Source organism: Lycorma delicatula, chromosome 3 (assembly GCF_047948215.1).
Source record: "Lycorma delicatula isolate Av1 chromosome 3, ASM4794821v1, whole genome shotgun sequence".
Lineage (NCBI taxonomy): Eukaryota > Metazoa > Arthropoda > Insecta > Hemiptera > Fulgoridae > Lycorma > Lycorma delicatula.
Window position 1 is genome coordinate 226562955 of NC_134457.1, and position 286375 is coordinate 226849329.

Genomic DNA, 286375 nt, shown 5'->3' on the forward strand with positions numbered 1-286375 from the left:
AGTTCAGTTTACCAACATGTCAGAGTTTAAATCATTTGAGCACTTTTGGATTATTATCCATCTTCAGGATATTATCCAATTAATTATAAGATGTGTAAAAATGTATTTAAAATAGAACTAGAATGAATTGAAATAACATATGGTAAATTAAGTAAACTTATATATATATATATATATATATATATATATATATATATATATATATAAAACAATTGATTGTCATGGTACGTGACGATCAATTTACACATCTTATAATTAATTTAATATTCCTGAAGATGGATAATAATCCGAAAGCACTCGAATGATTTAAATTTTTACATATTGGTAAGCTGAACTTTATTATTATTATTATTTTTTTTTTGTTACTTCCCGGAAGGACCAATTAGTCATTTATGTTTAGTCTTTCTTATCTTCCAATACTCTTTTCATTTTCCTGGAAAAATCCCATTTCCGTTCCAAACCGTCCCCGTTTTCTTTTTAGGCTTTTCTTTATATTTAACACCAGGCAAGTCGTTATAATTTCCAGATCCTGTTCTGATATCTTGTAGTGCAATGCCTGCTTCTTTGATGTCTTGAAGCACTTCAGTGAGCTACACTGGTTGCGTTTTTAGCTTTAGAAATCTTTCCAAGAGTTGTTTACTTTTCCTTGATTCCTCCAAACGCAAGAGGTGGCCAAAGAATTTTATTTTCTTCTTTCTTATTTCTTCTGTAATTGGTGTAATGACCTCATAGATTTTATGGTTTGGGAGTAATTATTTCTAACTTTATTATTTATATATTATATATATTTTTTATTTTATTATTGTTCTTCATGCTAAGTGATGTTATGATACCTTGTTGATCATGTGGTACATTCATTTTTTAAATCCTCTTTTCAGGGACTTTCATTTTTCACCATACTTATTAAGTTTTAAAAAATTTTGGTTTTTATAGTTCAGTTCATTTTGGTTTTCATTTTTTGGTTTGGTCGTTTTGGCTTTTTAGCTCTGTGTGCATCTAATGTTGCTGATTCATATAAGAAAGATCATTTGATTATTTTTTGTGCACAAGAGTTATAGTAATGTAAACATTGTTACATCTATACCTCATATGAATACATACCTCCAACACACACACACACACACACACATATATATTTATATATATATATATATATATATATATATATATATATATGCATGCATGCATTTACAAAGGAGAGGACGAAATGGGATGGGACAGACAGATATACTTACTAAATTGTGAAGAAATTATCCTAAATTTGTAGTTGGGTAAAAACGTTGTCATTACTAGTAAATTAGTCACAGCTGTGGGCTATCTTTGAAGCATTGTCTAATATATTTGTTCAAGTTTATTGTTGATTGTAGTATTATTTTGTCTCTTCCTTATGATCTGCACTTTACTTACTCTGCCTTCTTCTGCATACCCTTAATATATAAATGGCACAACCAGTTTTAAAATAAACTTTAAAGTAATCACCATTATAGGCTTGTTTCATTCTGGAAATTCTGACAAATCCATCTCCTATTATTATTATTGATTATCTTATGACACATTTATGAGTCACACTTGATTCTTAATGTGGGATGTTTGAATTAATACTGAATTACAGGTCAACATTTATTTTATTGCATCACATTTCAATGCTTTACTCTTTATCATCTGCACTTTGTTGCTTCAGAGAATTTTTATTGTGTATAATAGCACAGAAAAACTATTTTTATTGATGTTCACTCTGACATAAATTTATTTTTCATACAGCAGCAAAAAAAAAATTTTACTCTCATTTTTTTATTTTAGCATTATTATTCCAATTTTTATTCATTATGCTTTTATTATTTAATATTAAAATTGCTCTCATTAAAATTTTACAAAATTAAAAAAGCATTTTTTTCATAAATTTGGACATTTAGTTAATTTATTCATTCCTTACATAAAAAAAACAAAATTTTTATTGCATTTTTTGTAGAAATAAGTTGTGTAGTTTAGTTTTGATATATTAAGTTATAGTTTTTCTTGTTTTTTTTAAAAGCTTAGATTATCAGTTTGACAGATTCTTTCTAAACTATTTAATTCATCATGTATGCTATTTGTAAAAGAAATGGCTTGCAACAAAGAAATTATTTTTCTGGGTTATGCGATATGTAGATGTAACCATTCCTTTTATAAAAAAAGTTGTTGAAAAATAATTATGTGAAATAATAAATATAAGTAAGTTAAAGATATACAAATAATATTTTTAATTAAAAAAAAAATTATATTTAATTTTAAAAATTTACTAGCGATTTAGAAAAAAATGTTCATAGATATTGTGTGACAAAATGGTATATCTAAGTGTACCAGAGTGAAACAGTGTATATAACTAGTTTGTGGATAAAGTTTGGTGCATCTTTTGTAACATATTAAAAAATAGTTTTTGGTTTTATATAAATTTTTCTTTGCTTTAAATTCTTCTGCTGAATTCTTATGGTAACGTAAAACTCAATTTGCCCAAATGATGAGACTTTTGTAATCCCTGTTAAGAAAAAACTCTACATGCCTTAATTATAAATTTTAGGTTTTTTTAATATTTAATAACCTATTCAATTTTTTGACATTGAATCTTCAAATATTTTTAAGTAAGTAATTAAAATAACAATTACATGAAAAAATACCAAAAACTAAATACACAAAAAATGCTCATCAAATTTACAAGAGGAACATTTTGTAATTTTACTTAATTTTTATTGAAGTAAAAGTCCAGAACATGCAACCCCTTCAATTATCTGCCTTGTCTCTTTTCTGTTTATTAAAAATTAAACATAAATAATTTTTGATCTAGTGATAGTAATTATTGATATTGGCAATTGTAACCACTCATTTCCTTCTTTTTACTATTTGAGACACAACATTCAATACATCTTCAACAATTATTGCATTGAGCAAGCCCCATTTGTTTAGAATATTGTTTATGTAGATGGTATAGATGACAGTACTGCTCTATTCTAACAATAAAGATCAGCTTTAATGAAATCTGACTTCCTTACACTCTACATTCATAGATATAATTCCATTGATGAATGAACAACACATTTGTGCATTATTATAATAAATAACTGTTCTTTAAAATAAATGTAGAATGTAAAATGTTAATAATAAATAATACACATTTTAAACTTTATCAACAAACTCATCATTTGTTTCTTATTTGCTGTTATTATTACTAATATTGTCAGAATCATAGTCACTGTTGGTTATTATTATTATTGCTATCGCTGTTGCTGGTAGTATTTGAATAAAATTCAAGTTTGATGTGATTAGGAGCATATTTGACATTATCCTATCACTTTCCCAATAATAGTTTCTAGACTATCTTGCTGTGCCCTAACCACCATTTTCTGGTGTATGCAGTATTGGTTTCTGGATTATTTCAATGTATGAATAAAATTAAGACCTCTGTCACAATTGAAATCTCTTTTTATAATATTTAACTTTTGGCCTTACAAGTTCAATTTGATTAAGATTATATATGCATGGAGGAAACCAAACATTAACCTTCATCTCTTAATACAAATTGATTAATTTTGTACTTTTTCCACATTTTCTCCAGTTAATTACCAAATTTTTAACACTTACATTAATGATTACAGAGAATTCTTTTTTTAAATGTGAGCTCAAAATTTTTATTTTATATTTATTAAAGATTATAAGCGACTCACTTTTAAGGTAACTGTTCTTTCAAAGGATCTTTTGTAGTTAATTATGTCTATCCTTCTTCAGTGGAGTACATCTTGTGGAAATCAGTAACTACTGAAAAAGGAGCTGCTTCATATGCTCTGAAAGATCCTTTCTAAGAAAATGTCCATGTAATTTGAAAGTAAGTCGATGAAGGTTTTTAATAGTTTTATTATTATCATGTTGCCTCATGCTGTTAATGAATATTTTGTTTTTATGCAAATCCTGAATTGATTATTACATAATTATTGAAATTATCAGCATATTTCCTTTTCCTTTCAGTTCTCTCCCCATTGTTAATGTGAAGAGTTTTTCTTTTGGATTGTTTTTATTTTTTTAATGAAGACATCAGATTTATTATAGTAAAAGAAAGATGATCAATTATTGTTTGATTGTTAATGGGTATGCCACTATTTATGTCTTTTCTTTTATCCTTCTAATTTTTTAATGATCTTTGTAGTGAACAATGAAACTTACTTCTTCCTGCTACTTATTCTATTAGACATTAAAAAATACAAATAAATAAATAAATAATATTTTACTCTACAAATTACTTAAATGATAATAACAATTTAAAAATCTTGTGCAGTTTTGTGCAAGGAGACTGAGTTTTCATTAATTTAATTTGGTTTTATATTGCTAACAATAGATACTGCAGATAAAGAAACATCAGCATTCCAACTTGCAGCATCATAATGAACCAAGCTTTTTAACTTTTCCCGCTTTTTTTACCTTAAGTTGAGTATAACTTAAGAATGGCTCAACCAATCTTCATAAATTTTTCACATGCACAACTTCAAATAGACTGCTTGAGCATATCTAAATTTCAGTGAAATTGATCAAGAAGTTTTGTAGATCTTTCACCTATATCCAGATCCCTGGTCTGTCTGTTCACTAAATCTCTCCATCTTTGTCTGTCTTCCTACTATCTCTCCCCTTCCATCTGCTGCCAATTAGATTCTCTCTTTTCCACATTGACCTTAATTCCATCCCTCTATTTTACTCTGGATTGTCCTCTGGCCTTTTCCATTTATTCTCAGTTCTTTTATGCTGATCAGTAGTCTTTCAATACACATCCTCTTTATGTGTACATACCATCACAATGTTATTCTATCTAATTTTTCTTGCATACTTTACAACTCCAAGTCATTCCTTATGTCCAAATTACTCAGTCTATCTCTTCTTATTTTACCTTTTATTGCCTATAGGAACTTAATCTCACAAGCCTGCAACCTACTCCAATCTCTTTCTGTCATCTTCCTTGATTCTGATAACACCTCTGGCATAAATTAGGATTGGTATATCATGATTTTTGCTCTTTCTGGTGTCTTCTTGTTTCTTAACAAATATTTCCCATTCTGGTACAAATTTTCTCCCTTCTTCAGCCGTTTTGATATTTCTGTTGAAATTTTTCCATCATCACCTATTTCACTTCACCAGTATTTAAAAATGTTTACTGATGTCAGATGTTCCCCATATAGTTCAATATCTTGTTTCATTCTCTTATCTCTTCCAACAAACATCACCTCACTCTTCTCCCTATTGATTTTTTACTCTGTAGTTGTTCATTACCTCCTACCAAGCATCTAACTGGATCTGTACATTCTCAACTTCATCAACCCATATCATCATGTCATCTGCAAAAATCATTTTCTTATCTTTTTCTCCTACTCTTTCTTTTAGCTGTTGGTTCATTCATTCCATTCCTCACTAAACATTGCTGGCAATAAGATACTTCTTTGTTTAAGACCACTTCTTATTATTCACTGTTACCATATGGTGTTCTTACTCTATATATATATATATATAATCTCTACATTTTCCTAATAATATTAACATATCGTTATTTGATGCCCAATCTCATCAATTCCTCCTATATACCCTTGCTGTTAACAGATTTGTATGCCTTCTCAGTATTAATGAACAACATTACCACCGTCTATTATACTTCCACCTCTTCTGCCAACAGTTGCCAAACTGCAAAAATAAGGCCTACTGTCCTTCTTCCAACCCTAAATATATGCTATTTTTCACTTTATCCCTGTTTTATTGTAATACTTATACTGCTTAGTATAATTCTTTCAAAACGTTTTGCTGTATGGATCATCAGAGTAGCCCCATGATAGTTCTTCCATTGTGTCTTACTACCCTTCTTAAAAAGAGGGGTTGCAGCTCCCCTTTTCCAGTCTTCTGGGATGATCCTGTTTCTCTACCCACAATTCAACTCTCTATACATCTATTGTATGTCATCTGGATCTCCAGCTTTTATCACATCAACTTAACTTAACTCCTGCTGATTTCTCGCTGTTCATTTTACAAACTGGATCCTCCATTTCTCTCCATGAGATTTCCTGCAACCATCAATTATAACCCTGCTCACATTTGGTATTTTCCTCTTTATCTTCCCCATTTAGCAATTTCTTATAATAATTCTTTCATAGCTTTTTCACTACCCATAGAACATCCCACATTTCTCACCCTGTCCTTTCCTCTTTGTTTCATTTACATCCAAAATATCCAGTTCTCTTGCCTTCATCACATCTGTTCTTCTCCCTTACCATTTAGTATTAAAATGTTACGAGATCCAGTCATTAACTTTGTTGTTTTTTGCATTACATTCTTCTTTTTTTGACATTCCAGTATTTTTAACCTTACAGCCTTTCCTGTTTCAAGTCTTAGCATTTCTGTTGAAATCACTACTACCAGCTTGCTAGACCTGACGTAGCTGTTGGTTGGAATACTTTTTAGTCTGGCCCCTACCCTTTGATCTGTGTGGTCTGGGAGGCTCTGCCAGTAGTTAAACTACCGCTAGTAGCATAGCTCTAGAATCACTGAGGCAAGCAAGCACCACCATCACAGCAAGGTCTTGTATTCCGTAGGTGGAGTTTGAAGATTTTTGAGCCACAAAATTTTATTCATAGGCTTATAAATATAAAAGGAAACCCCAATTGAAGTGAATGTAAAATATTTTTGCACTCCTCATATTTCAAAGTGTAAAGAAAATTCATTTTCAACCCTCCACTCTCACCATGTGATCAAAATAATAATGTACGATTTTTAGAAATGTCATTAAAAATGTTTGTATCTTAATGTTACAACTGCTATAAAAAATTTAATTGTAAATACACAGAAAAAATATAAACAATTATTATTTAAATGGTTTATTTAAAATATTCTTTATTTTCAGTTTGTGTTGTATACACTGCTAACTCAAACAATATTATTTTGAAATAGCAGTTTATGCAGGCAAGATATGATGATTTATTGTATATCATGATGAAATAATATTGTATTAGGAAACAGTTTTATATGTGCAAATGATATTTATATATAAATTTTGTTTACAAATGTATGTAATTCTACATACTGGTTTGAATGCATTTGTTAGTAGATAAGAGAATCCTAATTGTTTTAAAACTGAAATGTATGGTAGAAATATCATCTATACTATTTGTAGCTGCAGTAGTATGCTTCCTATACGTCAGTGTAAAGTCTACAAAGTTCAGTCTAATGCAATACTATCTTTCTTGTTTTTCTCTGTGACATATGGTCAGAATAACATAAAGTATTTTTCTCTATGATAGAATTCATACAAAAATTTGAAGTTCTTAACAGATATTAAATCTGATAGTGATTAAAATTCTGGACACTTTTGCCTGAAGGCATACTAAAAAAATGTAACCAGAAAAAAACTTTTATGACAAATGTTGGAATGAATATTGGGTCTAACAGTGACTGTGCAAGTTGGACATGTAGTGATGCTTACTTAAGACAGGTCTGCATCAATAATCACTAACCTTTCCTATTTTTCCTTTCTCTTAGATTTATTCTACATTTAAGATAATCGGCCATTTAAAATTTTCTTCTGTTGATTTTTTCCATCACTCCCTAATATGTTTTATTTTCATGTAATGTGTTCTACATATATTTTTGTTAAAAATGTTTACAATTATCTTTTAAATTCCACAAAATGTCATCATTCATTAAACTTAGATTTTATCAGTACATCTAGATTTTACTGCTTTCATTTTTTTTTTACATATAAATTGTCTGTTTTTTGCATTAGGTATAATGTGATGCTGTGTATTTAACTTTTTGTTGATATACTGCTTACTTACTACTATCTTACTCCTATCTGTTACTATCTTAACTGTGTGCAGTGAATGCAACTTGTATGCAAGTTGTATGCAACTGCTGTGTACAATTCACAATTTTTTTACATTAATTCCATATGTTTCATGTCTTCCAAACAATAAATTATAATGTCTGGTTGTGCTTTATAGTAATTGCTCTGTATCACTAGCAATTTTATGTGAAAATAATATACTACTACCCTTCTGTATTAACTATTTTATTAATTTAAAATATGTATATAATTTTTTATTCTAGTTACTATGATTATTTATCTGAAGGTACAATTAAGTTATTGGTATTATAGTAAATTCTTTAATACACTAATTTTCTTTTTTTATTATGTAAACTAATTCTTGTTAAGTTAACCTTTTAAAATATATGTAGCCATTTTAAAGGAATTTGGTTTAACACATATTTTCCTATTCCAGTAAATATATATTTTTTTTTTCATAAGATATTAGATGTTTTAAAAAAAATAATAAATTTTAAGAAAATTTTCACTTTGTTCTGTATTTTCTTGACCTGCACATTACAATTTAAATGTAAGAGGAAACTTTACCCACATTTATACCAGGTTCTTTTTTAAAAATACACAAGCTCTTGGTGGGGTGTAACCCCTTTTTCCATTTTATAAGAAAATTTAGGTTGAATCTATAGGTTCGTTGTTGATTATTCTACAAAATTATATTTTATTTAATATTCTTTAAGTGTTTAAAAATTTTTAATCACAAATATTTTTTATCAATTACATTGTCATAAAAACTGTTGTATAATTTATGAAATGGATAGGACATAAAATTGTTGCGAATCCGAATATTGCGGGCCTACATTGCTGCTACTGTCATGAAGCGGCTCGACACAGTTTCAAATGCTGTAAATAAAGTTATTGTTTAAAAGTAAGACGTTTAATTAAGTAATTATTTTCATTTCATTAAGATTTATATTAAATTTTTGTGTTAATACAATTTTTAATACTTTTTACAATTATTTTAGATTTTTTTGTTTACTACGTTTTATTTACTATGCTTTAATATTTTTCAATATATTTTTTTTATTATTCCTTCAATAATTTACTAATTTCAATAATACAAATTATGTTTAAAATCTCTTTCTTTCCACTTTTTCGATTTCTAAAATTAGACAGTTTTATTTGTTTTGTAACTTAAGTTGCATCAATGTGTAGCGTGTGGCGAGGTTGTAAATTTATTCTGTGATGTACTGCCTTATGGTTATGTGATTATTTTAATTTTAAATTATGGATCCCAAAGTAATTAAGTCCTTGCTTAAAGAAGCAAAAGAGGCGACTTTTAACAAAAATTTTGAACATGCCGTCAAGCTGTGCAAGGTAAACTATACTCTTTCTCATGCCGCAAACTGTAGTATGTTAGGTTATGAACGTCCTCATTTTTGTCGGCAAAACAATTTGGTGAATGGCGTGAAAGCCGTTCTCACAAAAATAATTACCGTAGCAGTTTTAAACTATTACATGGACTATATTACTGCTTTAATATTTCTGAATTGTTTTTCTCTTTTTATAATTCTTTTCTCCCATTTCCCAACCACTACAAGAATTTGATGATATGCATATCCTTCTATGAAATCCTTAAGGAAGTTATTACCCCAAATTTAATTAAAATTTGAAATCGGTGCCAGTGCATTTTTCTTTCTGCTTTAAATACATGTTTAATACAAACTAATATAACTAGCAATTTTTGTTCCTTAAATTAGACAACCTTCATGACTTAAGACTCTGGTGAACTCTCTTATCAGTACTTACAGAAGTAATTTTATTTTTTATTCCATTTTCATATTCTAATAATTATTCTGCAAACAAGAAGTCAGATCTTTCAATTTGAAAATAAATTGGTTATCTGCTTCTATGTTGATTCTATATTGGTTATCTCTAGAATGTCTGAAGAACGTAATCTTTTCAGTTTTACTGCCTACAGCTATGGTATTGCATTATGATCTTTTTTCAGACACTTGCCTAAGGAGTTTTTATCTTTAATAAAAAAATTGGCTTTTTGCATATACTATATATTTATTATTAACAACCTATTGTAGGTGTCATTTACATTAGGTAAATTTACCCAATGTAAGTGACACCTACCAGAAGCACAGAGCCATGTAAAGTTACATGTTATAGTGTGGATAATGATACTATGATCTAATAATTACTTTCCTTGCTAAAAATGCTTAGCAGGATCAAAAAAATTCAAACTGTTTATAGCAGATGACCATTTAAAACCTCCATATTGTCAATTAAAATGAAATTCAATTTACGTGATTTATGGTAATTGATTTTGAAATTTTGTTAAACGAAATGAATCATCGATGCTTTAAGTTATAAAGTATTTCATTGCCATCAAATATGTATCGCTTACTAGCATTCTGGTTATGCTATCGACTATTTCAGCGCATTAATTAGCTAAATTCAAAAATGTGCAATCAAATAATCCTGCTACTTATATACTTATAATTAAAATATTTTATACCCAATTTTATTAATTTACCCACATCCTTAACCATATCTGTTGTAACATTTCTTAAAAATCTGTAGTTCTTGAGTTACTTTTTTGTTCTTTGCATTGATGTTGAAATTATCATTGGAGAGCACGCCCAGTGCATGAAGACTATAATGTAATATAAAGATGGAATTAGAGCTAGGTGGTTAATCCATTGGAAGTGTCCCAAAAAAGCATAAGCTGGTTGCTTGACCAATTAAAAAAAAATTGAAACTTTCCACTTGTTTCCTACATGTTTCAGAACTGTAAAAATAAATTTTTTTTAAATTTTTTATTTAAGCAGTTTACCTGTGGCGGCCATTTTTGTTACGGTGCGCACACCTGTTTTTATGATTGTAAGGGTTTATGGAAAAAATCATAACTAAAAAACTGTTGGCCCTGGAAGGATGAAACAAAAAGCAATTTAATCACATTTTTTTAAGGTAAAACATTGATCCTGTGGTTTATTTACCTATCTCCCTTCTTTCTATGAGAAAATTACCAATAAAGTTGAACATGAAAAATGGTGAAATTTCACTTTTGGTAATTTTTTTTAGAGGTTGGAATGGCATACACAGTTTGAATTATTTTTTTATATGTAGGTGTATGTTAGTAGTTTTACCATAAATAGTACTAATGGTGATATACTTAACCCTAAATTTTTATGAATTTTTGAAAACTAATTTAAAAAAAATATATTTCCCCTTCAAATAACTAAGAAAAAAATGGTGATAAAAATCTCAAATTTACACAACTTGTGGTGATTTTGTAGGTTTATGGCAAATAAAAAAGTTTTTTGTGTATTGTGCTTATGTTACAATAATCCATTTCTCATGTATTTTAAAAAAGAAGGAAAATTACAAAAAGCTATTGTGTGATTAGTGAGTACTTGAACCACAGTACCACTACATCATGTTCTGCTTCTAAAAGCAAGTTGTAAATAAAGTAAAAACACTTACCACAAGTTAAACTGTTTTTTTTTCTGATGGCGCCTCATCTCAGTATAAAAACAAAAATCATTTCATAACTTTTTGCTACCATCAAGAAAATTTTGAAATCACAGCTGAATGGCAGTTTTTTGCCTCATACCATGGAAAAGGACGTGTAAAAAGGACTGTGACTAAAGCAAGCCTTCAAAGAACAGTCAACAATCAAATTGTTACATCTTCTGATATGTACAATTATTGCAAAAATAATATTAAAAATATAACATTTATTTTCTGCTCTAATAAAGATGTTAAAGAGATTGAAGAATACCTCAGTTCTTGTTATCAGGTAATCACAACAGTCCCAGAAACAAGAACCTTTCACAGTTATATTCCAACAAGTCAGAAATCTATTCTGAAAGTCCGGGCGACCTCTGAATCAGAAACATTTACGATAGTATCAGTACACAAGAACATTAGTGTTTCTGATTGCTTTATAGGTTTACCAAAGCCAGAATGTAAAAATTATGTCTGGTGCATACACTGTGGCAAGTGGTGGTTAGGCAGAGTCATTGAAGTCAAAATATAAGAAAATGAAGAGGAATATCGAATACACTTTTCCCATCCTCAGGGTCTTGGTATTTCATTCAAGAAATCATTGAGGGATAATCAAACATGGCTTCAACTGGAAAATATCTTAATGATTTACACCATCAGAGCTTTTTCTATCAACTACTGGAAGAGGACACAATATTACAGCAAAGTTGAATGAGAACTTATCAGTGCTACTCAGTAAAATAAATGGCAGGAGCACTAAGTTATGTTAGTTAAGTTTGTTATCAGAAAGTCCAAGATTTATTCATAACTTCCCTTAGCAGGAGTAAAATAAGGTAAAAGTGAATTGAACAACTTGTTAATGTATTTGAATTGTTTATCATTTAGACCTTTTATTCATTCTAATGAGTTTAGTTGTAATTTTTATAATCTGAAAAATACATTACATCAGTATTTTTGGATGCATTGTTTATGGTTAGAAGGAATCGTGTTTTTAGCGCTTTTGTTCGCTTCATTACTTGTCAACCATTTTGAGTAACAAAATAAATGTTATAGGGTTTTAAAGTACAATGTATACATTTTAATGTACATTGTAAATATATCAGATTTTTGCCACCTGTTCCACATGTGTTTTGGGCCCCAAAATGAGATTTTTTCAAAATCATATGATTTGACGGCCATTTTTTTTTTTTAATGAAGGACACTGTAACAATCCAATTTTTTTTTTTTACTAGTACCTAAGAGTTAAAAGGTAAAAAAACAGGCCTGTTACCCTAAGCAATTCATTATTTATTTTGGGTCCAAAATTTGAAAAAAACAACAATTTCTAAACATAACTTCAATAAACATTATAAGATTTGGTTATGTAACAAAATGAATTTATGAAGTTCCATCTTTACTCTTTCCAAAAAGCCCTTTTTGACCCGCTGTACGATGTAAAATAAGAATGTTACAGCTCATAGAAAAAATGACTGTTTTTACTTGTTGGGAAGTTAGAAAATAGTATGTTACTCAAGAAAAAACATTTTTAAATATAAAAAAAATATTTTTTGGCCACTACAAGGTGGGTAGTTATCATATACTAAATATCATCAAAATCAAAAATAGTGATGCACTGATCATTTGTTGAATTAAAATGGAATACCCCTGACCAGTCTGTTACTGCAAAGCTAAATGATGCGACAAGATAAATGAGCATGTTGCAACATGAATTTTCCTGACTACTGGAAATGACTTCAAGCGCCTGTTATAACATGAACACTGCAGTTGAATGGTTCAAGCAAGCCTATTTTAGTATTAAGTATAAAAATATTAAGGTGCGAAGAACACAAGAAACCCCTTGGAGCACTTATTTAGTGAGTTAAAATGGTATCACTTTTTACAGGTTTTTCATGATTTTTGAGAGATAACTTTTTTATTAGTACAATACACAAGAAACCTTTTTAGATGCCATAAACATCTACAAAAATACTGCAAATTGTGCAAATTTGACATTTTTATCACTAGCCCCATCAGAGTTATTTGAAGCCAAAATTTGAATTTAAAAAAAAAAATTATTTTCAAAAAATTTATAAAAATTTAGGGGTAAGTATATCACCATTAATATTATTTATGGTAAAACTACTAACATATACCTACGTATAAAAAATAATTCAAACCGTCTATGCCATCCCTGGTTCTTGAAAAAAATTACCAGAAGTGAAATTTCACAGTTTTTCATGTTCAACTTTATTGGTAATTTTCTCATAGAGAGATAAGTAAATAAACCATTCAACTAATCTATTATCTTGAGAAAATATAGATAAATTGCTTTTTGTTTCATCCTTCCAGGACCAATCGTTTTTTAGTATAATTTTTTTCGTAAACCCTTACAATCACAAAAGTAGGTGTGCTGACCATAACAAAAATGGCTGCCACAGGTAAACTTCATAAATATCAAATTAAAAAAAAAATATTTTTAAGGTCCTGATACGTGTAGGAAACAAGTGGGTAAGTTAAAATTTTTTTTGAATTGGTCAAGCAACCACCCCTTAGGTCACTTCAAATGGATTGACTCTAGGATATCTTTTGCAAGTGATGTATCATACCTGAATAACCAGGGGTACTGTAACAAGTAGATAACCAGAGGAATGTGAGAGAGAGAGAGAGAGAGATGGTGGGAGAGAAAGTGTGACAAGGAGAGGAGGGAAAGTTAGGAAGGAAATACAAAACTTGGACTTTACTGAATTTGGTGTCAATGGTTGGGTTGAGAAGGCAGATTGAATGATGAAGGTTTTTTAGGACACTGAAACAAACTGAAAATGTAAAAAATAAAAGGGCTGAGAAATAGGTATCATTTATACTATAGTGTATACACAGTGATATAGTGTATACACAGTGATATAGTGTATACACAGTGATATAGTGTATACTATAGTGTATAGTGATATACACAGGGGAGGAGGAAAAATGGTTTCATAGTAGTATTTATTAGGGAAGTAAAAATATGTTGAAGTACAGTATATATGCAATCAGTAAGTTACAAAAAACCATATGTTTGTCTTCTGAGTTGGAACTGTGTAAAAAAATTTGGCACTTCAAATGTACTCTTCCCAGACAGAACATATGGAGAAATCCTGAGTAATTTTTGACTGCAGCAAAAAGAGAAATGAAGGAAAAGAAGGTAAGTTACGTAGGGAGGTTAGAAACGGCAGGAATGGTGATTTTTTGATAGATATGGATCAGAAGTTGGAAAGGAATGCTGCCGACTGATTTTTGTGAAATGGGTTCTGTAGTTAGAAGGTAGTGCCAAAAAGGGAGAAGGTGATGACAACATGTTGAGAGGTTAAGAGAAATAGTAAAGGAGAAGAAAGTGCAGACAAAGAAAGAATGTACCAGAATGTAAAGAAGAATTGCAAGAGGATAGCTTTGAGAAAAAAGTATCGGGAGAAATTTACTGAGAAGTCAGATGTAGATGTGATGGGATGAAGGAAATAACTTAAGGATACTGTGGGATTGGGTTTGGACAGATTAAATTTTAATAAACCATTAAGTGGAAACGCCCATGAAGCTGAAGGAATCAGAGATAGGCAGAGAAGATATTTTGAAAAATACTAAATATGGATTGTGGTGTGACAGAAAAGAGAAAATCAACGAATGAAATGAGAAGTCAAAGATATGACATTTAGAAAATAATTGTAGAAATTAAGGAATCCATTAAGAAAATGGATAGCAGCCGGTTATGACAAAGATTTATGTGGAAAAGATCAAAGCTGCTGGACATAGCGGTGGTACACTAGACACAGTTTAGCTAGCATACTCAAGGCTCCAGAGAGTAAAAATGTGTACTAGAGGAATAGGTAAAAAATATTATTACAATCTGATTTTTGTAGATAGATTAAAAAATTGAAATTTAATTAGGATTTGGTGATGTTACCGGAAATACGCATGACAAATACGCAGAACATTAGCATAATTTAATTCACCTTATTCAGTTTATAACATAAATCAATTTATTTTTTATTCATATCAGTACTTAATAAATTTTATAGATCAAGCATAATTAGGTTTGGTATTCCAGTAATAAAGCAACTGTTTGATTGGAAGGATTAACAGAAATTTTGTAGAACTCTTGATCGTACAATCATTGTGAAGTATAGAATTATAAATAAAGGGAATTAATATCTTATATTAACTTAAAAATGACAATTTTTACCAAATAGTGATCCGACTTGGCAAAGATGATAAATTAATTAAATAAATCAGTACACTAAGAAAGAGTAATATTTTTTCTGTAAACAAAATATTAATTCTATTGAACAGTTGAAAATATTTTAAATCTTGAGTCGAATTATTAAAAATCCAAACTGAAGCATAATAAAAGGCCCGTTCTGATAAGCAAAAGTATTATGTTCTGTATACAAAAATAGTTATATATATATATATATATATAATTAAATTTAATATAATGATTTTTAATATATGATTAAAAATCAAACTGTGTAATCATAAGTACTAGTACCAAATGATGACCGTCTGTTTTTGTCTGCTGAAAACTCATTTAACTGTTGAAAGTATGAAAGTATCAAAGATGAAATATTAAATTTTTAGTTGAGGATATACACATATTTCTTTTATTTTTTCTGCCATATTGAATATAATTTAATTAATTATAAAATCAAAAACCACATTATACAGTAGATTAAAAGTAAGAGACGCTTACTGACGTAGCGGTTTTAAAAAATTTACTTCATTGTTAGCATTTGAAATTAGAAATTACTAGAAGTTATTAGAAATTGATTTTATAATTAATTAAATTATATTATTTGATACGGGAAAAATTTTTGAAAAAAACAATTATGATGCCTGTTCAGGCAGAGCTGATTTTTCGTTTTTACAAATTATATATAAAGATGAAAAAATTTATATTGAAAATTAGATTTAATAAAAGATCTTTACAATTTAATATAATACTTAAGTACTCATATTTAAAAGTGAGAACTAGAAATATAGATATAAATTAAAAATACATTCAAGAAAATCCAAGTATATAGAATAAAACAGGAAATAAAAATACAATTAGTTTAGATATTTGCTCAACCTGCTTAGAAATTTTGAACTTGATGGGAAGTATAGTTTTTAAATATATTTATGAAATATTCAAGTTAAAATTAAAGAATTAGAATATTAATATGCCGTAACAAAAAAATAAAAAGAGAATCGTAAAAAAGAATTGCTTGTGATTCTAATAAATGTATCATAGATAATTCTTTTAATAATAATGATATAAAATTATTATTATTTGTTGTAGTGGACACTGAAATAAATATACATAAAATACAAGATAAAAACAATAAAAAATGAAATTGCAAATACTATTAATGCAAAAGGTCAGAAATATAAAACTCATTACATACATTAAAAAAATTCACAAATATACCAAAAATTACATACATATCAAAGTTATAAAAACATAAAAATATACTCTTTATAAACAAAATGTCAATGTTATAACATATGCAGATAAAATGAACATGTCTGTTCATCAAGTATAAAAATAATTATATTAAATATATTTACAAATACGTTCTAGACAGTACTTACAGTGAAATAAAATACTCAACAATTAAATATTTAGGAATTGCAAAAAACAATTATAAAACACTACTATTCAACATTAAATTAACTAATAATAAAAAATATCTTTCACATCTTTACCCTTTTATGCTGTCCACACCAAAATTAACAGGATTACCCAAAATTCATAAGTCTAATATTTCAATTTGCCCACATATTAATTTCGAAACTGTATTGTCTTATTACGTAGCAAAAATAATGGTAAAATATTAAGAAAATAAATTAATTAATCTTGAAATTAAAATTAACAAAAAATAGTTTAATTTTAGCTTGAACCTCAGTTTCCATGATTTTCTACTTGAAGTGCGAGACATGGAAAACTGTACCTCTGGATACCTCACCACACTTGCAATAGACTCCAGCCTACATATACAGGCATAATAAATATTTTATAATGTTAAAAACTTAACAATTGTTTAAAATTGGTGAAGCAAAATAATATGATTTATTATGAAAAAAATAAATTTGATTATCCGTTGAAAATTTGTCACCTATCAATACATAAAAATATTTTATGGGAAAAAATTTTATGTTTTTCAAATTGAGAATCAAAGAATCAGTTTTCCACATTTTAAGTAAGATTTATATTTATCCAAGGAGGTGTTTTGACTGTTAATGCAAAATTTTCTAATGCTGTTAAGTAGTCATCATCTAATAAATAAGGTTTTGTAAAAATGATAATATCGATCATAATAATATAACATGTTGATATTTGATGGTGACATATATAAATGTTAGGAAGAGAAAGGGAGAGTAATAAATATTATGGAAGATTTGTAAATGATGTTTGAAAGAAGGTAAATTAAAGTAGGGCTTCTCAGAGTGGTTTATTGTAACAAATTTGAAATAACATTCTGTACTATATCCAGCTTATTATGTACTATACCCAGTTTATTTATTATGGTAATTGATGAAATCTGTGAAAATGTAAAGGCAAGACTAGTTGAAGAGGATGAAAGAAAACCCTGGTTGTTTGGTATGATAACAATATTGTCTTAACTCAAAAATATAAATGAAGTTCAGTGAATTCTTGATATGAAAAAGAAAGGAATGAAACGTAAGGTATTGGTGATATCCAGACAAAAGAGAGAACCAAGAGGAAAATGACAATTACAAGATCATGTTTATGAAGGGAAACGCATTAGACTCTTTGGTGAAGTGATATCTAAAAGAGCATAGAAGATTGGTGGAGCTATGTTATGTAGGGCAAAAGATTTTTGTCTGAAGGGATAAAGTTTTTGTATTGATTAAGAGTAGTTCCATGGAATTTAAATTAATGTTGTATAAAATTTAGTTCAAGCTACTTCTGATGCATAGTGTAGAGGTGTAGATTATAAAAGTAAACTACATACCCTGAAAAGGTATTATTTGGTAGTAGCACGGTACTTAAGACAAAAGGGATTGTGTCAACAATGTTGAAGTAAGGGCTTTCACAAAATTATCATTATTGTTTCTAATAATCATAATAATTATTAGTTTCTAATAATTATCTGTAATTCTATTTTGAACTGAATTTGAGGTCCAATTATAATAACAATTAATAATTGTTATTATAATTGTCATTAATAATAATAATTATTAATGACCGATTATAATATTATGATTCATACGGAGATCTTTTCCTTTACATTTAAATCTCCTTAATCAATATTTTTATACTTTGTTAATGCAATGTGGTGCTGTGATAGTAATGTGCTAGTAACAATGTGCTAGTAACTGAGTACAATGTTTTTATTGTGAATAATAGTTATAAACTCCCACACAGTGAAAATGCTATTCTGCAGTCTCAACTAAACATGTCATTGAGTATACTTAGTTTTGCATGGATTCTAACTGAAATTGTTCTTTCATTGTCATAATCGTAGCTGCATTAATCTTATTTAATTTTTTTTTGTATTCTATAAATTAGGCATGGTTCTTCTAGCTTTCTTAATTTTGAATCCTTAATGCTTATCTTATTTTTATGAAATATTGTACTCAGTGTTGTCAGAATTCTGACTTAAGATATGTCAAATTCACCCAGAATTTTCTGGTTTATTGTAAAATATACACACACATATGTATAATATTTATATTCTATAGCTAATTGGAAATTCTATATTCAGGACTACTTGTTGTCTGGTGATTCCATGCAGTAAAACAATTATGTTTTTCAGGTTATGATTCTGAAGAAATGTAGTTTCTTGAAAAAAATATATTATGGGTTTTAAAATTTATAGCACAGATGTACTTTTTTTTTACAGGATGTCTTGAAAGTTGATAGAAACAACTACATGGCTCTAGTGTTATTAGGAGCGGCCATGCAAGAAACTGATCAGAAAGACCAGGCACCAAAGGCATTCAGAAAAGCTGTTGAATTAATGCCTGATCATATTTTAGCTTGGCAAGGACTTGCTTCATATTATGAAATACATAATGAAGATTCATGTAATGATTTTTTACCTACAGTCTATCAAAAGCTTTTAAATTTAGAAAGGTAGTGTATATTTGAAATTTTTAATGTAATATATTTTTTTAATTCTTAATTTAATAATTTAAATTTTTTAATCGCTAAAAATCCATGCAGTTTTATGTTTTAAGCTTTCAATCTATAAAACATTTTTGTATTAAACATCTATTTAACATTTTAATTTATTTTTACTAAATATTTTTTTTATTTATTGTAGAATTTATAATTTTGGAGTAGCAAAAAGGTTAAAAATTGAATATTTGCACTTTTATGTAAAATATAAACAATACACTTATTTAAATAAGTTTTCTTAAAATAATTATTGTAAAAATAAAGAACAGACTTCAATTTGCTTTATAATTTAACAAATCCTTTTTTTTAATAAGATTATTATAGCCCAAATTCAGTTATTTTGTTAACTTAGCCAAATTGTGTTATTTGAGAGTGGTTTGAAAAGCCCAAGAAAAATAAAAACCATGTAATTTTTTACAATAAACCTTTTTTATTTCTCAGTGTAGTCTCTTTTAAGCTTATAAATTCCATCCACTGTTGCTCCAGTTTGTTGATCCATTCCAAATAATAGAATTGCTCAAACTCTGCAAAACAGGCATTTGTTCAAGCAATTACCTCCTCGTTTGAATAAAATCTTCCTGCCAATCTTTTTTTTTGTGTTTGAGAACAAATACTACTCCAAAGGAGCCAAATCTGTAGAAGAAGGGGCATGCAGAACGAGTAAATCCTAACTCTTATCAATTTTGTGCCCAACAGCAGAGGAGTGAGTAGGTGCAATTGTCACGGGTGAAAAGGGCATTTCGGTGGGCCAGTCGTGGAGTTTATCTTGCAGCTTGATTATCAAACAGTCCAATAATGATGCATAGTGTTTACCAGTTATTGTTGAACATTTTTCTAAATATTTGATGAGGATTATCCCTTGCAAATCCCGAAAGACAGTTGCCAAAATCTTCTCCCGGTTGAAGGCGCACCTTCTTTGGTGCAGACTCCCTGCTGGAAACCCATTGTTTGGATTGCTTCTTGGTATCAGATGTTTAGTGGTGTATCCGTGTTTTGTCTACAGTGATTGATATCCTGTAGATTTCGCTGAAACAGCTGCAAATCCCTCATGAAATTACTACCGTGTTTAATTTTTGGTTAGCTCTGAGAAATCACGACATCCATCTTACAGATAGCTTTTTCATGTTTAAATGTTGATGCAAAATATTTGCACCCTTTCATTTGAAATGCCCACAGCATTAGCAGTTTTATGTTTTCAGTCTTCTACCATCCAACACCATATCATGAATTTTATCAGTCATTTTTGGAGTAGTGACCTCATCAAGGCGCCCAGAATGTTCAGTATCACTTGTGCTCATATGACCTCTTCAAAAATTTTGAATGGGCACTTATTAACTATTATAATCGAAGGTGCAGATTCATCATAATATTGATTAAGTTTTTCTTTAGTCCTCAAATGGGCGCAAACAAAGAAATTAACTGATCAGGTCAAAACATGGTGTGCGATCTTCCTAAAGATGCTACCAAGTGAAACTTGCATCGATGCATACTGGTGGACCAAATTCTTAGACTTCACATGAACTTTTCAAATCACCCTTCTTTATTGAGATCATTTTGATTTAATTAATGGTATCTAGTATCGTCTAACTGACTGTTGTGTTTTTACTTTGTGTAGGGTGGTGGGGTATTTAGTTCTTTTAAGGGAGCATATTCTTTCAACATAACAGTAAAGTAAAATAAATCTCACAAGAACAACCAATTTAGCTGCTTTATAGGTATTTTTTAATGAATGAAAATTAGCATAACAGAGCAAGATTCTGCTCATTTGGTATCATCAGACTCTTATTCATATTCCTAGCCTATACAAACTTGTATGTAACATTGTAGCCTATACAACATTGTATTCAGAGCCTTATATAGATATATATTTTGAATATAAGAATTTAAATTCATACTTTCTTTTCTGTATATATCTAGCAAAAAGTGCAAAACATTGTTTCACAGTATTTAAATTATATTTAGACAAGAATTTTCAGTGATTAACACATCGTAGTCTTGGCAAAGCATAATTACAAAAAAATTCTACTCAAATGAATGCTACTGTTATTGTAAATGATTTAAAATAAAGATATATTACGTTTTTGTTGTTACACAAGCATTTGAATATATATAACAATTTGTGTATGGAGTAATGCATTATCTTATGTTTTTATTGTCTATAATGCTACATGGAACATACTGAAGACTTTGAGTTCAAAGGAAAATATTGCTATTATGTAACAAAGCACATGCTCAGACAGTGGTTTTAACAAATCAGTTGATCTATACTGCATTATACAAAACCATAATTATTTTAAGTATAAATTATATATTTCTATTTTTAATTGTACCGCTTTTATCTCTAATGCAATTTGTTTATCTGTTCTTTTAAAAGTCATTTAAGAGTTTTTTGTTATTTAAATATTATTTGTTCTAATTTTGAAAATACAAAGCATTTTATTTGTAATCTAGTCCAGTCTTCAAATTTCATTACAAGTTTTAATTACTTTTCACATATTATTTTTGTTGATTTTGTTATTAATATGTGTACCTACCATGTGTTTACATTTTTTTAAATCTTTGTAAAGTTCTACAAACAACTACAAATATTAAACTCTATAAAAAAAAGTTCACTTTAAAAGAGACTTTCCATTGTGAAATGTTATATGAAAACGGCTAGAAAACAAAAAAACAAGTTAATTACAGGACTAAACTAGTTAACTCTTTGGGTTATTAAAAATAATGTAAATAAATTTATAGAATCATATTTAAGTTAAGATGATTCAGATTTATTTTTATTTGATTTTCAATCTAAAATGGGAAGATATAAACATTCCAGGATTGAAATGAAAAATCAATATAATGGTCCCCTCTCTAGCATTTTCATTTAAGAAAAAACTTGTTTACTAAAAAAGTTATAAAGGTACTCTTAAATCTAAATAAATAAATAAACATGAAGGCCTGGATGTCCTCAAATTATATGTCTAAACATCTTTAGTACATTACTTGTAATATTATAAATTATACAGATTTAAGATTACATGTTATGTTTACTCATTATTTACTATTACTGTCTCTGATAAAACAATAACTTATGTTTCTATTTTTTAAGCATTGTAATGCTAAACAGCCATTCATTTGAGTAAATTCCTGTACAAATGTTAATTTCATTAACAGTGCTTTTTATAACTGTTTCCGAAAAGTTAAAATAATTTGTTAGACTGTATCTAGCTACGTAAATGCTATATAAAAATTTAATTGGAGATTGTTTTGATGTATGTATTATATTTATTACATGTAATTTATATTGTTACCACATGTATGCCTAATTTAATATCGGCAGATGACATTGGTAGCAGCTAAGATGTGAGTGGGAGCACAGTATACATACGTGCTGGTACAAGTGTCACTCCTGCTGTGCAGTTCTTCCACCATTGCAGTGCTGAGGCCCCACTACTCTCAGGCTCCAATAAAAGAGCATGCACGAGAGTGAATTTTTAATTCATCGTTGACCATCACCTGGAGAAGACCAAGAGGAAGAAAGAGAAGATGGAAGAAGTCAGAAGAAGTTCCCTGGCCACCTCAACGTGGGACCTCCCGGCAGATGCCAACATCCTCACCAGCAGCAGACCTAGCTGGCCTGCTGAGGGAGCCACTGGATGCAGATGCTACCTTCTTGCTCCAGTTCGCTGGGCTTCAATCGCCCTGGCCGGCGGACTCAGCAGCAGGAGCTGGCCCAGCATGTGATCGCTTGGGGAGAACCGCCTCACCACACCAGCAAAAGATGACTGATGCTGATCTGACACTGCTGGGCTTGGGAGGCCACCACTGTTATGCTGTAGTGGGGACCCAACTGCTGCTGAGGGGAAGCCCGGTCTGATTTCAATGGATGAGCCGCAACTCCCCGACTTTGTCAGAGACCAGCTTCCGAACCCAACAGCTCTTCTCAGAGCTAATGCAAAAAACGTCCCTTTTCAGGGCTACCACAAGGTTATAAACTATGAGCTGTTGAAGCCATTCGATGACAACAGACCTCCTCACCGTTGCCGTAAAGTTATTAATTACAACGAACCGTCGAAGCCAATCGACAACAACAGCCCATCTCAGGACTACTACAAGGTTATAAAGTGCCACGTGCTGTTGAAGCCATTCGGCGACAATATATATAATATATTTATCAAGTAATAACTTAATTGAAATGGTTAATGTTAATTTTAATATAAACCTTATAATACTTACAATATTATTTAACATTACACTTGGCCTGCATTATTACATAAGATAAAATATAAAAAGAATGATAAAATATGAAAAAAATTAGTTTATGTTAAAAGAGGTATTCTAGTTGATTTGCTTCAAATCTCTTCTGGTTTCATTCTTTATTTAGTAATTCAAATTGTTTGTTAATTTATTACAAATCAAAAAGTACAGTACTGAGGAGTTGTTACATTATAAGGTTTATCCAAAAAGAAACCAAACTTTTCAAGTAATAATAATAATAATAATATAAATTTAATTAACAAATAAATAAAATAAAATATCTATTAAATTAAATGATAACATATTTCAGTAATTCATAATGATGTGAGGTCAATCTCCCATATTTAACTAATCGTGTCCAGAAATAACAAATAATAAATAATCAAATTAAGTTGTACAGTATTTCAGTTTTAGCATAACCCATTGGCCATCTTATTACTACTTCATTTATTTTAAGAAAAATAATAAGGTATATAAGATCAACAAAATGATTCAATGTTATAGTAAAAGTTTAATATTATTAACAGATTTTCTCTTTATGTTTTAGATAATATATTTATCTTCTCACCTCTTTTAGCAACCTTAATTGTACAATCTTAAGTAGATGCTGGTAATACTGTTACCTTTTCACACCCAAGATTCATACATAAACACATTCATACATATGTGTACATGTATACATACTCACACATATAGGCTTACAAAATTTTTACTCATAGCCTATATACACATATGTAATACGAGGGCAAGTCAAAAAGTAAATTTAAGTTCAAAAAGTCAATATAAATTATATAAATGATACATGCATTATTTGTCACCATAATCCCCCCTCCTACTTCTGTGCACTTGTCCATCTTTTAACAAGCTTATGAATTCCTTCCTGGAAGAAAGTTTTTGGTCTGGTGTGCAGAAAATTTTTCACCGCTTCTATGGTCTCTTCATCAGATCAATAATGACTCCCTCGCAACTCTTCTTTTAGTGGGCCAAAAAAATGAAAATCACTTGGAGCCAGGTCCAAACTGAATGGAGGATGGTCCAGCAGCTCAAAACCGAGATCTTGAAGGCAAAGGGCAGTTTTTTTTGGCCTTATGGGGTTGAGTATTATCCTGAAGCAAAATCATGCTTTTAGAAAGTTTACCACATCTTTTGGATTTGATTTTTTCTTCAGTAAATGCAGTAGCTCACAGTAATTGTCACCATTTACTGATTGACCTATAGATGTGAATTAAACCAAAAATGAACCTTCCGTACCCCAAAATACCATCAACTTTCCTGCAGATATCTGCGTTTTGAATTTTTTTGCTGTGAGAGATGAAGGATGTTTCCATACTTTGTCCAACTTTGTTGCTTACTCTTGGGTTCAAAGTGATGGACCCATGTCTCATCAACGGTTATAATTCACTTAAGAAATCAGTTTCCTTCATCTTCATTACATTTCAAATGCTTCTGGAAAATTTTCAAATGATTCTCTTTCTGGACGCTGTCCAATTGTGTGGAACCCAGCAAGCACAGGCTTTTCAAAAGTTTAAAGAATCATGGGTGATTGAAAATGCTGAGCTTGGCGTATTCAATTCACTTGCAATGTCATCAACTGTAATTTGTGGATTACTGAAAATCATTTGTTTAACTGCTTCAATATTGTCGTTAGTCTTTGAAGTGGAAAGCCTATATTGCTGCTGTACATTACAGAGAGAAATCCTACCATTTTTAAAGCGATCAATCCATTTGTAGATCTTGCTTCCATTCAAACATCTATCTCTCTGCATATTGCTGTTGCATTTGACAAATAATCTCTGCTGGTTTCATCCCTGCTGAACTGAGGAAATGTATCACAGCATTTCTTCCTTGGTGCAGTCAGACGTAGGAGTGTACATTTTAAACAATCACAAATGGCTAACAGTGAAACAATACTTTCAATGAACAGGTAATAGAGGTTATGAGTTACGGCAGAACAATCATTGCTGCCATATGTGTGATTGAGAGGGAATTCAAAATTTCCCTTTACTTTTTGATTTAGCCTCGTATAATGTACATATAAAATGGATATATATATCCACAAACAGTACATCGATGAAGTAATACTCAGTAAAAACTGCAAAAGATTCATAAATAAATTAGCAACTTGGTGTAATCAGTAACACTACATTAAAAATAATTAAATTCTGCCGTTAAAGATCTAAATTTAGTGTAGTCCTCACATAACTTATGAAACTGAACCAATTTTTCTCCATTTAAATAGCTTATAATCCTTTCCTCCTTAAGGACTGTAGCCCTAAGCCATACTTCCTAATATCTTTCAAAACCTCTCCACAAAATGATCACATATTCAATCTCCCTCATTTTTTCACATATAGCACACACACACAACACACAACTAAAAAAAAAAATAATCAGAAATATCAGATGCTAAAATTATTGATCCCTGATATCCTGATATTCTCTTCAATAACTTTTGTAAATATTTTATTATTAGATTTTTTTTTTAATCTTAAAGCTTTTTTATTCAATCTTAAGAATTTTTATTTTTCTTACTCGATTCACAAATAAACAATTTTAAGGTAATTATACATTACAGAGTTATTATAAGCAGATAGTCATCAATAGTTCATTGTTCAAAATATTATTTATTTAACTAACCAGTTTTTTAAAACAAATGAAAAAGAAAATTGTCAAAATAAAATCACCTTTAATACAACCATACTGTTAACATATTCCTGTTCAGAATTTTTCTTTGTACAGTTTGACACTACCTCACATTAACTCTTCAAAATTTTACCACTAAATTTCTTACAAGCAAAAGAGCACAATTTTACATAAACTTCATCAATCTTATATTCCCCATCATATCAGATTTAGAAATATTGCTCCAGTATATCAGTACTCACTGTCCCTCTAGTGGCACTGTGTAATGGGATCACTTAGAAATATTAATCTGTTTTCCACATCATTCTATCATTCTAAATTGCTTCATTTTCAGAGCGTAAGCATTTAAATTAGGTTATGTTTTTTGCTTGCAGTATCTTGAGATTAAGAATATTAATCCTTAGCGTAAATGGAAACACATGTATGGGCTACCTGTACTTTATACTGGTTGGCAGACATCCATATATGATTCCCTGAATGTGACTGGCTATTTATCTTCATGTAGTTACATATAAATTCCAAGAGATGGCAAGAGATGTTCTTTCAATCATTTTGAGGTGGGAATTCCTGATACAATGTAATTTGAAACCATTTTACTTGAGTTATCAAATGAATTCAGTGACCATGAGTTCTTAACAAGACGCATTTATTATTTTTTTCATGTTTTTCACTCATTTTTAAGTAATTTGTTTACAAACTGTTCCTTCCAAAACTTCATTTTTGGCTTGCTTCATTTGAATTTTAAAAAAATTTTCAAGACAAAAATTCCGAAGGAAATGAATAAAAATATTTATATTATAATAACACCATATTATACTATTATACAGTATCAATATTTCAAATATGTCCAAGTCATTATAATGCGAAGATGATATTAATTGCTTTTTTTCATTGGAATGGTGCCATTCATTATTAGTAATAATTTTGTGCATGTCTCACATCAACTTAACAACAATAAATTATTTGATTTGGAAGTAATGCAGTATTTGAGGGAAGCAGTGAGAAAATAGAGATCTGAAAATAGAGATCAGAAAATAGAGAGTGTGTAAACAAAACATAGATGTTCTACCATATCAGTATACTTGTGCGTCTGCTGCTCCTTATTTGACAGTTTTAGCCTTGTTGAGTTTGTGCACAATACAAATATTATACTCCAATCCTAGTATTTTCCTAGTTTCACACTTGCAGATCTTTTTCTGTTTGCTAAGGTGACAGCTGTGCGCTGAATGGATATTGTTTCCACAAGATAGAAGAAATTTGTTACAGGACCCGATAAAAGAAATTTACTATTCAATGTAATTTCCTATTGAAATTATCATTTACAAACAGTGAAAAATGCTAGGGAAGCTGTGTTAAGGTTGAACATTACTTTGTTGGGATAAATTTTGATAATTGTTTATTAAGTAAATAAAATATCTGAAAAAGTTTGATTTTCTTTCTGTTAGAAAAAATTATAAAATTCGTTACTCAGTAATGATAAGTGTTAAAACAATTGTATACAGAATAAAAATCTATAATCGTGTTAATACAAAATTGTATTGACTTAAATTCACTCTTGTAAGTTTGTTAACAACCACAGTAAGGTATTACTTCAGAGGATGAATGAGGATGATATGTATGAATGATGTAGTCATGTACAGTCTCAGGTCACTCCTGAGAACTGTGGTTAATTGAAACCCAACCAACAAGGAACACTGGTATCCATGATCTAGTATTCAGATCTGTATAAAAACTGTTTTAAGTGGGATATGAACCTTAGAACTCTCGACTTTGAAATTAGTTAATTTGCAGTGGCGATAACAGATAAACCTATTAATATCTAAGTAACTCTGCCATACAATGCTTTACTCTTATTAATGATTATGCTGTGTTTTTAGAATGACTTATTTTTCATTTCAGATTACAACTGTTTGTTTATGGGCACCTGATAAACAGACAAATTTTCAAAATAGATTTGCAATATAGCATTTCAATTTACAGCTTAAGGTTCAGAACTTCTGAAACTTCATTTACTCATCTGAACAGAAAAAAATACTTTTATTTTAGGATATTAGTTAATAGTTAAATAACTATCTTTGAACTTTTTTTCTTGAAAGAATGTTTTGATCTAAAAGTTAAATCACTTACGATTTCACTGATTCTATAAAAAAAATTTCCTGCCTCTTAAGTGAATTTGTTTTATTTTGGAGCTGGTTTATTGATTGTATTTTTTTTTTTTTTAGTGATACTATTAAGTGGTGTGGAATATTCAAGAAGTTTGTAGAATTTACATTAAAAAATGGAGAAATCAGTGAGTTTATAGATTGTGTTAAAGAACATAAAAACACTTACATTCATGAGAAAAAAGAAGTTATGTGGCCTGATGTTGTAACTATCTTAACAACAGCCAAAGATCTTGAGGATAGTCATATTCCACTGGTAATGAGCTTATTATAATTTTATTGTTTTGATATATTGTCCATTAAAACAAAATTAGAAGATACTCATTTTTACCTTTCCAGCTATTATAGTGTAGTAAACCGATTAACTGGAAAGGATGATAATCATATCAAAATTCATTTTACCACATTTTTATTTTGATTCATGGGAATGTGAAATGTGAAATAAAAAAAGCTGAAGATAAATTTTTTGGCATCTGTTTGGATTAATTTTAAAAATTTATCTTCTTAGAATAACAACATAATATACTTTCCTATTTTGAACTCTTCCATGTACTTCTGAAAGCTATAATGTGGTGCGTACCATACTTGTAGTTTAAAAAAGTGTACTATTTATTTTGAAACACTGTAACCTTACTTTGGTAAGTGATTTTTCATGAAAAATTTCCTTTAAACTTATCTAAAAACAATTTGTTTATGTTTGTTATTTCATTTTTTTTTTATGAAACCACAGAATCAGGTGTTTTATTAACATTGGGTTTTATTAATTCTTTTTTTACTTTCTTGTATGAATTATTGTGATTGCAAAAAATTTTGGTTTTCAGATTTCAATAGAAATATCCATTTTAACCATCCCTGAACCCATTTTGACTAGTTTCAGTGTGACGTTTAAACAAACGTGTGTATGCATTTCACATAACTAAAAAATAGTTACTGTAGGATATTGAAATTTTGGATTTAGAATTGTAATATCTAGTTGTGCACCTCCTCTTTTGATTGCAATCAAATGGACCAAAATCCAAAAAGCAATTGGATTTTTGACTTTTTCTTAACTGCGACATAAGGCCTCATTGAGAGCTTTTCAAGGTGTATCATAAGTGGTATTTATTTTCATTGGTTTCAGAGTTATAGTCAAATAAAATTTTAATTAATGAAATATTTGGATTTTACAAGGTAGGCACATCAATTCGAATCAGACTCTATCTCCTTTTTTTAACTTTTTTTTTTTTTAATTTAAATATATTGATTTATTAATAATCATTAACCTGTGATTGAAAAAAAAAAATATAATAAATAATAATTCAATAATAACAATTAAAAAAGAAAAAATATCAGAAGTTATTAGTGAAATAAAATTATATGTTCTTTTAAAAATGTGTATGTGTAATTTAATAGGCATTATTACATATGTGTATATGTAATAATAGATTTGGTGAAACATCTGATTATTTAATATTAATTGAAAATTATAATTTAGAATCGTATTATTTTTGGAGTTTTTAGTTTATTTCTGTTTAATTTTATCTACATTAATGTTAACTACAGAGGGACTGTAGTTAAAAAACTATAATAAAAAAATAGTCCCTCACAAGAACAACATATACACCAAGGCATACATGTTAAATCTTTAATGCAAAAAATTCATATCTTTTACTTCATTACTCCTCTGGTATTGTCAGATAATATTCTCCCTAAGTTGAAGTTGATCGTAATTTTGTTGATTTGTTTTTGTTGCCAATCATTTAATAGCTCTTTGGTTTGATATAATTCTTCTGATCTTAATTTGTGTACACGTTCTCTAGTTTTCAAATTCATCTCCCTTTATATTCATCATCCTCTCTTAATCTTTTTATTCTTTCTTTGGTTTAAACATTCTCTTCCACTTTATATTTATCATTTCTCTTAATGTTTTTATTCTTTCTTTGTTTATTACATTTTCTTTCTCTTTATTTACTTTTGTTTGTAACATTTTTTTCCTTTTTATTCTTTCTTTGGTTTTAACATTTTCTTCCTCTTTGTATTTATAATCTTCTTAATCTTTTTATTCTTCCCTTGTTCTTAACATTTTCTTCCTCTTCATATTCATCTTTTTGTTTTTTTGAGATATATTTCTTCATGTTATATTTCTTTTTCAAGAATGATTGCTTTTTTTCATTTTTGATTATTCACCAAATAATCCAATATTAAAAACTGAATATTTTTCACCGTAAGGTCAAAATTAACAAATTTAACCAGTATGCAGGAGTTCACTGAATGGTATAGTTTAATTATTAACTTTTATTTATATGAAACACCAGAAATCTGAAACTTTTGTTAATCAACAACTCACCAGGGTACAAATAATGCTGATCTAGTAATACAAGTAATAAGGCACTTTTACTGTATCCTAATATTTCATGTAAGATTGTTGAATTAATAATTGTATAAATATTTGATTTTAATAAAAAAACTAATATTTCAGCAATTGTGTAACTTTATTAAAGAATTGGAGGATCATATCTCACTTTCAAATGAACTGCAGCAAAAAATGTGTGTATGTAATTTAATAGGCGTACAAGGAAGTTATGTGATGTCCACATCAGATTTTTATAAAATAAATATCCAGTGAACATAAACTATTAATGTAGTTGTGAATATTAATGTAATAAAATTATATTTTAATTTGGCAGTCAACCCATTTTATTTAAACAAAATGCTATCACATTTATATAATATTAATATAAAAAACTAGTTTATTATTAAATTTGAAGAAACAATTTTGTGGTAGTTTACATTTTCTCTAATAATAGAAAATTTTTTCTTAGCAATCTATACAAAATATTTTGATTCGGTTTTATTTTCTTTAAAATATTGGATTCACAAATTTACTCTGAAATCCAATGGTGCCCTATAAAAACTGTGTTATCCAAAGATATCTTTGAGTCTTAAAGGATTAAATTGTGGATTTTGAATACAATGTGCAGTTGATAATTGATTACAAAAGTGAAACATTGCTGTAATTTTAGTTGGTTTGTTATAGCTGTCGCCTTTTGAAGTACTTGTCCAATGTATCCAAATCAGATTTGATCTTTTCAGTTTGAGAAATTCGTTGCAATGGTAGTAGTGCAAGGCAGTATCATCAGCATTAACAAACTTTTCTGAACTTTTTTGAGAGAAATCTATAATATTATCATAAAAATAAATGTCACCAACATTGAGCTGAGGGAGGCCATCTGATTACTTTTTCCAACTACTTCCCTCACTTAGATAAAAAATAAATTATGTATCTGTCATGGAGGATCTGGTTTATAGTGTTATAATGTGAATATTAGTTGCATAAGGAATAATTTTTGTTGGTTGAAGTAAAAGTTCTTTTTCCGAGTAATGTCACAAACAGCAGTAAAATCAGTGAATATGGCTGTATATTTATTCCTTATCAAAATATTTTCATTCTTGATCTTTCCAGCTTTGTCTAGGCATGAAGTCAGCTGAATGACTGGATACTTAGGATTACAATTGGTTCCTGCTCGATAAGCGTTTCAAATAATTTGTATACATTACTAAGAAACGTAATAGGATTTTGCTGCAATACTTGATTTAGCTGATTTTTTTAAGGCAAGTACTTTTACTTGCTTTCATGGTGGAGGAAAATGCTGACAGCAGTAATTCATTAAAACTAATCTATCTTATGGTACTCCTGAAACCACAGTGCAGGAAGAAGTCAAGTAAAATATCTAGTCTCAATGTTCTGGAAGACTTTATGGACTCGATGGTCTCAGTAAGTTTAGACTTTGTAAAAAATTCAGCAATGCAAAGATGAAAAACATCTTAATAGTAAAACAGCTTGAAATGAAGCACAAGTGTGCCAGATAACATTTTAACTTTTTTTTAATGGTTTGTTTGGTTGTATCCTTGTCTTCATAAGCAAATGAGAAGCTATCTTGTCAGGTTTATTGTTGTTTCAAATTTGGTATTATCTATAGCACAACCAGTTTATACAACAGTGAAACAAGCTTTCTTATTATAATGTGTGAAATCTATTTGTTTCACAGTTTGTCCTTGTTCAGGGATATATTATTTCCTGAAACTTTTTTGAATGATATAACTCTACCACTATACTTGTAATGAACAACCTGTGTAGTTCACTATTTTTAACAGGATTCCTGTTACAGTTATGTTAAATATGGAAAATATATATTCCCAGTAAGTTTTCACCAAAATTCCTTCTCACTTCAGGATAATTTTTAATCTTAAGTTTTAATATGTAATGTACAGTAAGGTTGCCTGTTAGGAAAGACATTTTCATAAGATGAACTTGTTTGTGTAAATCTGAAGATAAGAAACAAATCATGGTTGTAATCTTTATTCCATCTTAGAAATGGAAAGTCCCCTTCATTTGGCATTTTGAACTAGTATCATGGTCTGCTCAGTCTTTAATTTGTGTCAATCAAGCCCCAGCCTTGATGTTAGTTGTTAAAATATTGAAGAATTATGCTAGATTCTGTAGGGTGACTGAAAAGATGGGACTGCCCAATTAGATATTTCTGTTGACTTGTACTTATTTATTACGGTTAGGTGACCAAACTATATATTGAGCGTGTTCTACCAAGCTATGGTGGCTGTTATGTAAAATTTTTGTGGTCTGCCCTTCCTTGATGTGTGTAGCTAAACATACTTGCAGTAATTGTCAAGCAATCACCAAGTTGTAACTTGGAATTTTTCCCTGTAAGTGTAGTTACAGTTAATTTAGTTTGTTTCAATATGTTTCTGAGCTACTCAATTTTAATCTGTTGATGGGATTGTCTTTCCTGATAAATGGATTGTCACAACTGAAACATGCGGTGTAAACATGATTTTCATGCAGATAAATTCCATCATATGAATTGGTCATGTTTAGTTCATTTAGTTAAAAAACAAAAAAAATAATTTTTAAGGGGTTGTTATCAGATACAATAAAAACTATTTTTTTTTTTTTTTTTTTTTTTTTTTTTTTGTGGGGATGGACATTAAAAGGTGCTTTTTCTTTAAAGATTCTGAGTAATTTTCTTTGTCTGATTAATGAAAATCAAATTTGAATTGACATTTTTGAATTAATGGGCAAATGCTGAGCTTTCCTAATTTCTTCTCTGTATTTCCTTAATTAGATTTACACATTATCACATTAGATATATAGAACACACGTGAGTGTGATCCAGGGCATCAGAGTTTACTAAAATTAAAAATTCTAAAATGAACCACATACATTTAATTTTATATATATATATATATATATATATATATATATATATATTTATATAATTTGTGTGTGTATGTATATATGTAATTTTATATCTCTAGATACCTTTATTGATGAATATTATCTATTGGAACATTTGAGGTCTTTGGTCTTGCATTGAAGATGTGTTTTTATGATGTTATGTTGTAGAGTAATTATATATACACAAGAACCTTTAATAATGTGCTTCCAAGAAATGCACTTTTTGCATCAACATGCAGTGTCAATCAGGGGCTATTTCTATAAGAGATAAGACTGTCTTGTAGACAGTAGAGAGAGTGAAGGGGTTGCTATCTTCATGTGGGACAAGATATCTACAAGGATACCACTTGCTACTCTCATCTCTGCTGTTACTATAAAATCTCTATCCCCTTCAAATACATATCTGCAATTTATATCTCACCAAAGTTCAATTCTCTATGTGTATCAAATTTCCTCACATAAATTCCATCACCATCATTAATAGTAGTAAACTTTTAATGCCGACCACCGTATTTAAATGGAGCTCATCAGTCTGCTCCTTTCAAGGAAATATGATGAACAGAGTAAGACTTGAACCTCTGTCTGCTGAATGATGGGTCATGCACATTTATGTCATTATCATCTGATACATTGTCCAACATCGACCTCTCCTTGTGCTCACCAAGTCCCTGTCTTAATTGGTCTGTTTGTAACGATTTTGACGGCAGTGACCATAGACCAATTATTATTGCTTTTGGTGTCGACCACTTTGTGAACAAAAGAGATGGCTTGTTGAAGAAGCAAATTGGAACAGTTACCATAACAGCCTTCCCATCACAGTAGTGCAGATGCCCAGGATCAACTTATCTTTTTTATCTCCCTGATCCTCAATAATGCTAGTAGATACATTCCATAAACATCTGCAAACCCTAGATGCCCTTCTGTTCCTTGGTTGAATGATAATTGCCAAAGTGCGATAAGGAAACAACTGCAGGTCCTGTGTAAATTTAACTGCAGACCTACAGATGAACATCTGAATTTGTATCATAAGGCTAGAGTGGGGGATGCTCTTGGGTGTTATTAGAAGCTAGGAAAAAGTCATGGACAAGTTAGGTAGAAACCTCATACACTACTCATAACTCTAATATATGGAAGAAGCTTCGTGCAGAAACATTCTACTGTTGGATTTATTCATGATGGAGAACTGCTATGTCATCTTCTGCAGTCGCATCTAACTTTGCAGATTGGTTTTTGTTTGGGGACTCCACTTCATCATGTAATAATGAATTTCAGATATAAGATACATGGAAATAGTATCATTAAATGTTGGTGATTCGGTCAGTGAATTAAATACTCCCTTTGTATTCAATGAGTTGTCACATGTACTAAACACTTATGTGTCACCCCCCACCTTCCCTGGTCCTGACAACAGTCTTCTCAATATGCTCTCATACCTTTGCAATTTGCCACTACAACAACTACTGTATATTTATAATGATTTGTTCTCTGCACAAGTCTTCCCACCCGTCTGGTTGGAAACCATTTTCATACCAGTACCTAAACCTGGTAAAGGCAAAGCATCTCCTCAGGCTACCATCCTATCTCCTTGACAAGCATTCTATGCAGAGTAATGGAGAGAATGGTGAACTGCAGGCTGACTTTGTATTTAGAGAGACATATTGTTTTTATTTCCAGAACAGTGTGGTTTCTGCCAAGGACGATTTTCAGTTGACCATGTAGTGTCATTAGAAATAGCTATTCAAAACACTTTCCTGCTCCACCAACGCCTTCCTTTGCTATCTTCTTTGATATAAGGCAATCATGGCCTGGCAACATACTATTTCTAGACACCCTTAAAGAATGAGGAGTCAAGGGCAATATTATTAGGAGTTTGCTTACCTTTATTAAGTTTCTTAAATCACTGAACTTTCCATGTTTGTGTTGGAGGCTTTGTTGGATAGTGTCTCCTTGGACAACGGAGTGCCTCAAGGAAGTGTATTAAGTGCCACCTTGTTACAGTCATTAACAATATTATTAAATGTATGCAGCCACCTATTTCATGTTCTTTATTTATCGATGATTTTACTAAGAATATCATGTCCCTTCAGCAGTCATAGCTGAGGTACTACTGCAAGATACTATATCTCACCTTGAAGCTTGGTCCATAGTCTCTGGCTTCACCTTTTTGTCTGAGAAAACAAAATATATAGTCGTCTCTCGCTGCGAGATTCTTTTATTCCAGTGGTATAAAGACGATCCATGTTGTACAGCACCAATGGGTGTTCATACTCAATACTTATGTACCTTTTAAATTTCGATACACCTTCTATTTGCCCAACCTATTCCTGTTCATATCCTCCATGGACACTCAACCCCATAAAATTTAATTTTGATCTTACCATATGTAATAAAAAATCAATATCACCTAACATAATTCAACAAATTTTTTTATGAATTTCTCTCAAAGACAAAACCAGAATAGTATACAGAGATAGATCGAAACAGAATGAAACCATTGGGTGGGAATTTGTCATTAATGACAGAACCTATATGTTCGGTCTGCCTAGTACTGCAAGTGTCTTCACTGCTGAACTGTACGCCATCAATAAAGCTTTGAATATCATTAATCCAAAGTACACTCATGTCCTTATTTGTAGTGACTCTTGCAGTACACTCCAAGCTTTAGAAAATTTGTATTCTAGAAATCCATCAGTGAAATTTATAATGCAGTTGCTGAGTTGAACCATCACAACACAAGTGAGTTTCTCTGTTGGATCTCCATAGATTCTGATGCTAAAGATGCATTTAGTCATCATCATGTTATTACTGCTAGTTTTATTAATTTTGTAAAACAACTCTTCAAGCAATGTGGTAGGTGACTGAACTGTTAACAGCAGATAAACTCTGACACATTAAGGATGCTGTGCTGCCTTGGGATTCTTCAGTTGCGGTTAGGACATACCAGAGCTAATGACATATGATATCTGATGTCATCAGAAAATGCATCCCTCTATGTACAATGTAATTCCTGCTTGACTGTACACCATATCATTGTGGATTGCATATGTTATGCAGTCTTGCACCTTCTTGGTAAATTTAAATTGCCAAAAAACATTTGCTGTATTCTGGGCAATACTAAGGAAGTTTTAAACTGGATATGTTGTAATTTTACAAAGTGTCAATATACTTAATAGAATTTAATATTATTTTACTATCTGAAACCAACAATTGTTTTTGTTTAATCGTGTGATAAATAAAAATGATTTAATTTTTTTTAATTTGTGTGTATATTTTGTTTTGATGCTGAGACCATTTTTATTTTATTCACTTGTTATCCAAAAAGGGCCCTTTTACACTCCTTTCGGATTTCATTATATTTTATTTGAATTTGTCTAAATTTTATATTTTTTGTTTGCTTTTGTGACGTAATTTTAAGTGAGGTTTTACTGATAGGTTTGGCTGTAATTTTTTCTTTTTATTATTTAGTTTTGGTCTGGTTTTAATTTTTTTTTTGTTACAATATGTTTGTCCCAGGCAATGATAATGCAAAAGCGTTTTTAGCTCTCCCAAAAACATTTAATGATTATTGTTTATTAAGGTTTATTATTAATCTCTCTTTGTTAGTGTAAATATAATATAGTTATTTTGTTGGCTAATTATTAAAGTGAAAGGAAAATTTTGAGAAAAATTTATTTAATACAGTAGAGATTTTATTTTTTCAACAATGGGATTCTTTATATTTTGTTTATTTCAAACTCATGATGACTTTTTCTTTGTCTTCAGCATTTGACTGATTTGATGCAGCTCTCCAAGATTTCCTATCTAGTGCTAGTCGTTTATACCTAGTCGGTATACTCCCTACATCCCGCATCCCTAACAACTTTTTTTTACATATTCCAAACGTTGCCTGCCTACATAATTTTTTCCTTCTATCTGACCCTCCAATATTAAAGTGACTATTTCAGGATGCCTTAATATGTAGCCTATAAGTCTGTCTCTTCTTTTAACTATATTTTTCCAAATGCTTCTTTCTTCATCGATTTGCCGCAACACCTCTTCATTTGTCACTTTACCCACCCACCTGATTTTTAACTTTCTCCTATAGCACCGCATTTCAAAAGCTTCTAATCTTTTCTTCTCAGGTCCTCCGATCATCCAAGTTTCACTTCCATATAAAGCGACGTTCCAAACATATACTTTCAAAAAATGTTTTCCTGACATTTAAATTAATTTTTGATGTAACCAAATTATATTACTGACTGAAAGTTCGTTTCGCCTGTGTTATTCGGCATTTTATATCGCTCCTGGTTCGTCCATCTTTAGTAATTCTACTTCCCAAATAACAAAATTCTTCTACCCCCATAATCTTTTTTCTTCCTATTTTCAAATTCAGTGGTCCATCTTCATTATTTCTACTACATTTCATTACTTTCGTTTTGTTCTTATTTATTTTCATGCGGTAGTTCTTGTGTAGGACTTCATTCGTGACGTTCATTGTTTCCCCTAAATCTTTTTTACACTCTACTAGAATTACTATACCATCAACAAATCGTAGCATCTTTTATCTTTTTACCTTGTACTTTTACTCTAGATCTAAATTGTTCTTTAACATCATTAACTGCTAGTTCTATGTAAAGATTAAAAAGGTAACAGGGATTAGGAACATCCTTGTCAGACTCCTTTTTTTATTACGGCTTCTTTCTTGTTCTTCAATTATTATTGTTGCTGTTTGGTTCCTGTAAACGTTAGCAGTTGTTCTTCTATCTCTGTACTTGAACCCTAATTTTTTTTTTTAAATGCTGAACATTTTATTCCAGTCTATGTTATTGAATGCCTTTTCTAGGTCTATAAATGCCAAGTATGTTGGTTTGTTTTTCTTTAATCTTCCATCTACTATTAATCTGAGCACTAAAATTGCTTCCCTTGTCCCTATAATTTTCCTGAAACTAAACTGGTCTTCTCTTAATACTTCTTCCACTCTCTGCTCAATTCTTCTGTATAGAATTCTAGTTAAGATTTTTGATGCATGACTAGTTAAGCAAATTGTTTTGTATTCTTCACATTTATCTGCTCCTGATTTTTTTGATATCATGACTATTACACTCTTTTTGAAGTCTCAGAACTTCCCCTTTTTCGTAAATATTTCACACAGTTTGTATAATATATCTATTGCTTCCTCACCTGCACTGAGCAGTAATTCTGCAGGTATTCTGTCTATTCCAGGAGCCTTTCTGCTATTCAAATCTTAATGCTTTCTTAAATTCAGATCTCAGTATTATTTCTCCCCTTTCATCCTCTTCGACTTCTTCTTCCTCTATAACCCCATTTTCTAATTCATTTCCTCCATATAACTTCAATATATTCCACCCACCTATCGACTTTGCCTTTCTTATTATAAATCAGTGTACCATCTTTGTTTAACACATTATTAGATTTTAATTTATGTACCCTAAAATTTTCCTTAACTTTCCTATATGCTCCGTCTTTTTTACCAATGTTCATTTCTCATTCTACTTCTGAACACTTTTCTTTAATACACTCTTCTTTCGCTAGTTTGCACTTCCTATTTATAGTAATTCTTAATTGTCTATAGTTCCTTTTACTTTCTTCATTACTAGCATTCTTTTATTTTCTATGTTCATCTGCAATATATTGTCTGAAATCCAAGGTTTTTTACCAGTTCTCTTTGTTTCGCCTAAGTTTGCTTCTGCTGATTTAAGAATTTCCTTTTTAACATTCTCCCATTCTTCTTCTACATTTTCTACTTTATCTTTTTACTCATACCTCTTGCGATGATAAAAATATATTACACCATACTAACAATTTCAAAAAAAAATTCCATTCTTTATTTTAGTAATTAATTACAATCTAACATAGCAAATTGAAATGTGAAATAAATATATGTGAAAAAATGAGATGAACTTAAAAAATGTATTTAAATATTATAAAGCTCATCTGTCAAACGGCAATATAAAAATTACAGGGAAACTCAGATTTGCTTGTCTGGGGTGGTCCAAGTTGCTGGAAGAGGCATCTGTGTTTGAGAGGATTAATTTAAATGTCATTATAAGCATTCACTCATTATCTTAAATAAAATACTTGGCTGAGTGAGTCTATGTATAACTTGAGGAAAAATAAATTCACGCTATTATAATAATTGAGGTTATTATTACAAATTGTAATTCTCTACACTAACATTTTTAATCTTTAATAAAAAATTTATTGTTAATCCTGTCCCGATTCATATATTAAATATATGTTTTTCCACTTAGAATAACAACTGTTTAAGTAAGAAGTAGCTAATCTTATTAAGATCCACTACCACTGACAACAATTTATATAGAAATAGTGAGTTTATTGTATATTAAATTTACTCAGTAATGACAATGTTTTTTCAAGTGACGCTGTTCTAGATTATGCTCGTAAATCATCATTTAATGAAGAAAATGAATCACAGGTGAGTGAAACTATTTTGAATTGTTTGTAATTAGTTGTATGTTAAACCTGTTTCTGTCAGACAGTAATACCTTTTTTTAATTACTTTTATTTATAGTATTAATTTTTAATAGTGAATTAATCTGTTGTTGATCTTTAATGTTATGTATTTAATAACTCTTGTTGATATTAGATACATCAAAAATTTTAGGATAAAAATATCTGTAATTGAATTATTCAACACAGCCTATACTATAACATCATGTAAACTGTAACTGAATACAGTGTAAAGCTGTATTGGATATTGATGAAAAATGTTAGAGTATTTCACTTATTTAATTTACTGTAAAATCAGTGACTACACTGCTCTGCGATATATTTTTCCACAATAAAATGTATAGTACAGTAATTTCTTTTGTTTCAGACTGAAGCTATATCTCTCTACCAGTTGATGTAACTCCAATTTAAGATTGTTGTAGCAGGCAGAAAGAAGTTAATGCTATGTTATCTCTGGTAAAAAGAAACAAACAAAAGAACTATAGAAATAAAGAACAACAGTATGCATCATCTAAAAAGAACTTACTAATAGCAATAACAAACTCACTTAGCATATATTCACAATATACCTTTCATGATATAAAGAGTGCTCTTCTATTCATGATATACTCTTTCTTTTGAACTTGATTCTTCCTCCATATCATAATTTTTATAAAACCATTGTATGGAAATGTTCAAGAAAAAGTGAATGGATTCGATTGTGATATACTAAAATACAGTAAACAATAGTAACTAGTATTGTCTGAAAATTAAATCTAAAATATTCATTATTTTTATTTCTCTTGACTGTTTTTTTTATTAAGTTAATTTGAAAGAAAACTGTCTTTTATTTTTTAACCAAACGTAAGACAAATTATTGGGTTATTAGTGTTGACTCAAGTTTTGTAAAAGAGAAAAACATTTCTATAAAAAAAAAATTATATGTCTAGGTCAATATTGTATTTGCATCCAACATTAATACAAACCATCGAGCAAATTACTAGACCTCATACGTACCATCATGTCAAATTACAAGACCTCATCCATGTATTTTATACATGATAAAAAACTCAGTATGATTAATAAGATTTAAAATCTGACTTAGAAGAAAGTATCAAATTAAAAACTTGCTCACAATTTTCGCTTCGTGTAGTTGATACAGATCTTTTTTTTTTTAAGTATTGCTTAATATTATTTAAAACTAAAAATGCATTAGTATAAGGTTTTTCAAAATAAATTGTGTTGGTTGGCACCTTATTTCTCCAAGCTCTTTTTGTAATTAGAGATGGCGGAAATTTTAGTTTTTTACAAGTAACTATTTGGTGGACAGGTGTGCTCTAACAGTCTTTGTTTAACTTGGTTCACAGATCAGGTTTCTTGTGAATGATTTTTTTTCATTCATGCAACATACAAAATTTTTTTTGTCGTTATTTTGACTGGTTTGATGCAGCTCTCCAAGATTCCTTATCTAGTGCCTATCTATCGTCTGAAATCCAAGGTTTTCTACCAGTTCTCTTTGTTTCGCCTAAGTTTGCTTCTGCTGATTTAAGAATTTCCTTTTCAACATTCTCCCATTCTTCTTCTACATTTTTTACCTTAACTTTTTTACTCAGACCTCTTGCGATGTCTTCCTCAAAAAACTTCTTTACCTCCTTTTCCTCAAGCTTCTCTAAATTCCACTGGTTCATCTGACACCTTTTCTTCAGGTTTCTAAATCCCAGTCTACATTTTATTATCACTAAGTTATGGTTGCTACCCATGTCTGCTCCAGGGTAAACTTTGCAGTCAACGAGTTGATTTCTAAATCTTTAACCATGATACATTCTATCTGATACCTTGCAGTATCACCTGGCTTTCTCCATGTGTATATTATTCTATTATGATTTTTAAACTGGGTGATGACAATTACTATATTATACTTCATGCAAAACTCCATAACTTGGTCCCCTCTTTCATTCCTTTTGCCCAGCCCATATTCACTGACAATTTTTCCTTCCTTGTCTTTTCCAATACTAGCATTCCAATCTCCAACTATTATTCAATTTTCATCCCCTTTTATGTGTTTAATTGCTTCATCAATTTCTTTGTATACACACTCTACCTCATCAACATCATGGGCACTTTTAGGCATATAGGTGTTAACAATCGTTGTCAACTTAGGTTTTGATTTTATCCTTATTACAATGATTCTGTCACTATGCATTTTGAAATACTTTGCTCTCTTCTATATCTTCTCGTTCATCATGAAACCTACTCCTGCCTGCCCTTTATTTGAAGCTGAGTTAATTATGCTAAAATCACATGACCAAAAGTCGTTTTCCTCTTCACACCGAACCTCGCTAATTCCTACTACATCTACATTTAATCTGCCTATTTCCCTCTTTTAAATTTTCTAACCTACCAACCTTTTTTAGACTTCTAACATTCCATGCTCTGACTCGTATGATGTTATTTATTTAATTTTCTGGTGACCCCTTCTTTAGTAGTCCCCACCCAGAGATCCGAACAGGGGATCTGTTTACCATCAAAATATTTTAGCAAGGAAGGTGCCTCCATCTTTGTTACATGAAAATGCAGAGAGTTACATTTTCTTGGAAAAAAAGCAGCTGTAGTTTTCCATTGCTTTCAGCTGCGCAGTACTCGGAATATTGAGTAATGTTGATATGGCCATTTAAGTCATCCTGACCTACGCCCTTAACAAAAGAGCTGCTGCCTGCCCTCTTTCAGGAATCATTCCTTAGTCTGGCTTTCAACAGATACCTCTCTGATATGGTTGCACCTTCGATCCAGCTACTCTATATCACTGAGCACTCAAGCTCCCACATCATCAGCAAGGTCTCATGATTCATAGAGTGAGACATACAAAATATACTTTTTAGAAAATAAAACTTGAAAAGTGTACTAAAAATGTAAACTTTAATTTTTCAGAAAATAAGTTTACTATTCTTTCTCAATGCTTTTTTAAATTCTCTTTTATAGGTTGTAGCCAATTTAAATTTGATACTTTCTTCTAATAGTCAAATTTTAAATAATTTATTAATTGTAGTGAGTTTTTTATCATATACAAAATACAATGTAGTGTAGTGTGTGTAGTCTGACACTTGATGGTATGTATTCATGTGATATGCAATTACAATATTGTACTTGAAATTATAATTTTTGTTTATATAAATATTTTTTTCTTTCTTTGTAATTCTTTTTTTATTTTTTAAACTTAATAGCATTATTATTACAATATTGTTTGTACTGTAAAATATTGTAAAGTTTAGTAACAAATCTGTTCTTTTAACTTGGCTGATTTTATCCATATAACATATCTTATCTTGTAATCATCAAGCTAAAAATATTGATTTTGTTTGGCTTAAAAATGTATAAACATATACTGTAAAAATAAATATCAGTTAAAAAATTATAATTTTCTATAAATAAGTTGTAAAAACATTTTATTTATTGAATTTTTTAGTTAATTTGAAAAATTAAGTTTAATAAACTTAGTTGTCTATTATAATATAAAATACCAAAACATTTAAATCTATATTTCTGTGTAAATGAAAACAGATGATTATTTCTGATATGAGTGAACTGTGTGTAAACAATAACAAACTTATGAAAGCTTTATTATTATTTTAATGTTTTTTTAAGTTGTGGCAGTGGCATGTTTAAAATAATTATGAAAAGTATTCTGATTTTTGTTTGGTTGCAGTGCATAATATAAATATTATATTATGTAATTTCACTGCTGACTTACTTTTAGCTGCATCCTTTTATGTTAGTTTTTTATTTCTTCTCTTTCTGTTAATATGAAGTAAATTTTATTTTTTTATTTTTAGCATTTTACAATGAATTCATATTTATTTTATCTTTGTTCAGAGTGTTTATTTTTTTATTATTTTATAATACTATTGTATAGAAAATAAGTGATTAACCTCCATTTCAGATTCGTTTTTTTTTTTTTATTTATGCAATTCATTCTACCTTTTAATTTTTCTATTTACCTTGGTACCACTCACAGATATTTACATAAGAACATTACATAATTCACTTGATTGAACATCAGTCTATGACATTAATGTTAAGTGTATTTTTTTTTTATTTTGCATTATTTATTTATGCTCTCGTGTTTGTTTATTTATATTTATTTTTTTACGTTATAATAAAATTATGTAATATACATGAACATTTTGTTATGTTTTTCACTGATATCGAGGCACAAAACTAATAACACATCGTAACATATGACAATATTGAGTATAATAATTTTATTTGTTTTACACTTTACTAATATAAAAGAATCTTAGTAAACATCTGCTGTGATAAAATCTAATGTTAGAGTAGGTTAGGTTGTTGTGAATTTACCAAATATTATCCAAGAAATATTGTTATACCAGAAATATATATATTAAGCAACATGGATATTGGGTTCATAAACTTACAATTTATAGACAATGGTTATGCCAAAAAAGAGTATGCTTTGCTGTGCTTAGTTTGTGTAAATTTACATACTTTGGGCTTGAAAATTATTCTAATATTATTTTTGGTATTGTACAGGGTAGCAGTTAAAACCTGTAAGTAAATTATAAGTTAAAAATTAGTTTATAATTATTATAATGTTACTCCGTCGATCTCTATCAAAGTGATAGCATCTCTGCCCCTTACCTGGAAGGTTCTGGGTTTAAATCTTCAGTCTTGGTTGACATTTTGACATCCTACAAAATTCATTCTCATAAAAAAAATACACTATGATATCTGTAATTGGTGGGCAATTCTTCTTTTGTTACTGGAAAAAAAAAAATTGTAAGTGTTAGGTGTGGGACTGTGATTTACAGTGGATATATGATTTAAATACAAATATTTCAAATATAACTTGCATTGATAACACACAAAACCAACTGATATACGTAATTGGAAATTGAAATAATGCAGTGTATAATTGTGAAAAACCCTAAAATTATGCCAAACTATAAAATCAATAATAATGCTAATTTTACAGTCAATGCTGTTTACAATAAAATGAGGCATAGAACAACACTAAGAAAGTGTGTTGTTGACAACTGTCAATATGCATAACCATTTGTGCATATTGTTCATTCCATTATTTCATCTGGGTATTAATTTTAGAATAAATTTCTAGAGGAAACTTTTAGATTATTCATAATAATTCCTTTACTGTTATTGTGAAAACTTATTTAAAAAAAGTAACTATTAAAGATTTTCCAAAATAAGCCTTTACATATTAAACAGATTTTTAGTTAACCTTATAAACAATGAATTACTTTTTACAGATCATTTTGCTTAATAATTGCAGAGGTTTGCTGGAAAAGAATGAGTTGTAACAATATACAAATAAAAACAACTAAGGTGTTATTTTTTATAGAAACTTACAGTTTCTATATTTTTTTAATATAAATTTAATTAATAAAAAACAGAAAAGTTAATTTTTTTCTTAAGGATTAAAAATATATCCCTACTGCTATGACCCATAATTGCTTGAGTCTACCAGGCAGACTAAATTGGTCCTGCCTTGTAACAGTTTTACTAGAATATCACTTTAAACTCTTAAAACATTTTATCAAAGATTTGTATATTTCATCAATGTAATACGTAACGAAGTAATATAATCTCATATTACTTCATTACACTCTAAGCATTTTATTGTTTATATATCAAAATATTCTTTATAATTTTAACCTTTATTGCTTATGTAAATAAATTATTGGCAATAATGCTTGAATTAAAATTAATTTTAATAAAATTTTATGAAATTTAATTTAAAAATAAATTTGTCATAAAAATGTGTATATAATGTACATATATAAGTTAAAAATATATATCCACTTACTACTGTGTTGATAAAAATATAATCAACTTGTTCTGTTGATCACCTTACTGGTGTATGAGGTGTGTTCATAAAGTACGAGAATTTTTGTTTTTTGGAAAGAATTTTATTTATTTGTCTACAATAATGTTATCCCCTTCAAAATAGGTCCCCATTAGATAGATATATACTTATTCCAGTGCTTTTTTCAATCCCCGAAACACTTCTGGAACTCAATCTTTGGAATAGTGTTTAGCTCTTTCAGCTATTTACTTTCAATCTCATCTATGCTTGTAAAACGATGGCCCTTTAAGGTTATCTTTATCTTTGGAAATAGAAAAAAAGTCATACGGGGCCATGTCTGGCAAATATGGTGGCTGGGGTATCATTACAGTGTTGTTTTTGCTAAAAATTGATGAACAAACCATGAATTGTGAGCAGGCGCATTATTGTGGTGCAAAAGCCATGAATTGTTTCGCCACATCTGGGTGTTTTTTTCAGATTGCTTCATGCAAACGGCATTATGTAATACTCGTTGATTGTTTGAACTTGTGACAAGAACTCATCATGCACTATGCCGTTAAAATCGAAGAACACTGTGAGCATAACCTTCACATTCGACCGTACTTGTCGAGCTTTTTTCGGTCTTGATCCAGAAAGCCTCCACTGGAATGATTGAGCCTTAGTTTTGACATGATATCTGTAAACCCATGTTTCATTACCTGTTGTGACATGTTTCAGTAGTTCTTCATTGTTGTTGACTTCATTTAGCAACTCCTGAGCAACTTCCATTCGCCATTGTTTTGGTTCAAAATTCAACAATTTTGGAACAAATTTTGCTGTCACGTTTCATACCCAAAATATCTGAAAAAATTACATGGCATGACCCAGTTGATATCCCAACATCATCAGCTACTTCTCTGATTGTGATTCGGTGATGATTCATAATCATTTCTTTTACTTTTTCCATGTTTTCATCGTTTGTTGATGTTCTGGGGCACCCAGGGCATTTGTCTTCTTCAAACGCTCTTCTTCAAAGAGCATTTTAAGTTGAAGGATAAGCATTTTGAGTTGAAGGAAGGTATTCACGATCTTCTTGGAAATGCTTATACTACTCATAAACCCTTGCTTTACACACAGCAGACTCACCAAAAGTAATATTTAATATTTTTAAAACATTGCTACATTTTAATCCATTCTAATAGCAAAATTTAACACAAATTCTCTGATCAATTATTTATAAAAATAAAAAATCTTTGATTGTACCAAAACATGTGTTATCCTTTTGACAGCTTACAACAGACTAAACATCCAGTATGGCTAAAAATTTACAGATACTTTTCAGACGTGTTTACTAATACAACAGTGAAAAAATGCAGAGAATCTGACTAATACATCCAGTGAAATTTCAAAATTCTCATTACTTTTTGAACACACTTCGTAAATTCCGGAAATTTATATCAGTTCTGTATAAATTATTATTAGTAATAATGAAGTCTAATTAATTGTTCAGAAGATTCTAATTCAACTTATATAAATTCTAATAACACATTCTTATTCCAATTTGCATTCATTATTACAATGAATTCACATTCATTTTCTTTCAGAGTTATTCCAATCAACTTAACTTAAAATTGGAAATGAATCGCTGAGGTTGTCTTTAGTCCTTCAACTTTTCTATATTTTTTCCAATTTTGTACACTTTCATGAACTTTTTGTTGAGCTTAGTACAGTAATTGAAAAGATTTTATTGCTGCAATGCAATTTTTTTTTTATTTTAGTCTGTATAAGTCTTTCTCAGGATAGAAATAGAAGTTGCAATTAAAATTTTGTCTATTTCATGTTTTTTGTGTTACTATCTCTTATTATTGTAATGAACATAGAAAAACTGATATCACTCTTATAAAGCAGTTTTTTTTTTTTACTGCTAATAATAAATTGGTTATGGATAAAACTAAACTATTAACTCCTATTCACTTCTATTCACTAATTTACATGTTTCTTTAGTCTGGCCTATATGATATAGTCGCCTTCTACTGGGATGCTTGATCCCTTCAGATATCTACTGTAGAACAATTCTAACCCACTTGTGTTCCAAGTTATGTAACCCACCTAACTATTGACTTGCTAAAATAGCTTCATAAAAAATATGTTTGTATACATTTTCCTGCTGTTTATTTTTTATTGTATTATAAGTGAATTTTAAGCGTTATAGAATTTAGAATTATATTTTATATTTTTATGTACTTGTGTATGATTATTTTTTAAATCGTATGTTTTAGTTATCTGAAGCTTTGGTCATCACTGAAAGGGATCCTGTTAAAGCTAAAAAGAAATTATTGGAAATACTTTACAGTCTTAAAAAAATTAATGAAATCATAGATTGTGCTGCTGAAACATCTGATTTAAATTTAAAGGAATTAGCTTGCAAAATGTTTGGTGAACTGAGCATTGAAGAACCTAATATTATACGTAATGTTGAGAGTGATACTACGCCTTGGTGTGATGAACTTCTTAAAGGAAATCCTGCATCTTATTCTGGTTTATTAGCTAAAGCTGCACAATTAATAAGAAATTCTTTGTATTCTGATGCCAGAGATCTATTAGAAACAGGTGATTGTATTTTTTTGTTATCTAGCTGTATTTTTTAACTTACATTAATATTGCTTATTTTTTCATTATTATTTATTTATATTTACACAATATAAATGTGTTGTTTCATTTAAAAAAAAAAATTTGTTAAACCTTGAGGGGCCAAGCATAGAATTATAATTTTTAGATTCTTTTCCCACTATGCGAGAGTGTCAGATTTTAAAAGACTCTCTTCCCTGGTTCTTTTTTTTTATTTTATAAGGGATCTTTCTTATAATTGAGTCTGATTCTCTGACATGGAAAATGTAGAGAGGAAAATTTTCTTCAAGTATCTTCTGACTAGAACCAAAATGGCTTCATATGGTGATCCTGGGTTGAAAAAGAAAGAAATTTCTGACTTAACAAGAGTAGAGTAATCTTTAGGACTCAGTTTTATTTGTAAACTTTAGGTAGAATAAATTCTGTTTTTCCAAACAAGAAAAACAGCTTAAAATAACTCAAGATGCTTGTGATATTTGTGATAATGGAGTTAGCCAGGTGGTAAATTTGCTAATATATATAAGAAAATAACTCAAGAATTGAAATCCACCATCTCATAAGTGGTGCAACAAGGCCAGTGGATTCTGGCGATCTCAGATCACATGCAAAGAGAAATTGGAACCTCTTGAAAACACACAATAATTAAATTAATCAAAACACAAGAATTCTTTGAAACTTTAAACACAAACTCTCTTCTTAAAGTAGGAAAATTAAAATACTAACTAAAATTTTTTATGAAGAACAAATTCTAATTATAGCAATTTTGGAAACTGTATTTACAGATGAAAATACAATAGAATCAGAAAATTACAGCATTTTAAAAGGAATTTAACGTTAAAAAAATTTAAACGTAGTCAAAAACTTCTCCTCTTCTGAAAGGCTTTTTCTTCTGACAATAGTTGTGAAACAAAAACTACACTCTGATCAACTGCCTTACCCCAAACAGCCCAGCAAAAGAAAATCATAGAGAAGGTCAAAGAATTCTGGAAACTTCCTGAACAAGAAATATACAAATTTCTAGAACAAAATGCTAAAATTCTACTTTTGAGACTTAAAAATGCAGGTCAGAAAAGAAAAGACCTTGTGAAAAACCTTCAAGCTCATTTTAGAATGGACAAGAATGGTGTGAGGTTGATTAGCCTGTACAGTGTCTTCAATTTTGAGTTATTTTCCAGAAATTTCAAAAAAATTGTATGCAAACGAAGATCCAGGAGATCTCCCAACCAAAACCTTGAAGAATTTCAAATGGATCACTTAACAGTTTCCTACAAATGGAGGAAAGAATAATGAAGGTAAAAGTAATTAAACTCACAAATATCGAGACATTATATGAGCAAGGTCTATCATAAAAGTCATTCCAAAACAGAAAGAGAGCATAATTCTCAGAACAGATTGAAGAAAACTCAAACAAAACAGAGAAGTTCTTTACTCTAGTCAATAGAATAGAAAACCTTTCTTTTTTCCTGTTTAGCCTCCAGGAATTACCATCAGGTATTACTTCAGAGGATGATATGTATGAGTGTAAATGAAGTGTGAAGTCTTGTACAGTCTCAGACCGACTATTTCTGAGATGTGTGGTTAATTGAAACTCAACCACCAAAGATACCACACTGGTATCCATGATCTAGTATTCAAATCTGTATAAAAGTAACTGTCTTTACTAGGACTTGAACACTGGAACTTTCGACTTCAAAATCAGCTGATTTGTAAAGAAGCGTTTACCACTAGATCAACCCAGTGGGTTAGAATAGAAAAACCTAAATTCAGAGAATTTACAAGACAAAATCACAGAACCAGTAAATTGAAGTCATGGCAAACAGGTGAACAAAAAATCATTGGTGCTGGAATGAAGTTTGTGGAGATCAACTTGACAAATAAATTAAAACTTGAAAAAAATAGTATTTGATCGCAAAATAAGAACATTACCTCAGATGACAGAGAAAGCAAAACAGCCTAGGTTGTAAGATACAAAAAGTACAGGCAAAATCAGTTAACACAGAGTGACTAGAATAAACAACACCAGAAACCTTTTTTAAATCTTTTAAATTGACTTTCAAAATACCAACCACCAAGTCTGTGCTTCAAGAAATAAAATGGAGAAATTGTACTAAACAGTGAAGAAAACTGTGGAATTATCGAAAGTTTCAGAATCTACTAAACTCTGAAGAACCAAAATACAAATTTGATATGATAAAACCTACTTCCACTAACCTGGCTAATCCTTCAGACAAGCAGGAAATTCAATATATCGTAAGAAAATTAAAAAAGTAAGAAATCAAAGTGAAAACATGCTAATAGCTAGAATGTGGATGGGGAGATATTAGAAAAACTGATTGAGAAGTTGAGAAAAATTTGGTTTGAAGATAAGATTCCAGAAGATTGGAAAGATCTGTTGCTTCAGTTTACACAAGAAAGAGGTTAACATCTAAAGAAGGATTGCCTGTAACTTACAAGGTTCTCTATGTAGTTCTTTTGAACACACTGTAACAACAGGTTGAACTAAAAATTGGAAAGTAGAGGATTTCAGAAAGGGAAGTTAACGTGCTTAACAAATTGCAATCTGAAAGTAATATTATTACTTTTAGACTTGAAAGTCTGAAACTAAATAACATCAGTGAATTTTAAAAAAGCATGACTCTTGACGGGAAAGTATTATTTAAGATCTAGAGGAATTTGGTGTTGACAGGAGAATAAGGGAAATCATAAAATGAATTTGAATAGAAACTAAATCTAAAATTATTCAGAATTAAAACAGGAATGAAGTAAGGTGGTGAACTTTCACCAATGTTTTTAAACTCGTGTTCTCAAGAAGATTATGAAGGAGTGGAGGAAAAGGTCAGAAATTCTTGGTTAAATTCTAGAATTTAACCAAGGTTACTTGTAACCTAGGTTACAAGTAAGATTGGATTACAAAAGTACAATTAAACTGCAGACTATTTAGCCTTTGTAGATGATTTGGTTTTACTGGCAGAAAATGAAAAAAATATGATAATTCAGAAGATCACATTAAAAGAAGTAGAGGCAAAAAAGAGGATAGTTTATATCTTTTGAGAAAACATGATTAACTTTAAAAACTCAGGAAACAGCAAACAAATAAGGAAAAATCCAGTTAAGAAATATAAGTATTTAAGCAAAATCATTTAGCCCATTAAGTTTAATTAAAGAAGGGAACACAGTAAGATCAAGAAAAATGGAAATGTAACTAATAATCTAAAAAAAAACAGAAGCTCTTTCAGTAAAATCCAAAATTTGGCATTACAACTCTCAGATTATAAAGTCTACGCAGCTGCATGCCTGACTTTGAATAAGGTTCTGGAAGAGATGGAAAAAAGAAAGAAGGATTCTTGAATTAAGAAAAATTGAAAATGAATGAAAAACTCAGGAGTCATCAAACTTATAAGGAAACAGAAAAATTATCAGATACGGTAAGGAAAAAGAGAATCTGTTTTTATAGGTACTACATTAGAATGATTCCATAAAGGTTGATAAAAAGAATCTTTGACCGCTAAAAAAAACTAAACCAAAATGGAAAACAGATGTCAAACAAAACCTGGAAGAAAGGAAATAAAATTGAAGAAATACTGAATAGGAAAACTTTTAAAAAAGTAACAAATTTTTAGGGATAAGAAAACCTAAAAGAAATCAGGATACATTTGGACAGAAGAAAGAAACAAAATGAGATAATGATCAAATTGTGAACGAAAATAAAACAGCAGAAGAAGAAGATGAAATCAAAAGTTACATTTCTCAGAGTAATAGTTGGTTAAGTTTGCTAAAAAATAAAAATAAAATAGTAAGTTAATATAATGTCACTGACGTTTTTGTTAAACATGAAAAGTACTTAATTTTTAAACAGACAGTAGTCATGACTCATATTATGTGTTACTTTTTTTGAGGCATTAAAATATGGAATTGTTAAATATTAGAACATTTCTTTCTAAAAATCAGCCTAAATCTTTTGTTTTTTAATATAAAATTTTACATGTAGAAAACTTATTTTTCTTTTCATTAAGCATGAGATTTGTTACTGAAACAAATTGAGAATTTTTTCTACTATTTGTGTAAACATTAAAATCAAATAAAAGGAAACATATTACAGATACTTAGATGTTGTAGCTACATTTTGCCCTTTTTTATAAACAAGAAATTTGCTATAAAATTCTTTGTACACATTTTATTTTGATTTACTTTTAATTTCAAAAGGTGAATAATCTGCTAAATTTTTGTCAAGGATCTTTCATAAGAATAAGTTTTTTGATTCCTCCTACGTGTGAGAAGTAAGATTTTGTTGCCTCATTTCTTCTTCATCTTTATATAATTGGACGACCCCAGATACTTAAGAAAAAATTTCATATAGTTGCCACAAAAATCAGTAAATGTGTTGATGAATATTCCTTATTATTCATTTTTCTACTTAAGTGTATTCTTTTATTTGTAGGATAAACTTGAGGCTTTTTGTGGTATTCTCATATTCCCTACATTGTTTCCTTGGTTACCCAGATTTCTTTTTCCTGTTATCGTGGTAGTACAGTAGTAGTCTGCAGCTTTATGCTTGTGTTCCCGTTTTTCCATGTTGTTATAAACCAAACTTGATTTATTTGGAGTACGCTTTAATTGATGTTAAGAAACTGATTCCCATAAAATTTTTATTTAATGCATGGTTTTTTACGTGGTTAACCATGTTAAAATGGGCACTGTTAACTGTGGCCATACAGGAAATGTGGTCACATCCACATAGTAATTGTATGACTTGTTGTTATTAATCAATTCTCACTGTTGAATGTTCAACCCTCACAAATTTTAAAATTATAAAAATATCAAATAAATTTACAACATTTTTAAAAATTATATAGGGAATTTCAAAGCAGCATTCTTGTTTTTGTTTCAAAATTTTAATTTAAACATTTTACCTTGTATTTTTTATGTAATTAAAAAAGTCCATAACATTATATGGAATTTTCAACAAAAACTCATTTGGAAGTTTCAATTTACCGATTCTGAGATTTATAAGCGATATATATATTTTTAATAATCATTGTTTATTTCCTAAGGAAATCATATTATTTTGGGATATGTTTTAGCTTTCATTGTTTCATTTATGATGTATTTCTTATCTAAAAACTGAAAAAAGAAATTGTTTTTATGAAAAGTTTTTGTAGACATTGCAAAATTTTGATGATTGATCGTAACTTATGTGGCAGCAAGGTTACTGCAAAATATGGTAGAATTGGTAGCACTTAATGGTAAAACTTAGGGCTGTATCAGCAGAACTGGTGCATTAAATATTAGTAGAGTATCAGTTATTTGTTCATTACATTCAATTATTTTCAGTAGATGGAAGCAAATGAAAAAAGTTAATAAGCAAGTATTCATATTTATGAAAATTATGATTTAAAATTTTTACAATATGCTCTTGAAGAGCATATTCATTCATAAGAGCATTATCTCACATGGACAAATGTCTAATTAATAATAGATAAATACCTAATCTAAGCAGTAGTTAGATCTGAATGTATTGCTTATCACCAACTGTTAATGTGCCGTTGTTACTGTTATTTTAAAATAAGTAAGCAACAGTGGAATCTATGTTTATCATCAGGAATCAGAACCAAGCTCGTGACTGATATAATAGATAGTAACAGAATTGGCTTAAAAAAAAAAAAAATATGATACACCCTACAGGCAATGAAGATCCATATTTATTTTTTTTTAAACTATTCTATCATAATACAGCATAGTGTAACAATATTATACACTATATAATAGCAGTTTTGGGAAATAACAGCAAAATATAAAAAAAAGAACATTCCTGTAACTAGACATAAAATGGATCAAACTAAACAAGTTGTGCATTTATAGATATTTCAGTTTATTTTTAAAAAGGTTTTAGTTTAGTTATTAGAGTTAATAAGCCATATTTAAAAAAAAAATTTTTGTGCTTTTTATGTTAACATAAAGTCAAAAGCAGTATAGATGTGGCTTATGATGGCAGTATGATGCAGGTATAAGGGAATTAGATAATTTTGTTGAAATGAAATTGCTTAAGACCGTTAAAAGTGATTATGGGATAAATTAAGTCCAGTCTCAAGATATCTGTTATTATTAAATTTTTTTTTTTTTGCTACACAAATACAGTGAGAATTATTTAGCTTGAAACTCACAGAAATAGCAAAGTACTGTGACTATTTCAGGGAGAGTAATATTCCAGTAATTAGAACTCGAACTCTAAGGGGTTCTGGGCGGGCAATTGCTTGTGATAAGTTATTTTATTTCTTGGGTTCTGATGGTTAACCTATGGGCAAATAAGATCTTCCTGTACTTAGGTTGCTGTTTTATCTAATCCATCTTTTTTTATCTACCCCTTATAAAGGTTGAGAATCACTGCAATAGACCATTATAAAGTTATAAATGTATTTTGCTATAATTCCGCGAATGCAACTATTAACAATACTAGAATTTTATTCAATAATTACAGCCTTTCAAAATTTTAATTTAGCATAACATAATTTTGTGTCCTTATATTAGTCATTAATGACATTGTATTTTAAAAAGATGTAACTCAGCAAACAAATCTTTTTTATGTAATGCATACTTTTTAATTGTAAAATATACATTATCTGCTGTTATCTAAAGAAAAATTCAGGAGATTCAAAAGGCTTATTTGATATGTCTCAAATTAAAAAAGTTAAAGCGATAAAAATATAAGTCTATCGACAGTAGTATTGTCAAGAATCTGCATAGGAATTGTATCTTCGACACAGTTGTTTTTTTTATTCTATCCTGTAGCTTTAAGCATTAAATGAAATGAAAAAGATTTCTTGTACACGATAACTTAAAAATTTTGAATGTTGTTGACAAGACTGTTTTTCACCAAAAAATAGATTTATATTGATTTATTCTTTGTACATTAACAGGTATTACTAAAGACAGCAGTTCTTGGCATGCTCAGTGTATGCTTAGCAAAGCTCATCTGAAATTACTTTGTTATTATGATGCTGAAATATGTGCTAAAGCTGCTAAGAAGTATAATCCAGATCCAAAATTTAAGAGTATTATTGACACGCTATTAGCTGTAGCTCAAGTGCATTCAAGAGACGAAAAAAAATGGAATCAGAGTATTGACATCTGTAAACAAGTATGTAGTATTAATTAAGATTTTATTTTGGTTGCTACATATACCATATATAAAAATAGTTAAATTTTATCTTAGATGATTTCAAACTTTTTACTTGAAGCTAGAGCGTTTTACCACATTTTTGCACTCCCTAAGATTTGGCCTTGTTTCTTAATTTTATTAATAATCAAATGCTTTAGAACAAAGGGTAGAAGATGAAATAGATAGATGTAAAAGATCTGTTGTTAATTAATTTATAAATAAACTTGTTTTGTAGGTTTTACTCTTGTTTTGTTTTAAAGACTGATGTTTATGGATATCTTTTTATTAACACTTTCTTGAAATAGGTAGTCTTTAAATTACCACTTTTGCTGCTAAGCCTGCAGGAAAGCATGAATATGAATCCTTCCCACTTTTTCTACTCCATTTCTGTAGTCTTTGATATTTCTCATTGCATTAATTATGGAGAGATGCAGGGCAGGTTATTTTTAATGATTTTATATATTACAATATAGTACTTGGAGAGGTCTATGTTTTATTACAGTGCAGTCTGATCATCGAGGGGGGGGGGGTTTGGTTATAAGTATTTTTTCTTAGTTTTTTTCTCAGTCAGATGAAAGTTTTTCTTCAGTTTATTTAAAAATAATCTAGGAGTTAAATCTATGATTTTTTTTTTTTGATAGCTTTTTATAATTAAAAAGCTGGTATAAGCTTTTTATACCATCTGATGTAAGTAAAAATAAAGGTCCTTTGGTACATACATAATATTTGTATCTGTATTTGTTTATTTTGAATGCTTTCTTGAAATAGGTAGTCTTAAAATTAACACTTTTACTATTAAGCCTGTAGATCTACAGGAAATATAAATTCTTTCCGCTTTTTCTACTGCAAATCTGCAGTTTTTGATTTTTCTCATTACATTGATTATGGAGGGATACAGGCCATGTTGTTTTGAATGATTTTATGTTACAATCATTTGGAGAGGTCTGTTTTTTATTACAATGCATATTTTTACTTAGTTGTACTATTATTAGGTTATTGTACATTCTCATCCATTTGACCAGAGAATAGTCGTCTACATTTTTTGTTAGGTAGGACCTGCTTATGTAAGGTTCTGCCTTTTTCTATCCACTGCAATGAGGTTATTGCAGTGACCTGGCAAAACTGACCAAAAGTGACCTGGCAGTGACCTGTTTTTTATTACAATGCATATTTTTACTTAGTTGTACTATTATTAGGTTATTGTACATTCTCATCCATTTGACCAGAGAATAGTCGTCTACATTTTTTGTTAGGTAGGACCTGCTTATGTAAGGTTCTGCCTTTTTCTATCCACTGCAATGAGGTTATTGCAGTGACCTGGCAAAACTCCAGGACCTTACATCAACGGAGGAGCATGATCAGTATCTAACATAAATTTAATTATTTATTTTTGTAGACAGAATTATGTTTACAGAATACTTAAGAAGCAGTAGTAAAAAAAATAGTGCGTATTTAAATAAAAATATGATTTGATTAAAATTAGAAATTTGTTTAAAATTGATTTGTTTAAATTTTATGTCATTATATTACATAATAAAAAATACTCACTGAAACAGTAAAAACTTCTCCAACAATAGTTCAAGTTTTCTTTTGAAACAAGACGGTAATTTTAAAAGAGCACCAGGTTCCTGCACCCACACATTTTACCCACTTTAAAACAAGTGCTTTCGCCATCCATCCTTTTTCTTGGCACCTGTCAGTGACATAGCAGCAAGTCATTTTACACTCTTTGGAAAGTTTTTTCTTTAATTGCAATAAATGATAGAAATTTAGTATAACTGAATATATAATCTTCCTTCATTCAACTAAAACAAAATGAATACTGTTACAAGTTTATCTGAAATGACTTGTGTTTTATATAAAATTACAAGATTATTAATAATAACATATGTTATAATAACTGAAAATGCAGAGATAAACAAAATGCTTATGACAAAAGTTTGTTTATAAACAGGCAATTATGATATAGTCTACATAACAGATGTGACTCAGCATTAATGATGTGAAATCAAAAGTAATTAGAATATATGCTACAATTTGTTTTGGTTACTACCATATATTGTATATTATATTACAATATGTAGTACAGTAGTAAATACAAATATTGGACCCTCATTTGGAAATCCAGCTTGTCACATGCACCCATAAATTTCATGTTCCTTTTTAAGAAAAAAGGTGTGTGTTTTACATGAGTCAATACAATATACAGTTTTATGCATTGTACATGAACTACACCAAACTTTGGTTTTCTTGGTTATAGAAGTTAAAATATTCTCACAAAAAATTAAATTTGTTATCTTACTTTAACTACATAACACAAAAAACTTTATTGGCAAAGGAGGATATATGCACTAAACATTGCATAAGAGTTTTAAGTTAAATTCATGTATTTTTTTGTCATAATTGATGACAGCATTAAATATAATGAGTTGTATGTATGCAGCTTTGACAATATCTTTTATTTCTATATGTAGTGTAGAAACTTTTTAAGTTACTGTTGATTTGTTCCAAATTATAAGAACAGAGCGTAAAAATAGTTGTTTATTTTTAAATCTCTTTCATAAGTAAATAGTAAAATTTTAATTTAGTTAAAATTGCATACATGTAATTGTAGCATTAAAATTGCAATATATTGAAATTTGGATGATGTCTTAAATCATGTAACTACCATGCCTTACTAAAATCAACAGATAACTTTTAAATATGTAAACAACATCCACAGAAACACAGATTTTGCAAAGATGATTTTGCTATGAATGGTTTCTAACAGTGGGTGGGGTATAAACATATCATTATGAAGACAATAGCTTTGTACGCATGAATGCATGATGATTAATTTACTGCAGGTTCTGATATGTTATTGCTGAGGAGTCTGCTGAGTTATACAGTTAAAACACCAGCATTGTACTTTAATATGTAGTGTGATGTTAAAAATTCACTATGAAGGCATGTCCTGTGGTTTCATTTAGTTGTGTGATTTATAGTTACTGTGTCAAGTGTGTTGTGTTAGTGAATAAATATGCCAAGGAAGTAAATGATCCGGATAGCTTCTGTTATCGTATGTGGGGAATTTGACTTTAAAGAACAATGATGAAATTTGACTCCACTTGTTAAAAAAATGTTATGAACTATACTTTGGCTTTAAATTTGGGGTTCAGGATAGGAACTGGGTCCCTTACACCTGCTGTTTGATCTGTGTGAAATGTCTGATAGACTTTGCAAGGCGCAATTGCCACATGAGTTTTGCCATATTGATGAATGTGTGGTGTCAGAACACAAGATCATTTGTCAGATTTCTGTATTACAAAGATAAAAGAAATAAGTAATAATTCCAAACACAGTGCAGTACCAGAATTTGCCATCTGGTAAAAGGCTTATGGTTGGTACTGTCTCCAAGGCCATTATCATATCCTCCTCCAATACATGTAACTTTAGAAGATGAATTGGAATACAAGGTAGCCACTAAAGTTTGTTATGAGGAGTATGATAATCCTACTTTTAAAACAGAGTCGACTTTCTAAAATCTTATCTGATAACTCAAACTGAATTAAATAACTTTTTTCAGGAGAAAAAAGCAGAGCTTTTGTGATCTAGGCTGAAAAGCTGAAATCTTCTCCTTACTGACACCGAAGTTTGTTTCTTTCATAATTGTCAGGAAGATTTATATTCTGAAAAAAATAATTTAGTGTATTTTAACAATATTAGGGTTGATATAGATGCACTTCATCATGAACATAGCTGGAGAATGGAAACTGTTCATTGATTGTTTGAAAACTAGTTTAAAGGATGTCCTTTAATACAGTGGCAACAAATTTTCTTCTGATCCAATATCTTATGCGACTAACTTGAAAAAAAGTATGACAGTATGATAATCCTGTTAGAAATAAATCAGTAAACAATTACCATTAGACTAGATGTTGTAATTTAAAAGTTGCATTTAATGGGTTTCCATCTCTGCTACTAAATTTTCTTGCTTTTTTTGTGATTGGGACACCAGGGACAAAACAAATCATTTTATCAGAAAGAAATGGGCGAAAGGTGAAGCACTTATGCCTGGACAGAACAATGTTGTTTGTACATTCCCCACTAAGTTAACTTAAGAAATAATTCTTATACCTCAACTACATGTAAAGTTTGGGCTTTTCAAAACCTTATTTAAGGCAATGGGGAAAAATGTTCTGGGTTTCATTATTTGAAAGAAAAAGTTAAAATCAAGTAATACATTTTTGAAAGGAAAAGAAAAGGAAGAACTGATAAGGTAAATTGAAAAGTCAGCATGGATGTCATTTAGTTGTGAAAAAAATTTTATAAAATCATAAATCCCCCAACTACTGTGACATTATGGGTGTATTTATTACAGTAAATTAACAGAATTAAAACATGTATGGGTTATAATAAAAATTCATTTTTTGGATTCACACCTGGATTTCTTTTTGGACAATCTCGATGCCATTAGTGATGAGCTTTGATAATATCTTCACCATCAAATCTCAGTCATGGCAAACAGGTACCAGTGACAGTGGAGTGAAATAATGCTTGCAGAGTATTGTTTGACGTTAAAGAGCGATGTTCCATAATACGGCAATTTTCATGAATTTTATCGTTGATTTTCATCGTCAGTTCATCAGTCACAAGGCTAGGCCGACCAGTGTTGTCAAATTTAGACTAGGCACAGGGTCCGCGCTTCTGCGGTCTCAGTTAGTTAGTTTGAGGAAATCATGTTAGGTTGACCGTGATGTCTGTTTGAGGCCTACGTGAAGGCAAAATTTGATTTGTGTTTTACTAATGTAAATGTCTGCGGAGGCATTTACATCGGTGGCATCCCAACTGAGGCCTCAGTTGGGATGTCCAAAGCCCAAATGTGGCTTTGAATACAGCATTTTATTATAAAAATGTTAAATTTTATTTTTGTGATGTTGTAACTGAGATATTCAGATATTTGAGAATCATCAGGTTCTATGAAGATATATTATAGCCTTCTCAATGAATGATATTACCCATATTTGAATAAAGTTGTAATTTTCATAAGTTTGCCCATTTTTTGTAGTCTTTAAAATTAAATTCTATTTTGTATTCTATTCTATTTATATTCTATTTTGTGGATTATATCTGTTGAATAACATACTGTATAAAGTGAACATGTAAAGAGGTAATTCAAGTAACAAGTATGACAACCCATTAAACGTAGATGTTTTATTGGACGTAATTGTTCTACATGGCTAGGATGCTATAGTTTCTTATTGGTCATTTGTCATATTATTATAATATAGTTTGTAATATTATTATACTTTTTTTATAGTGCCACCAAGTCTGTCAAATGAACGCTTGTCATGTGCTGTAGGAATTCTAAAATCAGTTTTATGAAACACAAATTGTAGAAAGTTTTTGTATTTTTATACTTGACAGCAGTGACATAAATAAAATAAATAGTTTTCTCTTGGTTGTGAGGGATTGTGTCTTTCGAAATATTGAAGTGGTGGGATTGAGGTGTGAGGTGAATTCCTTGAATGTATGATTATATAAAAGGTAGCTCATTAAAAAAAAATTAGATTACTTGCTTTATATGCAGTTCTACAAACAACTTCAGCAAGCTTGAAATTAGCTAGTATAGATAGGCTTCTGTGTTGGTCTGCTAATATTCTGAAAAAATGCAAAATCTGGTGACTGATTAGAAAGAAATATTTCAACTTCTTTGGTTTTATTTCTCAGGAATTGATATTTGCATTGATATTTAACGTTACTGTGCTTAGTTTTTCGGGAAGGAGGAATCATATTGTTATTTTAAGATCAACATGGCTGCTGACATTATGTGAATTAATATTATTAGAATATATTGTATTTTTAGGAACAGAGTTGTTAATGTTAATTATTATAGTAGAGTAATAATAATAATCAGATTACTATTATAAGAGGTATATGAAAAACTTAAGAGAGGAGTCACTTCGGAGGCGGGAAAAGGATCTACCCTGACAATTATTTATGAAAAAACCTTCCTCAGATTTTCTGATGACGAGGATTCACTCAAAACTGCTTTGTCACCCAAATTTAATGGAACCCGTGATATGTGAGAGCCAAATTTGGATCAACAAGAGATAACCAGCATTGTACCAATAATAAGTCTTCTCATGTGACCGTTCAATTTTCTTTGGATTGCATCAAACACTAAAATGTCAAACCATTGAAGGATGTCAGTATATAACATTACTTTTCATATTAAATTCAACCTCCTGATCTCCATTACAATACCTGGGAGCTATGCCAGCAGTCTGTTGATGACATTTGTATCACTGACAATTGCACTGTGATCTGTAGAGTAAAACACATAGACAGTGTCTCTGCCTCATAAAGTACAAAAGGCGGAGGATCACCAAAGTTACATGGTAGTCTGACTCCAAACAATGCTGCATAAGGCAATGTAGCATCACTCAGATGCTACATGGCTTTTGCCAGATGAAAAGAGTACAGGCTTTGTAGACCTTTATTTTCTAGGTTTGTTATAGGGAAGCTGTCGCTACCATTAAGGTGTTTCCTTTCCTAATCTGGAATCAGAGTCGATAGTAGATATAGTTACAATCAAATTGGATGAACTGGATTGAACTCAACCCATCCACATTCAATATTCTCAAATGAACTTAGGAGATTTTTAATGTCCTGAGACAACTTTACTGTATCAATGAAATGAAATCTGCTCAAATTGTGAAGTATAAGGCTAAATATATGTAAGAAGAAAGAAGTAATAATGAATAAACTGATACATTGCAGTTAATTCAGTTAAAAATTGCATCCTATGTTGTAAGGTGGATGTGCTCTAGCTGTCGCTATTGAGAAAATCACATCTTAATTAGATCAAACTATGCCCAATACTTAATAAATGTGTACTTAATTCTTGTGTTATCTTATTTGACATTTGAATTACATATTCATAGATTCATTGCATTATTCAACATGTATTGACCCATGATTACATGAAATAAAATTTAATTTTGTCGATTTTAAAAAACAAAATATTTAAAATTATTTGCAAAGTATAAGTGTTGGATATATGATAATACCAAAAAGAAAAGAAAATTTTAAAATAATTTATTTTTATATATTCTATAAAATTATTGTTATTAAAGAATAAGTAGTTGACAATTTGCTGGCTTTTTTTTAATACCGATTGTGCTGTTATAAAACATGTACAATCTATTGTCTCATTAATTCAAATGTTCAGTAGCTAAAACAAGAATTATTTTTAAAATAATATTTTCTTTAAAAGCTAATAATTTATAAATTCAGATAAAAAAACAGTTGTAAATATTTATAAAAGATTTTGCATTATTTATCATTCTGGAAGGAAAATGATTATATTTGAAACATTTGAACATCAGTGTAGTGCACAATATGACACAATAGGTCTTAAACTTCTTTTTTGATAGATGTGTTTTGCAGTATTTAAAAGTATATTTTTTCTTGAAGTTTATAAAATGATTTTTCAAACTTTTTATTACATTTTACAGTAAGCTTCATTTCATTATTAAAAGTGAAATATTTTCCAGACTTTGTTGTACACTGTATCACATGAATTTATACTGAGTGAATATTTAAAAATATTAATAAAAATACGTAAAGTAATGTGTAGCTGCATGAATAATTTTTTCTTAGTGTAATAAACAATACAAAGAAAATAAATAACTTTTTTTTTTGCTCTTTGTATTGAAAATAAGTTATGTAACATTAATTTGAATTCCTATGTATATCTTTCAGATTTATCTTATAAAAATAGTGATATAGCTAACGTGCTGCAATTCTAAATATAAATGCCATCTATCCAAAACTTCAGCAATGTAATTATCAAATTCAGTGTCTTATAACTGGGTAGTGTTCATTAGAATTTTATTTCACTTGGATCAAATTATCTACTGAAATGCCCTCATTTTACCTACTTATGTATGAAGCTTTTTAAAAATAAATGCTAGATGTATGCTAGTATACATCATACATTATCATTTAGTTTACTAAATACTAAATGATAAATACTAGAAGAATTAATATAGAATAATCCAATTTAATTTCATTTATTTTTTCTATGGTGAAAAATTTATTGAGTTATTAAAACTATAATTAATATTAAAGTTAAGATAATTTTACAATACTTTTTTTAACTTTGTGTTGTAATACTTATTTTTCAGGTACCACAGTAATCAGTAACTTTGTTCATATGTTGTAATTTTTCATGTGTTTTATTTAACTTTAATCACTTGAGAATAGTATAAAATGCACTTTCTGTTTGAAAAACGTAATAGCAATCAAATTTTTAAGGTATAGTAAAAAAAAGATCGTGGTCTAATGATTTTATTACAGTGTTAGATTATTTTATATTTCAATATTTTTAAATATCATTTATTTAATGTTTTGTATGTTTCAGTATTATGCTAAGTCCCATAATAGTATTTTCTTTCGTTATACCTCAGTTGTTTTGTTAATTTCAAAAACCAGATTTTCCTAAAGAAACGAGAATGTACTTATTATTAAATTGATCAAAGCTCACAAAAATGTTGGAAACAACCAGTAGGCAGAAGTTACAATACTTAGGTTATTGAAATACTCTGAAAACTTATTTGTGGAATTTTAAACAAATTCATGAAATATTAACTATGCCTGTAATTCCTTATTGAATGAAGTTATTAAATACTAAGCTTATCTATATTCTCATTTGACATATAATGCCATTTCTCAAACTCCTTCAAAAAATCAGAATAAGTTTTCAGATCAAAAATAGGCAGTTAGATCATTTTTTGGTATCCCTGAATACAAATCAAGAACCATAGAACAATGTGTGATAAATTAAAAATTCTAAATTATCCATCATTTATATTTATGGATTTTTTATTTTAATAAAAATAAAATTTGACACTTATTGGAATCAGTTAACATTATCTCTATCCACAGAATCATGAAAACGTCAACTGTTTTCATTTAACTCTGCAGAGTGCTTATAAGAAAGGACCACATTAAAATTTTGTTGTTACTATTTTTAATAAATTTCTAACTCATTTAAAAGATCTTCCCACCAGTTTTTACAAAATCTATTACTTAGTTTTGGTTAGGAAATAAAAATATTTTTCAATTAAATAGATTTCTTTTCCACATAAATTTTCATTTTGGTTTATAGTCTACATTTTACACAGCAGTGTTCCTGATAAATAAGGGAATCACTTAAGACATGTAATACAGAACACTTAAACAAAGAATTAATAATTTAAAACATAAAAAATTAATGTAGTTCATACATATTTTTAAAAGATTGAAAAAAAACTCAGTTTTATTCTGAAGACTTTTATGAATGAGATTGTTGTCATGCTAGATGATGCCGAATTTGTAATAGATATTATAATAAATGTAGAACTATATTTAGATCAATGATAATCACTGTGATTTTGAACAAAAAACTATGTTTAATAGATTTGCCATCGAACAATAAAGCAGCCAGGAAAAGGGCTGTATAACTTTACATGAGTTTTGAATGAACTTAATTATTTTTGTGTTTCCCAAATTTACACTATTTTAAAATTCCTGTAACTCCAGAACCCTTTGCACTACATGACTAACTTTCTTTGACATTCAAGAAAAATAATGTAAGAATATCTTCTCCACATGCCAATTTTTTTAGCTGAAGCGCTAAATTTAAAATGTCCAAATTAGTTTAATAGAGCATATTCATTAAAAAAACACAGGCTTGAAAAGCCATGTCTAAAATTTGTTTAAATTTTCACTGTTGAACGACACCATTTTGAAGCCACGGATATCTTGTATGGATTTGGTGCTGCAACTGGTTGAGGTATTGTAACCTCAGTCCAGTATTTTAAATCCCATTTGTGTAGTTATTGTTATTTTGAGCTTCCTTAAATTAATAAGTATACATTATTCCTATCAAAAGATTGGTGAACAAAAAAAAAAAATTATAACTAATGTTTGTTTTCTAACTTAATTTTTTATGTAAAGATTAAAATTTAAATTTTTAATGGATAAATTTATGTGGCATAATACTGAGCAAGACACAACTTGTGAACTGTAGTTAGATTTACAGCATTTGTATTACTGTATAATTTCAGAATGGCTATTGGTATGGTGTTTCTAATTGGTAAACAAAATTTGATGCATTTTTATAATGTATAATATGCATAACATTTTTATTACTTAATCATTAATTCATGAACTTGTTTTAAATTAAAACCTTGTGATTTTTTTTTTCAAATCTGTTTTTAGGATTGGTATGTGAATTATTAGTTATTGCTACACAGCATTTTTGAAATGTATTATGGCCGGTTTTAATGAACAATTGTTTGAGAAAAAATTGTTGGGACTCAAAGACACCCAGGATAGTATATCAGGACTGTCATCATGGTGTCTTCAACAGCCACAGCATCATAAAAAAATTGTGCAAATCTGGCTTCAAGTTTTAAAGAAAGGTAATCTAAAATTATAATTATTTAATTCTGTATTTATTTTATGTAAGCTGTTTAAATTATTGTTTAGATCTTAGCAAATGTATTAAAATAATAAAAGATTGAAATGTTGATCTTTTAAGTAAGTGGTACAAGTTTTGCATTTTTTCAACTGTGAATCCAGTCGAGTCAATTTCAAAAAAAAATCCATTTATATAAATGTTTATATAAATTTAGTGAATAAAGTAATTTTGAGAATCGTAGACTCAATTAATTAAAAGTTTAGCATCCACTGTAGATAAAATTCTATTTTTTTTTCTATATAAACACAGTAATGTATTTAAATAATTTTATCTTTTATTATGAAAAAATGAACTGCTGCAGCTTATCATTTCATAACAACAATAATATACTGCATAGTATTTTAACAGAATAGCTACTAAATTTGCAAAAGTGGATCTCAGGTATATCTTTCTAGCTTACGACACCTACAATATTACAGTTCTGTTTGTTATTTGCTGTTCTGTTAACTGTGAAGTGTTATGGTAAGTTATGAATCCTTAGAAAAGTCAAATCTTTATTACAGTGCACCTCATTTATGGTTTTACAATTTGAATTTTCTCACATATAGTATAACGTAGCTTAATTGATATAGCCTTAAAAATTACATCTGGCCTGAGTAAAAATGAAAGTATTTTGGAATATTTATATCAGTATTTATGTTGGTGTTATTTATTTTGCTTAGCAGAGCTGTTTTTTCTCACATTTCTTTTTAACTTCCTTCTTTACTGCATTAACTTTAGTGAACTTTTTTGTTGTTGTGTAGCCTTGGTCAGTGAAAGGATTAGGCTTTTTTTATCCATTGTAGTGGCAACTGATCTAAGATGTATCACTATTTTTAGAAAATTCTAATCATTTAATATGTACTTTTAGATTTATAGATAGTAAATAAAACCTCTGTAATCTGTCAAAAATAACTTGTAACCGATCTCAAACTTGTATATGTGTGTGTGTATGTGTATGCGTGCACATATACATTCATAAAAGTGTACTATGATTTTTCTTCATTTGGTCATAACTTTTATACTTTTCTGTCACTAGTTTTTCGTCTTTTATTGATATCAAACATCATGTAATAAAAAATTATGCTGTTTTTTTTGTACCTCTATTATGGTCATTATTATAATAATGTCCATATTAATAGTCCATTACTACAGTAATGGACTGACTATACAGTATATATTGCACGGTACCATACAATAAATCTCAACATATAATTTTAGTGTGTACATGAATCTCACCAGGTGGGCTTGTACTTTCTTAGTCACAATAAATTTCTTTATATTTTATACATATAAGATATTTGCAGTGATATAAAACTTTTTACAATGATGCAACTGCAAAAATCTAAATGTGTAACTTTTATTTAAAAAGATACATACACACGCACATGCACACACACCATTCTGTAGTTGAAATAGAAAGTGAAAAAAAATGTCAACATGGGGAGATAAAATTGTACTGAAAAATTTAACATAATGAAGACCAAAATGTACAGGATGTCCATAAAATCTTTCCACGATTATAAAAAAAAAAACTATTACAGATACAGGTGTGCGGTTTGTGGCTAAAGAAAGAAAAAATTATCAAGTTTTTTTTACCATGTCAATAAACTTCAACATATGCATGTTTTGTCACTTGTAGAATGTCCAACTGATAATCAATTTCAAACACTATGTGTTGGTCAACATTTCTTCGGTACCACTAACAACTCTCCAGTCAGGAGAGCTGTTAGTCTCTCTCTCCAGACCAGGTACGGGTGTTGCATAGACTCTGTCTTCAACATAACCCCAGAGGAAAATGTTTAAGGGAGTTATGTCTGGTAATCGTGGTGGCCAGAGAGTGGGACCGTCATGCCCAATTCATCTCTCATGAAATGATTCATTCAGAAAATCTCGAACTAGTAATCCCCAATGTGGTGGTGCACCATCCTGTTGGAAAACCACCCTAAGCTGCAAGTCATTTAGTTCAGCTATAGAAAGGTGTTGCAGAATATCCAGGTAAATGGTAGCTGTTATTTATTGATCGCTCAATGAAAAAGAAGGGACCGATGATTCTGTTGTGCATCAAACCGCACCACACATTCACTTTAGGGGATTTCTCTAACTTTTTTCTTGGTAAAGTACAAATTTTCTTCTCACATTATGCCTGTTTACTTTCCCTGAAGTGTGGAAAGTAGCCTTGTTTGAATAACACACACGCTGCAGGTACTCATTGTTATTATCAATCCGTTGCAAAACTCAGTCACAAAGGCAGCATGACAAGGGCCATCATCTGACTGTAGATGTTGCAGTATCTGAACATTATACACGTGCAACCTTAGTTTCTTGTGGACTGTTGACCAGGGAATCCCTAGTTCATGAGATGCGTAACGGGTAGATTTGAAAGGCTATGTAGAAATGTTTGCTGCACAACCTCAACTTTCTCTTCACTGCCCTGTTTTTTAAGGTTGACTACACTCTCACTCTCCTTAAACTTTGAATACCACACAACTATACTCTTGCTATCAGGTGCTGGTCGTCTGTATGCCCTTCTAAAATTTTGCCGCAAAGTAATCTGTAATTTCGACTAGTGATACCACAACACACATTGTGCTTTCTCCTGGATTGACACAGTTTTATCAAAAATTGATCACTGCCCTCTACTCTGCCTCTAACTAATATAAAAAAAAAACTTTGTGTAAATCTTTCCTACTTTTGTCACAAATTGCACAGCTGTAACTGTAATAGTTTTTTGTGATAGAGTTTTATAATCATGGAAAAACTAAATGGACACCTGTAAATCCAAAAATTCCTTTTTGATAAGGAAATTAATATTTTGTGTTCTTGATAGTACATTATTACTAATATGTAATTAGTAATAGTAATCAATGAAATAATTAACATATTGTATTCTTTTGACAATAATATATTTACTGTTTATTAATGAAAACATTAATATATTTTTTATTTATTATTTGATTAATTGGTTTTTCAATTATTAAAATAATATAAAAAATTACTGCCATTTTTATCAGATTCATTAGATAAACAATAATCTCTAATCTACATTAAATAGTTAAATTGATATCAGGGACTCATTGTTTACTTACCCATAAATGATCTAATTTTTCTGTTCAATACTTTGTTACTAAAATTGTTATAATTATGTTATGATTAAGCATTAATGAATTAAATAATTATTAAATTATTTATAAATTTGCATTTTTATCTATCCCATATATATATCTATCCCATAGTTTGCAAACTGCAAACTAATTTTAAAACTTCTTGTTTTCTGAATTTTGTTTTATTTACAAAAATTATTTCCTTGCACGTGATTGGAATTGGAAACGCGTAACCATTTTAATGTAGGTTTAAACAATAAAATGTATGATTTTTGAAAGATTAAGCTCTTGAAATTTCCGAAATAAAAAAAATTCTTAGTAGTGATAACAAGAGTTATCCCTCTTTTTTACCAACTTTTTGAAGAAAAGTACGGTTTTATTTTCAGTTGCATGGGGTGGAGGGGGGTGAAAATGAATTTTCTTTACTTTTTGAAGTAGGAGTATGAAAATACCAGTTTTTAAAAATATGGTTTTCTTATATATATATTTTTTTATTTAGTGTGATTTACCGCATTATGCTGATAATTTGGCACCTCATTCTACAAGTAAAAAGAAAGAAAAAAGTACATTGGTCCAGAAACACTTCGTTAACTTATGGCTGGTGAAAAATTTCACCCAGATTTCATTTCCTCCAGTGAAATGAAGCCATACAGAAATTCTTGGGATGCAAAAATGTAAGCTAATTTGATGTTTTCATATGAAATTCAGTCTGACAAATTGAAAAAAATGAGTCTGAGAATTGTAACTTCTGTGGTTTTTTTTTTTTGAAAACCAGTGAAAAAGCGAGTTGAAAATGCACTTTTTTATATTTGATTTGTAATAACCTTGTTAATTTGTCTATAAAGAGATAAAACTCTTTAATAAAACTTGTAGTAATATTTAATTGTAAATAGAATAATATAAATAAAGTAAACAGTAAGTGAATAACATTTAAATAAAATTAACTTTTATTTTGAGCAATTCAAAGCTAAATTTAATTTGAAAATGATTTTTAACGTAAAAAATTAATAAAATTTACAGTAAATTTTTAAAAATGTTTCCATTTTCTTTAATGTACTTTGCTGTATGTTTGTGGATTGATCATGTTGCTGTTATTAGTTTATTGGGACTGTTCTTTAACAGCCCAAAAGCATTAGTAATGCAGGCAAGTAACTCCTCTCAGGTATTTACTTTCAACTTATAAACATTACACTTCATCCAACCCTATACACAAAAATCCATCAACGTAACATCTGGTGACCTGGGTGGGCAGGATTGTGAACCGTCTCATCCAATCTATTTATCTGGGAATTGCTGATTTAAGTAGGCAGAAACAATATGAGAGAAATTTGGAGACGCGCCATTTCTTGGAAGTATATCCAGCATTGTACTGCAAGAGGAACATCTTCAAGTAATGGCTGTAATTGTTCTTGAAGAAACTGTAAGTACTCCTTACCAGTTAAGCACCCTTGGAAAATAAACGATTCAATCAACTGATTATGAATAATCCCACACCATGCATTAATGGTAAATCGCTGTTGAAAGTTACATTCCACCTTTGCATGAGGGTTCACTTCTGCCCATGTTTATGCTATCATGAGTGAACTGTGACTCAGTGGTAAACAAAATGTAATTGAAGATTTGTCGATGAGTATTTAACCGATTGCAGAATGCCAAGCAAAGGGAACGGTCTCATGCATGTAGATGTACTTTTTTTTTATATTCCAGATAAAGGTTGTTATTCTTAAGTGTCCTCCATACTTTAGTTTGTGAAACTCAACCGGTTAGAAATATGTCATGCAATGACACCGGGACTACGTTGAACGGCAGCACTAATGCTTCCAACGACATTAATATCATGCTGGAGAGATCGGTCATAAGGGATACGACTACTTCTTGGAAGAGATCCTTCCTGTTTTTCATAACATACAAAATTCCGCACTAATAGTTCTTGGATTTAGAATCCTGTGATTAGGATAACTTTGCCGATATTCTTCATCAGTGGCTGTAGCACTACCTTCACACACACCATAAGTAAATGCCATATTGGCATATTCTTCATTTGAAAATAAGTATGGCATTATTATTTCAATAACCAACCAGATTCAAAATGGTTATGCATCTGTCTACTTGTACTAACAGATGAGAATCGGTATATATAACATGGTATGGCCATTGGCTACTACTTGTACTAACATATCAACCTCGTACGGGAAGACCACCTGCCTTGTGACACTTCCAGTCACCCTCCCCCTGTTCCTAACCCTGATGGGGTTTAACAGGAGTCATCTTTCACCTTGTAACTTTTTACATCTCATATTAATAAGCTAGGCCTCGTTGGGATGCCACCGATGTAAATACCCCGGTAGACATTTACATTGGTAATTTTTAAATTAGCTTTCGCCTTTGCTGTAGGTCTCGTCCGGACATCTTGAATGCCCTACATCGTTGCCCTCTGAACTAGCTAACCGAGAAACACAAACCCTGCGCCTAGTTCTACCGTTACTGAGCCACTTGTAAATGTCTCATAGATTCAAGGCAAATTGAAAAATAACATACCACCAAAAATGTTTGCAACAATGAAAATTTAGTCCTAGTTCCCGTAGTGAACTCAACTGCAGTTCATAACCTGACTTGATAATTTACGGACTCCGGTCTGGTCTACCAGGGAGAGGAGGACAGATCTCCTACTCCCTCTCAGCTCCATCGCAGAGTCCCGCGTGACATTTACTTCACTTACTACCATCGTTGAGATGTTGCTACACCTCATGGCTGCATGGAAATCAATGCCCTCAGCAGTGCAGTCGCCATCCTGCCAACAGTGATTTTGTTCATTCAAAAACTGCCATCAAAACAGCACTACACCTCATGCCTGCATGGTAACCATACCCTCAGCAGTGCAGTTGCTGTTCTGCCGACAGCTAACATTCAATAATAAATCACCACAATTTCTATCTAATCGTGGCTCGATGCCAACATGCCTACCTCCAGCCAATCAGCTGCCCTGGCGGTCCCTAGCCAGCTGGGTGCTACTCTACTATACAAACATAAAGGACATGGTCCACAGTGTCATCGACCCAACAATCTGTGCACAAGCCTGTATCAATCAAACCAAACCTAGTCAAACTATTCCTAAAATCACCATGTCCTGAAAGGAATTGAGTTGTGTACTGATTGGGGGAGACCCACCTAATTGCTCGCAGCTTCCTAACATTTGGAAAAGTACCATGCATGTATCGATCAGTAGAAGAATTGTCCCACTAGCTTGCCAAGAGTCAAAATTTTGGTCCTAAACCTAGCTATGTTCCGTAGCTAGAATATCAATGGGTTTAATGCCGGCGATCACAGAAACTGCCTCTCAAGACAGTTCTATAGCCACCGACAACAGCTAACAATAGAAGACGTTGGAATTGCAATAAAATGTCCATGTACATTGGAATTGTAAATGATGAGCCCAGATGGGCGTAACATACATTATAGCCTCACAGACACCTTTGTAAAAAATATGCATTGTACAATAATTCAACCCCCAATCGGGATGGGTGACTACGAACACCAAAGGCGGCATCAGTGACCTTCCTTGCAACAACTGAAGGTGCCCCTTGAATTGAAGCCTCTCTCAAGGATGACACCCAGATATATCTGAATGGTGGCATACCTAATCGGAAGGCCATCCATCACGACACGTAGGTGACAAAGTCGCGGCTAGAAGTCCTTTAAGAAACATAGTGGCTTTCTCTGCACTGAAAACTATTTTATGTTGAAGACTCCACAACCTGAGAACTTTGAATGCCTGTGTCGCCCTGAGTTCTATCTTGCCACGTGAATTGCCCTCGACCAGCAACAACCCATCATCGTCATAAGCCACGATGCAGCAGCCACTGGGCATCTGCAATCGCATGAGAGAGTTGAACTCAACAACCCAGATGAGTGGACCTAAAACACTGCCCTGTGGACAACCTTTTGACAGGGTCTTTCCTACTTCCAAGCCGACATCATGAAGCTCGAGAGAGTCCTAATCTCATTTAGCATGCACGCATGCTGCTGAAGTTGAAACTAGGCAGAGGGCCACAACAAGTTATTGAAGGCCCCAGATGTATCTAAAAAGACACCAAGTACATACTTACACTCTTTGGATGAAGTCAGATCCATTACCTGAAGAATTGCATCCTCTGTACCGTTGCCAGGGCAAAAACCATACTGGTAGTCCATCAGCATAAGGTTAAAAGTCAACCTACTATTAATGCAGAGATACAAGACCTCATAAACCTTACCTGCTACAGGCAAGAGCATCAGAGGGCGGTAACAAGAACTTACAGTGGGGTCCTTGTTGCCAACTTTGAAGAGCAATTTCAACTCACCATGTTTCCAACATGTTGGGAAATGTTCAGCAAAAAGCATCCTATTAAAATCCTTGTCAAGTGACCAAGAATTACTGCCAACATGCGAACAAGGAGTTCCACTGTGATACCATAATTTCCAGGGGCTTTATTCCTAGCCAAGCTACAGATTACTCGGTGGACTTCCGCCTCGGTGATCTCAGAAGACAAATTCTCTGAGCAAAAACCTACGACTTCCCTGTGAACACGTGGTAAGAAGTTTCAGCAACCTCAGTATCATCTGGAATCAGATCATTCATCAGAAAAGTGAGGACACGATCTTTGTTTATAACAACACAATTACAATTCAACAAAACATAATTGTTGGACAGCTGTTATTGTATTGCTAACTTATGAAATAAAAATTCTCTAAAACAATTATTTTAATTAATAATTTAATTTGAAAAAAAATCATGGTTTTTTAACTTAAATACACCATTATGATCGTTGATCCAGTACTATCCCATATGAAATATTTTGTTTTGAAACTTCTTTTATTAATTTTGAATACCAGAAATTTCTGTTTTTTATTATTTTTTCCCAGTTTTGAAAAATAAATCTGTTTCGATAAAAATCATTTTTCAGTTAAATTTTACTTTCATTCGCTTTCTGTATATTTTATTTATACTATTCTGTTTAGGATTAAATTTCCTAAAAATCTTATTAAAGAGTTTTATATGTTTATTGGCAATTTAAACAAGTTATTACAAGTCAAATGTCAAAAAAGTGCATTTTTCACCAGTTTTCTAAAAAACTACAGAAGTTATACAGTTCTCAGACTAATTTTTTTCAGATTGGATTTCATTTGACACCATCAAATTAGTTTACATTTTTGCATCACAAGAATTTCTGTATGGCGTCATTTCACTGGAGAAGATTAAATCTTAGTGATATTTTTTGCCAGCAGTAACGTGTTAATGAAACATTTCGGGACCTATTGTTATATGCACTTTTTTCCTTATTTTTACATGTAGAATGGACTACCAAAGTGTCTGCATAACGTGTAAATATATATATATATATAGAGGGTGTCCCATGATGAGACCGACATACTTCACAGATGTATTCCTCTCATCAAAATAATGAAAAAAGTTCACATGAACATAGGTCTCGAAATGCTTCATTAGCGAGTTACGGGAAATATTTCGTCCAGAATTTAGTTCCCGCAGTGAAATTAGGTTGTACTGTAGTTTTTAGGATGTTAATTGAGAGGCGAAATTAGTGATTTCTTACGTATGTTGACCTGAAAAATCGAATAAAGTAGGTTTCATAACTGTATCTCCAGTAGTTTTGGTTATGTGTTTTCATGATTTCAGTTTTTTTAGGTTTGCAATACAATAACTTCATTAAATGACTTTCAAATAAGTAAAATTTTTTAACAAAATTTGTGGAGAATTTAATTAAAAAAATAAAATAAGTACAATAATAATGAAGTAAATATTTTAAATAGTCAAATTTTACTGAAGAAAAAACAGAACAAAAAATAAAGGAAATTACTGACACAGAAAAAAAATTATTGTATTTAATTTTGTTTTATCTTCAAATTTAATTTTCATTCCTTGCAGATATTGTTCAAATGATCTCCTTGATAGTTTATGGTAATTCTCTAGTGCAATGTATAACATCAAAGGAAGCTTTTCTAATAGTATCATGGTCGTTCTTAAGATGTTTATAAGTTTTTAAAATTTGGTCCAATAATTATTTGGAATTAACTTTTTCTGTGTAAACAAGTTCCTTTAAATGATTGCAAAGGTAATAGTAGACAGAGGGATTTAAACTGGAGACGTAGGAGGCCAATTAATTAGTCCACCTCAACCAATCTATCTGCCCAGAAAACTTTAAATGCTGTCTAACATCTTGTGAATAATGAGGTGGTGCACCATCATGTTGGAATAACATTTGCTGCCTTTTTTTAAGAGGTATATCTTCTAGCAGAACTGGCAATTGATTTTGTAAAAAAATCTTTGTACACAATACCAGAAAGGCGATTTTGAAAAATAAATGGTCGAATTAACTGGTCCCTAATTATACCACATTGTAAATTTATCAAAAATCGGGTTTGAAAGTTTGACTTTCATTGAATTCAGATTTTTAGTTGATCACCTGTGACTATTCAAATTTTGTATTCCGTTTCTTGTAAAAATAGATTCATCTGTGAATAAAATGTAACGAGCAATATTTTGATTTTCTTTACCCATCAACAAAAATTTAATCTTAATTCACTGTCAACCGGTTGAAGATTTTGAACTGTTTACACACAATGAGGATAAAAGTTCTCTTTCTTTAGTGTTCTCCAGATTGTACTGCACGATAAGCCTGTTTGATTTGAAATTAGGTGAGTGCTGAGTTGAGGACTGTGCTGTATCATTTAAATGACATTTTCTTGTTCAAATATAGGATATTTAATGGAACTAGCAACCGTTGGAAAAGATCCATCAGTTTGTAAGTTATTGAAAACTAAGGAAAATATTTTGTGAGTAGGTATTCTTCTATTCAGAAATCTTTGTTCACATTCATGTTTTGCAGCCTGACTATCTATTAGTAAAACCATAAACAAAAAAAAAATATCTGCATAGTATTGATTTGAAAATTTTAACGGCATTTCACTTTTTAAAAATGCATGAATACTTTGTAAATACATACAAATCATCAAAAATACACAAAACACAGATAAGAGACTAGTTATGATTAATAATAAGTTAATTGAACAGCTGTATAATAACTTCAATTCAAATTTTGTTTCTGAAAAGAATAGTGTTGCCAACTTTAGGTTTTCAATAAACTTAAAGTACATCAAGTAATATAGTATTCTTGAAATCATGTTTTTGTAGAATGTTTTTTAATTGTTTTGTAAGTAATTAACTAAATACTGTACTGTGTTTGTTTATTATTAATTTTCTTTTTTAAACAAACAAATGGATTGGAAAAATTTCCAGAATAAGTCATTTCATTTATTTTTTTGTTCTGTTTTCTGTTTCTTCTTTAGTAAAAGTTGTATTTTATTAGACTTATTTGCATCATTATTTTTAGAATTAAATTCTTTACAAGTTTTGTTAATAAATTTTACATATTTATTAGGCATTTAACAAACTTATATTGCAAACTGAAAAATACAGTTTCCGGACAACAAATTTTTCAGTTTTACTTTGGATATTGTGAAAACTACTGGAGATACAGTTCTGGAACCTGTTTCATTCAATTTTTTAGTTCAAAAACCATTAATTTTGCCTCTCAATCAATGTCAGTACAACCTTTACAATTTCAGTACAACCTCATTTCACTAGGGGAGCTAAATTGTGGGCAAACTTTTTCGCTAGCCGTAACTTGCTAATGAAGCGTTTCTGGACTTATGTTTATGTCTATTCATTATTTTGATGTGAGGAATACAGCTGTGAAGTATATCAGTTTCCTTATGGGACACCTGTATATACACGGGTGTTCTGGGACGTATTTGCCAAACTTCAGGAACTGATTCAGACACCAAAATGAGCAAAAACGTTCATATCAACGTAAACCCTATTTTGCTTTGTTTTCCTTCTGGAAGCTATTTTGTGATTTTCAACAAAAAATTTATTTCTCAGGAACATGTAAACCTATTTAATTAAGTTTTGCAAATCTAATTTTTATTAATTTACTATTATTATTTGTTATTAATAATTTTTATTATATTTAGTGGAAGAAATAAAAACAGGCAAAAAATTAGCTTGCATTATGGTACGCAAGCTTATTGCCAGGATAATTGTCTGCAATAGCTCGATTGTTTGTCAACAGAATTTTACAAATGAGGTCTCATATTGTTCAAAATAAAATGTTTAATAAATTTTGTAATAAGTAAAAAGTTTGATCAGACTAATAATTACAAAGATATTGAAAATTAACAAAATTTAAATGGCCGCCATTTTGAAATTTTTGAAGGTGAAGTTAACAATTTTTTATTTTTTAGAATAAGATACTAGTCGAAGATTTGTCAGATTTAATTAAAGTAGGTTTACCTGAGAAATAATTATTATTTTGTAGAAAATCACAAAACGGTGTTCAGAAGGAAATCAAAGCAGAATAGGACTTCATCAATATGAACTTTTTTGCTTTTTTTGGTGTCCTGAATCAGTTCCAGAGGTTTGGTAGATATGTCCTGGAACACTGTATTGATCAACTTAGTTGAGATTTATGTATGCTGTGGTAGTGTACATGAAGTTTGCATGTGAAAATTTGATGAAGATTGGTCTCATCATTCATAATGTATCACAGTGGGAAGTGAGTTAAAACTTGTTTTATTTATTTATTATTTAAAAACCTTCTTTTTTTTGTAAAATATTAGATTAGAATGAGTTGATACTTTTCAAAAGGAAACAAAATATCAATCTTCTTGAATTTTTTAAAAGTGTACATTATGAAATATTTTTAATTCTATCATATTTGTGTCACTAAGTGATTAGAAAATCTAATGTAGATAAAAATTTTGCTACAGTGTGTGTAGAATATTGAAGAAAAATGATAAACATCCTGTGTTAATTTTTATGTGCATTTTAACATTAACATGTAATTATAGGAGTATTTATTGCCATAAAAAAAATAAATGTAAAATAATATACATAGAGATACAACATTCTCTGCTATATTTTTTTTTTTTTTTTGCCTTTATGAACTAATTCACTACAGAAGCTTTGAAGCTTGTATTTGAGAGTATGTAAATGGAATTTTGTAGCATATAAAAAATGCCATCTGATGAGGATTAGAACCCGAGATCCCCAGATGAACACATGATGCTACCACTCTGCCACACAGATCGAAGATAATTCTCTCCACAATATTAATTTAAAAATATAAACTTTCATAGCACAAAATTTTGTTGCAAAATCTTTTTAAAAACTTGCCTCAAAATGATTTCATACATCTTTGCAACCAACCTCTCTGACTAGTGCTGTTGTTCTCATCCTGATGTCATCTGATGTTACTGTTAGTGGATTTTTAATTAGGTAAAAACTTATTTAAAAAGTGTGTTGGATAGTGTCTATTCACTTAGTATATAATTGTGTTTTTATATGTTGAGGTATTTCATAATGTTCAATTATGTTAGAATGTGATTACACTTTTTGACCAAATTCTAAACATGCATCTATGTAATTACAAAAAAAAAAACAAAACTACAGAACTTGAATATTAAAATTTGTTTTCTTTATCTGTCTAGTTTTGGCTAATAGAAGTTTCCCAATGATTGGATAACAACAGATTAATAGAGACTCCACAGCCAGAATCCAAATTTATATGTCTAGATGATTAATCATTTTTACTGCACCTTGCATGAAGAATCCTATTAAATTAGGCCACCCTACAAACATTATAATACTATCCACAGTGTTGTTCTTTACCTTCAGGACCCAATTTACACTTATTGGCTCCTGAGAACGGTATCAGTACTGTTCACTGATATTTCCATTTACAGATCTTTGTACAAGCATATGTTTCTAAGAATAACGTTAGAATAGTTTTTACCTTAAAACTAAAACATTCTCAAAATTTTGTAAGTTGCATCAAGATCTCATTGATTAAAAGCATCAATAAGATCATCCAAAAGTTTTACAGTTGACCTAAAGGACTAATTTTTAATTTCTCAGTATTTAATTTGTTGCTTGTTAGTCTCGGTCTGATTATAAATAATTTTTTTAATTTCATCATTGGAGGAAGGACTAAATTTTTTGATCTGTGCAGATGTGAAAATTATTCTGTACAAATGATTTTTTTAAGTTTACTAACTTACAGTTGCTAACCAATTCAAAAAAGGGTGGAAGTTCTCATTTAAGCTGGTGTGCGCATGTGTGTTCATGCCTAATGAATGACCAATGCATTGATTTTTATGATAAAAAATAGTTTTGGTGAGATCTCCTCTTGTTTGCCAGAGGTTTTCCCGGGTATCTTGAATGAAATATTTTTTTAATATAAAATTATACAGTCATGCATAGGATTTAGATAATTTTTATTTGCTTGCCGTTATTGTTATTGCTTAGTATTAAATTTTATAATATGATATGATGTAATTTTCATTAAAAAATTGCACTGTTAAAATGAGTGCAGTAATATCAAATTTTGTCAGTTGAAGTGATTAGATTTCTAAATACAAGAGAATGTAATACTGCTGAAATTCACTGTCGGTTGTGTGAATATATAGGTCTACCGCATTGAGTGAAGGAAAAGTGAGGCGATTGTGTCATGAGTTTAAGGAAGGCTGTTCGAATATTCACGATGAACAGAGAAGTGGTAGGCCTATTTCAGGACCGATGATCTTATTGAATGTGTGAATTCAAAAGTGAGAAAAGTTGTTGCTTTACAATTAGCAGTCTTTCTATAGAATTTCCAGAAGTTTTAAAGACAATATTTTTGAGAATCGTGGCCTGCACTCTAAGCTATCGTAAACTGTGTGCACAATGGGTGATGAAAATGTTGATAAGTTCTCCAAAAGCTCACAGAATTACATCATCTACATGTGCTTTTCTTGACTGCCTTTACCATGAGAAAGATAAATTCTTTGTCCTGTATCTTTCACCGGTGATGAAACGTGGACTTCATATGTCATTGCTGAGACAAAACAACAATCCATTCAGCGGTGTAATTTTAGTTCACCTAAACTGAAAAAATTCAAACAAATCCAGTCTCAAAGGAAAATCATGGCAACTGTATTCTGAAAACAAAAGGATGTGCTTCATGGTTGATTGATTTCATGGAACCTGGAACATCCATCGCACCACAAGTCTATTGTGAAACGCTTTCTAACCTGGGTCATGCCATTCAAAACCATTGATGGGGAATACTGAGATCAGGAATTGTTCTTCATGATAACTTACGTGCACAACAGAAACGATTCAAAAATTCACACGGGATATTTTTTATCATTTCCATTTTAATCCTGATCTCACATTCAGTGACTACCATTTTATACACCTCAAAAACTGGCTTGCATCTCAAAGACTTAAGGAAAATGAAGAGTTGAAAATTTCTGTGCAAAGAGGCTACAATTCCAGGTGGTCGATTTTACATAGTAGGTTTGAAGAATCTTGTTTCTCATAATATCAAAAGTGTTTGGAATGAAATTGTGATTATGTAGAAAAATAAAGTAAATATGTAAGCATTTTAAACTATCAATATATTTTTCATTGTTTCAACTGTATTCATTTTGTTACCAATTGGCTCCTACTTTTGAACCACACCTCATAAAATGCACATAGAAAACAATAAAGTAGACTTAAAAACTTGCAAAATAATAGTTGTTTGATTATTTAAATTTCAAGTTTTTAAAGAAACACCATGTAAATTAATATGGTTTCACATTTCTTTTATCATATATTATGCTGTCTGCACTAAGGTGTCGGCCTCTTGCATCTTTTTCCTTTATTGCTAGGAAACTTTATTCCCAGACTCTATTGTCTTTGATTAAAATGATGAAAAGTAGTTAATTTAAAAAAAAAAATTATCAAGTGTGAAATTCAACTCAATTGCTTAATAATTGGGGTTGTATTTCCGAAAGATCTTTTTGAAACTATTTGCTCTTACATCAGTTGTGTTACATTTTGCAAGTGTCACTGTTGTTAGTAGCACCCGTGTTAAAGTGATTATAAAACCTCTAATATTCAGTAAATAGAGATATTTGATGTTTGTCATCTTTATTCATTTAGTATCTTGTTTCTATCTGCTCAGTTTAGTATTTACTGCTGTTATTGCAGTTTTAGTTTATATACCCCTGTAGAATGCTATTTTTATAAACTTATGTTTTGTGAGTGTTAAGCGTAATGTGTATTTTGCCTATGAAAAGAACACAGTAACCTTTCTAAAATTTTTTGAAAATTTTGTGTGAATGTAGGTATATGTTAATGTAATATATTTTCTGTTATGTGCATTTTTTATATTTTTTACTTTTCAAATTAAGTATTTATTAGTATTTATGAATATGCCATTAATGTATGCAAAACTACGTCAAAGGAACTGCACAGAAGCTCTGATAAGAGCTGAAGCACACTGCTTCAGAAATGAATTTTGTAAGTGTGAACTGTTGACACTGATATGTAGAAGACATTTGTACAGAATTGGTTGGAATAGATTCTTATTTCTATTGGCCACAGCAGAATTGAAGAGTTCATGAGCCTCCATTTGATTAATCCTATCCCAACCTAGACATCATGATAAATCAGTTTGTTATCATGAGACCTTTTGTATCAAGTTTTTATGCTTGCTTACACATAATATCTGCTGTACATTAGATAGTTTAGTTCTTCTCATTATTTTTCCTGTTGCTATTGGTGTTATACTAAGGTGGCAGTAGACATCTTTTATCTCATGTTCTTCCTAGTAATAACATCCCTTACTGATTCATATATTTCACTTGCATATTTATTTTCAAATGTAATGAAAAACTTAAACTTTTTTATTATGATGTAGCTCGCATATATTGATATCCCTTGGAATAATACTGGAAATATTGATCCACTGATTAAAATTCTATTAATTAAGAAATAAATTGGGGAAAAAGTTAACTTATGAATTTTTGCTTAATTTTAATAAATTTATTCTCCTAGGAAGAACAAAAAAGCTAAAATTTACTATAGTTTTATCAAAACTTTGAATTTGTGAGAAAATTATATAAAACTCGTCATCATTTTCCTTTCTCTTTATACAATTAGGTAGTGGTCTGCAAAACATTGACCTCCTCTTAATTCTATTCCTGAATCATTTTTCATTGAAAACTTTCTCCACTTAAGTAATTTTCATGGTTCTTCCATTATACTGTCTACTCAGCTTTTATTTTCTCTTCCTCTAATTTTTTTTTTGGTACGATAAAGTATGGTTAAGTTAAGATTTATTTTGTTGCTCTTCTACTTTGCTTTCTTTGTGTATATCCAAATTTCTTTAGTTTGCCCTGTTCAGTATTCTATGTTAATGCTCTTCATTGTTTATATGCTTTTGTTACAGCATTTCCTTATCGATCTTCACATATTTCCCATCAACCTTCTTAAAAACCATCTCGGTTGCCTACATTGTACTGTCTTCTCTTTAAACTATATGTTAAGAGTCATAGCAATTCATGAATATTAAAACTTTAATATTAAATTCATGCACCTTTATTAAAACTTATAAATTTTTGATAAAGTTATATTGCTGTCTGCACTTTGCTATTAATTTCCTGATTGATCTTACTATCCATCAAGTACTTTTATTCTAAAAATAACTAAGTCCCCTTAACCATTGTATTTTAACCAGTGTATTTTCTGAGTAATGATGTTTACTCTGAAACGTAAATACTGATTAAAGAAATAGGGGAAATTTTGAGGCAATTAAAGAGAAGGATGGAAAAAGGAGTGTTGGGAATAAAATTGAGACTTAGAATAAAAATAGTCATTAAGAATAATTTTTTGAGATAAGTAAGAAAAAAAATTCTTACAACTAACAATTTGTTTTTGTAAAACAAACAAATTGTAGTTTGCACTATGTGGAGCTTGTTGTAAGTATGAGAGATGAACTAGGATTGTAGTGGAATTGGTATTCACATAAAGTAAATGCTGGTAGGTTAGGAAGAAGATAGAGTACAATATTGTAAACATTGGAGGAGAAAACTTGATAAGAGTAATGCTGGATAGAAGAAAGTGGAGAAACTTGGAAGAGGCTTACCTATAGTAGGGAAATGATGTTGAAATTCTTTAAAGAAAAAAAATTCCCAACATTTTTTGTTTTAACATTTTCCAATACTTATATTTACAAATTGCCCTTTCTGTTTTGTTCATTCCTTGTTTTGTTTTTCTTTTTGGTTATTTATTTACATCTCCCCTTTTTTTGTTTTTTCTAACCAATTAAGCAATTTTGGACTGTATCCTCTTCTCCTTCCAAAAAAACAGTCTCAATGTTTTTATTTTCTTCTGTACTTCTTTACATATCTCATCTGTAATACTGGTCAGTAACAAAGGTTAAAGCACAATACCTTGTCAGTTAGTTTCCGCCACAAAACTTTCAATCCCTATCATTGAGGTTGTTACTGGAGGATTACATTCTTTTTTAAAAAATAAGACTTCTTTTATAACTATAAAATTGTCTATTTTTTTTTTTTTATACTTAACATCAACTGTTTCCACTCATCTAATGCATATTAAAGATCAAATTAGTGTGGATCAATAATTAAATAATAATATACCATTTCAGAAGTTTATTTTGGTATAGCATTTTTTAAATTGTCATATTATTTTCATTACTTTTATGGCTAACCTCAATAACAGGATGAGAAAATTTTTCTTCATCTATTTCAAATGCTTCAGTTGCTACAAATGCTGCCCTGTTTAAATGTTTACTTATGAAAGGATAGATATAATTGTATTTTAGAATTAATTTTGCCATACTAATTTGCGACTTTAAAATCAGCATCCTCATCATTCAACTTAGCAGAATAAACAAGTACTTGAGTAGCATGATAGTATTAATTGAGTAGGAAGGTAGTTGCACTGGTGGATGAGGATGGGACCTTGCAACCCATTTGTGACTATCCAAGAGTTGTCGTAAACAAACACATTACATTACGTTGAGTGGACAAAGGGAAAGGAATGTTATATTAAAATAAATTTAGTTTGCTTTCAATAAAAAATAAGTTGTAAAAATATAATTATTATTCCACTTATGTGTCATTTGCAGTTACTGCTAATCACTTTTAAATGTAATTTTATTTCTAACTACAAAAGCATTATATTTTATAAATGGATAAATGAATGATAAGTCATTAAAGAGCTAAGAAAAAAGTTAATGATCAAGATAAATAATATAAACAGTAAAAAGTAAATAATGTATTGTATTATAATAATAATGTAATGTATATACTGAGTAATATTGTGCAATGTACAGTTTATTAGTAGTATATTTTTTACTCTGGAACAATTGACAAAAAACAATCATTCTTATGTTTTGAATTGAATAAAGAAATACATAAAGTAACAAAAACAATTAATACTATTAATAATAATAATAATATATATTAACAAAATAGATGTGTTTAACAATTAAATGTGCTGGATTATTTTTGCTTAATATTCTTAATTAATTGTGTTTACTATTTTAATGTTAAATGATGAATGAATGATAAATAATTAAGCTTGTATAATTAAGTAACTTTTTGTGTACATCTTAATGATTTGTTTTGTTTTAATTAGATCAGAATCTCCTATTATGTTGTGTTATAGTTTGCGTAGGTGATACACCTAAGCAAACTGTAACCATGTGGAGAAACAAATACTGTAATAGTATTGAAAAAACAGTATGAATGGGTCATGAGGATGTCATCATTTATGTATAAGTCTGAATAGAATACCGGCATGTTTACTGTTGTACAGATGTTTACTTGAAATTTAGAAATTGCTTGGCTGATCTGAATAATTCTTTTACCATCAGTTTTTGCTAATAGTGTGAACTTTGAGGAAGATTTTATGTGAAGATTTACCCATATAACTCATACTAATTAAGTTAGAATTGAGGCAAATTTTTTTTTTTTTAGCCATCTGTATAAATAGCTGGCTGAATATTTATTTTATATTATTTTGAGGTGCTGACTAAATCATATTTAAGAGATAATTATTTGGTTTCTACGAATGAAATTTAGAAAATATCGTAAATTTTATTTTAGCAATTAATTTCTCAAAATTGAAAATCAAAGTTCTTAAGGTATCAAAGGTTTAATAAAATATTTTATTGTTTTTCATCTTTAGATAAGTGAGAGGCATAATTTTTTTTATAACAACTACTATTATTATATTCAGTAAAAGTTTATTTGTAAGTTGCTAAGAAGAGGTTTTTTTATTACTATGTTACCTTTGCGTTTCTTACAAAACTGAAGCAAGAGCCCCATGTTTTAATTTGTATTCAGTATCATGTTACTCCATTAATTCAGTTTTATTACTCCATTAATTTTTGCTGTTTACATTAAATTATGATAAAACTGATTTTAGCTTGCCGAATGAATTTTTATTTTATACCAGACATAGTAATTTTTAAATTGATATCTTAAGCATTGTCTTGATTTGAACCGTTTACAAGTAGGCCACTTCCTTTTTATAATGAATTCATTTGTGCTCTAGAAAAAAAGTTTTTTTAATATCATGTTCAGGAGGCATGTTAGTAAAACATTTCAGTAAAAAAAAAAATGTTCTGTGGTTACACTCTTGACAAAATAGCCTTTTAAGGATATAATCTAGTGAAAAATTACAAGATATGAAAATTCAAACAAGTAGAAATTTAAAGAATTTATGCTGTAACTTTTTTAAAATTACAAAATATATCTGTTTCTTCTCTCATTCTGCTGGAACAGTTGGTCATTTATTTGTTGGTTATATACTTTATCTTTAATAAAATATATAACCAGCAATGGAATTTATGTAATCTTTTAGTAAAAGATTCTATAGTATGAGAATTAAATCAAATAAAATTTTAAAAAATGTTCATACTAAATGTTTTTTCGAATTGTTTCAAATTGTTTTTTCAAAAGGGAACTGATATTCCCTTCAAGGTCAAACAAACACAAGAATTGTTTTTAGAAGGACACTGGACAGTTAAGCCAGCATGATTTATATTGATAGGTAAAAAATAAATGATATTTTTATTTTATTTTCAGTGATTTAGCTTTGCTTTTATAAGAATTTCAGTATAATATAATTTGGATGAAGTCATTGATAGGATAAGACTATCAATAACTTCATCCAGTTTTCATAGTACAAAATTTATCCATTTTCATCCAATATTCATAGTCTTCTAGAAGACTGTACTTCTTTTTTTATTACTACTTTTGCTGTCTGATTCAGCAGCAGTTTAATGATGTGCAGTTACTTGATTAATTCAAGTCTATGTGCTAACCCACCGGATTGGTCTAGTGGTAAACTTGTCATCGCAAATCACCTGATTTCAAAGTCAAGAGTTCTAAGGTTCAAATCCAAGTAAAGGTAGTTACTTTTATTTGGATCTGAATACTGTGGGTGGTAGAGTTTGATTCCCTTCTGTGGCTGAGATTGCCTGGCGGGTGTCTCATTGTGCTGACAATGGGCTCCTGCTGGTCGAAGGAACCTTGCAGAGGGAGGTTGAGTTCCGAGCCACCCAGGCATGCAGGGTACTTGAGTTGTGGGGGTCATCAACATAAGATGATGTTCAGCCCGGAGAAGACCACGATGATGCTTCTTTAAGATTGTTTGGCAATGAGGCATCAGTGTTCGTGTTTGATGTCAGGTCTTCGTATTAAGTATGTTCAAGTTCAAAAGTACCTTGAGGTGTTTCTTGACAAGAAATTGCAGTTCAAGAAGCACCTTAATTACGTCTTGTGGAGAAAGCCTGTCATGCCTTCTTTGGTATTTGATGAGTGGTCAATCTTGATTGGGGTCCTTATTTTAAGAATATGAGTATCCTGTATAAGGTGTTTTTGCGAGGCAATTATGATGCTATATGCGGCACCTGTTTGGACGCATAGACTAAAATTTAAAAACTATCAGGATATATTATTAATAGCTCAATGTCTTATATTATTATTGGTAACGGGAGATTACCATACTATTTCATGGAGGGCAATCTTGGTGATTGCAGGTGTGAGACCGATAGATTTAGTTTTGTCAGAAAAGCAGCAGCATTGTGTTGCTAAGAAGTCAGGTGAATTGACATCAGAAAAAATTTGCAAATAGAACAGTATGGTAATGCTTTATGGCAGGCCAGATGGAATGAGGGAGCGGGTGAGCGTTATACGCATGATCTCTTCCCAGACGTTGTTGGTTTGTAGGGCGTCCCTTGGGTCCACCCTAACAAGTATATGATGCAATTTCTTTCTGGTCATGACGCCTTCTGAGTCACACTCCAGCGATTTGGCCTGCTGGATTCAGGAGTGTGTCCAGATTGTGGACAACTAGATGACGCATACCATGTAATTTAAAAATGTGTGAAATATGAACTTTTGCACATGGAAACTATTTGTTGGCTTGACATTATCAGGTCAACATCAGATCTCTGTGAGAATTGAAAAAATTTGACCAAATGGGTAATTGTTGAAAACTTTATCAGGTACCTGACAAGAGAATGAATTGCCGAGGAAATTTAGGGTTCCGCCTGGTCTTTCCTGTGTTGTGAATTTGTTGTTCTGGTGTTATGAGGTTTGCTGTTTTTGTAGTGTTTTGTTTATGTAGTTTTATTTTTGAGTTTATTTTACTTTTTGTTTTGTATTATGGTTGCATGTTGAACTCAAATTCTAACTTACCAAGTAGGTAGTTGCGTTTTTAATTACAGTTTCTTCATGACAGTTAGTCTTGTTAAAAACTACATAGATGTGTTTTGTTTTAATAAGTTCATTTCCTAGTAGTACATTGATGGTAATATCAAATGCGGTGTTGTCATTGGTGGTATCCTGACTGAGACAAGAACAAGGTTGAGAGATGCCTTTTTTCGAGGTTCTGAAGATACCCTACGGTAAAGCCCATAAGAGCTAGGTACAGAGAGGGTGGTGTGGCGACTGAAACTGCCACATGGAGGGTGTTTTCCGCTATGGGGGTCAGGATGTCACATCTTTTTATCCATTCGTTTACTATTAATTATTGTTATTTAAAATGTTTTGTTTATAAGTTAATAGTGTGAAATTTTTAAAGTTTTTAATTTGCAGTTAAGTTTTGTCATTTTTTGTTTATAATTCCTACTATTTTTTATTATTTACATTTTGTGTGTATTTTGGCTTACAGAGAATAAATAATAAATCCATTTATTGTTAACAAAGAAATTAAATTTAGTAACCCCATTTAATATATCAGTTATTGCAATAAATGCTCTTTTTTGTTTCATGTTGCTGTACTCTTAGTTTATTTTTGCGGTTTGAAGTAAATAGTGATTATGGCCAAAAAAAAGCTTGTGTTTTTCAATTAAGGAAATAATTGAAGCTATTGGAGAAACAGGTAGTAAAAATGTTTCAAAAGATGTTGCCAATTCAAGTATCAGGATTTTTCACAGTTTAGATGGATGAAATTAAATGATAATAATTCCTTATTAAACAAAATAAGCAATCAATTGAAATGTTAGATAAAAAACAGGCTGAATATGAGCAATGAAATGAAGCACTTTTACTTTGGTTCTTTCAGCCAAGCAAAACAAAGTTCTATTTACAGGATCAGTTTTGTAAGATAACGCTTAATTGTAACTATAATAATTTTTAAATAGTTCCAGATGGTTAGCTAGATGAAAATGCATTATAACATTAGAAAGTTGACTTTATATAGAGAAACATTGTAGCTGTTATTGAGGCAGCAATTTTTTACAGAATACATTTTTAAGAAATCATAAGGAATTTTTAAAAGATCAGCTAATTTAATGTTGAAACAAAGCTAAATTTAAAAATATTACCATCAGAGTTTAATTATTAGCTGTTAAATCAGAACAATCTGCTCCCAGATTTAAGCAAAGTAAGGAAAGAGTTATCATTTTTTCTTACAGCTATGCCAGGTACACCTGTAATCCAACAGCAATTAAAAAATTTTGCAAAGCACTTTTCTCTCTATTAGAGACATGAAAGTAGTGATTAGATGTTAGGAGTTATACATGAGTTTAGTATAGAATTTAATGTACAATTTTGTTTTTGTATTTAATTATTTTTATTATTGTGTAATGTAACCTTTTTTGATAAAGAATGTATGTATTCAATATGAAATTCAATTTTTATTTTATTTTCCAAAATTTCCATTTATTAGCCCAAACATTATTCCATATTATTCCTTTTAAATGGAATTCTGTTATACTAAACTAACAATTTTTTTTTTTAGTTAAAATAGAACAACGGCTATCTCTCTTTTATTTGGCAAATGATGTTATCCAGAATAGTAAACGAAAAGGATATGATTTTGTTGAAAGCTGGGGAACTGCTTTGCAGAGAGCAACCACTATGGTTAGGTATGTATGCAACTTATTCATTACTAATGAAATTATTCTTACGTATGTATGCAACTTATTCTACTCTAATCATTAAAGATATTCTCTATTTGGAATACAAAGTAAGCCGAAAAAAGTCATTGTCTGGTAATGTTTATTTATTTTTTAATTTTATTTACAAACATTAAATTAAAACTTATGTCCTTAACTTTCTTGTGATGTTATAAAACAGAATTAACAGAATTTGTTGTAAAGCACAAAATGGATTGTATTTCGATGCTGTCTTCCGATTGGTCTTGTTAAATGGTTTTAGAAATGTGTTTTTGGTTGGCAAAAATTTTAAGGTGGTGCTTGATATCAGAAGGGGCTGGACAAAGATAATTTTACTCAAATGCGATTCCTAATTAGAATGCGATACTTAATCGGAAAATAATGTTGAAAAAATTCTTAAACAAATTTTCAGAAAGCACTCTTATCTAAAAACTGAAGATTTATAAAATTGCCTTTTTATTTTCTTGTTTACTTAAAATATATACATATATGTTTATATATTTTCTACATGTATATTTATAAAATTGAAATATACATTGTGTTATACATGCGATACTTAATCGGAAAATAATGTTGAAAAAATTCTTAAACAAATTTTCAGAAAGCACTCTTATCTAAAAACTGAAGATTTATAAAATTGCCTTTTTATTTTCTTGTTTACTTAAAATATATACATATATGTTTATATATTTTCTACATGTATATTTATAAAATTGAAATATACATTGTGTTATAAAACACAGCTATTTAAAATTTTAATACTTCAAAACCTCCTGCACCAAGTGGAATGTTTTGAATACTGTGCTTTTTGATACTTTATTTATATGCTTTGTCTTGTCCACATTTATCGTTAGTTTTGCTAATCCAGCTACTTTCCTCAAAACAACATTCCCTTATGTTATGCTCATCCCTTCCCACTGAGAATACATCCTCACCATATGGAAAAATATTAAAAGTTACTTCAGGGATTATAACAGCTACTTCTCGGACTGACATACCTCTTAGTCTAGAACTAGATTAAACAGAGATGGTGGTAACTAGATGACTCCAGCTATTAGAAAGATCTTCTATTAGCTGATTGTAATCCCTAACGTTTCCTTTGAATTCTGCGTGTAAGCTTTTCAGGTTTAAGAAAACCAAACTCAGACTTTATATTTCACAAACATTCTTTGTACTCATTGTTGCACGGTCGTTTGGAAATTAGAAATTAATTTTATTTTTCTGGTATATTCCCACATTATTTATTACATAAGTAAATAAATTTTGTATAAAAATCTTTTTCATCAGACCACACTAACAATACCTAGATTGACGTATATAATGTATAAAGCTTTCATTATTGGTAGCTTCATTCATTCATAGTGTTCTGCCATTAGGGCAGGTCCTGTCACGGCTGCTGCTCTCCACCTTGTTCTATCCTTTGCTAAACAACTTTGTTTCCGCATATTTCGATAATCCCATCCATCATTTGAAATCTTTTCCTTCCTTTTCCTTTCCTTCCATTCCATCCACCAAGCCTTCTGTTGCATCCACTAATAAAAACCTTCTTCTCATACGATGTCCTAGCCAGTTGTTTTTCGTATATTCAATTGCATTTAGCATTTTCCTGTTCTCTTCAATTCTCCTTAATATTTCCTCTTTTGTTGCATGGTCTTACAATCTGACATTTATGATTCTGCACTACACCCACATCTCTGAAGCCTCAATTCGTTTTCCGTTTGCCTTTCTCATCGTCCATGTTTCAGCTACAAAGAGCATCACACTCCAAATAAAACATTTCATTAATCTCTTACTTAATGCCAAGTTTAACTTTCCCACAGCAGTCTTCCATTCTTATTAAATATCTTCTTACTTCTTCATATTGTTTTAATTTCTACTGTACAAGTCAGGTTATCAGTTATAAAGTTGAAATTTCTTTACCTGCTTTAAAACTTCATTTCCTATCTTAATCTCAATCCTCCTCTTCTCCACCTAATACTATACATTTTGTCTTGTTTTAGTTGATCCTCATACCCTGACTTTCGCAAGCTTAATTTAAGTCATCAAGCGTTTCATTTAGTTTACTTGGGCTCTATGCTAGTAGCACCATGTCATCAGCAAAATGTATAATTTCTATTCTTCTTCTCCCGATCTTTATTCCTCTTTTCCCATTCGATTATTTCTTCCTGATGAACAGATAAACAGCGTTGGTGACATGCAGCATCCCTGCCTCACTTACCTTCCAATCCCTATTCTTCCTGTCATTTTGTCTCCTACCATCACTTTTATTGTCTGATTATAGTACAGCTCTTATTAGATGCCTCTCTTTCCAGTTAATTCCCTTCTTTTCCAAAATTAGCAGTAATTTATTTCATTAACTCTGTCAAACGCCTTTTCTAGAACAACAAATGTAACATACACTCCCCATCTCCTTTCCGTGTATCTCTCACCTATTACTCGTAGCAGTCCTATAGTATTCCTTGTTCCTGCACCTCTTCTAACTCATACTATTCTTCTTCAATACTGCCATCCAATTTCTTATATATCTTATTTAGAACCCTTAATAGTACCTTAGCTGTCAGTGATATTAGGTTAATCATTCTATGTTCTTCCAAATTTTTGTATTTCTTTTCTGTTGGTACCATTATTGTGTCCTGGAAGTCCTCCGGCCATTTTCCTTCAAGTATCTCATTTCATAAATCTAGTAATAACAATTCTCCAGTTTCTCCTAGTGCTTTGAATAGTTAAATTGGTATTCATTATATCCCTCAGCTTTTCCATTTCTCATCATTTTAATTGCCTCCTTTATTTCACTTTTTAATATACTGTACCTTTTTTGATCGTCATGAACTTCGTACTCTTCTTCCACTCCCATATCTATTTCTCTTGGGTTTTCTCCTAACACATATATCCGCAGTGTATTCTTTCCAGGTCCTATTTATTTCCTCCTTCTCATTAATTGTTTCCTAATCCTTTGGCTCTATCTAATACATTTTCTTCCGTGGTTTCTGTTTAAAAACTATTTCTGATGCTTCTTTATACATTAGCTCATATCTCCCTTCTTTTCCAAATTTTCTATCGCTGTACATTTTTCCTTGATCCACCTTCCCTGAGCTTTCTGCTTCTCTTTTTAGTTCATTATTCTCCTATATTTCCTTCTACCTTTTGTTTTTTTTACCTTTTTCACGTTCTCCTTTCATTCATCTTGTGTAACATTTTACGTATAATCCACTCTTTTTTTTATTTTGTTCCTGTTTTTAAACCCTATTGTGTATTTTGCAGTCTCCTTTAAATTCTTAATTTTCATCCATTTATCATCTGCATTACTTGGTAATGCAGATCCATTCCCATTCTCATTATTTCCAGCATCACATTTTCCATTTCTTAAATTGTTTCCTGTTTCCTTAGCTTCTCCAAATCATAGTAATCTCTTGCCACAACTAAATTGTGATCTGAATTTATACCAGCACCTGGATAAGCTTTAGCATTCTTTAAACAGTTTCTAAATTTTGTGGTATCAGAATATAATCAATTTGATACTTTTCTCTGTCCATTCGTGTACCGTATTTTCCCACTGTCTTGTTTTTCCTTCCCTCTCCAACTACAGCATTCCAATCACCTAGTATTACTACAGATACTTTTCTTTTCTTTCCCAATTAACTCTTCTATCTTTTCATAACACCGTTCTACTTCCTCATCTGTGTGCTGAGTGGTTGGCATGTACACTTCAGTTATTACAATATTTTTTATCTTCTCTTATCATTATCATCACCCTTTCATCAGAATACTCAATCTTTGATAAAATCTCCAATTTTTAAATAGGAGTGCATTTTAAAAATTTGTTCAAGCATTTTTCAGTTAGTATGTTCTAATATAATAGATAGTAAGTATATTGAGGATTAAGTTAAATCACTTTCAATTAAAATTTTCTTTAAATCCAACTCCTGATATCAACTTTTTCTTCAAAATCCTCCCTAACCGTAACAAATGTTTAAAATCATTCTACTGGAACAACTGCAAGACAGCATCCAGAAACAAAGACTTTTAGTAGCATGTGATCAATGCACAAGTAATTTTTCAGCAGTTTATATCTAACTTTAAAGTTTTGGAAATTTGAACTGAAATAGTATAAAAGAACTTGGGTGGAAAATTGTAAGAGATATTTTTACTAATCGGTGGTTATTTAAATAACATAATTTAACACATCGGTGGTAAATTACATTTGGTAGAATTTAAAAAGTAAATTCAGTTATTTTATTGAGAACAATAACATTTTTGTTAATCTATTTTTAATTAAAATACTATACTTTTGAATAAAAATATGTACAACAGTATATTTCAGTCAGTTTATTAACCAAACAAAGAAAAATATTAAAGTACATAAATAATACAACACTAGTTGTATTATTGAAGTAAAATAATACAACAGGTACTGAGTGGTACTGTAACTATGTAAAAAAGCAAACATTTATCGTGTCCAAATATTGAAACACCTTTAATATTTTCCCTTAGCTTGTGATTTTAATTGATCCTTTCGTTTATTGTGTATATTGTATATGGATATATGTATGCTCTGTCATCCCGTTTTGGATTTACGTACTAAGATATAGTGAGATTGGAAGTATTAGAGTGCAGTAAGACATTAACTGTTTGTTAACAGTTACTTTTTCCTTTATTTTACATTTTACTTGTAAAACTCTCCTTTCTCTTATAAGGTGATAATCGATGGTAATAAATAATAAGTGGGGGATTAAGAATCTATATTCAGTAAAAATTTTAGTTATTGTTTTCCCACCAGAGAGAAAACAGTAATCGATGGGATCATACAGGCAAAAGATTGCATCTTGGCTTTGATCTGACCCAGATCAGTGGGATCAAAAATAAGGAAATGAAATATATAATGCTCCTTAATCTTTTAAGAAGATGAAGCATGAGACAAAGAAATACCATCTAAAGACAAGCCTCAAGGCTATCTTTTGAACTTTGATCTATATTTCAACCGCAATTCCTCTGAAAATTGTAATATTTTCCCAGAATGCTGGTAACTTTTAATAATTATTGATTTTGCCTGTAATTTGAATACCCAAACATATGCTCTGTGAACCTGTGCTTTTCCTCTAGGTATTAAAAGATAACACAAGGTGAACCTAAAGCTTCCTACGGAAAAAACTTATCCATTCCCAGAATTGTGTGGAGTGTCCAGTTGAGAAGTATCCAACTGAAATATTAAAACATTCCCTCCTGGAACATCCCTCCTCAGTGGTGTTCTAAAATGATTAATTATTTAATCATTTCCTAATAATGTTAACAATTTCCTAATGTTATTGTTTCATGACTACCAAAATTAATTTTATATTTAATGTCATGTACAAGTAGATAACATTTTATTGGTTAATTTGTGTTGTATTAAATGGTTACAAGTTAATTCTTATTATTAATAAAACATGAACTTGTTATCTTGTTTTACATAACATCAGCATATTAACATGTGTTGATGGTTACAGCTCATTCCATGTGTAAATTGCTTTCAAATTCTTTTTTCCTTTTTATGGATAGCAATATAGTTCTTTTTTTTTTGTAAACTTAGCAACTTTATTTATCTTCCTTATTGTTTTAGTTGAGATTTTTTTGTTGCAAAATTTAATCGCTTAAAATTTTATCTTGGTGTCATGTAGTTGAGGCAGATCTACTGGTCTGAAAACTGATAAGCTGCCAAAGCAGCTAACAACTTTGTATGTGCATTGTTTGTTTGGTTTTTATTTCAGAGGGGATGATAAGGTAAGAACAAAAGTTTTAAGGCTCTTTACTATATGGAATGAAAGGAACATTTATGACGAATCATTTCTTGTCGACTTAGTGGGCTTACTCAGTTCACGTACGCCTGCACAAGCTTCTGTACCTGATGCTCAAGATTTTCAGGTAATTTCTATAATGCTTAACATGATTGAGTTTTTTATTTATTTAATCTTGAAATATAATTCATTATTATTATTATTCTCATTTATCTTTCTTTCTTTTGCCAATTCTTTTTACTAAAATAGAATTATCTACTGATGATGATTCATTAATAATTAAATTGAATGTAATAAATCAGTCCCTGTCATATAATACATACATTATTAAAAAAATTGTTATAAAATTGTTTATAATAAAACACAGAATTTAAGGGTATTCTATGACCAACATTGTTTCAAAATAGTAAACAAATAGACAAAGACCAACAAACTGTATTTTACCGTTGTTTTCATACCATAAATGTCATACTTTATTGATTCATTTCTTTCAAATCACTGTGTTATTATTTGAGAGTAACAAGTTGTAAATACTAATAAAAACTATTTATTTCCATTATTTTGGTTAAAGTATAGTTAAATCAGTCTTCTTTTACATTGGCAGTGAATAGATTAAGTGAAATGTTTTTTAGAATGGTCTGAAACATGTATTTTAGCAGTTATTTAAATCACAAGAAGAGTAGTAGTCTCTTTTATCTTTTTATTCGGTTAGTACAATTTTCCAAATTCTTAAACATCTGTTTATATTTTTTAATCCTTTCACAATGGTAGGTAGAATATTTACTTGTTGCTTCCTCTGTTGAAATAATGTCAGGATGAACATTCAATTAATGTGCATTGTTTTTGTTATGACATTTAGTCATAACTAGTTTAGTGTAAGATTAAGTTTGTTGTTAAACAAAAAATATCTTTTGGAATTGATCTGTTGTTTCATAATTAAGTGACTTTTGAAAAGTCAGGGAAAATAATTTAATAATACTTCATTTTAAGAAAATTTTTTTTTCATTTTATCTTGTTTTAAATTTGCTTGTAGGTCGTGTTTGTAGATAAATATTGTATATGGGTTGTAGTAATATTAGGAAAGAAATAGTGCTGTGTAGTAACAGCTTATTTTTTGTATCCTCCTCTTGCAGTAATATGTTACTAGAATCAAATCATTACTTTGAAAAAATCAAAACTTATATATATTTATAATTTCCTTCATAAAAATATAATTATACATTTTAACTTATGTTTTATTCTTGTTTAACCGCTTTGTCATCGATTACTGCATGCATTTATGTAAAGAGTATGTTACTTGTATTCTTAACTGCTGTACAGGTAACACCAAAAAGAATTTTTATATTTTACTTTTTAGCTTGGATGTAGAAGAGGCAATACAAGAATTGAAGGATAAATTTGATAGTGGATTTACTGTTTCTGGAGAAAGGATGAAACTGTTTAAATTTATGACAACAAAAACTCTATACAGATTATACATAAGTATAGATTATGTTGATGTATTAGGAATGGTGGTACGCAACAACAGTTATTTTGCTAAACAATACATCTAAGAAACAGTAATAAAGTAACTTGATTAGTGAGATACAATTGGTAATAGGAAAATTATATTTTAGTTTTTCTAACATTTTATTGAACTGGAACTTATAGGTGGGTAATTTGTTTATTGTTTTTTTTTTTTTTTTTTAATACTTCAGTAGTTTCCTTCACTTTTTTACAGCTTATAAAAACTCTAAATGATTATAGTTAACTAATTTTTATTCCCTCATATTCTTTTTATGTTTTATTACTTATAGATAAATAATCCATTTTCTAAATATTATGTAATAATTTCATTACAGCCATCAGCACTTATTTCCAAAGTACGTAGCTGCAAAACATTAGAAGATGACACTGATTTAAGACTGAAAATTGTTAACGAAAGCCATCTGCAATTATCAGATGCTGATGCTTTAAGATCTTCTTTGAAAGGTATATATTTTTAATGCTGGTAAACCTTGTTAATTAAGTTTTGCACATCTCATTGAATTGTTAATCTATACTAGAATATTTATATACTGCTTTAATATTGATTTTATATAGGAAGAATTTGTTAGTTTGGTATAAAATATCTTCCTAATAAATCCCATGTGATTGCAAACAGATTATTTTCTGCCCTGTTTGAAGTATATGAATAGTTAAGGTTTCTTCAGTGGGAAGAAACAGTTGTGTAATACCTCATTCTAAAGAACTTTTTAATAAATGCAGATCCATGTAAAATTATGTTGTTTTAAACAATTTAAAATTGATGGCCTAAAACTTACAATTTGAAGTTGTTATTCTGACAATCAATTATCAAATAAAAATAATTTTAACAATTATTATGTTGCGTGTAATGTGAGTCAAATGTTAAAAACTTAGATGTAATTCAAAATCTACAACACCAATTTTGATTATAGATAGAATAGAAATCTTCAATGAAGTTAAAAACATTTTTCAATTAAAACTTGCTTTAAAAAAAAAAGCTGCCTTTTCTTAAATTTTTTATTATATCATCACAAGTGTCAGTATTATATGGTATCTTTATCAACTTTGACTTATGAGTTTGCTTACATTCAGAAAATGTTACTCTATGAATTTTCACAAATTTTAATTGTAGTAGTCTTGTGCTTTAAATATGAGTTTTTCTTTTAATTTGCTGTACAAAAATGTATTATTGCTTCATAAATAAATATTAACAGACTTCATTGATTGTAGAATTTTGGAATGCAGTAATGCAGTGTAAGATTGTGTTACAGCTAGTGAAAAATTTATTATTTTGAAAAATTAATTAAATCAGGAATTTTGAAAAAATCTTCTTTTCATTGTTTAATTACTTTCTTGGTGAATATAGCTAGAATAGCTATATAAATGGGAAAGTATGGTGATCATGTCAAAAATAGGGTATCAGGTTTTTTTTTTAAATTGAAAAATAATTTTGTGTATTGTTTAATTTTTTATATGGCAATTTTTAATATTATTTTATGACTTTTTTTTAATTAATTGTGGTTTTTTATCACCAACAGTTCTCAAATGGACCATTAATATATATATTTTCTAGAATTGATCCTTTCAGGAATCGTATTCCTCTGCACTATACAAATTATATTAATCCGATCAACCCAAGTACAGAATTAATAAAATAAAATAAAATATGATGACACCTACCTTATTCCATAATCCAAGCAAGAGCACTTTCGCAAGTACCTCACAACATCAGTTGCTCTATATAATCTTAAACATTGTTCGTTGCAAATTACACATTAAAATTAAAATTAAAAACTCTGTATTATATGTTTACGCCATCGCGTAAAGTTGTTTTATTCCAATGAATTCAAGGTTATGGTCGAGTCTTGTAGTTTACAGGCTTGGTAATTTTATGAATTGTCAATATATAAAGAAGTGCTGCTGTCTAAAGCAGCTTTTATGATTGTGTCATTCTCATACTCTGTATGTAGGTTGATCAAATTATATTTACTTTTATATGTATATATATGTAAAATCTTTCTAAAATGTCAAAAACCCTATTATTTGTATTAATATTGTATTTCTTAATTTCCAGTTCTTCTAAATTTGTATGAATATCAGATATTGAATGTGTATTTTCAATAAGATGATCAGAAATATTAGAGTAACCAGTTTCCTACTTTTATAATAATATCTAAAGTGCTCATCAAATCTAGATTTAAAGGATCTAGTGGTTTTACTTCTATAAATATGGTCACAATCACTGCACTTTATTTTATAAATACCACGTAAATTGTGTAAATCATATGAAGCAGGGCTTCGTATTTGCTTCCATTCCATGCTTTGTCTTTTGGACTCTGATTCAAGATGGTGAACCCAAGTTTCATCACACATTTAAATCTTGTTTAGAAATGAGTCACCTTCCCTTTCATAGCATTCTTTCAAGGCTGTATACACTTAAGGTCTTGCTTTATTTTGTTGTTGTGTTAACTCTTCCGGGACCCACCTTGCACTTGTTTTGCTGTACTTGAACTTGTTACTGATAACATTATAAACTGTGCCAACACTTACTACAATTGTTTTTGCTATATGTTCAACTATATGTCGGTCTTCACGAATAATATTGTCAATGCGCGTTTCAAGCAAAGGAGTTGACACTTCAACTGGTTGGCCAGGACCTTGCTCGTCAGTCACTGAAGTTCGACCGTTTTTGAACTGTTCTACCCGCTTATAAAAATTTCCGCAGTTCATACAACTTTCACCTGACTGTAAAATCATTCAAGAAAGGATTTTAGCCGGTTTTTCACCTTCAGAAAGCAAAACATAGATCCCTGAACGTTGTTAAACTAATGTGGAAACTTCAAACGGACATGCCATTGTTAAATGCAATATGGAGGTTATAAACAAAACAATTTTTATCCGCCAGCTGTTCCCAGCTCATCCCAGTAATGCCAACCTTAAATCATGAAAGTACAGTACTCCTCCTACTAACTGTTTCATTTCTACATCAATTTGTCTCTTTAATTATTGAATGTCCCCGTACATAAAAAAGTAAGTTTAATTTGATCAACCTACATACAGAGTGTGATGATGACACAATCATAAAAGCTGCTGTAGGTAGCAGCTCTTCTTTAGACATTGATAATTCATATTTCAACTCTATACATTACATAACTTTGGCTAGCTAGTCTACATGGATTTCTATTTTATTTTTATTATTGATTTTAATTTTGACTTTTAATTTGATTTTATTAATGACTTCATATTTTACATGTGTGTAATTTATAATTTTAATTTACAATTTAAAATTTTTGAATTAAAAAAAAATCTTAGTTTTATTTCTGTTTTGATTTAACTAAAAATGATCTTTTTACAATTTTAAATCTCATGAATTGTATAGGGATTTTAATTTTAATGCGTAATTTTCAATGAACATTTTGAAAAATTATATAGAGCAACTGATGATGCAAAAACTTTTGTGGTACCCACAAAAGCGCTCTTGCTTGGATTATGGATTAAGGTAGATGTCATCCTATTTTATTTTATTTTATTAATTCTGTACTTGGGTTGATCGGATTAATATAATTTATGTGAATACATATATATTATATTAAATTTTTAATGTAATTGCTTTATCATCATTTATAAAAAGAGATTTTTTAACTAATTTTCTATTTGTAAAACATTTGTGTATTTTCATTATTATCTGTATTGCACTTAAATTCTAATATTACAATGTTTTACAGATCGTAGGCATGGTGAGGATGTGGTGGCCGAAGTTGAAGATGGTATTGATAAAATGGAGGCTTACATTAAAGCTCTAGAATTAGAAATTAAGGAGAGACAAGAACTGATAGAACTTTTAGATCTTGCTGATGTTTTTTATGAAACACAAAAAGGTGAAGCAAGGATAGTTTGTAATGTAAGTAAATATGATTACTATTATTTCTTTCATGGCCTCTTTAATGTTTATTCTGGTAAGAAATTGTATTTCTTTTTCTTACTGTATAATTTTATGGTTGATTTATGTATATGGATCATTTAAAAATTTAATGGGGAAAAATGCTTTTATCAGTTACTGATGAAAGAGTTACTGAAAGGTGTAACACCAGTTATACTGCTCTCAGTTAACTGATTTTTTTTTTTTTTTTTTTTTTTTTTTTTTTTACTTTTAAGGCCGCAAAGGACCACTTTAGTCAGAATAATTCAAGTCTTTTTTGCCAATCTTTTGGCCTTTAAGTTCTTAGCTTTTACTTTCTCCCAATATTTAGTCATTCTTAATGATCTTGCTTTACGATCCTCTTCTGAATAAACCCTTTTTGTATAATTAAAAGTTCTTACTTTAAAGTTGGTATTCGGATCTTTAATAAAAAATTTTAATTTTTCAGATTTATTAAGTAAATCTTTGTAAGTCAAATTTAATTCTTGCATGTCTTCTTTAATTTCTTTGATCCATAATGGCGGATTTTTTAAAGACCAAAATTGATCGATAACTCTTAGTAATCCTATCCTGCGGTAATCTTAACAAGTGTGCACAGAAAGAAATTCACTTCTTTTTCATAGTATCAATTAAGGATTCCAAGTTTTCGTACAGAAATTTATTAGGCGATAATCTGTACTGATTTTCATGTTTATATTTTTTGTTTATGCAGGCTCTAAAAATCCTGCGTTCAACTTTAAGCAAAGGTTCAGTCCTATTTTTCTGATTTAATCTAAATGAAGTCTTGCTCGCGTAAGTAATTACCGGTTTAACCACAGTTTTGTAATGTCTAATTTTAGTGTTAATCGAGAGCGATTTTTTGTTGTAAGTATTTTTGGTTACTTGTAGCACTTTAAATAATTTATTAAGTCTTTCTTTCAGTCAAATTTTATTTTTCGTTACAATTACAAGTAATTATCTTTCCAAGATATTAAAATTTTTCTACAAGTTCTATTTTGTTTCCATTAATATTCACAGAATTAATAACTAAACGATCTGTAGCCATCATTTTAGTCTTTTTGTAAGAAATTTTAAGTCCAATTTTATTCGCAAGTTCTTCTATACTTGTTATTTGTATTCTGGCTTCTGCGATACTATTAGCTAATAAAGCTAAGTCATTGGCAAATCCTAGGCAATTTAAATTTAAGTTATCTCTTTTGTATCCTATGTGATAGGATACTGGTTTTATAATAAAGAATTTTTCTGAATTAACAGCTTGTCTGGTTAGAGAAGTTTGGTCAATGTGCTGTAGAATTGAGTGCAATATCTTAGCTTAGGTTGAGATTTTTTCTTCTAAACCTTTGATTTGTGCTCATTTGGTTAATGTTGTTTCCTTAAATCCATCTTTAAGGTTACCAAATTGTTGAGAGTATCCACATAGATAAAATTATTATCCAGTAAGAAATTTCTTCATTCTTGTTTTTATCAGTGTTAATTTTGTTTTTTTATTTCAGCATTTTTTTTTTGCTGAATATTTTTTTTACAACCTGAGCAGATGATGTGAGTATGTAAAAATTATAACTTCACCTTTCAATGAAAATAAAAGGATTAAATTTTCTAATAAATCTGTTATCTCTATGTAGTTAATCTGATTCTAACAAGTGACATATAAAAAAAAATCACTTTTTTTTCTAAATTTTATTCATGGGTACAGCTCTTAAAGAATATGGTTGTTGATAAACTAAAATATTCCAACTTGAAAAATTACATGCTCTAATATTTGTGATACTGCTCACCTAATGATTAAATTTTAAAGATAGTTTTACACCTACAAGTGTTCTCAAATTTCAATAAATAAAGAAAATAATCATTCAAATTGGATCACCTACTCTTGAATTTTAAAAGCAAACATCAGTACTTACCAATAAATAGATGGAAATTCTGGTTTATACAGAGTGTTAGAAGAGTTCGAAAATGTTAATATTATTGCAAAACTCCAAGTAATTAGACAATACAAATATATTAAGATTTGCAAAAAGTATTATTTCTGCAAGAGTAACAAAACATGGTGTAAGATTTCTATTATATTTCATCTTCAAAGTGGATTTTGTCATGTACTTGTAACAATTACTGTTGTAAAACAACTGAAACATTATTGAAACCGTTTAACATGTTATTGATAATTTACATTATCACGTTATAGTGTGAAAATTATTTTTAAATTAATCGACATACTGCTACAGGTTAAATTGTTGAGCGATGATCTTTTCTGATTTCATTATCAACGTGTTTCAACAAGTCCTCAATGATTATCGAGGCCCTCCCCAAACGTTCTTCATCATACACATTAATTCTGTTATTTCTAAACCTTTCACACCGTTTTCAGACATTTCTTTTATTCATTAGATTATTACCATACAGAGCAACCAACTGCCTATGAGTTTCAGCTGGCGTTACATTTTGATGGTTTAAAAAACATATGACTATATGTATTTCACAGTTGGCAGCAGCATCCATTTACGTATTCATTTTATAACTTAATAACTCGCACATAATCAAGATACTACAACGCGACAACTTACAAACAGTAATGCAGTGTGTACATTACTAGCGTAGCCATGAACAACACAGGTTCGCCAACTTTAAGGAGAGAAATTTCCCAGCGGTCTTTATTTTAGAGATATCCCTCATAGTATTACCCTACTTATTTGATTTATATATTTTTTGCACTCGTACAACACCATATAAGAAACCTGAAAAATACATAACAGAAATTAACAAGTTTACTCATAATATATAATGTGTGTTAAAATATAAAGTATTTCAGAAAGAAGATCTTGGTTTTGTTTCTTTTTAACCAAGATATGTTTGGTTTCTTAAAATTCGTAATAGAAAGATAACATTTCTGGGATTCCCACACTTTAGAAATCCTTACTTGTTTGAGAGTTTCTAACAACAAACTTAATCCATAATGTACATACATAGTAGTTATAATTCTACTATGAAGGAATTCAGTTCTCAGTTCTTTCTTCCACGTTTTTCTTCTATTTCAGATTTGAATGGTTGGTCTGTGTGTACTACCTGCAATTTCTTATCGCTTAATTTCTTGTCATGTGAATTCAACATTTGTATGATTATTTCATAAATATCTTCCAGATTCATTTTCATTGGCATTTGTGTTTAGAATGACTAATTTTGTTTTCTCTTATTTTGATTTCTCATTTTGACACAGAAAGCTGTAAGTGGTTGACAATAATATTGCAACATTGAAAAATACTTTTTATTAATTGTTAACATAGCATACTTGGTGTACACTTGTTCCTGGGGTACAGTTCTGCTCATAAATCAGTAACATTTCAAGTTATAATCTAAAATTGCCATAATAAATCCGTATTAAAGAGGCAGATAATGCAGGGTGTTACTGTACAGAGAATTCAAAACAAATTTATAATTTAAATTTTCTTAAAGAATTACCTTCTTTCAAATATTATATCATACAGAATACATTTCTCAATTAATTGAAATTAGTTTATCATATAGAATAGAATAGTCATATATATATATATATATATATATATATATATATATATATATATATATATATATATATATATTACATTAAATGTATTCATATCTCTGATTGGGGGGAGGGGAAGTTTAGATTGTGATGATGGGAAATTTCAGACAGAATGAAATGAGGTTTACTCTAAAGATAGAGTTTGTGATGCAGAAATCATTTTCAAGTAGGTATCCATTCTGATTATTATCTTTTTTCATGGAACGTAGCTTAAATTCAGGTTCGCAGAATGAGTAGTTCACAACAACTTGTTTTATATTAATCCTAGTAATTTGGTCCTCTTGGGTAACTGCACACCTATTTAAAATAAACATAACTGGCAATAGCTTAGGGTAATGAGTGACCAAAATTGACAAATGTTTTTAAATATCTGAAATCTTAACATAAATTTCAATAGATTTTTTAGTTCATTTTTTGAGAAAACCCTACTCATTGTTGCTTCAAATTTGTTTATATTTGTACGCATGTACGTGCGCGTGCGCATGTGTGAAGAGAGAAAACAAGGCTGGAAGCATTTCACATCTAGCTATGGAGAAGATTAAAAGAACAAAGTGAAAAATGAAGTAATGAGTAGTGTGATAACACTATTTATATTTTTTTTGGGGGTGGAAGGTTTTCCTGGGCAAAAACACTTCTGCATTATCATCGTCCAGACACAACATATTTCTTGTAGTAAACAAATGTATATTATATTATATATCTCAAAGTAATATGATAACTAACTGCTTTACAGCAATTGGCATGAACAGCTGAAACTCACTACAGTAATTTCAATACTTGAATGTAACTGGATGGCCCTAAGAAACTGTAAAACTAAAGATAGCAATAGTTCATCATACCCTAAAATGGTTTGTATGTTAGGCCCTAGGTTAAACTTGCAATGCAGTGCACATAACAGATACAATCCACAAGGACGTGGTGCATTGTTAGTTGGCAGTTGCAGTGAGCACAAAGGGGTGCATCCTGTCATGTCATCAGATATCCATGAATGAGCCTAGTGTGCCCTATTCATAAATGGCAGATAATAAATAACCTCCTCGTGATGGTTGTTTCTGCATGGGGAGAGTTCCACAGTGATAGAGTGTTTATAATTGGACGAAGTTTATTGTTCATGATATCATCCCATTTACTTTGCCAGTCATGATGAATTATCCTCTTCAGAGAACAGACAAGATCGTTAGAACTAATGCAGTTGGTGAAAGTAAGTTGTAAACAAGCCTCTTTTGCTGCACTGTCTGCATGCTCATAGCCTGAAATTCCTATATGGCTGGGGATCCAGCAGAAGCTCATTGTTGTATTATGTCTCCTCATTTGCAAAATGGCAGACTGAATCTCGCATACAACATGGTGTCTGGATTACATGGCACCAATTGCTTGTAAGGCACTCAAGGAATCCAAGCAAACAATTACATGTTGTTATGTTGGACTAATTATACTTAAGGCCTTGTTAATAGCAAACAGCTCTGCAACGAAAATGTTGGGGAGACCGAACATGTATTGTCTATTGTCAACCACAAAGGCACACCCAATAGAATTATTGTTTTTAGAGCCATCCGTATAATCCATAATATCCAAAATCCAGCAATTTACAATATAAAATTTGTTCTGCAGAAAAACCAGATCTGTATTCTTTTTATTATACTAATATAGATCAAAGCAGTAGTTAATGAAAGAAGGCCACCAAGGTGGGTAATAACATGGAGTAGCAGTAAGTACTGGAGGCAATTATATACCTAGAGCTGAGAAAAGGTGCTGAGCACTGATGCCTAGTGGAGCAGTAGATCTTGGTTGTTCCTGGTACTAATTAACATATTGGTAGAAGAATACTGCATCGAAGGTTGGATGAGTTGGTTGCACATTAATCCGAGCCACATAGGAGCATACAATCTGCTTCCACCTACTCCGTACAGATGGCTCACCACTGTCCACCAGCAGACTTATCATGGGGCTTGGAAATGCACCTGTGACAAGATGGATGAATGATGATGGACTGCATCAAGCAGTGTCAGTGTGGTGGCCCATGCCGACAAATAAGCCACGTAGCCATAGCCTAAGCAGGAACAGACCAGAGCTCCTTGACGTAAGCATGCAAACACGATTTGCTCCCCAACAGGTGTTAGACAGAACTCTCAGTATGTCTAACATTTTTGTACATTTTGCCTTCACCTCCTTCAAATGTGTTACCCATGTTAGTTGTTGGTCAAAACACATAGCTAGAAATCTAACCTGCATGCATGCTTCTACTGGTTCACCATGTAAATATAAATGAGGGACAACACATTCCCTCAACCAGGAAAAGCAAATCAACTTGGTTTTTTCTGGGGAAAACATGAATCCAGTATTTACACCATAATTTTAAGTGGTTTATTATGTTTTGAAGCAGCCTCTCACCTGTAGCTAACATTGACCCACTACCATGACCATATGTGTAGAACCGCATATAGTAAATATAAAATTAACTGTAATATACAAAGCACACTACCGATACATTTAAGACATCTCACTACATGCCCTAACATTACGTTATTACTACACAAAATTTACCATACAACTAAGATGCAATCATTACATCAAAGAATATGCACCAATATTTTTAAAACTTTACAATATTTATTTGCTGTACAATAAAACCATAACATCAGAAAGAAAAAACACACGTTAATAATATTAAACATTACACTGCACAAGTAAACTCATAACTACAAAGGATAATATACACGAACCAATGTCATGAAACATTACAATAAACATTATTTATGGTGTAATGATAAAACATAACCTCCAATAGGACACGTCATTACAGTACATATTATTACATTACATTATTGTACAAAACTTTAAATTCCTCTTTCCCCACAAATTGCACTTGCACAAGTTATGATTGAATAACTTGCATGCATGTTAGAGATTTTATAATTAATATAGTAAATGTTGTGTTTGGTAGTTTGCAATAAAGATATATATTATAAGTATTTTAATAGAACTAATTGTCTGTCTGTTGGTATATGGCCTGTAGATTACATCAACTGTAAGGGGCATTAAATAATCTGTATTTGTAAATTAAGAAAACTTTAAAGCTTATTATTGTATTAAAAGTGAATATTAAGATATAGCTTATTCATTCTGTTACAGGAAATATGTCATCATTTATTGGATCAGCAGTTGTTCCAGAAAGGGCAGCTTTACAACCGTCAACTACTCCTCAACCTGTTCAACCTCCTGTTAGTATGGTTCAACATCCTCCAGTTCAACCAATCCATCACCCGCCAGTCCAACCAATTCATCACCCACCGGTTCACCATCAGCCAACTTCCACTCATACTGTTCATAATGCAAGCCATAATCTTGAAGAAGTACCTTTACAATTACCGAATCTCCATGAACCTCCCCCACCACCACCGCCTCGTCCAATTCCCCCACCACAGCCCCAGACACAACAAACATTTGTGTCCCCCATTTCACAATACAATCGTCCTGTTGTGCCACCTCTTCTTGGTGATGGCCAAGATTTTCCCGTTAATGGAAATGACTCATTTCTCAGCCAAAGTACTGGAAATCGTTCACCTATACCTCCTTTTTTAGGAACAGACTTGAGTTTTATTGGAAATAGTGATTTTCAGTTTGATTTTCACGTAAGTTTATTTTGTTAATTTTTGTTGTATTATGTAAAAAAAATAATCCTTTTTATTCATATGTTTTGTAACTGTGCGAAAAATGAATGTTGCTAATGAGTTAGCCTATATGAAGGATTGATTATTTATGTTGTAAAATTGATAAAAGTATTTTATGATGGGTATTTTTTGAATATTTATGATATATTTGTAAAAAAACGTTGTAAATTGTGGTATTATCGGTAGAGTAACTGAAGTTTCATTTCTAGTTTGCCTATATTCTATTGGCAAAGACCTATATTTTTACTACTGATAATCAATTAAGGAATTCATCCCTCTTTTCCACACAGTCTGTCAAAGATTCCATCTTATATGCCAGTTACATTTTTATTGTTCTGTAAACTTATATGTTCATTATATACCATTCTTATAGATCTTGTAAAAGCCTTGTGTGCTATCTATTCTAAATCCCTATTCAGTCATCTATTTTATTTTATTATCTGCAGTGCTCTAAATTGTCATATACATATTATTTATTTATTTGATAGAGTTGAAAGGCTAACAGAAAGAAAGAACTTTAAATAGCCTTATTTATAAAACTAAATTAAAAGAAAAAAAAATAAAGAAAATAATTACATTACTGAATTGAAAAAAGTGCTGTAGCATTAAGATTAGTATAAATTTAATATAGTTGTTCATAAATTGTCTTTAAAAATAATACCTTAGCCATATTGTTGTAGACTCGACTGGTGGAAGATCCTCCTTTGGTGAATCATTTTAGATAAGATTAAATAATAGTTTTTTTAATTGAACAATTAATTTTATTTTTATATGGCACAAAATACAGTGACAAGGTTTTTTGTAATTTTGAACCTAGGCACACTTTTTTTTCTTTGGCTATATACATCTGTACATGGCTGCTATATACATGCCATACATTTTTAGAGAGAAATATTTTATCCATATTGAATGTCAAATGACCCTTTCCATGCTACTTACTAGCTAGCTAATCTTGTGTCTGAAATATCTGCACTTTCAGCTTCATGTAGTATTTTAATGTATTGACCTAAATGTATTCTGGTGTATTTGATATTCAAAATCAATCAAACCATCCTTTGCTAGCATAAAATACTTTTTTAATTACACCTCTCTTGCTTTAATGGCTAAAATATTTTCATGCCTTTGCAAAATATATATATATATATATATATATATATATATATATATATGGACGAAATGATTCCGGAACCGATTTAAACTTTCTCCATACGTAAAATCTCAATTTAAAAAAATCAGTTTGCGCCTCCATGTTGGTTCGTCTGGATAACCAGTTAGAAACGTGGAGATTTCTACTGGTGAACTAAATCGGAATCACCTCTCTGGATCACATCCAGAGTTGTAACTCGGGAATTTATTCCCACCCAAGGCTGACTTGCCTTTGAAAGTCAAATATGGAAGGTCTTTTAAGAAAAAATCCACCGTCTGGTAAATACCAGAGAAGGCTGCACTCGGATCCGGTGGGCAGCTGCTTAAAAGATAACAATGAATCGGAGCGTTTGGAAACACCCAAAAACAACACAACTTCAAAATTGAGGATAAGACACAAGCAAATAAACTACATTGCCACTCACAACATTAATTCTCTAACTCAACCCGGCAAACTAAAAACTCTAACAGACATAATGGACAAACAAAATATCCTAATCGCAGGACTTCAAGAAATGAGAAACACCGATCGAGAGCCATTTGAATCTCAGGGTTACAGAATTTACAAATGAATCCCCGGGAAACGTGTGATGAAGAATTGCCCACAGTTCGGAACAGGATTTGCAATCAATCTTAAAATAATTGACTCAGTCGTAGAATTTAAGTCTTACTCCCCCAGGATTTCAACCTTAACCCTAAAATCAGCCAATAAATTCTACACCATAATAAATGTCCATGCTCCCACCAATGACAAAAACAATCTTAAAAAAGATAGAGAAGAGATGGACAAATTCTGGGAACTTCTTGACCAAACTGTAAACAACATAAATAAGACCCACACGAAGATTTTAATAGGGGACTTTAATGCCCAACTTGGTAAAGAACGAAGATATCGTGATATTATCGGAAAATGGCCTGCCCAAAAGAAAACTAACAAGAACGGCCAAAGACTTGTCGAATTTTGCAGAAACCATAATATGATCTCAAAATCCACCTATTTTATGAGAAAACCAAACAAATTGAAGACTTGGAAACACCCAGATTGGAAAAAAGGAGAATGGCAACTGGATCATGTTTGCATGGACCGGAATTATCACAAGGAGATTTATAATGTAAAAGTCTTGAGAGGAACAGATACTGGATCGGACCATTACTTAATTAAAGTTAAAATAAAATTCACCCCGCATAAAAAGAAAAAATCCCAACCTAAAAACAAAAGAGCTTATGATCCACATAAATTAATAAACAATGCCATCTTTGAAGAAACAACAAAAAAAATCAAATTAACTAATAATTTAAAAGAACTGACATCCCAACTGAAAGAAATAGCTGAAGAACTAGCCCCTATAAACCCAAGAAAAAAACACCAATGGTGGAATGAAGAATGTGACAAAGCAGTCAAAGACCGACACCGGGCTTGGATCAACCACCAAACCCAGAAAACTGAAGAATCTAACCATGAATTCACCAAACAAAGGAAAATAACTCAGAAAATTATAAGAGGAACCAAACGACAAGCCCAAAAAAACTTGATTCAGCAAATAGAAGAAAGTTCCAAGAAAACTAATTTCCGAGACTATTATAAAATTTTTGGTCAGGCTCTTCAAGGATATGAACCACCCACCCTTATGCTGAGAGGAAAAAAAGGAAATATGGCCCACACCAATAAAGAAAATGCTGAAATTTTGGCAGAAACCTTCAATAGACTCCTCAACTGTGACGACCCCCCAGAGCTTTTTGAGATTGACACTGAAACTCCAGTTAAAACTTCACCAGTAAATATCAACCCGCCAACAATTCAAGAAGTTCTCGCAGCCTTAAATGAAATAAAAAACTACAAAGCAAGCGGAGAAGACCAGCTTTTCGCAGAACTCTGGAAACACTCATCAGTTTATTCAGTCAAAACTTCCCTACATCTATGCCTCGTGAAAATATGGAACGAAGAAAAACTTCCAGAACACTGGACCACAGCCCTCATCCATCCACTACATAAAAAAGGGGATAAAATTAATCCTGAAAACTACAGAGGCATATCTCTCCTGGATTGCACATACAAAATCCTGTCGAGAATCATATACAACCGATGCAAAGACCAACTTGAACTGGAACTTGGGGAATACCAAGGGGGATTTAGGCCATGGAGAGGTTGCCCGGAGCAAATAATATCCCTAAAACTTATGATGGACTTATATAAAAGACGGAAAAAACAACTAATAATCACCTTCGTCGACTTTAAAAGGGCCTATGATTGTATACACCGACCATCCATGCTGAATATTCTGAGAAACCTGGGCCTTCACCCTAAACTCGTAAACATGATAAAATTAACTTTAACCAATACCCAGTCCAGAGTGAAAGTCAGAGGTGAACTCTCTCAACCCTTCTACATAAAAACTGGATTGAGGCAAGGAGACGGCCTCTCACCACTCCTTTTTAACTGCGCCCTTGAATTTGTCATGAGAAAATGGTATGAAATAAATCCCAAAAATATAAAAATGGGTACTAAGAAAAACTCCATCACACTTAATTGCCTAGGATTTGCAGATGACCTCGCTCTTTTAGCAAATAATATTCAAGAAGCCAAAACACAAATCATGAGCCTTCAAAACCTAGCACAAAAGATATGGCTTCATATCTCTTTCGAAAAAACTGAACTAATGGCCATAGATCCTCTGGTAATAGAGCACATTACGGTAAACAATCAGAAAATTAAAATAGTAAAACAATTTAAATATCTAGGGGAAATAATAACTTATAATTTAAATGAAAAAGTGACATGGCAAAACAAAACCAACTGTTGTCAGTTTAGGGAATCGCATCTTAAAAATATTTAAAGTACTGAAATTTCCAATTAAGATCATCCACCATAATGCATAATTCTTATATAGGTTGGATAAAATAAAAATGTACCTTAAGAATGACAGAGTAGCACCATTAACCTTAAGCTAGTCAGACAGATATGCCTTGTTTGAACAAAATTTGTAGGAAATAACCAACTAATCACAAGAAACGTTCACATTTTTTTTTTATAAATTTAACATTAGTAAAGGGGTGTTGGCAGTTGTTATTCAGCAATGAATTTTTCACAACATTGTGGATAAAGTAAGTTTCCCATCCAGTTTATTGCAGGCATTTTTCAGTATTTAATTTTATAATAATAAATAATTATGTGACCAGTTTCTAGGAAATTCTGGACTAAGCTAATCTCTCTGGTCTTATATCAGTAATAAGCCAATCTATTATTATATTCTCAGTCTTTCTTTTAGTTTGCTCTGTATATACCAAATTAAAATTATTTTCCTTACAAATTAATTCGTATACGCTCTGCTCTTTTGACATGGTTGTATTTATCTTAGTGCTTTTGAAGGACAGAGGCTAATTTCATAGACCTAGCCGAACATTAAAGTTGAGATTTTTAAAGATTTTTTTATCTTGCTGTCATATAAACGGGGCTAATATGCAATTTTTGTCCACATTTTCTGCAATCCTGCTGCTCAATTATTTTTAAGTAAAGTTGTTTTAGGACAGGGACAGTCATGACCGTTTTTAAATTTTAACTATGATTTTTTAAACTTTTGACTTACGTACTAATTTTAAATCCTGATGATGGCTTCCATGTAAGCCGAAAGATTAGAGTACATATCAACATGCTGTTAAGGTGGATTATATTAATTGTTAATTTATTCATTTAATTTATCAGCAGTACCATGTTTGAGAAACTAAAGTTGTTTTGCTGTATTTGCTCAATGTTTTGTCAATTCTTTTCTTTATAGTGTTAATTATTTTTTTTGATAAAACCATTGAATTCAGCTTTATGTTTATTAAAATTCATTTTATTTTGAGCTTCTGGGCTAATTGGCACCTGGTTTGCTGTATGAACCGTTTTCATTAAAAGCTATCATCTTATGTTGTGCAAGATAAAAATATAATAATAAAAAAAAATAAAGGATTAAAGATTTATTTATTCATAAAATAAAAATGTGGAAAATTAAATTCATTTCTTTAATAACAGAAAAATTATGTACAGCGATAGATAATATCTTTAATTCAAATACCTAAGCATTTTGTTTTGAATTATTTAATTATTCGTAATTTATATTAGGATTATAAATAAATAAATTTTGTAGTTTACTTCTCATTAAAAAATTAAATAATCTTATAATTACTTCAATTTTGGAAAAATTAGCAGAATTTGTAACAATAAATCCTAATTTGTGTTATTGATCTTGTTGATATACTTATGAGTCAATCCTAAATGTATAATAATACCAAAGTTTATAATTTCTCCCGAATAACTCTGAATTTTTCAACTTATCCTTGTTTATGTACCTGAGATATTCAGGTTGTTTTATAACTGTCAAGACAAGAATTTGCTGACCTGGTTTTTTATCCAGCATAGTTCTGATGATAACAGAAATCTGAAGAACAAATCTTACAGCCTTTAACAAAGTCCTTGACTCTGTTTTCTGCTAGGGTTGGCTATCCAACCTTTTGCTGGGCTACTTGGCTTAGGAGGAGTAAGGTGTGGCTTTTTTGTAAATCAAGTTTTAGAGTTGAAGTGTGAGTATTTTGATGTGTTTTCTTGAATGATTTCAACTAGCTACAATGCAAATATTAGACAACTTTGCACATTATCACTCTATTTGCCGGATCCAAAACCTTTTCTGGATATGCTCCCAGGGTTCATTTAAAAATTGTAGAATCATAATTAATAGTAAAGAAAACAGAAAATTTTGATGGAAAAAGGAATGATATAAGATGACATTTTGAGCTCACTTTTTTTAGTTTCATGAATTTAATGGCAAAAGAGGAATTAAGTGTTATACAATTGGAAATTGCAATTTAAAACTAGTGTAATACAATTTCTTTTTTATGCAGATGACATCATATTGTTTAAGAAGAAACTAAACAATGTTCAGGAAGCAGTATTAGAGTAGGGTTACAACGTAGAAGAATAAAAGTTATCGTTGGGAGTATTAAAGTAATCAGGATTGGATGTGAGAATGAGGAATTGAATATAAAGTAGAAAGATGTAACACTAGAATAGATTTTAAGTTACTAGTATTTAGGAATAATAATTCATGAAAATGGTATAATAAAACAAGAGACTGAAAGAAGAGGAGATGATCGAATTAAAAAAGTTAGAATTTAATCTACTAAAGTTTGTATATTATATTTGTAAAATGAGTAACATTTATACAGTTATATAATATATATATTTAATAATGAAAAGTATATTTATTAGAAAAAAATCAGTCTGTTTCTTCTTAAGTACTGTGTGACTTTGAGAAATAAATAGGAAAGCAAAATAAGTAAAGCATCTAAAAGAGGATGGACAAAATGAGAAAGGATCAAGTTAGAAATTATAACAAAGAGAAAGTTCATCAGCCACGATTTGTAACTGAAACACGAGAATGGATGAATCTGCTCCACACAGCACAACTTCAAGATTGGAGAGCTTCAATCACAATCATGAGAGCAAGGATACCATTCATAGCAAACAAATTATTTCTTAGGAACCAAATGCCGTGTTACTTTCAAAACAGTAGCAACATGTTAATTGCTGGGTGGGATGTGGGACTTCTTGGATGTAGCGTAGAATCAAAATAAATAACAGCAATATAAAGGTCTATTATCAGCATAATATCTAATCCGCATGAGATATCATGAATAACAACAAAAGATTATATATGATAGAATGATCGTGATCCTTTGTTGATCGGACAAGATTTATCATAAACAACTGTATTTATCACAGCTAATGCGCATTTATAAAAAAATAATTTAATGTGGCAAGTGGTGGACTGCAAATATTCGTAATAATGTTGACGTCCAGTTTAAGTTCTGTCAGTGTTTCAGTCCTTGTGAAAACTTGTAAAAGATTTTACAAGTTTAGACAATTGGCATAATCAATAAAATGGGACTTATTTTTTCAGTTTCAATCAATAGTTTATTTATATTGGCATAATATTTATCTACTCGAATAAAACTTTTTAATCATATAAATTTTTTGTGCTGTTAATAATAATAGAAATGTATTGTTTTTGTTACAGAAAAATGATCCTCCACGTGATGTAGGGAAAAACGATCTTGATACACCAGCATCCCCACCTCCTGAAAATCTAGCTGATGAGATAGCCTTTCTGATGAATTGTCATCTGTTACGTCTCAAAAGAGGTAATTTACAATTACAGTATTATCTGTATCTCCTTTCCTAAATGCATGTAGAAAACCTTAGTATGATATGTTACTATAAAATTGAACAGTTACTAATTAAATTAAAAGATTTGTTTTTATTTTTTTTTGTGAATTATAGACTGTTTAAAACATTTCTTTCTGAACATTTAAATAGTTGAGTTGAAGCAAAACATAGTTCCATGTGTTTCTTGTTAAGTTTTTTATAAGCACCAGTACTCTAGATATCTGTAACGAAATTTATTCATTTTAAATGATCTATTAGAACTACAAGGGAGGGAAGAAAACAGCATGTTTTTGGTTTTATTTTTCAATGTAATCTCCACAAAGCTAATACATCTTTCCTACCGGTGCTTTAATTTAGTTTTACCATTTTTATTATGCTATTTGTCAAGCTCCTTAAAATTCCAACTTAACAGCATATGTATCTTTTTCATTTCTTTTAAATTGTTGTCCATGAAAGCATTTTTTGAGATTATGAAATAAGTCTCTGGGTGCTAAATCTGGTGAATACAACAGATGAGCAAGCAATTTGAACTTTAGTTCATTGATATTAGCTATTGTGATGACTGATGAAATGTGCTAGTGCATTGTCATGGTGAAACAATTTTTTTTTTTTTGCTAATGTGGTTTTTTTTTAACGTACATGCTCTTTTGATATTTTAACAGATAAAAATTTAGTAATATCAGCTAATTCATCTTAGAAAATTGTTAAAGTAAAATCCAATAAGAAGTACGACTTATACCAAAATAGATAACAAAAGCAACTTGTGCTGGAAATATTCATGAAAATTAAACAAAATAATATTTTACAATCTATATTTAAATTCTGTTTTAATAATTTTAACGTTCGGTTCTATTTTCAAGATTTATTTGATTCTCTGCTTGATGTATGTTGAATAATTTTGGTTTTCAGTTTGAGAAATACAGGTTATATTATAGGTTATAGGTTGACGTTCTATTTTTCCAGAGTGTTTTGTTTCCTTGGTCACTTGTATATATTTGTTATAAAAATGATTGATTACTAATAGAAATCAGAGCAGCCATTCTGTTATTTATGATGGTACAAAAACAAATCACCATTCTAACAATAGTCCAGTAATATTAGCTCTTTTAAGTATATATTTTACATTAAGGTTTTCCATTAGTATTAGTTCCTGTTGTAGTGTATTGAATTTAGTGAAAAGTTGAAAGATAACTGTTATGAAGATCTTAGTAGTACAAGAAATGTCTTTGCACGAGAAATTAGTGAAAATAACATTTTTTGTACTGCATTTGTAAACTAAATTCCTTACCTTGCATGAATAAATACATTTACAGTGTTATTGTGTAAATTGAATTTTATTTAATTCAAGAGAATATTGTGAAATGAAAAAGTCACCAAGTTCAATATTAAAAAACTTTTCATAGTTTTATGGTAATGATTATTATAATTATTTAAATTACATTATTTAAATGGAATTGAATAAATAAAATTAATGTAATTTTATTAAATTAATTATTTGTTAATTATTTATTTAACTAAATAAATTGACTGTTAATAAATATAAAACTAACCATAAGTCTCAAAATATTTTTTGTGTTCAAAGTTGTGTTATTCTGTTTCTTACTTATACGATATTATATGAATAAATAGTAAGCAAATTGCATTCTAGCAGCTGAATATACGATGTTTGTTCAAAAACTGGCTGAACTTTTTAAATTGCATACTCCGACCACCGTGCATACCTAGCTGCATATCTTGCTAACATATTGTCTTTTACTGGGTTCTGATCTATGCGTTAGTTATTGAGAACTATCAGTTGAGTGAGGTCATGCATAAGCTGCTCATCAGATTAGTGGAAAGCAAAAATGAAGGAGTTGGAGGAACAATGCGCCTCTGTGAAATTTTGCGTAAAACTGGGGAAACTTTCACGGAAACATTCTAAATGCTTAACCAATCATACAAGGATGACTGCATGAGTCGAACACAGTGCTGTGTTTGGCTTAAGCATTTTAAGGAGGGCAGAAGTTCAGTTATGTTAGGGTTTGTGTATGTGTGTGCATGTGCATGTGTGTGTGTATGTGCACGCTCATGATGGAGGGTTAGTTTCATGTGGAAGTGAGTGTTGCTGGTCTTCAGCAGTATGTGTCTGGAGAATCATTGTGTTGGTGTTTTATACTCCCTGTGTCATATATTGAAATGTGCATTCTTTTTAGTCTGTATTCCTAGGCATTCAATGTATACTTTATTAGACTTTGTGTGTGTATATTTATAAACTTCAAATTGTGATTAAAATACAAATCTTATATATTTACAATTGGTATTCATAACCATTATTTATACAGTCCACTATCCAAAAAAAAACTTTTAAGCAATAATTCAGAACAAGCATCAACATAAATTCTTAACAAGCGTTTTATGTTCTACACATGAATTTGTAAAAATCAATACTCTTCAAAAGAGTAACAATTTTTTTTAGTCATCAATTTTGTTGCAGCTCTCCAAGATTCAAAAGATTTCAAAAAGTATTTCCTTTTTAACATTCTTCCATTCTTCTTCTGTATTTTCTACCTTATCTTTTTTACTAAGACCTGTTGCAATGTCCTCTTCACAGATCTTCTTTACTTCCTCTTTCTCAAGCTTCTCTAAATTCCAGAAATTCATCTGGCACCTTTTCTTGAGGTTTTTAAACCCATTCCATTTTATTACCACTAAATTATGGTAGCTATCAATGTCTGCTCCTGGAGATATGCATTGCAGTCGACGAGTTGATTTCTAAAACTTTGCTTAACCATGATATAATCTATCTGATATCTTGCAATATCGCCCAGCTTTTTCCACTATTCTTCTATTATGACTTTTAGACTGAGTGTTAGCAATTACTAAACTATACTTTGTGCAAAACTCAATAAATCAGTCCCCTCTCATTTTTTTTTTTGCCCACCCAAACTCGCCCACAATATTTCCTTTCTTGCATTTTCCGATGCTTGCATTCCAATCTCCAGTTATTATTAAATTTTCATCTCCTTCTATATGTTTAATTGTTTAATCAATTTCTCTACGCACTCTAACTCATTGTCATCTTGGGCACTTGTAGGGATATAGACATTAACAATTGTTGTCGGCATAGATTTTGATTTTATCCTGATTATAATGATTCTATTGCTAAATTTTTTGAGATACTCTACCGTCTGCCGTATATTCTTTTTCATTATGAAATATACTCTTCTTGCCTGCCCTTTGTTTGACGCTGAGTTAATTGTTCTAAAATCACCTGAGTAAAAGTCGTTTTTCCCTTCCCACCAACCCTCGCTAATTCCTACTACATCTACATTTAACCTACTTTAAATTTTCTAACCTTCCATACTTTTTTAGGCGTCTTAACATTCCATGCTCGGACTCGTAGAATGTTATTTTTTAATTTTCTGATGACCCCTACTTTAGTAGTACCCACCCAAAGATCTGAATGGGGGACTAATTTATCTCTCGAATATTTTACCAAGGAAGGCGCTTCCATCTCTTTTAAATGAAAAAGCAGAGAGCTGCATTTCCTTGAAAAAAAAAACAGCTGTAGTTTTCCATTGAGCTGAGTACTGCACAGCTTCAGCTATGCAGTAATCAGAAGATTGAGTGACGATATGGCTGTTTAAGTGCTGCTGATGTACACCATTAACAACTACTGAAAGAGATGCTGCCCTCTTTCAGGAATCTTTCCTTAGTCTGGCTCTCAAACACCTCTCTGATATGGTTACACCTTCGGTCCAGCTAATCTGTATTACTGAGCACTCATGCTCCCTCACTGTCGGCAAGGTCTTATGATTCATAGTGGGAGAACAATTTTATTAATTGTCATTAATTAATTTCATTAGAAATTAGGTTAACCATTTTCTGGTTAACAAGAAAATGGTGTTTTATAAAATATAAATGGTTTTTAAGGAAATAATTGATGGTTGTTTTTTAATTACCTCAAAATATTCAGTATATAGCCAGACTTTTCCCTTTGCTTTTGTAAGCAATTCTGTGATTACATTTTCAGAGGATTTAATGTTAAATATTTTCCAAAATTCCCAGATTTTTTCTTTTCATTTGACTATTGTAATTGTAAACAATTTATTATATATAATAAAAAAATAAAATAAACCATATAACAATGGTGTTAATAGAAAATTTGAATTCGTATAGATCAAGGGATTACTGTAATTCTGTAGTAAAAAAATTAAATAACATTGTTATTACTCTTATTCTATATATTAAAACAGGATTATAATAAGTAGTAAGATTTTTTTTTGTCATTTAATTCACTTTCATACGTTTAATTCTATATTTTGAGATTTTTGGAAAATTAATCATATTGTTTTGTATTTTTATTTTTTAAAATTTTAATTTTTGTTGTATGTTATTTTGTGAAGGGTAAACCAATAGAGGTGATATCTACAAAGAATGATACTGGATTCAGTTTAGCTGATTTTTTAAAGTCCTTAATGCCATCACAAGACAACACTCAGGCGAATAGAGTTACATCCAATGAAATTGAACCGCCTGGTATAGACACTCCTGTAATTGGTACTTCAGTACCTCCACCAAATATCGATGAAAATTTCCAAGAAAAACTTTGGAATTCAAACCTTCCTCCTAAATTTCCTTCGTGGAGTGATTCACAGGTATTTATTGTTTGAACTCATTTAACAAAATTATTATTTTATTTAGTCACGAGTCATTTTAATCAGTTTTTATTACTTTTACTTAACACTGTCAGTGTGGATTCTTTTCTTGAATTTTGATACCATCTCCTATTATTACATGACTACCACTGAATACAGCTTTTATATGTGTTTATTATTACACGAGTGTTCACAAGTAGCTATATTTTATGTCCCGATTGATTAACCCATTCACTGTCATGAACATATAAAAATACTACTTGTAATTCAAACTTTTAGCACTATCTAATTTAATGGTTTTCATCAGTCCTTCTCTTATTAATATATCAAATTGATTTTAGTAAAATGAATTTTTTTTTCTTTTTTAAGCAAATGCTATGAATAATATTGCTTCTATTCTGTTCTAAATACAGTAAACAAAGAGAGCGACAAGGCTTGATTCATTGTACCGTTTTAGCAGTATGTATTGCCATTAATAATGACTCCTACTTTTCTAACATGTGAAAAATGTAAATACTGCAAACCTGTATGAAAAATTTAATTTAAAATTAAAAAAATAATTATTTTTAAAATTTGAAAATATCTTCATTCATCAACCAAAACTGTGATATAGGTCTAAAACAAATTTGACTGTGGTCAGATAGTAACTTGACTTTAAATAACATTTTTTTTTGACAGAATACAATATATTACATCGAAAGAAAATACTTACGATTTAATAATTTGATTAAAAGTGTTCTTTGTAGTCAATAAGTTAGGTATACTGTTAAAAATGATATATTTTGTCATTTATGGCTGATGTGGGATTTTTTTTTTTTTTGACAGTGAATGAGTTATAAGTTTTCCCTTCCAAATGATAAACATGTGTTCAGATTACACTATCTTAAAAAAATTAATTACTAAATATTATGTCCTTTTTTTTGTGTATTTTTATATAATTTAACCCGCTCAACATTCCAGGGATATGATGGAATATCTACATTGTTGAGTGAAAACAAGAAAAATGTGAAATGCTCCATACATTATGAGAAATATTTTATAACTATGTAATATCCCATTACAAAAGTATAACCTCTTAATAGTCTTGTGGAAGAAGGTAAACTATTGTGATCAGAGACAGTTGCTGTGAGTTGATCATTTTCTTTATTCTTCTCTTGCCGGTTCCATTTGTGATATTATATTAGCGGTTTCTAGATTTCTGGAAGAGGAGCCTCTTTTTTATGGGGTCGTGATACTCCATGTTTATGAACTGTTTCCTAATTAGGGATTGTGTAAAAACCAAACAAGGCTGAGATAGCTGCTGGGTAAACCCAGGCACCCTATCCCTCATAAATTTAATTTAATGAACTAATGTAGTCATTCAGTACAGTTCAACTAAATATTGAAGACTAATCACAGAATAAAAGTTTTGGTAATTTTAAAATTTAACGCTTTGTCTCTAAATCTTCTTAAAAGTAATTTTTGTAATAAGAACTGTTCTTAATAACAGTTTCACTTCCCCGGTCTTTAACAAGCTTATGGGCTGGTAAACCGGTAAGTTTCTGTGGTATTCAATTAGTATATAATTTCTTACTTATATACAGCTGATTTGTTGACACCTTACAAAAAGAAATTTCTATTAAGTTTTTTGTACATAACCGTCCGTTTTTTCTAGTATGTCAAAGCAGTCGCTGTTTTATACAAACATACAATGGCCACATTTTTTATAATCGTGTATAAAATGGTTAATGTTATAATTTTTTCAAAGACCTCACCAACCGGTATAAATAATCTAAAAATATTCTGTTTATTGGAATCCCCACTTGACTGCTATTATTATTTTTCTCCCGCTATAAGCTGAGAAGGTATAATTGCAGAAGAATCTTTGGAAAAAGTATACAGCCTCTGGATATGAAAAAAAGATGACTTCTTTTATCATGCAAATGGATGGTAGTAAATGATTGTGGAAGTGTTGTGTAAAACGCGTGGAGAAAGATACTTATGAAGCATCTTCTACATCGAAAGTTATATAAGAAGAAGCGAGTGAAGACAATAGACGTGTTTGCTAAGAAATTCTACCGGTAAGATCAAATAGGAAGAATGAGAAGCCCTAAGAAATGAAACTTGGAGATTTTCATTAACATTATGACTATTTGAGATTTATTAATGACCTAATAAAAGACGGCAGGCAATCGACTACAGATGATGTTTTTAAAAATTGTTTAGCTGCAGTACATTTTCTTGTTTACTTATTCATTGTTTATTGAAAATATAGATTAGTTCATTAGTGTAATTTTTTAGCATATATGTTTATTAATGTTTGAAAAAAATAGATACAGTAATATTGTTCAAGATATACTGTGAAATCAGTACCCAGCATCTTTTTTTATGCGTAAAATTTCCTGTTGTTTGGAGAGGACAGGACATTTTTGTGCCTGGTGTTACAAGTATGAAAGTCGGAGTTATGTTTCAGTTCTGATAGCTTATCTTCAGTAAATAGTAAAGTCCTGGAAAATATAAATGTTAGAAGAGTGAGGGTTCTAAAATATCTTGAAGAACTCTCATGAATCGCCAAGTATAGTTGACAAATCACATGAATGAATGATCTTTTTATGAATAATAAAATCTTTTTTGCTATTAACAGAATTACCCCAAGAAATAACAACATAATTTAAAAGGGAATATACATATGTTTTAATACACCATCAATAGAATTCTCTTGTTCATTATACATGACAGTGTAAGTACAACTGAAAAAGCCCAGTTTAATTTAGATGACAGATTGGACCTAGACCTTCCAAGTAAAGGCATCATCAGTTGTGAGACCCAAAAAATAAGCATAGCTTGAAAATTTCAATGGGGTTTCAGTAACTGTTCCATGATTCAATTGAAACCTTGTTGCTTGTGTTTCATTGGAATTAAGTAGCGAGCCATTAGCCAAAAACCATTCATTCATTTTGATAAGATCAATAGTAACTAAATTGGAGAAAATGGAATAATTTAGATTTGTAAAAGCCATTGTAGTATTTTCAGCAAAGGTAATTGGCCTCAACAGACATATTGAGTTCGGCGAGGCATTTACATAAATCAGAAATAATATTTGCCCAAGGATAGATCCCGTAGGAATGCTATCGGGTACCAACTCATAATGTGCTATTACTGTTAACCAGACATGAATATTCTGCATCAATCTTTTTATTCACAATAAAATTGTGATTATTTATAAAATACAAAAATCTAATCGTGCGAATGTAAATAGTCCTTGCATTGTTTAGTAACAAAATATTGAAAAGCAACTAAACAATGAATTATTATGACTTATCGAAAATAATGAATAGCGCTTAAATACATTAAAAAAATAATGTAATTAAAAGCAAATGATAAAATTACATTGATGTTACACCTAAGCTGTGGGCAAACAAATAAGAACATTCTTTATTCCAGTACTGCTAATAAAATGCCATAGAAATACTAAAGAAGATACCAAGCATCGAATCCAAACAGATTGGAATGTGTGAAATACCCTGTGTGAATGTAGCCTTGCAGTCATTTAAAGGCCAAATATAAAAACTTGGGCTATCCATGCGTGTGCAAGGGATTGGGTGTGTTAAATTTAAATAATTTTTGTTAATTTAAAAGGAAACAATTTTTTAAAATTATATTTAATATCTTTTTTTTGTCAAAGTAGTTATTTTTTTTAAATTTAATTTTTCTGACTAATAATTTTTAATGAAATAAAACTTGATAGCTGCTTATACCATACTAATTCGCATAACTAAAAGAGTTTTTATCACAATACAGAACTTCAGCCACTATTATATTGATTGTTCTGGCTACTACAATTTCAGTTGAAGATTTGAGTTTGAAAAGTTGATTTTTATTTCCTCTATTTTAGTATTAAGGTTACCCTTCTTTATTATTGTTGAAATAACACTGCTCGGAATGTAAAAATTAGACAATCTTTATATTCCGCATCATCACATGGTTTGTTATCTTGCATCACCGTGTAACCTATGTTTCATATACATCAAATACACATCATAGAAGTCATTAATGTATCTATCCTGTGAAAATATTTGTCTGTGGTAATCCACAGAAATTCACTGCTAACATTTTCATTTGGTGTGTTATTGTTGATGTGTATGTTGTAAATTGTATTCTTGTTATATTTATTTTAAAATTCAGGAAAATATTTCTTGCTCAGTCAATTTCTACTTATATGTACATTGCTCGTAGACTCATTATAAAAGTGACAGTTCGTGATCTGCAGATATAAAGCTTTACCTGAACAGATGATTGGTGTATCGTTGTTCAGTTATGTCTGTACATTATCTATTTTCATATAAAGTAAGTAGAATTACCTTGAATTAAACTAGTTACTAATTAATTGATCTATATGTGAGATATAAAGTGGGGCCTATGATAAAACTCTATGGGATGCCTGCTCCCACAAATCTGTCTTAATTTTCTATTAATAAGTAGAATTTAATCCTCTGAATTTATTTATTTCATTTATTATCCAATTTTTAAAAAAATACAGAATTTTTTTATATGTATATATATATATATATATATATATATATATATATATATATGTGTGTGTGTGTGTGTGTGTATTTTGAACACTGTATAACACTATATCAAACAATTAGTAATACGAGGGTCATTCAAATATAGTTTAGAGCTTCATTAATATTAAATAAAATTACAAATAAATACCTTATTTTTCTAAATAGTTTTCTTCAATAGGAACACATTTTCTCCACTGGATAGGTAACTTCCTGATTCCTTCATCAAAAAAACATGATGGCTGCCTCAGCAACCAATTGCACACATGCATGCTCGACTGCGGCATAGTCTTTAAATCTTTCCTCTCCTAAAGCTTCTTTCAGCATACCAAACATGTAGAAATCACTTGGTGACAAGTTTGGACTTTTCTGTGGGTGTTGAAGAAGTGTCCAATGAATTTAGTGAGTTTATCGTGAGTCTGAGTTGCCATGGAGTAGGAGGATGTTGTGAATCTGTTGCCGGTACCGTTTGTTGCTATGAGCAGCCCTGACATCATCTAACAATTGGCAGTAATATGCCGAATTTACGGTTCTTCGTTCATGCAGTTAGTAAATCAGCAGCATACCTTTTTAGTTACCAAAAGACAGTTACCAGAAATTTTCTAGCTGAGAAGTGTTTTATGGCCTTGATAGTGCTCCTCTCACTTTTCCAACACTCCATACTGTTCTTTTGTTTTATGGGGTGCAGTTGTGAACTCACATTTTGTCGCAGGTCACAGTACGGCCATTAAATGCCTCCCTTCACCTCAAAGCAATTCATAAGCTGTTGACAGATATCTTTTCGGACATTTCTCTATGTCTCATGGAACTCACACATACCCATACGTGAAACCTACATTGCCAACACTTTTTTGTATCCAAGAGTGTCTCTCTTTTTTCTGCTTAGCATCTGGAACCACTGTAATGTATTACTTCGTAGGATGATATATATGAATGTGAATGAAGGGTAGTCTTGTACAGTCTCAGGTCGACAGTTCCTGAGATGTGTGGTTAATTGAAACCCAACCTCCAAATAACACTGGTATCTACAATCTAGTATTCAAATCTGTATAAAAGTAACTGCCTTTACTAGGATTTGAACCTTAGAACTCTCAACTTCGACATCAACTAATTTGCAATGAGTTAACCACTAAACCAGCCCAGTGGGCATCCAAGAGTGTCTGACAACATTATATGCACACTCCCAACACTTACACCCGCCTCTGATGTAATTTCAGTGACAGTCATCTTCCACAAGGTCATGAACTTCCTGAATCATTGACAATGGTCTGCAGATGATATTAGTGACTTTTGTTCTCCACTGCATCACAGCCACCTCAAAATTTTTTGGCTCGGTTAAACATTTGACAGGGTAGCATTTCCAAACTGTGCCTAGAGTTGAGTCAAAATTTCAGAGAATTTGACACCTTTGTTGGCAAAAAATGCTAATTTTTGCTCAAAAGATGCTAATTCGTTACACAACTGATGATGATACCTCCTGCTCAGATATTCTGCTACTGACAGGAATGTTACCTACGAACGTGACTGGCCAGTTGTTCCCCTCCACACATATCCACCTTACTACCCACAGTGCCCTACCACATTTACTGCTGTTCCTCAATCCACACAGAACAATTTTGGTTTACATATCAATAACCCTCATAAATATCTAAATGCACAGTTCAATAAAAGGTAAGAACACTCACTTATATGTCTGCAGTGCCATCAGCATCAGAGACATTTTTAAGAATACACATAATTATAAATAAAATATAGTTATTTTTGTAAAAAAAAAGTTAAAATTTTAAAATTATTATTAGTATGATGTATATACTATTATCATATTTAAAACTTATGTTCACACCATGGTTAAATAAACTATCTCACATTTTAACTATGGTTTTTTTTAAAAAAAAAAAATATTTTTAACTATATATTTTATTTATAATATTTGAATTTTACAAAAATTTGTCTGCTAATGATGGAGTTAAGCTCTGTAAGTGCTACAGACAAATAGGCAAGTATTCTTACCTTTTATTGAACTGTAACTGGTGGATTTAGATGTTTATTTGTTTATATTTTATATGTATATATATTTATTTATAAATTTTTTTATTTATTTATATATATATATATATATATATATATATATATATATATATATATATATATATATATAATATTAATAATAACTATTTTTAATAATATTAAAAATGTTATAATTTATTATTATTTAATTCTTTATATAAAAATTGAATTTTATATAAATTTTCTGAAAATTCAAATATTTTATTAGTGTAGGGGATTTTTATATATATATAGTTTTTATATACGGGTGTGTGAACTTGCAGTCCCCAATAGAGCATGCAGCAGGTATCAAAAGTACCTGTGTGTATGTCTTGATTAGTAAATTAAAGAGTAATTCATTGTATAAATTAATAGTTCACTTGCTTATTAAATTTGTACTTACATTTTGAAAATGAAATAATCTACATAATTTAAAAAAGTAAATAAGGTAATGCTATTATTTATTTTCTTATTCGACCATTAACGTAGCTTAATTTAGCAGCTGTACTTTTTTTATTTACAGTTATTGGATGTTTTTGATTTCCTACTGAAAAGCCTCTAATTATAACTATTTTCCTACTTCAAAGCAGTTTCAAGTTGAGATTAAACTTTCATTGCTGTTGGTATTTTTTCTGTTTTTATATATATATTTTTTTATTTAAAATAAATAAATTTTTGCCTGCTTTCAAATAAAAGATTGTCTTATCATTAAAGATAACATTGTATTACCATTTTTATTTACAGTAAATAACCAATATGCTATTGTCTAATCACTGTAGCTAATCCTAATTTATAAGAATTTACTTTTTATTACTTTTCTGTGCTTAATCATTTTAGAGAGTTCAGCTTATAACGTATCACCACTGGTGATCTGGTTTAATAGAATAATAAAATAGCAAATGTGATATATTAAAATATTAGCCTGTGAGATTATGGAAAAGCAAATTGGTAACATGAGGTGTGTTTAGATGGCTAAGATATTTTATTTTTCCTTTCTTAGGTTTCTTTTTTCATATTAACTTACCATTACTTTTGTTTAGGCAAGTTGGGGAGAAGGTGTTAATTCACCACCAGGTTATAAAGAGGGTTTTGGAAACTCATTGGACTATGAAATTCCAGTACCAGAAGATAGTAGTGAAGACGATGTGCTGAGGCCTCCACCAGCAATTGAAATTGACCACAGAAATCTTATAAGTCTGACTGGTTCTCCGTTGAATAATGACAATAACCAATGGCAACCACAACCTGTTGATGTTGATTATAGGTAATAATTAATTTTAAAATTTAATACAATTTTATCTTTAGTAATAATTTCTCTGAACAAAAGGTATATTTGCACTAGGTTAAATACAACTTGTTTAGTAGCAGTAGTCTTTTTTAGATTTTTGGCTTATTTTTTTTTATTTGGATACTCTGCTGTGAGTTCCAAAATTTACATTCAGTGTAAGAGAATTTTGTAGTTTATCAAAAAATTAATGAATTTTTGAAGAAAATATTGCTGTTACACAGCAGTTATGGTGAGATTAGCAATGGGAATCATAGTGAAAAGTTTACGATGAATTTAGAATAATGTGATTTTAATACTATTTATTATTTATAATATAGTAAGTTAATATTTTTAAGTTAATAAATATTTTTTAATAATTATTTTAAGTAATTACCAATATACATCTTTTCCTTACATTTATTCGTTAGACTAAATTGTTTTACTATAATTGGCATACAAAATTGTATGCCAATTTTACAAACCAAAATGTTTTGTAACCACTAAAGCTCACACTTTATTATAATGATCATTTTTCCTTGACTTCTTCTTTTACCCTGTGACCTCTTTCTAGCCCTGAGCTGTTATTGTTACTTATTTTTAATGTTTTCATCTTCTTTTGTGACCAATTCTTACTTTGTTAACCCAACAGGGTTTTTGGTGAGGGAACTGTTCATCTTGTTAGTTTCTGTTAACTTTGGTGTATATTTTTCAGTGCTTTTATGGTGTATGTTACATGATCCAACTTTTTTCATTGCGTGTATCATTCTTTGTTTGAATGACATGGGTTTTCTTACTATGTATATTTATGAAACAAGTTTAAAATTGTTATGGTATGTAATTTTTTTTTCATGTTTTATCAAGTTTTTTAAAACCAAATGAAAAAAATAAGAACACTAGCTTCCATTAGACCTGTAAAGATACAGAAGGAAATGAAATAGAATGAAGAATGTCCAATTTTAGTTTATAACTGTGCTGCAATATTTTATTCTACAACAAAAAAATGATAATATTATACATAGATTATAATCATGAAGAAAAGAAAATTCTGGAAAATAATCAAATCTTGAAAGTGGAGTTTTACTAGGAAATCAAATAGATGTAATTCAGTATCTGGGAGTAGTAGATAAGGTCACAACCCAAGTTTTTACCTTACTTTCTAAAAAAACAAACAATTTTAATGTACTTTTTTAACAAAAACAAAATAGAACAGAGAAAGTTTTGCTAGATTGTATAGAAGGTGTAGGATGCAAAATCACATTTTAAGACTTGGAAATTTTTCTGAGGACACATTCCAAGAAATCATTTAACATACAAACATAAAATTAAAAATCACTAACTGGAATATTGTAAGAGCTATTCATCTGATTAGTGAAAGGAGTTAAAGAAGTCCTTGGGTTATTATGTATATAACCTAATCAATTCTTTAAAATTTTGTTAACCTATTGTTGGTGATTCAGAGGCTGTAAATAGAATGACATCAGAAATTGTTTATCTCGTCTTGTATTTGAATTATTACCATTTACTTCTTTTGCTTTCCTATAATTAATTAAACAGCTTAGTGTAGTAAAGTAAATTATATTTTATTTCTAAAACAAAACATATAGTATTTGTTTTAAAGCTTTTCTAGCTCACTTACAGTAAAAGAAAGAAATAACAATAAAATCAAAGCATAAACCAGCTTGTAACATTATAAAATAAAAAGATATAAACATTTTTTTTGCATTAATGATAAATTTGTTAATTTTATTCTACAAAAATACTTACGTTACTACGTTTAATACATTATTATTTTACCCTTAATTCAATTAAAAAAATTGAAAAGTATGAGTCATCAAAGGAATACCTCTGTGATGACTTGGTCACTTTCTCTATAACTAATTAAAAATATATTCCTGCTTGAACAACTTATTAATTTTCAAATAAATCTGAAATTTCTATGATTTTCATATTATTATATTGCTCATGAGGAAATAAAAATAATTCCAAGATATGTTAGGCTGGTGAGAGTAAAGAAAAGAATTAATAATAATAATAATCTTTATTCCACAAAATAAACAGATTACAAATGAAAATAAAATTATTTAGTTATAAATTCTTAATACATAAGCTTAGTAGACATACAACCAAACAATATAAAATAATAAAAGTAAACAATTTTTACATAATCTTGTGGAACTAGGTACTCCCTATAGTAATAATTGTATTGTATGTTAACATCCATTATTTTTCAATGAGCAAAATAATAAACTAACCATTTATTGAATAATGGTCAAGTATGGATTTCCAAGTGAATATAAAAAATAATTACACAATACAGATCTTGCAGTACTAAAATTGCAGCTAGTGATAAGATTAAATAAATGTACATGCATACAGATTAAATAAATCAGAACCATAAATACAATACAAGAATACAGTGATAAAATTGAAAATGAAATTAATCCTAGATAAAAAATTGAAACAAAAATAATAACAAAAATAAAAATTAATAAAAATATGAAAATTTTAGAGTCATTGATTCCACCCACAATCACAGGCCAATCAATTAAAAAAACTCTCTAGATCTTCATTTGACAACAACCAATCATAAAATGATAGTGAAAACCTTTTAGAGTCTTCTATGGATTTAAATTCCCTGGGTAAGTGATTAAATATTTTTGGACCTATGAATAAAAATGTTTAAATAATTCAATTCTTGGCCTAGGAGGAACTAGTCTAACTGCTTGCCGCAAAGGCCTCATAGCCAGAGTACCAAGGACCCTATCCTGTTTACAGCCTTAATAATATGTCATTAGTATTCTATAGAAATATATATGACGCAGTGGCAAGTTCTTAAGGCCTCTGAATAATGGGAAGGATTCATGTCGTTTACTTATTCTATAAATATAGTTTCAGAAATGCTTTGTTTTTGCGTTATTGTTAGCAAATATTTCTTTCTGATTTCTTCTCCAATGGTAAAATATTACCGTCCTACTTTTATAAGTATGAGGATGATTTGGAAAGTAACCTACATATAAAAAACCTGTATAAATAAAAACATTTTATTATATACAACTTAAAATTACAACTTTAACCATTTTTCAACATGCTCACCATTTAGACTCAAGAATTTGTCATAGCGCTTCACTAATTTACAAATATCTTCCCTTCATAAAATTCAGTCGCCTGAGTACCTAGCCAACCTTTCACGGCATTTTGAAATTCGTCATCATTATCAAAGTGCTGCGATGCAAGCCATTTCTTCATGTGAGTGAAGAGAAGAAAATCACTTTATATCAAGTTTGGGCTGTTAGGGGAATGAACAAAAATGTCCCATTTGAATTGATCAGAAGTTCTTGAGCGCTTTTAGGACGAGTGTTGTCATGGAAAAACAACACATCGGATGACAGCATACTGCAACATTTGTTCTGAATGGCTTGCTTAAGTTTTTTCCAAGTTTCACAGTAGACTGCTGCAGTAATTGTCATACCATGTTCTATAAAATGGACTGGATGAACTTTCTTGGCATTTCAAAAAACCGTAGCTGTAACCTTCCTCGTTGGCAAAGTTTGGCTGGTTTTTTTGGTATACATGGAGAACTGGTAATGGCTGCAGGCCATCGATTGTTTTGTTTTGGTGTTCATGTAGGCCACTGAAGTTTCGCCCCCGGTCACAGTTCTCTTTAAAAAACTTTCTCCTTCCATGTCATAGTTTGAAAGGAAGTCTAATTCAGAGCCCATTTGTTTGGTTCGATGAATCTCTGTGAGCATTTTTTGGAACCAAGCACAGAACTTCCAGTAGCCTAATTTATTGGTGACAATCTTGTACAAATCCATACAAGAAATGTGCGGGAATTGTTCAGAAAGTTCAGAGATGTTAAATCTTCGATTTTGATGCATTTTTTCATCAGTTTCACTGAAAAGATCATCATTCACATTATAGAAAGCCTAACACACTTCTCTTCTTCCTGGATGTTTTTCTTTCAAACAAACATCCATGTATCCAAAAAGGGGGTTCAGTTTTTAAAAAATCATACCCATTGCCACACTACATCGCATCATTCATAACGTTTGGGCCATTCACAGTACATAACTGACGATGGATGTCTGATGCAAAACATTTTGTGCTCAAAGAAATCTTATGACAGCATGTACCTTGTATTTTGTAGGATTTTTTATTGCAGTGCTCATGTTTTTAGGTTATAACAAGCAAATGCGCTGAAGTACACGGCTCACACTAACACAGCTGGAAGCGCACTTATTCAGAGAATACGCTGATGTTTCAGTAGTGGCACCACTAACATTACTAGTAGCACTAAGCTACAATGGAGGTTACTTTCTGAAACACCCAGATAATTTTTACAAGTTAATTGGCAAATTTATAAAATGAAATTTTGTTTAAATATCTCATTTTTATAATCTGTTATTAATATGAAAGTTTTATATTTTTTATTATTATGTAACTTGATTAACTTAATTCACTGCTTTTAAGTAAGCTTTTAATTATTTTTCTTTTACTTATTGTGGATTGTTAATTTTGTTTTATAATTTTTTTACAAAATAAAAGATTTATAGTGTAGTTTGGTTTAAAGTTTCGACTTTTTGTATATATTTCAATCTAAATTATTTAAAAAAAAGGTCTGAATCATATACATTTTCCATTTTTGTAATTGATGCTATTATTGATGTATCGTGTACATCAGTAATATTTGTATAATAGATTATTATTGTATTGTATACAACAATAATGTATGCAAATAAAAGTGTATAGCATTCAGACTTTATTTAACATTTCATAGCTCTGTTTCTATTTAATAATTTAATCCATATTAATTTACAATTAAATAATGGATCAAAATAAGGTAAGAACATTTTGTTGCATTTTATTGCTTAATTGGATTCATATTTTGGATTATTAAGATTTGAATACTTTGGTATATTTTACTGCTTAGGTGGATTCACTATTCAATTAATATTGATTTATAAATAAATATACACGTGGATATGTTCATTTTTCACATGCATAATGTAAATATTATTATTAAATTTTGAAGTAACTTTCAGTTTAGATTTTAAGCCCCAAGTATGGAAATATAATTAGTACAAGAAGTAATCCACAATATATCTATTTTTCACAGAAAAAAAATACAATAATAATAATAATAAAATTTAATCCAGAAAAAAAAATACATAATTGTAATTTTGCTAAATTATCAGAACATTCCTCTTTATGTTGGTTAAAAAAAAATTAAGTTATTTTTTAATAAGAACAAAAAAATGATGTCCAATAATCCAATGTATTTATTTATTCAGTTTTTGTAAATGTACTGTCTAAATTTTTACCCATATTTTAAATAATGCCAAAACTTTTTTCTGTTCTGTAGGTTTGTAATATTTCTTGATAGTGCATTGCACATCTTAGGTCCTAAAAGACTGTAAAATCGCTAATGTAGAAGGTTTTCCTTCTACTATACCTTCCGTATTGTTGATGGTATTTGCCATTAAATCTAGGAAGTTTATGCTGAAGACACCATTATAAATGATTTGTTGTGCTATATTGATGAATTCTTCTAACAGGATCAGCATTTTATTTGATGAAATCAATGAAAATTTTTCATTTGCTTCTTCCAACATTATCCATGGAATTGTCACTATTCATCTCAATTGTAAAGAAATTTATGCAAGGTGCGGTTTCTTGCAGACTTGGTGTTAAACATTTAAAAATCGCCATTAAGATGCTGCATTGTAATTTTTTAATCATTATGCAAAAGATGGAGATGAATTCTTTACACATATCATGACATTTTGACCCCTGTAAGAGAAGATTCCTGCCATGACAATCCCAGTTGCCACACACCACTCTCTCTATTTCTAGCACTGATGGGCTTTACTGGAGGTCATCGTTTAGAGCTTCTAAATCTGATTACATAACACTGTCATCAGTTTGGCCTCTCTCAGAATGTCACCGATGCAAATGCAAATGCCTCAGCAAACATTTCCATCTGTGTGTTTACTAAACTCTGCTCTCATCTTCGTATTAGGCTTCTTCCAATTTCTCTCACTTGCTTTAATTTGTAGTACTTTCAACTAACTGATTAACTGTTTATGGAAATGCGATCTCCGCGCCTATATCTAACATGGACACAAAACAACCATTTCCCATAACTAAATTTCAAACTAGATGTACTATCAAAAAAATTTATTCATTTCAATCTACTAGAAACATCTAATTTCTAATTCCATATCCCTTAAACAAGTGTTGATTGCAACAACAATTTTGTCCTACAGATAGATACCCAAATCCAACTCTTAATTTGTCAGACAAGAAATTCAATGAAATTCTAACAAAACGTATTTACCATCTCTCTCTGTGCTGGTCTACTTTTGAGAGCGAGTCAAATGTCTTCACAGAGTTCCTAACACAATCTACCTTCATCCTAAAAATGATAAGTTCAGTTGACCAGGGTTTGATGCCAAAATGCTTATCTTGGCGAAGAAAGCACCCAAGCAGGTTCCTAGCCACCCAGGTTGCTCTAGCTATTAGAGCATCAAATTTCAGCCATCCTCTGCAGGGTCAGAAACCTAAGTAAGTATATTCGATTCCCATCAGGTTTTCCAAATAACTTGCAAATCAGCATTAATTCTTGCAAGTTCCCTTACTACTCTAGTACATACAGACTTGTAATTTGAACAGATATACAGGATGACTACTCTACAGGAAAATACCATGAACGTGACATCCATTAGACGATTCATCCCATCTGACCTACCTTGAGGATGGAATGGGTTTTTGTTCAAACAGAAACCTTGGTTCTCAATTTCTCATTTGTGCTTGGAGGTCAGGTGGGGCCTATCTTTTTTGGCATCATAGTGTAGTTAGCACTCAGTGGCAAGGATATCAGTAGTCTTAACATCCGGAATAACAAGGACTGCCTTGCAAGAGGCAGTTGTAGCCACAAATTACTGACAATTATAAGAGACACTGGGCTCCCCAGACATCATTTGGTGAGCCCAGACAGGTGCAGCATACAGCATTATAGCCTCATAAACACTGTTTAAAGATCATGCTTAGTTCTAAAATTTTATCTCCAATTGTGCTACTCTACAAATACCAAAGAAAGCAGCATCACACTTTCTTGGCAACATATTGAAAGAGCTTCTTGAATTGAAAATTCTCATCTAGGATAACATGTAGATACTTCTGAAGCAGGACATACCTAATTGGATGACATGACATTGATACACGAGCTTGTTGTGTAGCAACCAGTCACCCTTTGAGCAATATCATAATAGTTTTCTCTGGGCTGAACACCATCTTATGCTGTTATCTTCACAACTGGAATATGTTACAAGCCTGAGAAGCCCTGAACTCGATCTCACTCCATGAATTTCTTTAACTAACAAAAGCTCATCATCTGTATAAGTGATGACGCAAACCCATTGATTAATCTGAACCACATCAAAGAATCGAATTCAACAAACTAGAGTAAGGGTCCTATCATTCTATCTTGCGAACAACCTTTGGCCTTTGTCTTTTCTACCTCTGAGCTGCTGCCTTGAAAAACTTCTCAATTGCTGAAATAACTAAATACTACATTTAGCTCATTTTGGGTGCAATCACCCTTTTGGGAATGAAAGCTGAATTTTTATACCAGAGAGTAAACTTCAGTATATGATTGATTACCTTGTTCACCATGCAAACCAAACAAATTTAAGTAGGAGTCTGTACTTGAATAGTTACGACTACTGTCTTCTGGAACCAAAAACGTCCTTCCTTGCTGAGTTTATGGTCCATTTAGCATAAGTAAATACTGATGCACATTGTAAAACAGTAACAAAATTGTGGTAGACAGTTTGAAATTGTAGAGAAGCCTGTTGTCTAGCAGCATTTTGTTCCTCTGTTACATTTCATGGTCTCATACCAATAAGAAAATACATCAGTTGCTTTTAAAACTGAAGGAAATTTTCAATCAGCCAACCTGTACCCCCTTACTTAACCCCTAGTGGCTATCATTTGTTTATCAAACTGAAAGACCTTTTTTGGAGGAAAATGTTTGGGAGAGAATGATAACGACTTAAAACAGTGACTACTATCTTGGTGAACTGGGAACAGAGGAATATGATACAGGATTGCCCCGGTCAGAAAATTTGATAGATTTTCTTTTTATCATAAAATTGGTACCATTTTCTGGTTGGCCTTCATAGTATTTATATGTGTAATTTATGTAAAAGTACCTTTACTTAAATGCTGTTTAATCTGATTATGTTGTAGCAAACACAAACTGTTAACCAAAGTCAATTCCTAGTTATTATTATTATTGATAATAATAACAAAAAACCGTTTCAATGTGCAAATTATAAAATGGAATTTGTTTTTGTTTAACAGTATTTTGACTTGTAAAATTTAAAAAAAAAACCATCATTTTAGAAGCATTAAAACAATAAGTTTACTCCGTCTTTATGAAATCTATATAGAATTGAAACCTTTCCATAATCAAGGGCTATATTATTGATAAGAGAGGAACTTGAATATCTTGATCCAAATTCTATTTTAGTGTAGGCTTTAATTTTGTGACAGACTTTTGGCAAATTCTGTTTTTTCATTTTATTCCAAATAACATAGATTTGGTTGTATGTAACAATTATTTTGGGACCATATAAAAAAAGCTTGTTTTAAATGGGCATCTGTTTTAGGAAGATTTATAATTTATTAATTAAATTAATAAAATTAGTTTAGTAAGACTTGTTGAAGATCTGTTTACTATATAAAAGTTTTACTGGAAATGAAGGTTAATGAAAATTATTTAAAAAATTATTATTATTATATACTATTTATCTTTATAATTGCTGAGATGGCAGGTTGTATGATGTATGATAATTGACCTCAAATGTTTTTCAAGTCAAAGAAGTCACTGCATGTATGCATGATATTATTGGCCAGTTTTATTAGGTGTTCATTTCTAAACTGATTTCATGATTATTGAAATTAATCTGTGATTTATAAATTTTTTTATCTGTTTTAGGAAAATTCCATTGCCAGATAATAGAGACATAGTTGAAAGTGTTGATATGGAGATGAGTGATGAAGAGGATCCTCAGTTACCAGGGTCTTTTACATCAGTAAAATTAAAACCACCACCTCCCACATTGTTGACATCATTGCAGAAAAATCAGCTGAACAGAAAAATTCATAAATCAGATTTACGTAGTCCACTGGAACCTCTTACTGGTGGGCAGAGCCAGTCCATATCGTTTAATATATCTGTAGCAAATAAAATATTAACAGAGTCTCCTTTGAAAGAAAAAGAAGAGCCTAAGAAGAAATTACCTTTACATAACTTGAATCCTTCTCCTCCAAAAAATATTATTGAACTCAGTGAAATAATGCCACCTCCATTGCCTCCAATGTCAACTAAACCAGAAATTCATCCAGGGAACATCGGGGTTGAAATCACTAGTCAGAAATCTGTGAATCGTCTCCCCAATGAAGATGATAAAAGAGGAGTTCCTGAATTAAAAACGGAACAGCATCTTACAAAAAAGGATGAAAATGTTGTTGTACCTCAAAATAATAGTTCAGGACCAAAGTTTCCAAACACAAACTCTAGGTTTTGTGGTCCTAATAATGCAGGACCAAGATTTCCGAACCCAGTGCCCGGGCCAGGTTTTTCTATTGTTGAACAAGGTAATAACATTGCTTGCCAAATTTTGGACTTAAATAATCCAGTGAGTAACATAAAAAATGAGTAACAGGATGATGGCGGTGTGATAGAGGATTTAACATGGATGCCACTTCTTAATACACCTCCTCCTCTTAATGCACCACCACCATTAATTTCACAACCCCCTGTGTTTAGGCCAAGAGGTTCTGGTCCTAAATCATGGAGAGGTCCTAGAAGAGGGATGCCACCTCGGTTCAGACCTTCTGGCGGCGGTCCTCCTTCAGGAAATTTTCAACAGACACATAATGTGGGACCTAGACCTTTTTTTAGAGGAAACAATAATTGGAGACCACGCTTTAATAACTGGTAAGTCATTATTGTTAAAAAAAATTAAACAAAAAGATATAGTTGTGTAAAATATCTTAACATTTTATTTTTAAATATTGTCATTCAAGTAGTAATGAAAATAGTTTTTAAAAAATAAACTAATTACTCGTATTCTGGATCAGTGAGTCATTCTATGTCATTTTTCTTTTATTTGAGAATAACAGCTTTTCTTTAATACTGTTAATACATAAATATGTATTTGAGAAATTATATAATTTTGCCATAAGTATGTTTGTGTACATTTAGTCAAATGAAAATTTTGTCCAATGAAACAATTGTAAAAAGAGTGTATTATCTAATTTTTTTTTTTTTGTATTTGATTCTATGTTTGTATGTTTATTTGTTTTTTTGACAGCACTTATATATTTTATAAACTTATAAAAATGGATTTTACAATTTTTTTATATGCAGATCTTATAAGTTGAAGCACTAGGAAAGTGAATAAAATAAAAAAGCTTAAAATTAATTTGCAATCTTGCAAAATTTGCTATTTATTATGAGTGTTATAATGTAAATTTTGGTTTTTTTGTATTGATTTAGCCATTAGACAAATGGTGATTATTTTATTATTTACAACTTACTTTCATTCAGCATTTAAAAAAAATGTTAATTATGGTTATTTGTTTTAAATATGATACAACATTACTTTAATACCAAAGTGTAATTTTTTTTGTACATCAAAGATCAGATGTATTTTTTAAATGGAGATATTTGATATCATTTTTATAACGAAAGAAAGTAGTTATACCTTTTTAAATATACACATAGAATACATTATTTTTCCTTTACTAAATTAACAGACTCAATGATTAAAAAATAACTGAATTTGAATGGATTTTCCCTGTAGATTTACTATAATCAAGCAGCAAAAATGTTTTCAGTAAGGACATTTTGAATTAAAAATAAAATGAAAAAAAAGCTAAAAATTGATTTAAGTATATATCTCACTAGCCTCTTCACATGCCATATTCAGAAAATTGTCCTGTCAGTGATTTCAACTATCCATTTATTTTGTTTCAGTTCATAATTTCTAAAATTCTACAGCCATTTTTTAAAATACAGAAAAATGTGATTTCTTGATTCAAGGGGCCATAGGAAAAGCAATTAAAGATTTGTGCAAAATTATCATGCAAAAACATAATACTTTTGAAGCTCTCTGTATCTTTAGTTGTGAATATTTTCTAGTAGTTTTTTTACCGCTTATGAATCAGTTGTGATCCCGTAATCAAGAAATTGGAAATGTAAAATTCGTTTTGAGTTTCAAGAAAATAATGAACGTAAAGTTTCCTTATTGAACAAATTAACTCCTCCTCATAACAGACAGTGCTGTAGTCTTGACATTATTTTCATTTATAATATTTGGCTCATAGCTGTATTAAATTTACCCGTGAATTAATGCAGCATAATAATTTTTTCCAACAAAAACAAATTACAGCTTTTGATTTGCTGTATTTTTAATTTTGCATGCAATGCAAATAGATCATGAGAGGATACAACTGCATTGCTACATTCCAAAGGTTCACTATTGTTATAGTCAAATGTTATGTGTGTTTCTGATCCAAAAATTATTTAGAATGGTACTTTAAAATGGAAATTATTTAAAAGAAAAAAATGCTTCATGCATGATTGATGATTTTGTTTATAGTTTCAGTAAATTAATTAATGCAGTGAGTGTGTACATGCTAAAGAATGTTAATATTGTGAAATTTTACTTCACTCGTATCTTTTTAAGTTTGTAGTAAATTAAAAATCCATCATGAAAATAATTGCTTCTGACTAATGAAAATAATTTTTATTATAGAATTGTTTTTCTATTTTATTTAACCATATTGTTAATTTATTTTAAGTAGCATTGACTGCTGTGGTCATTAACTTTTAAATACTAACAGTCGCTCTCCTACCTAATGAGAATATTGACCTATTTTTTTTTTAATTTTTCCAATCTTTAGGAACAATTTTATAAAATTTTGTTTTACATTTTTAATTAATATCTTGTTAGTATAATTATGTGATGTTATACATCTTATTGATTCATGAATAAGATCATAAAAACGTCTGGATTTATCAGTTCTTCGATAGTATTTTGTTAACTATGATTTGGGAATTATACTAACGTTTTAAGTGTAGTTTACTTTATCCCCATATACTATTTTCACTTTAATGTAAGTTTAATGTAACGTCATGTAAAAGTAAGAGATTGTCTCAGAATGTTTCCTTGTTTCCTCAAAGTTTATAAAATCACAATTCTGCCTTCCTCTTAACTATTTTACAGAGTTAAGTGAAGGTAGAACAATAGACAATCTTTTGTCTCTTGGAGTTGAAGGAGGAAATCGATTTGAGCAGAACAACATTCGGTAGTTATAGATTAAAACCTCTGTAGAACACATTAATTTGTATATAATGTTAGTTTTGTTGTGCAGCTTATGGCACTCATTCCTACAAGATCTTAATTAAATTGGAAGATTGGTATCAGATAATTATCAAATTTTATTAATGAAGAGTGACATAATCTTTTTTAATGTGCTAATCTTTGTTGTTTTTTTTTTTAAGTTTTTATCATTGCATGTTTTGGTATAATATTTTTTAGTTATTTGAATTACAACTTTATTCTAATAGAAACTCTGAAGAAGGAAATCTCAACAGTTTTTTATTTTTTTTTTAATCTGCTGCTGTCAAAAGATTTATGTACACACTCATTTTTAAATATTATGTATGTTCTAAGTATTACTGTATCATGCATCTAAGACTTTTGAAACAATGTTGTTTATTTAAATGTTGAATTATTTTATGTTAAATTTTTTAAACGATATAAAATGTTAGGTTTATTTTCAGCATTTTTTATATGAAAAAATCCATTTTCATTAGATGTTTTTGTATTGAAAAAAACAATTTTGGTGTACCCTGTTACTTTGATACCTATTATTTCAAAAATCTTTTTAATTAGCCAAAGAATTATTTTCGATTTAAAAAGTAATAATTTTTAAAACATAATATCATGGCAAAACCTTTTTTGATCCAAGGTGACAGGAATTTAAGGTGCATCTAAATTTTTCATCTACAAAACAAATGCAGTCTCTCGTGCATCGGTCACCATAAACTTTCTAAAGAGTAGTTCATCAACTAGTTAATCTTCTTAAATATTTTTTTAAGTTCAAGCAAAATTTAATATTTCTCGCTCCTTGTGAATAATTTGCTTTCTTGAGTATCACAAACCATATTCTATTTATACATGAAAAATTTGCTATTTCTCAATGAAAAACAGTAGTGGGAGAATGTAACTAATGACATTTATCATGAAGGAAACCACTATACGGTACCAATTAGCAATCATTTCTACATCTTCATGTTGGAGCACTATTTAAATAAAGTTCAGAGTTTTTTGAACAGACCTCCTATTGTACATCTTTGTGAATAGATTTGGAATTCAGAATTTAAAATTAAAAGGTTAAAACAATAACAGTGGATAACTTATGTATCTCAGCTGTAATTAAAATTTTATGACCTTTTACTTTATTATATTAGAAAAAACTATTTAAAAATAAATATTCTGTAAAAAAAAAAGTTAAAGAACATATAACTAATTTTAGCAATTGTTTTTTGATATTTGTTATTATTGACTGTAAAAAAGTAATTTGTTATTTAATGTTTTTACTGTAAATTTTGTGAGTTTGAGAATTTACTGTAGCACATCTTTGGTGAGTACAGAAACATAGTACGTGTTCTACTGCTGTAATCAGTTGCTCATTTAATTTTCATATCTATATATTTCACTAATTTTGAACATCAAGTAACATAAGTAAACATAAGTGAACATTAGTAACATGTTCATGTTGTGCTTGATCTCAGTGTGCACTTTGAACAAGATATGTTTTTAATAAATGTCATAATTTTTTCACCGATCGTAAAATTTTTCTTAGCTTTGGCGCTTGGACCTTACTTAACAGTTCAACCAATCTCTGATTAAAGTTAATATTACTTATGCCAGATTTATAGAAGTCTGTCTATTTCCTGCTGCCACAACCCTTTAAATAAGAAATTGCATTTTACTAGCATAGTATAATGTAATCTTAGTCTGTATATTGGATTTCTCTTTAACCCTTCTGAACATCCTTCCTAATTATGAGAAAAATTCTCATTAATTTTAGAAAAAAATTAAAGTAACATATGTAACTTTATTTCAAAAATATGGCATTGCCATCAAAACAAACATATGAAAATCATTTTGATGGTATTTGTTGTAAAGGAGTAATAATAGTATAAACTTATATATTCTGCTTAATCAATTTCTTTATTGGTGCTTTTTACTTTGGACAGAACATAGCTTGGTTTACACTTGGCAGGATTGTGTATTTAGTTCCCTTATATTATGTGATGCAATACATCTATATTATGTAATATGTCACAGCAATATATTATATTATGTGACATATCGAGTTTTATGTGAATTAAGTGTGAGATTTTTTGTATTTTATGTGTTTATTATTAAATTATTTATTTATTGTAAATTTACTCAAAGTAATTTATGTCAAGAATAGTTTTCTTTTTTTATTAAGTTATGTTATAAATAAATGTAAAAGTACTGGCATATGGGTAATTTTAATAAACATTGAGCTAAGTTATTGTTATTAATTATTTAAAAGATTTTTTTTTTGTTGTCATTGTCTCAAAATTTGTCATTTATTAACTGCAAACTCCTAATTTTACAAGCCTAAGATTATTTTGAATATTAGTTTATAGATTCCGCAAATTTCAACACTATTAACTAAGTTTTTTAGGAATGTCTCTATTTTATTTTATTTTTCAATGTAATTCACTTATTTTTAATAAATTTTCTCTTTTAAGTGAACTGCTCTTTATTAGTTTTTAATTGTTTCATTAAGAATTCGCGTAAGTGATTTATTTTGTTTAATTTCTACATTATGTTGTAACACTTATATGTTGAAATGATTAACTTGGAGTAATGCTGTGTTCTGTACATATGATTTACTTGTGAGTTTGAATTAAAGTAGCTGTTTAGTTGATCTCATATTTAGTAACTCTCAGAAATCTTGTGTGTTATCTTTGGTCAAAATAGAAAGCATTTCAGTGATTGTAATTTCTATTTACTCTTGTGCATTGTAGATTGGGAAAGGTAAGGGGTTTTTTCAGAATGTGAATTCACCTTAAAGAATTGAACTATGGATAAACATATTTATCAATTATAACAACAATCCTTAATAACAAAATTAAACATTAGTTACAATTTTATGAATTAAATAAAACAACACAAAAGTTTGGCATTACTGTGCCATGGAAAAATTCATGGATTTTTTTTCCACATCATAACAGTATAGATAAACAATGTTGATGTAAATAGCTAGTCATTACTCTGATATACTTTAATTACAGTATCATCTAATGAGCACGAAGTTGTGTTATTGAGGGTCGTATATTAGAAAGCACTATTACCATTTCTATACAGAATTCTATACAGAAGAATTGAGAGGAGAGTGGAGGAAGTGTTAGGAGAAGACCAATTTGGTTTCAGGAAAAGTATAGGGACAAGGGAAGCAATTTTAGGCCTCAGATTAATAGTAGAAGGAAGATTAAAGAAAAACAAACCAACATACTTGGTGTTTATAGACCTAGAAAAGGCATTCGATAACGTAGACTGGAATAAAATGTTCAGCATTTTAAAAAAATTAGGGTTCAAATACAGAGATAGAAGAACAATTGCTAACATGTACAGGAACCAAACAGCAACAGTAGCAATTGAAGAACATAAGAAAGAAGCCATAATAAGAAAGGGAGTCCGACAAGGATGTTCTCTATCTCCGTTACTTTTTAATCTTTACATGGAACTAGCAGTTAATGATGTTAAAGAACAATTTAGATTCGGAGTAACAGTACAAGGTGAAAAGATAAAGATGCTACGATTTGCTGATGATATAGTAATTCTAGCCGAGAATAAAAAGGATTTAGAAGAAACAATGAACGGCATAGATGAAGTCCTACGCAAGAACTATCGCATGAAAATAAACAAGAACAAAACAAAAGTAATGAAATGTAGTAGAAATAACAAAGATGGACCACTGAATGTGAAAATAGGAGGAGAAAAGATTATGGAGGTAGAAGAATTTTGTTATTTGGGAAGTAGAATTACTAAAGATGGACGAAGCAGGAGCGATATAAAATGCCGAATAGCACAAGCTAAACGAGCCTTCAGTAAGAAATATAAGTTGTTTACATCAAAAATTAATTTAAATGTCAGGAAAAGATTTTTGAAAGTGTATGTTTGGAGTGTCGCTTTATATGGAAGTGAAACTTGGACAATCGGAGTATCTGAGAAGAAAAGGTTAGAAGCTTTTGAAATGTGGTGCTATAGGAGAATGTTAAAAATCAGATGGGTGGATAAAGTGACAAATGAGGAGGTATTGCGGCAAATAGATGAAGAAAGAAGCATTTGGAAAAATATAGTTAAAAGAAGAGACAGACTTATAGGCCACATACTAAGGCATCCTGGAATAGTCACTTTAATTTTGGAAGGACAGGTAGAAGGGAAAAATTGTGTAGGCAGGCCACTTTTGGAGTATGTAAAACAAATTGTTAGGGATGTAGGGTGTAGAGGGTATACTGAAATGAAACGACTAGCACTAGATAGGGAATCTTGGAGAGCTGCATCAGACCAGTCAAATGACTGAAGACAAAAAAAAAAATTACCATTTCTATAATAAAGTAACCGATTAAAGATTTCTTAATGAAAGTTTTCACTTTATCTCAGTACATCTTATGCCATTTTTTCATCTAGTCATCCTGAAAATTTTGGAACCTTCTGTAATGGTAACAAATTTTTTTATACTCTCACCGAATTTCTTCAACACTGTCCATTCTGAAGCTAGTGAGTGGTTCCTGCCGCTATTCATTTATTTTGAAGCACTCCTAATCAATTGTTCAGTTTGATGAAAATGTGAAAATCACTTATGAAGGGTCATGTCCAAGTCTTAGATGAGCAATCAAAAATATCCCATTTTAAATAATCAAGTTGTCTTTTTGTTTCTGAGGGGTGGTGGTTCATCTTAGAGGATCTTGCTAATGTATGACAAGTAGTCCTTTTTTGCATTTCTTAATATCTCTCTGCTATTGCTTTAGTACCTCACATACACATCTAAGCATCCTAAAAAAATGTAGACTCTGAGTCAAGAGCTTCTGCTGAAACTTCTTAAGTTAGAATGGTAAATAAGGTGATACCATTTCTTTGACTAACGTGTACTGCTTTCTTTCTAACGTAAGAAAAGTAATGTTGTTCACCTGTCATGATGTCCTTAAAATATTCATCTCCTTCCTTTCTGAATTAGTCAAAAAATAACAGTGCAGCGTCTGTATTTTTTACTACATTGATCAATAGCATTGCATTTTAGTACCTCACATAGATTTTAATTTATTTGAAATAAACAGGACAGTTTCATGGGTTACGGTGGGAAAACATGTGGAAATTTTTTATGTCATCAAGAGTTTGATGTAAGTCCTTTATTACATATATTGATTACATAAGCTTCTAAAATAATGAAACTTGTACAGAATATGAGAAATACAGTGTTGAGATTGGTTGTCCTTGAATTAACCAGGATCACGATTACAGTTCACGAACGGGTATTACTTTCCACATATTCTTTGTGCACATTGACTGTTCACCATGTATATTAACATGTGTAATATCTTGAATGTCAATATCTTGAAGCTTAACTCCTTAACTAAGCTAGTCAATGTTTTTTTCTCACCGGTTTGAAAAATCTTTAGTAGATAAATTGTGTTTTAATAAAACTTAATAAGTTTAAACTTTATAGGAAAAAGTATCGACATTACAGATTGATCTTTCCAGGTTCATAATTAATCTTTTAACTAGTTGTTTTTTTCAAGTTACAAAAATAATTTGAGTTTTTTATAGAAGAAAGAAAGTAGCAATATTTGTTTTACATTTTTAAAAAAGATCTCTGGTTTTTTTTAATCATATATTTTTTTAAATTTTTGTACATTCTATGTAAAAAAAATTGTTCATTTTCAACCAAAATGTTCAACCTTAAAATGCCAAATTAAAGAAAAAACTTATATTTATTTCATATAGAGTAAGAGAATAATACAATCTATATTTTCAAGTACAAATAATAGTTATAAAATAATTTTCAAATAAAATAATATGAACATTTTTATCATTATTAATTTTACTTATAATTAATATTTAGTTCCCATTTTTATCGGTTATTATTTGAAATAATGTTTGGAGACTACTTACAATATCTAAAATTAAGGTTCTCTTTTTATACTTTAAATATTTTTTTAGGAATTTACTAAAAGATATATTTTGATTGCTACTTAAAAACAAACAAAATTGACCTTGAAAAATTTAACAATCAAATATTTATTTTCTTTATTTTGTTTTACTTTTTCTCCTCAAAACAACTTAAATCAGCATATAATCATTATAAAGTCCATAAAGTAATATTTAACTATTTATTTAAGCAATAAAGCGAATTCTTAGTTATAGAATTTAAAAACTATAAAAAGAATGTCAGATTTTATTGAGGGAAAACATTAAAAATTAGTATAAAATTAAATTTTAAAAATCTTTTTAATTATGATGGAATGGCGTTTTTCAACAGTTATTTATAGATAAGGCATATTAGATCTGGAGGGTCGAAATAGGAGAAAACTTTTCCCACGCATGAGACCGTGTGGAAAAGGCTCGTAAAAGTAAGTATTTGGATTAACGTATGAAACTTTATAAAAATAACTTGGTGCTAATTTTTTTTTATTAACAAATTTAAAAAAAATTATTTTTTCAGTTTTCTTTTGTTTTTTTTAATATGTAAATTATTTATTAGAACAACAAAATGCCACTAACACCATAAAAAAGCTGAGAAAATTCTACACAGTTTTAATAGTGAGCACTTTTTTCTATGATCACTAGATTTGGCAGTATTTAATAAACAGATGGCCACTCACTAAGTAGGTGCACGACTGCTGCAGCAGTATATACTTACGAGTTGCATGTGCCATAAACAGATGCCCATAACTTGTGATTTATTAAAGATATTTGAGAAATTTAAAATGGTATATAAGTACCAAGACAATTTGGTATACAAGTACTGAAGACGTTATCATATTGAATGTTTGAATTCTCGGTTTTATTGTTTAAGTGTTAAATTTTGCAATTTGTTAATATTAATATAAGCCGTGTAATCATAAACAGATTTCAAAAACTAAGAATTCATGTTTGTAATGTCTTTTCAAGGCCATTATCTATGAATTCTGTAAGGAATATATCTAAAGGTTATTTATTATTTTTTTCAAATTATTTTAGTTGTATCTTATACAAAAAATGCTTTTTCGCATCCTCTCCAATTAGAAAAAGCAATCCCTATTTATTGTAATCTTTTAGATTTAAAATTGATTTAGGAGTTATGAGTTAGGTAAAACACATACTTTCAGATGGTGGAATCAGTTTTAATAAAACTTTAATTTTTCTGTGAGTTTTATTAGCAAAAAGTTAAAATAATCTCCAAAAAGATGAAAATATTGCTGTAAAGAAATTGTAAAAAGATGATGAAAATAGATTTTTATTTTAATCTTTGTAAAGTTGTAGATAAACATATGTTCTATTAATGTGTAACTTACAATAGTGACTTATTAGTTTTTTTAAAATTTGTTTTGAAGTACAGGGCTTTAATCAATAAATTGAAAAATTTATTGAAGAAAAAATTTAAGAAGAAAATCAGGAATTCAAATGTTTTAAATACTTTCAAAATATGATTAATTAATTTTGTTTAGTCTTAGAGAGTTATACATGCAATTTTGAATTTCTCAAATAAATCACAAGTTACAGGCACTTGTTTATAGCATGTGCGACTTAATGGCATGTATACTGCTGCATCAGTTGCGCCTACTTAGTAAGCGGCTTTTTGAGTAATAAATACTGCTTAAAAAAGGGCTCACTAGTAATATTGTGTAGAAATTTCTCAGCTTTCCAATGGTGCCAGCGGCGTTTCGCTATTTTAATAAATAACATATATTAAAGAAAAACTGAAAAACACTATTTTTTACAATAATTTGTTAATAAAAAAAAAATAGCAACAAGATATTTTTATAAAAGAGTCTCACATGAGACCCTTTAGGGACTCTTTCCACTTGGTCTAATACATGGGAAAATATTTTCTCTAATTTTGTCCCTCCAGATCTAATGTGCCTCACCTTGTCTATTAGTAAAATTAATTTTAAAATTATTTTTTTTTGCTAATGTTTAATTAATATAATATATATTGCTGAAATTTATTGGTTTATATTTAATATTGATTTATTTATAAAGTCATAATTTTTTTTTTCTGTATAGATTATTGATATAGTATTATTCTTAAAAATAATATTGTACAATTAAAGTTTATTTGTTTTCTTAATATTTGGAGCACAACCACATTACTATACAAAATTAGATTGTATATATATATATTAATTTTTTAAAACTACTGCTTGTTAACTTAATTTGTTAATTAAATATGTTAATACTCTCTTTAGCATAACGGGAAGAACATGTTTTCAGAGTATTAATCCAGCTTTGTCCCCTTTATCTAGTTTTTTTTTTTTAATAATAGAACCATCAAATAATTAAAAGTCTTTATCAATGTACATTTTGTATTATTAATAAACAAGATATAATACTACTAAACAGAGTTTTTAAAATCTGGATGCAGGAAAAGTTATCGAAGATAGAGTACTTATGCAAAACACATTCTTCCTGGAAAAAAAAAGGTAAAACTACATTTACTGTTTCCTACTTTAGGTGACATTCATTATATATTAACAAATAAAATAAATATTTGTATATCAAAAAAATATAATAATTACTTGATAAAAAGTCAAAATCTTGTAGAAGTTTTTTTAATAATGAGATAATGAGAATTTATTGTTATAACTGCTTATTTCTTTTTAAAAATATATATATATTTATATATGCATGAATATATTTATAACTTGAAAATGATGCTGGCTTTGAAACTATAAGGTTAATTTTTATTTCATGTGAAGTTAATATAAATAATTTATTAATTAGCTTCTAATATAAACTGTGAGTAGATTAGAAATTAATAAAATAAAAATATTCGGTTGTGTAGATAGAAAACCAGTATTTTGTTAAAAAAGTATTCCTGAATTGTAAAATGGTAGTATATGAAAATAAACAACTTTTTTTGTTTTGAATTCCTAAAATTCCAGATCATCCTGAATCATTTTTGTTCTTATTAGAGTAAAAAAAAAAATTAATAATCAATTTTTTGGTGACAGATGGAAGGTCTCAGATATTTAGGACATTCATTCACTTAAAAATATCCATTATTTAAATTTTATTTTATTATTTAAACTTTATTTTATGATTAATTGTATTTCAGTTAAAAATGATAAGTAATTTATAAACATTTATACTTAATTTGGTTGCTTTTTAGGTTAGATTTAATTGTTTATGTTGCAATTACTTACTGCATAACATAACTTTAAAATTTTTACATGGACATGACACTTGTACAACATTGCTTATTCTGCTATTAAACTCATCCCTTCCCCCCCCCCCCCGTGTAATCTGCATTGTGACAAATATAAGCTTGTCACAATGTAGATTATTTTTAGTATTAAAAATAGAGGTAGACCAAAAATTGCATCCCAGTATTACAACTTACAACCCTTTGAAAAATATAGACCCATAATTTCTTACTAAATCTTTGGTATTGCGTTATGCATTGTTTTTGAGTTACAAGATGATATGATGTTTATAGTATATGCATTTTATTACTCATCCGCAGCTGGTAATATATGAATTTATTTTTTTAATAGAAGTTGTAAAGATTATTTTTGTTTTTTCTTCAAATTTTTTTTGATAATTATTAAAATTTATTCATATTTCATTACAATAATAGTAATATCAGTAATGTTTAATTACTATTAATAAATTATGTATAAAAATCTTTATTCTTAGGTTTAATACCTTTTTCCCCAAATTCCTAAACTTTTTTCATAATTATTTATATAATTAAATAATCATTTTATCTAATGTTATTTTGCTAGCACAAACATTTCAAAGAAATTAGTTTCACTCAAGTTACATCATTAAATTAAAATAATAATGAAGTGATTAAAATATATATATATATATATATTTAATTAATTACTTATTTTCCTAATGTGTATGTTGAAATCTGTTAAGCTAGTGAACAATAAGCAATCCTCCCCCTGGCCCAATGAGATAAAGACATGTAAGTGAGGTGTAGTCTTTTACAGACTCAGGTCATCCATTCTTGAAACGTGTGGTTAATTCAACCCCGACTCCAAAGTACACTGGTTTCTGCTATCTGGTATTCTGATCTGTATAAAGCAACTAACTTTTACTGGAATTTGAACCTCAGAACTTTCACCTAAGAAAATCAGCTGTTAAACAACTAATTTGTTATAAGTTTGATTTACTTTATATATATATTTGTACTTGAAACAATTAATTAGAATTAGCATTTACAAAAACATTTAAATAAGCTGATTTTGAAAACTGAAATTTCATTGCAATTTATATGAGACATTAATGAAAACATCTGATACAGCTATTTCAGGAACAGTGAAACCTGATTAATGCTAGAATAAGAGTGGTATTAGAATGACTAGGGATGCCTTTGACTGTATAAGGTAATTTTGATAATAGAGGTTAAAGATATTGTATTGAATGATTACTTGCTCAGTTCAAAACAAAAGATTAGTTGCTTTCTTTGCTGTTCATTACATTATTTTTTTATCTGTATAGAACTACATTAATTAATATGACTAATTATTTTACTGGAGGGTAAGAAACAAACCATGTACTGAAGGAGTTTAGAAATTTTATCTACTGTTTTTATTTTTACTCGTTCCACATTCAAGGTGTCATATTTTCACGGCCTTCTTGGTTTTTATAAACAAAAATTTATCAATATTGCCAGTTTCCACAGAATAACTTAAATCTAAAAAAGTTCACTTTGCATTATATGTGTTTCAGTATCACTTAATCTATTATCTTTTATGTACACTTTATACATTGTCAATTAGAATATTTCTAGCATTACAAATATTAAAGAAAAGTATTATGAATTTGCATTACTTAATTGGCTTCCAATCTTTTTTCTTCTATAACCATGTTTTTGACAATTATTTCTTACATTATAATCATTCTATTCTTTTCAAAAGTATAACTTGTATTCGTATGAAATTATTTATAAAAAAAAATCCTTTTTTTTCATTGGTAAAAAATCTTTTTTAATTAACTGAATTTATGTGATTCAGTGTAGTCTCTAGTACAATTTATTTTTCACCATTCATGTTGCTTCCCTTTTTCTTTAATAAAAATGTTATTGTGTTCATAAATTTATTGAAATGAGCTTAAATAATGTCTTTATAAAATAGATATTGAAGGACTGCATGATTACAGTTTTCTAACTGCTTGCAAAAGTCATCCTTGTTTTTATAGTTAACTATTTTTTTTATTAGTAATATCCACATTTAAAATATTTATCTTTAGTATTACTTTTTTATATTACGCTTTCACATGTTATTTACTTTATTTTCTTCTTATGCATCTTCCTTGGTCATTAGCGATTCTAATTTCTCCCATAATATTTTTGTCACTGGTAAAAAAAAGAAAATTTCTTCTAGCATAATTTAACTTTATTTAAGAATGATTTTGTTAAATATTGCGCATCAAATCAGTACATACAGTATTAATTGGTATATCCTTGCTAAAGAGTGAATTTTTCAAGATGTTACTCTTGTAGATTCTACTTGTTTAATGACAAGAGAAAAATTAACCGACAGAAGTATGATAATATAAATTTCACCAGGCTGCAGGTGACCATTTTGCACAAATCAACTCCTCAGAGCATTCAATTTAAGAATTTAAAAGTGTAGATGCACTATACTATTAGAAAATTATTTTATTTTTGTTACAGATTATTCAACTATAATTTACGTTATATATAATATAAACTGCTTACTAATATATTATTTATTTCCCTCAAACGCTGTCAGCTATTCTGCAATCTTCAGGAGGGATAATTTATATTTAAGATATATAAAAGTTTAAAACTCACATATTTAAGTATACATAACAGTTGATCATCATTTTGTAAAAGTTGAAGTCTTAAGTCGAAATAACTACGTCCGTATTGTAATAGTATCTATTATTATATATAATAGTAACTATTACAATACAGACGTACTTACTTCAACTTAAGACTTTTAGAAAATGACAATCAATTATTATGTACATTTAAAATGTGAGTTTTAAAATTTTATGTATTTCAATTATAAATTATAATCCCTTCTGAAGATACCAGGGTAGCCGAAAGAGCTTGAGGGAAGCAAGTAATATATTGGTAAGCAGTTTATATTATACATAATTGTACTTTACCAACGTTGCCATGTTAGAAAACTTAATTTATGTTTCATATAATGTGAATAATTCTTTTAAATGATTGTGAAACATTTGGTAAATAATATACATCACCAATAGTTATACGCCTTTAGCAGAATGAAAAAAAAAAAACTTCCTGAGGAATACCTTCCTCTAATCGTGGTGTTATGGCATGCTTTTATTTTGTTGGGATCTTTTCTATAAACTTGATGTTTATACACTGGTTCTAGTGGCATAGATTTTAATTCTGTTTCATCTAAATGTAAAATTATATTACTGGATGGAACTAACCTGATTTATCTATATCAAATAGCAGTGAATCAATCCTTCTCATGTGGTAAACTTCTTGTCTATAAATTGAAATTATCTGAACCAGTCATAAGTAAAAAAAAATGTCAAGGTTGGATGTACTTTTATTATGGTAGTTAGAATAGTCTAAAGCTAATCTGACTAAATTTATAGCCACTGATTTTGTTGGTGTGTTTAACAATGATCTAAATCAGTGGTTCCCAAACCTTTCCGAGTTGCAGCGCCCTTTTTCAATTAAAATTTTTCCATGGTGCCCTACCGTAAGTAAAATCATGACTACTTGTAAGTAAGAGATAAAAATAAATAAAACTTGTGTATCTTCATTATTTTTTTACTTTATTAACATTAAATTAATGATTATAAATGTCTTGGTTCAATTAGTTATGAATATACAATATTTGCCCCTATGAAGAGCATATGAAGAGCCATGTCTCTCCTCCTAGGCACCTCGGTCCACAGTTTGGAAATCACTGATCTAAATTATTAATATCAACAATATTGATTAATTTGGATCATGATTGTATCTGCTTTTGCGGTGGTAGTGAGGTTACTCTTACATATTTATTGTTGGATATTCTGAAGTAAACACGCTTGTATCCTCTTCTTCAAAGCAGGTTAGGGGACAGTGTAATAAAACCTAAATTAGTTTGGCTCATCATGCTTTGCTTCCAGCTCTTGATGAAAAAAGGTTATGTAAATATTTCTACCTTCCTCCATCAAAATCCCCTTCACAAGAAATCTGCAGACAACCTTTTCCAATATGGTGGTTGTCATATTGTTGGTGAAATTTAGCATATTAATACGCATGACTTTATTTCCTTGGTACCACTATTTTATGTATCTGTAGTATTTGTGTAAACTGTACCTGTATTTACTTGTATATACCAAACCCCTACAGAAACAGTAGTATCATATTGGGTCAGTCTAACTCTGAAGTGTTACTGTAAGAAAATGTGTTACAATTTTAAAAATGTATTTATAGGAGACCATTCTTTCAGTATTGTAATTTGAATCGATCCTAATCCTTTTTTAAATTGATAAAAAGTTTATTTTTTATTCTCATTTCATAATTGTTTATTTAGTAGTAAAAGAATCGGTAGACAAATAATGTGGCCACCACATATGATGCAAATTTTATTTGTTGATGAAGCTAAACGTCATGTTTTTTAATTCAATAACATTACCTTTGTATAATCTTTGTTATGAATGGATCATAATATAATCCTGTGGAACAGCCATATAATCTTTTCCAATTTTATCAACAAGAATTAATTTAGCGTGCAACAGCAAAAGAGCTAATTCTTAGCGGTTGTTAATAAGAATTTTCCTGCTGTTTCCTTTTATTATATCAATGAGCCAATAAACTATTAGGTAACATATATCTAATTGAAGCTCCACTTATATTTAATTTTTTTTTAACAGCATTTGTAATGGGTCAGCTATAAAATTCTGTATGTGTAAATTTTGCATTGGGTCAATATTTTTGAGCAGACAACTACAATCCTTGCAGACAAGCAACAATGATCAAAAGAATATTTTACAATAGGGGATTAATTTGAAGGTTGTCTCCACTTGAACAAAACTGAATAAAATAAGGTGATTATAAAGAATATTTAATCGGGTCGCATTGACCTGACGTAAGTTATTAAGTGTTGGTTTACAATCCTTCTAAGTAAAAAATTTAAGTTTTTATAGTTATCAACCTGATTTACTTTTGTTTTAATATAGATAACATTATTTTAACTGTTTGTTTTCTGCAATCAGTTTTCCAGCGACTGCCGGATGTGAGTGTATAGGCAAATTCAATTGCTGCTACTGGCTTGCCAGGCCTGACATAGCTGCAGATGTAAATGTATTAGATGCAGATGGTAAATGTTTAGAACCGACTCAGGTCAACCGCTCCTGAGATGTGTGGTTAATTGAAATCCGACCACCAAAGAATCCACAGTTTAGAATTCAAATCCATATAAAAACAATTGCCTTTACAAGGACTTGAACCTCAAACTCTCGACTTCAAAAATCAGTGGATTTTGTGATGACGAATTTAACCACTAGACTAACCCGACATTATTATTTTAAATATATAGATTAATTTTAAAAACTTTTAATTTAATTGATATTATGTATAAGCTTCCTTTGCTTGAAATAATTTATAAAATAAATAATTATCTTGTTACTTGTATTTAGGTTAACAAACATTACTTACGTTTGTAGTTTGGAATCCTTAAATATAAACAAACAAAAACTTGAGACTACATGGAAGAAGGGGGTGTTTTTGTATAATTACTTTTTTTTATGTAAATGGAACCCTTTGCAAACGTATAATGAAATACATTAATATATATTAAATGTATTTAAACATTTTTTTATAGAAGACACCCTAATGATGATGGCTGTTTGTTTATTCCACTCGTCTCTTAATTCCCAATATTTCTTATAGCTCAAGAAGAGACAATAATGAAACTTATAGAGGTAAGCTACCCTAATTTCGAAGCAGATGTTTTCTTTTTTTATCCATTTATGTCATCATTAAAACTGCAGTAATGTTTTATTAATAAAAAAAAAACATTCCACAGTTTTGCAATTTTTATCGCTATTAGTTTTTTATATTTTTAAAATAAGTTTACAAACTTTGATGAATTTTATTTTCTCTTAATAAAGTTTATTGGTAAAGCGTGTTTTATTCATCAAGAATAAACTGTTGTTTGTTTTTAATTAGTCACTTCATCGTCATTTGATCCATTTCTGTCTACTCTGTACTAATCTTTTAATTTCAACATTATTCATCTGTAATTATATACTTTTATTTATTCTGACAGTTGCCTTTATCAATATTTCCATCCATTGCTAAACTAAACCTTAATGAAGTATTTTATAACTTGCCAACCTAGCATTAATAAGAATTCAACATAGACTTACTTTTTCTCTGATTCATCTAAAACCACTTTATTAATTTTATTAGATCTGAATTCTATAAAACCACATTTCAAAACCTTTAGTCTTTACATTTATGGATTTAGTATTATCCCAAGTTTCATTGCATTAATATTGCTACACTCCATATACATATTTCAAAGAATTTTTTTCGTATTCCTAGATGCTTTTATACTATTTTTTTTTTTTTTTTCATGAAGTCTGTATCTGTCCTTTCTTTATGCCAACTTCTTCCTGTTATTTGATTCATGCTTTTTAATAAATTTACAGTGTATTGGAAATGAATTCTAATTTCAGTGATTACCTCCTCTGAAGTTGCTCCTTACACCAGTTTTATTTCCATTCTCTTTTTCAAGTTAAATTTTTGATTTAATAGATCTCATTTCCTTTTAGTTTTTCTATTATTTTTGATCATATAACAGTATGTCTTAAGAGTTTATTTACCTTACCATTATATGCAATTTTGTAAGCATTGTTTTTCTCTTATTTTAAATTCCTTTTGTATCAGTGAAACCTTACTTCTGTGAGCAGAGTTAAACTGTTCAGTAAATTTATCGTTTATTGAAAAGGCTTTCAATATTCAGTTCAGTTTCCTAGTTGTTTATCTTTAATTCATAACTTCTCTATTAAATTAAATCAGAATATTTATTTCTTTAAAAAACACATTTGTCCTCCAACTTGTACAATTAAAGACAATAAGGTTGAAAGAAGCATTATAGATACGTTAAAACTTTTATTATATAAAACAAAAATTGTATAATTATAATATATAATTTTTGGTTAATTTGAATAAGTATTTAATTTGTAAAAAAAGGAACATTACAGTTTTTTACCTGATTATCGTCAGTATCATGTGGTTTTTTGGTGTGTTTGATAGTATTTCTTAATTCAGTTAATTAATTGATGTTAATAATCCATTTCCTCTAAGAATGTGCCCCATCGAGTTAATCTTTCATCTGTATACAACAAACAGAAGTGGTCTTTTGCCACAGTCCATTTTCAGCACTTTATTAGTTATTTGATCCATCCATTTATTTATTTCCTCCAATCATCATCCATACATCTAGTCCCTCAGTCTTATATTTACCCTTTCTCATAATCTACAACTGACTCCATATGTTTTACTTAAGTCTTTTTAATCTGTTTGCAATCTTTTTTCTTAATCGGTGTCTGTTTGTGTAACTTCCAGTTCAATATTCCTTGAATGTTCTATTTGATCTGTCTATTAGTGTATTCCATACTTAATATATTGTCTAAGAACCTTTACTGTTCAATTTACTTTTATATGTTCACTTTCAATCACTTATTCTTATAGCTTAGATTTTTCATTTTGTAACCTATATTGCATTTAACAGTAAAACTTAAATAGATTGGGAAAAAATTTCATGCGTTTTGGAAAAAACACTTATTTAAAAAGTCATTTTCTAGAGGGTATATTTATTCTAGATTCTACATCAGTAGAAAGTGAATTAACTAACCTAATCACAAATTCAAGTTTTTTTTTGTCTTCAGTCATTTGACTGGTTTTATGCAGCTCTCCAAGATTCCCTATCTAGTGCTAGTCATTTCATTTCAGTATACCCTCTACATCCTACATCCCCAACAATTTATTTTACATATTCCAAACGTGGCCTGCCTACACAATTTTTCCCTTCTACCTGCCCTTCCAATATTAAAGCGACTACTCCAGGATGCCTTAGTATATGGCCTATAAGTCTGTCTCTTCTTTTAACTATATTTTTCCAAATGCTTCTTTCTTCATCTATTTGCCGCAATACCTCTTCATTTGTCACTTTATCCACCCATCTGATTTTTAACTTTCTCCTATAGCACCGCAAAAGCTTCTAATCTTTTCTTCTCAGATGCTCCGACCGTCCAAGTTTCACTTCCATATAAAGCGACACTCCAAACATACACTTTCAAAAATCTTTTCCTGACATTTAAATTAATTTTTGATGTAAACAAATTATATTTCTTACTGAAGGCTCGTTTAGCTTGTGCTTTCGGCATTTTATATCGCTCCTGCTTCGTCCATCTTTAGTAATTTTACTTCCCAAATAACAAAATTCTTCTACCTTCATAATCTTTTCTCCTCCTTTTCACATTCAGTGGTCCATCTTTGTTATTTCTACTACATTTCATTACTTTTGTTTTGTTCTTGTTTATTTTCATGCGATAGTTCTTGCGTAGGACTTCATCTATGCCGTTCATTGTTTCTTCTAAATCTTTTTTACTCTCTGCTAGAATTACTATATCATCAGCAAATCGTAGCATCTTTATCTTTTCACCTTGTACTGTTACTCTGAATCTAAATTGTTCTTTAACATCATTAACTGCTAGTTCCATGTAAAGATTAAAAAGTAACAGAGATAGGGAACATCCTTGTCGGACTCCCTTTCTTATTACGGCTTCTTTCTTATGTTCTTCAATTGTTACTGTTGCTGTTTGGTTCCTGTACATGTTAGCAATTGTTCTTCTATCTCTGTATTTGAACCCTAATTTTTTTAAAATGCTGAACATTTTATTCCAGCTACATTGTCGAATGCGTTTTCTAGGTCTATAAACGCCAAGCATGTTTGTTTGTTTTTCTTTAATCTTCCTTCTACTATTAATCTGAGGCCTAAAATTGCTTCCCTTGTCCCTATAGTTTTCCTGAAACCAAACTGGTCTTCTCCTAACGCTTCCTCCACTCTCCTCTCAATTCTTCTGTATAGAATTCTAGTTAAGATTTTTGATGCATGACTAGTTAAACTAATTGTTCTGTATTCTTCACATTTATCTGCCCCTGCTTTCTTTGGTATCATTACTATAACACTTTTTTTGAAGTCTGACGGAAATTGCCGTTTTTCATAAATATTACACACCAGTTTGTATAATCTATCAATCGCTTCCTCACCTACACTGCGCAGTAATTCTACAGGTATTCTGTCTATTCCAGGAGCCTTTCTGCCATTTAAATCTTTTAATGCTCTCTTAAATTCAGATCTCAGTATTGTTTCTCCCATTTCATCCTCCTCAACTTCCTCTTCTTCCTCTATAACACCATTTTCTAATTCATTTCCTCCATATAACTCTTCAATATATTCCACCCATCTATCGACTTTACCTTTCGTATTATATATTGGTGTACCATCTTTGTTTAACACATTATTAGATTTTAATTTATGTACCCCAACATTTTCCTTAACTTTCCTGTATGCTCCGTCTATTTTACCAATGTTCATTTCTCTTTCCACTTCTGAACACTTTTCTTTAATCCACTCTTCTTTCGCCAGTTTGCACTTCCTGTTTATAGCATTTCTTAATTGCCGATAGTTCCTTTTACTTTCTTCATCACTATTATTCTTATATTTTCTACGTTCATCCATCAGCTGCAATATATCGTCTGAAATCCAAGGTTTTCTACCAGTTCTCTTTATTCCGCCTAAGTTTGCTTCTGCTGATTTAAGAATTTCCTTTTTAACATTCTCCCATTCTTCTTCTACATTTTCTACCTTATCTTTTTTAGTCAGACCTCTTGCGATGTCCTCCTCAAAAATCTTCTTTACCTCCTCTTCCTCAAGCTTCTCTAAATTCCACCGATTCATCTGACACCTTTTCTTAAGGTTTTTAAACCCCAATCTACATTTCATTATCACCAAACTATGGTCGCTATCAATGTCTGCTCCAGGGTAAGTTTTGCAGTCAACGAGTTGATTTCTAAGTCTTTGCTTAACCATGATATAATCTATCTGATACCTTGCAGTATCGCCTGGCTTTTTCCAAGTGTATATTTTTCTATTATGATTTTTAAATTGGGTGTTGGCAATTACTAAATTATACTTCGTGCAAAACTCTATAAGTCGGTCCCCTCTTTCATTCCTTTTGCCCAGCCCGTATTCACCCACTATATTTCCTTCCTTGCCTTTTCCAATGCTTGCATTCCAATCTCTATTATTAAATTAACTATTAATTAAATTATAATTTAATTATAATTATTATTTAATTATAATTTAATTATTTAACTATTATTAAATTTTCATCTCCTTTTACGTGTTTAATTGCTTCATCAATCTCTTCGTATACACACTCTACCTCATCATCATCATGGGCGCTTGTAGGCATATAGACGTTAACAATCGTTGTCGGTTTAGGTTTTGATTTTATAATTCAAGTAAAAGGTAATAATGATAGTTCCTTAGAGCTATCATTATGAGATAGATATTTTTCACTCAACAGCTCAAATTAGTGATACTTTCATTCTCTTCATTTCCTCAGTGTTTGAAGATTTGAGGATCTTTTTTTTGCCTTGCACATTGGTAAAATAAGTGGTAAACATCACTATCTGTCTGAAGTTGTGTGATATTTCAGAATGTAATTCAAGATATGGTTAGTTTTTATTGCTTGAATCCCCATTTTACTTTGATCATTGGGGTACAGTTTACTGCATTATCTTAAAACTGGTTTACTTGGGACTAGATAAGATATCAAACTACTTTGGCTTCAGTCTATTATCAAATTTTATAATCTGTTGATTTATCTTTTTTATTATTCAGTACTGATCCTCCTCAACTTAAATTCAACACAGATCAGTTTATTATCACTGTCATGTAATGTAATTTTGATCAGCTGTCATTTGACTTGTTGCTGTCTCCATTCTTTTCTGATTTGTGGTAATCTTTTAACATCCATAGAAAAGATTACACACTAACTTTATTTTTGTTTCCATTTTTTGGAACTCTGGCCTTGAAATAGAATCTATCTGACATTAACATCCATTTCATTTTCTTCCAAAACCTAATCAAATATTTTTCTCTTGGTACAGATGCTTTATATATTTTTTCCACATACTAGTACTTTTTTCTCTTTCAAATTACGTTTTTTCCAGCCATATGTCATATAAATGTAATAAATTTTGACTTCATTTTTCCAATATTTTCTTTTATTTTCTATAAGCTACCTTTCTGGTAATTATTTTCTTCTGATCAATCAACCTCTTCTTCAATCAGTCATCCTTTGTTGTTTTGCACTGCCAATGTGAAAATAAGCAAATACAGTAAACTGTGGATAGTTTGGTATAATCAGTGATTAGAGAAAACAAACTTGTTGAATATGCCTCTGTTATTTATATTTTATCTGTACTTCACAAACCTTTTTCCAATAGTCCAGAGGATATGGAACTATTGTAAAACAAGGGATACAGGGGGATACAAGGGATATCTTGCCAAAGGCAATGTAACTTGTGACAATGCTAAAGTATGAGTTAACCTTGTCTTTCCAAAAATATTTAATTTTTACTAAAGCTTTCAAATTATAAATTTTTTACTTCACTATTTCACATTCCTCAAACCTTTCCGTCTTTGCTCATATACTTTTTCAAGCTCTGTATTCATTTCATATGACTTAATTCCACTTCTCTATCTTGTTACCATTTTCATTAGGTGCTTCCCATGCAATTACTATCAATTTTTTTATTTCATTTATAATTTTTTTTACTTTTTTTTTAGTATACGTCATAGATATCTGGATCTCAGATTTCCTTAATAAACATAGTTCTTATTTCTGTAGCTTTTTGCAGGTTAATTTGAAATTGCAATACTTTATCACCCATTTCTTGCAGTTTACCACCTTCTCTTTCATGTATTATCCTCCCACTTCTTCCTTGGTCTAACTCTTGCTGCCCTCAAGTCTCAATTTCCATCATTTTCTTGTATGGTTGTTATCCTCCTTCATGTCCTACATCTTCTCCTGAACCTCAACTTTCTGCTATTTGAGCCTTTTTTCCCAGGTTTTCAGTCCTGCATTGTTGTTTTATATTTATATATAATTTTTTAATGAAATCTTGAGTATAGGGCGAGTCAGAAATTTAATTTAAATGTAATAATAAACCTAATTATCTTATTACAGGGGAGAGAAAAAATTCTTCAGTGTAGTAAAAGATTTTTATTAAAGCCTGCTTTAACTTTTTTATATAAATTTTTATATTATGACAGGTACTGTGATAAATGTAATTTCTCCATAAAGGCCCTAAGGCTTAAATTTAAATAATGTTCTATTTACTATTTGTTGTGTTTTTTTACTTACAGATATAAGAATTTAAATTTCATATAAAATCTATCTGCTTACAATGAATTATTTTTAAAATAAATAATGAAGAAACAATCATAATTTTAGGTCTTTAAAAAATTGTATTTTTTTCTAGGTTTAATATTTCTTTTTTTGTTTTTTATAAAACTAATATTTTTATTAGCCTAAAAATTTTCCTGAATTTTATTTGGATGATGATTCTTAAAACATTGTTAAATACTGAACATGGAAGTTTATAAATCCATGTGCTGCCCTTGTAAATTTTTAATCATCAAGCATACACTAATAGAACAAAAGAATTTGTGCTTATTTTATTCCAAATATAATTATGTGTTCATTTTAACAGTTTATAATCAATTATTAACTTGATGGGCTGTTTCCCAGTTTAGTCTTTCATCGTTATCAATATGGAATGTTTGGTATCTAAATTATTTTAATTTAAATAGTAAAAGTCTTTATTTCTTTTTCCCTGGGCCACTCATTTTATTAAATTTATTCTCATTTATTATAAATACTATAAGAATTAGTCTCGCACAGGATTGTTTCAAATAAGTTTGTCATATGATATATATCAATTCGTGTAATGTACTCTTCAATGTTAAGACTACTGCATAGTCAAATTTTGGCTTACCAGTCCTGAGATGTTGCTGTTAATCAAGCATCAGTGACTATGAAATAGCATTGTTAATGCATGCAGTCAGATTTAATAATAATAAAAAAAACATATGTTTAACTAGATTTGATTTCAGTATTTCTGTAATTTTTAAATTTTAACCGACTTGAAAAAGAGAAGAGGAGCTCATTCAATCCCTTACATTTGAAGTTAGTAGACCTTCAGGAAAATTGTTCTATTTTTTCTTCAGTTATTATTAATATTATGATTAAATTATATTCATATATCATTACTGACAAAATATATATCACAAACGTCAAAATAATGACACTACTTGTGTTATTATTTTGTTACAAAAGTAAGTTATATTTTATGTACTAGTTTATATTAACATGTGTGAATTTTATTTTTACTATTCAAAACTGATCAAATTTAAGAATTAGTTACATTTTATTACTAGTCAATTATGTTAACAATTTGTAATAAAGTTTTAAAATCCATTCAGTGACATTAATTATGTTAGAGGTATTGAGAATATATATTTAAAATTTATTTTTCAGTTTTACGTTCAGCATGATTTTTAGGTTTTTATATTAATATTAAAGAATAGAAAAATTTACCTTGTCATCAAACAATTTTATAAATGTTTTTTTGTTCTGAATGTTAAAAAAAATTCTTCTGTATTAATAAGTAATTCATTCATTATTTCATTATAATAGTCTGTATTCTGTTAAAATGTTTCTATACTATCGACAGAAAAATTGAGAAATTTACTTATGTATTTTTTTTTTATTGAACATTTTTATTTTGTATGTAAAAAATACTTGTTAATTTATATTTAACAATAGAATTTAAAATATTTATTTAATCCAAATAAAATTTGTGATTGATAATAATGAAATCTTGCATCGGATACATTGCAGTAAAACATCAATAATTGGAACTTAGGGTGATTTTAATATTTCTCCAACTTATTGAATTGTTTCAATGTTTTTACATCTTAATAAGGTAAACTTAATTACCAAGGTAGTACTGCATCAAAAGCTTACTACAATTTCTTACTAAAGATTTTATAAAATTAATTGTTCTAAAAAAATTCTTGTTTTTATTTATATTTTTTACATAATTATTACAATATATATTTTTTTAATACTTATTTTTATAATTTGTATTCCCTAAAAGTAAGAGTAATTTTTTTTTTTACTTTTCTCATTTTTCGTCTGTTTTTTTCTGTCCGCTGATATTGAAAGTAAGTTTTTCCAGCATTATTGTATTTATTTCATACTGGGAACTGTAGTTTAGTGAATTTATCCTCAAATGTATTAATATCATCCATCACGGTTGGGTGGTGGGTTATTCTTCTTTCTTTTTCTGTTTAGCTTCTAGGAATTACCGTTCAAGTATTATTTCATAGGATAATATGTATGAGTGTAAATGAAGTGTAGGTCTTGTACAATCTCAGGTTGACCGTTCCTGAGGTGTATGATTAATTAAAATTCAACCACCAAAAAACACCAGTATCCACGATCTAGTATTCAAAACTATACAAAAGTAGCCTTTACTAGGATTTGAACTTTAGAACTATCGACTTTGAAATCATCTAATTTGTGATGACAAGTTCACCACTAGACCAACTCGGAGGATTTAGGGTGGTGGGTTGTTGATGGTCTTATAAACTGTCCAACGAAACTGCAGTGATGCTGCAGGTTCCAGATTTAATTGTAATTAATTATTTTTTTTTATTTTACATACCATGTTGTTCATATACTTTAATTAAAGACTAATATTACCAATAACTCAGATGATGATTTTTCTTTTCTTCAGAAAAATTCTGAGTCAAGGGCAGGCAATGTTAGCACACATAGTATTTTAATTAAATCTGGTTCACAAGATTGCTTTTTTCTAGTCTTCTTGGTGAAGTCAGTCTTTCTATTTAATTATATTAAATACTTTCTTCGTATTGCCATTATCTATGTTATAAGAGTTTGTTATACATTTTTATTCTGCATAAAATTTTGACGAAAACTACTCCATGTTTCAAAATTATCAAATTGATAATTTTAGTTAATAAAATTATTACCTTGTTAATCAAGCTGAAACAAAAATACTCTGTTAAAGAAATTTTTCGTAATTAACAACATGACAGCACAGCTGATGCTATTCTGAAACAAAACCTGTGGAATATTTTTACAGTGGTAAAAACATTGGACCAAATATGTTGAGTAACAAGAATACTTCTTAAATTGAAGTCACATCTTGGAAGATATATTTTTTTTAATCCCTTAAGGTTAGATATTTTTGGAACAAACATCTATAATGGTTTATTTAGCAGATTGCTGACGAGTGAGTCTGGGTCTAATCATTCATTACCTCTAGTTGGGGTATATTTTATTTCTTTTTACAATATTTATCATTTTATTATTATTCACCCTTACAATAGACTCAAGCCAATTAAATTTCACCAGTTTTCCTCTCTGACCATTCCATAAATTTACATTATGTGATCCCTAATGATCATAATTTACATATACTCATAACATATGCATTCAAATTGTAATAAAAATTCAAATATTTATGTAACTGTATTTTATTAGAGTCCTGATGCATCTAAACACTTGTTCAGTTGATTGGTCATGATTCTAAACACTCCCAACTGCGGTTAGTTGGCTTGGTATGTTAATAATAAAAAACAAAAAATTGATTTTTATTTCTGGATATCGCTACATATTTTATGCTAAACGTAAATTAAAATTTTTACTACACCAATTAGATGATATCGTGTTTCTTACTGATGGTACAAAATGTCTTAATAATGAAAAGTTTGCATTTGTAGTATTCTATTTCATTTATTTCTGAAATATGTAATGAACTATTACATATAGTGAATTATTTTATTTGTAACACAACTATATAGTGCCAATACTGTACTTATGTCTAATTATTAGGTAAAATCTCCTTCGTGGAGTGGGTTGTATTTATGCCTTTCATTCGAAGAGTTCTTTATTTGATCCTGGTCTGACCTCACATTCATTATTTTAATAAAATTTGTACCTTATCATAAAAAAAGGAATAGGGTAACTGTAACAGCACAGCAATGTAGCTACTAATAAATAAATGAACTTGAGCAAATTAATTATATAATCAGACCTTACCTGTCTGAATTGACACATTTTGTGAAATTTTATGTTTGTTAGGGCTATGCAGCAGCCAGCCTAAAATGACCAAATCCCATGTTTTAGTTACCGACTTTCAGACATATTCTTCTAACATTTGGAACTTTTGAACAAATTTTTGCTGTTCTCATTTGGGACCGTTACTTTTTTTTAAATTTAATGAGTATAATGTTGTAGTATTGTGTAATAATGCATACTATTTACTCTGTCAGTAGCTCTATTTTTATTTACATTATTCTAGAGAAAGAGAGAGAGAGAGAGACGGTGTTATAGAGTGGTAAATTTGTTTTGCTTCTTTAGATTACATCTTAACTTTATTATGCACTGTCCCACCAACTTATTATAATAATTCATGTAAAATTTATTTATAATGACAATTTATTCTTTCATTAATTTGAATTGATTATTAATAGGTTGTTACTAGCTATAATTTCATCATAATAACTACACATTACGTGTAATATAACAAATCCATGGTGTTCCTGTAAATAAGATATTTAGAGGCGATGGAATACTAGACTTAAATTTTCTAGTGATATGTTTGTCATATGATTGTTCTAATATTCTCAGAGTTAAATAAAGTAAGTTAAGTGTACTAAACAGCTAACAGTTTGTCAGTTGCTACCTAGAACCCTGTAGGCTTTATTTATTGTTTCTAAAACTTCTTAAGTGCTAATGATTTACTTAATATAAAGTTGATCAGACCTTAAAGTAATTCTGCCATTTTGTTTTAAATTAAATTTTTCAGAAAATGTCTATGTTTCCCACTAGATCTCTTTTCATTTATAAGGTGCTTCTCATTTTTTACAGAAGTGGTGATAGCTAAGAGTGAAAAGCTATTATATAACTAGGTAAATTTTTACAGAAAGTTTCAAAAAATTTTTCTTTTTATAACACTTAAGTTGTTTAATTGTATGTATGTGTGTGGGGGGGGGGTTGTAACTCTTCAGTGGATTTATGTAATACTGGTGCTTAAAAAAAAATTAGAATACTATTCACCAAAGAAGGGTTACTGTACTGTTTTAAAGAAAAGACACGTTGACAAATTCAGCTGCATAGGAATATATAAATTTATGTAATGGTTAGTTATTAAACTTCATTGATTGCATTGTCCAATTACACTGGACATACTGGACGCATGAATTCATGTTCAGATACTAGAAACTTGTATGCATTGCACATAACAGAATGAACTTTTTCAAATCAAATAAAAGAAACAAGACATATGCAAAGATATTATTCGTATCATATGATTTTCAACATTAAAATCATGGATTCAACATACTTGAACAAAAATAAATTTATAAACTTTAAATTTCACTAAAACAACATATTGGATGAACAGATACAACATAAGCTGACTATATTATTCAATTAAATAATAAAGAGATTTCCCTAGCCTTTTTAAGATGGTGGTGTCATTAACTAGCGTGCTACTGATAACTCCACTAAAAAAAAGTTGCTCTATTAGCTCTGCAAACGGCCCTTTGGAAGAACAGTTACTATGTTATTTGAAAATAGGTCATTTATAATTCATAATTTTAAAAGCAGTTTGTAGTCATAAGAAATGAACAATTTTTTTATAATTAAATTTACTGCAGTTTCTGTAATAAAATTTTCTTATTGGATAGATTTGAGAAAATAAACATTGTGTTGACATGGAAGTATGAAGTTAGATAAACAGATTCTGATTATAACTGATGTTCCAGTTATTGAAATTTTACTGTATTTGAATGTTGTATATTATAATAAATTATTTTATTGAAAATTTGTTAGATAGATTACATGCTGTGAAGAGAGGAAGATGTATCTTCTGTTAACCCCTTTATATTAGGAACTTAGATTTCTCAGCCTGATGCAACTGCCAGTTGATTGATATCGGTTCAAATGTAATACTATGTTTTGTATTTGGTTTTTCTTATTATTTATGTCTTTCTCTTATGATTTAAAAAAAAAATTTAATTATTTCCGTAAATAGATAATTGTAAGTAGAAAACACTAAAAAACTATTTATAAAAAAATAAAGGTTTAAAACTAGGTACATATTTTCACTGTTAAATAAATAATTCCATTGTTAAAATAGTGTATGTGAGAAAATTAGCAAAAGTAAATATTAAAAACAAAAAAACAGAACTTAAAAAATAAACATTCTGTAAGAAATCTTAACATTAAAAAAATAAAAGCTGCTTACAAAATGTTACAAAAAGAGTATTTCTATCTGAGATTAATATTTTCAAGAAAATTCATTGTTGAGTAATGATAGGGACCAACATCTAATACATCTTAGAAATTATTAGTAAAATCTTCCAATGTAAAATTTTAAATGTTGCTTTTGTTTAACATACAAGTTAATTCTTTTCCATAAAATATTTATCTATCTTGAGATAAAATTTTATCTTATACTATCCTTTATAAAAAGCCATGAAAGGGGATGTTGATTACCAGATCATGGAAAGTTTAGAATAGTATATAATTTAACCAACTTTTTACTTAACTTCCATTGCTTAAAGCAGTATAACGTGATTTTTAATTCAACAGCTGTTTCTATTTGTTCATGATTATTATAAAATAGAATCTCAGTCAGGCTTAACATTTTTAATTTATTACAAATTTTACATCTCATGGTAACTGTAATTTGGCAATAGCTTGTTACTTGTGAAAAATAGTGATAAATAGCCGTAGGTTAATGCAAAGATCTTGACATTATATTATTGTATAAGCAGAATATGTCTTTGTTTTAACTATATTGTATAATTTTATTTGTGTCTATCAAATTACATACAAAATTGTATCTTCGACCTGATTGTATACTTTATAATAATGTCTTTTACATTTTAACTCCTACAGTAAATAATAATAATAATTATTTTTTATATAACAATATATTCCTTTAGTACTTTTTTGTACTATTGGTCCTTTGTTTTATTTATTATTTTAAACGAATGAACAGTTGGTTATTGGATTTAATATGCATATGTATGAAATATTTTTGTCTTGGATTTTAAATTCTATCTATGGTTCGAATTAAGCATTGTTAGAAGATTATAAAAATACAAGAATGGCCACAATCAGCCATCAGGTCCACCTCAAAATGGCCGCCAAAATAAAAATTTTTATAATCATTACACAATAACATCTAGTTGATTCTATCTAGTTGATTCAATTACACTAATGTAAGGTTTACTAAGATGCATAAAATATATAAATATCAGTTTTGTAAATTAAGTGTAAGACCCCAAAATGTTGGAAAAAGTAACTTTTTAATGAAAAGAAAATGTGCCATAAAACCGCCAAAATACGAGCTAAATAAGTTATGTTAACTTAGTTTATGTAGGACCCCAATAGAGGTCTATTAGAACCATAACAAACTCATTTGCACCACCTTTTTTTTAAAAACGTTTAAAATTAAAAATTATAAAAATCTGTAACTTTTTAGTTGTAACAAGGAACAAATGTTTTACAAGAATACAAATTATGATTTAACATGATATGTGAGTACCGATTTGCTCAGCCACCAAATAATGGTCACATTATCAAGGAAACTTTAAAACATAAAATTAATCCCTTGAAGATTTATATTACCTTAATATCCAATAATTACCTTATAAAGTACTGAAAATTATTAATTACAGCAAAAGTATGGTTCAAATATCTAATCAGTTAGGAAGTATAATTAAACAGTAATAACAAGGATGTTTGTTTGGGAAAGTCTTATAGACTTTTCAGTGATAACTTGTCTATTATTACATCATACATATTTTTTATATTTATTTATTTCTTTGTGTTTATTTTTATTTTTGCCAGTTCCTCCATACATGCTACATGCTGATGAAGTTTATTTAATACTTAACAAGTAATTATTTATCTATTTTTTTAATTTTATTTTGTGAAAAGTTTTTTTCTACTTCATTAACTTTTATTCTATTCTATTTCAGTAACCACTGAGCACCTCTCTTTCTTTGTAAGAGTCTTCAGATTAAAAAAAATACATTTTTTTCTTAAATCATTTGACTGAAAATTTAGTTGGCTTTCTTGTAAAAGTTATAATTTATTGAAAAAATAATAATTTTTCATTGTTTTACTATGTTTTTCTTGCTATTAATAGTTAAATTAATTTTTTTTTAACCATGCTTATTTTTAATTTTTTATTAAATTTATATATAGATTAATCTATCTGATAAATTATTTTCTTGTTTCATTTTGTTCCCAATTAATAAATATAGTAAGTAAATAATTTAATTAGTCAGATATACATTTTTTTTACATTTTTTACTGAAAATAATAGAATATATCACCTAATTTGAGAAAAAAAAATTAATAATATTGACGTGTTGATTCAGAAAAACGTATATATAATATTTACAAATATGGATTTTATCAAATTGTTTTATAAATATGTATATATTATAGGTTTTAATTTATTTTAAGACTTGAAAAACGTATTAAAGATCTATTTTTAAAAGTCAATAGTACCTATTGTTAGAAAATAATAGCAATGTAAAATACGTATTATTTTTCATAGAAACAAAAACATAAACTAATATTAATTTAGAATATTGTTATTGAAGTAACAGAAGAGTTATTCATGGGTTTTCATAATTAATAATGCATTTAAGAATTATCAGTTATATTTATTGTCATTCTCACCATATTTTATTATTCAATTTAACTGCTGTTTATTTTTTATTTTTTCCAGCATTAAAAAGTAATAATGTGTAGCTACATTAAGGTTGTAAATGTTCAACTCTGTTCATATTTCATATGTATAAACAAACTTCTTAACAAATTCATTTGTATTTTAAAAAGTTCATTAATCAAAAAATTGATAGACAAATATTGATTTTTATGAAAAATAAATTTCAAATACAATGTGGATAACTAGAAGAAAAAATATTCTAAAGTTTGCAAAGAAGATTAATAAATCTACAAACAGTGGCTTAAATACATGTGATTTATTAAATTGCCATATTTATTGCTACTGTTGGTTAGAATTCTGTAATTACTAAGCACATTTCTTGAATATTATTGGCCGTAGCTTTCTTCATAAATGTTCTTAGAAAAACTTCTTTATAAAAGTTTGTACTCAGCACTTTTTTTGTCCAGTACCACTTTGGAAAATTAAGGGCATACAAAAAATTTGCTATTGCAACTTTCATATTTATTATTGCTTAAATCTTGTATATGGAAACAATACAGAAACTTTACCATCAAACTGAAACTTTCTTGAACTTGTTTTATAATAAATATTTTAAAATTGACTAATATATATCCAGTATATAATATAAGTTTCAAACTACAACTTTATTTGGTTACTCTATCTACTTCTTCTCTTTTATTACTTCTTATCATCTTCCTCAACAGCAGTATGATGAATATTTAACTTTTTTTTAAATTTGGGTGTAGTTTCTTCCACATGTTGTTCATATTTGATTTCTAATTTAATCCATGTGCTTTTTATATCACCATAAATGTTCCAAAATAATATAATACTTGAGCGATTTTTATCAGTTTTTATTTTTATTACTTGCTTGAATAGGTGATGCAAATAATACTTTACTATTGACCCAGTCACAGATCGGTTCATAAGTAGCAATAAGGATGTTGTGTTAGAAGACAAGTAAACAACTTTGACATCAGAGTGTAAATCATTTAACTGTTGTGTTTAGCCTTGAGCATTATTTGTTATCAGCAATATCTTAAAGAAATTTCAATCCTTTATGGTATTTTTTCACCTTACAAATGAAATTATAGTGTAACCATTGCTTAAAAAACAGTAGTTCATTCTATAGAATTACATTTTAAAATAAGATGCAATAAATTCTTGTGAAGTCTTTTTAGAGCCTCTGAAAAGTGTATTTTCATTACAGTAAACTAAAAATAGTTTTTAACAGTTTCCTCCTCATAGTTATATTTTTTTAAGAATCTTGGGGAATTTAGCAGTGATAATGAAATTAGCACTAGCACTTCATCAGTTAATTTGATGTTATGGTAATATTAATACTTAAATCTCTGGATCACATATGGCTAGTGTAAATAATAAATTCATATTTAAAATTTTCACCTGTTCTTAGTTAAGTCTTCATACAAGCTTATAGTCTTTCTTTATAGATTAATGCTGAAATGGATTCATGGCTGAGTTGATCTTTCATTACATTGCAACACATTTCTGTATTCTTCATAATTGAATCCTTTTTTTGAGGTAATCATTGACAGCATTGGAGAGCAGTTCTTAATCTTAATATACTCTGATGTGGAATCTGATCTTTTACAACTGTAGCTACATAGAATAACATATTTCATAAGCTTGTGATATTTTATCAACATTTTCTCCTTCATCTACATATATAATTTCATCTACTTTATTCTATATTGTAATTGTACTTCTCTTCTTAGCTCCACACTTCACACTTTTTCAGATTTTGTTTTCTGATTATATTTAATAATTGAAATTATTATTCAATTTATAATGTAACACATTAACTGAATATTACATACCAAAAATCAAATACATTGCAGTTATAAGGAAATAAATAATCCACCAGTAATATAATACTTTCTTTCTTTTTCCTATTTAGCTTCCGGTAATTACCTTTCAGATTATACTTCAGAGGATGATATGTATAAGTGTAAATGAAGTGCAGTCTTATACAGTCTCAGTTAGACCATTCCTGAGGTGTGTGGTTAATTAAAACCCATCCACCAAAGAACACCGGTATCCACGATCTAGTATTCAAATCCATGTAAAAATATCTGACATTAATATAATCCAACTTAATGCAAAAACTATTAGTAAAACTAATAGTACTATTAGTAAAACTATTAGTACTATTAGTAAAACAGCAAATTAATTTCACAACAAAATTAATTACATTCATGACGTATTCACAATGAAAATTTTAATGGATGTTACCCCCCATTATAAGAATAGTCAGTTTTTTGTTGTGTACCATCAGCAAGTGTTATGACTATTTATCCACTCATTTATTCTCTAAAAAATAACTTAATCCATTTTTTGAAAGTTTACACTGTATTGTTTTATATAAATTGTTTAAAAATAACTGTGAATCATTTTAAAGATTTTTTTAAAGTCAATATAATAAAGTAGTCAGTGTAAATGTTTTAAGTGTAACTCAGTATGTGTAAAACAGTATTTATAACTAATTTTTGTATAGATCTGAATACATCTTAACTGCCTTTAGGTTTGTTAACTAAATGTAGGTATGTTAATATGTGAAGTGTTTTAAAATGAAATGTTAAATACCGAAAACATGTTTATCTAATACATCTTCAGCAGTTAAAATTTTGCCAAATACTCATAGAAGAAGGAGTTTGTAAGGTGATCCACTGTGTGTTTAGATGTTAAGTTTTTTATTTGTCTGTTTTCTTTTTATTGTAATTGGAGTTTTATTTGTTTAGTTATTTCTTAATTCTTAATAATTATGTTACATATTTGTTCTATGCGTGTGTGTGTTTGTACATATATATATATTTATGTTCATGAATATCTCTTTTGTTATAATTCTATTAAAAAAAAATTAACAGTTTTAAGTATGGTTACATGTATATTATTGCCATATCCATTACATTTTATTTAATCTTAATAATAATATATTTCTGGTACAATTGTGCAAATAACTTTGTTTACATTGCTATTATCGTCTTTGTCTTTAGTATAACTAAATGTGTTATTTTTATAAAATATTTTATTTAAAATTTTTCTTGTTAATTTTATTATATTTTTATGCTTTTGATTTTTAAAATAACAAAATATTTTATTTTATTTGTTAATTTTTTACAATGTTATTTTTGTTTGATAGTTTTTTGTCAAATTATTTGCTGATCTAATTACATAAATATATTTATTTAGAAATTAAGATAAATTAAAATTGTATTAACTAAATTTTTATTATTGATATGAAAGTTGTAATGACAGTAAAACCAAATTAAATCTGTAAGTTTTTGTTTTAATGCGGATGTTATCTTGGAAGTAAAGACTTTTTTTGATTGTAAACATTTTTAATAAGTAATTATATATATTAAACATGTTTTACTATTATGTATTTTAGTGTATCTCTTGACTGCCACAAATAATGAAGCAGATGCATTAGCTTCTAACTGCCGACTGAAAACCCACTGAAATTGCTTCAGTTTCTTTTAAATTTGAGTGAAAAATATATTGCAAAACACAATGGCCTTTGTCATCCATCCCCTTTTGCACATTTTGGATAGCTTGGCACATTTCTGGTGCACTTTTCTATCTGGATTACTTAGAAACTTGTTCCTTATGACATGGAGTTAATGTATAGGGTGCTAAACTGATTCTGAAAGATTGTGCCATCAAGTTGCATACAAATAGATTCTACATGCTTCTTTTTTTGTGACTAAATGATGCTATTCAACTGAACAGTATTATATTTCTGATTTCTCTATGACTCACATGTCATTGCCAATAATAGTTTTGCAAAATTCATCACCTATACAACCTGTAAAAATTTCTAACATGGAACTGTTTGTATTTGTTTGTGGTGTTCTTTACACATATCGAACGTGCACAAATATTCAGAGATGGCTTTTCCTAGAACTGCTCTATAAATATCCAGAAAAATTACTTTTGAAACTGAGGTAGTGGACTTGACAGTCTTTTTTTTATTTTCACTAATACTCTTCTTAACGTTTTTAGTGAGGATCAAGGGTTGCCCAGAATACAATGTCATATTTATTCATTCCTCCAATCCTAAATATTTGACACAATTTTTATACATTTCTTTCATTCAGAAATGAATGAAGCCAAAAACGTTTGGTTTACAAAGCATTTGATAGATGATAACAAACAATGCTAACCGACCAACTGACCTTGAGTGTTAAAAATGTACCAATCTGCCCGATCGAGTACAAACCTGTTGTTACTTTCAAGATAGGACTTGTATTAAGTTTTTGCAAATTTAATACTTTGTTTTATATTTCTAATTTTAATTTAAAAAAAAATTATTATTAGACATTTATAAAAAGCAGAATTTATGTATCAGCTTTTTTTCAAATATTGTATAATTTTTACTGTGATAAAATTATTATTAATATCAACATTTTTGTGATATTTTTTTACAGAATGAATGGTTCTATAGTGTATGATTATACCAGGGGTGCACTGGTGTCGAAATGCCATTCTGGTACTGTTTTTTGGGAGAAAAAAAATTGTTCTTACACATAAAATTTGTTTTAACTTAAATCCGATAAAAATTATATCTTAAGTTACAAAAATCAGACCACACGAAAATGGTCTTTGCCTTTAAATATCCATAGGTAAATGACAACAAAATAAGTCACTAAAATCTAATTTATGAAAAAAGAATGTATATTTTTCATAACATCGTCATGTAGTCAAGTCGCCTGTGGCTGTGGACCATATCTTGCAAACTGCTATAATACAAAATGAAATGTTCCAGTACTGGAAAACTTACAAGCACTCCTGGTATCTAGTATATACTCAATCACAATGATGTCAGTTTGTGGAATGTAAATATTTAGCTTAATATAATTAAACGAATTAATAATTAAAATTTTACATAATTCAGATTTTTCAAGAAATTGTTTTATTAAGTTTACCCTTATTTTTTGAAGATATGTAAATCTTGAGATATTTTTTTAATTATTCAGAAAACTGATCAGAAATTAATTTTCTGTATTAATTTTATAACATAATTCAGCCTTAAGCATTAACATCATTAAATCTCTTTTGACATTCAGGAGCTTATTGTTAATTTAGTTGACTTTAATGAAGTAATTATCTTCTGGGTTGTATAGTTTATTTGTGATTGTTTACTACTTGCTACATGGACTACTTTAACAAAATTGTTCTGTATTTTATATATATATATATATATATGTATCAATAGATCTCTTTTATTATTTTTATAAAACTGAAGAAAGTGGACTTGTAGTGTTATAATTGGTTATAAGTTTTTGTTTTTTTATTCATTTTTACGAAAATTTCTTATGTATTAATGTGCGGATCTTATTTGTGTTAGTTAATTTGTATCTAATTTAGAGAAATCAATCTGTTAAACAGATTTATGTATTGTGTATATAAATAATAGTTTTAATTAATCAGTATAATAATTTATATTAGTATTAACACTAAATATTTGTAATGTTATTAAAATGAACTACTAACTAGTATTTATGTATAATATAGATATTATCTGCACTTTAAAAACTGATCTGTATATTAATAGTGCAATTTAATTTCCTTTCCAGTTTAATTTATTAATTATTTTTGAATATCTTGCTTACTATTAAAAGTATGGAATATGTAGTCTGTATGGAGTATGTGTGTATGCAGAATGGAGTCAGTTCTACTTTTTTTAAACATAATCAATACTTATATGTTTTATTGCCTACTACATCTTGATTCAGTTTCATTTTATTTGAATTTTAATAAATATTAAAAAATGTAAGTGAAATGTTAGTTTGAATTTTAAAAGTATTGGGTTATTCAAAAAAATGTTTTTTCTCTAAATCTTCAGCTAATTTTTGTTTTATTATGAGGTACATTGTTATATAGTAAAAGCCAATTGCCTTTTTGTTTGACATATTTTTAACTATTTTACATATTTATTTTTTATTCAGAGTTTTCAAATGTTACAAACAAAATACATAATTACATGACATTAAAAAAATGCATATGGATCTTCTTTATGCTTGACTTTAGTTTTGTCATAATTATATTATTATTATTTATGTTTTTCTCTTAAATAAATTCCCCTTACGTTTCATTATAATAATGAGTCCGTACATACCTACAGATAATATATTCATAAAACCCTCTGTGGTGTATAAAATCATAAACCCTAAAGCATTATATTACAGCTATAACTTAATTGTTTGAGGGAAAAGGGCAGCTGTAGTGTTATATAGAAATAAAGAACTATATGTAATTTAACACATCTTGAACAGATGTTTCACTATGAGATTTAACATTTGCAGATCTTTTAATTCCAATTTATCCTTTATATATTTATTCTTTCATTACAGTGAAATATAAATTTATATTTATATTATAAATTTATATTTCACTGTAATGAAATATAAATTGAAATATATAAATGAAATATTAATACTTCCATAATATGGAAGTATTATACTTCCATATTTCTTAATGATGAAAAATTTACTAGCTATATTATGAAGTATATTTGCTTTTAATTGATTAAAGTTTAGTAATAAAGTTACTGTTGATTAAGTAATTAAGATGTTTGATTATTACCTTACCAACTATAAACAAATAGTTAAATTACTTCTTTTTATAAGAATACATTCATAAAAAGCAGGCCCTCATTTCAATAAACTCAGCCCTCTGATCTTGTTGTTTATTATTTAGGATCAGTTTAGTCAGTCTATTATCCAAGTCTCTTTGATGGAACTGTTTGGGCCTTGCAGTCCTCCTAGTAGTACATTTTCATACTTTCCAATCTTTATCCCCTTTTTAGTATTTAAAACGTTGATTTTCTTGCTTAATATTATCTTACCTATGGTGTCTTCTGGTGTAAGGTTGACTTCCTTCAGATCATCTCTTATTTCTCTGATCCATCTGCATCCTGTCTGGTGTTTTTCAAGTTGAGATTTCACGAGATTGCACTGTACTAGCTGTTTCAGAAATCATGAATATTCTGTATTATATATCCAAAGAAGTCTAGTCTCCTCTTATGCATGGTATCATTGATGGGTTCTAACTCTTTGTACTCAACTTTGTAAGGCATGATCCACCTTGCCCATGTTTCTGGTACTTGTTATTGATGCAGGTTCTTTCGTTTTTCTGGATTCTGTCTATCTTTAATTGTTCATTCAAGTGAAAGAGTGTTTCTGCCGCATAAGTGGCATCAGGTTTTATAACTGCGTTGTAGTGTCTTATTTTTGTGTTTATTGTAAGTATACCGGGTTAATTTTTGAGCTTTAGCTAGTGTGTTTCTTCTTACTTGGGTAGAGTATTTTTCATTTAGGTTGTTTGTTGTTATTTCCCCAAGGTTATTTAATTTGGGTTATTATTTTGATTTTGTTTACATCCTTTAATCATGTTGGTTTATGGGGCATAATTTCTGTCTTTTCGAGTGATATTTTGAGGCCAGTTTTATTTGCAATGTTTTGAAGTTTTAATATCTGGGATTTAGCTTTATCGGTCTCATTTGCTAACAGTGCTGGTGAAACAGACAGAGTTTGTTTTGTTTTTTTGGCTTAGTTTTACTTCCATGTACGAAGTAAAGGAAGTATTGTGTTCGTGAAAAATTTTGATTTTCAGATTTCAATGGAAAAATCCATTTTGATCATCTATGAATCCATTTTGACTAATTTCAACTTGACGTCTGTATGTACGTATCTTGCATATCTCAAGAACGATTAGCCATAGGATGATGAAATTTTGGATTTTGGACTATTGTAACATGTAGTTGTGCACCTCTTCTTTTGATTGTAATAGACTGGTTCAAAAGTGTCCAATCCAAAAAAATATGGATTTTGGACTTTTTCTTAACCACAGGAGTAAACCCTCATTGAGAGCTTTTCAATGATATATCATAAATGGTATTATCATCATTGGATCCAGAGTTGTAGCCAAATAAAAGTTTAATTAATGAAATATTTGGATCTTACAAGGGGAAGACACATGGTTTGAAACTGATTTCATCTCCTTTTTTTTAATTTAAATATATTGATTTATTAATTAACCGTGATTGTAAAAAAAGAAATAAAATAAATAATTATTCAATAATAATAAAAAAAAATATGAAGAAATTGAGAAGTTATTAGTAAAATAAGAGTACTTTTAAAAATGTGTAAATGTAATTTAATAGCCATTATTACATATGTGTATACGTAATAGATTTGGTGAAACATCTGATTATTTAATATTAATTGAAAATTATACTTTAGATTTGTATTATTTTCGGATTTTCTATTTAATTATTCTGGAATTTCTGTTTAATTTTATCTACATTAAAGTTGACTGAAAAACAGACCCTGTCAAGAAAAACATAGACGCTGAGGCATACATGGCTCATCTTTAATAAATTGCAAAAAATTCTTATCTTTTAGTTCATTACTCCTCTGATGTTGTCGGAGTTGATCATCATTTCATTTATTTGTTTTTTTTTTCAATCATTTAATTGCTTTTTGGTTTGATATAATGCTTGTGATCTTAGTTTGTGTACATGTTCTCTAGTTTTCACATTTTCTCACTGTTTATATTCACCATCTTCTCTTAATGTTTTAATTCTTTCTTTGTTTGTAATATTTTCTTCCTGTTTATTTTTTGGTTTGTAACATTTTCTTCCTTGTTATTCTTTTTTTGGTTTTAACATTTTCTTCCTTTTTATTCTTTCTTTGGTTTCAAAGAAGTATATCAATTTCCTTCAACATTTCTATTCCCTGTTCTGTAGTTGTTTAGCAACTATTATATTGTCTACCAGCCTGCTTCTTTCCCTTCATATACTTACAGAGAAAGCAAATTTCAGATCAGTTGAGTTGGACTCAACTGATCTGGACAAGAGTTGGACTGTAGTTTAAATTTTAAAAAACGTTTAGATAAAATAATTATATTTCTGCTAAATCCAAAAGCATTTTACGATCTAGGAGTAACTATTTAATTTATGTGCGAGTATTGTTATTGTATTAGGCAACTTAATGTGTGTGACAAGTCACTCACAAAATGACATAGCCATACTCAAAAATACATCTAGTATTTCACGATGGGCTTATTAGGGATTTTCCTGTGCCTTCTTTACTTAAATGAATATACTTTTGCATTTGTCTAAAAAAAATACTGGTGATGTTCAGTACTACAAATTACATTTTCACTCTGTTCATTGTAGGGACTGGCCATTGTGTATAGCTTAACAACTTAGTATTTGTGATGATCAATTTTATCATGTTTATTAATTTGGTATGTAGTCCAAGGTGTCTTAGAATTTTTAGTAGGGATTCTCTGCGGACAGACATAAGCTTTCTTGAAATCTACAAACATTATCACATGTCTGTTTCTTTTCTTGTAATCCATTATTAGCTTGAGACTCATGATCTGGTCTGGAAAGCTCTTCCAGTGTCTGAAATCTCCCTGGTATTCTCCTAGTTCTTTCTCGAGTTGTGGATCGACAATTTCCTGCTGAGTATGATTTTTGAAACAATTTTGTATGTTTTTTCGAGGAATGAGATTCTCCTGTAATTTTTGGTGGTCGTTTTGCCCCCTTTTTTGTGTAGCGGATGGATTAGGGCTGTTGTCCAGTGCAGTGGTAGTTCTTTGATCCAGATGTTGACAAGCTGTTGATGAAGGGCAAATTTTTCTGATCTTCCTGCATGTTTCCAGATATCTACGAAAGTCTGATCTTCTCCCGCTACTTTCTAATTCTTCATCTCACCCGGTGCTCGGTAAACTTCTTTTATTATGGTAGGGTTGATTTTTTTCTGTTCACTGTTATTGTTTTCATAGATGACATTTGTATCTATATCTGAAAATAATCATTATATAGACTTGAAAATTCTACATTAGCCTATTAAATATTGCTACTTATAAATAAATATATTATGAATTGTGTATAATAATTATGTGTGTTTCCGTTGATATCTATGAGATCTGTAAATAAAGTAATGAGACCGGTTTAGAAAAACTTTTTATTCACAATCCAATTATACGTACATGGACTCTTATCACCTTCAAAATAGTTTACTTTGTAAACGATACAACGCATCAAACAGTTTTCCTACTCTTCATAGCAGTGTTGGAACTCAGAACCGGAATATCCTTCAGATGTCGGTTATATATTTTTAAAATATTTTCTTCCGTTCCAAAATGGTATCCTTTGAGGTGTTTTTTTAAAGTCGGGAACAGGAAAAAGTTGCAGGGATTCAAGTCAGGTGAATAAGGTGATTGAGGAACTATAGGAATGTTTTTGTTTATCAAAAACCCATAATTGAGAGTGCAGTGTGACAAAAGTGCATTGTCATGATGCAGCATCCAGTTGTCTTCAATGGCTAGTCTCACACCGGCAACTGTTTTACGGAGTCTTTCAAGAATTTCTAGGTAAACATATTGATTTACAGCCTATCCTGAAGGGAACAATCCTTATGAAACATTTCATTACTATCGAAGAAACAAATTTGCATTGTTTTAATTGCTCATTATTGCTTTTTTGGGAGCAGTGATTTTGAAGTGTGCCACTCGCTTGTCTGGCGTTTTGTTTCTGGGTCGTACTCAAATATCCAGATATATCACCAGTAATAATATTTTTTTAGAAAATCAGAATTAGTTTCGATTAGCCTTAGAAAATTGCTGCACACTTCCACCCTGTATTTTTCTGTTCATCAGTGAGGTTTTTTGGGACCGATTTTGCACAAACTTTTTTCATATCTGATTCGTTGTCAAAATTTGATAAATTGCGGTACGGTTCAAATTCAATTGTTCTGCAATCATTCTGACAGTTAATCACCGGTCGTACCGTATCAAGTCTCTGATTCGCCTAACATTGTCGTCACTTTTTGATGTTAACGGTCTTCCAGAGCGTGGATCGACCGCAACTGATTCCCGGCCATCTGAAAATGCTTTAAACCACCTAAAAACTGGGGCTCGTGACAACAGCGCCTTCTCCATACGCTCTTTTCAATTTTGAAAAAGTTCCAATAACATTCTAACCGAGTTTAACACAAAACGTTGCTCATAATTAGTATCACTCATTTTTGTAACGCACAATAAAAACTCATTTCACAAAAAGTTTGTTTACGTCTCACGTGACATCAATATTCCAAAAATATTAATACCTAATATAAATCAGCTGGTCATATAATAACCATATGTTTACTAGTAACTTTAAAGTGGTTGTCAAAAAAAATTGTCTCATTATTTTAGATCTCGTATACCTATTACATAAAGATGAAAAAGGGCTTTGTTTGTTCGGGATAAACAAAAAACCACTCGATCAAATGCAACTAAATTTTTATCCATGTTTCTTGGCAGAACTGAGAGGGTTTTTTATGTATTTCATTTTGAAAAATCTCGAAGAACCAACCGATCGATTGCTTTCAAATTTTCAGGATACATTCGTATTACACCAGGGAAGGTTTTAAGCCACAGACCGAGGCTCTTGCTCCCTTGAACATTAATATATGTATTATTTCTTCACCCCCAAGGAGCGTGAAGTTGTAAATAAAAGATATTCATTACGGGAAAAAAAATATATTAGTTCTTTTACTTCATTATTATGGCAAAGAAATAAGTTATGAATTTTTCGTCATCAAAAGTGTATGTACTTTAGTTACCTTAGCTACTGTTATTCTAACCCTCCGAATCGGTCTAGTGGTTAACTCTCCATCGCAAATGAGCTGATTTGGAAGTCGACCGTTCTAACGTTCAAATTCTAGTAAAGGCAGTTACTTTTATACGGATTTGAGTACTAGACCGTGGATACCGGTGTTCTTGGGTTTCAATTAACCACAATTCTCAGGAATGGTCGACCTCAGACTGTACAAGACTACACTTCAAACCCATCATCCTGTGAAGTCTTTACGGTGGTTCTAAAGCTAAACAGAAAAAGAAAGATTAAAAGCTACTGTTTTTCTGTATTTTTCAGGTTTCTATATTTTTTTGTTATGTATCAGTATTAACAGTATATAGGTCTGAATATTTGTAATTTATCAGTATTATTCTCACAATAATGAGGATAATGAACAGTGCGCAGGTCCAGGGGAGCGTAGCCTTCTAGGTAGACAGGAATGGCGACAGAAGTTAAGTTAACTCTTTGGGTGTTCAAGGCGCCTCTGTAACACAGGAATGGCGAGCACTGCGGCCCTGGGAGGCCCTGATTTGGGTCGAAGTTTTACCTTGGCATTGGGGGTCCAGGTTCCGACTAGTCTTTAATAAATTACTGAATTATTTGAAAGATCTTCACATAAATTTATATGAATAAAATTAAACGTTTTTTTATCCACAAATATTGCTGTTGTACAAACAGCAATTGTTAAAATCTAATTGAAGTATAATCAACAAAAAAATAAAGAACCTTAATTTTCTTCATCTTAAAATAAAATAACTTTACATTAAATGCAATAATAGTTTTTCTCGAATTATTTTTATTAATATATCATAAATTGCAATATTTTATATTTAGATATATTTTCATTCTTCAATTATTTTTTTAACTGTTTGCCAGTGGATTAAAGATATTTTAATAATAATTTTTCCATATAAAAAGCTTAATTTGTGACTGTAGGCTTATCCTCAAAGATTCAAATATTGTATCATTTTTATTTTTGCAAGTCGCTTAATAAAATATTAATGAACAAGTTTGTTGTTAAATAAAGAATTTTTGCTCAGGAAATAGAAACTGAGAGTTTTGTACTTCAAGATTCATAATGGCATGACAAAGAAATACACCAACAATCTATAAAGAACCTCAAATGCCTTTATCAGGCATGATGGGTAAAATTGCATTTACTTGTGTAATATAAATGTTGTTATAATGATACTGCAAATTAATAATCACGGTCTGCAATTCAATGGATATAACAGAGGTAGCCAAACGTCTGAATTTACGTAGTTGTAAATTCCATTAAATTAAATAAATTATTACATGAATTTTATGCAAATCTATCATTTATTCCATTGAATGAATTATTCAATTTTTATTATTATTATTTACTGTGAAGTAAATTCATTTGATAAATTTAACTTACTTTTGCCTTGTCAATAAAGCACTTTTTTTTTTCAATAGCAGTGGTCTATATAAGTTATTTGTAAATCTATGCCTATTGTGTATCACCTTACACTAAAAATAGTTAAATGAAAGAAAAAATTTATCGGCTGAGTTATCTGAAAAATCCAAACTGAACAAATTACTATATTACAAAAATAAAAATCTCTTAATACAACTTTAGATAATGAAGTAAATTTCATATTGTGTGTATTTAAAATAAAATAAACATGCTAAATGGGTGACGATTGAATGGAGGAGAGTTTTAAACAATAGTGAAACTCCATACGCAACAGACTCAGAATTTAAGAACACACAGGAGGCTTCATAAATCCTACAGAGTTGGCAGCCAATATGTAAAGTGATTAAGCTGTTTACTGCTGCAGTAAACATCAAAAAGAACTACAGATTTTTACAAGATGTAGTTTTTTAAGGTATAAATAACTATTACTAATTATATTTATTTTTTTCATTTGTAGATGGCTTGGTTAAAAGAAGAAGGATTTGGAGGTATCATGGTTTGGTCTGTAGTTATGGAAGACTTCAGAGGGTCTTGTGGAACAGGAAAATTCCCATTAATGAATGCAATGGGACAAGAATTAGATGGTTACACAGTAAAATTGGAATATGATGGTCCTTAGGAAACTTCTAATCCTGTTGGTGGTTATACAACTAAAGATCGTAAGTTCTTTACCAAAAATAAAATAATAAATTATACTGTATACATTCTGTATAACGATAACCAATTTTTAATTTGCTAGTTTAATTTACTTACTTAATGTAAGAATTATCTTATTGTTCCAAGCTGTATGAAATTAGTTTAACTGTGGAGTAGAATATAAATTGTTTTTGTGAATTTTGAGTATCCAAATAACCTTTACTTTTTGCAACACGGTTAAATAATTATTAAAGAAACCATATCCTCCTCATTCTGTATGTTTAGAATTGACACATTTTTAATAACAATCTCATTATCTAATATATAAAAATAATATAATCTCTATAATCATTGTGTAGAGTTTATAAATATCAACTGAATTTTTTTCCACTAAATTTCTGCTCGCACATCTGTAGTTAAATAAATGATTCTTTACTGAGGATGTCCATTAGCTGCCATAACTTAATATCTGTTAGTTTGCCAGAGTGGCTGTCACAAAATTTAAATTTGAATAAGGCTTGGCATTTTTTATTCACTATAAAATTCAGATATCACTAAGAGACTGTAAATGAGTATAAAACTGCTGTTGCTTAGAAGATGAATAAATAATCTCATCGGTTGTAAGCGACCTTACATGAAATCCAAATCGTTCATGAAAATTAGTAACGTACAAACATCTCCAAGAATGAGCATCCAACACCAGGCAGGCATACTAGGAAAAGAAAGAAATGTTTTTCCATTGTATTTTTCACTTTATCAAAAATATTGTTATAAATCAAAATGGGATTTTGATATGTAACAGACTTCAGCGTTGAGGAATATAAAAAAATATAAGTGATATTTTTCATTGTCCATTAATTACAATAAATTTCCCTCATATTTTATTATTTATATGTGAAAACTTATTCACAGTAATTTTATTTATGTAGTTCAATCTCACAATAACTTTAAATTTATGTAATTGTAAAGCTCCATTTGTTTTATTTCTTATAGACTTTTTTATTCCTAATCTTTTATTACTTTTCCTTCATCTTCTGGAATACAATAAATCTTCTTCATTCCCTTAACATCTCCACTTTTACAAATTATTTGAAATTCGGTGTTATTTTAAATACTGTTACTCTGTTAAAAGAAATCAACATTATTAACAGTTTCAGTTTTCCTAGTACTTGTTTCTCAATGCATTCTTTTTCCCTTGTTTGTATTTTTGAGAATATACCACTTACATTTATCTAAAGTGTCCATATCTACAGCACAAACCCAGTTAGAAATCAGATAAAGATAAAACCCATTAGACACCCCAAGGGAAGAATGGATCCAGGATCGATGAAGAGACTGAATAATTTAAAATCCAGTCCATCTATCTGTAGTGGACCACATAATAAAAAAAACAGCCCCATCAGTAGGAGTATTTCAAGCTTCTCTGTGGACACTGAGTTTCCACTTTCATTTCCTGAGAAATTATGGTACCTAGGATGGGTTCTGCGTATTAGTGATCAGCAACCTCAGCTCAAATGTATGCCTCAACTAATCTCTATTCTTTACGTATTAAATAGCTACCTGAAAACAAATTTAACCTTTCTTTATTAAGCAAACCAGTCTTCCATTCCTAAAATTGTACGCCCTGTGGAATTATCTGACTGCATTATAAACCATTCACCCAGACCCCCCCACTGGAGGGTTAAGTGGTGGTAATCCTTTACTTGAGTGAGTAGATAATATTCCTGATATTGATTTGCGATGCTACTACCTCAGGTTCAAGTAGCTAGCTAAAAGTAGAACCCTTAATCGATTTGAACCCCTTACATGTTACTGTTTTTTTACTTTTTGAACTGATGTAAGTGCCTAATTTTAATTGTGCCTGTATCCCTAACGCAATGTAATTTTTAAGTAAATTGTATTTGTAATCAGTATTTATTTAAAACAAATGAAAGTGAATTTTCTATTATTTGTGATAAAAAGGTACAATAAATTTGAAATTTAAGATAATTACTTTCTATATTAGCTTTTTATATTCTTTACTAGCAGTAATGAATTACAGTTCTTTGAGCCATACTCAAACACTAATTGTATTTAAGTGTGATTATTTACTTGTTTCTTTTAATTACAATTGTAGATATTATCTTAAAAGCAACTGAATGCAACACAATCTTCTCTATGAATCTTCTAAATGTAGACATACCAAAATAACACGACAGACATTCTGCTCATGACGGCATTCTACATACCTATATAAAACACAAAAATATTTATCCTTCCAAACCGATTATTGAGATTTTCAAGACCTGTCAACACCTTCATCAACAAATACTACAAGGCCACACAGGGGGCCACATACCTTTTAGATAATTGCTGAGAGATGGATGGAGCAATGCAGTTCACAAACCTATCAGAGTATATCAATTTCCTTCAACGTTTCTATTCCCTGTTCTATAGTTGTTTAGCAACTATTATATTGTCTACCGGCCTGCTTCTTTCTCTTCATATACTTACAGAGAAAGCAAATTTCAGATCAGTTGAGTTGGACTCAACCGATCTGAACAAGAGTTGGACTGTAGTTTAAATTTTTAAAAACGTTTAGATAAAATAATTATATTTCTGCTAAATCCAAAAGCATTTTACGATCTAGGAGTAACTATTTAATTTATGTGTGAGTATTGTTATTGTAATAGGCAACTTAATGTGTGTCACAAGTCACTCACAAAATGACATATAGCCGTACTCAAAAATACACCTAGTATTTCACGATGGGCTTATTAGGGATTTTCCTGTGCCTTCTTTACTTAAATGAATATACTTTTGCATTTGTCTAAAAAAAATACCGGTGATGTTCAGTACTACACATTACATTTTCACTCTGTTTACTGTGGGGACTGGCCATTGTGTATAGTGAACATCATTATTATCAGAGAAAGTTAGTCTGACAGTGTCTTCTTTATCTCAGTTGTTGCTGTATGTGTATCATAATCATAAAAAAGAATGGAAAAGATAGTATACATCAGGAAAAATATGATATAATTTCCTTTTTTAAGCTGCGAAACCAGCAAAATCTCTAAAAATTTTAATATTTTTCTTCAGAGAACTAAGATTATAATGAATATATTTTTTCCACAGGAAATGCAGTGTCATGTGAAGAGGAAGACGATTAAATATCATATCACCCAGATAAAGCAGATTGCACTTTGTACTATATGTGTGAAGGTGCTATTATGCTATTCCCATAAAATCTTTTGTTCACCCTGAAAATGTCTGTGATTGGGCAGAAAATGTAGAAGGCTGCATGCATCATACTCAAGCAACACTACCTGCTAAGAGGAGATAAAATAATTATTATAATAACATTAAGTTTTCCTATTTTTTTTACAATGAGCTCATTTTCTATTTACTTTACACTGGTACAATTGTTTCTTCGGTCTACCTTTTTTGAATTTTATTTATGATTGGCCATTATTTTATACTGTACCTAATAATTATTATCTTTATTTTATAAATACTATTAATACTTCTGTTTTAATTATGCAATTTTTTTTTAATGTTTTGTATTTTATGTCAAGTAATGTTATTTGGTTTAAAAAGTTATTATGATTACTTTACTGCTTTTTTTACTGTAATTACTTTACTTATTTCTTTTTATAATATCAAATAATTGTTTCTTTATTTTTTGTTTATAAAATAATTTGTTGATTTAAAAGTGTTGATTCCTTTATTGTAATTCTTTCCCGTGTTTGTTTTTATTTGCTTAATAATTTAAAAATTATTCTTAATGTTTTTCCTTTTTTTTCTAGATATTTGGTTCTGGTTTAATAATGACAATCTGTTGCTGATTACTTTACTTGTATTCCCTATTTATATAAAAATGTTTATTTTAATTACAAAGTTTTTCTGTAAATTGACAATTGATATTTTTAGTAGATCATCTGCAAAGATTCATTGCCAACATACTTAATATTCTTGTATCGCTTTGGTATATTTAATAAATCTTTTAAATAAATTGATGGTAAATTACTGGTCATTTTTTGTTAATTTCTTTTACATATAACATTTTTATGATCATAAACTTTTAATGTGATTTATATCTTCACAATTTATTCTGATACATTTGTATATTATTTTGTATGTTATTACTAATTTTAATAATTATGGTGTCATACAGATTTTTTTTGTTGAAACTATTAATATTCCATTTCAGATAAAAAAATATATTTATATATATATATGTATGTATGTATGTATGTATGTATACATACATGTAATGGTGTTTTTATATTGACATGGTTTTAACCGCTTACAATTACTTTGACATCTTTTGGTAATATTGAACAGTTATACTTGGATAATTTTTTAAAAAGTTATTATAATAAGCAGGCCGTAATGACATATAACAGCGAATATGATAAAAGTTTCTTATAATTTTCTATTGTAATATACAATATATATATATATATATATATATATATATATATATAATTGTAATTGTTAAGTAATTGTTATGTTTATTTTAACTACAGATTGATATCGTTGCAGTTGATCATTGATATGGTGCAGGCCCCTTGGGGTGGTTGGATAGATTGATAAAACAGAACTAATTGATATGTATTAATATTTATTGATTTGTGTTACAAAATGAAATGCATTATGACAAAAGCTGTTTGTTGTGCATGGGGATTGAAAGGTATAGTTTTAACCAAAATATAAAAAAATGATTGTTTTAGCTTATATTTTTGTATGGCATTGCAATATGTTAAAAACGTTAACAAAAATTAAAAAAATATATTAAAAAATTGCCATTTATACATAAATAATAAAAATGTTTGTATTAAATAAATATCATTGTATAAAATATTATTGTGAATGTAAAATTTTACTATAATATTATAATTATTTATATAGGTTTTCAACAAAAAAAAAGGCATCCTATTTTGATGTTTCGGTTTTTGTATCTGATCTTTGCACTCAAATCATCAATCTCACAAAAGATTTTCTTTATTTTGTTCAAAACCAGTTTAAATAGGTTCGGTGATAGTTCATCACCTCGTCTCAGCCCTTTTTTGATTAGGAAAGGTTTGCCTATATTTGCTGTAATTTTAAATTTAGAGAATGTGTTTGTAAGAGTGAGTTTAATGAGGTTCAAATTTTTCTGGTCAACTCATATTCTCTCAAAATTTGAAAAAAGTCTCTGTCCACAAAATCATACGCTTTCTGAAATTTTGTAAAAGATATAAGAAAGGTTTGTTTCTGGATACGTAATATTTTAGAATCGATCAGACTTTGTATTTATTCTGAATATGATCCTCCTTTTTTAAATCCTTCTTCACACCCTTCTATATGTGATCTATTTGGGGCTCTAATCTATTCAATAACATTTTCACAGTATTTTATAAGTCACTGGCAACAATGAAATACTTCTATAGTTGTTGACATCCGTCTTTGAGGTATAAATTATAAATAATAATTAATATAGCTTATTTATTTTTATTTATAATAAAATACTTATACAAATTGAATTGAAATCACAGGTATAAGTTACTATTTATTCTATAATTTTATGCAATTTTAATTCACAATAATATCAGTTTTAAAGTGATTAACATATAATATCTGTACAAAAAAAAATGTATTATTTAAAAAAAGATGTTAAAATTTTCATAGCTTTTGTTTAATTAAATATTGTGATTTTTCCTGAATAATAAATTAAAATATAAAAAATTTTGTACTTCTGATTATTTTAATACAAATTATATCCATTTTATGTTTATTATTAAATTTAAAAATAATATTAATAAAATCTTTTCTCGAGGATATTATTATTATTTTTTTGGTTATATGAGCATCAACTGCTACAGTCATTAGCCCTCATCACACTCTTTAAAATAGGGATTAAATCACAATCAGGTTTGTCATATGTAAGGGTGGAAAGGGCCCTTACATTTTATTTAAAAACACCAAACTAAACAAGACAGAAAATTTAGACACAAACACTGAACATACTTACAGGATGCAAAGGACCCCGATATTAAAATTTAAAAAGTAAATAAAACATAAATATATGTGAAAAACAACGGCTTCACAATACCAACATTCCCTTTTTTCTCCCTTAATTTTATTTAAGCACCCCTGGAGCAACCAAAACTGCCATTAAGCAGCACATCAATTGACCCAAGATCCATGGGAGTTGACTGACTACCTCTCTGTAAATTATCCTGTAGGACTTAACCCGTTCGGGTTCCCCCTGTGTCAGCAGAAATTAAAATAAAAAAATTATTAAAAATATTAATTAATTTAACTTATTTCTGATACTGTTTAAAGGTATTCATAGAATTTCTGTTGTGAAATGAATTTTATTTTGCACTTGGGAGTGATGTTAAGACATTCTGAAGAATTGCCAATTGTAAACAGGTGTGTATCTAAAACGATAGGCTTATACATTACAGATTCTAGGTGTAAAAGTGAACAGAAAGTTTCTTAAGGAAAAATGTTACATTTCCCTTCGATTTTCCTTCTCTCCGGCATTTTGTATTTATTAATAAATTTATATATGAAAATCGGATTGAGAAGTGAACAATAACTTCAGAGGATGAATGATGATACACATACATTTTTAACAACATTGTCTAATAAATAAAATATTTCATTTTATTAATTATTTATTTATATTATTTTAGTATTTCACTATATTAATGTTAACTGTGACCGTGTAAATTTTTATCATATTATATGTTCTTAAGAAAATGCTAAGCATTTTTTTTTAGAACAAAATGACACCTTAGTTTTGAAAATCGATTGACAAATAACCAACTTATGACAGAAAATGTATCACTATTTTCTGCCAGATTTCATCTCCTTCTCTATTAAGTCGGGTTCTTTATTTATTATGTTTGCTATTTATTAATTTAATTATTTTAATTTATATTAGTAGCTTCTCCCGGTGTGCCTATGGCATGCCCTCTGAAACTAGGGTGGGTTCAACTAGGGTATTTTTTCAAAATAAAACTGGAACTGACAGTTGTTGTATTACATAAGAAAGAGCTGCTGCGTGAGTACCATCGCCTCATCTCCTTTATTCACACCTCTTCTACAAGTAGTGTACCATTTTAACCCGCCTACATTCATTACTCTTCTTGTTTGTTTGATTACAGATATTGTTAATATGTATCCTCTAAAACAACTCTAATTTCCCATGAACTTATCTCTTTCTCTTTAATTTTGAATTTCATTTATTTTCTCATACAACAGCACATTTCAAATCGTGTTAAAACATTCGTATTTAATTATTAAAATGAAATGCTACCGGTATTAAAATAATAATAATAATTGCTGTTTAAGAGTTACTTTTGTACATAACTGAAAAAACATTAAATGACCACCATTTTAGTTAAGAGTTACCTATTAGAATAACGTATCACAACTCTAACCTTTCCTTTAAACATTTTTGAATTGGCCCTGAAGAGGAGGGGACCTTGGGATGCGGTAGGTTTTTTAACCAAAAAATTTATTTTTTTTAGGTAAAACCATTTGCTGAATCTCATTTTAAGAGTTGAAATTTATTTCAGTGTTACTATACTTCATGAATACTGTGTATATAAATTCTCCTTAATTCAGTACCATGAAAAACACGGTTTGCTTAGCGTAATTTTTTATCTTATAATCAAATCAGAATAATATATATTTATACTAAAATATAGAGACAAAATATTACAGTTTAATAGAATATTAAATTGAAGATGATGCATACAGGAGAAAATAGGATTGAAATGTCTTTTTATTTTTTATCGAATCAAATGTAGATTTAAAATAATTTATGTTTTGAATGTTATAATTATAAATAAAGATTAGGTTTACGTTACAAATAAAGATTAGGTTATGTACTTGAAATAATCGGCTGAGTTTTCTATCTTGTTTAATTGTAACTGTGTTATTTGAGGATAATAAAGATTTATTTTACTTTTTGACTGGCTTACTCTTCTAACTTTAATTATATTCTGTGGTTAACATGTTTGATACGATATACATATATTAATTTTTCAAATATGTTGCTTGCAACAGGTAATAAATTTATTAAGAAAACTAGAATTCTCTTAATAAATCCACATCCTGTGTCTTCCACATCCTTATACGTCTCATCACCCCACATCCTCTGCTAATGATTATTTTAATTATAATTATTATAAATAATTTATTGTATAATTACATGCAATCAGAGTAGCATCACAAAATGCACGATTAGAAAATAAAAATTAGAAGCGATTAAAGTCCATATTATTTATTTACGTACAATATAAAATCATGAAATTATGTTTTGTAAAATGTATGAAGATATTAAATACAAAAGATAACAGCCAAATAATTCAAAAATCAAAAGGCATTAATGAAGATTATTGTAGTACATGTTTATGTGCAAGTTTAACAGTTACAGAAGATTCAGGGTTTTTTCAATTTTTAAATTAGTATTATTTAAAAATTCATCAACAGAGTAATATTGTTTCTGTAAGATAAGATTTTTTACTTGTATTTTAAATAAATTAGTCAGAAGATTTTTTTAATAGATAGATAATTTATTAGATATGGAATAAGAAGCATAATAAGGCCCTTTCTTGTAAGCCCAAGTATTGAGTTAAATACGTAAAGAGGAAAAAGGTTTTGCGGTCGTTTTTTGATAGAAACAATAAGGTAAACGATAAGTTACTATTCTTTTTAACAAGACTACACATTCATAAATATAAATTAAGGGTAAGTTAACATTTAAAAATTTATGTATATATTCACAGTTATATACTGGTATATAATTGTGAATATAAGGACTGCCTAAAAGCACATACCGTAAAACAAACAGAAGATGGTTTCCAAAAGAGTCGATAGACCACCATAAGGAGACAACACTTTGGATATGCCCAGAACTGAAACAATAGTTTCACCCAGGAGGTGATGCTTTTTGACAGTATTCTAACCTATGATGAGATGTGGATTCACCATTATTAAGTGGAATAAAAAAAAATAGAGCGTGGATTGGAAGAACAAGAGTTCAGCTGTTAAGAACATCATGACAGTATTTTTGATTAACATTGCTGATTGCATAATTTTTCCATCACCTAATAACAGGATTTTTGAGTCTCATACAGTAACAGCATCTCCTTTCTGGCTATTTTATTAGATGAATAATTTGCTTGGAATGAACAAATTGATTTTGTTAGTTAAAAAAATGAAACTGTGTTGTTATACTTGAAGTACCTTAGTAGAATACTGAGTTTATCATCATTATTAAACATATATAAATATTTATGTATATTCCTCTCTGAAGTGTAATGTCATTTCTTAGGGCTCCCTCAAAAACTTGAGTATTCAAAATAAAAAATGGCTATAAATATGGATTGTGTATTTAGAAAATTAAAAATGTTAACTAATACTTGTGTTTATAATTATGAAATCAGTCACTAACAGAAAAAAAAATCGCTTATTAATAAAAAATAATTTCCAAACCAGACAAAAGAACATTTTACAGGTAAATTTTCACAATACCTCAGCTTATAAGAAAGAGTCTTACGTCTCTGTTGCCATTTTTAATGAATTTGCTGAACTATTTAAACTATCTTCCCACCAATTTATTTATAAAACATAACAAAAAGTTTTTATTTTACAGAAACAATATTACACAGTTAATGAATTTTTAAACAGTCTTAAAGAATTAAAATTTTTTGTAAGCATTTAAAACAATTTTTAAATGGTGAACATGTCTTCCCAAATCAGCTGATTTGGAAGTTGAGAGTTCCAGCATTCAAGTCCTAGTAAAAGCGGTTATTTTTATATAGATTTGAATACTGGATTGTGGATACTGGTATTCTTTGGCGGTTGGGTTTCAATTAACCACACAACTCAGGAGCGGTCAAACTGAGACTCTACAGGACTACACTTCATTTACACTCATACATATCATCCTCTGAAGTAATACCTGAATGGTAACTCCCAGAGGCTAAACAGGAAACACAAAGTCTTCTACTCAAGTAGTATTCATTAACACCTGAATTGTAAATTATTTTATAATCGTTTCTTATATTTAGTATTTTCACATTTTTTCTTATCATTTCTCGAGTTTATACATTAAATAATTAATATGGAGTCTAATGACTTCTATTTTTTTATCTTACAATTAATTCTGGCTGGATTGTCCCATTCTATTTAGATCAAGGTTTTATCTCTTTTTGGGAAACATGGATTTGCTAGGTGATTGTGGGGTCGTGATATTTAAAAAAAAAAAATGTGTTTATGGTCCGATTTGTTACATATTCAGAATATATATTAGTGAAGTGAAACGAAATATTATTGGAAAACATGGATCTCCTAGGTAGTTGTGAGATTGTGATATTTCCCAAAAAAATTATTTATACTACGATTTGGCTGATATTCAGAATAAATTTTAGTTACGTTAAAGGAGATATTCTTGCAAGACATGAACCTGCTAAAGACGGTGGAGTCGAGATATTTCAAAAAAATATTATTTATGTTCAGATTTGGTACAGAATATATATTAGTTACGTGAATGAGATATTTTTGCAAAACATGGACCTCCTAGGTGTTGGTGTGGCCGTGATATTAAAAAAAAAAAACATATTTATGGTCTGATTTCGTTCATATTCAGAATATAGTTCTGTGAATCGCGATAATCTGGAAACGCATCTGGGGATGGATGAAAAATATTGTATACAAAACAAAAATGCATTCTCTTGAGGAATTAATTGTCCGCATTATGGATGCGGCTGACCAACAAAGGACAGCCCTGAGAACTAAAAAGCGCAACAAAAGCAGTACAGAGGTGTGCCAAGAATGTGTTGAAAATGCCGGGCTCGTTTTTGAACATCTATTATAAACCTCTACATATACACTTTGGTCTAGTGTTAAAGATTCTAATTTTTCTAAATTCTGTTTATTTTATTCAACTTATGTTAAACTAATTTGTTCATAATTAATTAAGTTGTCAACAAGTTCTGCTTAAAATTTTTATGTGTTCATAACCCTCTTAACAAAATTATTGTACATCAAACGTAAAAAATAGAGTTTTTTCCTCCAATTTATTGATTTTCACCGCAGATTTCTCAAAACCTACTGTAGTTACGGTTCTGAGATCTGTTTTATTCGATTTTTTTAGGTCAACAACCATAACCCACCGGATTGGTCTAGTGGTGAATGCGTCTTCACAAATCAGCTGATTTGTAAGTCAAGAGTTCCAGCATTCAAGTCCTAGTAAGTCAGTTATTTTTACTCGGATTTGAATACTAGATCGTGGATACCAGTGTTCTTTGGTGTTTGGGTTTCAATTAACCACACATCTCAGGAATGATCGAACTGAGACTGTACAAGACTTGTGACTTCATATACACTTATACGTATCATCCTCATTCATCCTATGAAGTATTATCTGAAAGGTAATTACCGGAGGCTAAACAGGAAAAAAGAAAGCTCAACAACCATAACAAATCACTAATTCTGCCGCTTAATTAACATCCTATAAATTTCAGTGGACCTCATTTCACAGAGGTAGCTGAAATCTGAGCCACATCTTCCATTAGCCATAACTCGCAAACGAGGCAATTTTGGATGTATTCCCTCCTCACTCTATCTCTGTCTGTGTCTGTCTATCTGTCTCTGTCTGACTGGCTGTCTGTCTGTCTCTGCGACTGTCTGTCTGTGTCTTTGTGTCTCTCTCACTCTCTGTCTCTGTGTGTGTGTGTGTGTGTGCGTATCTCTCTCTCTCTCTGTCTTTTTCTCCTTCTGTGAATCTGTCGCTGTCTCTGTCTTTCTCTTTCCTTCTCTCTCTCTCGCTGTCTCTCTGTCTTTCTCTTTCCTTCTCTCTCTCTCTCGCTGTCTCTCTGTCTTTCCCTCTCCCGCTCTCTCTCTCTGTTTCTCTCACTATCCCTCTCTTTCTCACTCTCCCTCTCACTCTTTTTCACTGTTTCTCCGTCTTTCTCTCTCACTGTCTCTATCCCTCTTTGTCACTATCTCTCTCTCTCGTTGTCTCATGCTCACCCCCTCTCATTCTGTCTCACTCTTTGTCTCTTACTCACTCTCTATCTGTATCTTTCTCTCTTTGTAACTCGCACTCTCTTTGTCTCTCTCTCTTTATCGCTGTATTTTCGCCTCTCTCTGTTTCTCTCTCTCTGTGTCTCTCTCCCCAACTCACCCTATCTCTCTCTCGCTCTTTCACTGTCTCCCCCCTCTCTATGTCAATCCGTAACTCTGTCTATCTCTCTCTCTCAGAGTCGCTGTCTCTGTCTCGGTCGGATTCTCTCCCATTCGCTCTCTCTTTGTGAGTCTCTCACACTCTCTCTCTCTCTGTGCCTCTCTCTTTTCTCTCTCTCTTTCTCACTCGTTGTCTCTCTCTCTCTCTGTCTCTCATGCTCTCTCTCTTTCTCTCTCTCTCAGTTTTTCTCTCTCGTTCTCTCTCTCTTTCTCTCAATCACTCTCTCTCTCTCTCTCTATCACTCTGTCTTCTCTCTTTGTCTCTCCCCCTATCCCTATCTCTCTCTCTGTCTCACCCTCTCTCTATGTCAATCCCTAACTCTGTCACTCTCTCTCTCTCTCTCTCTCTCTCTTTGCCTTTCTGTGTCTCTGTCTCGGTCTGACTATCTCTCTCTCTCTCTATGTGCCTCTCATTCTCTCTCTGTCTTTCTCACACTCTTTCTCTCTACTCTCTCTCTCTCTCTCTCTCTCTCTCTCTCTGTCTGTCACTAACTCTCTCTCTTTCTGTCTCTGTCGCTCTCTGTACCTGTCTCACTCTTCTCTCTCTCTATCTCTGTATCCCACTCTCTCTCGCTCTTTGTGTATGTGTCTCTCTCTCTCTGTCTCTTTCTCACTGCTTCTCACTCTTACTCTGTCTGTCTCTCCCTCTGTCGCTCTTTCTCTGACTCACTATCACTGTCTCTCACTGTCACTGCTGTTGTCTCGTTCTCTCTCTCTCTCTCTCTCTTCTCTTTGTGTGTGTCTCTCTCTATCTCACTCTTTGTCTCTCTCTCTCTCTCTGTCTCTCTGTCTATGTGCCTCTCTCTCTCTTTCTGTCTCTTTCACTCTGTCTCTTTGTCTCTATGTTTTTCTTTGACTCACTCTGTCAGTCTCTCTCGCTCACTCTGTATCTCTGTCTCTCTCTCTCCGTCTGTGACTCTGTCGCTGTCTCTGTCTTTCTCTTTCCTTCTCTCTCTCTATCGCTGTCTCTCTGTCTTTCTCTCTCTCTCTGTCTTTCTTTCTTGCTGACTCTCTCTCTCGCTCTGTCTCTCGTTCACACGCTCTCTCTCTCGTCCTCTCTTTGACTCACTCTCTTACTCTTACTCTCTCTCTCTCTCTCTCTCTGTCTATATCTCTGTCTTTATCTGTCTCTGTCTCTCTAACTCTCTGTCACTGTGTCCCTCTCTATCTCTCTCTTCCTCTCTCTAACTCACTCTCTTACTCTGACTCTCTCTCTCTCTCTCTCTCTCTCTCTCTGCCTATATCTCTGTCTTTATCTGTCTCTGTCTCTCTAACTCTCTGTCACTGTGTCTCTCTCTACCTCTCTCTCTCGTTCTCTCTCTCTCTGCCTATATCTCTGTCTTTATCTGTCTCTGTCTCTCTAACTCTCTGTCACTGTGTGTGTGTGTCTCTCTCTATCTCTCTCTCTCTCTCTCTCTCTCTCTTTGTCTCTGTCTGTGACGCTGTCTCTGTCTTTCTCTTTCCTTCTCTTTCCTTCTCTCTGTCTCTCTCTCTCTCTCTCTCTCTTTCACTTTCTATCTGTCTATCTTCTCTCCCTCTCTCTGTCTGCCTCTCACACTCTCCCTCTCTCTCTCTCTCTCTCTCATTGTCTCTCTATCTCTCTTTGTCTCACTCTCTGCCTTTCTCTATCTGCCTCTCTCTCTGTTTTTATCTGACTCTCTGTCTCTGTCTCTCTCTCTTACTCGCTCTCTTTCTCTCTGTGTTTTTCTCTCTCTAGTTCTCTCTCTGTCAATCTCTCTCTCTCTCTCTCTCTCTCTCTCTCTCTCTCACTCTCTCTCTCTCTCTGTATCTCTCTCTCTCTCTGTATCTCTCTCTCTCTCTGTCTCTGTCTCTCTCTCTCTCTCTCTCTCTCTCTCTCTCTGTCTCTGTCTCTATCCCTCTTTGTCACTCTCTCTCTCTCTGCCACTTTCTATCTGTCTCCCACGCACTCACTGTCTCTGCCTCTCTCTGTCTTTTTCTCTCTATCTCTGTCTCACTCTCTCTTTCTCTCTCTCTCTATGTGACTCACTCTCTCTCTTTCTCTCACTCTCTATGTGACTCACTCTCTCTCTTTGTATCTCTCTTTCTCTCTCACTCTTTGTCTTTATCTGTGTTTTTCTCTCTCTCGTTCTCTCTTGGGAGAGAGAGTGAGTTCTCTCTCCCTGTCTCTGTGTCGGTGTCACTGTCGCTGTCTCTGTCTGTCTCTATCCCTCTTTGTCTCTCTCTCTCTCTCTCTCTGTCTGTCACTGTCTATCTCTCTCTCTCTCTCTCTCTCTCTGCCTTTTCGCCTGTCTCTATTTCTCTCTCTGTCTCTGTCTCTCTCTATCTCTGTCTCACTCTCTCTTTGTGTGTGTGTGTCTCTCTCTCTCTATGTGGCTCTCACTCTCTCTCTTTGTCTCTCACTCTCTCTCTCTCCCTGTCTCTGTGTTGCTGTCACTGTCTCTGTCACTGTCTTTTCGCCTGTCTTTGTCTCTGCCTCTGTCTCTCACACTCTCTCTCTCTCTGTCTGTCTCTTTCTCTCTGTCTCTCACTCTCTCTCTGTCTGTCTCTTTCTCTCTGTCTCTCACTCTCTCTCTGTCTGTCTCTTTCTCTCTCACACTCTTACTCTGTCTGTCTGTCTCCCTCTGTCGCTCTTTCTCTGTCTCACTGTCACTGTTGTTGTCTCTTTCTCATCCCTCACTCTCTGTCACTCTCTCTCTCCCTATCTCTGTCTCTCACTCTCTCGTTCTCTCTCTCTCTCGCTTCTCTTTGTGTGTGTGTCTCTCTCTATCTCACTCTTAGTCTCTCTCTCTCCCTATCTCTGTCTCTCACTCTCTCTCGTTCTCTCTCTCTCTCTCTTCTCTTTGTGTGTGTGTGTGTCTCTATCTCACTCTTTGTCTCTCTCTCTCCCTATCGTTGTCTCTCACTCTCTCTCGTTCTCTCTCTCTCTCTCTCTTCTCTTTGTCTCTATGTTTTTCCCTGACTCACTCTGTCAATCTCTCTCGCTCACTCTGTATCTCTGTCTCTCTCTCTCCGTCTGTGACTCTGTCGCTGTCTCTGTCTTTCTCTTTCCTTCTCTCTCTCTATCGCTGTCTCTCTGTCTTTCTCTCTCTCCCTGTCTTTCTTTCTCGCTGACTCTCTCTCTCGCTCTGTCTCTCGTTCACACGCTCTCTCTCTCGTCCTCTCTTTGACTCACTCTCTTACTCTTACTCTCTCTCTCTCTCTCTCTCTGCCTATATCTCTGTCTTTATCTGTCTCTGTCTCTCTAACTCTCTGTCACTGTGTCCCTCTCTATCTCTCTCTGACTCACTCTCTTACTCTGACTCTCTCTCTCTCTCTCTCGCTCTCTGCCTATATCTCTGTCTTTATCTGTCTCTGTCTCTCTAACTCTCTGTCACTGTGTGTGTGTCTCTCTCTATCTCTCTCTCTGTCTCTCTCTCACTCTCACTCTCTCTCTGTCTTTTCGCCTCTCTCTGTCTCTGTCTCTCTGTCTCTATCCCTCTTTGTCACTCTCTCTCTCTGTCACTTTCTTTCTGTCTCCCACGCACTCTCTGTCTCTGCCTCTCTCTGTCCGTCTCTCTCTATCTCTGTCTCACTCTCTCTTTCTCTCTCTCTCTATGTGACTCACTCTCTCTCTTTCTCTCTCTCTCTATGTGACTCACTCTCTCTCTTTGTATCGCTCTTTCTCTCTCACTCTTTGTCTTTATCTGTGTTTTTCTCTCTCTCGTTCTCTCTTGGGAGAGAGAGTGAGTTCTCTCTCCCTGTCTCTGTGTCGGTGTCACTGTCGCTGTCTCTGTCTGTCTGTATCCCTCTTTGTCTCCCTCTCTCTCTCTCTCTCTGTCTGTCACTGTCTATCTCTCTCTCTCTCTCTCTCTCTCTCTCTGCCTTTTCGCCTCTCTCTATTTCTCTCACTGTCTCTGTCTTTCTCTATCTCTGTCTCACTCTCTCTTTCTCTCTATCTCTTTGTGTGTGTGTGTCTCTCTCTCTCTATGTGGCTCTCACTCTCTCTCTTTGTCTCACTCTCTCTCTCTCCCTGTCTCTGTGTTGCTGTCACTGTCTCTGTCACTGTCTTTTCGCCTGTCTTTGTCTCTGCCTCTGTCTCTCACACTCTCTCTCTCTCTCTCTGCCACTCTCACTCTATATGTGCCTCTCACATTCTCTCTCTCTCTCTCACTCTCTCTCTGTCTGTCTCTTTCTCTCTGTCTCTCACTCTCTCTCTGTCTGTCTCTTTCTCTCTCACACTCTTACTCTGTCTGTCTGTCTCCCTCTGTCGCTCTTTCTCTGTCTCACTATCACTGTCTCTCTCTGTCACTGTTGTTGTCTCTTTCTCATCCCTCTCTCTCTGTCACTCTCTCTCTCGCTATCTATGTCTCTCACTCTCTCGTTCTCTCTCTCTCTCTCTTCTCTTTGTGTGTGTCACTCTCTATCTCACTCTTTGTCTCTCTCTCTCCCTATCTCTGTCTCTCACTCTCTCTCGTTCTCTCTCTCTCTATCTTCTCTTTGTGTGTGTGTCTCTCTCTCTCTCCCTATCTCTGTCTCTCACTCTCTCTCGTTCTCTCTCTCTCTCTTCTCTTTGTCTCTTATGTTTTTCTCTGACTCACTCTGTCAATCTCTATCGCTCACTCTGTATCTCTGTCTCTCACTCCGTCTGTGACTCTGTCGCTGTCTCTGTCTTTCTCTTTCCTTCTCTCTCTCTATGGCTGTCTCTCTGTCTTTCTCTCTCTCTCTGTCTTTCTTTCTCGCTGACTCTCTGTGTGTGTTTCTCTCTGTCTCTCTCTGTGTTTTTCTCTCTTTCTCTTTGTCTCTCTCTCTGTCTTTCTCTCTGTCTCTATCCCTCTTTGTCTCTTTCTCTTTGACTGACACTTTCTATCTGTCTCTCTCTCTCTTTCTCTCTGTCTGTCACTTTCTCTCTCTCTCTCTCTCTCTGTCTGTCTCTCTCCCTGTCTACCTCTCTGTGTGTCTGTCGCTGTCGTTGTCTCTGTCTTTTTCTGTCTCTTTCCCTCATGCTCTACTCTCTTTCTCTCTCTCTCTCTGTCTGTATCTGTGTCTCTCTGTCTCTCTCTCTCTGTTTGTCTCTTTCTCTGTCTCTCTCTCTCTCTCTCTGTGTCTGTCTGTCACTGTCTCTGTCTGTCTCTCTCTCTCTCTCTCTCTGTCTCTGTCTTATTCTGCAGTATTGAAAGTTTATTTTCATAAAAATTTTGCCTCATTTAATGTGTTGTAAAACTGTAAAGATGAAAAATCTTACAGTTTTTAAAGTTAACTAAATTAATGAAATATTAAAATACAGCTGAAGGGAACATAACAAAGATCAAAATTATAACTCAGTGACTTACGTTACTTAGGTTCAACTTATAGGGTTCATGTTGTCAATAGGTACAGCTGGTGATTAGGCAACAATTAGGAGGATCACTGCATTAAGGAGAAAATATTTGAGAATAAAAATAATATAAAAAGTCACTAATTTATGCCAGTGATTTAAGAGATGGATTAACCACCCCAAGCTTTCATCTTACTTTTTTACGGATTTCAATACTAGATTGTGGATACCAGTGTTTTCAATTAACCACACATCTTAGGAATGGTTGATCTGACACTTAATTTACATTCATACATATTATCCTCATTCATCCTCTGAAGAGGATGGTGGTGGTTCCAGAGGCTAAACAGAAAAGAAAGCTTCCATGTAGAGCAGCTCATAAATGTTTAATGAAAACTTTAGATTACAACAACCTTAATCAAAATAGCAGCCATCTGATATTTTTCAGCTAGTTTCAAAGGTAGCCCCCACAGTAGATCCAAATAATAACTCGCATTGAAAGCTAGATCGCTTTGAGGTGAAGCATTTGCTGAATTTTATTTTTTTTATTATTTCACTGTTACTGTTTAAGAGTTACTTTTGTACATAACTGAAAAAACATTAAATGACCACCATTTTAGTTAGAGTTACCTATTAGAATAACGTATCACAACTCTAGCCTTTCCTTTAAACATTTTTGAGTTGGCCTTGAAGAGGGGACCTTGGGATGCGGTAGGTTTTTAACCAAAAAATAGATTTTTTGAGGTAAACCATTTGCTGAATCTCATTTTAAGAGTTGAAATTTATTTCAGTGTTACTATACTTCATGAATACTGTGTATATAAATTCTCCTTAATTCAGTAGCATGAAAAACATGGTTTGCTTAGCGTAATTTTTTATCTTATAATCAAATCAGAATAATATATATTTACACTAAAATATAGACAAAATATTACAGTTTAATAAAATATTAAACTGAAGATGATGCATACAGAAGAAAATAGGATTGAAATGTCTTTTTATTTTTTATTGAATCAAATGTAGATTTAAAATAACTTATGTTTTGAATGTTATAATTATAAATAAAGATGTAGGTTATGTACTTGAAATAATCGGCTGAGTTTTCTGTCTTGTTTAATTGTAACTGTGTTATTTGAGGATAATAAAGATTTATTTTACTTTTTGACTGGCTTACTCTTCTAACTTTAATTATATTCTGTGATTAACATGTTTGATATGATATACATATTAAATAAATTATTAAATATATTCAGGAAATACATTCAACTAAATCAGACATAAAGAAATTTTTTTTGAAATATCTCGACTCCACCACCACCTAGGTGGTCCATGTTTTGCAAAAATATGTCGTTTCACGTAGCAAAGATATATTCTGAATATGAGCCAAATTTGACCATAAATAAATTTTTTTTTTAATACCACGATCCCACGACATCGCAAAAATATCTCGTTTCATGTAACTAATATATATTCTGAATATGAACCAAATAGGACCAAAAATAAATTTTTTTAGGATATCATGTACCCTACCACCATCTAGGAAATCCACGTTTTGCAAAAATATCTGATTTCACATAAATCATATCTGTTGGACTGACTTAGGCACCGCCAATGTCAGTCCCAACTGTGAATTTCATGAGTTTGAGGCATTTGTGGGTAGACTCAACGATGTCATTGCCAAAACGCCCAGGAAGATCATCCTGATGGGTTACTTGAATTGTAAGGCTGTTGTCGCCAGTAGTCCTTACAAAAACTGCACGGCAAGGTTCTTTCAGACCCCATGACAGTGAATTGTCTTTACTGCTTAAATGACCACACACCTACCTGTGTGGCGAGGGGACATATCTCAATTCTGGATTTAACCATAATGGACAGATGATGGGAGCGCTCCAAGTGTAACTGGACAGTCCTGCAGGACAAAACGGCAAGTAATCACTTGGCCACACTGTTAGAAATCGAAGACCCATTGTTTTGTGTGATAGCCATTCAGAAACCTTTAAGACTGACATGAAGGCAAGTTGCAACTGTCGTTGAAAATGCTGCCAGACAGAGCAGAGATGGTAGAAATTTGATTTCTACTCAGTATATTTTTACTCAGTATATTTGTGGACCGTGCAAATAGTGCATATGCAAAGTGATCTTCAGAGTTTATGATGCCAAAAATAGCGGTTAAGGATTGCAGGAGATGCATATGAAGAGGCTGCGCAAAAAGATATGTAGCTTCATGACACTTACTAAATTATGAAATCAAGCAGTCTAAAAAAATAAATGGAGAAAATTCTGCAGAGAGCTCAATTCAGATCCATGAGGGCGAGCCTATCAAATCGCTATGAAGCGATTTAGTAGGCGGCTCCCCATCCTCATGGAGGAGATAGCGAGACTCCCACTGATTAGATTGTTTTCTTGCAAAGATAACGGTGCTACTGAATACATCAAGTGTGACAGAAAGCGCTTCACACAAGATGAGGTGACGGCAGCCATCTTCAAACTGAAGGACAAAAAAAGTCCCAGGAGTGACATAGTTGGGCCTTGTTACTCCCTCCTGGAGATTAGAGGCAGGCAAAATAAAGATCAAAGATCTGAACAGGGGGGCCGAACTGCCGTGCCAGATTTACTGCCAGTTGGCAGGTTGGCTGCCTTAGAGTAAAAAGACAAAATAAAAAAGAACAAATATATATATACCCTGGGCTCAGCTTTACTTAATTGTATATCTGGCCCAGGGGAGTAGGGTGAAAAAAAAATGTAAATAAGTGAAGTTTGTATATATTAGAAGAGTTGCATACAGTGTACAGTAGCATGTGAATGAGATATATTTTGTATGAATATAAGGTGTGTGGATGCACATGATATTGAGGTAATGTTTTAATGGCAATTCCAACACCACATCACATGAGGGAGTGGTTTTTAGTGGGTACCACTGCAGTAGACGGTGAGCCCCACACACCCAGTATGTATGGGCTGCTGGGCATTTGGGTTAGGCAAATTTCCCAATTCCAACGGGAAAAAAGTGTGGGATGAATTCAACTAGTGTGGATGTATTCCGAGTATGTTGAGCACCCATGACTTTCTATGTAGAAAAACTTTAATACAAAATTTATGTTATGTTTTTATATTGAATAGTTTTCAAAATATAAATAATTCAAATCAGATGATTTTTTTTGGGACACGCTTATATTATATTAATATACTTACTTGTATAATTATAAGAATGTATTCTTTTAAGAATTAAAGGTATTTCAAAGATTAAATCATTCCAGTACTGGACAGCAAAGCTACAGGTACATTTTTTAATGTAATTCAAAATTTCAAAACAGAAAACAATCTGGAATAACAAATTATTAAAAGAATATATTTTAATGTTGTTATAGAATTCTATACCAACCAAAGATGCAGGATAATCTATAATCGGAAATTATTATGATAAGTTTAATCTATCGGATTTTCAAAGATTAAAATATATGAGTAATTATTTATTATTATAAATTAATGGTAATTCATTAAAAATAAACTGTTCTCCTATAGCGAAGGATGAACTAATGCACAAAACAAGTGAAGAAAGCCATATTCCATTGCAAGTGATAAATTCATTGAAAAATTAAATACGCCATTTGTGATAAACCCATTTCATGATTACTGAACTAAGTGAAAAAACCATTATTCTCAAAATACACAAAAATACATGTTTATGTTACTGAAAAGAAATTATATTTATAAATAAGATACTAATTTAAAAAAATGAAGAATATAATTCTGTAATATATAATGCTTTATACAGACTAAGATGTAGATCAGATAATCAGGATTGTACAACAATAAAAAAAGTCAGTTAAATCATTATCATTTATTGACACTAAAATTATATATACAAAACATTAAATTCATGACTAGTTCCATTACTTATATAATAAAATATAATAAATAATTTGTTAAAATAATTAATTATGGTAATTAATTCAAAGAACCATAATTAATTTTAAATAATATAATCACTGAAGGAACAATTAACTTCATTAATTATGAATTGCACACTACCTAAATTTTAGGGCACAAATAATTTGTGAACAGTACAGTACATAAGCGTGCATTAAAATATACAATTCATTTTATATTATATAATATCACCACTAATTAACAATAACAATGTTATTAATGTTATTATGTTATTTAACAATAACATTAACAATAACAATTAAAAAATAGTTTATTACTTTAATTTTTTCTGATAAACTTTAAAAAAGCATCTGCTACTAAAATGCAGTAATTTCTGCTCTTCTTATTTCATCTGCATGTACTTCTTTTATAATTTATTTAAAACAAAATTTGTGTATATTATCAATACAATTAAATATCTTTATGATTAAAATATACTATTTATTTATAGATAATAATATTTATTTATATATAATATATATATATATATATATATGTATATAATTTATTCTACGCATCATGTAACGAATAGACATTAAATAGTGATATTTAAAGTTTTCTGACATACATTTTTTACTACCTTATTAACATAATATAAAAAAAAAATTACAACTTTTAAAATTAAGATTATTTACTTCTTAACAACCGACAAATGACAGTTAATCTACATTAATCACATTAATAGACACATTTCATTACCAATATGTTATTCTCTCAATTAAATTAAAAAATCAAAATAAATTATTTTTTTATAAAATGCATCTAAAATACCATCAACTTTTTTAAAACAATAGTAAGATCTCTCTCAACTATTCATCTGGAAGTTTGTGGGTTTGAATCCTAGTTAGACTTAGCATATTTGCAAAACAGAATATTTCACCCTCATATTGTAACTATAGGATATAAGTTCTTTTTCTTTTTATACATAAATATAAAAGTAGTTTCTTTGTAACACATTAATTTAACTGTATTCCAGAAATAAATTGTCAACCAATTGTTAATAAACATACCAACTTTTTGAAACAAGATTCAACAACTGGCAAGAATCTAGAATTATTTAATCAATCCCTTACCTTTATAATTTAATTTATATATGTCATCATAAAAATATATATGTAAATAATAAAAAAAAAACTAGCCAATCCTTCCCTCCTAATGTTAAAGAAACTTAAACAAAACATGTCAAACAAGAAACGAAAAAAATGTATCAATTTTAAATACTGACTGAAAATAAATGCTCTATGAATCATGAGACCTTGCCGTTGGTGAGGGGGCTTGAGTGCTCAGGGATACAGAGTAGCTGGACAGAAGGTGCAACCATATCGGAGAGATATCTGTTGAGAGCCAGACTAAGGAATGATTCCTGAAAGAGGGCAGCAGCTCTTTCAGTAGTTGTTAGGGGCGTGAGTCAGAATGACTTAAACGGCCATATCAACATCACTCAGTCCTCTGAGTACTGCGCAGCTGAAAGCAATGGAAAACCACACCGCTTTTTTTTCCAAGAAAATGTGGCTCTCTGCATTTTCATATAGCAATGATGGAGGCGCCTTCCTTGGTAAAATATTCCGGAGGTAAACTAGTCCCCCGTTCGGATCTCCGGGTGGGGACTACTAAGGAAGGGGTCACCAGAAAATTAAAAAATAACATTCTACGAGTCGGAGCATGAAATGTTAGAAGTTTAAAAAAGGTTGGTAGGCTAGAAAATTTAAAAAGGGAAATGGATAGGATAAATGTGGATGTAGTAGGAATTAGTGAGGTTCGGTGGGAAGAGGAAGGCGACTTTTGGTTAGGTGATATTAGAATAATTAACTCAGCTTTAAATAATGGGCAGGCAGGAGTAGGTTTCATAATGAACGAGAAGATAGGGAAGAGAATAGAGGATTTCAAAACGCATAGTGATAATATCATTGTAATAAGGATAAAATCAAAACCTAAACCGACAACGATTGTTAACGTCTATATGCCTACAAGCACCCATGATGATGATGATGTAGAGTGTGTATACGAAGAGATTGATGAAGCAATTAAACACGTAAAAGGAGATGAAAATTTAATAGTAGTTGGAGATTGGAAAAGGCAAGGAAGGAAATATAGTGGGTGAATACGGGCTGGGCAAAAGGAATGAAAGAGGGGACCGACTTATAGAGCTTTGCACGAAGTATAATTTAGTAATTGCCAACACCCAATTTAAAAATCACAGAAGAATATACACTTGGAAAAAGCCAGGCGATACTGCAAGGTATCAGATAGATTATATCATGGTTAAGCAAAGATTAAGAAATCACTTGTTGACTGCAAAACTTACCCTGGAGCAGACATTGATAGCGACCATAATTTGGTGATAATGAAATGTATATTGGGGTTTAAAAACCTGAAGAAAAGGTGTCAGATGAATCGATGGAATTTAGAGAAGCTTGAGGAAGAGGAGGTAAAGAAGATTTTTGAGGAGGACATCGCAAGAGGTCTGAGTAAAAAAGATAAGGTAAAAAATGTAGAAGAAGAATGGGAGAATGTTAAAAAGGAAATTCTTAAATCAGCAGAAGCAAACTTAGGCGGAATAAAGAGAACCGGTAGAAAACCTTGGGTTTCAGACGATATATTGCAGCTGATGGATGAACGTAGAAAATATAAGAATGCTAGTGATGAAGAAAGTAAAAGGAACTATCGGCAATTAAGAAATGCTGTAAACAGGAAGTGCAAACTGGCAAAAGAAGAGTGGATTAAAGAAAAGTGTTCAGAAGTGGAAAGAGAAATGAACATTGGTAAAATAGACGGAGCATACAAGAAAGTTAAGGAAAATTTTGGGGTACATAAATTAAAATCTAATAATGTGTTAAACAAAGATGGTACACCAATATATAAAACGAAAGGTAAAGTCGATACGATAGATGGGTGGAATATATTGAAGAGTTATACAGAGGAAATGAATTAGAAAATGGTGTTATAGAGGAAGAAGAGGAAGTTGAGGAGGATGAAATGGGAGAAACAATACTGAGATCTGAATTTAGGAGAGCATTAAAAGATTTAAATGGCAGAAAGGCTCCTGGAATAGACGGAATACCTGTAGAATTACTGCGCAGTGCAGGTGAGGAAGCGATTGATAGATTATACAAACTGGAGTGTAATATTTATGAAAAAGGGGAATTTCCGTCAGACTACAAAAAAGTGTTATAGTCATGACACCAAAGAAAGCAGGGGCAGATAAATGTGAAGAATACAGAACAATTAGTTTAACTAGTCATGCATCAAAAATCTTAACTAGAATTCTATACAGAAGAATTGAGAGGAGAGTGGAGGAAGTGTTAGGAGAAGACCAATTTGGTTTCAGGAAAAGTATAGGGACAAGGGAAGCAATTTTAGGCCTCAGATTAATAGTAGAAGAAAGATTAAAAAAAACAAACCAACATACTTGGCGTTTATAGACCTAGAAAAGGCATTCGATAATGTAGACTGGAATAAAATGTACAGCATTTTTAAAAAATTAGGGTTCAAATACAGAGATAGAAGAACAATTGCTAACATGTACAGGAACCAAACAGCAACAGTAATAATTGAAGAACATAAGAAAGAAGCCGTAATAAGAAAGGGAGTCCTTCAAGGATGTTCCCTATCTCCGTTACTTTTTAATCTTTACATGGAACTAGCAGTTAATGATGTTAAAGAACAATTTAGATTTGGAGTAACAGTACAAGGTGAAAAGATAAAGATGCTCCGATTTGCTGATGATATAGTAATTCTAGCCGAGAGTAAAAAGGATTTAGAAGAAACAATGAACAGCATAGATGAAGTCCTATGCAAGAACTATAGAATGAAAATAAACAAGAACAAAACAAAAGTAATGAAATGTAGTAGAAATAACAAAGATGGACCACTGAATGTGAAAAGGAGGAGAAAAGATTATGAAGGTAGAAGAATTTTGTTATTTGGGAAGTAGAATTACTAAAGATGGACGAAGCAGGAGCGATATAAAATGATGAATAGCACAAGCGAAACGAGCCTTCAGTAAGAAATATAATTTGTTTACCTCAAAAATTAATTTAAATGTCAGGAAAAGATTTTTGAAAGTGTATGTTTGGAGTGTCCCTTTATATGGAAGTGAAACTTGGACGATCGGAGTATCCAAGAAGAAAAGATAGAAGCTTTTGAAATGCGGTGCTATAGGAGAATGTTAAAAATCAGATGGGTGGATAAAGTGACAAAATGAAGAGGTATTGTGGCAAATAGATGAAGAAAGAAGCATTTGGAAAAATATATTTAAAAGAAGAGACAGACTTATAGGCCACATACTAAGGCATCCTGGAATAGTCACTTTAATATTGGAAGGACAGGTAGAAGGAAAAAATTGTGTAGGCAGGCCACGTTTGGAATATTTAAAGCAAATTGTTAGGGATGTAGGATGTAGAGGGTATACTGAAATGAAACGACTAGCACTATATCTAGTGCTAGTCGTCTTGGAGAGAATCTTGGAGAGCTGCATCAAACCAGTCAAATGACTGAGACAAAAAAAAAATATTTAAATAATATGAACTTTCAGTGCAACTATATTTTTTATATTTAAAATTTATCTTATAGTGCCATCATCCGTATATTTTACTACTATATTCAAATCTGAATAAAAGATTTATTTATTATTTATAACCAGGAAAGCAAAAATTGTCGCACTAAAAAGTAAAAATAATACTTTATATATTTCTTTAAATTTTATTTTATTACTTATTTCTGAATTAATACATGTACATTATTGCATGTACAATGTTATTTATTAGATTTGAAAATGTACTGTGTCCTCCTGAAATTCAAAATATAGAAATAAATTAAAAACTTTATTAGTTCAAATAGATAAATCCTTTAAAAAACAAATTATAAATTGAATTATCATTTTAATTTATTTAAAAAATTTTTAGAACAATTGTGAATTACATTTTTTTTTTTAATTTTAAGTATTTTGTTGTACACTAAGTGTTAAATTATATTAAAAATTAATAACATTGTATATCTCAATTAAATCAAGATACTTTTAGAGAACTTTTATCCATCACTTCAGTAGAATGTTGAATTCTGAGTTTCACTGATGTTGAGTAGCAGCAAGATGAGTGTATCTTGTTGGCAACAATTATTGGTGTAGATAGTTGAAGACTATTTGATTTGTATTAGTATTGTGTTAAGATGTGTTTATATAATATTAGGTAATTATATACAGTTACGGACTCATCTCCGATTTTGATGAAATTTGTAATATACTTTATTCACTATAAAAAATTATTCATCAGAAATGCCTTTCATCTGAGTTAGGTACCTCATAAGTTACACAGTACCTTCATCAAAAATTTTGTAATTAAGAATTGCATAAGTGTAATATATATTATTTTTCAGCTAAATAATTTGGTTTCAATAAAATTAAATTAAGAATGAGATTAGATTTATTTAAAACTAAATTAAATTAGGTTAAGCTTAAGGTATTGGTTTTAAATATGCCGCGTACAATTATTTAAAATTGTGCAAGTGAAATTTAATTAGTTTTAGATAAGGCTATGTTAGATTGGTTTATAAGTAATATTTATAAATTTGAAAGAAACTTGCCATCATTTATCTGAGTAAGTCACAATTCAAGACTTGCTCACTATTTACTGACACATATATAGTGTAAAATAATGAAATTTGGGTGCAGGTACTGTGGAACTCATGAGGAACATTACTCAAGTGAAAGGTGTTTCCAACTAATAATTTCAGTTGTATTGAATAACTTACGTACTAAATAAGATATATTCCAGATTTCATCAAAATTTGTTTAGAAACAATAGTTGGTCACCCTGTTGCAGTTTTATAATAATTCAATTTTTAGTTTATGAAAAAGGTCAAGCAGTTAGAAAATAATTTTAATCGACTGTGTTCTATTACCATAAAACTTACCGGCTATAAATTTAACGCATATCCATGTTTCAATCGGCATTAATGAGTGATGATAGAAATGTAACAATGAGATCTGGTTGTCCTTTTTTTCTTAGGACAAAGAATATCTGAAACGTTTAATCGTTTTTGACAGTAAAAGTTAACTGTAATTTCAACAAAAAATTATATTACTCGCCTATCAAAATTATTTTTATAAGTATAATTAAATTGTTGGTTTAATAAGCCTCTAATGAAAACATACTCTATCTTTCTCTGCTCTGGTCCGCTTTTGTGAGTAAGGTGCCCTACACTCTCCCACACTGCAGCTTCATCACAGAGTTCTCCACATACCCATCTCATCCTAGAGAATATCTAAGTTAACCGGGATTTGATACCAAAACACTTATCTTGACAAACTAAGGACCCAAATGGGTCTCAAGCCAGGTTGCTATTCTATCTACACATCTATAATAGCATCAGACCCCCTCAGTCATTCTCCGCAGGGCTAAGAATCTACAGTTATATACATATATAATGCACTTTACTACAAGTGAAATGTTATAATCAGATCAGATTTTGCATGTCGTGGTTTTTGTGTGGCTAAACATTTCATTACCTCTTCTAACAAAAAAACATAATTATAGCATTGAAAAATTCAACTGAAGTTTTTATGCGAATATGTTAGCCTGTTTTTGCTAGAATATTGTCAGACTAGTTAGACTGATTTGGATGAAATTTGGCATGAATGATATCTGTGTATAGAACATTATTCTATCAAATGTTGGTCATAACAATCGATCAAGGGGATGAGATTTGAATCTTATCAGTGGTTCTGTACCTTAAAATTTTACTCAAACAGTAAGTAAATTTTTTCACTTAATTTAATAACTTTTTTGGTAAGTAAAGTACTTTCTAATTATGTTCATTCTTCCTCAAATCTCCATACATATTGGTGTAAAAAATTCCTTTTTTTTATCATTTGTGATCTCAGTCACAATCTTGTACTAATTAGATGATTCCATTATATTAGTATGTCACTCTGATTATGTACTTAAATAATTTCATTCAGGGAAGGAGGATATATATACCTAATGTTTTCCTTATTTTAATCAATTGTTATTGTTCTGTTTGATATTTTCTGCCTGATTAACCAATTTTTATGAAATTTTGTATGATCCAAAGATGGGGTCAATTGATCAAGAAGGTGGAGGTGATATGATCACATGGTTCCCAACTCAACATTTTAATTTTTTATCTCTTAGTAAGTTTATATACTTTTAGTTCATTTTAGGGAATATCAGACCCTAAATTAAAAGGGTGAAGTAAAAACTTTTCACTTTTTTCACTTTTAAAGAATCTTAACTGAGTTTATAATTTTATTTTTTTAACAAGATTGAAATAGGTCTTTGAATATGCTGCCAGTGTGAAAAAAATCTATTTACAAGATATCAAATATATATATAAAACCAAGAGTTTAATAAAGTTAAGAAAAGTGTAAAAATATGCTACTCATTTTCAAATAAGGGTCTCCGTCTATTTCTTTTAATCCTACAAGAATATATATTACTTTTAACACTAAAATTTTCTAACTAGTTTTCTTGAATTTACATGTGCAAATACTTTTAAAAGCAGAATTATATTAGCCAATTTCAAAGTTGAGAGTTCTAAGGTTCAAATCCTAATAAAGGCAGTTATTTTTATACAGATTTGAATACCAGATCATGGATACCGGTGTTCTTTGGTGGTTAGGTTTCAATTAATCATACATCTCAGGAATGATCGATCTGCGACTGTACAAGACTACACTTCATTTACACATTCATACATATCATCCTCTGAAGTAATTCCTTACAGTGGTTCCAGAGGCTAAACAGAAAAAGAAAGGAGGCTATAAATTATTCATAATAAGCAATCGATAATGGAAAAACTTAAATACCAGTAAATCTTTTTAGAAGCTACTTCATATATTTATTTTTCTACATCGCCAAACTCAAGAAATAAGAAATTCATAAAGACAGTAATTGGGCAAACAAACATATAATCCTAGCTTTGATCTGATTTTCAGCCTCATCAGACAAAATTTTAAGGTGCTTTTTTTTAGCTTTGTTGAATAACACTTCCGAATCAGGCACTCATTAAAGTAAATAATTACTCAAATAAATAAATAAATTTTAAACTGCAAAACAATGAGGTTGCACGGAATCCATACTTAAAATATAAATTTCTAAAACTTTATTTTCAAGATTGAAATCCAGTTATATCTCTAGTATTAATATAAACAGTATGGGAACATGTTTTTAAAAAGGGGAATGTCAACTTAAAAATTAAAAAAAAAAATGTTTTAAAATAGTTTTTTTAAATTTATAATACTTTTATGTTTTTAAATTAGTGGCTGTTAAAAATGTTACACGAGGTAGCTTGAGAGCAAGTAGTTCAAATAAGATCCACATTGATTTACTAAACTTTTTTTTTTTGACAAAAAAAATTACTTTTATATAAAATGTCATTTGATCAAGAGTCACCAATTGAACCCAAAATCTTTTATTAAGTTTTGATTTCTTTTTTCTTAATTATACTTTAAATACTGCATATTTTTAGGATAAAAATATTTGATTAACTAGGTAAAATCAAAAACAAATTTTTACTCAACATTTTGATCTTTTTTGCAATTGTATTCTAAATGTTAAATAATTAAGTCATTAACATTTAACATTAACAGGGTATTTGAAATAAAAATCTGTCAAGGAAAAGCCAGAAGCATTACACAATACTGCAGGTTTTTTTTGTTGCAGCAGTAACAACCTTCATATAATGTACAAATGTATCTCGAAGTTTTCCCAGGACTTTCATAGCCTAGTCTACTCATGAAAATAATAGAAAAGTTCATATAAACATATGTCCTAAAATGCTTTGTATGCGAGTTACTGTAAGTGAAAAATTTCGCTCAAATTTCAGCTACCTGGGTGAAATGAGGTTGTACTGAAATTTTTAGGACTTAAATAAGGAGCATTGAGAAAATAGTCATAAACCGTAAGAAAATAGTGATAAGGTTATTATAAAATCTTAAGGTTTTTGACCTGAAAACCCCAATAAAATAGGTCCCAGAACCAATTCTTCAGCAGTTTTTGAAAAGTCTTGGGTTAAAACCAATAAATTGGTGGGGAAAACCCTGTTTCTTATGTTTGACATACAATAACTTTTTTTAATGAGCATAAAATCTTATAGAGAATTTAACTTTGAACAAAATGATGTTAACATAAGTTGAATAAAACTAAGAAAAGTTAAAAAAATTCGGATTCAATTTAGAAACAGTAGACCAGACCAAGGTACCAGTTTATAATAAATGTTCAAAAATGAACCCACCATTTTCAACACATTTCTTGGCACACTTATGTACTGATTTTGTTGCTCTTTATTAGTTCTTCAGAACTGTCCTTCAGTTGCTCAGCAGCGTCCAAAATGACAATTAATTCCTTATGAGAATGTATTTTTGTTTTGCATACAATATTTTTCATTCATCCCTTGATGGAAAAATCTAAAGGAGTTAGATCAGGTGATCTTGGTGGCCAGGAAACTGAACTTCCATCACCAATCCATTTCTGGAAAATGATGATTTAAGAGAGTGGAATCGGGACAAGAGGAATGGGGGAGTCATGCCATCGTTCTGGAAGTATACTTTGCGTTTGGTGCTAGAGGAACATCTTCAGGCAACAGCAGCAATTCTTCTTGAAAGAAAGTGCAAGTAGACCTCAGCATTTAAGCGGCTAGGCAATACGAATGGTCCAAACAGCAGATTGTGAAGAAAGCCGCACTGTACATTGACGCTAAGTCTGTGGTGAACAATGATTGCCTTCCACTGTTTTATGAGAGTTTACTTCTGCCCAAGTATGCCCATTGCATAAGTTTTTGACACCATCTCGAGTGAAATTAGCCTTGTCGGTAAACAAAACATACTTGTAGAGTTGTTGATTTGTATTCCACCAGTTGTAGAACTCCAAGCAAAGCAGACTGTCCCCTGGGTGTATATGTTGAACTGGATGTTAATGATGAGGATAAAACATGTTTTGTTTTAGTGTCCTACAAACAATCGAATGTGAAATGCTGATCAACTTAGAAAGATGTCGTGCTGGACTGGTACAAATACTAAGTAGTGAACCTTTCTCCAGAAGATAGCAAAAAGTCATGCCGATTTGGTTTTTTGGAATCTGGAATCCTGCTATTCGGAAAACTTATTTCATATTCTACTGCTGCAGCTGTAGCATTACCATTACAGACAGCCAAAATGAATACCACATCAGTGTATTTCTCTGTTGTAAATAAGTACAGTTTTTTCAAGTTAAAAACCATAAGAAATCACTAATTATGTCCCAATTAAGTCCTAAAAATTTCAATACGATCTCATTTCACCTGGGTAGCTGAAATCCGAGTGAAATTTTGCACAAGCCGTAACTTGCAAACAATCCGTTTTAGGACATATGATTGTATGAATTTTTTCCATTATTTTCACATGCAGAATAGGTTACAAAATTCCCAGGAGCGCTTAATGATACATCCTATTTATTTATAGTGTTTGCATAAAAAACATTAAAAAGTTTTGTAAATATAAAGTTTTTGGTGCTTAAAAGAGTTTTTGAAAGGAATTCAGGACTAGGTAAAGTTTGAATATCATTCTCATTCATCCTCTGAAATATTATCTAAACGGTAGTTACTGGAGGCTAAACAGGAAAAAGAAAAGAAAAGAAAGGTAAAGTTCGAAGGTTATTTAGAGGTTAGATTCCACTTTATGGAAAAATGTTTCTGACAAGACTTATGTATCATTGTCTCTAGAATCCAAATTCGAGGTGCAAATGTGTCCCATTTAAAAAAATTAACTTCTAATCTAGTTAGCCCTCTTCTGGTCAAAATCAGAATTTTTTTTGCATCTTCCAGAAAAATCACTTCCTTCAATTTTAGAAAAGGAGGACGGGGGAGGTCTAGGACACCTGTTTTAAGTATATATATATATATATATATATATATATATATATATATATTTAAGTAATATATATTACTTCATTTATATGAAGTAATGTTTTTTGTGCATGTCCCTTGTATTTTGAAAATATACACTCAGTCTGTCCAATGTAATATTAACTACAGGTACTGTAATTTAATGTTATACTCATGGGTTTATGGGTTGTTTGATCAACAGTGTTTTATTGATTTGTCTTATAATGTAAATCTTTTTGTTTGTGTGTAGTTTTGAAAGCTACACACAAAAAATCTTTATGAAGTTTTATCGGTATACAGAAAGGTTGTAAATTACCTCCATATTTTAATTTGCTATAATTTTTACATTTAGTGACAAATGTTTATATGTGATGTTTACAATATAAGAGATCACCTATTTTATTAATACATAACATCAGCACCAGCATTTCTCATGACTGTAAGTTTTGAGAATGTTTACAAAGCATTTCAGCATGAACTCTGCAGTGGAATATTGATCAGAATGCATCAAATTTATATCAACACTCGACTAAGAATTAAAAATGTAATAAAACTTCTACATCCACTTCCTTAAGAAAATTTTGCAGGGTATGACTTCAGGTTCAAGTAAAGCCCACACCTTTTATAAAACCTCACAACCTGGATGTAGAGGGTTGGCATCAAGCCAATATGATCTGTTCTACAGATCATATTGGCTTTACATGGCAGTTTGTAATATTCTTAGGATCAAATACAGCAATATTTGATGAGTGGTCCAGCTACCATTGGTGAACTCATATTAAATACACTTCATAGTGGAAGGCTGACTGCATTAGCTGAAGTGATATAAAGCATTGTTGAGCATATTCTCCGATAAACAGGTACTGTTCTATTTCTACCCAAGTAAGTTCTAAGAAACAGAACAAAACTGTTTCATTATAATATATTATTAAATATAAAACTATTAGGAATTTAAAATAGTTACTTTACAACCAATCTATATATAACATTAAATATTTCATGTTAAATGTGTTTTTTTATATAACATTTTATCTATAAGTATGGGTAAGTATCCATTAACATCGACTAAATATTTTATTACTCAAGTTCTTTAATGTAGTTGTCAACTAAAATAATTCTTTTATTGTAATCATTACATAACATATTATATAGATCACATACAGGATGGATATATATGATACTCTATGAACTCGTCATTGCAAATCAGCTGATTTCAAAGTTGAGAGTTCTAAGATTCAAATCCTAGTAAAGGGAATTACTTTACATGGATTTCAATTAACCACACATCTCAGGAATGTTTAACTTGAGACTTACAAGACTACACTTCATTTACACTCATAAATATCCTCTGAAGTAATACCTTACGGTGGTTTGGGAGGCTAAACAGAAAAAAGAAAGAGATATGATATTCCACTGATAAAAAAAAATTGTGCCAACATTTACCTGGATATATTAAGAGAAATCACAGTAAAACTTAATTAATTAGACCAGTATTACAATGTAACAAAATTAAGTGATAGGTGTAAGATATAATAAGTGATAAAATAATAATTTTAAATAAAGAAGAAATCATTACTTGATTTCATGTCTGAACACAGGTATTGTCCAATATTTCACTAAAGTTTGATCAATATTTGTAATCATCTATAATCGTTCTCTGTTGCAAAATGATTTTGTGTATCTTCTCTTACTTTGATACTGTGTTCATCATTTTACAAACAGAGGTTGGACTGTTTCAGTCCTACCTCTGTTTATTTATAACAGTTCAGACTTGTTTTCCATCTTCACGGGTTACCTTTACTAGTTTGATGATCCATCTGAATATTTATGCGTAAGATTAACATGATTATCCACACAGTTGTCTGGTAAACTGTACTTTATCATGTGTAAAACATGATAAACCATCTAGTTTAACCATACAGTTTTAACCATCTAGTAAATTGTAACATGACATTGATTTCCAACTACCTGCACAACATACTGTTGTCTACTAACATACCTACCTTGAGGTTTTGGGGTGTTCCAAATTGCAGATTTAACATAGCCCTCCAGGTTGCTGTATTATCGTATCTGACTGAGTTTACATGGTGGTACCAACATCATGATTTTTTAATAAGTATTGGCAGACAAAGCAAGGTATTGGTCCCCTACACTAAAGATACGTTGATAATAGTTAGATTATTAAATTAAAGAAATAACAAGATCTAAGCTGTAAATACAGACAAAATAAAATAATTCATTTCTTGAGAAATAACTGGATTGATTCAATATTAATTTCACTAGAGTTCAAAAACAAAAAAAAAAAAAAACAACTTTAATTTAACCTAATAATAAACAGTTAATTAAAAAAAAGACTTTTTACAGATAAAGAAAAAAATAACTGCAAACAAATTACAGTCGTTTCACATGTTGTTCGTTGCATTGTGAAATGAATGAAATATGGTTCTAAACGCTGTATTTTAATAATGAAAATTTCCAACTTGCTTCCCTCTCCACAATAGATGTTTGAGACCAAAATACTCAATTTTTATCATGATGTACAGCATGGTGTGTTATAATGTTGAAATGTATTTGTTATTCACTTTTCCCTGTTAGGAACTGACATAATTTTAATCGTTAAATGTGAAATTTAAATGTGAAATAAAATATTTTAATAAGAAAAACTGGCATTAGTTTTGATTAAATATGATGTTTTAATATACTGAAAAGAGTCTGGAACAATAAAACAATGAAAAATATGCACTCTTATTTCCATTTTTTTTCTTTTCATCCTGTCTTTTGGGTTATGCAGACGCAATTTGGCAGGATTTTATGGCCGGTACCCTTCCTGATGACAACCTTTAGGGCAATTGAAGTTTGTAAAGTTGCACTGCATGAAAAATTGCTTATGCCTGACTGGGATACAAGCCCAGAAGGACTGCATGCAACTGTGGCACTTGGTTATTCTAGCATGAAGACAGAGTTATTCTAGCATGAGCAGAGTTATTCAAGACAGAGTTATTCTAGCATGAGCAGAGAACCTCTTACCTATTTGTGGAGAATGGTTTAATGCATTAGATATTACAGCTGCCTATTTGAAATACATGGTGCCCCATATAAAATGCAATCATCATTCAGTGTTAACCTTAGGGCAATTGAAGTTTGTAAAGTTGCACTGCATGAAAAATTGCTTATGCCTGACTGGGATACAAGCCCAGAAGGACTGCATGCAACTGTGGCACTTGGTTATTCTAGCATGAAGACAGAGTTATTCTAGCATGAGCAGAGTTATTCAAGACAGAGTTATTCTAGCATGAGCAGAGAACCTCTTACCTATTTGTGGAGAATGGTTTAATGCATTAGATATTACAGCTGCCTATTTGAAATACATGGTGCCCCATATAAAATGCAATCATCATTCAGTGTTAACCTTTGAAATGCCTCCCCCTGTTTTTCTAGATTTTAATGGAATTTAAGTTGTTCATCATCTGGATATCAAGCTGATGCAAAAGACCACCATAACAGATAAAACAAAGCGATCAGAACACTCAGTGCATTGTTAATGAGATTTTTTCACTTAAGGAACTTGTTTTTTATCAAGTCATATGTTAGTAGGGATTCAGTGATTGCAGTTCAAGAATATTTTAGCATAAGTACTGAGAAAAAACCAGTTTCTATTAAGACATCAGTATTAAGGTCATTGATAAATTGAGAGAGCAGATTCTATTAATAACCAGGAACACAAGAAATAGAGGTCAGTATTGAATTCAATAACTGATTAGCTATTTTATCAAAAAAATCAATTAGATGCGTTTCAGGTGAAATTAATTGGTCAAAATCAACCATTAATCAGGCAGTAAAACAGTTAAAATGATATCAATACAACCATATCAGATTCAAGCAGTTTGTCAACTTGTTGATTCCAATAAAGAAAGGTAGCTAGAATATTGTCGTTGGTTTTGTCAGTTTGTGCATGAGGGGATTCATGTCGTGGACTGTTTTTTATGATAAGACATGATTCCATTTGGACAAATATGTAAACATTCAAAACAATAGGAGTTCTGAAAATTCCCATCCCTATCATGAAAAACCATTGCACCAGAAGATGGGCATCTGCTGTACAATATCAGAAAAAAAATTGTTGATCCTATTTTCTTTGAATACACCATTAACACAAAATTACATCAGTATATTTTATTGCACTCTTGAAAGAGAAAGATAAATACTGTTTTTTTCAAAATCACACTATCCAAATTCAACTACTTCTTTTATTAACATATTTAATTCTTTGGTGATTGTGTCATTTCTTGTGACATATGGTTACTAAGATCAGATTTGATGCCTGATTCTGTTCTTTGGTTACCTCAAAGAAAAACACTACAATAAACCACAAACATTAGAGAACAACTGAAACTCAATATCAAAGAAACTGTGCTCTATATCTAATCACAAACTCTAAAAACAGTTAAAACACACTTAAAAGTAGTTAAAAGAAATAAAGTGAAAATGGTGGTAGCTTGTATGTAGGAAGATGCCAGCTGCTTTAGAATTTAAGATGTAAAATTTTATGAGACATATGATAACTTAGTCAAGCGTGTTTCATTTAAATATACCTATTAAAGATAAGCCAGTGATAGAAGGGTTACATTTAAAATGGGCACCCTACATAATACATTTTATAATGCAGTTTCATTAAATTACATGTCTTTATTTTGTCAATTTAAATAAATTGATATATTGATATTAATACGATTGTTAGTTGCATTTCATACTTTATTATATATATTTTTACATGTACTTTTTTTATCATGATCCTGTAGTGAAATATAATTTTTATTATAAATTCTTACATAAAAATCTAACAGAATATTAATGTGCAGGAAAGTTTAAAACCTTAAAAGTTATTATTTGAAAAAAGTTTGTTAAATCTATCTATAAAGGTATAGTTGTTAGTATTTTAATATTATATCCAACTTAATATATGTAATAAGATGATGTGCTATGATACAGACAACAGAAAGTACAAACATAAAATTCCATCATTGCGTGATCAAAATTAATCTTCATTTATTTTAGTATTTTGAATGCAGTCTGATGGTAGTGCATATTATTTTATCTAATTTGTTTTATTCATGTTGTGTTGTATTCTATTAAATAATGAAAATCTTTTGCCAACCATTTTTGTATCTGTTGGGGTTATATGAATTTTGTTGTTTGTGACATAGTTTTACAATAATAAAACTATAGATTGAGTACAAAAATCTGACTGATTTGAGATGAAAATTTCTGGCACTGTATGTTGTGAACATTACCCCTCATGTTATAACCTCCATTTTTGAGTTAACTTTGCCACAGAGTGATGTCTTGTAAATGATTTCAGGTAACTGTTCAATTATTTATTCTGCTTTTGCAATGGTAACTTGCAGAAAAGTAATGGTAACTACAAGATTTTTCAATCAACATGTATACTGTTCTTATGTTCTTATTAAAATTTTAGTATGATCTCTAATTATACAAAACCAAAATTGATTCAGACTGAAACTTGAACCAATCTTGAATATTAAATGTAATCATTTAGAATCCTAGATCTTCTGTACAGCATGCTACAGGTTTAAATCTGTCAACAAGTTTATTTCCAGTATAACTAAAGGAATTAAATTTCCATTTGTATAAAATCGGGTAACACAGTCATGAAAATTAGATATAAACCAGTCTTGAAAACTGTATGACATTAAATCTGATGCAAAATGACCTAGAGATGTTGGTCAATCTGTATTAATGGTATAAAGTACATTTTCATCTCTATAGTGTGGTTAACAGGTAGAATTGACATTGCTTAACTGTTGAAAATTCACATGAATTCATCAGTAGCTTTTGCCTAACCTGTGCAAACTGTTTGATGTTGATGAATGATTCTGTTGTTGATGATTGGCCCTTAAACATTTGAAGATTACGATGAAATAATGCGCTAGTGATTCCTGGTAGTTAAAACAACTGCATTAGATTAATAATATGTTAGTGGCATATTAATAATAATAAACCGTATTCATATCTCAGTTGCGTGTGTGAACATAAATGGTGTGCATAATTTGTTTAAAGAACTCTTATTCTTTAAATAACTCAAATTATTCTAACATTTTTTCCTAGAAATGTTTTCTTAAAATATGTTGATACACTACAGAACAAGCTGAATTCTTCAAATAGCAGTTATCCAAGAGATTAAAACACAGGAAATTCTACACCAGATAACATTGAGCTTCTGAAATTATTTGCAGCACCATATGAAACTTGTAGAAGACCATTTGTATTGGACAATTTTTAGATAAGAACTGTAATTTTTGTTGTATATTTTTCTACTATATTTGTGAATTGTTAATAATAAAGTTTCATTAGTAAAGAATGTTACCTCTTGTTTTCATTTTTAAAGCTAGCAAATATTTTATGCCCATATTTTCTTTTATTGATAGAGACCGTGTGGCAAATTGTAGGAGACCATATATATACAATACGGTGCTGCAGCTTGTAACCATAACTTTTTAGTAGAACGATCAGTTGTTGGACTATTACGTCTTGCTATCAGACTAATGAGATGTGAAAATATGAGTTATCTGGTAAGTTATTAGGCACTACTATAATATTAGGAAAATTATTATCCTTAAAAGGTACAGTGGTGTTGTAGACGTTTTAGTCCTCAATATATTTTATATAAACAATTGATGTACATTTGAATACTCTCTTTAAATTAAATCATTCCATGAGATAGTGTTACGTCCTCTACAATTCAATCTAGTGACAATGTTATTTTAAACTGTGTGAAGTATATTATCTTTCTGATCATTTCTTCTTTGTTTTCTCTTTTTAAGATTTGAGGTGCAGATGACTGTATACTTAACAGCAATTAATTATAACAATACATTTCAACATTCAACAAATGAGTCGGCTTTAACTGCTGTTGTAGCAATCAAGTTTTGGATAGAATTATATTCTATTTTAATTGAATATATTTTGCTTAAATGATTTCATCGTATAAGTAGATGGTTATTGAGCTAGCTAACTATAATAATAATATTATTATAATGTAAGTATTTTCAAACCCAAAAACATTCATTACAAAATAAATTTATTTTCCTATGAATTACAAAATGTTTCCCTCTTAAAATTAACTCCACACCTTGTTGTCTTCAAGTTGGTTACCCCGTAAAATAAATGTAAGTTTATTGTTACGCATTTAACTTCCCTCCTCTATATTTTTAAATTGCAGTGGTTCAGAAAGACAGAAAAATTATCTGATAAGAAAATAACAATGAACCTAATATTAACATAGGTTTCAAGTGAGCTGTTAAAAGATTGTGAGCTGTATAAAGTGAGTTGTAGAAGTGAGCTGTATAAAGATTTTGATACACTTTAATTAATACTTTTTATAATACATAGAAATTTATTAAATTCAAATACATTAAGATATAACAAACAAATGAGATCTTTCAAAAATCAAAAAAAATGTTCTAATTATGTAACGCATTTAATAAAAGAAGGACAAACTCTAATGAAGACGGAAGAATCAACAAAATAATTTATAAATGTGTTAAAGGGGAAGAAATACGATTTTAGAAAATCTATAAATTTGTAAATTTAAAAGTAATAAAACGATCATAAATGAACATATCAATAATCAAGCAGACGTCCTTTTCAAGAACCTCAATTTATTCAAAGCAGGAAATAGATAAATAAAATTAAAAGATAAGAATAACCATTAATAACAAATAAGAAGAAGGCCAGATAAGGCATGACATCAAATAAACGTTAACTAAAGACGTTGACTAAACGCTATATAAAGATTAAAGAAATATGAAGTATCAGTATAAGTTTTCACAGTGGTGTGATTCTGAGACGCGTCAACAATAGATAAAAGAATGAAAATAAGAAAAGTAAGCAGTTGTAAACGTAGAAAAAATTAATATCATTTATCAGTTGTAATTGTTAACATAAAACAAAATCTTATAAGGAAAACTTTTTATAAGATTTTATAAGGAAAACTTCTCTTTTATTTATAAGAAAGATTTTATTGTAAAAATGACAATGGAAGTCCAATTTTCTTGTAAATTGAATATTGTGTCGAGTTACATGAAACTGTTCTGCTGTTAGTGGTTTGATAGAGGTGGATATCGTCATCTTACTAAAGAATTGTATTATTGGAATCTTCCAATAATACAATTCTTTAGTAAGATGACGATATAATACAAATCTTTGTATTATCTCAAGGATAAGTTAATTTAGTGTATAGATACTAGCCGGCGTGCCAAGCCAGAATCTGAACCCCTGGGGTCTAGGCGAAGCCCAGAGTCGCATCAGGGGGCACCACGGGCCCTACCTCAGGGCTACAGAGCTTGTGTTGCCATGCACACCGTCGCCCTAGACACTTGTACACTTGAGTGTACTCTAATTGCTATAAAAAAACTTGATAATTTTTTCTTTCTTTTGGCACAAACTGCACAGCTGTAACTGTAACAGTTTTTTGTAATAAATTTTTTTAATCACGGAAAGACTTTATGGATACCAGAGAAATCAAGAATCACTAGACTCATCATTAAATCAACACTTTAAACAATCACATGCAGGATCGCTTGCAATACTCGTAGGAGTTCATCTAAGGTATTGCCAGTAAAGGAAGGTAGGTCATTAAATCGACTTGTCATAAATGTATCACATGCTTTAGAATCAAACCAAAAAGCTACAGAATCAGTCATGGGTAACTTACTGTTACCTATGGCCTGTTCTGGAGCTCAGGGATTTGTACGATATGTTTTTCTTGGAAAAAATTCAAGAAACTACTACTATCTCTGCAACTAGTCATGAAAGCATAAAATGGAATTTCATTCCACCTAGATCATCCCATTTTGGTGGCCTTTGGGAGGCTGGGATAATCATTCAAGAACCATATTGTCTGTACTGCTGGCAAAGCTTCCTTAATATATAAGAAATTAAATATAACATTTTATGTAGGGTAGAAGCTTGGTTTAAATTCCCAACCTCTCATCACAATCTCATCCGATCCTAGAGATTTCAGTCTTTTCACTCTTGGGCAATTTTTGAAGTATTGAAACGAAACGACTGATATTTCATACAAAATATTTTATAAGCGAATCTGTTTTTAAACTTTTAACCACGAGTTTTAAATATATAATGCTGAAAAATATAATATAACGTACGAATCTTTATATATATACTAATTTTAACACGCACTTATTCGTTTATACATCGCAGCTGTAGTAAACACTGTTCTTCGCTTATCTACATTAATTTAGTTATGTAAATTTCTTTACAATATAGTAAAAAAAATGTATCTTCAATCGTTTTAAAAAATTATAAATTAACCGTTTTTATTCCGTAAGTATTTATACAGAGCCGGTCAAAATTCTGGAAACGCATCGATAATTTTAAAACCGTTCCGGATAGAATAATGTAACTTTCAGAATAAGGTATGCGTCAACTATACTTTTTTGATGTGAAACAAAATTTCAACCCCTTGACCGAAGGGTCACTTATTTTAAACGGTAACACCCTTTGTGCGATAATCATTTTAAAGGTCTCTTTAAGAAAAGAAAAACGGTATAAAATAAAAAGTCGGTTCGATAACTGTACCCAAAATGCCGGCGGGGTAAAGTTTGGGCTTTAAAAATTACTAAATTTAACGAGTTCAAATAATAAAATTAAATTAACCGATTTAAATAAAAATTTATTTTAAAAGTTAAATTTTAATTTAAAAAAATTAAAGTTTTTTTTTAATTGTCTTCGTTCCGATTTAACGAGTACATAAAAAAAAAACTCACCTAATCGTGCCGATCAGCCGATCGTGGATGGTCTCTTACCAAAAATTAAGCTTACTTCAGTGTACTGTAATATTCCACGTTGAGTGTTTCATTAATAAACTGTTAGCCGACAGATCGTAATAAATTCTCATAACAAAACTATTGATTTTGTCTTAATTTACCGCATTTGTAAGTCGATTTTGTTATTTACATCTTTTTTATAATTGTTTTTTTACCAAACCGGTCTTTTCTTTGGCTATCGACATGTCACTTAGCGAATAAGAGAGGTCGTACTTTTAACGATGAGGGGTTTTGGTGATAGTCAGGCCGTATAATGAAGTTTACGAATCGTTCAATCCGACATTTAATAGTCGTAACCCTATTTCAAAAGGTCCGGTGTTAAAAATCATCAAAAGATTCGAAGAAACAGGGAGAATAATAATAGGGGAAAACCAGGGAGGCCTAAATCTGCAACAAATAATAACAAATCGTTAGAAATTATGCAAGAATTTATTGAGAATTCTCATTCGTCCACTCGAATAGAAGCACGAGAACATAACATTAGCTAAATTCAGCGATTCGAACATCAAAAAGTGAAAATTTTAAACGCTTTAAAATTCGTCCGGTGCAAGAACTTAATGAAGATGACTGTCATCGTAGATTTGAGTCGTACAAAATTACGGTGAACAATATTTCTGCAGATCCTAATTTATTAAACAACATAATTTTTAGCGGTGAGGTTATATATTTTTTTTTAACTGCTATTTAAATCTCTATAATCGTCGACACTGTACGATAAAAGTACACGTAAAAATAAGTAATCAAATCTTTTATTTTAATCGGTACATACCGATCGCGTCATTATAACGTGAATTATAAAAATCAAAATTTAAATTACAAAATAAATAATAGCTGTCATTAACGCCCGTATTTATTATTTAAAATATAAACACGATATGAAGATACCGAATAAAACAAATATTTATAAAACGATTCACAATTCAGAAGGCATTAATAAAAATTATTAAACAAATATTAATGTACGCGTTCAACGGAAAACAGTTAATTCCGGTTTTTTAAAAAACTTTTAATTATTATTATCGTTCGGGTGTCGATCTATCGGTGGACCCTTTATTTTAGCAGATGTAAACTGAATTCGAATCTTTTCTTACGGTTACACGGTTTTTGTTTTATTATTACGCACGCTCGGTTTTCTATTTTTGTGTAATCTTCTCGGTTTTGTAATTTGATCTATAATTATTTTTTATTTTAATTCGTGATTTTTATTGTTTTGTCTTATTTATGTTTATTTATTCGTAATATTTCCGTAGGGGGAGGAAAAAGGTCTGCCAGCCGCCGTCAGGCCGGCTAACGGCAGTGCAGGGCTCTCACCCGCTAACAAACCTCCCCTCTTATCAAGCAGGGGGCGGATCTAAGCCGTACCGTATGTACAGACCGTGCATGATCACCCAGGCGCTCTACTATCGGAATACGGATGACCGGAAGGCGTCCACCTTCCTTCGCCCAAATCCCGCCACCCGTCACGCCAAGCCGTGCAGAGATCGTCAGTTGCTTCGTTTCTGTCCTGTCCGGCCGCTATTGAAGCTCTCATTTGCGATTGTAAGTGGCTATAAACGTCTAATTCGTCACAGTGGTCGTCTAAGTCACAGTGTATTTCCAGTTAGTATGTCTCTTATTTTTGTAATAATCTTCCAGAGGGTTCTATTCTCATTCATTATTGATTCTGTTTGTCCATAAGATTTTTAACATTTGCCTATCGAGTTATGTCTCAAATACTTCTAAATTCTTTCTCCTAATTTTTTTTTTGAGTTTATATGTGTCTGTGCATAGCACTCTCTCTCTCTCTCTCTCTCTCTCTGTGTGTGTGTGCATTTTTATGTAACTGATTAATAAATAAATAAAAAAGTTGTATTAGACTTATTTCTTCGCAAAAATTGGATAATTTTTGAACGAGTTCAGAAATTGGATCGGATTTAGTTCAATGTTTTTCCTTTTATTAAAAATGGTTGTCGTAGATATTTTTCATATTTTATATACAGATACGGTTGGGGTACCCGTACATAGAAATACAATAAGAGAGGGTTTCTCTAAAGGCCGTTTCATCGCAAAAAAGATTATTCTGAAAACATTATAAATATCTATTATTTCTCTTAAACTAAATACCTTATACTACTTCTCTATACGATCGCCGCATGCATTAAGACATTTATCGTAGCGATACACCAGCTTCATTATACCGTCGTCATATTCTTCCGCCGCCGGTCCATTTAGCCACTGATTAACTGCATTTTTAAGTTCATCGTCACCCGCGCGAATCGCTTACCGCTCAAACATTCTTACAATTTCCCAAACGAATGGTAATCAGAAGGAGGTAAGTCCGGACTCTATGTTGGGATCGTAAATTTCCCATCCAAATGTTCTCAGTAAATTACGTGTCAGACCCGCAAGATGTGGACATGCATTATCGTGCAGCAGGAAGACGCCGTCGGTCAGCCGCCCACGTCGCCGATTTTGAACGGCGTGCCATAACTTATGTAGAGTTTCGCAGTAGGCTTCTGCATTTATAGTCGTTCCACGCGGCATGAAATCGATCACTTTTATGCCAAACCGATCCCAAAAGACTGTGGCCATCATTTTAGTACAAATGTCTGTGGCTTGACCTTTGTCGGTCTCTCTCTCTCTTTTCCTGTTTAGCCTCCGGTAACTACCGTTAAGATAATTCTTCAGAGGATGAACGAGGATGATAGTAATGAGTGTTAATGAAGTGTAGTCTTGTACATTCTCAGTTCGACCGTTCCTGAGATGTGTGGTTAATTGAAACCCAACCATCAAAGAACACCGGTATCCACGATCTAGTATTCAAATCCGTGTAAAAATAACTGGCTTTACTAGGACTTGAACGCTGGAACTCTCGACTTCCAAATCAGCTGATTTGGAACCAGACCTTTGTCGGTCTGGTTGGTGATTAAGGATGACGCCATTCGCTTGACTGTCGTTTTCTCCTTGGCACGTAATACGAAATCCACGTTTCAATGCCGGTAGCAATCGAATTAAGAAACTCGTCGCCTTTTTATGCGTAGCGCATCTTAAATTCCAAAGCAGAGATTCCATTCGGATTTTTTTTGTGATATTTAATGTCCAGCAGTAATCGGCTAGCATGTTAGCATTCCGTTTCCATTTATAGCAGCTTTTCATCACCAAATTGTCTCGGTGGAAACGTTCACTGTGTTCGTCACTTACGTCTCCGAGGTTGACCGGGGAAAAATCCAGATGCGAGTGGAGGAAATGTATTTTCAAAGACATATTACATCCCACAGCTCTGTACGAAGCAACAAGTTGATTAACAATATTGTAGTTATTGTCGAATTTTTATTTTCCGAGAAGAGTTTTGCAAACGTCTTTAAATGAAGCCCAAGCTGCACATTCTACATTATTTAACATCGAGTTAAATACATCATCTTTGACCGATTCTTTTATTTGAGAAATTTTAAATTTATAAAATTCATTATTTAAAAAAATCATTTAAACAAAAAAAATCAAGTAAAAAAACACTACTTTTTACGTAACATTACTTTCTAAAATTTAAACGTACTGTAAAATATCGTTCATTGCAATCTGCAATTAGGCCTGTGCCTCGCTGTGAAATTATTCAATTTCCTGAGCCACCTGTGAATGTATATTTTGAAAGCAGCGATGAAGAATCAGGCAGTACTGAAGAAGACAACAATGATTTTGATTTTGAATTACCTTCCGATACCACATCTCATATCACAAGGTAAATTAAACGACTCGGTTAGGGACTTAAACTTATCAAAAACTCAAGCTGAATTGTTAGGATCAAAACTGCAAGGTTCTACTTCAAAAAAATACTAATATTTAGGGTTTTCGATACTGACAAAAAGAATTTTTTCAATAGTTTATTGATGAAAATAATTCGGTTTACTGGATAAACATTGATGAGCTTATGTCACATTTAGGACAAGTGCGATTTCATTCCATTCCATTCCATCATTAAGGCTATAAGATAGAAATTGATACGAGTCTATAAATCGATACGATATTTTATTCTAGAGTCAAAGATCAACAATATAAAGAATGATTGACAGCTGACGTCATGTTATAAGAAACTGGATTCCCCATGACGTCATCAGCGGTATATATAATAAAATACAATAGGTAAAACCTCATGGAGCATCTCAAGCATATGTTTTACGACGAATGTTTGTCACTAAATCAACTGTTTCAACATGTAAATTTAACGTGAACACACATTCATTATTGAAAGCAACCGTTCTTTAATATATTCGAATAAACCCGTGAAAAAACACGACCAGATTCAATCGTCAATTTCTTAGTTGGTTCTTTGCTGTAATTTTGGACGCATCTCAAAGCCGTGTTTTGCTATATATTTTGCAGTAAAACCACTCTTTCAGCGTGTAAATTTAACTACAGACAGGGGATAATCTTGGAAAACATACGTTGAGGTTCTACCTCAACTTAAACTAAAGGGGCAAAGGTCAACATGACGATTGAATCTGGACATATTATACTACTAATTATCCAATTAATTAAGTTTTTAGCTGTTTTGGACTAAGCACTCTTTTCTAGTTTAACTCTCAATTAAAAGTAACGATCGATTACTTTTCCTGGGCACTCTTAATTTTTTTTTTTTTAAATTAGTCATTTAATTTAATTGTTTATGCTATTTGCATATTTACTTGAATGAAATTCTCAGTACGTTAAATAATTTAAACAATATATTTAAAAAAAAACAATTTCTGAATCTTGGTTACCGCTGATATAATTAATAAATTATTATAAAAGTAAAAATCCACCTTACCAGCAAATTAAATGTGTCTTTCTAGATTTTCCAGTTCTAAGAGCATCGTCAGGAAAATAAAATAATGTTATAAAATAAAGTCAAAAAATTAAAATGATTAGCAGTCATGACCATCAACTACCATACTAGTTAATCATCATGACTGCTTAATCATTTTAATTTTTTGACTTTATTTTATTTTCCTGACGATGGTCTAAGCACTGAAAGATCAAGAGAGACACAATTAATTTTCTGGTAAAGTGGATTTTCATATTTTTAATAATTTAGAAAACATACAAAAATATAATTATCACTTTTGTGCATAATACATAATACGTAGGAGGAAATTGAAGTAGAACATTGAAATACGTGAAGATGCATGTAAAGAATATTTATGTATAAAAATCATTCTATTCTTTGAGTAAAATTTAGAGAAACGGAACTTAAGGTGATCGTATCTCTCCACGACCCTGAGTTACTGTGCTAAAATGAATTGGCATCAATGCTCCATATACAAAACCATTCTCACAAATTTCATCCAAATCCCTCCCTCCGATTTAAAGATATCAACAAAAAAAAAAAGTAAAACAAATAAAATTAAAAAAAACATTTATACATGTGTATGTAAATCTTTCTGAGAATTTTGAATGCTAAAATTATAGATATTTTTTTTTGTTTTTGAAATGTCGTGATCTGCCAAAACTCCGAGAAGTAACATTTAACCAGATTATCAAACATTCACATGCATTGTATAATGCAACACCAAATGCTGTTATTATTAGTTGTAATAATGTTATGACTCGTATGCTATTATAGCTAAACAGTTCAAGTATATAGCCAGGAAATGAAAAATATTAAAAAATGTAGATATACTATCTGTCAAAGCCAAGCCTCCTCTTAACTGGAGCGAGCAGAATACCCTACACTTTAACAATCGTTACCACCAATATATTGCTATTTCAGCAATCAAACAGGTTAAAAACGTGTCTGACAGTGATATCATTTTTTTTTTTTACCCACCGGGTTGGTCTAGTGGTTAACGCGTCTTCCCAAATCAGCTGATTTGGAAGCCGAGAGTTCCAGCATTCAAGTCCTAGTAAAGCCAGTTATTTTTAAACGGATTTGAATACTAGATCGTGGATACCGGTGTTCTTTGGCGGTCGGGTTTCAATTAACCACACATCTCAGGAATTGTCGAACTGAGAATGTACAAGACTACACTTCATTTACACTCACACATATCATCCTCTGAAGAATTATCTAAACGGTAGTTACCGGAGGCTAAACAGGAAAAGAAAAGTGATATCATTTTATTAAAAACAAACTCCACATCATTTCAGTATAATCACGCATTTTATATAACTATATTAATGTGATGTTAACTGTTTGAATAGAAAATAACACTTTGTTGAATGTATCAGTAATGCTCGGCGACTGTTCAATTTGTTTACCGTGATTTTATTATGACAGTGGGTCACTCGGGAACAACATATGAAATATATTTTTTTTTTTATCTATGATACGTAGTTTAGTAAGGAAGACAGTTTTGGAATGAAATTCGTTAATTTACTTGACTTGACACGGAAAAGTCAGTTCTATTGGTCAGATTCTGACCAATCTTATTTTGTTACTAATGATTTCCTTGGTGAAGTTGTACTTTAGTACAACCAATAGAAAGGAAAAAATGTGCCAAATGCCGAACTGAAGGAGGTAGTATTAGTTGCAGTAGTTAAAGAAACCCGATTGTTCTACCCATCCGTACAATGGACCCTACTTATCTCACTTGCACAACGTTTACTATCGAATGATCCTTCAGCACCTTATGCAGGACAAAAACTTGGTTACAGTCAGCAATGACAGAAAATCGGCTTGTCGGTCTTTGCATGATAAGTGTGCATAAAAAGAGTGTTCTGGAAGCTAAAAATAAATTTGAGAAAGAAATTTTGTCAGGATTAACACAGAACTCTCATAGGGTAGTGCTGAGTTATGATTTAGATAGTTTCGAATAGCATTCCAATTATTACTTTTGGCATTTTAAAATGTTCAAATAAAACCATTTTTTAACAAAAAACATTTTCATATTTTCCCCCCTGGAGAAAATCCTGGCTACTGCTTATGTTATTATTCAACTACACTTGCCATCCTGTTCCCAGAGGTTTATTTTTTATAAATAAAGTAATAGTATCAGATGTTTTGTAAACAGTAAATGAGGATGTCTTGAAAAGATTCGTGTATTAAATGAGATAGAAAATAATATAACAAGTTACTACATAAATCTAATTTTATGGTAGTATTAAAGTAATATTTTAAACCCCTATTTATTAAGAACAAATTTTATTCTGTTTTAATTTCAAATATCAAAGTACCGACTAATGTTGGTACTAAAGTACTAATTCTAGTTTGATTTCATTTTCTCTCTCTATTTTCTTTGATAACTTTATCTAGCAGTTGTATTTAATAAACATACTGCTACATTTAGTGTTTGGTTAAGTAGTTTATATTCAGTTTATGTAGTTCTAAAATTCTTATATAGCATATATTTGAGGTGGTCAAAACATTAAATAAATAATGCATAAGATTTTTGAATGAGCTTGTATTGTGGTCAACGTGAGAACTTCTCAATCTAGTGTTCAACCAGATGCCTGTTAGATCCAAACCAAGGACACTATGAGGATCAGCTTGAGTTGATGTATCCTGGTTTTTGGGATTTGATCAGTACATCTTTGACTATGGATCTACCCGTGACTCTTTAACATACTTTGTAGTTGTAGTATCTCAAACTAGGACTGTAGGGTCCTTAATTAAACTCACATTACTTACATATATATATATATATATATATATATATATATATATATATATATAGTAGTGTGTGTGTGTATTTTATAAACACAACTTTGTTGTATGCAGTCATAAATTATTACATCAAATGCACCGATTGTTTAAAGAATGTATTTATTTATTTTATTAATTCCCATGACCATTATTTTTTTTAGGTGCCTTATTTAATAACTTAATTTATGTTTATGTAAATATCCTTTAATTATTTATTTCTAATATATAAAACTATTCAGTTGTAGGTATTTTTAAACAAAAATATTTTACAATTCAAAATATTAAACTTCACCGTCAGTGGTTATCAGTTTAAAGAACCTACATCTTCAAACCCTGAATGTATTGGTCTTAGGTACTGTTTGCAACATCAAAATATTCACACATATGTAAGTTCTGAAATATCTAATTAGCCTTCTCTTTATGGTTAATAGCATTACAAAAAAAGTTTTGCTTGTAATGATTTACAGTGTATATTTTGTGTAAAAGTATTTAAATATATTGTGTGTAAAGAGTTTACCATTTATTAAACTATTTTATTTATATAGTCACCTATATATGAAAATGGTCAAAATTAAAAAAAAAAAAACACAAAACCTTTTTATTTTCCCCATAACTTTAACATTTGGATAGCCTGATGTATATTTGTTCAGTCCAAAAATTTATTTGTCGAATAAAGTTAAAAAGCTGCTGTAATATTTTAGCTAAAGCCTGCAGCTATTTTAATTTTTTATTTTATTTTATAAAAATTATTTACTTTGCAAAAAACCATTATTAATTTTTAAGATTATTAAATTTGAAGCTATATTCAAATAAATAATATTTCAAATTGACCAGACAGTTTAACCACTTATTAATTACTGAACGGTTATACTCGTGGCAGTAGCAGGGTCCAAATTGCTGGAATATAAGTTGTAAATGTTGTAGATGAGGAAAAGAAAAACTTTCCGATATATCGAGGTAAATGTTCATAAAAGAAAAATGAAGTAATCTCACCAATGTCACTTGTCACACATTAATTTTCAAACTGTCCTGATGTGCTCAGCATTGTAATGGGGGTTTTCTGAACCCCAGAATCTGATGTTTTATTTACGTTTAAAAGTAAATGAAAAGTAGCCTCATAAGATCGAGTTATTTCAATTAAGATAATTGTTATCCTCAAACAATCAAGCAGAATTCTTACAATTAATCCTATCTTGTTGTGTGATTGGTGGCACTATTTGACAAGAACAAATTTTAAAAGGTTCCTTAACACATTATGAATAATTGAACGAGGAATGTTTAATTTAGGTGCTGCTTGTTGTGTTGACTTGTGCCAACTGTATAAGTCGTTAAATAATAATGAAATAATAAGTACTTCTTATGCTAATTCAACTTTTTTCCCTTCAAACCTTTCATATGTTCGACAGTTTCCAATGCTATTCACAGGCCGTAATTGTGGTGATCTTTAAATCACGTTTTGTAGTTACATTGAACCACAGTGTCCTATTGTTTAAAAAAACCAGTCAATACATTTTCAAATTTTCTTTAATCCATTGTCACTCGATAAACATTGATGTAGATATAGTAGCGTATTAATTAGAATTTGGTCGGTAAAGTTTAGTACTTTTTCATTCCTCCATTTATGTGGTATTACAATAAAATTACAATTTATTACAATTGTTTTACAATTATTTACAATTTAATACAATGTATTACAATTTTATTTGTGACTATTAAGAATTGTAATAAAATATATGTTGTGAGTAAATTGCAATTTACTCACAACATAGGTACCAATTTATCTATGCGGTATGAATTATAAATAAATTCTGGGAAAAGAAACAACTCCCGCAGTCCTTCAGAACTGTTATGGGAAACAAAAAATAACAAAACCAGTTGTATTAGTAAATATGCTGGAACAGGATAATAACAGAATAGCGTAGTGCATTAATGAATTCAATTCAAAGAAGATCGCATTAATGAATTCGAAAATAAAACTACACGTAAGCAACTTAATATTTAAAAGGTTTACTATAACATGAACGATGCTACTTATACATCTATTGTGCACAATTCCTGTCAAAAAATTTAAGAGGCTCTTGATATCCATGTGCATGGTTTGGGAGCTGCTAAAGTAACAGATTTAGTATATCTCTCATATGCAATTCAGATGGTGGTTTGAATTATTCAAATAACAATTAAATAACCCATAATGACTTTTATCCAGATACATGGCAAGAAGGTCTTTCTTGTAGAACATGTAGGAAGAGATTAAGAAAGTATAGCTCCAAAAGAAAGTATTGATAACGGATCGTTTAGTATGTTTTTTGTCAGTGATTGTTTATCAGTGAATAGAACAGTGTTTGCCTGATCAATAAATTAAAACTGCAGTTAAGTAGCAAGGACAGTGCTGATAAGTCATAACGGATGCTAGGGTATAAAATAAGGGAGGTTTTAAAGAGGATACTGAAGAGAACTGAAAGTGGTCGTGGAAAAAGGAATTAACTATTTAATGAAGGTCAACTGGTGGATGAAGAGGAAGGAATTATAAATATTCAATGATAGCATTTAATATTACGATGTACTTTTTGTATTACTTGCCTGAAAGTTAAAGATTATATTCCCTTTTTAAATTATTGAAGATTTTTATACTCACTAATACATGTGAAACAGAATTTAGAGTGGTTTATGCAGTGTTTTCAAGAAAATAACACTTTGTGAGAGCCAGAATATTAGAAATCACATATACTATAGAGCGCAAAAAGGAATTTTTAACAAATTATAAATAAGGATATGTTTTTCCTGATGTTTTTTGTGTAACTTTTAAATGCGATAGTGGATTTTAATGAATTAAAATTAATAACTATAAATATTATGTTTTATCAACCTGGTTTACGTAATCAGCAACTGGAAGTCAGAAAAAGATGGAAAGGAAATACGTACAGGTACATTAAATGTAGAAACATTTTTGCAAACAAAGAAGTTAGAAAATTTTAAAAGAGCGATGAACGTAAACATAGAAGTAATGGAACTGGAGTAAATAAAGTGAAATGAGAAAGGATGAAGTTATTAGAAGATGATGTTACAATTCAGGAAGTAAAAAAGTAGAAGTGATGTAGGAATAATTCTAAAAAAAAGAAATTTAGTTTACTAGGATAGTTTTTACTAATGATAGGAAAAGTGCCGTCAGAATGAGAATAAACCCAGGAACCTGCTTTCAATAAAAGTTTATATGGCAACTAATCAATATGAAGATGGTACAATTGAAGTACTGTATTAAGAGAAAGAGAAAATTATGGAAGAGTAATATAAATATTGTTATAGAATAATAATATGGAAACTGGTGCTGTAAGGCACCCAAACATACTTTGGAGGGATGAACAAGCGAAAGGAAACAACTAAGAACATGTAATGAAAGTGGAGGAAGGATAATAAATACTACAAAATATACTAATAATAATGGTAATAATATAAGGCTAGTAAAAAACCTACAAAAGAAGGCTGGAGATTTCAAAATCTCCAACTTCTTTGGTAGTTTTTTAGAAATCTGCTGGAGATGAAAACAGATAAAAAACTGACTATTTATTTTCAGAAGAGAAATTGAGAAATGCAATGAATCAGATATGTAGACTGCCAGGTGCTTTTATTGATAGTGATCATAACAGTGCGTTCAAAAAGTCACTCTATACTTTAGAATCATGTGGTGCATTCTGGTCTTTTTATGTTAGGTTGGTTGCCCGTGGTTCATTGGGTATTGCTCAGTGATAAACTAAGACATTAGATGTGATTTATTGAATATTCTTTTTTTCATTTTGTGTTGTTTCGTTTATCAGAATCAACAGTTGTGAGAAAAGAAATGATTCTTTTAATAGAGGAATACGCTTTTCACGAAAGACACTGAACATGCCTTTCAAGAAGGTGACAAGTATACTGGATTAGTGAAGCGCAATTTTTCTGAAAAGTTTTCAGATACTTGCTGTTCCTAAATGCAATGCATTTCAAACTCTTATCGAAAAATTTCGAACAACAGGCTCTGCTGAAGATGCTGATCAAAGTGGAAGACCACCTAATTTAACAAACAGATATTTCAGATGCTATGGCAGAAAGTCCATGAAAGCTAATGCGTAAGTTAGCGAAGCAGCAAGATATCAGACATGCTAACACACATAAAGGTGTAAGAAAAGATGTGAAACTCTTTTCCTACAAAGTAATGTGTATTCAAGAACTGAAACCAACAGATCATGCCAAAAGACTAAATTATTGTAAATAGTTTAAACGTTTTATTGACCAAAATTGCATAGGTATACTGAAGGTTAGGTTTTTTACAGAAAGAGTGGTTTCAACTGGGAGGATATATTAAATTACAAAATATACAACTGTGGTTGACTACTAACCTCTTATGAATTGCATGAACAATCTTTATATGACGCAAAAATTGCAGACTGGTGTGATGTGAACAGAATGCACATTGCGAGTTCAATTGTTTTTGAAAATAGATAGTGGTCATTATTGAACTGTTTTAATAACTTTCATTAATCAGTTAACAGAAGTGGAAATCAATCATGGCTATCCCAACAAGATAGTGCCACAGCTAAGAGGTCAATGATTTTTTATGAAATATCATTGGTAAACAAACCATTTTGAGGGGTTTTTGGCCTACACAATTGCCTAGTCAGACTCCCCCATATTACTTTCTATGGAGGCAGTAAAAATAGCAGTGTATCGCAACAGAACACACACAATTGACAAACTAAAAACTACAATAACAGCATACGAGACATTCCAGTACATCAGTTAGTTAATGTGTAGGAAAACAAACTGAAACATGTGCAACGTTGTATTAATGTTTGAAGAGGTCATTTTCAACACCTTTTATAAACTATTTCAGTTATTGTAATATCCATTACTTTAAAATAATGAAATAAACATGCAAAGTAATAATTAAGAAAGTTTGTTTATTACACTCCCATAATTCCAGTGCACAGCAACTTTCCAAATGCACTGTAATTATGGTAGTAGTAATAAAAGTAATATTAAAGGGAGTTACTTAAAAGAGCTGAGAAATTAACTAAATGGAGGGTGGAACAAATTGCATCAATTGGATAAGAGAGAATTTGGTTTGGTTGGCATTTCCCCCACCACCACCACCACATTTGGTCGCCTTAAAGCTTAAGACTGAATGTCTGTGCCACAAACAGCTACTGAGCCTCAAAACATTTAGCAGCCAGTGTCCCAACTAGCTTCTAGAGCTAAAAACGTAAGAAAATAGGCAATTAAAAAAAAAAAACAGCAAGGTTGAAGAAGTTGAGATGTTCTACAAGAAATTGAATAATGAATCAATAAGATTCAAAAAGCAAATGAGAAATGTCTTGCAGATGAATTATCACATAGAGAACATTTAGAAAGAAATGGATAATATGAACTACGTGTAAAAAAAAGGAAAAGGAAACAGATATACTTAAATGGTGGAAGACGTATACAGTAGAATTGTACTGATCTTATAGAAAACCACATAATCTTCCTGTAAAAGATCAAGTACAAATGTAACAGGATGAAGTAGGAGCATCAATCAGAAAATAAAAAAGTAATGAGGAGAGTGAACAAATTTAGAATCTTGATTAGATTATGGACAGGCTTAATTCAGAATAGGAAACCTAATTGTCCAAGAGATATCGTGGGGAGAAGGATTGACTAAAACATTGCTAGAAGGATCAGCAGAAGGTGAAAAGAAGAGAGGCCTAAAAGATCAAGAATGATAAAAATTAAAAGAAGTTGGATATACAAAGAACTAAAATTTTTTGTTGAAAATATAAAGCAATAAGAATCATTCATGGTGCAAGGGCCATATATCAGACAAGTATGAAAATCATGATGAGTTGTGAAAATAATAATCTGTTTAGCTTTCAAACTTAGCATCCTGTTGAAGAACAGGTTAAAACACCAGTAAATTAATCCCTTTTATGTTTAAGAATTCACTTTATTCTGCTATATTTTGTTCATTTGTCATAATTGACAAACTTCCAACATCCTTGACATAATCATTTAACTTGGTGAAAAGTTCAAGTCATTTTTCAAATCAAAGAATGATTTGTGTTTTTTACATACTAGATTTATACCTTACAGGTAGATGATTACAACTTATATCACAGATTCAATTAACTCTCTCTTTCTCTTCTGTTTAGCTTCTGGATCCATTGCAAGGTGGTTCCACCTTATTACAGTGGAACCACCTATATATATCCTGAGTCAGGATATATCATCCTGATTCATTTATATCAGGATGATATATATGAATGTAAATGAAGTGTAGTTTGCAGTCTTAGGTCGACCCTTCCTGAGATGTGGTTAATTAAAACCCAACCACCAAAGAACACTTGTATCCACAATCTAGTATTCAAATCCATACAAAAGTAACTGAGTTTACTAGGATTTAAATTTAACACTCTTAACTTTGAAATCAGCTGATTTGTAACAAGTTAACCACTAGACCAGCCTCTCTCTTTTTTCCTGTTTAGCCTCCAGTAACTACCGTTTAGATAATACTTCAGAGGATGAATGAGGATGATATGTATGAGTGTAAATGAAGTGTAGTCTTGTACATTCTCAGTTCGACCATTCCTGAGATGTGCGGTTAATTGAAACCCAACCACCAAAGAACACCGGTATCCACGATCTAGTATTCAAATCCGTGTAAAAATAACAGGCTTTACTAGGACTTGAATGCTGGAACTCTCGGCTCCAAATCAGCTGATTTGGGAAGACGCGTTCACCACTAGACCAACCCGGTGGGTTACTAGACCAGCCTGGTGGGCTACATTCAATTAACTACTCTTCATCATATTAACTCACATGTATATCTGATCTGTCTAATGAACATTACAATACTTTCTTCATTGATTCATTGAATTAATTAAAATAGTTATATAATTAAAAGAAAATAATGTATGTCTTTTATTATTATAATATAACTTTACATATAATTATTCAGCAATAGAATAATGAACGCTATGCTCTTTTATGTTGTAACGTTCCTTTCATTTGAAAAGCTGAAAAAGAAATAGTGCCAATGCAACGTTTATCAAATTCACTGTGCACTTCTATGCATACAAACGTAAATATAACAGTTGTGTTTACAAAGATGAATCAGTACAAATAAATCGTATTTCTAACGGAATTTATTAAAAAATAAACAATTGGGCACTTTTAGATTAAGCAGCAGTTTTAACAACAGACAAATAATTTAATGGCTTTTATTTGCACAAAGTATTTTTAGATATATTACAATAACGGTTTTAAAATGCTACATTAAAATGAATGAAAGTAAATAAGTTCTATAACATCCACTTTGGGCAAGGAATTTGTCCTGTAGTAGCCCCTTTAAATAACACCTGTATAACAGTTCTTTAGCTAACCTTTTTCCTTTTGTATACTGACATTGTACTTGCAGATTTAAATTTCTGACTTCTAATATCAGACAAAATTTGCAGTTACTTAAATGATGAAATTTTCCAAATTTACAATATTTAAAAATTTTTATTTCATCTGTAGTTTTGTGAAAAATATAATTTAACTTTTGTGAGGGAGCTGTTTATAATTGTAGCCCAAGTAAATGTTATTCTTAAAAGACCAAAAAAAGAAAATTAGGAAAAAAATTATAATTAAATGGATATAAAAATAAAGACAGGAAAATATTTATTTCAAACTGAATAGTTTGTAGTAATATTCCACACCTTATAAATAGTAAACTTTGTTGCTATTTTAACAGCTATGGATGATATAAGAAAAAGATTGAAGCAAAAAGATAAGGAAGAAATACCATCTTGAACATTACTTGCTACTGGCTTCATAATATGGACACTGTGAAAATCAAGGGGTACTGGACATCTGGAATATAGAAATTAGTACAAAGATATTCAAGGTAATAGTGTATACAAATTGGTGCAATGTAAAAGGAATGCATATATTTGGATACAGTCATTACAGAAAGTAGAAGGTTTAAGGGGCAAGAATACAAAAGATGAGCCATTTCAAACATTCTTTATAAGAGTTGTTGAAGCACAGATACGTGCCTTTAGATTTCTAACTGCCTGTAAATCATACTAGTCACTGATCTTGACATAAAAATTAGGAACATAAGTTCAAATAAGTAGTAAAGATAGAAGTAAGCTACAAATGTCAAAATAAAGTTTTTGATGCGTGTAACAGGGAAAACTTGCAACCAAATGACTGCTACTTTGTTTTGTTTCAAATCATGATCCCCATTGGTGACATAAACACAGTAAGAATAATTTAATAAATATTTCATGGAAACTGATTCAGCATTCATAGATAGTGGCAGCGATAAACAGAAATACAATACGATTACATTTAACTCCTCAAGGTGTAATCGATTTAAGAGTTATTAATTACATTATTTTTTTTTTTTAAGGTTTTTAGGAGCATCGACTACTTTGGTCATTAGTGACACTGAATCACTCCTTGACTCGACATTTCCTGTACTATTTCTTCTTCTGTACAGTTTAGAAGATCGCGGCAAACAACAACTCCTCTGCATGTGTTAAGGGTGCTATGCGGTTACATAGATACAGCAAATTCACCGATCTTCTTCAATGCCTGGACTTTCTGGTGTTGACTGTCGTTAATAGTTTTGATGTGCAATCCATTAAAAGTCTTCCGGATTTCTTTAACGGGACCATCAGCACAATTAGCAATCTCTCTAGCGATTAAGAATGGACTGACCTTTTGGGAGTTTCCATTCTCCTTTAATTAAAAATCTTGGTTTGGAAACATTGTTTCCAAACAACAAGTTTCTCAATTCTCTACTGATTCTGTCAGCATCTTTCTTGATTTTATCTGACTCCTTACTCTTTTTCCTCTTTGCTTGTGGCGAATCGAAGGTTTCTAAACGAGGGTATTTACGTGCATCCTCTGCCACGATTGGTGTTCAAGTGTATTCATTTGAAATTATCCCTTCTGTAGCAAGGCTAGCCGCTGGGGTACACACCCACTCCAGGGCTACTAACCTTGGAGGTCCGATCCGGTACTCCGGTGGAACCGGCATATGTCCTGGCAGAGAGCGAATACGCAATCTCTGCACTGACTCCAGGCTCCTACTCAACGAAGCTTTCAGAGCTCCCATGCACCGACATACATGGCCACCATTGCTACATGCTTGCCATCGCAGGGGGCATGTGGACAACGGAAGGGTCTCCGTTAAACCTGCAATAACATTGACCCTGGCCGCCACATCACCAGCTCTAAATATGGTGTGAGTCCATTTCCAAATCGTTTATTTGTCCATGTTCTACAGGTGGCCGAAAAATCCAGTCCGTCTGGTGACCTGAAGTTAGAAACAGGTCAAAAGTAAAAAAGCAAAACCGAGGAATTTACTCGGAACCCAGTTAGCCAGCTATGCGTATTGTACATAAGTACAGCTGTTGCCGCCCTGGACGTGGAACGTAGATGTTGTGTTCCGGACGTGGGGATTACCTAACTCAGGAGTTATTATTATTATTATTATTATTACTCTGCCAAAAAAAGGGATGTTATCCTCGCTGCCGCTGGTGAGTTGGTGGTAGCTGAGAAATTCAACTCCAGGGCGGTAGACTGAGATATGGCGCATACCAACTCCAGAGGGAAATACATTCTGGACGTGGTGGCACGTACTGGACTCGTGATTCTCAGTACAGGGAACACGACGACGTTTCGCTGCCCAGAATATTTGGAAACCATTCCTGATATTTCCCTCGCCTCCGAAGAGCTGGTCACGCTCGTTCAGGACTGGAGAGTTCTCGAGGATTATAGCGGTAGCAACCACCAATATATCTTATTTAGAGCCCTAGATGGTACACGAGAGCGCCCGGGGCCCCCACGGCTGGTGAAAAGATATAACGTCAACAAAATCGACGAGAATAAATTCAACAGAAAGATCTCCTCAGGGGTGGTAGCCCCTGAAAACTTCACCAACGGGGGGGCCGAAGCACCAGGAGCGACCCTTGTACTGGTGGACACCGGAGATTGCGGGGTTCCGCCGAGAGTGTCTTCGACTAAGACGAGTTGCGCAACGTGCGAGGAATCGCATAGACGCGAACGCCAGGTCAGCCGAGTATAAGACGGCAAAGGTTCGGCTCCGTCGAGCCAACAACGTGAGCAAGGCACGCTGCTGGAGCGAACTGACGGAGACCGTGGATGCAGACCCTTGGGGGCTAGGTTACAAGATAGTAACTCGGCGATTGGGGATTTCGCGGTCACCAGCTCCACTAGACGAGGCTAAAGCGGAACACGTCGTTAAGATGTTGTTCCCGGCCCACTCGGTCCGTGCCGAGCGGGACTTCAGCGACTTCCCGCTCTTCTCGATGGAGGAACTGGAAGGAGTCCTACGATCGCTGAAAAGCAAAAAAGCCTCTGGTCCCGACGGTATACCGGCCGAGGTACTCAAACTAGTGGGGCGCTGCAGCCACCGTCTTCTACTAGATATCTATAATGCATGTCTGAAGGCTGAGTCTTTTAGCAACAGGTGGAAGACCGCGCGTCTTGTGCTAATTCCCAAGGGAAAACAAAACCCAGAGTCGCCGTCCTCCTACCTCCTCCTACCGCCCATTGTGTATGCTTGACACAGCTGGGAAGGTATTGGAGAAGCTGTTAAAACCGGTTACGGCGATGAATCAGGCAGGTGGCCTGTCACCTAACCAGTACGGTTTCCGGCAGAGTCGGTCGACCCTAGACGTAATTCAGAAGGTTGTTGAGGCAGTGCGGCGAGCAGAGGACCACAATCATTTTTTGCGACGTGTTGGACGTAACGTTACGTTGGACGTAAAAAACGCGTTCAACTCCGCAAGGTGGAGCGTAATGATTCGGGCCCTGGAGCATTCATTCCATGTGCCTCAATACCTTCTCAGAATGGTAGACGCATACCTGAGGAACCGCGGTTTCATTTACGAGACCGCAGCAGGCTGGCGTAGGACTACGATCACGTCAGGGGCGGCGCAGGGGTCGATTCTCGGCCCCGACCTTTGGAAAGCCGTCTCCGATGGCTTGCTGAGGCTGGAGATGTCTAAAGAATCTGCCTTGGTCGGGTACGCTGACGACGTTGCGCTACTTGTCGCAGACCGGGACGTGGAGCGCGCCCAACTGAGGCTCAGTCGAGCCATGCACAGAGTGGGTGCCTGGTTGGACGATCATGGATTGTCTCTAGCCCTCAGCAAAACGGAGATCGTGGTTCTCACAAAGAAGCGTATCGACAGCCTTCTCTCTCTGCGGGTCGGGGTAGAGGTTGTCGAAACTAAGCCGGCCACAAAGTACCTCGATATGATGATCGACTAGAAACTCAACTTTGCTGAGCAGCTTCGTACAGCCGCCGACAAAGCTGCGAGAGCCGTAATTGCTCTCAGCCGGCTTATGGCGAATGTCGGCGGACCGAAGGCCAGCAGACGGCGATTGCTGATGTCCACGGTGCATTCCATCCTGTTATACGGGTGGGAAGTGTGAGCCAAGGCATTAAGAGTTGCGAGAAACCGGAAGCGGCTCGCGCAGGTGCAACGCACCGCAGCCTTGCGAGTCGCTTCCGCGTATCGGACGGTCTCCGAGCCTGCAGTACTTGTGGTCGCCGGCGTCATACCCGTTGCTACTTTAGCAAGGGAGCGCCAGGTGATCTACAGGAGGCGACGGGCAGGCGAAGACCGGGTGACCGTTGCCAACGAGGAACGCACTCGCACGTTCCTCGCACGGCAAGAGACCTGGGACCACGAAACCAGAGGACGATGGACCGCAAAGCTTATCCCTCTGGTCAGACCGTGGACGGAGCGACGGCATGGAGAAGTGGAGTACTACACGACCCGATTTTTAACGAGTCACGGGTATTTCCGCGCTTACCTCCATGTCATAGGGAAAGCGCCGTCCCCCGACTGCCTGTATCGCCCCGGTGTACGGGACGACGCTGAGCACACCTTTTTCAAATGTGCTCGGTGGGCGGCAGATCGAGGGACACTAGAGGCGGATACCGGAGCACTGAGTCCCCACAACGTGGTTGCGATGATGCTCCGTGACCTGAGTAGCTGGGAAAGTGTAGCCCGATTCGTCGGCAACATTCTCAGGGCCAAAAAGGTTGACCTGGATAGTCCTGAAAATTAGGTAGCACCTAATCAGGTTAGTATAGGAGGACTCGACCAGAAGTAATGTGTTAAACGGTTCCGGGTCGAGTCCTGGTAGAAAGGGGGTGGTTTTAGTCGGTAGTCTGCTGATAGTGATTGGATAATACCATCAGCGGGAGCCCGACACTCAGTGCGTAAATGCATTTCCACCTCACTCCTCAAAAAAAAAAAAATTATTATTATTATTATTATTATTATTATTACTGGTCGACCTGAGACTATACAAGAATATACTTCATTTACATTCAATCATATTATCTCCATCATTTCTCTGAAATAATACTTTATAGTGGTTCCACAGGCTAAACAGAAATAAATATTAATAAATAAATATTCTCCAAGGAAATTTCCAACTCCAAGCGATCAGAAAAAAACCACCCGATTGAAAATTCCTAAAAAGCTATAACATTAAAGGCAATGCAAATGGATTATAAATGATACTACTTCACATAAGGTGCACTAATTGTTACCTTACCGTTATCAATTATGAAAATTTTGCAAAATACTCAATTTTCTGCTACTTGTATTTGATGCTTCTATCATTTAAATTTCTTATAAGTATTGGTTCTGTCAGTATCAAAAAAGTTAATTACTGAATTGTTCCTTCACAAATGACTATTTTACCTATTTTCCCATAAAATTCTCCTAGAAATATAACTCTTAATTGTGAACAATATAATACATTAAATTGTATATTACTTCATTTTAAATGTGTTTTAGGAAAGAAATTTAGAAGAATACTTTATATATCAGGTTTTTTAAAAACAGAAGTGACTAACGGGGGAAGCATTGAAAATGCTGCTGATGAGTGATTCTGTTTAATAGTTAGTAGAAGCATCCTACAGCTGTTACAAAATTAAATCCAGCATCCTATAAAAAATATTTTAAAAAAATAATTAAAAGTGTAATTATATAGCGAATTAAAATTTTATTGTTACAATAAAAACAAAAGTAACAGAAAGTGCTTTATTAGCTATCCTTTAACTGTTTCTTTTTTAAAATTTTTATTTTAATTCTGAAGCAAAACAGCAAAGCATCTAGAGAACTTTAGATTTCTAGTGTGTCGTATAAATAAAAGTTAATAATAATTAAACTATTCCGTTTAGTGAACTCTTGTATACCGGTTAAAAATGTTAATTTCGACCTAACGGGGTAAAATATTCAGCTTTTATTATTGGATTATTTGGTGAATAATCAAAAATTAAAAAGAAACAATCATACAGGAAAAAGAAAGATAACATAAAGATATATATATCTCAAAAAACGACAAGAAGATGAGTATGAACGGGAAGAAAATGTTAAAACCAAAGAAAGAATAAAAAGATTAAGAGAGGATGATGAATATAAAGAGAGAGAAAATTTGAAAACTAGAGAACGAGTACACAAATTAAGATCAGAAGAATTATATCAAACCGAAGAGCGATTAAATGATCGGTAACAAAAAACAAAACGAAATCACGATCAATTACGATTTTATTTAAAAAAAAACTATCGATTAACTTGCATAGATGCATATTTAATATCTTTATAGCGTATGATAACTGTTAAAATTGACCGAAATTCAAACTCGGAGCCTTACAGCAATAATGAAAAACATTATTCCACAATGGCGGTAGCAAGTTATTTTTACGTCTTAAAAAATACAATAACATATTTTCCTTCATCTGCATGTGATATCGGCTGTGATAACACGTGTCTGCTTGTGTCAGACGTGAATGGCACAAAGTTTGGAGAGAGTTAACAACGAAATTCAACGCCGTGAAGGACTCTCCTCGAGAGTAAACGAGTCCCTTTACGATCAAGAGGAGAGAACAATTTGTTATAACAAGGCTACCAATAAGACATACGAACCTAACTTCGAGTTATATATTAACTGAAGACAATCAACCGGTTTGTGAGGAGTGTCAAGAACCATTGACGGTCAAACACTTACTGGAAGATAGCATTGTGTTTGAAGATCTGCGCCGTCAATTTAAAAAAAATGTAAGGAGAAATAAAGAAAATTTTGAGAAACGAAGAATGTGCTATTAAGCCCTGCTGTGTTTTCTTTATGAAACGAATCTCTTTTACAGTACTTAAATTTAATTTTAGACGGCATTTCTTCCGGATATAAGTTTCTGTATCCGGAGAGAAAATTTATTTAGTTATTTTGTTTTTACGTCTGTTTTGAACCAAACGGGACTTTTAACACCCCATGCGGTTGAGGAGCTTTTATCAAGGACTAAGTATCGGTTTCTATGCGTGCGATCTTTGTGATTTTATATTTTCTTCTTGTGTTGTCCTTTCAAGCCGATAGGGGCTCTTTACACCTTTATCAGTAAATTTATTATCTTTTAGTTATAGTTTTATTTTAAGAATTGACAACGCCTAATGACCTTGATAATCGACGCCCGATAATTTAAGAAAAAATTAATAATGTGCTGTTTCTGATTAAAAACCAGAATTTTTTTTCTTTTCGATAATTTTAAAGACTAAAATAATGGAGTCTATTATTTTATAAAATTTATAAACGTAACATCGCGATCTTTTTGAAATCTTAATAATATTTTTGATAATTAGTTAATTCCGTAGATTTTATTAAAACTTAAATAGTATAAATATTTTAAACGTACTTTATAAATATTTTGGATATTAAGTTTTAAATAGTTCATTAAATATTATTTTCTATTAATTTAAAAAAAAAACGGTAGTTTGTACTCGATTTCGTATTGGCATTACGCGCGCACACTCACGCGCAAATACGCACGCACGCGCACACACATTCATTTTAATATAAATTTCTTTTTTATGGTCATCTTGCATAACATCTCGGTAAATGGAAAAGAAAAGTCTTTTTTACTTATTAATTTATTAGAAATATTATTTATTAAACATTCCTTTTTTTTATTAGCACTACTAAATTTGTATATCTATTAATTTCAATAATGTCTACAAATTCGTATTAAGTACATAAAATTTTTATTGATTAATTTACCTGTTCTTTACTTGAATAATGTTTATATTAAAAATTGTTGATAAAAACCCATGTATATACATGCATGCATGCATGCATGTGTGTGTGTGTGTGTGTGTGTGTGTGTGTGTGTGTGTGTGTGTGTGTGTGTGTGTGTGTGTGTGTGTGTGTGTGTGTGTGTGTGTGTGTGTGTGTGTGTGTGTGTGTGTGTGTGTGTGTGTGTGTGTGTGTGTGTGTGTGTGTGTGTGTGTGTGTGTGTGTGTACTTTTATTGTTAAATGTTCACTTTTATAACGGTTATTAAATATATTATTTTATTTATTTGTTACCACATATATGCCTAATTTAATATCTGCAGACGACAACGGTAGCAACTCTGATGTTAACTTGAGCACGGTATATGTACGCGCTGGTACAAGCATCACTACCGCCGCGCAGTTCTCCCACCAAAACGACGCAGCGATCCCACCACTCTCAGGTTCCAATGAAAGAGCGTGCACGAGAGTGAATTTTTAATTCACGTCGACCACCTCCTGGAGAAGACAGAACAAGTTCCCTGGCCGTCTCAACGTAGGACCTCCCGGCGGATGACAACATCCCTGCCGGAGCAGCAGGCCTGGCCGGCCCGCCGAGGGAGCCGTTGGACGCGGACGCTACCATCCCGCTCGACTCGCCGAGCTTCAATCGCTCGAGGAGAACCGCGCCGGCAAAAGACGACCGACACTGCGGGGCTCCTGGGGCCACCACTGCTACGCTGTAGCGGGGACCCGACTGCCGCTGAGGGAAAGCCCGGTCGAAATTCAATGGCCGAGCCGCAACTCCCGGACTTCGCCGGAGACCAGCTTCCAGACCCGACAGCTCTTCTTCTCAGAGTTAATCCAAAAAACAACCCTTTTCAGGGCTACCATAAGGTTATAAATTACTAGCCGTCGAAGCCAATCGATGACAATGTATGTTTATTTATTTATATAAAAAATACAGAGTTTGGGTGGACTTTTTCAGATATTTTTGATAGATGTAGTCATGAATCTCGATATAGAAAAAAATAAATAAAGTTAATAAAATAAGTTTGAAATTAATTATTTACTTATTTATGAGACCGGTGAGGTTTGAACTGCGGTAAAAATTTCAGGGATCATAAGAAACTATTATTATTAATTATAATTAAAATTTCATAATAATTTTTTTAGTAGTTTTCCCAGAATTGTTGATTTATTTAGTATTTTTATTTGTAAAGTTTTTTACCAGCATGGTACTACGAAAAGGCTTACGTTAATTAAAAAAATAATCGATTGGAAATAATAATAATAAAATGTTTCTTATGTTGTGAAAGAAACGTTGAGTAAATTGACGTCAAAATTAATTCATATACTATAATAACACAAATGAATTATTAACTATTGCATTGCAACATTAAAATCAATATATATATATATTTTATAGGAACTTGTAATATAGCAGGATACGTATGTAATATTAGTATGAATAACGTCTGTCAGATTAAGACTCGTAGAATAAGTTAAACGAAAATTTTGTTTTTTTAAATTTTAGATAAGTAAATACTCTAAAATTACGAGCGATTGAAAAGATTTAGAATTACACAATGATTATAAGGAAAATTATAGAAAATTTCCAGCGCAATTATTACGAAGATCGGCTCGGTTTTTTTATAGAAGACATTCATCCAAGTATAGCTTTATGTAAATTATTTGGAATTTATCCGATATCTGACATTAAGAAAAGAGATGTTCAAACGGTAAAAAAATATGTTTTGATTTTTCGTACATTCTTCTCTCTGATGTTGAAAAGTATCATACATATAATATGCAGTCTATATAACATTAACTCCTTACCAAAAATGTTTTCTTTGCTCGAAAAAGTCTTGGTATTATTGTTCATAACCGATAAAATTGTCCAAAGTATTAATGGAAGTTCTAAAATACTTGATTTCATAAATCGTATGAACGATTTCGATAACCACTGTAAAACATTAAAACCTAAGTGTACGTTGAACAAATTCAAATATTACCGACACTTATGGATCATCTTTGGTTTATTCTCCATTATTAATCTTATTATAATGACCGTAGGTGATACATTCAATTCGGATTTAACGGTTTTAGAGATGCTTACTATTATATTTGGTTATGATATATTAGTCGGTTTAATATACTTTCAAGGCGTATTCCATTTGCTGCTGTACAACGAAATAAATATTCGAATGGATTTATTAAAAAACTCCTTATCTAAAAGATTCCAAGAATTGATAACCGCTAAATGTAATGTTGTATTGATCGCATTGAATTTCGATAAATATCGATATATACAAGATAAACTAGCAGTTATTACTAATGATCTTAACGATACGTTTGGAACCGAATGCTTTTATTTGAGTACAATTTACTTCGTTTTATTTTCTTGGATATTCTATTTCTGGATGGAATTATCCGACCGAGTTTCTACGTTGGGTTTCTGTTTTCGCTGTTTTATCCCGACATGCTATTTAATTTCATCGCATAATTACGCTACAAAAGTCAGCAAAAATGTAAGTAACTTATAAAATGTTTAATTACAATTGATGTTTGTGTAGCGGTATTTGTTGTTTTTTTATTTTCTAGTACATATTAAATCTCTTTAACTCACCGGACCGGTCTAAAGGTAAACTCGTAAATCAGCTGATTTCGAAGACGTGAGTTCTCAGGTTCAAATCTTAATAAAGATAGTTATTTTTATACAGATTTAAAAACTAGATCGTGGAATGTCTGCCTCCGTTGCGCGAGTGGTAGCGTCTCGTCCTTTCATCAGGAGGTCCCGGTTCGAATCCCGGTCAGGTATAGCATTTTCACACACGCTACAAGTCATTCATCTCATCCTCTGAAGCGATATACCTAACGGTGATCCCGGAGGTAAAAAAAAAAAATCAGCCGATTTCGAAGACGAGAGTTCTCGAGTTCAAATACTAATAAAGGTACCTTTATTAGGATGTCGGTGTTCTTTGGTAGTCGGGTTTCAATTAACCACACGTCTCAGGAACGGTCGGTCTGGGTTTCTTCAAAATTACACATTTACCGGTACGGTTATCTTACATTGATAAGTCGTTAACGACTTTAATTGTTGATGTCATTATAAATAAAAATAAGATATAACGGGTTTTATATACCGTTACCACATATATGCCTAATTTAATATCTGCAGACGACAACGGTAGCAACTCTGGAGCACGGTATATGTACGCGCTGGTACAAGCATCACTCCCGCCGCGCAGATGACCGCGTAGTTCTCCCACAATAGCGACGCTGCGGCCCCACCACTCTCAGGCTCCGATAAAAGAGCGTGCGCGACAGTGAATTTTCAATTCATCGTCGATCACCACCTGAAGAAGACCAAGAAGGAGAAGTAGAAGAAGGTGAAGGAAGGCAGAAGTTCCCTGGCCGCACAACGTGGGACCTCCCGGGGATGCCAAGATCCCCGCCGGAGCAGCAGGCCTGGCCGGCCCGCCGAGGTAGCCGCTGGGCGCGGACGCTACCTTCCGGCTCTAGCTCGCCGGGTTTCAATCGCCTGGCCGGCTGACTCAGCGACAGTAGCCGGTCTAGCGTGGGGAGTAGCGCGCCGGCGAAGGACAACCGACGCCGACCCGACATTGCGGGGCTCTGGCAGCCATCACTGTCACGCTGTAGCGGGGACCCGACTGCTGCCGAGGGAAAGCCCGGTCTGACTTCAACGGGCGAGCCGCTACTCTCCGACTTTGCCGGAGACCAGCTTCCGGACCCAACAGCTCTTCTCAGAGCTAACGCAAAAAACGACCCTTTAAAGGCTACCATAAGGTTAGTAAGTGCGAGGTGCCATCGAAGCCATTCGGCGACAATACATAAGATATATTATTTCTTTTGTTTTTCATTTTTGCTGTTTTTTCGCGATTCATAAATTTTCTCAAAAAAAAATTATTATAAATAAATGTAAAACTGTAATTTAGTCCGTCATATATATTAAGAAAAAAGGAAATACAGAAACTATAATTCAATAAAATTGTTGAATTTGGAATATCAGATAGTACTGTGAATATTCATTAATGATAATGCCACTTCTAAGTTGATCGGGGAAAATGTTCCTTTAAATTTTTTTTTATTTTTTTTTTAACCTGTAACAATAAAATATTGTCATTCAATAACAATCTATATAATATAAAATCCAAACTGCGAGGAGAAAGAAAATAAAATTAAGTGAAAAAAATGTCACGTATTACAAAAAAATAAAAATTTAATAGTTATGTGACAAATATCGTAAATAATTACAATAGCATTTCACAACTTCCAGTAAATTACAAGAATCATTGAAAAATTATTCAAAGGAGAATTAAAACTTCTGCGGACTAACAACTCTGTGAATATGAAGGGGGTTTGAAAAGAGCAGATTTTTGTCGCTCGGAACAAATCTTTATTTTAATGTCAATAGTACGATGTCTTAACTTTTAAGTCTCAATAGACAGAAACTCCGTAACTTTAAAAGATATAAGACTAAATTCTAAGATTTTAAATCAAATTAAAAGGCCGTAACAAAAAAAATTTAAAAAAAAAATTCACGGGAGGTATTTCAAAATCTATCAAAATCGAAACGGGACAAGCTCTCGCTGTTTCTATTTAGTTGTATTTTTAGATAAAGTAATTTGTGAATGGCGAAAAGGAATCGAAAACCTAAAACTTCTAATCACAGGAATCGTAAAAAAATACAAAGCAATGTCGACGGACGTATTTCTTTGGCAGATGATTTAGCGATCTTCGCCGGTAACGTAAACACAGCCCGAAAACAAAACTAAGTTTTGAAGAAAATCGCTGGAATAACTTAACGTAAGATTTCATTTGAAAAAAACGGAAAATATAAATGAATACCCCAGAGAAACAGAAACAAATTTGTAAAACTTAAAGCGGTGGAATAATTTAAATATCTAAGCGAAGACAGAAAAAATAACTAAATTTAATGTCTTTAAAAAATCGGGCAAATAAAATGGAAATAATTTTAAAACTAACAGAAGTCATAGGAACAATCAATTTCTTAGAATTTAGACAATGCAACACGGATATAAAACGGCGAATTCTTTCCGCGGCAAAAATATAATATAACCGCAGAAGTCTAGAGAATATTTTTATAAAATAATGAAAGATTACGATGAAAAAAATATTAAAAATAGTTTATGAATTAACGAGGAAATTTGTAGAAAATTTGAAAACATAATCGACACAATTAAAAAGAAAATAGGAACGAAGAAAGATCGATAAGAAATATTTTCAACTTCTTCGATAATTTTAAAAGTAAAGACTTTTAGAGGTCGGGATAAGAGAAGAAGACATATTAAATGGGGAAATTATCAAGAATATGTACGTGGATTTAAAAAATTGCTCAAAACGGAAGAGAAAATAACAATAGGAGAATCACAAAACAACACAGAAAATACTAAGGAAAATGATGACTGAACGAGTGAAAAATATTAAAGCCTCGAAAATAAAATTTAATTTTTCACGCGGTTCAGAAATAAACAATTCGAAAAAAGCTAATAAAAGGTATTTAAATTATTGTATTTTTTAAGGTAAAAAAGATAAGGGACCAATATTTATAGGAATACTTAAAAATATTAAGTAAAAAATACATAAAGTCTATTTTGAAAGGAATATAAATTGGACGAAAAACCAACGACTTCTAAACGTTTGTATCGAAGACATAATTCAACGTCTGTATTGAAAGAAAATTATATTTTATCGTTACTTGTGTTATAAAGGTGGATCTACAAGAAATGTCTGTCCTGGAGAAAAAAATTTGTAAAAATTCTATAGGCAAGAAACTTTAAAAATCCAAAGACACGGTAAAGGAGATTACTAATCGAAAAGCTGTGGATCGAGATAATTTTACATTCAATAATTTCTGGGATTTGAAAATTTGGGGATTATTTAAAATTCGATTATTCAAAAAATTTGTAAAATATATTCCGAAATATAAAAAATTACAGAAATTAGTGATCTTCTTCTTTTCTTTGGTATTAGTCGTTACTTCATAACCTAAAAAGGGACGCTGGAATAAAAAAGCTTGTATAAAGGAAATGGATGAAAAAACGTAACGTGGTCTGAGAATGCCACGTTTGATTAAACAAAGTTATTTTATTCATCTACCTATGTTTAGACTGCTGTAAAAGAGAATTCCAATTCAAGATAAAAACAATCACCGATTGGAACAATTTCTTGTAGTACCTTTGTGCCGATCAGTGACTAAAAACCCTATGAAAACATGTAGCGATCATTCCACAGTAAAAACAGAAATGTTTTTTTCTCCCCAAAAACGTAGTACTGGCCAATTATTATGAACAGTGAGATTTGTGCTTTTTTCCACCGCCCAACAAAGTAGCTGTTTCTGGATACCATTCCTGATCGCAATGGACAAACAGTCCTCTCTTTTTCCTGTATATCCTCCGGGAATTACCGTTCCGGTATTACTTCAGGGGATGATATGTATGAATGTAAATGAAGTTCAGTCTCGTACAGTCTCAGTTCGACCATTTCTGAGACGTGTGGTTAATTGAAACCCAACCACCAAAGAACATCGGTATCCACAATCTAGTATTCAAATCCGTATAAAAGTAACTGCCTTTATTAGAACTTGAACGCTGGAACTCTCGACTTCCAAATCAGCTGATTTGGGAAGATGCGTCCACCACTAGAACAACCCGGTGGGTGGGCGGACATAATCACAAAGGTTACAGGCAAACATAAAGGATAAAAAGGTCTCTCGGAAATTCCTAATAGGCAATTCGTACAGATGATAACCAGATATAAGACAATTTCTTAAAATTGCTTCAGAAACTAACTTTAGAATCGATGTAAAACGATGCCAAATAACATAATAAAAGAAAATATGGTTCGAATATAAAATATGGTGTTAACTGTATTTATTTCAATTCGTACTAGTCAGATGGAAAAAAGTTAGTATGATCAAAATTCGTCTACATACTCGTTTTCTGGCCAGCTAAATAACAAACTACTGTCTCATTTAAGGGTACGTAATTTTTAGGCAGATTTCATAAGAAAGCTACCGATTGTAGTGGGTATCATGTTTCGAATTCCGGAAAATTTCGACATCTTCGCGGTTCACATCCCCCAGAACCAAAGTCAGTTCAAAAGTTTATATACAGAGTGTCCCTTATAAAACGCAACCCAACCTTATATTGGTAGGTATTGAAATAATAAAACGGCATGAGTAAATGTAAATGTAATTTTTATTATTACCATCCATTACCTTACATTTAGAGTAATTGTTGGAAGTGGCCGCCATCTTCTTGAATACAAGCTTCAATTCTTTTTACAGCGTTTCTTGCAACTTTTTTCAAAGTTTGCGGTTGGATATTTAATACAGCTTGTTCAATATCGACTTTCAATCGTTCAAGTGTTCGTGGTTTGTCGCTGTAGGCTTTTTCTTAGAGGTAACCCCGTAGAAAAAAATCCGCCGCAGTCAAATCTGGAGATCTTGGTGGCCACAAGCCTCGACCGATAACACGATTACCAAAGAATTCCTCGACGAAATCAGAAGGTGAACCTGCGTAGTGCGATGTCGCACCGTCATGTTGTAGCCGGCAGTGTCTGTCTTCCTCTTCCGAGAGTGCAAAGAACTGAAATAAAATATCCTGATATCGTTCTGCATTAATGATGTACTCGAAAAAAATAGGACCGATTATTTTCTTCTGCGATATCGAGCACCACACGCCCGACTTCTGCGGGTGTAATTGTTTTTCGTGATAAACGTGGGGGATTTTCAGCGCTCCAAATTCTACTGTTTTGACCGTTTACGTAGCCATCCGAATGAAACCGTTCTTCATCTGTGAAAAGTAACGAATCCGTAACGTTAATTCCCTCGCGCAGAAATCGACGGAACCGTTGACAATATTGTAGCCGTTTTTCTTTGTCGGGCTCAAGAAGTCGATGAACCGTTTGAACGCCATAAGGTCGTAATTGTAATCGTTCGGTCGCCCGATGAACAGTCGATTTAGACAAATTAATTTCAGCAGACAAACGTCTGATCGATTTATTTGGCGAGGCGAGTAATCAGTCTTTGATTTCAGCGACTATCTGTATTCAACACCGGCGCAAATCTTTTGTGTTCCTTGTTATTAAGTGAACCGGTCTCTCTAAATTTTGCGACCGACCTTAATACTGATGTTTTGTTAGGAGCCGGTTTATCTGGGTACTTATGGCGAAACAAATCTTGCACTGCAACCGCCGATTTCGTACTGAAGTACGACTCGACAATGAAAACACGTTCTTCTAACGAAAACACAATCTTGTCTCTAGCGATACGCTGAACGTTATGATTGCATTATTGTTACTATCGGTAGTGTTCTTCTGCGATGCCGCGATGTTCAGATGTTGGACGAGTCCATTTCAGTAACGAGTAAGGGTAGTAAGCTTGACTTTTGAAATTTCATGGATAGGTTGCGTTTTATATGGGACACTCTGTATATATATATATATATATATTTCACCTTCCTGTGGACACGATAACTGCCGTTATATTCTGCCAATCGGTTTCAAATTTATACATAAAACATAACAACCCAAAATCTAGGTCGAGTTCGTTAATGGGCAAAAATGGACGATGAGGACGGAAATAGGAGGGCTTTTTCAAAAAAAAAAAGCTATAACTTTCCTAAAGTAAAATATCGAATTCGTTTAAAATTCCTACTATTCTTTGGATAAGGGCCGAAAGTTTATATAAATAATTTTTTTTGATATCACCAATCATCGGCCCAGGGGGTTCTGAAGACAAAAAAATCATACCACCCCTAATAGGTACAGTATCGAATCGGTTTAAAGTGGTCATTAGTCCTCTAAACATTACCTAAAACTTCTGTTAGAAACAATTTTTGATATGACCAACCTTTACGGCAAGGGATAACCAAAATGTTTCTGGAATTGTAAGAAGCTGAGGCTTCTTACAATTTCTAGCCTGAGGAATTTGAAACTTTTTTTTACATGTAACCGTTGTCGTATCGATTAAATTTGAAATTTTTTATAACTTAAAGATGAAAATCTTTTTATTAAATTTTTATTGTTGCCATAATAGAAACTGAAAAGGAAAAGCCACCGTACATCTTTAATCCAGATTGACTTTTTTTTTATATCATTTATTTTTTTAAAAGAAAATTTTTATTTTATTCTTGTGTTTCAGAGTACAGCCTTCATCAACGTATTGCTATCACAACCGATATCACATCTAGATGAGAGTGTTCAACAAGAGGTTAGTTAATTCATTATATTTTTTTACACGAAATTACAGAAGAAAAAAATGCTACTTTTATGGCACAGTGGTAAATTTTTCCTTTTCAAATGGAAAGATTCTGTTTTGAATCCCGGTTAGATTTGATATGTATTTCATCGATTTATTTTTTAATTACTAATCATTTCCCTACAAACTAAAAATAAAAATTGGATACTCATTTTATTAATATAAATTTTGTAACGGGTAATTCAAACACTACTCAATTTTCAAAATGTTAAGGTTTAAAAAATTTTACAGAAATATGACAAAACACTGTTATCTTCCATTAAACGAGAAAATGAATGAAATATTCATTTTAATACATGCTGATAATGTTTATTTCACATATCCTTAAAAAAATCTATTTAATACCCACCCTTATATATATATTTTTTTTTTTCGATGTTTTGTAGAAAAATTAAAGAATTTTTTGAACAAACGAATTTAAGAAAAATTGATTTCATCATTTTCAAAAGGTTTCACTTTAAGAGAATACAAGATTGTAGTCTAAAAAAAAGATAGACCTAAAACATATATATATATAATATATATATATATGTTATATATATTATATATATGTTATATATGTATAAAAAAAAAAAAAATAAAAATAAAAAAAAAAATTCTCTGTCAGACTGATTCGAATGTATTTCGTTTCTTTCTTTATTGTATTTCCGAAAGTTTTTCTATTACAATGAACCTATTCGGATGTTTTTTTTTATATGAAGAAAAATCATATGATTTTTTTATAGGTTTCTTTTTAGTTAATTAACTAAATGGATGATTGTCTGATATTTCTTCTTTTTTTAAAGTTTTCGTTGTAATGATAAAGCGTAAAGACAATGAGACAAACAATTATCCGAACAGAGACAGCTATTAATTGTACAATCATTGTGTGTGTGTGTGTGTGTGTGTGTGTGTGTGTGTGTGTGTGTGTGTGTGTGTATCTGTGTGCGTGCGTGTTGTGTGTATGTGTGTGTATATATGTGCGTGCGTGTGTATATATATATATATATATATATACATGTGTGTGTGCGTGTGTGTGTGTGTCTGCGTCTGCGGCTGCGGTTGCTGTTGCTGTTATCTATACTTATTAGCTGTTATTCATAATTTATTTTTATATGAGAGTCATTAAATAATTAATGGAAAGGTGAGAAGTCATTAATAATTAAGACAAATAAAAGGTGAGAAGGTAAAGCAACTGGTAAGAGCATTATGATGTTTCAGAACAGTAACATGGTAATCTTGTGCCGATTTTTGATCAGCTGTTTGATTAAAATTGTTTTTTTTATAACCTCCCAACCTTTTTTTCCAATGGCAATCCTCCATCTGTTTTTCCTTTCTGAGGGTGAAAACGCGGTTAATATTTTCTCTCGTACGGTCATACAATTGCGGACTGCTGAAACAGTGGTATCAACAGGAAGCTTAACCAAATCAAAAAGGCCGAGCATCGGACTAGAAGCAGACGAAATCACCTCCTACCGATCAGCAGGAAAAACTACGATGACCATCTTTTGGGATGCAAAAGGCCCTGTTTTTGCCGTTTGCTAAAAGATCAATTAACAATGAACAGTGTATACTACTTTTATATGCTTATCGACAAAGTGAAGCCGGCAGTATTGAAAGATGCACCGGGTCTTAGCGCAAAGGCATTATTCTGTTTCACGATAACGCCTAGCTGCATAGGTAACTCAACAAATCATCGAAAAATGTCATCTGCAAGTAACACCTCACCTCTAACCCGATACATTCCTCGCTTGGCTTCATCCGTTTGGGGTTTCCTATTGTTTGATCCGTTCAAGAAGGCGCTACGGTAAGAAGATTAATGACAATAACGAAGTCAAAGAAAATATACTAAATTGACTCCTTCTTCAAGGTAAAGATTTCTTTGCAATAGTTTTAAAAAATGACTCAAATTATACAACGATCGGTAAGTGGATCATTCTTATTCGGTATTTAAAATTTGTCCACCTAAATCATAAAAAAGGTAGAATTTTACATTCTGATTAAAGATATTAAAATGTATACAATTTTCATAAAAAAAATTATTCAACATCAAAATATGGCAAAATTAACAGATTTTTCTTTCCGCATTTTAAGTCCAAATAACACAGTTGTTGGTCTTATAAAGAAAATATTTTACCGATCGTTATATTTTATTAATTTATTTCTGTTTCTATTATTATTATTATTATTATAATACGTTTTTTACAGATCTTGTTGTTCATAGAGCAAGCACGTGATACAAAACAAGATGTAACTGCCTACGGATTCTTTACTGTAAATAACAAAACTATAATCGGGGTAAGTACGTTTATATGAATAAAGAACATTTCTAGACATCCTTACAAAAATTAATGTTTCATACATATTAAAAGCATCTTTTAATTACCGTTCGACAAAAATTGAATGTAAACTCATATCTACGTATACAACAACGTTCCGCTTTCACCATTTTGTCCAAAATGACGATTGTAAAATAGCCTGCTCATCGTATACGGGTAATTTGATTTGACTGCAAACCTATATTCACCGACATAATGATTTAGATAAAACAAATAATCTGTATATGAATTATTACAAGTAATTTACTTACGACGTGGAGGCGCATTATCCGAATTTATCTTTTGCATATTTCTCACATGAAATATGAGGCTGACAATATGGCTGGCAATATGAAAGTCATGAGGCTGACTTTTTACTTATCAAAGTTTTTAGTTTTTTCAAACAACAATATTATCCTCTTCAAAGTACTTCCCTTGGGCAGCTATACACTGCCGGTGTAGTTGTTCCCACTCCTAGTAGCAGCGCTGGAAGGGTCAACTGGTAGGGCTCTTAACCGGTCGGTCACAGTCTTTTGAATCTTCTCCAGAGTTCTAAAATGACGTCCTTTTAAGACGCGTTTCAATCTCAGGAAAAGGAAAAAGTCACAAGGACTCAAATCAGGTGAATAAGGGATTGAGGAACCGAAGGAATGCGTTTTGAGGTCAAAAGCTCCCTGATGGACGTGTGACACGGGGCATTGTCATGATAAAGCATCCGCTTGTCTGCAATGTCTGGTCTCACGCCAATCACTCTTTTCCTGAGCCTTTCAATCATACCTTCGTAAAACACTTGGTTGACAACAGTTTGTCATGGAGGAATAAATTCTTTATGAACGATACCCCTACTGTCAAAAAAGCAAATCGGCATGGTTTTTCATCTTTGATTTGCTCATTCAACATTTATTGAATGAGGAGATGACGGAGTGTGCCGCTCTTCGCTTTGCCGCTTTTTTGCAGGATCGTACTCAAATATCCAGGATTCATCACCTGTGATCACACGATTGAAGAATTCTTGGTCATTGTCACTCCTCAACGCACACGTTTCTTCGATTGTCCTTCTGTTCCGTTGTGAGGTTTATCGGCACCGATTTCGTACAAACCTTTCGCATGTCCAAATCGTCTGTCAAAATTTAATTTACGGTGAAAGCGTTTAAATTTAACCGTTCACTCATCATCTTATTGTTAAACGACAGTCTGATCTCACAAGAACCCTCACACGCTCAACGTTTTCGTCAGATTTTTAAGTCGAAGGTCTCCCTAAGCGAGGTTGATCTTCAACGTGTTCTCGGCCTTTCAAAAATGATTTGTGCCGGCGGAAAACTTGCGCTCTTGATAAGCAATGTTCCCCGTAGTTCTGTTTCAACTTTTCAAAGGTCACACTCGCGGATTCCCCAAGTTTGATTACACAAGGTCGCTTTAAATTCCGAGCTCCATTTTCGTAACACACAAAAACACAACTTCACTGATGGCGCTGTCAAAAACAATGTGTTAGCTGAACGGAGTTGAAACTCGTACTGAGCATGTGGAAAGGAGGAACAAACCGGTCAAGCACAAACCGATAGACACAACGTTGCCAGATCGCTCGCAGTGTTGACAATCTCATTACTTTTCTCACGCACCTCGTAAGCTATTTTTATTTCATACGATAACATTTTTATTGATCACTTTACGATCGGTTTTCACTGGGAAAACGATCGTTCAGTAGTTGAATGATTCAGTAAAGTAAGATTACAGGAAGTGTAAGAAAAGGGATAGACTATACTCATTCACTGTAGCAGAAGATTTACGTGTTATTGCTTATGCAAATAAGCACGGAAATTGTTCTACAGGCAGAACCTGCATTCGTGAGTAGCAAAACTAAGAAAACTAATGTCTCGTAACTAATAAAAACAAGAAAACATTTTGGCGGAAATATCTTGAAGAAAATCTTGCGGTTCATTTAAGTAATGTTCGTCAGTTAGGATACGCGACTTCAATAGGTACGAGTCAGATGAAAGCCCTGAAAATTGCTGATGAATTTAATGTGGGTAGGGATTAATTTACAGCTGATCTTAATTTCTGGTTTTACCGATTTTTGCCTGAACAATTTTTCTAGTTGAAGAAAGACGACAATAGAACAGCGGCTACCAGAAGAATACAAAAATGAACTGTCGATGATTCAAAACTACGTCATATGTTCAGATATGAACTGCTAGTTACAAACAACAATGTTTTTAGGTGATGCTGAACTTAGTTTTTCCCCTTCCTTTTCGGAAGGGAAAAAACTACCCTCGTATGTAATATTTAAAAGGAAACATCTACCGAAAGGTAAAGATATTACATACAGCCGATATTATAAAGAATGAATGAATAATGAGTTAGTTCTGGACTGAATTAAACGCGTCGCTCAGGTGCTTTATTAGGAAAAAATCTTTCATACGTACAGTAGATATCTTTTAGGGTCATACGACTTAACCCACCGGGTTGGTCTAGTGGTTAACGCGTCTTCCCAAATCAGCTGATTTGGAAGTCGAGAGTTCCAGCGTTCAAGTCCTAGTAAAGCCAGCTATTTTACACGGACTTGAATACTAGATCGTGGGTACCGGTGTTCTTTGGCGGTCGGGTTTTAATTAACCACACATCTCAGGTACGGTCAAACTGAGAATGTACAAGACTTATACTTCATTTACACTCATATCATATTTACATATCATCCTCATTCATCCTCTTAAGTATTATCTAAACGGTACTTACCGGAGGCTAAACAGGAAAAAGAAAGAAAGGGTCATACGACTTACGATGTAAAGTGAAAAGTGATTGTTGAAATATATTTTTTAAAAGGAAAAACCATTTTCAGATGCACGTTCCTTTTTTAATCTGATTCAACGAGTTAATTTTCAACCTTAATTCTTTTTTTGTTACTTTTATATGTAATTATCTTATATCTATTATTTTTTTTCAGCTTATCGGCTTGATTACAACTTATTTCATATTTTGGGAACAAGGCTTAATCGTATAATTGTAGACCGTTAATAAAGAAGAAGGAATAAAATTAAGTCAGTAATTTATTTAACTCGTATTTACAGATATGCAAACAACAACTCTATTCACTTATCTTATTAAAAAAAAAATTATTTTTTTTCTTTTATATAAAAATTAAAGTAGAAATTGTTATACAAAGTAAACGTGTGTCGAACTAATTATTAATTGGTTATTTCAAAAATATTCTCCATCGAAAAGAATTATTTTATAAGGGGAAAAAAACCATTTCCATAGTTAATTCAGATATAATAAAACGTTTGACTAATGATAAATAGATATTTAAATAGAGATGTAAAAAAGAAAAAATTGTTATTGATTTTGTTACAGTTTTACCATTAGTTAAATATATTTATCGTTCGTAAAACCTTCAACTAAGAAAAGTTTTTTCTTCTATAATGTATGTTACCCGTACTAATTTTGTATTTTTTATAATTCACTCTTATCTCTTTCTTGTTTTTTTTCCGGAATTATTATTATTTCTATTCTGAACTAGCAGACCCGGCAATGCTTTGCTACCGCTAGATTTGAGAATATATATATATATTAAATGAACACAATTGAAAGTTTGATAAAACATTAACAAAATAAACATTACGGAACTTCTGTTTACCTTTTTCCCCATTTTTCTTTTTTCCATTTTCCCCTTCTTCCCTTTTATCTTTTTCGATTTTTCCCTTTCTCCCTTTTCCCCGCACGTAAATCGGTCTAGCGGTTTTTTAAGTCTATAGCGAACACACATATCGGAAACATTGAAATGGAATCGTAAAATATATAATATAGCGTGTGTTGCTTTTACGTCTAACAGATTTCAGACCGCGGAATATAAACTGATTTTTCTCCTGATTTCCAAACTTATCTCGATTACTTCTTCAGATATTCAAGTGGATTCATATTATGTATAATTCAATAATTACTTGATAATTTTAATATACACCTCATTAAGTTTATGTAAGTTTTCGATCGCTCTTTATTCCTATAACGTATTAGTACTAGATTCGCATTACGTAGTTTACGTCGAGAGGTTACGCACTTATTATTTTTTACGTATATCTTTGTAGAAGTGGATTACCATTTTACGTAGTGAATTTATCATGTAATCAAAATTATAATTACTTTTGTATAATAAAAAATAAAATGTATTTACATAAATTAAATGTAACTTATACTGAAAAATAAAATTTCTTTTGAAAACTTGAATAAATATTTTTTAAACAAAAATCTTTAAAATTTCAGTTTAATTATAGTTTAACGCCGTATTTTTTAAATTTTCTTTAAAGTAATAATTCCATAACGGATGAATTGTTACATTAACAAATTATCCTAGCCCGGTGATCCTGTTGACCGCTAAACTATAATAAATTAGAGTCCCCGTGTTTCACGGGGATAAGACCGGAGTTGATAAGAACGAGTCCCGGCGGAGGTGGCCTTCAGATTACCTCCGTTTGAGGCAGGCAATGCAAGACCGAGTCCCGGCTCCCAGGGTGGGGTCGCTGGGCACGACTTGTCGGACCCGGTTGCTTTGCACCGGGGGTTAGAGGCAGGGCAAGGAAATTACCGGCGGGCCTGCCTATCGTGCTGAACTTACAGCCGGTAGGCGGGTTTGTTAAAGTAATATACACTCCCCCGAGCTGTGTTTGTGCTTTACGCTGATCCGGCCCGGGGGAGGAGATGAAAAAAAAAACTATAATTAATCGTGCTTTCACTACAGATGTTAGCATGAAAGTTGGTTTTTAAAATAGATGATTTTAAGTTTAACCTAAGTATTCTGAATGTATCTTTGATATTATTAAATCGATCTTATCTTCGTTATAAAAAAATATCGATAAAATTGTCCAGGATAATTAATAAAAATATTTTTTTTTATATTTCACACGCATTAAATTAGAAATGAAACAATATTAAAAGAGTTATGATTGTAGTTCTCGATGTAATCTAAATTCTAGATAAAGCAGTACCAATAAATTTGGGATAATAATTCCAGAATTCATTAATTTATTATAAATGAATCGTAACAAATTGTTTTTTTTATCAAGTGTTAAGATTCATCCATCGAGTAGTAAGAAGGCATCCTATTCCGTTAAGTGTTTTACGAAAAGAAAATTCAATAATAAAATTAAATGTAAAACTGTTTAGAAAGACTATCGGCTTCATTTGCATTAATGTTTTGGGTTGAGATATTAAGCTTTTACACTATTATAAAACTTAGCATATTTATACATCATTTTGTGACAATCAGCATAAAATGTATACCTATTTATAAATACAAAATATCTTTCAGTATTCTTCTTTAGAAGACCGCTTTTAATAAATTACTTTTTAAACTATTTAGTTTTGTTTTTCACAAAAAAGTGTTGACCGATAAAAATCCTAGTTTTCCCGTGAAAGAGGTTAATTTTTTCCAGATAGACAACCTACTTATACTTTAATGTGCAGCTCCTCGATACTTCATTGTTATATTAACAATTTATCCTAACCCGGTTATCCTGTTTAATTAACATAGTAATAAAAAAAAATTAATAATTTCCATAAAAAATGTACGAAATTATGCTTACAGTTTTTGAATACATTTGCTTCACGTAAACACTGAATACACTGCGTTTATTTTATTTATTTATAACAGTCTTTCTCAAAGTGGGCGATAACGCCCCCTTGGGGGCGTTTGAAACCTAGAGGGGGGGGGCGTTAAGGGGCCCAGAAAAAATGGGGGGCATTGATGTGGGTTAGGGGGGCGATGTATAATTTGTAGTATTTTAAATTTCACTAAAATTAAAACCCACCTGCTACACAATAACGAATAATTAGTTTATATTTCTACCCCTATGATGTTATAAAAACTTAAAATACTTAACATAGATTTCGTAGCTATGACGGGGTGTCAAAAAGGCTTTATATCGTACTTAAAAAACAAAATTCCTGATGCGATTGCTGTACATTGCGTTATACATCGACAGCATTTAGTTGCTAGAAATTTAAGCGAACGACTATTTCAATCATTGCAACATGTCATCAGAGCGGTCAATAAAATCCGAAACAACTCTTTAAATGACAGGTTATTTAATCAGCTTTGTGTCGATAATAATGAAGATTTCAACAGATTGATCTTTCACTCAGAAGTGCGTCGGCTATCGAAAGGAAATTGTCCGACTCGTTTTTACAATCTGTTTGACTCTGTCATAGAGTTCTCGGAAAACAAAGACAGAATCGCGCGAAAACCTCATCGCATCAAAGAATGATATCGCAAACCTGACAGACCTTTATACATCGCTTAATGATATGAATCTCCAACTTCAAGGCGATGACTTCAACTTAATAAAAAGAAAAAATGTCGTCGCTGCTTTCGTAGCCGAGCTGCTCTTACACAAGAAGAATATCGGCAGACGTGAGTTCCATAATTTTCCCAATTTATCAGTATCCTGCAACAACGACGACTTGCTCGTCTACTGCCAACATTTGGAAATTTTCACAGTGATTTCATCGAAAGATTCCAGGACATTTTGAAATTGGAAATACCAGACCGGGTGTTAGATCCTTTTTCAAATGTCAACATAGCAATATCACCCCGGTTGGAAGAAGAACTTATAGAACCGACAACGAACGAGGAAATAAAAATCAAATAGAAAAATGGCTACCGACAATTATGGCTACAAAAGTCAATTCCGCAGTTGTACCCCGAATTGCGGTCTATCGTTGAAGGATTTTTGATAGCATTCCCATCGTCATATTTGTGTGAAGGTGGATTTAGCGCTGTGACAACGCTGCTTACTAAAAAGAGAAATCATTTGCAGGTTACCAAACGCGCCGACTTACGACTGTTTTTGAGTAAAATCGAACCTGATATCAACAAACTTATTAAATATCATCAAATTCATCCGTCTCATTAGATTAGTATAAAAACGAGAACCGATTACATATTTATATTGTTTCTTTTAATTTGATTAAAATATTGGGTTTTATTTGCTCTCACTGGTAAAAATTTTTAGTTTAGAATGTAAGTTTAAACATCAGAACCGACTAATATAACTAAATTAATTAAAGTAATGAAATTGTGGTTTTTAAGTTTTAGGGGTGTATAAAAAATGGGGGGCGCTGAAAAATAATTGATTTTCAAAGGGGGCGGTAAAAGAAATAAGTTTGATAATCACTGATTTATAGTATATGTGTGTCATTGAAGAGCGGTATGAATGTTTCATAATACTTTTATTAATAGTCAAAAATAAAGGGTTTATTAGGTTCAGACTCGCTCAACGTACACCTTAAATATTAAGCTAGTTGTTCAATTATCAGCAAGAAACAGTCAAAAATATAATTTCAGGTGGTTTGCAACAATACAAATTATATACTGGGTCTTCAGGCGTTAGCATATTCATGATGGATAATCGAGTAAGATCAGATCTGTATTAATAGAACTGATTACGAGGTAGAAGTGTTTAACGTTAAAGAAAAGGAATATTTAATAAAAACGGGTAATCTATTATGTCTTGGACTAAATTTTTCGTTAGAGTGAGAAAGAGAGAAAGGAAGAGCACATCTATTGATACAGAGATTAGAGGGATAATACATGGCAGTGAAATATGAACGAGTATATATAAATGTATAAAGGGAAAATAATTATGAAGTCATGATATTTGAAAAACAAATATATGTTGATCTTCAGAGAAAAATTAACAATTAGGTTCAAACTTTGTTTTAAAATTTTAAATTATACTCGATTAAAATTAAATTCAATAAATTAAAAAATCGATTACTTTATTTACTTTGATTAAATTTAAATTATGTGACTTGACCGGATTAAACCAAAAGTAAATTTTAAGGAGTTCACGTTGTGCTATTTAAATTACTATTGCTCAGAGTAGTCTGTAAAACTTTACTAGCAAAAAAACCATATCGGATTACATAAGTATTTTATTATTTAATTTTGGAGAAACAACCGTGGTGGTTAGCACAGGAATAACCACGGTGGGGCAAGGTAGGGTGCTCTTCTACCCCCTGGCTCATTTAGTTAAACAAAAAATTATACATTAATATCGATAAGTTATAATAGTATTAACGCGGTAAGAAAGCATGTTTAAATCGTGGCGGGAGCGGTCTCTAGTGAACGAGTGGGGAATTGACGGTTCAAGGTCTTGAAGATATAGAGAATGTTCGAGGATTGATTTAGCGGGAAATTTGTAGTACCTTCTACTCCCCGTATAAGCGCTGCAATCTGTGCGAATGAGTCAGTTTAGTGACTTGACGAATTTGAGCTAGTTCAGACCGTAATCCCGTAACAATAGCAATCTAAAATGGATATTACATATTTTTTTAGCACGAAAGGTATGTATCTATATTATTTTCATTTGAGTTAATAAGTCGCAAAACCATCTAATTAAAGCAACCTAAAATGTTCAGGAAACGCGAAGTCTGTTTTTTGGTTTGTAATAATAGTGATTTAGATGTTGTCTTTATTATTGAAATTTTAAGAAAAATCATACGATACTAAATAAGGAAATAATAACAATATACCCGCTCTAATAATTTTTAGTAACGATTGAAAATTGTAATTAGCTATTTTTTCAGTTCTCCTAATTAGATGATTTCGAATTTTGAAATGTTTGATTTTACAAATAGCTACATCTGCTAAATGCAAATAATGAAATACCATTTTACAGTTACCGTACCGTTTAGTTTTATTAAAAAAATACCATCATTCAGTAACAGCCCTGCGACAACGCAGTGCCAAATACCTGCAGAGACTTGAAAATCATGCAAACCACTTTGCAATTAATCTACTCGATAACAGCAAGGACGTCCAACGGTTGGGATGTGTCCATGCACTCGAATTAGGATCTGCGTAACAGTCTGGAGTCTGACAGGTTTAGTAGTATGGTATTTAATTTCTTTGTTTTTGCAGTTTCTTTTGTTCTTTTTTTTCTTTTTACTCTTTGTTATTAATGTTTGTTTTTGTGGACGATGTGATGCTGAAATTATTATTTTGTGATTTACGACTGAGCTTGAAATTTCATATTGGACTAAGTTTACTTGCAACAATTTATTGTGTATTTCTTATTTTGGGGGTTCCTTTAATGACCCTCTTTCACATGCTTTTGTCAGGAGACTTACTTATGTCTTCGGAGGAGAGCTGATTTTAATTATAATTGTTATTGAAGAAAAAAAAAATCCAAAATAATAAAAAACATTAAAGTTCGATAACTAATAATGAACGGTTCAAAATTCATAATAATCCAAATTTTTGTTGTTATCAACTTCAATTACTACAAAAACTAAGGTTTTCAAAACACAATCTTGATATAGAAATTTTTAACTTTAAATCAAAACCAAATCGGTTCAGATTAATTTCATTCTGTGCACGGCTAACATTCTGCTAGATTTGACCATTCTACCATTTTGTTTGTGTTTTTTCTACATATTCACTTGTACACTTTTGTACAAATTGAAAAAAAAAATGGCATGTTAGATGGTTTTGAAACCCAATAAACCCGTATTTAGGTTAAGAATATTTTTCCCGAACAAAAAACGAATTTTTACTGATTTTCAAAACGCTGTAATTTTGTGAAAAGTTATTATATGGAGACGATAAAAAAAAAAACATTTTTAAGATTGAAGTTTCTAGTAGAGATTCCGTTCAGAATCTTAAATTCTTAATCGCTTTAATTTTTTGGGGAAGCATAGTAGTAGTAGTTATTTCCTTTTACGGAAACAGAAGAGGAAACAACCAGATACGCGAAAGCGATAGCGGCGGAGAAGAAAAATAGAAACAGAATTTTGGTGAAAAATCATGTGGAACTTCGCTACCATCTGGTTATGTTGTACAGAATCAAACATATTTTGATATCCATGTTATCAAAGTTATAACTTTGCTGCGGATGCTGGGCGATTAAAAATAAAATTCAAATACAGCTGGTTGGAGGATTATGCTCCTCAGCTGGCGAACTCCAAAAAATTAAAGGGCATCTTTTGCATTTACTGTGTGTTGTTTCCATCGACTAATGCGATTGATGTTTTGAGTCATTTCATAGCGAGGCCCATTATTCGCTATAAATACATGCACGAATTCGTGGAATTTCATACATCTCGGTGATAGAAATCGACGGCCACAGCACAAAATTGTTTTATTGAAAATATAGCCGTTGATGTACACCTGATTTCTGTCCACCGACATGAAATAGAAGCAAACAAGAAAATTGTTGCATCAATAATTTCGACTGTGACGTTTTTTTGTACACGTGACCTACCTTTATGGGGCAAAGAAAATCATGAAGGTGTTTTTGAAGACTTAATCAAATTCAAAATTGACGCTGGTGGCCACATTATATAAATAGCACATAGAAAAAACCCCCTTGTCAACACGGATTCAAAATGAAATAATCTGCCTGTGTGGCGACCTCGTTAGAGACGAAATCACTACTGACATAAAGAAAGCATGTGCAGCACAAAATTGTTTTATTGAAAATATAGCCGTTGATGTACACCTGATTTCTGTCCACCGACATGAAATAGAAGCAAACAAGAAAATTGTTGCATCAATAATTTCGACTGTGATGTTTTTTTGCACACGTGACCTACCTTTATGGGGCAAAGAAAATCATGAAGGTGTTTTTGAAGACTTAATCAAATTCAAAATTGACGCTGGTGGCCACATTATATAAATAGCACATAGAAAAAACCCCCTTGTCAACACGGATTCAAAATGAAATAATCTGCCTGTGTGGCGACCTCGTTAGAGACGAAATCACTACTGACATAAAGAAAGCATGTGCAGCACAAAATTGTTTTATTGAAAATATAGCCGTTGATGTACACCTGTTTTCTGTCCACCGACATGAAATAGAAGCAAACAAGAAAATTGTTGCATCAATAATTTCGACTGTGATGTTTTTTTGTACACGTGACCTACCTTTATGGGGCAAAGAAAATCATGAAAGTGTTTTTGAAGACTTAATCAAATTCAAAATTGACGCTGGTGGCCACATTATATAAATAGCACATAGAAAAAACCCCCTTGTCAACACGGATTCAAAATGAAATAATCTGCCTGTGTGGCGACCTCGTTAGAGACGAAATCACTACTGACATAAAGAAAGCATGTGCTTACAGTATCCTGACGGACGAGAACAGTGAAATATCGGGAAAGAACAACTTTCCATCGGGATCAGATTTTTTGACGAAGAAAAGATGATCGTGAGGAATTTCTAGGTTTTGTAGAGTTGACTGACATAGATGCAAAATCGGCAGCATCTGTAATTATCAACTTTGTAGAAAAAGGTAGGTAAAACGTGCGTCGGACAAGGATACGATGGGTGTTCCAGTATGGCAGGAAAGGATGGTGGTGTCCAGATAATTATTCGAGAAAAGTATACGAGAGCGTTATACTTTAACTGTGCTAGTAACAACTGGACTTAAATGGCTTAAATGAAATAGATAGCAGTGATACGAAATACGGTTTTCCACAATAAAAGAAATAAAAAGATTCTTCCGAGAATCGGCTCTTCTTCGAAAACACACCGAATATGCTCTGTGAAACCCGTTAGTATCAAAAAAATAAAAATTTCGCCATATTCAATAAAAATTATGTGCTAATCGTTATAGCGCTTGAAAAACTATCAACAGACGGTAACAATGCTACGAGAAAAGCTGCTTTTCAAATGTATTATGCTGCTAAAAAATCAGAATTCATTGCAAGTGTTTGTCTCATAGCAGAATATTCGACGCTCTTAAACCGGTGGCAAACACTCTTCAGTTAAAAAGTGTGAACTTATTTCAATGTGCAAATCACATAAAAAAATCACAGACATCATGAGAAAACACCTTAGATGTTGAAAGTGGATGAATTAAAGCAAAGACTGCAACGATCGCCAAGCATCTTTGAACAGATTTCAATATGTGGCGGGTAAAAAATCAGCAGAAACATCGTGCGAATCTCCCAACCCAGACTGCTAGCGAGTTTTGCAGAAAATTTCTAACTATTCCGTACATGCATACATGCATACATACATTCATTAATAAAATCTCTCGAACAGCGTTTTTCTGAGATGAACTTGCCCGCATTCTCATTGGTAACGCTTGATATGTTTAGTACAACCAATAGAAAGGAAAATATGTACCAAATACCGAACTGAAGGAGATAGAACTAGCTCGCTAGTTAAATAAACCCAATTGTTCTACCCAATCATATAACGTTCTCTACTTATCTCTCTTGCATAGTCCTACATAACGTGCAATATCGAAAGATCCGTCAGCACCTTACGCGGGGTAAAAACTTGGTTACAATCGATAACGGAATATCGGCTTTTCCATATTTGAATGATATGTCCGTAAAAAAACCAAAAAATAAATTTGAGAAAGAAATTTTGTCAAGATATAGCCAGAAACCTGAAAGGCTATATACCTGAAAGAAATTTTGTCAAGATATAGCCAGAAACCTGAAAGGCTATTGCTGAAATAAGATTTAGACAGGTTTGAACAGTATTGCAATTAATTGTTTCGTTTCTTACTTTTATCCCCCCCCCCTCGACGCTTGGAGAACATTCTGGCTACGCCAATGTTAGTTAGTATCATTCACTAACCACAATTAAAAACACATACTGAGAACATATTAACTTGAAAAAAAAATACAATTTTTAGTGTAGCTTAAAAAGAAATAGATATGATCTGTTGTATAAGAAATTTTGTAAATACATCTTAAAATGAAACAGAAACAACTTTTTTTGTTACCATAATTATTTTTAGTTTCTTTATTACCTCGAATTTAACTGAATAAAAAACCTATTTCTTTCCGAGTAAGTTTACATCAGGAATTTACTGTACTCTCCCAGCAAGTTTACATCAGGAATTTACTCTACTCTCCCAGCAAGTTTACATCAGGAATTTACTGTACTCTCCCAGCAAGTTTACATCAGGAATTTACTGTACTCTCCCAGCAAGTTTACATCAGGAATTTACTATACTCTCCCAGTAAGTTTGCATCAGGAATTTACTACATACTCTATCTGAAATAAAATGAAATATGATCTTCCAGTTAAATTTTCTCAGCTTTTATTATAAAAAAACAGAGCATCTCGCTGTACGATATCACAAAGTAAATGAATTTTCAATTGCAATTTGAATATTTTAACGACTGGGAGAACCTGAAATTTTTCCCTATGCTCTATTAGACTGGGAATTGTATATTTGTTTTTTACACTATTAAGAACTACTCTGTACTGAAGAATAAACGATTTGATTTTGCCGAATGAAAACAATTTTAAAATATGAAAATTTTATCTAAATTTCATACGTGGATATAACTATAGTTCAAAGTTCGTTAGAAATTTAGATATTACTGGATAAAACGAACGATTCATACTTCACGAACGATTCATATTTCACGAACGATTTATTCGTTCGAACAGTTTATCTAAAATTATATTTGTGTTCGAGGATGAAAAAGGAAAACATTGGGGTAAGAGCCGTGTTAAAAAGTGAACTCAAGAAACAGCTAAAAATATTTAGGATTTTCAAGCTGTTTGTTGTTAGTAGGCTAAATTCATGAACGTTACTTACTCGTACTTACAGTTGGCAAAAACACTTAACAAAATCTTGCGTAATGAAACAAATCGTGTAATATTTTCACGGCAGGCTACAGGCTCCCTTTTTTCTAGTATAAATAACTAACAATAAAAATCGCATAATTGAAATAAAATCGCATGAACAATACAAATACGGGGATAAAAGTGTAGTAAATAAAAACGTTTAACGTTCGAAGAAATCTTTCAAGTTCTGCATATTGATATGTCCTGCTACAGAAATAGAATTGTAAATCAAAGTACAAGTTGCTGTGTAAATCGTAAAATTACCCCCTCCAAAACTAGGAGTACGCATGCGTATTCACCAAGGACAAAATTCAGTCAGCTGCAGAGACGATACAGTCGTGGTCATAATTATTGAAAAGTGCTTCTCCGGTTGAACGAATTTTAGGGGGCATATTTTCAATTTTATATAAAGATAATACATGTTATAAAATACACAATATAAACATAATTACACGGTAATTTGCGTCTGACTTCTTGTGCTGACGTTGATAGCGCAAACCCAGTTACGAAATAAAATGCGTACGCGCTTTTATTACTTTTCTTTCTTTCTTTCTTTTTTTCTGTTTAGCCTCCGGAAATTACCGTTCAGGTTTTACTTCAGAGGATAAAGATGATATGTATGCATGTAAATGAAGTGAAGTCTTGTACAATCTCATTTTGACCGTTCCTGAGATGTGCGGTTAATTGAAACCCAACCTCCAAAGAACACAGGTATCCACGATCTAGTATTCAAATCCGTATAAAAGTAACTGTTTTTACTAGGACTTGAACGCTGGAACCCAAATCAGCTTATTTGGGAAGACGTATTCACCACTAGACCAACCCGGTGGGTTACAGTTTGTATACTGTGTCGATACAGTTTATGCAATTCGAAATTGGGGGCGTTCAAGCGGTCTAGGAAGGCGATGGCTGATTAAAAATAGGTCAAAATTATGTTTTCCTGATATTTCAAACTAAAATTAAATACCTACTAATGAACAGCCGAACTCTATCTAGGTGTTATCCTCGATAAGAATCTTCTATTTAAGGAGCACTTTTAATATTCTGCCAAAAACAATCAATAAATTATTGCTATTATCAATAATTATTGTTTAATACATAGGAAGTAGTAAACAGGTTCATATAGTAGTTAAACCTTTAAAAGCTCTTAATGTGTTTTAATCCATAATATTAAAATATTGAATGAGGATAATGATTGCATTAAAACGAAATCCAAATGGAAGAATTATTTTATAAGTTATAATAATTAAAATTAATGTATTAAAAAGATGTTTATGTATCTATGTATGGAGATATTTTATGTCACTAGAAGCCTGCTGTATACAACATTAATACATAAATGACTAGAAAAGAAATCTTTTAACAATCCAATTTTATTATTTAATTTTGATCGCTGCTTCGAAACAATAAATTTCCGTAACATTCTCCAAAAAAAATTGGGAAAATAGATATTACAGCTAATAACAAGTTTAGATCGTATTTTAACAGTAGGAAATTAATGTTTAACAATGGTCATTACAGTGAAAAGAGATCATATCAGACAATTTCTTTGTAATAATCTATGACAAATCTTCTATCATACCAGAAAGCAGAATTAAGTTTTATGTAAGTTATAATAAATACTTAAGACCCTATGGAATGGAACGTAAAGGTAGCGGGAGTTTCACAAATTCTCCCTTCGAATCGCAGAGCCTGGAGAGTGTCCCTTGCTGCGTGTTTAAGAGTTTATTTTTAATGACGGGTCTAAGTTTTAATGTTTTATTATATTTTATGGACGGATTTATTAGCATTCCATATGAGTTTGTACCAGCGAAACACCCTAATTATGATGCTTCCATGCCACTTTTACTGTTACTGACTATTAAAATAGAATTAAACAACATTCTTTTTATAGTGTTAAATTTCTGAATTATATAAATTAAGAATATTCTGCAGTCATTTAAGATGTGCAAATAATTTCAATTATGAAGATTTTAATTAACAAACGTGTAAAATAATTCTTTATCTTATATTGTTAGTCTATATTGTATGTTTATTTTTCAGTATTATGGTAACTATGAAGATGGTGTGTGAATATTATATTCAAAAGTGTACTTAGCCTTATCCTATACCTTTTATCACCGGGAATTGTTTAATTACAGTTTGTATACTTATTTCTTTTTCCTGTTTAGCCTCTGGTAATTATCTTTCAGATAATGCTTCAGAGGATGATATGTACGAGTGTAAATGAAGTGTAGCCTTGTACAGTTCGACTACTCCTGAGGTGTGTGGTTAATTGAAGCCCAACCACCAAAGAACACCGGTATCCACGATCTAATATTCAAATCCGTGTAAAAATAACCGACTACTAGGACTTGAACGCTGGAACTCTCGACTTCCAAATCAGCTGATTTAGGAAGACGTGTTCACCGCTACACCAACCCGGTGAATTATAGTTTGTATATACTGTGTGAAGAATTGAGAGGAGAGTGGAGGAAGTGTTAGGAGAAGACCAATTTGGTTTCGGGAAAAGTATAGGGACAAGGGAAGCAATTTTAGGCCTCCGATTAATAGTAGAAGGAAGATTAAAGAAAAACAAACCAACATACTTGGCGTTTATAGACCTAGAAAAGGCTTTCGATAACGTAGACTGGAATAAAATGTTCAGCATTTTAAAAAAATTAGGGTTCAAATACAGAGATAGAAGAACAATTGCTAACATGTACAGGAACCAAACAGCAACAGTAGCAATTGAAGAACATAAGAAAGAAGCCATAATAAGAAAGGGAGTCCGACAAGGATGTTCCCTATCTCCGTTACTTTTTAATCTTTACATGGAACTAGCAGTTAATGATGTTAAAGAACAATTTAGATTCGGAGTAACAGTACAAGGTGAAAAGATAAAGATGCTACGATTTGCTGATGATATAGTAATTCTAGCCGAGAATAAAAAGGATTTAGAAGAAACAATGAACGGCATAGATGAAGTCCTACGCAAGAACTATCGCATGAAAATAAACAAGAACAAAACAAAAGTAATGAAATGTAGTAGAAATAACAAAGATGGACCACTGAATGTGAAAATAGGAGGAGAAAAGATTATGGAGGTAGAAGAATTTTGTTATTTGGGAAGTAGAATTACTAAAGATGGACGAAGCAGGAGCGATATAAAATGCCGAATAGCACAAGCTAAACGAGCCTTCAGTAAGAAATATAAGTTGTTTACATCAAAAATTAATTTAAATGTCAGGGAAAGATTTTTGAAAGTGTATGTTTGGAATGTCGCTTTATATGGAAATGAAACTTGGACAATCGGAGTATCTGAGAAGAAAAGATTAGAAGCTTTTGAAATGCGGTGCTATAGGAGAATGTTAAAAATCAAATGGGTGGATAAAGTGACAAATGAAGAGGTATTGCGGCAAATAGATGAAGAAAGAAGCGTTTGGAAAAATACAGTTAAAAGAAGAGACAGACTTATAGGCCACATACTAAGGCATCCTGGAATAGTCGCTTTAATATTGGAAGGACAGGTAGATGGGAAAAATTGTGTAGGCAGGCCACGTTTGGAATATGTAAAACAAATTGTTAGGGATGTAGGATGTAGAGGGTATACTGAAATGAAACGACTAGCACTAGATAGGGAATCTTGGAGAGCTGCATCAAACCAGTCAAATGACTGAAGACAAAAAAAAAACCTGACATATTTGAAATTTGGTACACGTAATGTAACTTCGATGACAATACAATACTACGGTGTTAGAATTTGGATATGACCCACCCCCACCCGCCGCAGCACTACCACTGCGCTAAATTCATGTAGGTTGCTGAAAATTTTTATTTCGCATTAACTATCGTACGAAAATCAATGAAATTTGATTCAATAACTTCGATGACAATACTTCCTCGTAACTTCGATGACAATACAATGTCGGCATTTTGATATGATCCAATGATTTAATCTATATATATAAAAATGAAGTCCGTTTATGTACGGCTTCAAAAACTAAAAATTTTGTGCACCGATTGAGTTCAAATTTTAGCACGATATATAACCCGCATTAAAGATTGTTTTCATATATTTTTAATAAATCTATGTATCTATTTTTAATTTTAACATTTTTAATTTGGAAATGTAAACCAATCAGATCAATGTAAGATGGCTGCTGTCAAACACAACGACCAATCGCAAAGAGCCTGTATGGCCGTTGCCAATGTAAACAAAATCACAACTGATTAAGTAACAAATTAAATAAAAGCTTTTTTAAAAAATATTTTTTTATATGTAATCAAATATATTTTTGTAATCAAATATATTTTTGTAATCACAGGTTAACAATTATAAATAAATAAATAATTTAAATTTAAAAAAAAGTTAAAAAAAAGATGAAGTCGGATTTGAACCGATGTGCCTTCACCTTGTAAGATTCAAATATTTGATTAATTAAAATTTTATTTGGTCGTAACTGGAACCAATGAAAAATTGTACAATGAAATATTGTTGAAAAGCTCTCGATGAGGGCTTATTACTGCAGTTAAGAAAAAGTCAAAAATCCAATTTTTTGGATTTAAGCTTTTTTGAACATTTTTGGCCAAGTCGATTGCAATCAAAAGGGGAGGTGCACAACTAGATTTCACAACAGCCCTAAATCCAGAATTTCAACATCCTACTGCTAATAGTTTTTGATTTACGCGACATATATTCGTACGTACAGACCTCACGCCGAAGCTAGTCAAAATGGATTCAGAGATTATCAAAAATGGATATTTCCGTTGAAATCTGAAAACCGAAGTTTTTGGCGATCACATTATTTCCTTTACTTCGTACAAGTAAGTAAAAAACAATAATTGGATGAATGTCCCAAAGATAGAAATATGTTAGTCAAATTTGAAGAAAATCAGTTCGGTGAATATCGAAAAATAAGACCGAAAAAAATTGCGTAAAAGAATTTTTTTTTTTTGTCTAAATGAACTAGTTTGACCTAAAACGTAAAGATTTAAAAAAATATCTGATACTCATTACATGATCCACCGTGCTTCCTCTTTAATATATCTTTATTCGCCGAGAAAATAAAATTGTAACCACTCGATGTGTGTACTGGATGTTGTGTCATTGAATTAATTTATCTGCTATGCGAGCGTAGCAGGTTAATTTAAAAAAATGCAACTTAAGTTACCAAGAAAACAAATTGCATATTAAATCAACTATGACGTCAAAACTTCTGAAAAGTGCCGATTCGTTAAATCAGACGTTCAGTAACGAAATTCGTTACTACAGTAACGAATTTTGCTGTTTCCAGCAAAAATAAGCTTACGATACATATATACTCCTTCTACAAATTGCGATTGCGGATTTTTGAAAAAAATAATATTCTATTTCAGAAAATTTTCGCGTAATTATACAGTTAATTATTTTTCGATATTCTATATTGTTTACGTAAACTCGTGAGGCAAGAAAGACATTTTAAAATTACAAATAATTATTACTTTTGTCAAAATAAATTCATTAAATATCTGTTAAATTGTGCAAGAGTAAATAATGAAATAACTTTAACATTCAGTATCAGTGGTTTTAACAAAATTTACGAGGACTTTAAATACGGTGAAGGTCAAATAATGCCTGCTTATGCACCAGAAAAACCCCTCACGTATATTGAATTCATTAGTCCCGATATAGACGCTGCTTATAAGGTAGATATATATATATATATATATATATATATATATATATATATATATTTTTAGCAAAATTTATCGAAATTATTATTTTTATTAAATTAAAAAATAAATACGTTTTTAAAATTTGTTTTTCTAAAATTAAAGAAGATAATTAAAAGAAAATTCTATTAATATATTTCAGTTAAAATATTTTAAATATATATATATATTATTAAAAAAATATTCAGCTATTTATATGCTGTAAATCAGTGGCTAAATGGACTGGCGGCAGAAGAATACAACGAGAGTACATTGAAGCCGGTGTATCGCAAAGATAAATAAAAAATATTTATAAAGTTTTCAGAATTAATTTTTTTACAATGAATCGGTCAGATAACCTCTCTTAGTTCATCTAGTTCAACAAAATATGTACGTACCTATGCGTGTCGCACTGCTTTTGACCTTATATCTCAGCATTGATAAAACAGATTTTCTTCAAATTTGGCTCAAATATTTCTATATATGGGTCATTCATCCTATAATTTTTTTTTTTTTAAATTTGGAAGTGGATGGGGGATATTGCAAAAAACGAATTTCGATCATATCTGATGCATTTTAAAAAAAACTTTATTAAAGCCAATTTCTTACATACAATATATATCACGCTGTTATATATATATGTCACGCTTTTGTTTTTATTTAAAAATATTGATTTAAAATATGAAAAAAACCTATTTAATAGGCATTGCATGCGTGTATATGTAATCAATTTGGTGAAACATCTGATTATTTAATATTAAATGAAAATTATAATTAAGAATTGTATTGTTTTTGTATTTTTTTTTTCTTAGCAAATTCTTATAAAATTTTTGAATTTTATTCAATTTAAAGTTTTTTTCCAAGATATCCGTATAAATAAAAGTTAATAATAATTGACTAAGCCGTAATAAGAAAGGGAGTCCGACAAGGATGTTCCCTATCTCCGTTACTTTTTAATCTTTAAATGGAATTAACGGTTAATGATGTTAAAGAACAATTTAGATTCGGAGTAACAGTACAAGATGAAAAGATAAAGATGCTACGATTTGCTGATGATATAGTAATTCTAGCTGATACTAAAAAGGATTTAGAAGAAACAATGAACGGCATAGATGAAGTCCTACGCAAGAACTATAGCATGAAAATAAACAAGAAGAAAACAAAAGTAATGAAATGTAGTAGAAATAACAAAGATGGACCGCTGAATGTGAAAATAGGAGGAGAAAAGATTATGGAGGTAGAAGAATTTTGTTATTTGGGAAGTAGAATTACTAAAGATGAAGCAGGAGCGATATAAAATGCCGAATAGCACAAGCTAAACGAGCCTTCAGTAAGAAATATAATTTGTTTACATCATAAATTAATTTAAACGTCAGCAGAAGATTTTTGAAACCATGTTTGGAGTGTCGCTTTATATGGAAGTGAAACTTGGACGATCGGAGTATCCGAGAAGAAAAGATTAGAAGCTTTTGAGATGCAGTGCTATAGGAGAATGTTAAAAATCAGACAGGTGGATAAAGCGACAAATGAAGAGGTATTGCGGCAAATAGATGAAGAAAGAAGCGTTTGGAAAAATATATTTAAAAGAAGAGACAGCCTTATAGGCCACATACTAAGGCATCCTGGAATAGTCGCTTTAATATTGGAAAGACAGGTAGAAGGAAAAATTTGTGTAGGCTGGCCACCTTTGGAATATGTAAAACAAATTGTTAGGGATGTAGGATGTAGAGGGTATACTGAAAAGAAACGACTAGCACTAGATAGGGAATCTTGGAGAGCTGCATCAAACAAGTCAAATGACTGAAGACAAAAAAAAAAATAATAATAATTGAACTATTCTGTTTAGTGAACTCTTATACTCTATACGGTTACAAATATTAATTTTTGACCTTATGGTGTAGAATAACCAATTTTTATTAACGGATTATTTGGAAAAAAACTATTTATTTAAAGAGAAACCAAGGGATTTTTACTCTAAACTAAAATTTCATTTAAAATTGTTAAATTAATAATTTCAGCAATCGTGTAAATGTCCACTTTTATTTCAGAATTGGAGGATCGTATCTCACTTTCAAATTAAATAAGTTTAAATGAAGTGCAGCAAAAAATGTGTATATGTAATTTAATGGGCGTACAAGGAAGTCATGTTGTGCCCACATCAGATTTTTTATATTTCTTCTCAGATTATCATAGTACTTTTGAGAATGGAGATACTCGGAATCGTGTCGACTACCTGTGTTAGAATGATAATGCTAGGACGCGCAGAATACAACGCTCAAATCTATTACAATATATACGTATAACATGCAGAACAATTTTTGAAGGTTTTTTTGTTAATCTTGAATAGTTTTATATATAGATTAATGTATATTTAGATAATACATAATATAACGTAATAAAAACTGTGTACGTGGTTGTATGACTGCCAGGCGTTGCCGAGAAACTGAGCATTAGCATAATTTTTCAAGTGCGTTGCAGGAATTAATTTGAAATAAATATATAACTGGACGGGCTAAATCATAAGATTTTTTCTATATTTTTTAAAAATCTTGTCAAAAAATATATAAGCAAATTTTCTACTGATATTTGGCCTCAAGAATTTCCATTCTGATACTTTTTAAAGGATTTTTATTTCCTTGTATAAATTAAAAGATATACTGTGATCGCGAAAAATTTAGGTTTTCAGATTTCAACGGAAATATCCATTATGACGACCCTGAATCTATTTTGACTAATTTTGGCGTGACGTCTCTACGTACGAACGTACGTATCTAGCATAGCTCAAAAACGATTAGCCGTAGGATCTTGAAATTTTGGATTTAGGACTGGTGTAACATCTCAAACGTAACAAAATATTCCCAAAATAATAAAAAATTATGTGAATTTTGGACTTCTTAATTTCAGTAATAAGCCCTCATTGAGAGTTTTTCAACGATATATCATAAGTGGTACTTACTTTCATTGGTTCCAGAGTTATAGGCAAATAAAATTTTAATTAATGAAATATTTACTCTTACAAAGGAGGTAATCGTTTCGAATCCGACTTTGTTTTAATTATAATTATTAAATATATTGATATATTAATAATTATTAACCTGTGATTGTAAAAAACCTGTACGATAAATAATAAAAAAAATATGAAAAAATATAATTAGTTATTAAATTAAATTTTGTATACTTTTCATTTAAAAAAAAAAATATGTATATGTAATTTAATAGGCGTACAAGGAAGATGTGGTGCTCTCAATCACATATTTTATTATGTTATATTTCAAACGAGCCTCTGATGTATTGACATTCAATTTTGAATCTAAACTGTATAATTTATGATATGATTTTTACTGAAATGGAATTGTTTCATAAAATCTTTTGTTCGCTTCCGCTTTCAGAAACGAAAAATTAATTTATTCATGTTAAATTTACGGATCAAGGCCCTAAATAGAATATGTTATAAAGTTTGTTCTTTAGTGAATTTAAACGCAAGTATGTAATGTCATTCTGTACTTTTATAATAAAATCTTTCTACAATCACAGCGTTAATTTAGATTTATATTCGAATTATTAAATTACGCGTAAAACTAGATTAAATAAGTAAATATAGAATCCAGTACATTTCTATGAAATGTTGTTTAAAGTTTTATCGCTCGATTTATATTATATATTAATAATTTTAGTCTATTGTTGCCACACGAGAGGAAAACAAACTTTTCGTGAAACGAGTTTTTATTGTGCGTTACAAAAAATGAGCGATACTAATTATGAACAACGTTGTGCAATCAAGTTTTGTGTCGCTACTGAAACGTTTCCAAAATTGAAAAGGGCGTATGGAGATGACTTCCTCTGCCCAAAAACTGCAGCCACCATTGATACAATCTAAAACGTTCACCAAATCGTACTGGACGACCGGGGTTAGAGAGGTAGCAGAGGGTATGGGCATATCTAAAGGACGAATTTTGTCATATATTAACTGAAGAATTGAATATGCGAAACTATGTCCGCGTTTGCTCGCTTTGGGCCAAAAACGCAAACGAATGAACATTTCTAAGGCTCTGCCGGAACGGTTTCGGCAAAACTTTGTCGGATTTTTTCCTTCAACTCAGAACTATAGATGAAACGTGGTTCCACAGCTACACTCCTGAGACGAAACACAGTAAAAACGGTGGACTCCAAAGGGTGAATTAGCTCCGAAAAAGGCGAAGACCGTTCCATCGGCCGGGAAGGTGATGGCGACTGTTTTTTTGGGATAGTAACGGAATTTTGTTTATAGATTATCTTCAGAAAGGTAAACCAATAACAGGACAGTATTACGCATATTGACAAGCTGAAGGCAAAAATTGCTAAAAAAGACCGCATTTGAAGAAATAAGTGATTTTTCATCAGGACAATAGGCATGCTCACATTCGACATTCGCCGTGGCTAAAATTCACAAATTTGATTTTGAATCGGTCGACTACTACCCGTATGGCCCCAAGTGACTTTTTCTTGTTTCCTAACCTTACAGTTTCGCTTGGAAGAACGAGATTTTCATGTGATGAGGAGTTATCGCATACGTAAACGCCAATTTTGTGGAGAAAGACGCTAGCTGGAAAATGGTGTAATAACCTACAGTCTTTGTGGTTCACATTTTGTAATCTGATGATCAAGATATAGACACCGTTTTTTTGTATTTTAGTTCCTTGTTTATGTAATCGAAAAATTATAGCGGTCACAATTATCGTTACTGTAACTCTTTGTCAATTAAAATACATACATTTTCACGTTTCATATTATTTTTACTGGTTATAAATATTTTTTTTCAGATCGATCTACTGAAAAAAGAATTCTCCTACGACAATATAATCAAAAAAATAAACTTATACGCAAGTTTATTGAATATACTTACATCTTATTCAATAATATATATTATTGAAATATTTAAATAATAAATTTAGTAATTATTGCAATTATTTATTATTCAAATAAACAAAACATTATTGTTAATTAGTCGAGTTTAGCGAGTCAAGCGAGCGTAGGTTAAGTTTGGTTGATTATATTTATTATGCTTATATTTTTAATATGTTAATATGGAGAATGTTTAAAATGACCAGTATATAAAACACATATCACATACAAATCATTATAAAACACATCAGAAAGTAACAATCTGGTTGTTACCGCAACCAATTAAAACGGCCAGTATGTTGTAACGGTGAAACATTCTAGTCCTATGTTATTTCCAAAAAATTGATATCAATTTTTTAAAAATCATTATGCTTATATGTATTTATATTTTACATTAAAATTTACTTATCAACTTTTGTTATAATTTGCAGCATATTATGATAGTTTTCTGTCGACAAGTATGACCGGCACAATGTATATTTATGCCTCAATATATCGTCAAAATAGAGAAATTTCTAGATCAACCGATTTTGATAGTAGTACTTCCAGAATACTGGACAGTACTACCGTCCAGTAGTACCGTAGACCGTAAAACCGTAAGACATGTAAAAAAGGTTTTGAACGTTAAGGGAAATGTTGATTTTTTAAAATTTTTTGAAGCCAATCTTGAAATGAAGAATTAAAAAAAAAATCACAAAAAATAACTATTTATTTTGTTGTTAATTTAATCAAAATTGTTATGAAGGGAAATTAATAAAATTACAGTAATTACCATTATCTCTTTTTTTAAACACACCGCATCTTTTCCTATCCATTTTCTAAAAATAATTTCTGAAAAGCCAGAATGAAATTAAAAGAAAAAAATTAAATGAAATTATAAAAACCCACCGTCAAATATTTATATCGATCGTAATAAAAATTTAGAAAAACTATATTCATTCGCTTAAAGGTACGACAGAAAATCTAATTTAATTATAAAATACTACATAAAAGATTACAATTAAAATCCTGTCCGAAAAATTATGTATCTATATATCTTTCAAAATGCTGCTTAACGTGAAATAAGTTTTTACATATTACACAAAGGCACCCGCTGCTGTTACACTCTCAAAGTTAAGAGGATTAGATAAAAAAAAAATCCCTTTCGGTACGCCGGAAGGCGAAAATAGATTTCACCGGTGCTAAGTAGGGGATGCTGGCTTTTCTTCAGCGAAGGGCAGCCATCAGGATCATCTCGGTTTACCGTACAATATCTGGAAAAGCGGTGAGGTGCCCCGGCTTGATTGAGTTAAGGGCCCGACAATTAACTAGAGTATACGAGGGTATGCCGAAAGAAGAATCAAAACGTCGATTGTTGAATCGATGACAGGTATCGTGGGACGAAGCAACCGCAGGAGCGTGGATAGGGAGAAAACATCGAGAAGCAGACTACTTTCTGACCCAGTTCCTCTCGGGTCATGGGGAATTTGCGTTTTACTCCGTCGTCTCGATGTCTGTACTGTGAACAAGACGACTGAATACACCTTCTATGCATGCGTCAGGTGGACTGACATGAATAGGAGGTGTGGAACGGAAGAATTAACGCCAGACACAACGATCGATTTTATGCTTCAGGGACCCAGAGAGTGGGGGACAGTACGTCGACTAGTGGCCGGCATTCTGATGATCAAAGAGGTGGCAGGCAGAGAATGGGAAGATGAATATTTAAGTCAAGAAGCTGTTCTGTGTCCAGCAATAGGAATAAATAGCATAACTAGAGTACTTAGGTTTAATGCAATTTAATTTATAAGTGGCGCAGAAGAGAATGTAAATAAATGACAAACGGTAGACAACGAATTTAGGA

The 286375-nt window shown here is 30.9% G+C and overlaps 3 protein-coding genes across 4 annotated transcripts; all 3 read left to right on the plus strand.

Moving 5' to 3' along the window:
* Positions 1–9020: 9020 nt before the first annotated feature.
* LOC142322489 (superkiller complex protein 3-like) lies at positions 9021–48316 on the plus strand. Of its 2 annotated transcripts, XM_075361628.1 has the most exons (5): positions 9021–9193; positions 19192–19424; positions 28574–28769; positions 40585–40673; positions 48294–48316. In XM_075361628.1, exons 1-4 carry the CDS (start codon positions 9104–9106, stop codon positions 40615–40617), a joined length of 552 nt encoding a protein of 183 aa, XP_075217743.1. In that variant the 5' UTR covers positions 9021–9103; the 3' UTR covers positions 40618–40673; positions 48294–48316. The 2 variants fall into 2 exon arrangements, with proteins under 2 accessions (XP_075217743.1, XP_075217742.1); XM_075361627.1 differs by lacking the exons at positions 40585–40673; positions 48294–48316 and adding an exon at positions 30972–31178.
* A 7321-nt stretch (positions 48317–55637) lies between these two features.
* On the plus strand, positions 55638–188302 carry LOC142321322 (uncharacterized). The gene is made up of 14 exons (XM_075359314.1): positions 55638–55777; positions 66047–66249; positions 89541–89667; positions 95442–95595; positions 97310–97439; positions 100700–100875; positions 107582–108028; positions 115320–115443; positions 117661–117701; positions 119854–120105; positions 127739–127962; positions 136967–137971; positions 183742–183943; positions 187035–188302. Exons 2-12 carry the CDS (start codon positions 66099–66101, stop codon positions 137691–137693), a joined length of 2553 nt encoding a protein of 850 aa, XP_075215429.1. The 5' UTR covers positions 55638–55777; positions 66047–66098; the 3' UTR covers positions 137694–137971; positions 183742–183943; positions 187035–188302.
* A 44407-nt stretch (positions 188303–232709) lies between these two features.
* Positions 232710–263412, plus strand: LOC142321323 (uncharacterized). Its single transcript, XM_075359315.1, has 4 exons — positions 232710–232829; positions 257976–258044; positions 260280–260369; positions 263331–263412. Exons 1-4 carry the CDS (start codon positions 232710–232712, stop codon positions 263385–263387), a joined length of 336 nt encoding a protein of 111 aa, XP_075215430.1. The 3' UTR covers positions 263388–263412.
* Positions 263413–286375: the final 22963 nt, after the last annotated feature.

What these genes read in the sequence shown, in the direction of transcription:
- LOC142322489 (XM_075361627.1), top strand. Translation starts at nt 9,104, where the DNA reads ATGGATCCCAAAGTAATTAAGTCCTTGCTTAAAGAAGCAAAAGAGGCG. An exon ending in AAGCTTTTAAATTTAGAAAG is followed by an intron (nt 19,425 to 28,573) that starts GTAGTGTATATT and finishes TTTTTTTTTTAG; the next exon opens with TGATACTATTAAGTGGTGTG. An exon ending in AGGATAGTCATATTCCACTG is followed by an intron (nt 28,770 to 30,971) that starts GTAATGAGCTTA and finishes CTAATATTTCAG; the next exon opens with CAATTGTGTAACTTTATTAA.
- LOC142321322 (XM_075359314.1), top strand. Translation starts at nt 66,099, where the DNA reads ATGGCCGGTTTTAATGAACAATTGTTTGAGAAAAAATTGTTGGGACTC. An exon ending in GCTTCAAGTTTTAAAGAAAG is followed by an intron (nt 66,250 to 89,540) that starts GTAATCTAAAAT and finishes TTTTTTTTTTAG; the next exon opens with TTAAAATAGAACAACGGCTA. An exon ending in TTCACCTATACCTCCTTTTT is followed by an intron (nt 108,029 to 115,319) that starts TAGGAACAGACT and finishes TTTTTGTTACAG; the next exon opens with AAAAATGATCCTCCACGTGA.
- LOC142321323 (XM_075359315.1), top strand. Translation starts at nt 232,710, where the DNA reads ATGACAGAAAATCGGCTTGTCGGTCTTTGCATGATAAGTGTGCATAAA. An exon ending in TAACACAGAACTCTCATAGG is followed by an intron (nt 232,830 to 257,975) that starts GTAGTGCTGAGT and finishes CTTGTGTTTCAG; the next exon opens with AGTACAGCCTTCATCAACGT. An exon ending in ATGAGAGTGTTCAACAAGAG is followed by an intron (nt 258,045 to 260,279) that starts GTTAGTTAATTC and finishes CGTTTTTTACAG; the next exon opens with ATCTTGTTGTTCATAGAGCA.